At 54.5% G+C, this 266,609-nt stretch overlaps 89 protein-coding genes across 89 annotated transcripts in view; 38 read left to right on the top strand and 51 right to left on the bottom strand.

Moving 5' to 3' along the window:
• E0L32_006182 (uncharacterized protein) overlaps positions 1 to 1,025 on the bottom strand; it is a gene marked incomplete at both ends in the record, with an annotated part of 1,122 nt that extends 97 nt beyond the window's left edge. The window contains one exon of the mRNA XM_031140786.1: positions 1 to 1,025. This exon is cut by the window's left edge and continues 97 nt beyond it. Coding sequence (XP_030995163.1) covers positions 1 to 1,025 — 1,025 coding nt within the window.
• A 1,918-nt stretch (positions 1,026 to 2,943) lies between these two features.
• E0L32_006181 (uncharacterized protein) lies at positions 2,944 to 3,252 on the bottom strand (the record flags this gene model as incomplete). Its single annotated transcript, XM_031140785.1, has 1 exon — positions 2,944 to 3,252. One exon carries the CDS (start codon positions 3,250 to 3,252, stop codon positions 2,944 to 2,946), a length of 309 nt encoding a protein of 102 aa, XP_030995162.1.
• Positions 3,253 to 3,827: 575 nt separating this feature from the next.
• Positions 3,828 to 5,172, bottom strand: E0L32_006180 (uncharacterized protein; the record flags this gene model as incomplete). The annotated part of the gene is made up of 3 exons (XM_031140784.1): positions 3,828 to 3,889; positions 3,952 to 4,790; positions 4,901 to 5,172. 3 exons carry the CDS (start codon positions 5,170 to 5,172, stop codon positions 3,828 to 3,830), a joined length of 1,173 nt encoding a protein of 390 aa, XP_030995161.1.
• A 1,451-nt stretch (positions 5,173 to 6,623) lies between these two features.
• E0L32_006179 (uncharacterized protein) lies at positions 6,624 to 8,533 on the bottom strand (the record flags this gene model as incomplete). Its single annotated transcript, XM_031140783.1, has 3 exons — positions 6,624 to 8,169; positions 8,247 to 8,386; positions 8,441 to 8,533. 3 exons carry the CDS (start codon positions 8,531 to 8,533, stop codon positions 6,624 to 6,626), a joined length of 1,779 nt encoding a protein of 592 aa, XP_030995160.1.
• A 546-nt stretch (positions 8,534 to 9,079) lies between these two features.
• On the bottom strand, positions 9,080 to 10,573 carry E0L32_006178 (uncharacterized protein; the record flags this gene model as incomplete). The annotated part of the gene is made up of 5 exons (XM_031140782.1): positions 9,080 to 9,372; positions 9,453 to 9,750; positions 9,831 to 9,949; positions 10,013 to 10,328; positions 10,394 to 10,573. 5 exons carry the CDS (start codon positions 10,571 to 10,573, stop codon positions 9,080 to 9,082), a joined length of 1,206 nt encoding a protein of 401 aa, XP_030995159.1.
• Positions 10,574 to 11,383: 810 nt separating this feature from the next.
• E0L32_006177 (uncharacterized protein) lies at positions 11,384 to 13,292 on the top strand (the record flags this gene model as incomplete). Its single annotated transcript, XM_031140781.1, has 5 exons — positions 11,384 to 11,519; positions 11,589 to 11,704; positions 11,786 to 11,984; positions 12,079 to 12,853; positions 12,944 to 13,292. 5 exons carry the CDS (start codon positions 11,384 to 11,386, stop codon positions 13,290 to 13,292), a joined length of 1,575 nt encoding a protein of 524 aa, XP_030995158.1.
• Positions 13,293 to 14,225: 933 nt separating this feature from the next.
• E0L32_006176 (uncharacterized protein) lies at positions 14,226 to 15,282 on the top strand (the record flags this gene model as incomplete). The annotated part of the gene is made up of 2 exons (XM_031140780.1): positions 14,226 to 14,301; positions 14,567 to 15,282. The coding sequence occupies 2 exons, from the start codon at positions 14,226 to 14,228 to the stop codon at positions 15,280 to 15,282; spliced, it is 792 nt and encodes a 263-aa protein (XP_030995157.1).
• A 779-nt stretch (positions 15,283 to 16,061) lies between these two features.
• E0L32_006175 (uncharacterized protein) lies at positions 16,062 to 17,718 on the bottom strand (the record flags this gene model as incomplete). Its single annotated transcript, XM_031140778.1, has 4 exons — positions 16,062 to 16,390; positions 16,461 to 16,672; positions 16,730 to 17,470; positions 17,546 to 17,718. The coding sequence occupies 4 exons, from the start codon at positions 17,716 to 17,718 to the stop codon at positions 16,062 to 16,064; spliced, it is 1,455 nt and encodes a 484-aa protein (XP_030995156.1).
• A 1,011-nt stretch (positions 17,719 to 18,729) lies between these two features.
• E0L32_006174 (uncharacterized protein) lies at positions 18,730 to 19,794 on the bottom strand (the record flags this gene model as incomplete). The annotated part of the gene is made up of 1 exon (XM_031140777.1): positions 18,730 to 19,794. One exon carries the CDS (start codon positions 19,792 to 19,794, stop codon positions 18,730 to 18,732), a length of 1,065 nt encoding a protein of 354 aa, XP_030995155.1.
• Positions 19,795 to 20,876: 1,082 nt separating this feature from the next.
• On the top strand, positions 20,877 to 22,578 carry E0L32_006173 (uncharacterized protein; the record flags this gene model as incomplete). The annotated part of the gene is made up of 2 exons (XM_031140776.1): positions 20,877 to 21,161; positions 21,226 to 22,578. The coding sequence occupies 2 exons, from the start codon at positions 20,877 to 20,879 to the stop codon at positions 22,576 to 22,578; spliced, it is 1,638 nt and encodes a 545-aa protein (XP_030995154.1).
• A 394-nt stretch (positions 22,579 to 22,972) lies between these two features.
• Positions 22,973 to 23,641, bottom strand: E0L32_006172 (uncharacterized protein; the record flags this gene model as incomplete). The annotated part of the gene is made up of 1 exon (XM_031140775.1): positions 22,973 to 23,641. The coding sequence occupies one exon, from the start codon at positions 23,639 to 23,641 to the stop codon at positions 22,973 to 22,975; it is 669 nt and encodes a 222-aa protein (XP_030995153.1).
• Positions 23,642 to 24,894: 1,253 nt separating this feature from the next.
• E0L32_006171 (uncharacterized protein) lies at positions 24,895 to 26,066 on the top strand (the record flags this gene model as incomplete). Its single annotated transcript, XM_031140774.1, has 4 exons — positions 24,895 to 24,910; positions 24,998 to 25,231; positions 25,293 to 25,547; positions 25,618 to 26,066. The coding sequence occupies 4 exons, from the start codon at positions 24,895 to 24,897 to the stop codon at positions 26,064 to 26,066; spliced, it is 954 nt and encodes a 317-aa protein (XP_030995152.1).
• Positions 26,067 to 26,473: 407 nt separating this feature from the next.
• E0L32_006170 (uncharacterized protein) lies at positions 26,474 to 27,305 on the bottom strand (the record flags this gene model as incomplete). Its single annotated transcript, XM_031140773.1, has 3 exons — positions 26,474 to 26,604; positions 26,668 to 26,716; positions 26,775 to 27,305. 3 exons carry the CDS (start codon positions 27,303 to 27,305, stop codon positions 26,474 to 26,476), a joined length of 711 nt encoding a protein of 236 aa, XP_030995151.1.
• A 2,474-nt stretch (positions 27,306 to 29,779) lies between these two features.
• On the top strand, positions 29,780 to 31,200 carry E0L32_006169 (uncharacterized protein; the record flags this gene model as incomplete). Its single annotated transcript, XM_031140772.1, has 3 exons — positions 29,780 to 29,843; positions 29,900 to 31,097; positions 31,167 to 31,200. 3 exons carry the CDS (start codon positions 29,780 to 29,782, stop codon positions 31,198 to 31,200), a joined length of 1,296 nt encoding a protein of 431 aa, XP_030995150.1.
• Positions 31,201 to 32,312: 1,112 nt separating this feature from the next.
• E0L32_006168 (uncharacterized protein) lies at positions 32,313 to 33,625 on the top strand (the record flags this gene model as incomplete). Its single annotated transcript, XM_031140771.1, has 3 exons — positions 32,313 to 32,420; positions 32,480 to 32,653; positions 32,903 to 33,625. The coding sequence occupies 3 exons, from the start codon at positions 32,313 to 32,315 to the stop codon at positions 33,623 to 33,625; spliced, it is 1,005 nt and encodes a 334-aa protein (XP_030995149.1).
• A 1,380-nt stretch (positions 33,626 to 35,005) lies between these two features.
• Positions 35,006 to 36,397, top strand: E0L32_006167 (uncharacterized protein; the record flags this gene model as incomplete). The annotated part of the gene is made up of 4 exons (XM_031140770.1): positions 35,006 to 35,246; positions 35,454 to 35,961; positions 36,036 to 36,110; positions 36,190 to 36,397. The coding sequence occupies 4 exons, from the start codon at positions 35,006 to 35,008 to the stop codon at positions 36,395 to 36,397; spliced, it is 1,032 nt and encodes a 343-aa protein (XP_030995148.1).
• A 669-nt stretch (positions 36,398 to 37,066) lies between these two features.
• On the top strand, positions 37,067 to 39,504 carry E0L32_006166 (uncharacterized protein; the record flags this gene model as incomplete). The annotated part of the gene is made up of 5 exons (XM_031140769.1): positions 37,067 to 37,579; positions 37,647 to 38,630; positions 38,687 to 38,777; positions 38,837 to 39,000; positions 39,058 to 39,504. 5 exons carry the CDS (start codon positions 37,067 to 37,069, stop codon positions 39,502 to 39,504), a joined length of 2,199 nt encoding a protein of 732 aa, XP_030995147.1.
• Positions 39,505 to 41,170: 1,666 nt separating this feature from the next.
• Positions 41,171 to 42,872, top strand: E0L32_006165 (uncharacterized protein; the record flags this gene model as incomplete). The annotated part of the gene is made up of 2 exons (XM_031140767.1): positions 41,171 to 42,168; positions 42,227 to 42,872. 2 exons carry the CDS (start codon positions 41,171 to 41,173, stop codon positions 42,870 to 42,872), a joined length of 1,644 nt encoding a protein of 547 aa, XP_030995146.1.
• A 1,147-nt stretch (positions 42,873 to 44,019) lies between these two features.
• Positions 44,020 to 44,796, top strand: E0L32_006164 (uncharacterized protein; the record flags this gene model as incomplete). Its single annotated transcript, XM_031140766.1, has 2 exons — positions 44,020 to 44,097; positions 44,176 to 44,796. The coding sequence occupies 2 exons, from the start codon at positions 44,020 to 44,022 to the stop codon at positions 44,794 to 44,796; spliced, it is 699 nt and encodes a 232-aa protein (XP_030995145.1).
• Positions 44,797 to 44,964: 168 nt separating this feature from the next.
• Positions 44,965 to 46,230, bottom strand: E0L32_006163 (uncharacterized protein; the record flags this gene model as incomplete). Its single annotated transcript, XM_031140765.1, has 3 exons — positions 44,965 to 45,170; positions 45,234 to 45,323; positions 45,396 to 46,230. 3 exons carry the CDS (start codon positions 46,228 to 46,230, stop codon positions 44,965 to 44,967), a joined length of 1,131 nt encoding a protein of 376 aa, XP_030995144.1.
• An 896-nt stretch (positions 46,231 to 47,126) lies between these two features.
• E0L32_006162 (uncharacterized protein) lies at positions 47,127 to 49,428 on the top strand (the record flags this gene model as incomplete). Its single annotated transcript, XM_031140764.1, has 4 exons — positions 47,127 to 47,272; positions 47,348 to 47,482; positions 47,551 to 48,383; positions 48,440 to 49,428. The coding sequence occupies 4 exons, from the start codon at positions 47,127 to 47,129 to the stop codon at positions 49,426 to 49,428; spliced, it is 2,103 nt and encodes a 700-aa protein (XP_030995143.1).
• Positions 49,429 to 50,773: 1,345 nt separating this feature from the next.
• On the bottom strand, positions 50,774 to 54,534 carry E0L32_006161 (uncharacterized protein; the record flags this gene model as incomplete). The annotated part of the gene is made up of 10 exons (XM_031140763.1): positions 50,774 to 51,319; positions 51,377 to 51,528; positions 51,584 to 51,992; positions 52,061 to 52,475; positions 52,524 to 52,631; positions 52,686 to 52,738; positions 52,793 to 52,878; positions 52,937 to 53,014; positions 53,070 to 53,284; positions 53,348 to 54,534. The coding sequence occupies 10 exons, from the start codon at positions 54,532 to 54,534 to the stop codon at positions 50,774 to 50,776; spliced, it is 3,249 nt and encodes a 1,082-aa protein (XP_030995142.1).
• A 1,395-nt stretch (positions 54,535 to 55,929) lies between these two features.
• On the bottom strand, positions 55,930 to 56,577 carry E0L32_006160 (uncharacterized protein; the record flags this gene model as incomplete). Its single annotated transcript, XM_031140762.1, has 1 exon — positions 55,930 to 56,577. One exon carries the CDS (start codon positions 56,575 to 56,577, stop codon positions 55,930 to 55,932), a length of 648 nt encoding a protein of 215 aa, XP_030995141.1.
• A 1,490-nt stretch (positions 56,578 to 58,067) lies between these two features.
• Positions 58,068 to 61,430, bottom strand: E0L32_006159 (uncharacterized protein; the record flags this gene model as incomplete). The annotated part of the gene is made up of 7 exons (XM_031140761.1): positions 58,068 to 58,955; positions 59,288 to 59,440; positions 59,508 to 59,853; positions 59,918 to 60,611; positions 60,672 to 60,778; positions 60,842 to 60,915; positions 60,990 to 61,430. The coding sequence occupies 7 exons, from the start codon at positions 61,428 to 61,430 to the stop codon at positions 58,068 to 58,070; spliced, it is 2,703 nt and encodes a 900-aa protein (XP_030995140.1).
• A 436-nt stretch (positions 61,431 to 61,866) lies between these two features.
• On the top strand, positions 61,867 to 63,881 carry E0L32_006158 (uncharacterized protein; the record flags this gene model as incomplete). Its single annotated transcript, XM_031140760.1, has 3 exons — positions 61,867 to 62,245; positions 62,306 to 63,465; positions 63,531 to 63,881. The coding sequence occupies 3 exons, from the start codon at positions 61,867 to 61,869 to the stop codon at positions 63,879 to 63,881; spliced, it is 1,890 nt and encodes a 629-aa protein (XP_030995139.1).
• A 259-nt stretch (positions 63,882 to 64,140) lies between these two features.
• On the top strand, positions 64,141 to 65,114 carry E0L32_006157 (uncharacterized protein; the record flags this gene model as incomplete). The annotated part of the gene is made up of 2 exons (XM_031140759.1): positions 64,141 to 64,697; positions 64,769 to 65,114. The coding sequence occupies 2 exons, from the start codon at positions 64,141 to 64,143 to the stop codon at positions 65,112 to 65,114; spliced, it is 903 nt and encodes a 300-aa protein (XP_030995138.1).
• Positions 65,115 to 65,451: 337 nt separating this feature from the next.
• On the bottom strand, positions 65,452 to 67,332 carry E0L32_006156 (uncharacterized protein; the record flags this gene model as incomplete). Its single annotated transcript, XM_031140758.1, has 5 exons — positions 65,452 to 65,722; positions 66,025 to 66,859; positions 66,942 to 67,039; positions 67,105 to 67,242; positions 67,310 to 67,332. The coding sequence occupies 5 exons, from the start codon at positions 67,330 to 67,332 to the stop codon at positions 65,452 to 65,454; spliced, it is 1,365 nt and encodes a 454-aa protein (XP_030995137.1).
• A 934-nt stretch (positions 67,333 to 68,266) lies between these two features.
• E0L32_006155 (uncharacterized protein) lies at positions 68,267 to 69,544 on the top strand (the record flags this gene model as incomplete). The annotated part of the gene is made up of 3 exons (XM_031140756.1): positions 68,267 to 68,421; positions 68,577 to 69,198; positions 69,293 to 69,544. The coding sequence occupies 3 exons, from the start codon at positions 68,267 to 68,269 to the stop codon at positions 69,542 to 69,544; spliced, it is 1,029 nt and encodes a 342-aa protein (XP_030995136.1).
• Positions 69,545 to 69,828: 284 nt separating this feature from the next.
• Positions 69,829 to 71,325, bottom strand: E0L32_006154 (uncharacterized protein; the record flags this gene model as incomplete). The annotated part of the gene is made up of 4 exons (XM_031140755.1): positions 69,829 to 70,232; positions 70,324 to 70,774; positions 70,903 to 71,113; positions 71,297 to 71,325. 4 exons carry the CDS (start codon positions 71,323 to 71,325, stop codon positions 69,829 to 69,831), a joined length of 1,095 nt encoding a protein of 364 aa, XP_030995135.1.
• A 1,588-nt stretch (positions 71,326 to 72,913) lies between these two features.
• E0L32_006153 (uncharacterized protein) lies at positions 72,914 to 76,201 on the top strand (the record flags this gene model as incomplete). The annotated part of the gene is made up of 1 exon (XM_031140754.1): positions 72,914 to 76,201. The coding sequence occupies one exon, from the start codon at positions 72,914 to 72,916 to the stop codon at positions 76,199 to 76,201; it is 3,288 nt and encodes a 1,095-aa protein (XP_030995134.1).
• A 512-nt stretch (positions 76,202 to 76,713) lies between these two features.
• Positions 76,714 to 79,152, bottom strand: E0L32_006152 (uncharacterized protein; the record flags this gene model as incomplete). Its single annotated transcript, XM_031140753.1, has 1 exon — positions 76,714 to 79,152. One exon carries the CDS (start codon positions 79,150 to 79,152, stop codon positions 76,714 to 76,716), a length of 2,439 nt encoding a protein of 812 aa, XP_030995133.1.
• Positions 79,153 to 79,513: 361 nt separating this feature from the next.
• E0L32_006151 (uncharacterized protein) lies at positions 79,514 to 80,691 on the bottom strand (the record flags this gene model as incomplete). Its single annotated transcript, XM_031140752.1, has 2 exons — positions 79,514 to 80,030; positions 80,138 to 80,691. The coding sequence occupies 2 exons, from the start codon at positions 80,689 to 80,691 to the stop codon at positions 79,514 to 79,516; spliced, it is 1,071 nt and encodes a 356-aa protein (XP_030995132.1).
• Positions 80,692 to 81,772: 1,081 nt separating this feature from the next.
• On the bottom strand, positions 81,773 to 91,963 carry E0L32_006150 (uncharacterized protein; the record flags this gene model as incomplete). Its single annotated transcript, XM_031140751.1, has 10 exons — positions 81,773 to 81,875; positions 81,931 to 82,907; positions 82,946 to 86,774; positions 86,827 to 89,580; positions 89,635 to 90,476; positions 90,534 to 90,760; positions 90,844 to 90,856; positions 90,915 to 91,197; positions 91,253 to 91,380; positions 91,433 to 91,963. 10 exons carry the CDS (start codon positions 91,961 to 91,963, stop codon positions 81,773 to 81,775), a joined length of 9,687 nt encoding a protein of 3,228 aa, XP_030995131.1.
• A 761-nt stretch (positions 91,964 to 92,724) lies between these two features.
• E0L32_006149 (uncharacterized protein) lies at positions 92,725 to 94,024 on the top strand (the record flags this gene model as incomplete). The annotated part of the gene is made up of 4 exons (XM_031140750.1): positions 92,725 to 92,931; positions 92,981 to 93,097; positions 93,145 to 93,720; positions 93,782 to 94,024. The coding sequence occupies 4 exons, from the start codon at positions 92,725 to 92,727 to the stop codon at positions 94,022 to 94,024; spliced, it is 1,143 nt and encodes a 380-aa protein (XP_030995130.1).
• Positions 94,025 to 95,938: 1,914 nt separating this feature from the next.
• E0L32_006148 (uncharacterized protein) lies at positions 95,939 to 98,038 on the top strand (the record flags this gene model as incomplete). The annotated part of the gene is made up of 1 exon (XM_031140749.1): positions 95,939 to 98,038. The coding sequence occupies one exon, from the start codon at positions 95,939 to 95,941 to the stop codon at positions 98,036 to 98,038; it is 2,100 nt and encodes a 699-aa protein (XP_030995129.1).
• Positions 98,039 to 98,272: 234 nt separating this feature from the next.
• E0L32_006147 (uncharacterized protein) lies at positions 98,273 to 99,349 on the bottom strand (the record flags this gene model as incomplete). Its single annotated transcript, XM_031140748.1, has 1 exon — positions 98,273 to 99,349. The coding sequence occupies one exon, from the start codon at positions 99,347 to 99,349 to the stop codon at positions 98,273 to 98,275; it is 1,077 nt and encodes a 358-aa protein (XP_030995128.1).
• A 531-nt stretch (positions 99,350 to 99,880) lies between these two features.
• Positions 99,881 to 102,630, bottom strand: E0L32_006146 (uncharacterized protein; the record flags this gene model as incomplete). The annotated part of the gene is made up of 7 exons (XM_031140747.1): positions 99,881 to 100,970; positions 101,031 to 101,152; positions 101,209 to 101,261; positions 101,334 to 101,572; positions 102,037 to 102,077; positions 102,139 to 102,474; positions 102,538 to 102,630. The coding sequence occupies 7 exons, from the start codon at positions 102,628 to 102,630 to the stop codon at positions 99,881 to 99,883; spliced, it is 1,974 nt and encodes a 657-aa protein (XP_030995127.1).
• Positions 102,631 to 103,905: 1,275 nt separating this feature from the next.
• Positions 103,906 to 106,205, top strand: E0L32_006145 (uncharacterized protein; the record flags this gene model as incomplete). The annotated part of the gene is made up of 2 exons (XM_031140745.1): positions 103,906 to 104,416; positions 104,500 to 106,205. The coding sequence occupies 2 exons, from the start codon at positions 103,906 to 103,908 to the stop codon at positions 106,203 to 106,205; spliced, it is 2,217 nt and encodes a 738-aa protein (XP_030995126.1).
• Positions 106,206 to 106,442: 237 nt separating this feature from the next.
• On the top strand, positions 106,443 to 107,366 carry E0L32_006144 (uncharacterized protein; the record flags this gene model as incomplete). The annotated part of the gene is made up of 1 exon (XM_031140744.1): positions 106,443 to 107,366. One exon carries the CDS (start codon positions 106,443 to 106,445, stop codon positions 107,364 to 107,366), a length of 924 nt encoding a protein of 307 aa, XP_030995125.1.
• A 187-nt stretch (positions 107,367 to 107,553) lies between these two features.
• E0L32_006143 (uncharacterized protein) lies at positions 107,554 to 108,037 on the bottom strand (the record flags this gene model as incomplete). Its single annotated transcript, XM_031140743.1, has 2 exons — positions 107,554 to 107,631; positions 107,708 to 108,037. 2 exons carry the CDS (start codon positions 108,035 to 108,037, stop codon positions 107,554 to 107,556), a joined length of 408 nt encoding a protein of 135 aa, XP_030995124.1.
• Positions 108,038 to 110,011: 1,974 nt separating this feature from the next.
• On the bottom strand, positions 110,012 to 111,740 carry E0L32_006142 (uncharacterized protein; the record flags this gene model as incomplete). Its single annotated transcript, XM_031140742.1, has 2 exons — positions 110,012 to 111,407; positions 111,463 to 111,740. The coding sequence occupies 2 exons, from the start codon at positions 111,738 to 111,740 to the stop codon at positions 110,012 to 110,014; spliced, it is 1,674 nt and encodes a 557-aa protein (XP_030995123.1).
• A 1,046-nt stretch (positions 111,741 to 112,786) lies between these two features.
• On the bottom strand, positions 112,787 to 114,793 carry E0L32_006141 (uncharacterized protein; the record flags this gene model as incomplete). The annotated part of the gene is made up of 1 exon (XM_031140741.1): positions 112,787 to 114,793. The coding sequence occupies one exon, from the start codon at positions 114,791 to 114,793 to the stop codon at positions 112,787 to 112,789; it is 2,007 nt and encodes a 668-aa protein (XP_030995122.1).
• A 1,385-nt stretch (positions 114,794 to 116,178) lies between these two features.
• E0L32_006140 (uncharacterized protein) lies at positions 116,179 to 116,481 on the top strand (the record flags this gene model as incomplete). Its single annotated transcript, XM_031140740.1, has 1 exon — positions 116,179 to 116,481. One exon carries the CDS (start codon positions 116,179 to 116,181, stop codon positions 116,479 to 116,481), a length of 303 nt encoding a protein of 100 aa, XP_030995121.1.
• Positions 116,482 to 118,096: 1,615 nt separating this feature from the next.
• Positions 118,097 to 118,876, bottom strand: E0L32_006139 (uncharacterized protein; the record flags this gene model as incomplete). The annotated part of the gene is made up of 1 exon (XM_031140739.1): positions 118,097 to 118,876. One exon carries the CDS (start codon positions 118,874 to 118,876, stop codon positions 118,097 to 118,099), a length of 780 nt encoding a protein of 259 aa, XP_030995120.1.
• A 1,521-nt stretch (positions 118,877 to 120,397) lies between these two features.
• Positions 120,398 to 122,551, top strand: E0L32_006138 (uncharacterized protein; the record flags this gene model as incomplete). The annotated part of the gene is made up of 1 exon (XM_031140738.1): positions 120,398 to 122,551. One exon carries the CDS (start codon positions 120,398 to 120,400, stop codon positions 122,549 to 122,551), a length of 2,154 nt encoding a protein of 717 aa, XP_030995119.1.
• A 201-nt stretch (positions 122,552 to 122,752) lies between these two features.
• Positions 122,753 to 125,641, bottom strand: E0L32_006137 (uncharacterized protein; the record flags this gene model as incomplete). Its single annotated transcript, XM_031140737.1, has 1 exon — positions 122,753 to 125,641. The coding sequence occupies one exon, from the start codon at positions 125,639 to 125,641 to the stop codon at positions 122,753 to 122,755; it is 2,889 nt and encodes a 962-aa protein (XP_030995118.1).
• Positions 125,642 to 126,101: 460 nt separating this feature from the next.
• Positions 126,102 to 126,713, bottom strand: E0L32_006136 (uncharacterized protein; the record flags this gene model as incomplete). Its single annotated transcript, XM_031140736.1, has 1 exon — positions 126,102 to 126,713. The coding sequence occupies one exon, from the start codon at positions 126,711 to 126,713 to the stop codon at positions 126,102 to 126,104; it is 612 nt and encodes a 203-aa protein (XP_030995117.1).
• Positions 126,714 to 127,523: 810 nt separating this feature from the next.
• On the bottom strand, positions 127,524 to 129,623 carry E0L32_006135 (uncharacterized protein; the record flags this gene model as incomplete). The annotated part of the gene is made up of 1 exon (XM_031140734.1): positions 127,524 to 129,623. One exon carries the CDS (start codon positions 129,621 to 129,623, stop codon positions 127,524 to 127,526), a length of 2,100 nt encoding a protein of 699 aa, XP_030995116.1.
• Positions 129,624 to 131,114: 1,491 nt separating this feature from the next.
• E0L32_006134 (uncharacterized protein) lies at positions 131,115 to 131,948 on the bottom strand (the record flags this gene model as incomplete). The annotated part of the gene is made up of 1 exon (XM_031140733.1): positions 131,115 to 131,948. One exon carries the CDS (start codon positions 131,946 to 131,948, stop codon positions 131,115 to 131,117), a length of 834 nt encoding a protein of 277 aa, XP_030995115.1.
• Positions 131,949 to 132,753: 805 nt separating this feature from the next.
• On the top strand, positions 132,754 to 134,597 carry E0L32_006133 (uncharacterized protein; the record flags this gene model as incomplete). The annotated part of the gene is made up of 3 exons (XM_031140732.1): positions 132,754 to 132,820; positions 133,151 to 133,269; positions 133,344 to 134,597. 3 exons carry the CDS (start codon positions 132,754 to 132,756, stop codon positions 134,595 to 134,597), a joined length of 1,440 nt encoding a protein of 479 aa, XP_030995114.1.
• An 879-nt stretch (positions 134,598 to 135,476) lies between these two features.
• E0L32_006132 (uncharacterized protein) lies at positions 135,477 to 136,399 on the top strand (the record flags this gene model as incomplete). Its single annotated transcript, XM_031140731.1, has 2 exons — positions 135,477 to 135,645; positions 135,711 to 136,399. The coding sequence occupies 2 exons, from the start codon at positions 135,477 to 135,479 to the stop codon at positions 136,397 to 136,399; spliced, it is 858 nt and encodes a 285-aa protein (XP_030995113.1).
• Positions 136,400 to 137,754: 1,355 nt separating this feature from the next.
• Positions 137,755 to 139,991, bottom strand: E0L32_006131 (uncharacterized protein; the record flags this gene model as incomplete). Its single annotated transcript, XM_031140730.1, has 4 exons — positions 137,755 to 138,210; positions 138,273 to 138,722; positions 138,781 to 139,555; positions 139,612 to 139,991. The coding sequence occupies 4 exons, from the start codon at positions 139,989 to 139,991 to the stop codon at positions 137,755 to 137,757; spliced, it is 2,061 nt and encodes a 686-aa protein (XP_030995112.1).
• A 1,181-nt stretch (positions 139,992 to 141,172) lies between these two features.
• Positions 141,173 to 143,158, bottom strand: E0L32_006130 (uncharacterized protein; the record flags this gene model as incomplete). Its single annotated transcript, XM_031140729.1, has 3 exons — positions 141,173 to 142,037; positions 142,115 to 142,880; positions 142,945 to 143,158. 3 exons carry the CDS (start codon positions 143,156 to 143,158, stop codon positions 141,173 to 141,175), a joined length of 1,845 nt encoding a protein of 614 aa, XP_030995111.1.
• Positions 143,159 to 144,809: 1,651 nt separating this feature from the next.
• On the bottom strand, positions 144,810 to 147,007 carry E0L32_006129 (uncharacterized protein; the record flags this gene model as incomplete). Its single annotated transcript, XM_031140728.1, has 6 exons — positions 144,810 to 145,067; positions 145,129 to 145,684; positions 145,758 to 146,127; positions 146,209 to 146,461; positions 146,585 to 146,640; positions 146,749 to 147,007. 6 exons carry the CDS (start codon positions 147,005 to 147,007, stop codon positions 144,810 to 144,812), a joined length of 1,752 nt encoding a protein of 583 aa, XP_030995110.1.
• A 5,361-nt stretch (positions 147,008 to 152,368) lies between these two features.
• On the bottom strand, positions 152,369 to 153,630 carry E0L32_006128 (uncharacterized protein; the record flags this gene model as incomplete). Its single annotated transcript, XM_031140727.1, has 2 exons — positions 152,369 to 152,789; positions 152,852 to 153,630. 2 exons carry the CDS (start codon positions 153,628 to 153,630, stop codon positions 152,369 to 152,371), a joined length of 1,200 nt encoding a protein of 399 aa, XP_030995109.1.
• A 482-nt stretch (positions 153,631 to 154,112) lies between these two features.
• On the top strand, positions 154,113 to 158,501 carry E0L32_006127 (uncharacterized protein; the record flags this gene model as incomplete). The annotated part of the gene is made up of 7 exons (XM_031140726.1): positions 154,113 to 155,304; positions 155,361 to 156,094; positions 156,156 to 156,478; positions 156,540 to 156,700; positions 156,754 to 157,745; positions 157,805 to 158,307; positions 158,369 to 158,501. 7 exons carry the CDS (start codon positions 154,113 to 154,115, stop codon positions 158,499 to 158,501), a joined length of 4,038 nt encoding a protein of 1,345 aa, XP_030995108.1.
• A 227-nt stretch (positions 158,502 to 158,728) lies between these two features.
• E0L32_006126 (uncharacterized protein) lies at positions 158,729 to 160,699 on the bottom strand (the record flags this gene model as incomplete). The annotated part of the gene is made up of 2 exons (XM_031140725.1): positions 158,729 to 159,648; positions 159,844 to 160,699. 2 exons carry the CDS (start codon positions 160,697 to 160,699, stop codon positions 158,729 to 158,731), a joined length of 1,776 nt encoding a protein of 591 aa, XP_030995107.1.
• A 375-nt stretch (positions 160,700 to 161,074) lies between these two features.
• E0L32_006125 (uncharacterized protein) lies at positions 161,075 to 163,820 on the top strand (the record flags this gene model as incomplete). Its single annotated transcript, XM_031140723.1, has 2 exons — positions 161,075 to 161,337; positions 161,387 to 163,820. The coding sequence occupies 2 exons, from the start codon at positions 161,075 to 161,077 to the stop codon at positions 163,818 to 163,820; spliced, it is 2,697 nt and encodes an 898-aa protein (XP_030995106.1).
• Positions 163,821 to 166,073: 2,253 nt separating this feature from the next.
• E0L32_006124 (uncharacterized protein) lies at positions 166,074 to 168,944 on the bottom strand (the record flags this gene model as incomplete). Its single annotated transcript, XM_031140722.1, has 8 exons — positions 166,074 to 166,455; positions 166,783 to 166,972; positions 167,040 to 167,184; positions 167,241 to 167,415; positions 167,522 to 167,628; positions 167,726 to 167,828; positions 167,889 to 168,807; positions 168,887 to 168,944. The coding sequence occupies 8 exons, from the start codon at positions 168,942 to 168,944 to the stop codon at positions 166,074 to 166,076; spliced, it is 2,079 nt and encodes a 692-aa protein (XP_030995105.1).
• Positions 168,945 to 169,779: 835 nt separating this feature from the next.
• On the top strand, positions 169,780 to 171,100 carry E0L32_006123 (uncharacterized protein; the record flags this gene model as incomplete). The annotated part of the gene is made up of 2 exons (XM_031140721.1): positions 169,780 to 170,242; positions 170,316 to 171,100. The coding sequence occupies 2 exons, from the start codon at positions 169,780 to 169,782 to the stop codon at positions 171,098 to 171,100; spliced, it is 1,248 nt and encodes a 415-aa protein (XP_030995104.1).
• Positions 171,101 to 171,188: 88 nt separating this feature from the next.
• E0L32_006122 (uncharacterized protein) lies at positions 171,189 to 172,069 on the bottom strand (the record flags this gene model as incomplete). The annotated part of the gene is made up of 2 exons (XM_031140720.1): positions 171,189 to 171,304; positions 171,382 to 172,069. 2 exons carry the CDS (start codon positions 172,067 to 172,069, stop codon positions 171,189 to 171,191), a joined length of 804 nt encoding a protein of 267 aa, XP_030995103.1.
• Positions 172,070 to 175,051: 2,982 nt separating this feature from the next.
• On the bottom strand, positions 175,052 to 176,044 carry E0L32_006121 (uncharacterized protein; the record flags this gene model as incomplete). The annotated part of the gene is made up of 1 exon (XM_031140719.1): positions 175,052 to 176,044. The coding sequence occupies one exon, from the start codon at positions 176,042 to 176,044 to the stop codon at positions 175,052 to 175,054; it is 993 nt and encodes a 330-aa protein (XP_030995102.1).
• Positions 176,045 to 177,860: 1,816 nt separating this feature from the next.
• On the top strand, positions 177,861 to 179,507 carry E0L32_006120 (uncharacterized protein; the record flags this gene model as incomplete). Its single annotated transcript, XM_031140718.1, has 1 exon — positions 177,861 to 179,507. The coding sequence occupies one exon, from the start codon at positions 177,861 to 177,863 to the stop codon at positions 179,505 to 179,507; it is 1,647 nt and encodes a 548-aa protein (XP_030995101.1).
• Positions 179,508 to 179,705: 198 nt separating this feature from the next.
• Positions 179,706 to 181,474, bottom strand: E0L32_006119 (uncharacterized protein; the record flags this gene model as incomplete). Its single annotated transcript, XM_031140717.1, has 5 exons — positions 179,706 to 180,275; positions 180,329 to 180,536; positions 180,592 to 180,876; positions 180,936 to 181,217; positions 181,290 to 181,474. 5 exons carry the CDS (start codon positions 181,472 to 181,474, stop codon positions 179,706 to 179,708), a joined length of 1,530 nt encoding a protein of 509 aa, XP_030995100.1.
• Positions 181,475 to 181,962: 488 nt separating this feature from the next.
• On the top strand, positions 181,963 to 184,140 carry E0L32_006118 (uncharacterized protein; the record flags this gene model as incomplete). The annotated part of the gene is made up of 7 exons (XM_031140716.1): positions 181,963 to 182,225; positions 182,290 to 182,300; positions 182,361 to 182,516; positions 182,572 to 182,956; positions 183,022 to 183,106; positions 183,151 to 183,198; positions 183,268 to 184,140. The coding sequence occupies 7 exons, from the start codon at positions 181,963 to 181,965 to the stop codon at positions 184,138 to 184,140; spliced, it is 1,821 nt and encodes a 606-aa protein (XP_030995099.1).
• A 265-nt stretch (positions 184,141 to 184,405) lies between these two features.
• Positions 184,406 to 185,770, bottom strand: E0L32_006117 (uncharacterized protein; the record flags this gene model as incomplete). Its single annotated transcript, XM_031140715.1, has 1 exon — positions 184,406 to 185,770. The coding sequence occupies one exon, from the start codon at positions 185,768 to 185,770 to the stop codon at positions 184,406 to 184,408; it is 1,365 nt and encodes a 454-aa protein (XP_030995098.1).
• A 491-nt stretch (positions 185,771 to 186,261) lies between these two features.
• On the top strand, positions 186,262 to 188,043 carry E0L32_006116 (uncharacterized protein; the record flags this gene model as incomplete). The annotated part of the gene is made up of 1 exon (XM_031140714.1): positions 186,262 to 188,043. One exon carries the CDS (start codon positions 186,262 to 186,264, stop codon positions 188,041 to 188,043), a length of 1,782 nt encoding a protein of 593 aa, XP_030995097.1.
• A 127-nt stretch (positions 188,044 to 188,170) lies between these two features.
• On the bottom strand, positions 188,171 to 189,781 carry E0L32_006115 (uncharacterized protein; the record flags this gene model as incomplete). Its single annotated transcript, XM_031140712.1, has 1 exon — positions 188,171 to 189,781. The coding sequence occupies one exon, from the start codon at positions 189,779 to 189,781 to the stop codon at positions 188,171 to 188,173; it is 1,611 nt and encodes a 536-aa protein (XP_030995096.1).
• Positions 189,782 to 190,845: 1,064 nt separating this feature from the next.
• E0L32_006114 (uncharacterized protein) lies at positions 190,846 to 192,419 on the top strand (the record flags this gene model as incomplete). The annotated part of the gene is made up of 2 exons (XM_031140711.1): positions 190,846 to 191,350; positions 191,416 to 192,419. The coding sequence occupies 2 exons, from the start codon at positions 190,846 to 190,848 to the stop codon at positions 192,417 to 192,419; spliced, it is 1,509 nt and encodes a 502-aa protein (XP_030995095.1).
• Positions 192,420 to 192,918: 499 nt separating this feature from the next.
• E0L32_006113 (uncharacterized protein) lies at positions 192,919 to 195,525 on the bottom strand (the record flags this gene model as incomplete). The annotated part of the gene is made up of 1 exon (XM_031140710.1): positions 192,919 to 195,525. One exon carries the CDS (start codon positions 195,523 to 195,525, stop codon positions 192,919 to 192,921), a length of 2,607 nt encoding a protein of 868 aa, XP_030995094.1.
• Positions 195,526 to 197,406: 1,881 nt separating this feature from the next.
• Positions 197,407 to 198,644, bottom strand: E0L32_006112 (uncharacterized protein; the record flags this gene model as incomplete). The annotated part of the gene is made up of 4 exons (XM_031140709.1): positions 197,407 to 198,033; positions 198,101 to 198,182; positions 198,245 to 198,456; positions 198,540 to 198,644. 4 exons carry the CDS (start codon positions 198,642 to 198,644, stop codon positions 197,407 to 197,409), a joined length of 1,026 nt encoding a protein of 341 aa, XP_030995093.1.
• Positions 198,645 to 199,136: 492 nt separating this feature from the next.
• E0L32_006111 (uncharacterized protein) lies at positions 199,137 to 201,107 on the top strand (the record flags this gene model as incomplete). Its single annotated transcript, XM_031140708.1, has 1 exon — positions 199,137 to 201,107. The coding sequence occupies one exon, from the start codon at positions 199,137 to 199,139 to the stop codon at positions 201,105 to 201,107; it is 1,971 nt and encodes a 656-aa protein (XP_030995092.1).
• Positions 201,108 to 201,552: 445 nt separating this feature from the next.
• Positions 201,553 to 212,284, bottom strand: E0L32_006110 (uncharacterized protein; the record flags this gene model as incomplete). The annotated part of the gene is made up of 8 exons (XM_031140707.1): positions 201,553 to 202,376; positions 202,897 to 203,479; positions 203,552 to 206,732; positions 206,787 to 209,017; positions 209,081 to 209,449; positions 209,516 to 210,495; positions 210,796 to 211,045; positions 211,277 to 212,284. The coding sequence occupies 8 exons, from the start codon at positions 212,282 to 212,284 to the stop codon at positions 201,553 to 201,555; spliced, it is 9,426 nt and encodes a 3,141-aa protein (XP_030995091.1).
• A 5,364-nt stretch (positions 212,285 to 217,648) lies between these two features.
• E0L32_006109 (uncharacterized protein) lies at positions 217,649 to 219,040 on the top strand (the record flags this gene model as incomplete). Its single annotated transcript, XM_031140706.1, has 1 exon — positions 217,649 to 219,040. One exon carries the CDS (start codon positions 217,649 to 217,651, stop codon positions 219,038 to 219,040), a length of 1,392 nt encoding a protein of 463 aa, XP_030995090.1.
• Positions 219,041 to 219,953: 913 nt separating this feature from the next.
• Positions 219,954 to 223,428, bottom strand: E0L32_006108 (uncharacterized protein; the record flags this gene model as incomplete). Its single annotated transcript, XM_031140705.1, has 6 exons — positions 219,954 to 221,090; positions 221,162 to 221,364; positions 221,425 to 221,705; positions 221,774 to 222,159; positions 222,472 to 222,710; positions 223,317 to 223,428. The coding sequence occupies 6 exons, from the start codon at positions 223,426 to 223,428 to the stop codon at positions 219,954 to 219,956; spliced, it is 2,358 nt and encodes a 785-aa protein (XP_030995089.1).
• A 3,598-nt stretch (positions 223,429 to 227,026) lies between these two features.
• E0L32_006107 (uncharacterized protein) lies at positions 227,027 to 228,307 on the bottom strand (the record flags this gene model as incomplete). The annotated part of the gene is made up of 1 exon (XM_031140704.1): positions 227,027 to 228,307. One exon carries the CDS (start codon positions 228,305 to 228,307, stop codon positions 227,027 to 227,029), a length of 1,281 nt encoding a protein of 426 aa, XP_030995088.1.
• Positions 228,308 to 229,678: 1,371 nt separating this feature from the next.
• On the bottom strand, positions 229,679 to 230,581 carry E0L32_006106 (uncharacterized protein; the record flags this gene model as incomplete). The annotated part of the gene is made up of 3 exons (XM_031140703.1): positions 229,679 to 229,981; positions 230,075 to 230,340; positions 230,452 to 230,581. The coding sequence occupies 3 exons, from the start codon at positions 230,579 to 230,581 to the stop codon at positions 229,679 to 229,681; spliced, it is 699 nt and encodes a 232-aa protein (XP_030995087.1).
• A 716-nt stretch (positions 230,582 to 231,297) lies between these two features.
• Positions 231,298 to 231,964, top strand: E0L32_006105 (uncharacterized protein; the record flags this gene model as incomplete). The annotated part of the gene is made up of 2 exons (XM_031140701.1): positions 231,298 to 231,339; positions 231,413 to 231,964. 2 exons carry the CDS (start codon positions 231,298 to 231,300, stop codon positions 231,962 to 231,964), a joined length of 594 nt encoding a protein of 197 aa, XP_030995086.1.
• Positions 231,965 to 232,479: 515 nt separating this feature from the next.
• On the bottom strand, positions 232,480 to 235,433 carry E0L32_006104 (uncharacterized protein; the record flags this gene model as incomplete). The annotated part of the gene is made up of 5 exons (XM_031140700.1): positions 232,480 to 233,453; positions 233,527 to 234,390; positions 234,463 to 234,918; positions 234,978 to 235,059; positions 235,116 to 235,433. 5 exons carry the CDS (start codon positions 235,431 to 235,433, stop codon positions 232,480 to 232,482), a joined length of 2,694 nt encoding a protein of 897 aa, XP_030995085.1.
• Positions 235,434 to 236,004: 571 nt separating this feature from the next.
• E0L32_006103 (uncharacterized protein) lies at positions 236,005 to 237,298 on the bottom strand (the record flags this gene model as incomplete). The annotated part of the gene is made up of 4 exons (XM_031140699.1): positions 236,005 to 236,342; positions 236,402 to 236,466; positions 236,523 to 236,995; positions 237,119 to 237,298. The coding sequence occupies 4 exons, from the start codon at positions 237,296 to 237,298 to the stop codon at positions 236,005 to 236,007; spliced, it is 1,056 nt and encodes a 351-aa protein (XP_030995084.1).
• A 719-nt stretch (positions 237,299 to 238,017) lies between these two features.
• On the top strand, positions 238,018 to 238,860 carry E0L32_006102 (uncharacterized protein; the record flags this gene model as incomplete). Its single annotated transcript, XM_031140698.1, has 2 exons — positions 238,018 to 238,431; positions 238,519 to 238,860. The coding sequence occupies 2 exons, from the start codon at positions 238,018 to 238,020 to the stop codon at positions 238,858 to 238,860; spliced, it is 756 nt and encodes a 251-aa protein (XP_030995083.1).
• A 401-nt stretch (positions 238,861 to 239,261) lies between these two features.
• Positions 239,262 to 239,717, top strand: E0L32_006101 (uncharacterized protein; the record flags this gene model as incomplete). Its single annotated transcript, XM_031140697.1, has 1 exon — positions 239,262 to 239,717. The coding sequence occupies one exon, from the start codon at positions 239,262 to 239,264 to the stop codon at positions 239,715 to 239,717; it is 456 nt and encodes a 151-aa protein (XP_030995082.1).
• A 655-nt stretch (positions 239,718 to 240,372) lies between these two features.
• E0L32_006100 (uncharacterized protein) lies at positions 240,373 to 243,706 on the bottom strand (the record flags this gene model as incomplete). The annotated part of the gene is made up of 3 exons (XM_031140696.1): positions 240,373 to 240,493; positions 240,591 to 241,526; positions 242,019 to 243,706. 3 exons carry the CDS (start codon positions 243,704 to 243,706, stop codon positions 240,373 to 240,375), a joined length of 2,745 nt encoding a protein of 914 aa, XP_030995081.1.
• Positions 243,707 to 244,944: 1,238 nt separating this feature from the next.
• On the bottom strand, positions 244,945 to 246,669 carry E0L32_006099 (uncharacterized protein; the record flags this gene model as incomplete). Its single annotated transcript, XM_031140695.1, has 6 exons — positions 244,945 to 245,341; positions 245,409 to 246,199; positions 246,282 to 246,336; positions 246,395 to 246,436; positions 246,515 to 246,540; positions 246,598 to 246,669. The coding sequence occupies 6 exons, from the start codon at positions 246,667 to 246,669 to the stop codon at positions 244,945 to 244,947; spliced, it is 1,383 nt and encodes a 460-aa protein (XP_030995080.1).
• A 517-nt stretch (positions 246,670 to 247,186) lies between these two features.
• Positions 247,187 to 249,472, top strand: E0L32_006098 (uncharacterized protein; the record flags this gene model as incomplete). The annotated part of the gene is made up of 2 exons (XM_031140694.1): positions 247,187 to 247,588; positions 247,652 to 249,472. The coding sequence occupies 2 exons, from the start codon at positions 247,187 to 247,189 to the stop codon at positions 249,470 to 249,472; spliced, it is 2,223 nt and encodes a 740-aa protein (XP_030995079.1).
• A 1,070-nt stretch (positions 249,473 to 250,542) lies between these two features.
• E0L32_006097 (uncharacterized protein) lies at positions 250,543 to 251,388 on the bottom strand (the record flags this gene model as incomplete). Its single annotated transcript, XM_031140693.1, has 1 exon — positions 250,543 to 251,388. The coding sequence occupies one exon, from the start codon at positions 251,386 to 251,388 to the stop codon at positions 250,543 to 250,545; it is 846 nt and encodes a 281-aa protein (XP_030995078.1).
• A 1,443-nt stretch (positions 251,389 to 252,831) lies between these two features.
• On the top strand, positions 252,832 to 253,530 carry E0L32_006096 (uncharacterized protein; the record flags this gene model as incomplete). The annotated part of the gene is made up of 2 exons (XM_031140692.1): positions 252,832 to 252,867; positions 252,922 to 253,530. The coding sequence occupies 2 exons, from the start codon at positions 252,832 to 252,834 to the stop codon at positions 253,528 to 253,530; spliced, it is 645 nt and encodes a 214-aa protein (XP_030995077.1).
• Positions 253,531 to 254,910: 1,380 nt separating this feature from the next.
• On the top strand, positions 254,911 to 256,028 carry E0L32_006095 (uncharacterized protein; the record flags this gene model as incomplete). Its single annotated transcript, XM_031140690.1, has 3 exons — positions 254,911 to 255,056; positions 255,123 to 255,589; positions 255,694 to 256,028. The coding sequence occupies 3 exons, from the start codon at positions 254,911 to 254,913 to the stop codon at positions 256,026 to 256,028; spliced, it is 948 nt and encodes a 315-aa protein (XP_030995076.1).
• Positions 256,029 to 258,028: 2,000 nt separating this feature from the next.
• Positions 258,029 to 261,790, bottom strand: E0L32_006094 (uncharacterized protein; the record flags this gene model as incomplete). The annotated part of the gene is made up of 2 exons (XM_031140689.1): positions 258,029 to 261,184; positions 261,239 to 261,790. The coding sequence occupies 2 exons, from the start codon at positions 261,788 to 261,790 to the stop codon at positions 258,029 to 258,031; spliced, it is 3,708 nt and encodes a 1,235-aa protein (XP_030995075.1).
• Positions 261,791 to 266,609: the final 4,819 nt, after the last annotated feature.

Genomic DNA, 266,609 nt, shown 5'->3' with positions numbered 1-266,609 from the left:
AGCAGGTCGTCGAGGAAGGCGCTCGGGGCGCGCCCGCTAGGCGGCCGGTTGAGGTTGAGCGAGCTGGTGCTGACGTTGCGCGGCTGGGGGGTGGCGCGGCTGGGCCCAAAGTTGGGCGACTCGGGCGGGCTGGGACCGACGGCGCGGGCGTACCCCCGCGAGTCGGGCCGCAGGTTGGACAGGCTGATGGACGCCGTGTGCTGCTGGGGGCCCGGCGAGGCCGAGCCGGCGGCGTAGAAGCCCGAGGGCAGGAAGCGCGAGTCCCGGGTGCTGCCGCCCGCGCCGCCGCCGTTGCCGCCGCCCGCGGCGGCCGTGGGCGAGAAGAAGAGGTTGGTCTGCGAGGGCGTCGACGAGGGGATGGGACCCCGGGTCGTCCGCCGTGTGCCGCGGGCGGCGAGGTGCGGTGACGAGTCGCGGTCCGAGTACTTGTAGAAGGGCGCGGGCGGGGCGGGGAAGGCGGCCTTGTCGTTGGCGGCGTGCTGGACCATGGCGGCGCGCTCGACGGAGCGGTGCAGCAGGCAGGCGACGATGCCGCGCCAGGCGAGGATGGCGATGCCGAAGGCGCCGAGGATGGCGCCGACGGCGATGAAGACGGTGCCGTCGGGGGCGGTCGAGTGCTGCATGAAGGGGGCGTTCTTGGTGTCGGGGACGGCGGGAGGGGGGTAGGTCGGGATGGTCTGGTCGACGGTCCGGGACAGGGTGGGCATGGACCGGATGGGCCCTGACGAGGACGTGGCCGACGTCAAGGAGGGAGGCTTGGAAGTCGGTGTCGACTTGCTGTCTGTCGAGGACGAAGCGCTGGCGCTTCCCGAGCTGGCGGTGGCAGATGCCTTGGTGTCGGTGCTGGACTGCTTGTTGTCGCCCGACTTGGAAGCCGATTGTGAGGGCTGGTTGGCCGAGTTGGTGGCGCTCGCCGAGTTGGAGCTTTTGTCGTTCTGGGCCATGGCAGCGGCGGAGAAGAAGCCGAGGATGACGAGCGTGGTCAGGAGAAGCGTGTGCTTCAGAGACATGCGTGAGCGCGCCATGGCTCGGGCCTGTGTGCGATACGATTGGGATGACGATGTAATGATGGCTTCGTCGGTCGTCGAGATGGATGAAGGGAAAAAAAACGATTCGCTGTGCGTCGGCGTTCGCACGGGAGCAGACGCAGTGTTACGATGAGCTGAGGGCGGACAGCCCGGGGGTTGATGAGGGAGGGTTCGATCGGTCGGGCGAATCAAGATCAATCCCAGCTGATTGCCAACACCTCCAGATGGTTGCGGCTGTGGAACGAGATGGCGGGAAGCCGGTTGTATGGCGAGTAGCGAGTGACTGTGAACGAGAGACGTCGAAAGGAAGAGGAGCGCACCGGAAGTGTTGGGAAGCCGGTTGCGCGGTCGCTGGTGTGATGCAGAGAAGAGAGGAAAGAGGAAAAAAGCGGGCACTGGAGATGGCGAGTGGGAAAAAGGGAAACAAATGGGTGGGCAATAAAGGAGGGTAGGCAAGAAGTGTGCTGACAGGGACACGCACTACGCTGTAAGCATTGCACCCTTTCTTCTGGCTCCAAGAAGTATCCGAGCAGCAGTCTGGCTGATGGCGATGGCGATGGCGATGGCTTCAGGAGAGGACAGATCCGGATGGGTGGGTGGGTGGTTTGCGTGTGCGTGCCTGGACGAGGAGGGAGAAACAGGAAGCTTGGGAGGGCTTTCCAAGGATGTTTGCGTGCGGGTGGGTGGCTGAGCCTGGAGCCTGTGAGCGAGGAGGGCGCGAGAAAAGGGAGAGAGGATCGCAATTCATCCATTATTCCATGCATTCCTCCCTTACCTAGTCCGTAGTCCTCCCTCCACCAACCAACCCATCCTCCTTTTTAGTGGGGGCTCCCTCGCTCTTCTCTCTCTCGTACTGGCCATGGCACATCCATACAAAACACGAGCGGCGATCTCCATCCAGCGCTGGGCCACTCAGCCCCAAATCACTACCTGATTTAGCAGCCCGTGGCAAATATTTTCAGCGCCTGCAGGGCTTTCCCGCCTAGACCTGATTTAGCCGGGCTCGTGTGCATCAGATATGAAGTGCACGGCTGGGCGTCGAATTGATTGACTCTTTGCCGATACACAATGCTCAATGCTTCAGCTTTTGGCTCTGAGCCTCAAGATGCTGTCTAATCAGACGTCCCAGAAAGCCGTTGCGCCTCACATGCGACTCGACTGGTCCGTCATTGCGTGCCAAAGATTGGCGTCTTCGATTCGGCCCAAGAGGCAAACAAGTCTGGATCTTCAACGGCTTGCCACCGATCAGTGCTGCATTGGCGTCAGGTAGCTGCTGCGACGCTACTCTGTACCTACATTTCCTACATGTCCCTCTCTTCTCCCTCATGCTTGCATGGGCGCCCACACGTGCGCACGGAGACGGAGGTGCTGGAATTGGCCTACGTCACCCAACCGCGTGTTTGTGCTTGTACACATCAACCAAATGCCAATACGAGACGTCCAGTTTCGTATGGAAACGGATCCCCAACTCCGCCCCTCTTTGCCCGAACTGGTACAACCCCCACCAGCCTTTTCTACCAAGAACTCCACCGAAATAGCTTTTTCTGGAAGTACCCTGATGGGTCGGCACATGTTTGGCTGGAATAACCTCAAGCCTACGTACCCGTTTTGAAGAGTCAAAACATTTGCCTTGCGGAATAATTGCACTGTTCACGATATGGTCAACCAGAACTTTGATGCATCCAAGTCCTGACCGCACTTTATGGGCTCCTGGTGTAATCACTGACATCACCTCTTTGATACGCTCAACAAGCTCCCCGGTGACAACATGTATGGTATGCATAGATACACATTTTCTATCGATCTATCAGTATCCCAGTAGGAGGCTTGATAGTATGTAAGAGCCGGCAACTCGGCTCATTATACACGGCAATCAGTACCCGACATCAGCTTTCACCAGAGAGGTCTCATTGACCTATGCCTCGACTCCAGTCATGACCATCTTGGTGACCAGGAACTCGTCGATGCCATACTTGCTGCCTTCCCGCGACAAGAATTTGCAATTAAGGATGGTGGCTTCAACTGCGCACTCACCGACATTGACACCGACCATGCCCACCTCCAAAGCCTCGGCACCTCGCCAGCACCTGCTCGAGTCCCTGCTGTAAAAGTACCCAGCCAAGCCGAGCTCGGTGTCGTTCGCCAGCCGAACGGCCTCCTCCTCCGTCTCGGAGGGAAAGAAGACCGCCACGGGGCCAAACGTCTCTTCGCGGAAGATGTCCATGTCGGGGCGTCATGCCCGTCAGGAGCGTGATGCCAAAGTAGTTCGGCCCGAGATGCGGCAGCGGCTCGCCCCCCGTGCAGGACCCCTTGGAGCATCCATATTCGTGGATGAGATACCATGGAAGAATCATTGGTCCTTGTGCTACCCGAGGCTACGCCTTCGACAAGTGCTGATAACGAAACCCATTAACGAAAACCACAGTCATGTCATTGCGTTTCATATGCTACAACATTTACTTGGTTGAGTATTGCAACAGTAGCTTCTGTCATGACAACTTATAAGTCAGACAGCTTTTGATTTAATAACCTAGTTACTTATAAATGATTTCTTAGAAGCGATAGACATAGAATGTGCGCTTGTCTTACACCTAGACCCCCCTTTTCTCCGTCAAATGTTGAGAAGACGTATCAGGTGCTTACAGATATTTGATTTCAAACCGAGTACCGCCCCATAGAGTGAAACACGAGGAAGAAGGAGTGCAAGGAGAAAACTTCTGAGCCGAGAACATCAAGATGTATTGAGCGAGCAAGAATGGGCTCGTCAAAATCAAAGATAGGAGAGGAGGAACCGTCTTATCAAGGTTTCCCTTTAACACAATATGGGTAGCCCTTCCACAGGTTCTCACAGTTTCTTCCAACTGTTGAAGATGTCAGCATTCACATTGATCTGACAAAGAAGAGACAGAGAAGGGAGACCAACTTGAAGGATTCCAAGTGAGGAATTGGCTGAAGCTGATGGCGAACTTGAACTGGATCGAGGGACAGCTGTCACCTGGCTGCACCTTGTAGTACTTCAAACATTTCTCCGGACCACCAGCCTGGCCTTGATCCTTGCTAGGCTTCTGGTCTTTGCTGGGCTTCTTGTCCTTGTCAGGCTTTTTGCCCTTGTCCTTTTCGGGCTTCTTTTCTTTCGGAGGTTTCTTGCCCTTATCCTTGTCCTTGCCCTTATCCTTGCCCTTATCCTTGCCCTTATCCTTGCCCTTGTCCTTGTCCTTGCCTTTGTCCTTGTCCTTGTTTGGCTTCTTTTCCTTAGGCTTGGGCTTGGGCTTAGGCTTGGTGGGCGGCTTGGGCGGGAAGTCTCCCGTGGTCTTGCCAGGCCCGTAGGCCTTTGTCCCGGGACAGAGGGGCATCTTGGCCTCGTAGGCGATCTTGTTGCATTTCTCGTCGTTCTTCGGGCAGGCAATGAAGCACGACTCGAAGTTCTGCTCCGCCTGCTGGTCCTTGTTGGTGCCCTTGCTTTTGGAAATGAGAGGCGCGGTGACGGTGTAGTCAGCCTCCGGGTCCCGAGTTCCACAGTCCTTCCACACCTCCCGCGCGTGGAACGTGATCTTCACGACCTTGCTTTTGACCTGTATGCCGCAGGTCATGCCTCCCGCGGGGCAGTACACGGTCGAGCTCGACGACTTTGCGTCCGTCGTCGTCCACGAGTAGCTGAAGCCGAGCTCGCCGCCCAACTTCATGATATCCCCGAGCTCGATCTGGGGCGCCAGCTTGGTGCTGACGCTCTTGGTGACGCCCCTGGTTTTGCGACAACCCCCCCTTTTGGTTAGCTACTATATGGTTCGGGAAATACGTCCGCAGCAAAAAGGAAAAAAGAAAAGAAAACCCAGAAGCCGGAACGGAACTCTCAGAGAACAGGAGTTGCTTACACGGAGTGCGTGGCGCTGGTACCGACGGTACACTTTTCCTTCATGTTGGACGTGCACTCCCAGGCGTTGGGCCGCTCCGGGGGCAAGTAGTAAGGCTCGGAGAACTTGACTTTTGAGTACACGATGTCGATTTTGCGACACTTGGGTGCTGGTGGTTCGTTGAGCTGCTGCCGCTCTTCGAGTGCGAGAGAGGTGCCCAACGGTGCCGTTGGGGCAGCCAAGACGACCCTGGTCAAGAGGCCGAGGGCCATTAACTGGGTTGTCAAGAGCATGATGACGAATGTGAGAGGTGGAGATCCCAGTGCTTGAAAGAATCGTGGGCAAACAGCCTCACTGAAGCTATGCGACTCGACCAGAAGCCGAAAACTTGGATATTCAACCAACTATTTCTATGATAATTCGACGACTGAGTTGCTGGCCTTGATATGAATTGTTCTTTCAAACGCCGCCCTTCCGCCCATACTTATAGAGAAAACCTCTTCTCGTCACATTCCGTAGCTTGGTCCAGGCGTGAACTTGGCACCGTTGATTTCTTCCTGAAAATCTAAATATTGATATTCATCTTACAAAATAGTTATTGATCGTGAGCTCCATCGGTGTCTATGTATAGGTTCGGTCCTATGGAGTCCTCTCTCTTGGCCAAGGTAGAGTACTGAAACATACGAGGAAGAAGTCCAGCCCGCGATCTGTGTTTCCTCGTGCGTGTATATGCTATTTTGATTCGATGTTGGGCTTTCGACAGAGCCTCGACGTTGTTTCCACGGAGATATTTCGGATCAGGTGACTATAGCTGTAACAAGTCATTCGACGAGCTGATCTCCAGACCAGCACAATCAGGTCCTCGCCGTCGGGGTTGTAGCGGCGATGCCGTCCCACCAGTGCCTGTGCCAAGCGTACTGATCAACATGTTTTCAACAGGTCATGAAACCATCCAAGCTCAGAAAAGCTCACCGGGAATAGTCGCATGGGGCCTCACGTCCCTGTGTTGGCTGTAATTAAGTGCGGCGTTTTGCTGTGCCGCCACGAGACGCAGTCCCATCTTGTGTTGATCCACCAACTCCTTGTCAATCAGCTTCCTGCTGGAAGCTAGATGACTAACTATTTTTAGAGCTGGAAGAGTTCTTTACGGCAGGCGATGATGCCAATTTTCCAATTACTGCCAGAAAGTTTGTCTCTATCTTATTCTCCCTGACGGTCTCTAAGCTTGTCGGATAATGCACACCCTAAACATATAAATACTCCCAACCACCTTCTTTGGCCAACGCATGCTTTATCAGACCATCAGGTGAGTTTACAAACCACTCACCCTGTGTTTGAGTTGCCCTGCTATCCTCTGTTGTACATCCCCAAGGTTCCCTTCAAACCTTACGTCCCTATCGCTTGCTCGGTCTGTCACCACTAGCACTAGCTCCACCTCCTGGCGAGCTAAGTTCCCCAGACTCTTATACACTAGTACATACGGGGAATTACACCTTTTAAAGACATTTCCGTACTCCTCTGATGGAACCCCTGTGATCTAATCTTCTTCTCTTCCGGGAAAGCATATGGACAAATGCATGCCTCGAGTGAAGCCGAAGGACAGATCTATGTACATGACTAGCCATTAGGTGTATAGACTATAGTAATGTACTATTGGCTATTATTTCACGACGCAGAATCATGATCGCCTTTTCCCGTTACCATGTGAAGAGATTCGAGGGAGTGCCAGTGTGGCTGTCGGAGACTATTGTACCTCGGCCAGGACTCCCAGCCAGTCAAGCCCCACCAGCTCGAGGTCTCCCATGCCCTCCAAGCTTTGGAACAGGTTCTCGTCCCCCAGGGCTGCGCTCTCCGAGACGCCGGCCACCAGATGCCCCAAGCTGTAATCGTGAATGCCGGCATCCGATGTCGCAGGCTGGGGCGCGGGAAGGGCCAAGTGACCCGACAGCGCCACAGGCCCTTCTAGGCTGGGCATGGTCGGGATCGAGGGCGAGACCGCAGCCATCATGCCGATCAGTCTCGGAGCGTAGTGCTGCTCGTGGTCCTCCCTGAGCACCGCCCCGGCCAGGCCGCGCAGGATGTCTTGGCACCTCATGCCGCCGGTGAGGAAGCAGATGTTCAGGGCCAGCTCGGCGAGCTTGCCCAGGCCAACCACCCGCAGTTCACCTTCCCTGAGCAGACAGACCCATGACATGACCTGGACGCCGAGAGAGAAGATGATCGGCCTCTTGTTCGCGATGGAGACGTACTGGCGGTCCGTGACGAGCTTCGAGGACAGCTGCCATTGCTGAGTGACGATGACGTCGGCTTCTTGGATTCGCAGGTAGGAATGACGGCTGTGGTGCTCGAGGGTGAGGCTGTCCATTTCCGTCTCGGCCAGGACATCAGAGCCTTGGGCTAGGTATGTCCGGGTCAGCCGCGTCAAGAGGCGGGCTGCGATGGCCTCCGTCTCAGTGTCTTGTGCGAAGCCATCCAGACACGGTACATAGTCGTCGATGTTCATGCTCGGCCTCCTAGCCCGACGCGTTCTGGTCTTGGAAGCGTACAGCTGCGACGCCGCTTCTGTATTAAAAATAACCTTCTCGATGCGTAGCACTCTTGGGTTGTCTTCCTCATAAAGCAAGGCAGCCTCGTTGAATAACGAAATTGCCTCGTCCAGGTACAGAAATGCGCGGGTGTGCACGTTCAGCACATTGTACGCCGTAAATAGGAACAGTGAACATGCGACCTCATCCAGGGCGGCCGGGTCTGCATAGTCGTAGCCTAGGCGCGATGTCTCTACCTGGAGTATGAGATCTCGTAAGACGGTGCTGTCGCGAGAGTCCATTCGGTATCTTCCGGAGGCGAGCAGCAGTCGAAGGGACAAAACCAGGGTGCGAAGACTCGGCTGAGAGAGCCAATCCTGCTCGGTGACAAGTCGTGAAGCAAGCTCCGAGTACGGGACTATGGGAAACACCAGGTACCCGTCGTCATAATAGGCATTGATGGTGTCCCAGGCATCAGCGACGAGCTTGGACTGAAACTGGCGCCCATGCTCTGAGGTCAGGTTGTCGTCCCTGGGCGCGGCTGCCGGATCCACGATGGATGGAGATTCAAACTCGCCGTCATAAGACCCGGAGCCATGGCTCGCCAGCAACTCTGTGTCTTCTGACATATACCTCTGCCTGAATAGGGGCGAGTCCTCTTCACCCTCCCTTTCCAAGGTGTCGTCGGCAGTCAGAATGGAAAATGGAGTGGGAGCAAATTGCGCAACGGACTTGTCTCCTCCCTTTGACGTATCATGCGAATCTCTGCGGTCGAGGGATTAGTTGGAGGCTACCAAAGGGGATATTTCGGAGATGATGCGTGGAAGAAACCATGAACATACAGTTTACTTGGTCGGCCTCGTTTGGCCGCCTTGTCCCGGAATGTGCACTTCACGCGAGCCTGCTGGCACGAATTGCACGGGCCTGGACTAGCAACGCCCTGACGACCATCAACCCCGTTGGTTTGCCTAGGAATTCGGCACTGGGTCGAGGATCAGCATTTGGACGTGCATGTACGATAACTTTACTGTCTCACCTTGATCTTCATCCTGCGGCAGGCATCACAAGCCCGCCCACGGGGCGCACGGCCCGCCGGCTGAAAGTCGGTGACGGAGAAGGTGCTAAACATCCTGGCAGCTTCTTCGATGAGGTTGCTGATCGTTCTCGAACGCTGTACTTCGATATCAGAGGCGTGGCTTCGCAAGTAGCATTGAATCGGATTCTCTTTGCTCGTGCATCCTGCCAGAGCAAATGAGTGTGGATGGATGAAGGAGAAGTGCTCGGATACACGAACACTCCGGTGATGTGGTAGTAACACGCTACTTTAGATGGATTGTTCGTCGCGCGGAGAGGCTTCATAGGCGGGGAAAGCGAAGGGATAGACTTTCAGCTTGTCCACGCTAACCAAGCCCATTTGGCGCAACTTACTGACTAATGCGGCATCCCCCAGGCAAGCAGTGAGTAAGGACTTTGGAAAGACCTCGATGGCATCTTGATTCACTGCAGTCATCTCTCACGAAGGTCGACACAGAGCGGATAGAGAGGATCCAAGGAGGAATTTCAGGGGACGAGGATTCCGTCTTGATTCTGTCACAAAAGAGCGAAAGATGCAGGAGAGAAAAAGAGAACTTGTCTAGTATCCTGTACCGCGCCGTAATTATGTGCATAACTCAATCTACTCGTCCAGTGCAAACGCCTGGGCAAATCTGTCTCTTTCGTCTTCCACCCATCTCTCCACCAAGGGCGTGTTCATTGAGTATGTAAAGGCATGCGGCACGCCTGGGAGGACCTCATCGGTAGCCTGCACACCGCCTGACCGAAGAAATTGTCCGTAAGCCAAGCCTTGATCCCTCAAGATGTCGCAAGCAGCCACGGTAATGTGTGTACGCGGGTGAGCTGGAGTTGGATTTGCCAATATTGGTGAAATCAGAGGATCAAACGGGTCGCCGTGTTCGCCAATATACATTCCTATGAACGAATCGTTGTGTTAGATATATGAATTCATCATGGCAGTCGTGCGTACAATAATGGACTCCGAGGGACCATACCCAGTAATTTCTCCGCCCCGGCTATCACATGCTCTGAAGGAGGGCTTTCTTCCTCAAACAGGGCCTCGTTATCGCTCTTTGGAAACTTTCTGTTTTTAGAGAATCGGGAAAATGCCTTTGGGTGTCCAGCCACCGGCACGACGAGGCTGACAAGGCTGACCGACAGTCCTGCGAACTGAGTATCCTTTTCTTGTGAGTACTTGACGGCAAGGGCTGCGGCGAGATTCGCGCCAGCTGAAGCGCCCCAGAGCCCGATACGGCTCGTATCAATGTTGTGGGTGTCTGCATGTTGCAAGACCTGGCCACCATTACAGTCAGCTATCAAGCACTTGTTCGACGGCGAGATGCACTCAATAGCCGACCAGGGGGCCATCTTACCCATTTCAGAGCATCGACGCAGTCATTAAGCGGTGTCGGAAAGGGGTATTCTGGAGCAAGTCGATAATCTACTCCGACGGTCACGATGTCCAGCTCCGATGCCAATGTCTCGGCGAAGACTACAAGACTGTTTAGCAATTGCATCAAGAACGTCTTGAGGCCCTTTCTAGTTTTAAGCTTACCTTCATCGCACAAAGGCGTTCCATGAATCCAACCGCCACCGTGAAGCATCATCAAGGCGGGCTTGCCTCTGGCAGGGGGCTTGTCATCGGTCTGGTAGATCCATAGCTCGAAGGTCTCTCCACTGCCATCCGAAGACTTCACAGAGACGACAGTCTTGTTTACCTTCTGTTGAGGACGTCTGCGATTGAATTTGCATTTGTTGCGAGCCTCGATCAGGACGGGATCTAGATAGACCTCCTTGATCCAGCGTCGCATCCCTTGCACATCCGTCCCAGAGGGCACACTTGCAAAATCAATCGGCAGTTTTGCCACCTCCTAGTTATAGTCACACAAGTTTGATTAGTCTAGAGAGTTGAACAAGATCTTGCTGCGCGTCGTACCTGTACGAAGTCCATGTTTGGTCGTAGGAGAGGATGCTGACTGGAAAGGTTTAAGCCCAAGTCGGCGGCAATAGCGAGCAGCAACGGATCGGTCAACCCGAGCCCATTCCCGTGATGCAGATCTACAAAGCCATCGCTCTTATTGGTGATGCTCGCTGTAGCCTCTTCTGTCGAAAGCATATTGTCATCAATTGGGGGATAAAAACGAGACCAGCGAAATTGGTCAGGCAAGGTTGCAGGCGTGGTGAGGCTAGGCCAGGCTAGTGAACAACTCATAGACAGTAAAGGAGCCTCTGGACCTTCTCTTCTCGGCTTGTACTAAGAAATGGCCATCTTTATGTAAAATGGCAGCCTTGACTGATCAGTACGGGCCTTCCGGACATGATGCACTGGGATGCATTTGGGGGGAGTATCTGCCTTTGGATGAAATTCCCCAAACGGCTTAGATGTTTGTGAAGGTTGTGCAGGGAGCCTGGGGAATTCTACAATCGAGGTTATGGTGGAAGCGGAGCTGGTGCACCAGATCAATGAGCCTCTATTGAGAGTTGGGAGCTAACATCTTAGCACTTCATTAGCCCCAACTCCGGAAGTCCGAGGCTGGTGGTTCGGCGAAACGCTTCTTCAGACTAGCATCCCATCACACTGGAGGCCCATTCGCTGAGTCGTTACGCCTCAGCAGCCGAGCCGGGCGTTTCCTGATGCGGTATTATTCCCCAACGAGTTGGATGGACGCGGATCTCGAAGGTCAGCAGGCTATGTGGCTTTCAGACACTGTCATGCCTCATTCCTCGCCCCTGATCAACCCCATGGGGAATGAAGATTAGTCCGCAGAAAAAGAAAATGAGAAATGGGATGGACAGGTATTAAAAGGACGGGCCAGCTCGGTGATGTCGATCATTCAAGTCTGATTAAAGAGGTCGCTCCTTGACATACTCGACACTGCATCGTTCTATTGCAAACACTGGCAAATCCGATAACGAATATTTCAAAATGTCTACCTCCGAGCCTCCTTCGAAGTATGCCGCCGGGTCTGAACATGTGTCCGCCCCATTGCCGTCGCCAGACACCCTCGACCAAGAGCTCCATCACCCCAAAGGATGGCTCAATTTGAGGCTATTCTTTAGTCGTGAGTAACCTACTCTCTTCCATTTACACCTGTATGCTATGAACATGACGTTCTGACAAACAACTGCAGTCCTCATTGTTGGGTGCTCCATGTGCTTGTTTGGCTACGACAACAGCTTCGCGTCTCCCCTCATGCAGCTGCCTCTATTCATTGAGAAATACCAAGGCCCCGGCTTGACTTTCACTGTACGCCTCCCCATAGCATGTGCTCAAGCCTCGAACAGCAGACTGTTGGAGTCATGGCGTTAACCAGGTGTGATTGAGCAGGCCAAGAATCTAGACCTCCTCGTCCCGGTACCCCTCGTCGGAGCAGCCATGGGCACCTTCGCTGCTAGTTTCGCCATGAAGAAGTTCGGCAGAAAGAGGACTCTGATTGCGTCCTATGTTTTCCTCTGCATCCCCGGCTCGTTTCTTCAATTGTTTGCCCCAGACATGGCCGCAATGGTTGTAGGTCGATTCTGGAACTGTAAGATCATAATATCAGTCGCATCAAGATCGGCCGTCAGGCTGTCCGACGATGCTTCGCAGAGGAAAACTTGCTAACGTACCCGGATTGCCAGACATCGGCATCAGTATCATGACTACAGTGGCGCCATTGTATCTTACAGAGCTCGTGCCCGCTCATGTTCGCGGGCGAGCCGTCGGTTTCTGTGTCGCCGCCATCGCGGCCGTGGGCATCATCGCGACGACCATTGTATGGGCCACGGAAAAGATCAATGATCACAGACAGTACCAGATCCCTCTGGCGATCCAGGCCGCATTCCCTTGCGGACTCGCCGTGGCGTCGCTCTTCCTCCCCGAGTCTCCGGTGTGGTACATGATACACCACAGGCCCGATGACGCCCATCGCGTCTTGTCAAGCGTTCGCGGTGACAATCTCGACCTCGTCAACGCCGAGTTGCGGATCCTCCAGAGGGCCCTTGAGGAAGATGCCGCGAGAAGCGAGCAGGTGCACTTTTGGAGCATTCTCGACCAGCAGAACCTCAAGCGTACCGTGACTGCAGGTGCCCTCCTGAGCTCTGGTCAGGTCGGTGGCCAGATTCTGGTGGGAACCTACGCCACCGTCATGCTGGTGCAGAGCGGAGTCGGCAATCCGTTCCAGATCACTATCATCATCAGCTGCACGAATTTCTTGGGGACGCTCATCGGACCGTATCTCGTGGACAAGGTCGGCCGCAGGCCCGTGGCGCTCGTGGGTTTTGCCATTCTGTTGATTCTCAACCTTGCTGCCGGATCGCTGGCTGCCGCTGGTCTCACGACCGAGAGCCGACAGCTGGGCCTCGCCTCGGTCATGATCATTTTTGCATTCTTCAACTCGGCCTCGTTCCAATCTTTGTAAGTTCATGTTGCCATCTTGGGCCACTAAGGCGACCACCGTGGAGTGAAACCGGGACAAGTTATTAACATTTCGATTCTTTCGCGTAGGAGCTTTGTCTTGCCGACTGAAGTCGCGAGGCCTGCCCTCCGCGAGCCTACCATGGCCTGGGCAGCGTTCTGGTCCTACACCACGGCCGTGATCACCACCTTTGCCGTCCCGCAGATCATGAGCCCTGATGCCGCCAATCTCGGTGCCAAGACGGCCTACATCTTTGCTGGCTGCCTTGTCGTGACCATCATCTGGACGTACTTCTTCATCCCCGAGACGGCAAACCGTACGCTGGCCGAGATTGAGGAGATGTACAGCATCGGCTTGCCTATGTCTAAATGGAGAGGCTATAAATGCAGCGTTGTGGCCGACGTCAGTGCACAGTATGGGGAGAACAAAACTGTGTAAAACCTTTCCGACGTGTTGGTCAAGTCCTTGTGTGCTCTTAGGGTCCTCATCTCGCATACCATAGAACCTAGGATGCCTGAATGCGAGCCTTTGCTCACAGGTATCTCCGACTCCGTTTCAGTTGCGCGCCTTCGGTGCGTGTACTGAAGGATTAGGAACTGGCGTGATGTGGTTGATAGGAAGCCAACAACTGCTTAATCATATGAGCGAAGAAACACTGCGACACCTCTTGCAAACTAGCAGCATTGGTAGAATCCATGTCTATTGCCCTCCTAGCTAGTGGTATCTCTAAAAGGATGCTTGGTGTTGTAGTAGATCCATAGAACCATGTTACATGCTGTGAGCCTTGACGCCTTACTCAAATACTTGAGGCCTACTTTGAGTAGCCACCCAATACACTAACTAAACACCCAGTCTACTAGTCAAGGAAGACAGTGAATAGATGAAAGCTTGTGAGTATTTAGGGTAGCCATTAGCTACAGCAAATGTAAACGGCTGTTAGCTGCTCAACCCGCAGTGGATGGACTGGAACTAAGCCGACAGTGATCTCCGGTGTGCAGATTCTAGGGGTCTTCGATGCTAGAACCAACATCATATTGTTGCATAGGCTTTATCACATTTAGGATCGTGGCCCGAGCGAGGAATGAACACATGCCGAGTTGGGAAGAGAGGTTGCACTCAATAATTTACCAGATCTTGGCACTTCCCATTTCAACAGGATCGCGGTATCCTCAAGCGGTCCAGATTTGAAGTCTCTTTTTGACTTGGTCTTGAGATTAGGGGTTTGATACACCCGTGTACGGCGGAATTCAAAATTTCCTTGAGCTTGAGTCACCTCACGCACCTCTTAAACGAATTCTGAACCGCAGGACCCCGCTGCCTTATCCTGCCGGAGGTTTGTCATACAGCTCTCGTCAAGAAATACATCGCACAATGCAGACGGAGCAGCCCGTCGAGATGGGCGAGAACGACCTTGACAGCAGCAGTATCGCTAGCGACCCGACTGTTAGTAAACGAGCCTGTGAAGTGTGGGACACAGAGGCGATTGACCGTTGTCGGCAGGCTCTACAGGGAGAATCAGTCCCGGCCGACCTTCTGAACCGTAACATCGTCAGGTGCTGTGTCATATATGGATTGAGACACCATGACTCTTTTGTCACCGCTCCGAAAATGAATGAACTTTTGCTCGCGCCCGCAATGCTCGCCTCATCATGAGCAACGCCATCCCGGTCATGGATGATCCCAGGCTCGACCCTATTGCATCTGGCATCCAGATGTGGCCAAGCCAGACACCTACAAGGAGCTCGTGGAGAAATATCCAGACATGCGGTATCAAGTTGGACGTGCTTGTGCCGTTGCTGGATATACAGACTTGTACCGGTCGCTGGAGCTTCTCCCTGATGTCTCCATCGCTGAAGAGGCGCGAGACAATGCTCCCAGCGCGAAGGAAATATACTCTGAGATCGTGTCAAGCCACGTCAGGTATGCGGTGATGGACGACTATAATCGTTCCGTAAACCTCGATAAGCCGCGGCCCGGGGCACAGCTAAACGGCGACACTGTTGTGAGGTCATCGCTTGACGTGACTATGTCCATAGATGACTGGGTCATCGACAATGGCGATGAGTATTACAATCGTATATTCGACATTACTGAAGAGGGTGACATCGGCCCCGAGACGATGGGAGAGCTGGACCCAGCCCTGAAGCCTCACAAGGTCGAACTCCTCTACTCTCCGATCCCATACGACCTGCCGACAACAAACAAGGAGCTGCTGATTCGCGTAGCAGCCTACCACGGCAATATCGACCGCTACGCACGCCTGCGCCGGCCTGGCGTCCGCATGTCTGGCGGAGAGAATTATTACGTTCAGCGCGGCATCTACCACAACAGCTTCTTCGCCAAGTGGTGGATGCGAGAGGTCGCAAATATGACCAAGGGTGGCAACGAGACTGGCATCCGCATGGCATCAACGCGCGGTTCATCATGACCAACGACATCTCCCACGCCATCGATGCCTCCCCCTTCGACCTCCCCTACCTGATCTGGTACCCCCTGTGGCCAAGCGAGGTGACACTCGCAGAGCTCGCGAGGCGGCGGCCCGAGATGCGTCCACAGGTCGCCCACGCCTGTATTGTGATCGACTACCAGGATACATACGAGGAGGTAATTGGGCATGTCAAGCTCTACCGTGCGCTGTGGGTTGGGGCAAACAACAGCCACAACAAGTATTACGCCAAGGACCTTGAACGGAGAGCTGCCGAAGCTGGTCTTGACTTTGAGGAAGGGACCTGGCAGCGTCATGAAGGCGATCTCCTACAAAGCGGGACAAGAAACCAACAACGTTTTGGCTCGAACATGGAATTTGGACATGGAGTGGGATGGGATATACTTCAGAGGGTTCCAGGCCAACTCGAACAATGTCGACTTATTTGTAAGCTCGCCCGAGGATTATACAAACTCTTAAATGACCAACTGGAGAAAACATCGAGATCATTAGACCATTACCTGTATCGCAACAATCCTTGGTACTATATAACAAACAATTCTATAACACCTGGGGCATAATCATTTATCAATCCAAATGAATACTTCCTTGAGTGGACTGCTAGTGTGGACAGCATTCATGTATTCATATTGTTCTAAACTAGGTATTGCCGCAGTGAGGATTCACCTTCCATTCAGATGTGTCCAGTCTCCAACAACCCGCTTCTCTACCCATGCAGTCTACTCCTTGTCTAGCCTGCAGTGTGATTTGTTATAGCCAAACTACAGGATGTATTCAAAATCCAGGGACTTGTCGCCCACTTCACCATTGTCTTCAATGCCTTCAGCCCGTTGCTTCGCCTTGATGTTGTTCCGGCGCCGGAGCATGAGCCATATCACGACGATGCCACACGCAGCAGCGAACTCGGTCGAGAGACTTACAGCGTTGCCCATGATGAATCGCGGGGCGCTAGAGTCTGGGTACACCTGACTAGCAGCAATACCGGAGATGTTGGCGACGGAGATCATGAGTGGCAAGGCAGCGCTCCGCTTGTGGTCGGGTTTGATGTTGTTGGAAACCCAGGCGACTAGAAGGGTGTTGTAGGTGTAGACTATGAGGTAGCGAGATATGTGAGTCACTCTGCTGTGTCGCTCAAGAACAAAAGATAGATATCGACTTACCACCAGCGCATAGGAACATGGCGAAGAAGCCTGCTCCGTTCGATGGAGTACCAATGGCTATGGCATAACCGGTAATGACGATGATAGGAACGAGCAGTGCGACAATAGCGCGCTTCTTCAAGCGATCCGAGATGGTGCAAATGACACCTAAGAGAATGCAGGCTACAGTGTACACCGGAATGGTCAAGGCGTTTACTGCAGTGGATTGAAACCTAAGACCATAATGTTAGCAAAATAACAAAGTTCAGTACTCTGATGACACAACTTACCCGAGGCCACGGATGATCGTAGGCAAGAAAATGCCGTAGCCGAACAGAGGGATCCCGGCACAGAAGAGACTGATAGCTGCCACCCATACCATGGGGTCTGCGAACGCCATCCTCACATAGGCCCAGGAAAACTCATCGGATCCGGTGTAAGCAGCGTCTCTGATACGGCGGTCTCTCATCAGCTGTTTCTCATCCGGCTTCAGGAACCAGGCATTGTCGGCAGTCTTGGGTAGCGAGAACCAACAGAGCATGCCAAATGCAAGCGAGATGACCCCTTCTATGATGAAGAGCCATCTCCAAGCTTCCAGGCCGCGCTGGGCTCCCATCTTCTGGATGCCGTACGCGATGAGACCACCGAAGGCACCAGAGAGAGCCATGGCGCCATATAGAACGGCCACACGCAAGCCCTGACTCTCACGCGGGAAGATGGTAGAGATGAGGAACGTGAGGGCCGGCATGAGGCCAGCCTCGGCGAACCCCAAGCAAAGTCGCCCGGCAATGGCGTGGTGGTAGTTTTTTGCGAAGCCGGAACCTATGGTAACGGCACTCCAGAGGACGATGGCAAGCCCGATGACCAAGTTCGCGCCCCACCTCTTCAGGGCGAGGACCCAGGGGATCTCGAAGACAACATATGTAACATAGAAGAGCGAGGACAAGTTGGCAAACTCGTTGCCCTTGAGTCCGAGATCCTTTTCGAAACCAAAGATGCGGGCATTGCCAATGTTGCTACGGTCGAGGTAGCTGGTGACGGGCTTGTCTGTCAGTGAAAGCTGTACAGGGCTGACGTTTGACTCGAGATGACTGGGGGGTTCTCACGCGAGAAGCATCATGATAACAAACTGAGGCATCACCAGATAATCAAACTTGCGCACAATTCGTTTTTCCTTTTCGGGATCGATGTAAGGAGTGTTTGATCCGACCTCGGCCGCGTCGCTGCCCTGAGGTATCACGGCACCCGGCGTCTTCATATCGTCTTTCTCCGAGGCCATTATTGGTAGGCGATCAGTTACTTGAAAAGAATGGTCGGATGAGGTCTCAACGTTCCGCCAGATTAAGAAACATGTAGAGAAACATGTAAGATGATTTCTCTTTGTGATCAGAGGTTACCCAGGTTTATTTATCATGTTTCAGTGACGGCTAAGAAGCCAGTATCTCTTGTAATGGTAATTTCGAAGTTGGTCTGCTATCTGGTTAACCTCGGTGGATGCCATTTGTTATCGTCGTATCTAATGCCAATCTGGGGACCAGTCCGGGGTAAGCAGAACTCCGACATGTTCACGTCCCAAGGCTAGGCGTGGAGATCATCAAGAGAACCCACATAGCCTGCATAGGAAGGCCCCCTGCGTTATTACACTTTATTGGTTGTAAAGATAAGTTGTGGGGCTTATGAGAACGACCCCCGTTCCATTATGACAGGGTGTTGCGGCAAGAGGAGGGCCCGGAGCTCAAGGATTCAGTAATGGGCGAAGGGAAGACGTCTGGGAGTTCTCTCACTTTTCATAATTACCGGTGACTGTCTATTGAACAGGGAACACTGGCCAAATACGTGTGTTTTTGAATCACCACACAAACATTACTCTGCTCAGCGAGGGAGACTCGACAAGTTGAGCCTACTTCGAATCATTCCCACCGCCATCCACGCCCATGCGCTGTGCCTCTGCCAAGACGCCCAGCTTTCTGGTCCTGTATCCCAACACGCTCTTGACGCTGAACACGACGACCCATAGCCGACGTGATCCTCCAACACGTGGAACACGACTCATTCCTTGCCAGCGTCCTCGGCATAGTACGACATACCCTGGTCATTGCCATCGACTGATTCAATCCCCACTCCAGAGAATGGGAATAATGACCTTTCAGTTATGTCCAGGTTTGTCCGCCTACCCGACAACTTCTTGAAATCCCCTCACCAGATCCCCTCGCACGAGAGTCATGATCATGCATTATCTCCACACATCTCTTTATTTGACCTTGTGGCTGAATTGTTATCCGCGGCATAATTACGTTAGTACCAGTTCCTCGCCAGATGCATTCAGAATTTGGGCCCAGTCTGCCTCAATGCCAAGTATCCTTCGTCGATTCCAGAGACTTTCCAAGACCTTGAGAGCACGCGATATATTTTGAAAGTTTCGCTTGTTGGCCTTCTCTCGGAGTCGAGTTCGGATCAAATCGATCTGAGAGTCCTCCCTTGCTTCACCGCCCGCGATGAACAGTGGGAACAAGAGAGCTGCTTCCGGGCTGTGTCCCAGAGGGACATCCGAGATGTGTCGTAGCGCTTCGGTGACCTGCGACGAGATTTTCTCTTCGAGGTTCTCGATGGCTCCTGGGAGATCTCGCCGGACCAGCCGGTACAGCAGAATGAGCGCGGCGCTTCTATATGCAAAAGCCATGGAAGCAAGGCTTCCTTGAGTCTCAATCGGGCATCTCCAACTCTCGAGCTCATTCTCCAATCGAAGACACTTCTCGCGGAAGGAAACACTCCTGTCGATCTCAGAGACTAAGGAGTATTCTAGCAATGATGGCTCGCTCTCGAGAGAGCTAATCTCTCCAATGTGGATCAGAAGACCTGTCGCGACGCCAAGATAGGAGTCAATGACTTCACTGATATCGTGCAGATAACTAGGGTCCAGCAGTGGCTGCCTTCCAGTACTGATGCTACCAATGATGTCGTGATAGGCAAAGTTGCGCAGGACCCACCGGCCTTCAGGGGTCACCTTGAAGGCGTCGACCCCTTTGAGGGGTCCTCCAGGCCTGGAGTTCGCTGCAGCGGACGTGATGAAATGTTTGGCGCCTTGGAGATGAGCATGCCACCCTTGGCTATCACTCGTACTGATCAGAGAGGTCGCGAAAGCTAGGCAGGTTGCGGCGTTGCTTTCGTGCCATGTGATCTGGTCTGAAGGTGACTTGATCGAGAAAGTGAGATTTTTGATGGCGTTTGACTGCGCTTCTAACGCGACCACGGAATATGACTGGTCTACCAGAGATATGTGACTGGATGACAGTGCCAGCAGCGCGTCACAAAGTGCTGGAGATTCCAGTGCCATAGGTAGGAAGTCTGCGGCCATTGATGCCTTGGTTAGCAATTAGAGTCCCAAACTTGACTCTGCGGACCCTCGGAGATCTTCCGATCTCTCCTCACCGGATAAAAATGAGTTGAACTCTGTGCTAACTGTAAAGTGATTCGCCAACTCGGTAACATAGTACCTCATAGCATATCGGTGCTGTGGAGATTGGGTCTTGCCGAAACCTAGCCCCATGAGCGAGGGAGCAACGGGAGGGAGGTCACTGCTGCGGAGATGTGAGGAATTCGGAGTCGTCGAGGGGTCGATCGCAGACCTGTCATGTGAGACGATGTTGCGGGGAGGCTCGCGGACACACTGGAGGTTCAACCGCCTACAAGCTCCACAGGTAGGAAATGTGTTCTCGGTGCATTTCTTGTGTCTATATCAGGATGATTGAGGAGCCGTTAGCCTGCATTTCGACCGAAGGAGTAGAGAGACAACCCACCTGCGTCGGCAGGTCAAACAGCCCGTCTTCTCGTGACGTGAACTCTTTCTCCGCTTGATACTACGTGCCTGGTCCATGGGTTTCGTGATCTCGGGCGAGTTGGAGTTGGCTTGTGGGGAAGTGAGGAGGCAAAGGCAGATAAGCGTGTTGAGCGTGACCGACGCAGTCGAATGCAGGGGCGTGCTGGGCGTGTTCGGGACTCGGTGCATGGGGGAAACGGGTTTTAAGTACATGGGACTCTTCTACCCCGGATGCTATGCCTGGGACTCGTTATGAAGTTATCGAGTTAGCGGTATGGGTTAGGTAGGTAGACCTTGCACTTACACTAGCTCCTAGTCCCGCAACCTTGAAGCTCTTCCCACACTATGTGGGGGAGCCAAGGGTGTCCCTATCTCTATTAGGCAGCATCTTATAGGTTTTTGCGGTATCAGCACTGGGTTGTGAGGGGAATTATCGCTGGTTGGTCAATGGAGATCTGTGGTGGGAATAAGAGCTGACTTGGCCCGAAGTCTCCCGATGTCGGTGATAGTTGCTTATCGTTGATTAAGCATAAGTACACAAAGCCGCAGTTAATTAGAAATGATTTGCATTGTTGCTAAACTCTCATTTGAATACCAACGATATACACAACTCAACACCGATGGCTGATCCACAAACGTTGAAGACCTGGCAGGAAAAGGTCGCCTGGGCTCAGGACTACCGTGACAAATCCCTATCCAAAGTTGAGCCCAAGCTCGAAGGCCTCCCCGCCGAGTTACCGCTCAGCTCTCAGGATCTTCCCAGTCTCGTTCTCACTCCACGTGAAATTGAAATTACAGAGAACTACACTGCCAAAGAGCTCCTGGTTGTCTTGCGTGAGAGGAAAATCTCCGTTGAAGAAGTGACGCGCGCGTTCCTGAGAAGAGCTGCGCTCGCCCATGCGGCGGTAAGCCGATGTTAATGTTTTACCATACTGTGTAGAAGACTGGACTGACCATGTGGCCGCCTAGACCAACTGCTTGACTGAGCTCCGTTGGTACCAGGCCATAGCGCGCGCGAAATATCTGGACTCCCTACCTGAACCCAAAGGCGCACTCTTTGGACTGCCCATCTCGACAAAGGAGCACCATGGCCTCGTGGGCGACGACATAACCGCCCACGCCTGCTACGTGTCCTGGGTTGGCAAGAAGCACGGCTCCATCATGATCTACGACAACTTTTGGGAAGAGGGCTGCGTCTTCTACGCCAGGACGACACAGCCGCAGACCATTATGCACTTGGAGACCAACAGCAATATCTACGGCCGGACAGTCAACCCATACAATCGCAACCTGACGCCGGGCGGCAGTAGCGGAGGAGAATCTGCTATCCTCGGCATGCGTGGGAGCATATTCGGTGTCGGCGGAGACATTGGCGGCAGCATCCGCTGTCCCGCAGCTCACTGCGGCGTGTACGGCTTCAAGCCCACAACGAAGCGCTTGCCAGTCGGAGGGCAGTGCTCGCACATGCTGGGAAAGGAGGCCATCACCTCCACGCTGGGTCCCATGGCTGTCGACCGCGACTCGCTGGAACTGTTCATGCAGGTCGCGCTGGCCAAGAAGCCATGGCGCCTCGATCCCTCCCTGACGCCCAAGGTCTGGACACCATACAAGTTTGAGCGGCCCATGAAGATCGCCGTGCAGTGGTGGGACGGCGTCGTCAAGCCCCACCCGCCCATGATCCGAGCCCTGCGCGAAGTGGTCGAAGCGTGCCTCAAGGCCGGGATGGAGGTCGTTGACTGGGACTGCGAGGCCCTGGACCACCAGAAGGGATGGGAGATCCTCGCTTCGCTGTACTGGCCCGACGGCGGGAAGGAGGTCTTGGGCCGCCTGGAAGAAAGCGGGGAGCCAGTCCTGCCGCTGACCAAGTTCATCATCAACGAGCAGAAGAGCGTCAAGGATCTCACGCAGGCCGAGCTCTGGGCGCGGTGCCTCGAGCGCGACGCGTACCGCGAGGCCTACGCCCGTGCGTGGACCAAAACCGGTGAGAAGGATGGCCGCGAGATCGACGTGATCCTCTGCCCGCCATCGTTTGGGGCGGCCACGCCGCACGACCAGTCGAGATATTGGGGCTACACCGCCCACTGGAACCTGCTCGACTATCCGGGTGCCGTGTTCCCGGTCACGACGGTTGATCCGGTCAAGGATATCAAGGACAAGAACTATGTGCCGAAGAACGAGGAGGACAAGTTTGTGTATGATATGTACTCTCCAGAGAAGTATGCCAACGCACCAGTCAGCCTTCAGGTTATTGGGCGAAGAAACTACGACGAGAAAGTACTGGCAGCCTTGGCTGAGATTGAGCAAGCATTAGGACGGAAGTAGGCTATGGTATCATAAGGCAAAAAGTAGATGCACATGTCTAACATGATGGCACTTCTATACTCAACAGAAAGGGGTGATGAAGGCGAAGAATATGGTCCTAGATATGTGAGAATCGACCTGTCGCCAAGGCAAGACAACATCCCCACGCAAAAGTGTCACAATCCATCGAGGACTAAACGTCTCATATGAAATCTTTCCTTGTCTATAATTTACATACAGATGTCCCGGCCAGACGGTGTAAACCAAGAGTTGGGGGGGCATCATTTCGGAATCTGGAACTCGTGTAAATTCTGTCCCAATACTTCTTCACCCGTCCTAGAGAGCGAGGTTCTCGTGCTACCTTGACCTAGGGCCAAAGAAAAAAAAAGAGATCCCGCCACACATTATTCCCACTTCATTCAGATCGGAACTGCTCAGGGGTATCGGGTTGCCTCGAGTAGGTCGATCGTTGCACAGCATCCAGAACCTCCAGATTCCCTGCTACTCTGAGAATAGTCGGAAACTGGTCTATCGCCACCCCGAACCTCCGTGCATTCCACACGGCCGGAAGCAAACAGACATCAGCCAGAGTCACGCTGTTTCCATACGAGAACTGTCCGGCATGGAGCGCGGCCACGGCCTCGTACGCACCCAGCCCTTCAGCCATCAGCTCGCTGCTCCACTGCTGCTGGTCACCTCCCATCACGCCGACGCGCTTCAGGATGCGAACGTTGGTGACAGGTTGAATATCACAGGTGATAATGTTCGCCAGGGCTCTGACTATCGCCCGTCCGTGGACATCTGATGGCAGGGGCAGCAGGCTCGTTTGCGGATGTGCTTCCTCCAAGTATTCAATGGCAGCGAGAGACTGTCCTATCTTTATCGGAGCCTTTGCACCATCGCTACAGACAAGTAGTGGGACGGACGCGGAAGGGTTCAGACTCTTGTGTGCGGAGCACTTGTGCTCGTCGTTCAACAGGTTGACGGGGACAACGTCGAAAGGAATGCCTTTGAAGTTGAGTGCAATCCGAAGGCGCGCCGAGCATGACGAGCGCCAGAAGCTGTAGAGTGTGTATTGTATCATTGTGCAAAGGTTTCCTGCATGTGCGCGAGCCGAAAGTATGCACAGATGACCCAAGCGACTTGATATTGAATTTGTGAAAGGATTAATGCAAACCCAAAATATAGCTTTAGCAGGTGAACAGAATTATAATTAGTAGGAACAGTTTTATGTATAACGAAAGAGGTTTGAGGTACATGTTCTGTCAACAACCTCAGGAATTATTGGATGAGTGCTTATAAAGCATGCCATATCTACATGTCGCATGTGAAGACGCTGAACACGCCGAAGACGCCCTGATCCATTTTCTGACAGCCGCAGCTCTTAATCCCCAGAAGCACGGCTGCCCTTCGTCCGGAATGAGCTCGATGGCTTAAAATGGTCGATTTCAAACCTTTGAGGGACAATCTAACAAAATCGATTGCGCGCGCGACCTCTTTAAATTCGCTTGACGCTGATGGTGGTCAGGCGAAGGAGGCATCACATTCAGGGGCAGCTCTCTGCCAATCAGCTCCAGGCGCGTGTCGGTGGGACGAATTTGTAAGCCATTACCCTTGCAGGGAGGCGCACCGACGGTGCACACAGCCTGCACCATGATTCTGATCAGGCTGCGCCTGCTAGCATGCAGAAAGTGTCTTCAGTGATTCATGCTTGATTTCATTACACCTATGTGAGAGGAAGAACAAAGCTGAGGACAAGTCTAACATGTCAATTTGAGGCAGAGTTCTGTACCTAGTGGTGCCTTCTGGTGATACGCTGTGCTGAAATACAAGGTCTTTCTACTCCAGATCCAAGTACTAGTAAACTTTTACCAGGTTATGAGCCTACAAAAACACTCAGGATTCGCTGGGAAGCGCGCTAATCAGATCTTGTAACAGCACAGCGGGGCCACTACGTAAAGGTACTTTTCTAGCCAGCTGAAGAGCTATCAACCACGCTGTTGCCATGCTGACTGAGAACGCCCGCCGCCGTTGGCTGTATCATCGCGAAAAAGCTCTCTCCAACCTGAAGACGATGCAGTTCGCCATGTCGACGCAACTGCCGTGATTTTCATCCAGACGCCCTCTCTTCACGTACACGCGCTGTCGCAGAAGCTCTCATGTAGATCATTCGAACGCTCCTCGATCATGTTTGCTTCTTCAAGACCCTTCTCTACAGACACATCTTCCGCGGGGAGAAGCAGCACCACCAGCACAACCGCCGTGCCCCTACCGAACCCTCGCCTTCCACCAGCTTCCTGAGGCGCGCAGAGCCCAAGCGCCCTCTCTCATTAGACCATGCCTAGCCTACCCTGTATGTGAATCGCGCCCGCCCTGCAGAGGCGCTCCGAATGCGACGCGGTCATTGAATCTAACCGTTTTGCCGCCTCCGCTCTCACAGCTTCCGTCGACCTCGACGAATGTATATCACGTCTGTATAAAAAGGAACTTCTAGCAGAATCGGTTATCGAGGCTATATGCGCCAAAACGAAGGAGCTTTTGATGCGCGAAAGCAATGTGGTGCACGTAAAGGCACCTGTCACCGTGGTCGGCGACATCCACGGCCAGTTCTTCGACCTCATTGAGATCTTCAAGATTGGAGGATGGTGTCCAGATACCAACTATCTGTTCCTCGGTCAGCAGCTCACACCTACATACCTCTTCTTGCTCCGGGACTGACAGACTCGCAACTACAGGTGATTATGTCGACCGGGGCATGTTCAGCGTCGAAACCATTTCTCTCCTTGTCTGTTTAAAGCTTAGATACCCCAACCGAGTGCATTTGATACGCGGCAACCACGAGTCGCGAGGCGTGACGCAGTCCTACGGGTTTTATACCGAGTGCTCGAGAAAATACGGCAATGCCAACGTGTGGCATTATTTCACAGATATGTTCGACTTTCTGACGTTGAGCGTGGTCATCAACGACCAGATATTTTGTGTACATGGAGGTAAGTTGAATCCAGCAGGCCGCTTCGTGATATCTATCATACCTAATCACACATTCTTCTTTCATTCCAGGTTTATCACCGTCGATACATTCCATCGATCAAATCAAGATCATCGACCGGTTCCGCGAGATCCCCCACGAGGGGCCGATGGCCGACCTCGTCTGGTCCGACCCGGACCCGGAGCGCGACGAGTTCTCCCTCTCGCCGCGCGGGGCGGGCTACACGTTCGGCGCGCAGGTCGTCAAGAAGTTCCTGGCCGTCAACAGCATGTCCCACATCCTGCGGGCGCACCAGCTGTGCCAGGAGGGCTTCCAGGTGCTCTACGACGATCGCTTGAGCACCGTCTGGAGCGCGCCCAACTACTGCTACCGCTGCGGCAACATGGCCAGCGTGCTCGAGGTCAGCGACACGGGCGAGCGCTTCTTTAACGTATTCGCGGCGGCGCCCGAGAACGACCAGCACAAGGACATGCCCGAGAAGGCGGTCGACGGCAACTCGCTACCGGACTACTTTCTGTAGAGATTGGGCGAGGATATACAATGCCGATTGTATGCCTTTGGCAGCAGCTGTACCGCTGCTTAACTCGGGTAGTTCGCACCTGTACCACCACCATGGATGGCCGGACGGGCCGCAATGTTATGTATTCACGATTGAAACGGATCCCCCTTTTCCCATGGATTTGAGTCTTTGCAATACTGTGAATTTTGCTGCATGACGCATTCCTCATGTATAAGTCTTTATTTTGTGGTGTCGTAATCATTATCGCGCCCAGCATCCGCTCAGTAAAAGTAGGCCGTGCTCTTACAGCAAGGTAATCCAGCCAGTGCCCCCAAGATCCAGCACCTCCATACTAGTATCAAGGCGAGGTCTGCCAAGGTTGACATCGCGCCATGGACTCCCGTTCATTTTGCGGCGTTGACCAGCATCTACCAGTCCTTGGCGATATCGAAGCTCCACTCAAACTCAAGGTGCTTCTTCTTGTCATCGTCGACGAAGCTGGAGATGGCGTTGTAGTGGCCTCGAGCAAGCATGCCCGAGGGGGCCTCCTCCTCCTGGACTGAAATTCCCAAAGGGTCAGCTTTCGACAAAGAACGGCGCGGGAACGGCGTGCATCACTTACACTTCTTGGTGTAGATGGGCTGCTTGTCCGTGTTTGGCGCGTAGCTTCCCTGAAGCTTGTGTCAGCATATTAAGAATTGGCTCTATGGATCCGGAGAAACAACTTACAATCATCTCGCTGTCCTTGCTGACCTTGATGCCCTTGCGCTTGACGACCTGGACGTAGTGCAGGCCGCTCAGGATCTCGTGCTGGACCTTGAAGCTGGCGACCATGGTGAACTTGGCGCCCTCCTTGATCCTGAAGGGGTGGTCCTTGAGCGTCTTCTCGCTGCCGGGCGTCTTGAGGTCAATGGTGACGGGGTCGCGGCCGGGGGTCTCCATGGTGAGGCTCAGGATGATGCAGACGCGCGGGTCGTTGGGGTCGCTAATGTCCTTGCCGTTGCCGAGGCCGAGGCTCTCCTTGTAGCGCTGCAGGGACTCGTCGCCGGCATCTGGGGTGGTCAGCGGGTGCGCGTCCTCAAAGCCAAAGTCGAAGCCATCGTAGATGTGGCACTGGTCGTGGTAGAGTGAGAGGAGGAATGAGAGGTCGACCGGGGGGACGGTGCGGGACAGGTGGTCATCGCTGCGACTCAGGATGATGGGCGACGGGGGAGGTGGAGGGGGGAGCTGAGGAGGGTAGTTCTGCGAAGTGAGAGACATTTTCGAGAGAGAAGTTTGTCACAGAGCCTCTTGGCACTCGAGCTCGCAGACGTGTGATGATGGTTTTGGACGATGATGGGCGCCGCTGCTGTTGCTCCGAGCCTCACGGTCGGTCTGAGAGGTCGGTGTGTTTGTACCAAAAAGCAAGGGGCGGAGCAGCACAGCCGGTAAAGAGCAATGCCTGGCCTCGAACGAGAGAACCGAATCACAGGTGAAAGTGAGGTGAGTTGAAGGTGAAAGGCGACTCACCCATATTCTGGTACTCGGCCAAGCTCTGCTTTGGTTGCGACAGCTTATAGCCCTGAGTCTCCTCGGGCATCGTGTCGTCGTCATGGTGAGAAGCCATGGTGGGCCAATTGCTCCCTGCGGACGAGAAAAGCAATACTCAAAAAGGATACAAAGGGGACTTGGTAGTCGGCGATAATCACAAGATACAGTTTTCTGTCACGAGGAGGCTCTACACGAGTGCGGTGTCGGGTATGACGATATGGCGGTCGGCATTATTTATTTGGTCGACGTTGGAGGGGTTGTGCCGGTTGCTGGTGGGGTTCCTGCAGCGTTTCTGATCCATCCATGCAGGTCAGGTACGGCGGCAAGGCGGTCAGGTTCTGGCCGCGCTCCCAGCCTGGAACGCTTAAGAAACTCGACCCCGACTCGCAACGACAGGGGTTAAACAATGCAGATCGATCATGACTGGACGGGCACCCTTTTCGATGAGACTTCTGTTTCTCCAAGTCTCACAGTGCTGTATCTGTGCTGCCCACCTGCCTGAAGAGGTTCATTGGCTTTTGGTAGCCCCGACAATGCACTGCGTAACTACCGACCTTAGGTACCTAAGGTTGTCGAGACAAGAGACCTCAGCAAACAACCCCTTTAGTGACCACGTCCTTTACGAATCTTACAAAGAGTTGACATCTTTTCGAACTGAACACTCTCCGAGCATCAACCGAGTCTTTCGTGAAGGGAGTTGCCCCAGCTTGTTATGTCTCTGTTCTCGATCTCCACAAGAATCAAATGATTGATTCTCAACGTCGTGGTCTGCTTGCTTACTAGCTATCTCATAGCAAAACTCTGCAGACCGCAAGCATCGTCACCACTCGCACCGCCTGATCGATCACTGATCGAGGGGTGCCGCTGAAGAGAATCTACGGAAGCTGCCGCCGTTCCGTTGGCCGCCCCGACCGTTAGCGTCCGTTGGCCACTAGCTAGCCCTGAGCTGGTCTTGTGTGCTGACGGTAAAGACATCCAGAAGGGTGCCGCATGGATTGCAGGTACCTATACGTGTGAAGTCCATCCTGTAGCAGACGACAACGACAAAGATACTGCAATACACACCACCGACTTCTGCGAGAATAAGCCGTGCCATGGTGCTATGGTGCCATGCCCGAGCCCCTCACCTCACCACCAATGCGTCTCTGGGGACTCCATTGTGTGTGTTGGAAGCTTCTGAGAGGACCTTGGGCTCGCAGGCTCTGCAAGCCCGCCCTCTCTCCTGGCCCCTGACATCCAATTAAAGTAAGTGTGGAGCGGGTAGACTCCACAGTGCCCCAAAGGAGACAAGAACATTGAACTGGCAGCAAAGGGGACGGCGCTATTCCCCTCGCGGACTTCCTCCATTGTCTCCCCCAAAGAAGCGCCAGGAAGAAATGGAAGGGTACCACCCTCCCAGCCCTCGCTGGCACACCCGTGGATAAGACACCTCAGACACAGATCGCCCGCCCACCCAACTCACGGACGAACTGACCACGCCTGCCAACCCAGCCTCTCCTCTCTCCCCCCGAGTTGCTATCAGGGACCCCTTCCCAAGCACCAGTCTTTTCCCCGGCCTGCTTCTCACACTGCCAGACTGACAAGGGCGGGCACGGAGGACAGACGTTCCATCCAATCCACCACACCTGCCGTCCTGAGAATTTTTGTCCTCTTGATTACTCCAGATCTTTTCCCTTCTGCTCTCATTATTTAGGTAAAAGCATCATTGGGTTCCCTTCGTATCAACCCTCCTCCCTTAGTCTCTTCCATTGGCGGGATCGTGGCTTTTGGCGTTTCTACGGCTACCTTCCCACGCCTCCTCCCTCGTAGCTCGATCCGCCCGGACTCCACTCCGCCTGCGCGCGCGCGCGACAAAAGCCAGCAAGCAATCTCTCAGCTCCATCGGCAAGGGTTCAGACACCATCCTCAATTCCCCATCCTTTGGTTTCTTTTTCTTCCGACTTCGCGACAGTCAATCGCGCATAGAGAGGTATGCGATTATTTGGTGGAAGGACATGATCCTTGGTCGGGCTGGGGTCATAGGCGCTAACGTGATCTTCCAAGGTGCTCAGAACTCGACTATTCGGCCAGCTTGGGGAACGAGTCGCGCGATCCTTTCTTGTCGGAACCTGGAGCGTCTAAATTCGCTTCGTTCTTCATCCACTTCGCACTCCTAAATTCACCAGTATAGACCTTTAATCCCTTCGAATACATTCGAACTCGAGATGGCCTCATCAAGGACCCTCCCAGAGAAGCGGAACCCGCTGATGACCGAGGGTGTGCCCGAGTGTTCGTCCCCCTCGCTCCTCGTCGGCTGCCACTGTCAGCTAAACCAGACTTCACAGATGCCGAGCTTATCTCCCGCCGACGCCTCGGACAGACTCAGCTCACTCCGCGCATGGTTGCTACGATCCCGGGGACAGAGATTGACCCCTCCAGCCTGGGCGCCTTCGACTACGCGCACTTGCGCGCACCTCTCCCCAAGGGCATTGCTTCAGGCATCTTCAAGTCCAGCCCCAGCAGTTACTTCCTGATGCGCCGCAGCCACGACGGCTTCGTCTCCGCGACCGGCATGTTCAAGGCCACCTTCCCCTACGCCGAGGCGCATGAAGAGGAGGCCGAGCGCAAGTTCATCAAGGCGATCGAGACTACTAGTCCCGAGGAGACGGCTGGAAACATCTGGATCCCCCCAGAGCAGGCACTTGGCCTGGCTGAGGAATATGGTATTGTGCCCTGGATCCGGGCTTTGCTTGATCCATCCGACATCCAGGTCTCTGGTGGAAATGAAGGAGCGAGCCCGCCCAAGAAGATCTCGGCTCCGCCAAAGTTCTTCCACGGCCAGCCCAACCTTGCACCCCCGACGCCAACGTCGCTTCCGCGGAGCTCTCGCGCAAGGCGATCTGCTAGCCCGTCCAAGTCTACCGGCACCAAGAAGGCTGCAGCAAGCCCGCGCAAGCGCTCCTCAAAGGCCGCCGCGGCTGCTCAGCAGGCAGCCTCCGAGACTCCTGCTCCCAGCTCCAAGGCCTCAGCATCTCCGAGTCTCGTGAACGGAGAATCTGCTGCTCAGCCTGACACTCCAATGACCGAGGATTCCGAGAAGCCCGTAGCCGAGAACGCGGCCGTAGAACCTCCAGCACTGCTTGCGCCAGTCGAGGAAGATCCCAAAGTCAAGATCAACGTGGATCAGAACGTCAAGGTCGACACAGATGGCGTTGAGACCACGGTCACCAATGTCGAGGTTGAGGTCCCTATGGCGGGCGAGCCTCCCTCAGCTGAGGAGATGGCTCGCATGCTCGCCGAGGCGAGGGAAATGGTGCAGCCGGCCATAGAGGCAGCGAGCAGCAACACACCCACAGCCAAGAAGAGCAAGCGCAAGGCCGATGACATTACGGTCGGAGACAAGGACGAGGAGACCAAGGAGAATGCGGCAGAAAACGCCCCCGAGGAGCCGCGGGCGAAGAAGGTCAAGACGGAAGTTGAACTGAAAAAGGAGCGCGTCCGGAAGCGGGCGTTGCTGGGCATTAGTGCAACTCTGGCAGTGGGGTGAGTAGCGGATTGCCTCGGACCTCACTATCTAGACTTTTGGGACACCGTTTACTGACTTTTCATCAGGGCCTTGGTTCCCTATGTTATGGGCATGCTGTAAAGCGCTAGATGCTGTTGGATCACCGCTTTGTAGTGCAGAAAAATGGAAAATGCGTGGGCGGCATCGGTCATCAGGACGGGAGTTTTGCCGGAGATTGATTTCACAACACCCCTTCACGGTTGCTTTTATACAACATACCCCCTTCTTGTCTGGAGTAGATGCGAGTAGTTTGCCTTGGAGGGCCTTGTACTCGCCTTTGTTTGAGTGCGGTGGCTGGAGCTGATGCTGTTAAGGGAGGCCGTTTATGTTCCGTTTATGTTCCGGGATGCAAAGGGGCACTGTGGATTTATACTGATCTTTTAATTGATGAGTAAGAGTACCGAGTATGCCCATAACTTGTACTGCTTTGATCATATCGCCAACCGAAATGCCGTCTTAAGCCATGGGAGAAACGACTCCAGCCTTGGAGATCTCGTGTATTGGTTGTGGGCGCTTCATGATGTTTCTGTTCAATGCAGCTCCACCTTAGGATGCCTGCGAAATCGACGCCTTCGTTTCTGGACGAAGTTGAACCGTCTTCATCAATAATGTTTTATCTCTTACCAACGGTGCCTCCTGATATAGCTCCTTTATCAACCAGCTCAAGTGAGGCCAGTGCTCAGAACTGAGCACAGAGCAGATGCCATGTGCCGCGCCTCACCGCTTTCTCGTGTACTACCACCCACAAAATTTACCGAGCTTCAATTAAGAGGTCCAAAACCTTTCCAACACTTCTCACCCTCATGGAAAGTTGCTCTTTAGCCATGCCTAACCACTGGTTTGGGGTTCAAACAGATTGAACCATGTTCTCCGGGACTCCCTGGCTGTGTCATCATGCTGGGACAGCACATCATGGAGTAACTGCGGTCAAGCCAATGGGCAGGTAAGTCATCCGTGGAGTTTGAGCGGCAATGACCGGCATTCGGGTAACTGTACCCCTCGCGAGCCGTCGCTATGCACCCTCCTAAGCCGGAGCTTTCAATGCTGCTTTCTCTCCACGAAACGTCACTCCTCCAAACAACGCCAGCTCAAGAATCTCGAGAAGCCTCAATTGTGACATTCCTGGTGGTTCTCGAACCAATTTCATTTCTTTTGTGACCTGCACCCGCCATTAACCACACAGAGACACGAAGATGAGGGCCGGCGTCCGGGCGTGGAAGCAGGTTTCGCTGCAGCGGCGGGCGTTCTCGTCCTCGGCGCGGAGGCTCGACAACTACGGCTTCATTGGACTGGGCCAGATGGTATGCATTACTCCTGCTCTCTCCTACAACCAGGTCGCTAACGTTGACGAACCGCGCAGGGCTACCAAATGGCCAAGAACCTCCAGGCAAAGCTGCCGCCGAGTGATACGATTCGTATCTTTGATATCAACAAGGCCGCGGCGGAGAAGCTGGCGGGCGAGATGAAGTCGTCGCAGGCCGGTGGAGCTGTTGTCGAGGTTGCGCAAGATGTTTCCGAGGCTTCCAAGGATGCGGTAAGTCACAATTTTCATCTCTGTTCTGCATTCGTCTCTTGGGCGCATTCCTCCTTCACCTCCCCTAAATGATGAGTTTGTTCTATCTATGATCTAAGTTGGAACCGGCTTGCCGGTTCTCCCGTGATTATCCATTATACAATAAAGCCAATCCTCTGAAAACATCTTCCCTTGGCCTGGAAGGAATTGCGCCCTGATCACGATGACCACTCACCGTTGGTCCATGTTGCTGATGAGCTCGCTATCTAGGATACTGTCATCACTGTGCTCCCGGAGCCGTCGCACGTCAAGTCGGTCTACGCCTCGATCCTAGAGGGTGGTCTCTCGGCCCGTTCAAAGCCGCGCATCTTCATCGACTGCTCGACGATTGACCCGTCTTCGTCTCTAGAAGTTGCCGGCTCTGTTGCGAAGCACGACGCACAGTTCGTCGATGCGCCCATGTCCGGCGGTGTCGTTGGAGCCACTGCAGGTACCCTGACTTTCATGTTGGGCGCGCCCTCTTCCCTGGTCGAGCGAATCGAGCCCATTCTACTCCGTATGGGTAAGCGAGTGTTGCACTGCGGTAACCCTGGTGCTGGACTGGCGGCCAAGCTTGCCAACAACTACCTCCTCGCCATCAACAACATTGGTACGGCCGAGGCTATGAACCTTGGTATCAAGTGGGGTCTGGACCCCAAGGTCCTCGCCGGCGTGATCAACGTAAGCACGGGCAAGTGCTGGCCCAGCGAGGTGAACAACCCTGTGAAGGGTGTTGTAGAGACGGCGCCGGCCAACCGCGATTACAGCGGCGGGTTTGGCATCAGCCTGATGCGAAAGGATCTCAATCTCGCGATCGCTGCGGCCAAGGAGGCGAACGCAAAGCTGGAGCTCGCGGACGCTGCTAAAAACGTATACGAGACTGCCGAGAAAGTTGAGAACTGCAAGGGCAGAGACTTTAGTGTTGTGTACAGATATCTAGGCGGCAAGGAGTAGAAAGGAGTAGATCTCTTTAATATACAAAAGCGACTTTGGATTACCTCTTTTGTGTAGCTTGTTCAGTTCAGCTGCGGACCAATCTGTGTGCACCCGACGTGGGTAAATTATTATACGGCAGTGGGCCAATAAGGTTGATGTTTGATTTGCGATGCGAGTATCTCGCACTTTATCCCCGATATGGAATCGTGCCGACCGGGGTGACATCCGTGGATGTGCGCGATGGGGTTTCTTAGGCGTCTCGGCAGAGCTAAGACATGTCAAAGAACCTATCCATTGACCCCAGGCGACGAACCCGGTGCTTCTGGCCGTCATCAAGAGACGCTAAACCAAAGAGGAAAGTCCTTCGTAGTGTAGGGGTGGCTTCCGGACCACTGAATCCCTCCGATCTCCACATTGCCTTCGATCTTCCATCTCCAAGCCGTAGTACCTACTTCCTTCATGCCCTCTGCAGTATGATTGCCATGTGAAGATAGTCAGGGCGTTGTCTGCATTCGCGTGTTCTCGAAGAACTACTACCTTGATCCGGGCCTCAAGGGTCCAACTACGTGGTATTCTCAGCCTTGTGGTCTTGTCTCGGACGGTCAATGAGCTGCAGCATCAGCGTGTTCTCCCGTCCTAGTTTGATACAGGAGAACCAGAGAACCAACCAGTCTAGGTAGCATCTTTCTAGGCCCGCCGCGCCGGCGATGGATGGTAAAATCGGTGGTCCCTTGTCTCTTCCTGCTCCACCTTTCGCCGGTGGCATTGTTCTGGACGAGTCTCTACCTCCAATCTTCTTTCCAATCGGCAAGGAGGCCGCGCCGGATAGCTCTCTCTCCGACCAGGTGCAGCCCTTTTGGCACCTCGGCCAAGCGATGTTTCTCTTGGAGGGATTCTCTCTTGTGGTGGAGTCAAAGCCGAAGGGGACCCCATCTCACGTTATTTCGCCCGGACTTTAGTGTACTCCGTATTGAATCATGGAATCCTATTTTCCCACTTGTTTGCTTGGCTTTGACAACGGGGCATGTACGGGGTCCGCGTACTCGCATACCACTTGGGCGGGATTTTGCCTGGGTTCTTACTTATACAGACCTTCCCATGTTGTGCCTGACGCAGGTGCTCTCTGCATGTCCTTTCGTCTGCACACGTTTCAGCGGATAAGCTGACTGTTACATTGGTCGTCCCGAGGCTGAATGCTATCTCCTTTGTAACATATTCTCGACTTTCTTTTTTTTCTGTCTCTGGAATCCCAACCGATTGTAATATTTTATCTTAGACGGGGACCGACTGGACAGTTGTGTGAGACGGAGTTGCGCCTCTCGCCTGGCGATCTAAACGAACGCGACCGAAGCATAGGAGATATTGGGGGAAAGCGGCCGGACTCGACCTAGCAACACAATGTCTGGAACAAACACGACGGGTCCCCCGCAGGGGAGGCCGTGGGAGATATGTACGGAAGTTGGACCGTACTGCCCTGTCAAGGCATCGACTCAAGGTTATTACCCCAACCGGGGCATCAACATCTTCTTCACCATCGCCTTTGCGATCGCAATGATCGCGACTTTGGTGGTGGGCATTCGAAAGAAGACCTGGAGCTTCATGACATTCATTGTCGCTGGATTGATATTGGAGGTTGCCGGTATGCCTTCCCCCGTTCAAAGTTGTCTCCCCAGGGTCGAGTCTTGAATTACCCCGTCCCGCCGTACGCAAACCCGGGTTGCTGGGAAAAGGGAGGGGGGTTTCAATTTGGCCCTTGGGGAACTGGACAATCAATTAACACCCCGTCTCCTTGTGTGTGTGTGTGTGTGCCCCGTCCCGTTCGCTGACCCTTTTGTTGGGGAAACAGGCTACATCGGCCGCATCCTCATGGCCGACAACCCGTGGAACAAGGACGCCTTCCAGCTGCAGATCTGCGCCATCATCCTGGCGCCGACGCTCATCTGCATCTCCATCTACCTGACGCTCAAGCACGTCTCGCTGGCCTTCAGCCCGGCCCTGTCGCGCGTGCGGCCGAACCTGTACCCCTTCATCTTCGTCCCCGCCGACGTCACCTGCCTGCTCGTGCAGGCCATCGGCGGCGCGCTGGCCGCCTCGGGCGGCAACTCGGCGCACCCGAACCAGAAGCTCGTCAACGGCGGCAACAGCGCCATCATCGCCGGCGTCGCGCTGCAGGTCTTTGTGCTGCTCTTCTTCGGCGCCACGGGCGCCGACTACTGGGTCCGCCTGCGCCGGTGGGTGCGCTCCGGCGAGGCCGACGAGCACGCCGTCGCGCTGTGGTCGGACCGCAAGGTGCGGATGTTTGTGTACGCCATCACGGGGGCGTACAGCTGCTTGATGATCCGGTGTATCTACCGGTAAGTGGCTGGGAGCAAAGCTTCGCCTGACGCTGGGAAACTGGGAGGCTGACCGGGCATGTTATGTGTTACAGTATCATTGAGATGGCTGGTGGTTGGGGCAACCACATCATGCAGGATGAGCCGTCCTTCATCGTCCTCGACGGATTGTGAGTCCTTTTTTTTTTTCCAAACAGAAATGTCGGAACTCTGGTTCCAAAGATGAATGCTGACCACAGAGCCTTGCAGCATGGTCCTCATCGCCGTCGGGCTCCTCTCTGGCTTCCCGCCAGGCATTTTCTTCCCTCAGATGGCCGCCAAGATGGACCTGCACCGCAGCAAGAAGGGCAAGAAGGGCGACAAGAGCTCCACCGACGGCGCCGCGGCCACCGATGCCAGCCAGGACGTGGAGATGGCACAGCCTGCGGCTCGTGACGCCGAGAAGACGTCCGCATGAGCGTGACGACTGTGGGGAGGCGCAAAAGAAAAGTGCAAGTGGTGTAGAACGAACCTTGGAAGGACTCTGGTCTCTCATTGCCGGCGTTTTGTATTACATGGATTTCAGGCATGGCCTCTTGCTTCTCAGCTGCATGGAACAGGGTTCAGACATTCATTCTGCTTCTTTCATATCTAAATATTACCGATGTAGTCGATTCAGAAATACAGACTGACGGGCGGCAGAGCCCGTTGCCCTGATGCAAAGGGTCTAAAGTTGTTAAGCTTACTTTCAACATTTCAAGCACTAGGCTTAGTGACAAGATGGCGCCGCCCTCGGCGTGCTGTTTTAGGCAGGTCGCCACTAACACCACAGTCCGAGATGGTACGCGTGGCATCTCCCATGGTACGTAAGAACGGGCAAGGCTGCGCGGCCATGCCCATGAAAATATTCCAATCTTGTCTTGTCTCGTCGTAATCCGATTCCTCATCTGCTTACGCTCTTGATTGAAGTTGCCTTTCTTAAGTGCATAGATCAGCCGGCATTGTGTGGCGAGCCTCCCTGTCGTCGATCTACCCCGCCTCGTCTCACTCTCACCTGGCATTTCACCCCATCGCTGAGCGAGCACAGTCTCTTGAACTCTTGACTTCCAAGAATTTGAGGTTATTGCAACCCGGCTGCGTATATAGTATGGTCCTCAAATACAGCTTGACGCCCGAGGCCTTCCTCAGCGCGCCGCGGCGTGGCGCTGCTGTTCCGACTCTCGATGGCAAGCTCGGCTTCTTTACCACATCGACGCATACCTTTGGCGAGGGCACAAAGAAAGAAGTCAACATCATTGACCTCTCGAATGGCGATACCTGGACCATCTCTGACGGTGACAAGCTTCATGACATCAATTGGCTTCCTTTCAAGGACCAGCACGCCCTCCTCTGGCTGCGGTCTGCCGACAAGGGCGAGACGGAGATAGTTGTCACGCCTGATGTTGGTGCAAAGGCAAACACCTCTGCAGAATCACAGTCCTACGTTGCCGGAACGCTCCCTGGGCCTGTCGAGGCGTTGAAGCTTGTGAGCCTTAAAGATGGAACTCTCGCCTTTGCCTGTGTTGGGCTTGCAGGCGAGGACGGCGAGTTGTACAACGAAGAGGCTGTCGAAAAGAAGGCTAGCAGTGGCTTGATTTACGACACACTGCATGTTCGCGAGGTAGGTTGCTCTCCGTGTTTTCTGCTATGCATTTCATGTACCAGATCACAGCTGACGGGGTTGCAAGTGGGATTCATACGTCAAACCACAGAAGAATTCAATCTTCTTCTCGACGCTTGTAGTAAAGGACGACAAATGGGCTGTGGATGCCCCTTTGAAGAACGCGCTGGCGGGCACGGACATGGAAGCCCCTGATAATGTCTACGAGCCAGAAGATACCGAGGACTACTACGATATTGGCCCCAAGGGCATCACCTTCGCGGCCAAGGACCACACTCTCAGGTCAGCCGATGACTTTGGCAGCAACAATCTCTACTTTGTGCCTCTAGACTCTTTCTCCCAGGCGTCCATGAGCAAACCCACCAAGATTCTCTTGCGGCAGGAGCATACGCCCGGCATCTTTTCGAATCTTCGTTTCTCGCCCGATGGGGACATGCTGTGCTTCCTTCATGCGACGCTCGAGCGCCCTGCCGACGTCCGACTGCACATGACGTTTGTCGAGAACCCCGACGCGCAAGGCTCGACGGTGGGGACACTCGACGTCTTTGAGTTTATCATCCAGGAGAAATGGTCACTCGTGCCTTCGAGTTTCGCATTCGGCCTCTCTGGCCAGTCTCTCTTCATCGCGGCCGGCGATTGCGGAAGAGAGTCACTGTTCCACGTCGAGATGAAGAACAAGGCCAAGCCGCTCAAGCTCACTGACCACGGATCTGTGTCTGCCTACTACCCGGTCCTCAACCCACCCCGAGGCAAAGAGGGAGTCCTGGTGTCCGGATCCAGCTTGACGGAACCAAGCTGGTACGAGATGATTGGCATTGGTGGTCACGCCGAGGACAAGATGATCTTCTCCATCCCGACCAAGCGTCTGGACCCCAACTTCGGCCTCAGCCGGTCTCAGGTATCCGAGATCTACTTCGAGGGCGACGGCGACTATGTTGTGCAAGCCTGGGTGGTCAAGCCCAGCAAGTTCAACGACGATAAGCAATACCCCATGGTGCTCATGATCCACGGTGGACCTGCTTCCGCTTGGCTAGACTCGTGGCATGCAAGGGTGAGTTCAACAATCCTTGAAACATTCTTTGTAGAAGGTTTTTGACGTGAAAATAGTGGAATGCGATGGTCTGGGCAGAGCAAGGCTATGTTGTTGTGCTTCCTAATATTTCGGGAAGCACAACCTTTGGCATTGAGCATGCCGCAAGTGAGTCCAGCGAAATCCAATCAAGTTTGCATAAGTGTGCTAATCCAATATTTGCAAAGGAATTTACGGCAGCTGGGGCGGATATCCGTACGAGGATCTTGTCAGCTGCATGGAATATCTGAAGAATATCCCGTACATTGACACAGACAGAGCAATTGCCGCTGGCGGTAGTTATGGCGGATACATGATCAACTGGATCAACGGCCACGCGCTGGGCCGAAGGGTGAGTTGCGGACAACATGTGTGAGAGAGACTCGCCCAATCGCTGACCATTTGACAGTTCAGAGCAACAGTCTGCCACGACTCGGTCTTTACGACTCCCAACATAACCTTGTTCTCGGACGAGTCGAGCGGCCTGGCCGACTTCAAGGGCAACGGGTTCCCCTGGGCCAACTTCAAGGAGCTCAGCAAGTGGGATCCTTCTCGCCCGGAGCTGCTGAGGAACTGGAAGCACGCGTCGCCGACGCTGGTGATACACAGCGACAAGGACTACCGGTGCGCCATCACCGAGGGCCTGGCTACCTTCCGGACCCTGCAGCTGATGGGGGTGCCGAGCCGGTTCCTGACGTTCCCGGACGAGAATCACTTTGTGCAGAAGCCGGACAACTCGCTCCTGTGGCACAAGACCATCTTTGACTGGATCAACAAGTACTCGGGTGTCGCAGCGGAGAGGGAAAAGGGGACAGCCAGCCAGGTGACGGAACAGCTGGTCGACTTGAGTCTGTGATGCCCGCGCGTGTTATGCTGACATCTGGGAGGAGTTAGTGGTACGGTAATAAGCAACACATGTCCGGCCTCATTGTTTAAACATTCTCTAGCAAATTTATTTAGTTTTTGGTAGCTCTGTTCCGGCTCTCAAACACAAATCTAAAGCTGCAAGATCAATGTTGTGAGTTTGCACGAGCCACTGTCCGGAAAGCACCAAGACGTTACTCAGCAAAACACTTTCAGTCGATCAGCAACACTTGACTTGGGGAACGGTGCGAGACCTGGACGGCCTCCAGCACAGTGGCGATAACCTCAACGGCGTCACGGAACAGAGATAGCCGACAGCAGCAGGTTTCTGCGCCAAGAACCGGGCCATTGAATCACCAGAGTGACAATTGAGCATCGTTTTGACGTCGGCCGATGGTGGGCTGGACGGGTGATGGCAACATGGCGATGTCATGATTGACAGAAGTAGCCAATGGCGTCGCTGCACGAAATCGGGGTCCTGGGCTAAGATCTTCATCCAATACGTACAAGTAGTCACTGTGGCTGGTGTTCCTTGGAGGTCCCGACCTAAGGTTCTCTGCGCCCAACAACATCGCACTTCAGCCACACCGTTCTCGACTTGTGTTCTTCTAGGGGCAAAAGCGCCGTCGGAGAGGGCGTTGTTTGATCTTATGCTTTTTCAACAAGCTTTCTCCGGGTCTGACTAGAGCCGAAGATTACGAGATATCTGTGCGCGTGAAGCAGCAGCTCTCACACATTTGACTGCGTAAATGCTGGCTGCAGGCACAGCCACCGATCTGCATCCAGCCCCCTGTATCTCGGGCAGGGGCGCCGCGCATTCTCACTGGCTCGGACCGCTAGAGGAATATAAAAAAAGATGCTTACGGGGCTTCTAGGCTGAACTCTGCGTGTTGGCGCTGTAACAATTCTTGGGCAGCGGCTACCCGATATAGCCTAGGCTGTGGTGGCGAGGAATCCAAGCTTCTGTTTCTCAGCCACCCAGATTTATCGTCTCCCGCATTCCAACGACACACATCCAGGGCACTTTTGTCAGTCTTGATCGAATGCCAGTGCAGCAGGCCACCACGAGGCAAAGCGGAGGAGGCCGGCGGAGGGGTACGTTGCTTGCTGCATCAGATGCAAAATAGGTAGTGGCATCATCTTATTTCGTACTCTCATAATGCTACCGGGATTGTTCACAGGTCCCAGCATCCATTTTCGCCTCCCTTGCCGAGTTGCCCCTGCTTCTATTCAGTGCTAGGACCCTTGATCGTCGCTTCATTCCCCAGGGACGGACCATTGCCCTTGTCTTACTTGCTCATTATCAAGGATGCCCTTCCTCGACGGACTTGTCAAGTCTGTCGTGCCTGTCTCGCCCGTGTAACTGAACCAGCTTTCGTCAGCCCTGCCCATCACACACCATCACACCCACACCTCTCTCCCGGCCGGCACAAGGAACTGCGCTCGCATCCGGGCGCATTTGTGTTCTTCGAAACTTCCTGGTTCTGATCCCTCAACTTCGATCTTTACCTTTCTCTTTTCCAGCCTCCTCGGCAACCCCAAACCAACACTCGTTCGCTTGACACTCGCTACAACTTTCACAACCAGCCATCCATATACTCTTCAGCAGCTTTCAGCTCTACCCAGAGAACCCATATCCTCCTCATGCATCGATCATCATGACCAATTCGCATATCATACTCAGGCCGCCTTCTCTGGCGGCTCTCGTCTTCCTCGCACAACTCCTCGACACCTCCCAAGCACACCTGCTCCCACAAGCGACGACGACCCTCCCTCACCATGCCCTCAACGTGGTAGCCATACCGCCACCGCCAACGGCTGCTCCCTCTCCACGACAGATCCGATATCGAGCGTCGCGCAGGCGCCCACAGGCCGCCGCCGCCGCCGCCGAAGACATCTTCAACACGGTATGCGGGTACATTGGCGGCGACTCGGCCCTGCCGGCGACCTGCTCGGCGGGCAGCCACTGCGTGCTGGACTCGGAGCACGGCGCGATCGGCTGCTGCCCCAACGGCGCGGCCTCGTGCACGACGGGCATCTTCACGGGCTGCGTCGACTTCAACAGCGGCGCGCAGAGCGTCGTCGACCCGTACGTCTTCACCTGCGCCGGCAGCGACGTCTGCTACCGCAACGAGTTCGCGGGGGGGTTCTTCCAGTACGGGTGCGGCACGGCTAGCGACCTGGCTACCTCGGTGGTGGCGACCGCGTCCGGGATCACGTCGACGCTGCCTATTACCAGCGTTAGTGTGCAGTTGACGGAGAGCCCGACGAGCCTGGCGACGCCCACGAGCATTGACCCGAGCACGGGGACAAGGAGCTTCACGAGAAGTTCGGCAAGCAGCACCAGCAGTTCCTCCGTATCGAGCACCAGCGGTTCGAGTTCGACTTCGACTTCGAGCACGACATCTAGCTCGACAAAGCCCAGCTCAACGTCGCAGACAAGCAGTACCGCCACAAACGAAGCTACGAGCGCACCGGCAAGTGGTGCTACAGAAAGTAGTGGAAATGGCAAGAATACGGGTGCTATCGTGGGAGGAGTCATTGGTGGACTTGCAGGTCTCGTGCTTTTCTTCGTACTGGGCCTCTACCTCTGGCGGCGCCGCAAGGGTAATGTCCGAAACGGTCCCGGCCCGGGAAGCGACACACAGTACATTAGGTATGTGGTGGACTCTTCTAATCTGCTATGGAGCAACACAGCTAACATAAAGCTTCAGTCCGATGTCTGGCAACCAAGGCTTCCAGGCGCTCCACTCAAACCAAGACACCTACGAAACGGGCATGTACCCCCACGGCACGACGACTGAAATCAGGGGTGGGGACGGTGTTCAAGTGCCCCCTCATATACCGCCTGCAATGCAGGAGTATCACCAGATGTCGCCGTACACAACCGCGGCTGCCGGTGCTGCAACGGGCGCCGCGGCTGCCGGCGCATACGGTGCCTACTCGCACGATGGCTCTCACAGCCAGCCGCTTGGGTACGAAGGGGATCAAGTACCCCTCACCCGGGAAATCGACGACTTCTCAGCGGGCTTCAATCACGCCCTCGAGCGCATCGACGAGCACGTCCCCGAGAGTGGCGACCTGGGAGAGTATTCGAGCAGTAGCGGCGAGCATGTTAATGGCACTATGAGCGCCAACAACGGCGGAGGTCCCGCCGGCGGTGGGATCGGGGTGGCGCATACACACTACAGCGGCCAGGGCTACGGAAGCATAGGTAGCCCGGGTCTTGACGCCGCCGATGCGCCTCACGAGCCCTACCACGATACGCAAGCGGAGCAGCCGACGAGCCCCTTTGGATCACCGGGCCGGCCGCTCTGGCAGCAGAACAGAAGGTACAGCCGCAGTCCGATGTGGATGTAATAGAGCATGATTGGGAACGAATTCGACGCGGCGGTCCTTTTCGATACGAGTTCTGGCAATGACTTGTGTTTTTTTTTTCTAATTCTCAAGACACACGATGGCGTTCTTTGGGGAGCATAGGTGGCATGATACCTTCCTTTGAGTATCTTGGGGAAAGCATACACATGGATCATAGATCCCCGGCGTTTGAGATATTTCAGACCGCGAGGTTGATAGATTTCTTGGGTACGAGGACTGGGTTTGATGGGAGCGGATGGGCCTACTTATCGAAGAAGAAAGGGCCGCCGCAAGCACCATGGTAGCAGTTAATCAGAAGAAGGGAGATACCGGAGGTAGATGATTATCAAACATGTGTCCAAACAAACCTTTGATCTAAACTGATGTCCGATGTGATCTAAGCTTATGTCCGATGTCTCAATTTGGCCTACACAGCACGGCGAACCTTCAGATCCTCTGCTTGACCGAAACGGATGTCCTGACGGGCATCACCGGGCTCCACAGAAGCTTCTCGCCGGGAGCGCTAGCAAAGATTTGCGCCGTAACTGCCGCTCAAGTGCCGTGCCCGGACAACGTTTTCTTGCGTTCTGTGGAGCAGGAAGATGTCTGGCATTTGTTCATCATAAGCAAGGCCTCCACGGACGTCCACGGAGAGAGAACCCCCGGGGAGTGCCATGGGTGGGCAATGTTGCAAAGTTTCCCACATGTACTTTTGCTCTCGGTTGATCACACAAAGTACATGTGGGTGCCCACGGTGCTGTTACCTGGATAGGGCCTAGTCCGCCGCTGACGTCAGTGGATAGCTGTCTCGACTCGAGGGTCGTTTACCGCATTGTCTCTGGAGCCCACCGAAAAAAGACAGTCAAACTTTGTTTTGCCCAGCAGCTGCAACATGTGCGGTTTCACATAGGATTAGTCAACGGGGTCTCCGTGGAGAGAGGTGAGTTGGAGGGGCAATCTTAAGCTTTCTGGATCTGTATAAATGAGCTGTCGAGGACGTTTCTCGCAATACACAGATACACAGAGACACAGAGACACACCATTATTTCGAGCTGCATTCCTACCAGAACAGACTTGCTTTCTTCAATTGATCATATCACTTTCTCCCAGACGACCGAGTCCAACTGAACAGTACAAAACAAAAGCTACAATGGCGCCCAAGGTTCTCATCATCCTCACCTCCCACGATAAGCTGGGCGAGTCCGGCAAGCCCACCGGCTGGTTCCTGGTAAGAAAATAGCCCAGTCGCAAACCGCGTCAATAACAGCGAGTTGGTCCATTAACACAAAATCTGCCCTGAAAACAGCCCGAGCTCTCCCACCCGTACGACGTCCTCAAGGAGGCCGGCTGCGAGATCACCATCGCCTCGCCCAACGGCGGCAAGGCGCCCCTGGACCCGGCGTCGGTCGAGATGTTCAAGCAGGACCCCTCGGCCAGCGCCTTCTTCGCCGACCAGAAGCCCCTCTGGGAGTCGACGACCAAGCTGTCGACCATCGCCGCCACGGCCGCCGACGACTACGACGCCCTCTTCTACCCGGGCGGCCACGGCCCCATGTTCGACCTCGCCGGCGACGTCACCTCGCAGCGCGTGTGCTCCGAGTTCGCCGCCAAGGGCAAGCCCGTCGCCGCCGTGTGCCACGGCCCCGCGGCGCTGGTCAACGTCAAGGTGCCGCTGGACGGGCACTCGCTGCTCAAGGGCCGGGAGGTCACGGGCTTCAGCAACGTCGAGGAGGACCAGATGGACTACAGCAAGTGGATGCCCTTCATGCTCGAGGACAAGATGAACGAGGCCAGCGGGGGCAAGTACGTCAAGGCCGCCGAGCCGTGGGGCGAGAAGGTCGTCGTCGACGGCAACCTGATCACGGGGCAGAACCCGGCCAGCGCGAAGGCCGTCGGCGAGGCCATCTTGGCGGCGCTGAAGAAATAAAGGGAAGGGAAGGGAAGATTTATGGGATATATGAATGGCAATAACAAGGATAACTAGCAACAATCATGAATAGCATTTGACTTTTTTTTCTTAGAACACACTGCCTCTCTGCCGACTATTAATCGGGTACCCATCCCTGACTACTTGTGAGAGATACATGAGTTTGCATCAAGAGTTGATAGCCTTCACATGGTCCGTGACGAGGCACTTCGCGTCTGCGGAGCCGTAGTAGATGGTGTTGCCGTCGTTGTGGGTTTGTCCCGTGCTCAAGATGTCACCCCATTGCCAGAACAGATCTCCGGCGACGCCCTCGGTGGTTAGGGATGCCTGCTGCCAGGGCTTCTCTACGTTGCAGTGATCGCTTTCGGTGCCATCTATCAAAAGTCAGCCTCTGTCTTCCTGCATATGTTTGTTTGTATGTATGCTGCTTCACTTACATTCTTCAAACAGGCACGGCTTCCCTGCCTTCTTGCAGGCAGCGCCGTGGTCCCTGACCCACCCGGGACCGAAGCTGTTAGAGACACCCCCTGATTTCGGTAGTCAGTATCGTGTTTGAACCCCCCTCATCACGGGAAGGGGCCTAAGAGGGCAAAACTTACAGCTCTTGGGATACATGTGGAAAACACCAAAGTCAAGAGTCTTAATACCGAGATTCTTGACAAAGTCGACACCCTCAGACGTCCCGTACGGGTAGCTCGTCGAGCCGTCTCCGCCGGGGAGGCCGAACCCTTCGTCTCCGAGCGTCACCATGTGGTTCGGGTCGAGCGACTTGATGTGCTTGGAGACGTCCGACGCCCACTTGTAGATGACGTCGCTGCTGCACCCCTTGCACCGCGGCTCGTTGGCCAGCTCCCACGCGAACACGGCGGACGAGTTGCGGTACCGGCCGACCACGGCGGCGACGTACTTGCGGTACTGGTCCTGGGCCCGGGCGTTGGTGTACCAGCCTTCCTTGGAGCCGCCAAAGGCCGCCACGTAGGCCGGCATGCCGCCGTAGTCGCCCCAGTTGTTGACAAAGTTGACGATGAGCTTGACGCCGCGCCTCTCGGCCGCCGCGACGACGTAGTCGAGCCGCTGCAGGCCGTTGGCGCCCGTGTTGATCTGCGAGCCCGAGGCCGAGAGGTACTGGTACCACACCGTGCTGCCGGCGGGCCGCTGGGTGACGTCGTTGAAGCCCCAGACGCGCAGGATCTTGAGCCCGGACTGGGCCAGGTGGTCCATGACGAGGTCGACGTCGGCGTTGTTGGTCAGGAAGCTGATCCAGTACGAGTTGGTGCCGGCGGCATACTTGGTCTGCCCGTCGATCTTGAACCGGAGGCCGTCGACCGAGGGGAAGCTGCTGGGGTCGGCGGCCGCGGCGGCCTGGAGCGGCGCGGAGAGGGCTGCCCCCGTCAGGGACAGGGCGCCTAGCAGGAAGCAAGCAAGCGACTTCATGATGGAATGTCAATCCAAAGGGATATCTACTGGCCTAGCGAGCATGGCAGCGAGGAAAGGGGAAAGGGAGCCTCGTGTTATATACATCACCCGGACCTTGCTGGCGGCCAGTCCTGGAAAGACAACATGCTTGCCAAGTTAACTCGACTGCGGTGGAACTTTCCAACATAGGAACTTGATGTTACTCGAGCTCAGTGTCTAAGTGATGGTCATCTCAGTGCAGTAATCACATCCATCCGTCCATCACATGGAGAGGTTGAAGGCTAATATCAGAATCCACCCAGGACGGCGGGATGGGCAGAGCCGCGCGGAGGGGGGCGCTCCGCGACTCTTTTGTGCCTTTGCCCCGGCTTACTGAACTCTTCGCAACAACGTTCTTTTTCCTACCTGCCTTGTTTCCTTAACCTCCTTCTCTTTCGTCCACTCTTCAGTCTTCTATGCACAGCCGTAGAGATACGAGATGAGTGACTGACTCGAACTGTGTTTGTAGCCTCTATGGAAAGATTTCTTCTCAGACACCCAAGTGCCCAACACACAATGAAGGGGAATGGCATTGATCCACCCGTCGAGATCAAGGATCAAGGATAACCTGGGGAAGCAAGCTTGATTTCGGTACTTTACTTGTGAACTCACATGCACGTGCTGAACCGAGCTCTGAAACAGGCGGTGGATCGGCAAGATTTAGCGCCAACAGTGGGTTCCTTCGTCCCCGTGCGGGTGCTACCGCGTAGCACTGGAGAGCCCTGACCCGAATCTTGGAATTCCCCGCTTCAGAGCCAAGCACCGAGCTGACAACCACCACCCCCCGCCATCCCAGCCTGGACTCGACCTCTTGGAAGACAGTCAGCCCGGCTATCTCATTCTCAGCATTGCCGCAAGGTGAGACTGGAGCAGCCATGGCTCCCATGCGCGTGAAATCTTTCGCGCAGAGACACGCCGAGGAGCCCAGAACGCCGTCTCCCTTCACAGGGGGTGCTGAGGGGCATCTCCCTGAAATCAACGAGGATGACGTCTTCCGTGACGTGGTTAAGAAGCTGTCTGAGTATGTTACGATCAATGCTTTCCTTTTTTTTCAAAGGCGATGCACGGAATCGTACGCTGACTATCCGCATAAAAGATTCATCACCGAAGTTGTGACTTTGCCAAGCACTTTTGAGCAGCTGAGAACGACCATTGCTGGAGACTCTCTCAGAGACCTGGTAGAGCACCTGAGTCTCGAGTGTACCAACCCAGCGATTGTCAACGCTCTATTGTATGTTTGATCTCAATCGAGATGATAGATAACCACAAAGTGCTCACTTGATGCTAACGCCTACGCAGGGCTCTCAAATGGCACTACAATGCGTCGAGCGAGGATAAGGGACTTGGAGAAGCGCGTGCTAGCGCTTGTGAGATTGTTGCATGGCGTCTGCTGACGCGCCTCTCGGAACGCGAGGCTGTGGATTACTGCCTCTATGAGATCCCGGCAGTCACAGATGACTCGACCAGCGAAGACGACACCAACCAGCAGGATGAAGAGCGTGCCACTGAGACGACCGCGCTCTTGTCTCAGGCCTGGACCAACACTGCCGAGAATGCTCGAAAGGTCTTGGAGCAGACGGGCACCAGCAGGCGGTCTCGTCTCTTCCAGTCCATCTCCAGGCTCACCATGAGCATGACGTTCGATGGCGGCAGCGACGACGAGGAGGATGACCCGACTTCATCTTTCATCGGCCTGAATGCTCTCGAGATCGCCGCTATCGCTGATGCAAAGCGCTTCCTCAGCCAGAACGTCGTGCAAAAGATCATTACTGGTATCTGGAACGGCGATATTGTCTTTTGGGACAGCCTGTCTGTGCATGCAGAGAAGAAGCCAAGATTCTACAACGCCCACACAGCCGACCCGTTCTCGCGGCTGCGTGTTCCCAAGTACCTCAAATCTTTCGAGGTTCTCTTCTTTGCCAGCTTCCTGGCGTTGTACTACTCTGTCCTCGTTGAGAGGAACCCCACCCGGATCACGCCGATTGAGGTTCTGCTGTACATCTGGTTTGGGGCTTTCATCTACGATGAGCTGAGCGAATGGATCGACGCAGGGTCCATCTTCTATGCGGCAGATGTCTGGAACCTGTTCGATGTGATAATGATGTCCATCGGAATCATGTTTGCGATCATGAGTAAGTTAATTCCCTGGCCCTCTTTGCAGTGTCCGATCTAATTCAATCAACCAAAGGGATCATCGGGTTGTCGAGGAACGATCGTATGATTGTCGATCTTGCCTTTGACATCCTCTCTCTGGAAGCCCTCTTCATGGTGCCACGGATCTGTTCCATCCTCAGTCTCAGCCCATACTGGGGTACCCTGATCCCGTGTCTTAAGGAGATGGGAAAGGACTTCATCAAATTCATGGTCCTTGTTGTTATTATCTATCTCGGGTTCCTCACCACCTTCTCCCTTGTCGGCCGCGATCGCTTCAGTCTCCCCGACATGACCATGATCTTGACCAAGATCTTCTTCGGGTCGAGCTACGTCGGTTTTGACCACATGAAGCAGATCGACCCCATCTTTGGCCCTCCTCTCATGCTCATCTTCATTACGCTGAGCTCAATCCTCCTCATGGGCTCCCTTACCGGTATGCTCTCCAACAGTTTCTCGCGTGTTATCAGCCACGCTCGGGAAGAGTATCTCTACGTCTACAGCGTCTACGTCCTAGAGGCATCGACCAGCAACCGACTCACGCACTTTTATCCACCCTTCAATCTGCTCGCTCTCGTCATATTCCGGCCCTTGCGCATCTTCCTCCCTTCGGACAACAAGTTCCGAGCTGCGCGCATTCTGCTTCTCAAGGCAACACATCTTCCCATCGTCGGGGCCATCATGTTCTACGAGCTGGTACGCGGCAAATTGAAGGATCCGGACGAATTTGCTGGCTTCTTCAAGGGGCCTAGACAAGAGACTACCACCCTGGGAACCCCCGTCCGCCCGTCTCTCAAATCTCAGCAACCAAAGCGGAACTCGGATACCTCGTATCGCCGGTCGCGCTTCACGAGCGTGTCTGACTTTTCGCCAAGGTTTGTGCGGCCTGGACGCACCGGCAATGTCGACGAGGACACGGGTGAAGCCCCCACGGATGTCGAGGTCCGCATCGCGGAGCTGTCGTCCAAGATTGACAAGCTGACAGACTTGGTGGTCCGGCTTCAAGCCGCCAATGACACCAAGTGAGATCCTTTTCCTTCCATTCGAGGCCATAGCTCCTTGTAGGACCCAGTGGTCCAGCATGGATTATGGGTACACAATCTCGGCCTGGACGTACAAGGCTAATCAAGCATGTTAGCGGCCAAATTACACTGACCTAGGAGGCTGCATCTTTGTCTGTATCGACTACAACGTGGCCTCGCCACACACTATACATTTTGGTCATCGCCTTAGCTGATTTTAACCAACGTCAAGGTTCTGTGTCCTCGTCTCAGATTGTGGAATTGTACTTGTTGATTTGTGCATTGCGCAGGCCAGAGTGTTCTCATTGGCAGGTTCTTGATCTTTTGCACTTAACTGTTCGCAGTAGACCCGGCATATGTAGTGAAATACAAATGAATACTCAATCTTATGACTCAATTATCGTGCTTCCGAGGTGACCCCTTGCGACCGGGAACAGTGGAGATCCGGAGGTCTCTCCAAGGCGGTAAATGCCGGGCCAGATTCATCCGGGATCACGGAGCTAGGGCGTCCGCCCAATGTCGTTGCCCGCTCTTTGTTCAAAGACCACAGTATCTCTCGGAACTTCTGACCATGGGCTCGTTATTTCGTGGGGAAGAAAAAAGCATCGGTCCAGGGTATGGTACTGTGGAGGTTCCTGCTTGAGTGATATGTATGGCCGCCCCCTTTTCTCGAAGAATCATATCAGTCTGCTCATTAGCCACTCTGACAGACTGAAGCATCGGTCTGCTATCTCCAACTAAACCAGGGCTACTGTGTCTCACGGCACGATGCCCCGTGGCTAACACAACGGCCCAAGCTACATCAATCTTAACAACCAACACCCTTGTCATATCCTTGCCCTGGAACTCGGAAGGGCTATTCCGCTACCTGAAACCGATGGGTTTGATGGATAGACAAGTACTTCTGTTAGCAGTCCGTCGACTAATCTGTCCATCACTTGCCAAGTATAAGCATCACAGAAGAGCATCATGGCGAGAGCGGGATGTATTAAAATCTATCGAGTAAAGGCAATCGATGTTGTTAGCTAATGAATACTCCTGCGACGAGACACCTTCGCCAAGGTACCAGTGTCCCCCTCCGCCCTTCCTTGTTGTAAATCTCACGCGTAAGCTAAGAAAGGATCAGAGTTTGTGGATATGAAATGCGACCCCTCGTGTCTGGAATCTCTGTCGCTTCTCCCCGATGCTGTCGAATGTGGCTGAAGGAGTTGGGAAAGCCCATCAGAGGAAGAGGCACCGCCAGTGAAAATCTTGGAAACGAATGAAGAAAAGAGGAGAACTGGTACTGAGTGTGTGGTTCAAAGACTCGCTCGCGCCAGCATTGTCGCGCGTGGAGGCATCCTTGCCGTTTATTCATCGTTGGTGTCCTCCTCATAGCTGCTGTCATCGTCACCGGAGGCATTCTCGCTCGAGTCGTGCTCTTCCTCAATGTCAGAACCGCCGCCCTCGTTCGACTCCTCGCTGGCGTTGATGTCGCCGTGTTTCCGCTTCTGCGTACTCTTCTTGTGCTCTCCAGATGCGGTGTTGTCAACAGACGGGGTCAGTACCAGCTTGCTGAAATCCATGTCCTCGGCCGTCTGCGCTTGTGTCCAGTCGACCTCGAGCTTCTCAAGCATGCCGTCGAGCACTTTTGAGATGAGCTTAAGGCTCAAGGTGCTTCCCTCCGTAACGCCTTCGACGACAGCATCTTTCTCATGGTGCATTCGATGGATGCCCTCGTCGATAGAATCCCTCATCATCAGGCGGACAAAGTGGCAAGTCTTCTTCTGCCCCAGACGATGAACACGACCAAATGCTTGGCGCTCGATCGAGGCGTTCCACCAGGGGTCAACAAGGATGACTCGGTTCGCACATGTCATATTGTAGGCCTGTCCACCCGACATCAGGCCGGCGATCTGGGTCCTTCAATCAGACGTCGTGCCTTGAGTCTATCTGATCCTTGAAAGACTTACCAAGACCTTGCACTTTGGGTTAGTGCGGAACTCCTCCAAAGCCATCCCTTTCTGCTCGGGATTCATCCCGCCCTCGAAGTAGAGGAAACCGAGTTTCTTTGCCGACAGACTGCGAGCCAAGATGCCCATGACGTATCTGGACTGGGTAAAGACTATGATGAATGTCAGCAATGAGAAGTAAGAGTGGCAGTCCTTTTGCTGCCCTACCAATGATTTTGTCCTCCGGTGCTTCAGATTGCCATTTCTCGATGATGTACATAGTGGCCGCCGTCTTGGCACTATGCTTGATCGGCTCCTTGGTTGGCTCCAGTGAACGGTCGTCTGAGAGCTTGAGGAACAGAGCTTTTCCTTGTGGCTTGGCAACCACGCCGTTGAGATCAACACCAGGCCGGAGTTCACGCTGCGCTGCCCTTCTCTGCTTCTTGCCTCTGCGGGCGCTGCCCTTGGGAGTAAACGGCACTGCGGTGAATCCGGCCTCGCCCGTCATCGTGGGCTTGTTGAGTTCTTCGGGAGCTGTCCACCTTCCGGGACGGTTGCAACTTGGACACGGGTATCTATCGTCGACGATTTCCTTTGTGAAGTCCTCGAAGCAATGCCGACAGAGCGCGTGTTTGCACTATAGATTGAAGAGTGAGTAGAGAGAGTTCCACAAAGTGTATGAGGTCGGACATATCAGCGACTCACCTGACCGATATGGAGCTGAAGCCCTGGCGTGTTGCAGTGCGCATTCAGGCATCGTAATAGACTGACATCTTCCTTGAGAATGGCAGCCGCTCGTTCGACTTGCTTCTGAGCGTTGTCAGCCTGGGATATATTCGAGGCCTCGGTATCCTGAGGCAAGGGCCGGTTCAGAACAACGCGGTGTATCAAATCCAGGAGTCGCGTTGAGCACTGGTGTTCCCGAAGATCGTCTGCGAGCAAACAAAGGCCGGGTTCGTCGAACCATCTGAGGTAGAAGCCCTCAGCGGCGAATGCATGAGATATCATTTGACAGGCACGCCGAAAGACCACGAGTGCATTCTCCTTCTTCTCTTTGCCCTCGGCCTCTTCACTGCATTTTTCTCTCTGGAGGCATTCGGAGAGAGCGCGCATGATCGTCCTAAGAGGAATGAGTGTCCATTCACAACCTTGATTTCGCTATACTCACTTGTAAATGATTTGCTCGTCGACAGGCATATCAAGCCACCATGTCTGTATCGGGTATGGAGTCGGGATGTCCAGAAGAGGCCGGCCCAGAAACATGTCGTCACATTCCCTGCTCGTTTGTTAGCTCTGGCTGGTACCATATTCTTGCATTTTAATATTTTACCGTTTCAAGAAGAAATAGGAGATGTATTCGTGGACAAGTCTGGTCTTCTCCATCTGGTTTGTATCAGTACACTGGAGTCTTTCAATAGCATTTTTTTTTTCACCCACCTCTGCTCGACGCTGGAGTGCTTTCGTGAAGTCTTCTCTGTTCTTTGGCCATTCGGTTCCGAGGAAATGAAGGTATGGATAGATCTCTAGTGTTTATCAATCAGTTCTGTTTGTCGGGGCTCAGGGACGATGAGGGAAACATACCCTTGCAATAGTTCTGGATAGGAGTGCCTGTCAATGCCCACCGATACTTGGACTTGAGAGCTCGGCAGGCAATGGATGCTGGAAGTGTGAGATATTAGCCATCTGTCATTGACAGACCAAAGACGAGACTTACTCCTTGTGTTGGCATTCTTGATCTTGTGAGCTTCGTCCAGAACCACCCTGTGCCAATCCATCAGGAAGATCGTCCCGCTCTTTCTCAGTTCCTTCTTGTACTTCTCAATCCATTCGGCACGCTTCATCTTCTCAAAGTCATCCATTGCCTCTTGACCTGAATCGTTCTTTGTACCCCGTGGGAAACTACGCATCACCTCCTCGTAGCTTGTGACCCTGCGTGAAGAGATCAGCAAATGGCAATATGGGGGCGAGGAGGTTAGCGGGCATATTTCTTACACAATCTCACTCGGTCTGACGTTCTGCAATGGGAGCCCGCGTTTCTCGTTGCCTCGGATACGCAACGGTTCGTCAACCTCGGTGTGTTGCTTGATCTCACTGATCCATTGATCCACAGCCGTAGTCACGATCAATGTTGATCCCATCTTCCTCTTGTCGCGCTTGCTTGGCGGATTGCTGGCCATACAGGCGAGCATCTGTATAGTCTTTCCCAGCCCCATCTGGTCGGCCAGGATGCCGCCGAGCGGTTTCTCTCCCATAAGCTCTCGGGCGAGCATCCAGCAAACTCCGATGACTTGGTGTGGGCGAAGGTGGCACTTCATGCCTGGGACTTGCCACTCTTGGCTGACATTGTTGAGTGTGCATTTATTATGTCCGAAACCTCTACTGGCCATGATCAGGAGTTCTGTACCAGGCACGTCCGCCTGCATCAGGTCCGTCTTTGTGGTTGCGGCGATAGGGTCTAGAAAAGACATGCCCGCCATCGATGCTCGTGCGGTAATCTGGTCGCGGCTCTGAAGGATGATGCCGGCTTTGGACGTGGAGACGGGAGTGGCAACACCGTTCTCTCCCTTCCGACGTTTTGAATCACTCACTTGAGAGTCGTTCTGGGAGTCATCGGGCTTCTTTATTGCCCTGGCGCATAGATTCAGGAGTTTTTGAGTAAACTCCTTATCCTCGCGTTGCCAGTACTCTTGGGCAGTTTTTCTTGCCACTCCCCTATCTTTCTTCTTGGGCGTTGTCTGCTGGGCCTTCTTGCTCTGTGGTGCTTGGTCCACGTTCGAAATGGGTGTCTCCTGGGGCTCCTCTACCTTAATCTTCGCCGAATCAGTGGGCGACGATCGCTTCTGGAGCTCGGCGCTGCCGCTGTAAGCTGGGATGTCGTTCATCTTGACGGGTTTCTCCAATCCCGGGTCTTGTTTCTGCTTCGTTGGGGGACACGGAGAGCCCTTCTGTGCCTTCGTTGCAGCATGTAAAGGCTGCTGACTCTCGGCCGCCGGCGCCGTGACATCAGACGCCATGTCAGCGCGCTGCTGAGAGTGCTGAACACTGCCTGCTGTGTCGGCGTGATCATCTTCGGCCTCATCATCTGAGATGATGATGATGGGTGCCGTGGCAGAATTATTGGGTTGTTCTGGCCCATCTCCAGGTCCCACTCGAGACTCGACTTCCTTTTCGGAAGCCATGTCTAGACTGATGTCAGATCAGAGTGAAGCTCTGGTGGGTGTTGCATCACGTTCTGGTGATCCGTCGTCTGAATCAAACCTGCGATGAGGAAATGATAGGGTAAGAGGCCAGTGTTGAAACAAAATGCAATGAGTGAAGGACTTTCACCCGTGTATCATATGCAGGACTGATGGTGTGGCATGATTTCTAGGGAAATGACGAGTCTAGAGAAAGATGATGATAGGTGAAGGAGAATAAGCAATCTGATGGTAGCTGTGCTCCAAGGGGCAGAGGAAGATCTACTAATCGTTGACCTCTATATGAATGCTCAGATGCACGTTTGTAGAAGACAGCAGACGCCTGATGACGAGAAGAAAGACTAAGCTAGGAAGAAGAGGAAAGCCAAGGGAAGAGGATCAGAATTCAAACTTCTCAAAGCAGGTTTGATGGAGGGGTTCTGAAGGAGTATTCCCCAAAATAAACGAGGAAATCGTTCACACTCTTGAGCGAGCTGTGATCACGATCTATGGTGGTGATACTAGGAAGATGTAGTAGGAAAGGAAGAATCCTGGAAGTGGGAAAGAAATAGCGATGAGAGAATCATCTATGTAGCTGAAGAGAATGAGGCTGGGAGGGCTGGAGAAGTCAAAAGGATATGCTACATGAGATGATGGAGAGAAGTGATCAGATATTGAGTATCAGGGCAAAAAGGTGACCTTTGATGATTGCGGAACAGAAGGAGGCAGGTGCGATTGGGCATCCCAGGTCCTTGACCAACCCCAAGACCTTTTTGCGATGCTGGTTTGACACTGCAAGGGCAATTGGTAGACGCGACTAATCCGAGACGTCCAGTCGTGATCCTGGTTTGATAACCAGATGCTGGTTTCCGAATAAGTCCTTCCCTACAGGGACCTGCACTACAAGGGCCTCACCTTTCGCTCAATAGGAGTATCGAGGCAAATCCACGAGTAAAAAGTCTATAGGGATTACTCTAGACACTCTACATGGTTCTAATAAGAGCAAGCAAACCAGCCATTTATCTAGTCATGATGGGTGAGAAATGTCACAACTTCAAGGAACCGATGAGCGGATGGATTTCAAATGGCACGGATTGATTTAGCATCATCAAGTACCACTACATTTCAAAAGTATGGCTAGAAGAATCCAACAGTAGTATGTAACGACAGGACTCGGGCGTGGACCGCCTATTCCTCCAACATTCAGAATTTTCTTTTTCATACATCTTCCTTCACTCCTTCATCTTAGTCGTAGCAAGGGGCAGAGCAACAGAGGGAGCGCGAGAGGCCGGGATGGGCACCGAACGGTGAGTTCAGGCTGGAAGACCGCTTCCGCCGGGGAGTAACGGAGTGGGCCGAGTAGGGTGACCCATGCCGGCCAGGCCGGGAGGAGCAGACCTAGTTGGGCTTAGCCGGCGTCTTGGGAGCGGGCTTAGCAGGAGTCTCGGGAGCGGGCTTAGCAGGAGTCTCGGGAGCGGGTTTGGCGGGGCTCTCGGGAGCAGGCTTAGCAGGAGACTCCGGAGCAGGCTTGGCGGGAGACTCGGGGGCAGGCTTAGCGGGAGACTCCGGAGCAGGCTTCGCTGGGCTCTCAGGTGCGGGCTTGGCCGGAGACTCGGGAGCCGGTTTGGCGGGGCTCTCCGGGGCAGGCTTAGCGGGAGACTCAGGGGCAGGCTTAGCCGGAGACTCTGGAGCGGGTTTGGCAGGAGACTCGGGTGCGGGCTTCGCCGGAGACTCGGGAGCCGGTTTGGCGGGGCTCTCCGGAGCGGGCTTAGCAGGGCTCTCCGGAGCGGGCTTGGCAGGAGACTCCGGAGCTGGCTTGGCAGGGCTCTCGGGAGCTGGCTTAGCGGGAGCCTTGGGGGCGGGCTTAGCGGGACCCTTAGGATCCGGCTTAGGAGCCTTAGGAGCCGCCTGAGAGGGTTGAGGGGGCATGGCAGCCGGGGCCGTGGGCTTGGGAGGGGGAGGCGCGAGCGCCGTGGTGGTGACCGGGGCAGCTGCGGCCTGCTGCACGGCGACGGCGGCGAGGAGAACGAGGAGGAAGCGAGTCATCTTGGCGAGACTAGGAATTCGTTGGCGGGTTTAGGAGTCGGAAGATTTCGTCTGCTCTTGTTGCTCTGATGGCTGATGCTGCCTGGCTACTGAGACCTGAGTTTTGAGACTCGAGCAGGGGAGGAACGGCTTCCTTTATACTGCTCGAATGATGCAATTCAAGTGTTGAACGCAAGGCCTGTTGGCGTTAATTCCCGGAGCCATGATTCCACCATCGGACCTCCATGTCCCGCTCAATAGCAGATCTGCAGTGATTCAAGGCGTTCTCTCTCACGATAAGCAAGGTAGCATCAGCCTCATCCAGGGTAGTCCTTGCTCTGCAACGTGACGTCTCATTTCCTTTGATTCCGTTGACTTTATGAATGAATGCTAATGCTATAGGCGAGCCTTTAAACGCCGCCGCCAAGAGCACGGCAGTTTGATCGGGAACTACCTCTTTTTTCCCGGCATAAATGACCACCGCACAGTGCCCGGGTAAGTCCGTCATTTGGTGACGCCCAGCAGGGTGTTCCCCGGTTTGTGTCATTATATCGACCCCGTTAACTATCTAATCCGCACCGGTATTTGATTAGATGATAAGTGCCAGACCCGTCCCAATAATTAACGGGGTAATGAGTATGATAGCCAGGCCGTGTTTGTGTATTATTTCCTTTCCTGGATCTGCATTGAACGGAAGTAGTCTGTTTGCATTGAATCTCCAGTGTTCATCGTCTTGGATACCGCAGCATGTTTGACCGAGTTCAGATCTGTTGTTGATTAGGAATGTTCTTCGATAAGGCTATGGTGATACTCAAGTCAACAAAGGCAGATGCTCATATTCAGGGAACCGCAAAAGGCTTGGCGCTTGGACCTGCCTGATAAAGCCATCAGAGCTCCCGCAAATAAGGATTCATTATGTGTCCGTTCCTGGGACATACATAGATGAAACGTCAACGGCTATACTGCTTGACGAATCATGACCATGCAATCATGCAGGGCAGCTAGCAGTCGATGAGCAGTTCTCCTGCATGGCCCGACGATCGATCTCCATTGACAGGGATCCCGGTATTTGCCTTACCCAGGCGATCAGACCAGTTTTCTCACGTGGAAGTCTTGAGCCGTCTCCAGAGGTATTATCTCACTTCCGACCCCGCACGTTCATGGAACAACAGGAATATGTTGCAAAATATGAAGACTGCTACCTCCTTTTACACCTGATCAAGCGTCATGATGTCCCCCTCGGAGACATAGGTGATTAACCGGTGGTGCTCGAGCCATATTATGGCCCTGGCGGGCGGCAAGTTATATCCGGATCCCGATGATGCAATAGGCGGGCCGATGATGTGTATTTTGTTTGAAGCTATGAAATATCGACACATGGTGGCAAGAAGCTTTCATCGCCGCTTTCGGAAACAGGCTATAAACGTCGTGGGGGGATTGGCGTTGGCTATAGGATCATGGCATCGACTAGACTTGTCGCTCCTCGAGTTATTACATCAAACGGAGGTGTTTTATTTCTCGGTCTTCATCGACTCCGGGTGATCGGCCAGCCATTCCTCTACTTGCTCACAGGGTGCACACCAGATCCCCTTTTGCTTGGACAGATATCCCAGGACCTCCTCAAGAACTGCAAACTTTTCCTCAGATGTTTGCAAGAAAGGGTGAAAGAGAATGGACATGTATCCGCCAGCTTCGACCAATGACTTCATCTCAGCTAGTAGATGATCCCGGAAGGCCCTCGGAGACAATGGAGCCTCCGACTCCCCATAATTCTTTCTGATAGATGCAAACTTCTCCATGTAGTAGAATGCATCAACCTCCCTCCAGTCAAATGGCAAGACCGTGACCCCGCGCACCTTGCTTGCTCCTTTGTCGAGAGGAGACACGTACTTGATGCCGTACTGCTGGAACAGGCCATATGTCCTATCGTTGATCGAGCCTCCGGGCGGCCTGAAGCCCTTGTACTGGATGCCGGCTTCCGACGCTTTAGCCCAGCTCTTCTTGAAGTTGAGCTCCTCGTCGGCTTGCGAGAGACTGCTCCACACCTCGTGCTGGAAGCCGTGCCAGGCCACTTCGTGTCCCCGGGTCTGGAGTTCTTTGATAACCTGCGGGTAGACATCGAGGCTCCAGGACTCGGCAAAATAGGTCGCCTTGATGCCGTGCTTGTCCAGCATATCCAGCATGCGGGGCAGATTTTCCCGGACCGAGAAGTGGTTTCCGACTGGCTGGTCCGCCGGCCACACTCCCTTGTTGACGTCTTGCGCCTCGCCTAGATTGTCCATGGTGAAGCTGATGGCCGCTCTGGCCCCGTTAGGCCAGCGAGGATCCATTCTCCTACCCTCGCCTGCCATGTCTGTGAAGTGTTGATGAATTGTTGTGGCGATGATGCAAATGCCGGGCTGTGGAAAGATGTGGGGGTTCGGGGCTATTTATATTCGGCTCCACATCGACGTTCTGCTGCTGGCACGCCGCGCAGTCCACTCCTTACTCAACATCGGGGTATCGGAGCTACATGAACAGTATGAAAATATTGGATTTACTAGCCTGGCTCAACTTAATCTGAATATTCTATACCAAAATTCAAGCCCGCATTTACTGCACCCGCTACCCTTGATGCTAAGTCAAATGTGATAGCTTGAAAGTCGTATTACCAACCTTAGCTGAGGAATCTCTATCGATAACCCTCGAACATGTATGTTTCTATCGTTTCTTAAATTCGCCGCTCTCTTACAACAAAAGAAGCCAACAGGGCGAACACAGAGAGACCCAAAGAGAGAGCATGGCCATACGACAAGCCTTTGACGTAAGCGGCGACGATCTCTTTGGAGATCGTAGGGTCTGTGTGCCGGATGTAGTCCACTGTTGACGCTGCTTTTCGGACAATCTTGGGAGGAAATGTTAGCGCTCTCCGGAAACAAGGGACTTGTTCGTGGAATGAGTGACAAACTCACCTCCTGTCTCGTATTCTCGTCGAGGCCCATCTCAGCAAGCCGTGATGCCAGAGAAGTTGTCATGACTTCGGTCACTACGGCTCCAACTCCCGCAAGGCCGATGATCATGCCGATGGACATCATAAGGTACATGCCCGATGTGGCGGCAGCCTTGGTGGAGCGGCTCACGGCGGCCTGGACGCTGATAAATGTGGCAGATGCTACCATACCAAGTCCAAAACCGCCAGGCAAGATAAAGAGCGCCTCCCAGGCATTGGTGTGGCCATGCCATCGGACCAGAAGTACAAGATACGCAATAGATGAGGCGAGAGCCCCCAAGATCATAGTCGTCTTGTATTGACCCGTTCTGCATTGAGAGTTTGTTAATCCTTGTTCGCGCATCCGGTTCCAAATTGACAAATGATACTCACTTTTTGATGATGATCCCCGACAGAATACCGCCGATTGCATTGCCAGCAACGCCAGGAAACAAGTACGCTCCAGCTGCAGTATTCGAGACTCCTTGTGTGATCTGAAAATAGAGTGGGACGGAATACATCAGGCCAAGTTGCGCAGCAGTCTGTGACCCTGCAATGAGGTATGACAGGACAACGGTTTGATCTGTGAGAAGAGAAATGGGGAAAACGGGATGCCTGGCCCAACGACTCTCGTTGATCGAGAATAGTCCGGCAAGTAGAACGCTTGAGCCGAGGAGGATGAACATCAACGGGTGAGTCCAGGGGATCTTGGTGCCGCCAACTTCAATTGGAAGAAGCAGAGTCAGGATAACCAGCGATAGCAAGACTGAGCCGGTCCAGTCGACTCTTGCTAGTAAAGAGAGCTTGCTTTGTTGCTGACTCGTACCGCTCTGTTCAGGTAACGAATCCGCGGCCAACGTAGGTGGCACTTCAACAGTGCGGTTGCGTCGGCCTATGTGAGATGGTATGAGAATGACACTCAAAACCAAAGTCAGTAAGAATATTGGGGCTTGGCCGAGAAATGACCACCGCCAACCGATAGTATCTGCAAGCCACCCTCCGACGGGGCCACCAAGGCTTCGGCCGAGGGTTGCCAAAAGATTCATGCCGGCTTGCCACGCCGCGATATCTCGCAGAGGCACAAGATCTGGACGAAAAGTAAGCAACCGTAACCTGGAAAGGGAAGCAAACGGCAAGACGAGCTTACCCGTGACAAGCAGCATTGAGAGCACGCCCATACCAGCACCTCCACTTCCTGATACAACTCTCCCTAGAATGACTTGCCCCATCGAAGATCCAATTCCCACAACAAAGCTGAGGGTTGAGAGCGTCTCGTAAGTATCCGCTTTGGAAACACCACGAAAGATAGTTTCTTACCATCCGAGAGCCAAGGTGAAATACGCCACTACTAGCAACGCTTGCCTTCCATATATGTCACTTAGTTCCGCAAACTAATCAATCATTGTCGAGTCAGCACCAATGTCTTTGGACGATTATGGTCATCGCCGTCCAAGCAGCGACTTACGATGCTTTGCGTGGCACAGCCCGCCAGCGTAAAGGCAGTGAACAGCCATGCCGAATCTTCCAAGTCGTTGAACTCTGACGCGATAGTAGGATGCGTTGCAAGAACAAGGGATGCATCCGCATTGGCGATCAGGTTCCCAATGATCAAGACTGTCACAACCCTGAGAACGAAAGCCTTTGAGAATTTTGATGGTGCATCGGGCTGCGGTTGCTGTTCCTCATCCGTACCCGTTTTGTGGGACGACCGCAAAGAGAAACGAGGGATGAGGATCCTGAACCACGGTACGGGTGCTTGTGAGGCATCCTGAGAGATGGCTTCTGCGGAGAGAAGAGATTGGGATTCCGAGGTCGACGATGCAGTGCTGCTCGTCCTGCTCCGCCCAGCCACCAGTGGTGTCCGCTCGTCAGGCTGGCTAGATGTTGATTTCGCTTTTAAAGCCATGATTGGTGGCTAGAGTCCAATCTTGGGAAGAACGCGCAAGGTCTTGAGAAGGAAACCAAGATGCAATGGAGACGTGCACCCCACGTCTTGCTACCACTGCACAGGAGAGGAGAACCGCAGGGCCCAAGGTCTTCTTGAGATTCTTGGTGATAAAAGAATTACCGAATGCCAATGCAAGCTACCAGTGGCTAGTAGAGGGACCAACTTTGGGGCAAAGAAGCTAATCTGGAGGTGGTCGGCTCTCGGTGCTGTGACCGATGTCCGATTCACTCCGACCTCCGTTCATCATCAAGCCCCACGATGGCGAATTCGCACGCCAGTCGACGACGGATGAGCTCATGCAGCTAATTCACGGAAAGTTGCACCAGAATATATCTCGATGTGTCTATCTTCTCTTCAGTGGATGCAGGAGTGAGATAGACAAAGATTTGAGATCATGGTCCGCCTATCTGGAGCTGTACCTCGGGCCTTTGTGCTCCTCTCTGGGCTAGCAGCTGCTTCTTCACTGGATAACTTTCTTCAGAAACCCCTGCAACATCTAGGAGATTTGATTCGATCCGGTAAAGATGACGGTATTGCTGGCGGGAAGTCCGGACAGAGAAGACCCAACGTGGTCTTCATCTTGACTGACGATCAGGACCTCCACATGGGCTCACTCGACTATATGCCGCTCACCAAGAAGCATATCACCGAACAGGGGACATTCTTCAAGCGCCATTTCTGCACCACAGCTGTCTGCTGTCCTTCACGGGTATCTCTGCTCACTGGGAAATTGGCACATAACACAAATGTGACCGATGTCACCCCTCCGTACGGTGAGTCAATCCGTCGATCCATGTTGAATGAAAGGGCGTGAGCTTACATCATTGAATCAGGTGGCTTTCCCAAGTTCGTCTCAGAGGGCCATAACGACGCATACCTTCCCGTCTTCCTCCAGGAGGCCGGTTACAATACGTATTACACCGGGAAGCTCTTCAATGCTCACACGGTGGACAACTATGCGGATCCCTACCCCAGGGGCTGGACGTCCTCTGACTTTCTCCTGGATCCTTATACCTACCAGTACTTGAACGCCACTTTCCAGCGCAACCGGGACCCTCCAATCAACCACGAGGGCGAGTATACCACCGACGTTCTCGCCGGCAAGGCCCTTGGGCTCTTGGACGAGGCGCTTGGCAGCGACAAGCCGTTCTTCCTTGGTGTGGGCGTGACGGCACCGCACGCCCATGTGGACCCTTTCCCTATCGACTTGGGTCCCGGAGAGTTAAAAGCACGAGGCGAAGCTGCTACTTTCATGATCGGTGGTGCCGATGGCAAGTCTGTTATGAAGCCGCCCATCGCAGCTGAGCGGCATAAGCATCTGTTCCAGGATGTTGTTGTGCCTCGCACCGAGAATTTCAACCCGGACAAGGAGTCGGGGGCAAGCTGGATCCGGCAACAGCCCAAGCAGCCCGAGGCCAACGTTGCGTTCAATGACCACTTCTACCGTCAGCGTCTGCGGGCGCTACAGGCCGTGGATGAGCTCGTCGACAGCGTCTTCGAGAAGCTGGAGGCTGCTGGCATCCTGGACAACACCTACGTCTTTTATTCCGCAGACAACGGTTACCACATTGGTCAGCACCGGCTGCAGCCCGGAAAGGAGTGTGGGTACGAAGAAGACGTGAACATTCCGCTCATCGTGCGTGGCCCTGGTGTGCCGGCTGGCCAAGTCTCTGAGATTGTCACGACGCACACAGACTTGCTTCCGACCTTTCTCAATCTGGCCCAAGCAGATCATCCCTCTTCTGAATTCGATGGAGTCTTCGTCCCGCTCACGGAGCAAGGTCTGGAGGACGCGAAAGAGACGAGACACGAGCACGTCACTGTAGAATACTGGGGCATTTCTCTCTCTGAAGGCGCGTGGGGTCAGTTTGGCTCAAACGAAACATTCTGGATCACCAACAACACCTACAAATCGCTCCGAGTGATATCCAAAGAGTACAACCTCTACTACTCTGTATGGTGCAGCAATGAGCACGAGCTGTACGATCTGAATGTGGGTAGCCATCCTGGTCAGCCTTTACAATATAAGGCAAAAAGCTAACCGAGACGACTATACAGACCGACCCAGGGCAACTGAACAACCTGCTCCACCCAGATACCAAGAGCCCTTCTACGCTCTTGGGTCATTCTGTCGACACCATTGTCTCGAGGCTAGATGCGTTGTTGTTTGTGACCAAGTCTTGCAAGGGCAGCACCTGTACTCGACCCTGGCAAGCCCTCCATCCCCAGGGGAATGTTGGTTCGCTCAGAGATGCGCTGTCGCCCAGATTCGATGCTTTTTACAAACAGCAACCCTCGATCAAATACTCTCGATGTGAACCAGGTTACATCGTCGAAGCTGAAGGCCCGCAGTTTGAGAAACACGGTTATGCCTACTGGAAGGGCACACGATGGAGCGATTGGACCTAGCGAGGCTCAAACATGGAATACAAACTTGCTCTTACTCCCGTAATATTTGGCAGTCCTTGGTTTGCACAAAGCCCGAACCAATTTTCCTTAAAGCCACTGCATCCTCTTGAAAATATTGATTAATATATCAACCTGGCTGGCTTGCTTGCCATCTCTTCAACGTTCTTGTTCGTGCATCCACAATCTTATCCTGATACTCACATTAAACTATCTATTCACATACTCTATCTCGAGACCTCTCACCATAACGATACACAAAATGTTCGACAGTCAGCCACCCGAGAATTATTTCCGGGATATCAACAACGAGGACGACAACAAGGCCATTGCGAAACGATACAAGCGTCATCAGGCCAAAAACAGGAACCAGTTTTCGCCCACGAAAGTCGCCGAGGATCGAGAGCTTTCTACAAGCCTGTTGCCTTCACCTATCCCCAAACCCAGGTCATTCAAATGGGTTACCGAGACTCACCACGTCCCCGCCGAGTTCCAGACCAAGAAACTGCGTGGAAAGGCACCCTGGTATCTTCACCTGCGGTTCCTGATGACCAACCTGCCTGAGCAACTGAGCGAAGACAGTAGCGGGGTGAAGAGCTGGAGGGACCGCGCTGTCAAAGGGGGCAAGGTGTTCAGACGATATTCCCTTGGCTCTAATCTGATCTGGGGCAGACGGTGTGTCTTCTCGGAGCGGGAGATCGGATATCCTTACTGGCTCACTGGCAACTGGCTAGTAGTCGCGTACCTCTGGGGTACAAGCAAGGCGTGGGTGCAGCAAGCCGACATCAGGGATCTTGTGTCGTTTGACAGCACTTATCGGTAAGCTGTATCCCTATCCAAGGTAGCAATCCTACCTCCTCGCAGAATAATCGTGCTAACGCAACCGTAAGGATCCGCGTTTATGAGCATCAGTACTACCCATTTGATAATGCGGCAGGCTGGGCCCGCCACTACGAGATCGAACGCAAAGCAGAGGGCATCTACCACAGGCTATTCCACTACCAACCGCGCCCCGGTGTGGTGCCACCTCCGGTTCTTCCTGGAACGACTACCCCGTACGGACACTCGATACTCGGCGACCTCCTGAACCGCAAGGTAAAAGGCTTGGTACTAGCAAGTGGTGAGAAAGACAAGGGGCGTGAACCATCGCCCGCGACGAACGTGGTCATATACGCTCCGGGAGAAACACCGACAGCCCCTAAGCACGGATGGCGCGAGATGCCTTGCATGTTCTAAAGAGGAGAATTATCTCGACCAGTATTAATGGTATGGTATAGGCTGCTGAAAATGGACTTACGGATCTGGAAAGAGTCACAAGGATATGCTTGAATCCCTCATTTCACATCACTAGATAGTTTCAATGCTACACATCTCGTCAGATCGCCCAAAGTACCGTAGGTAGCTTCACACCCCCCCCCCCCCCCCCCCCCCCCCCCCCCCCCCTTTTTTTTTTTTTCAACGTTCTGATGTGACTAATATGATCCGTGACAGTATCGTGCTGTGCTTCATCTACTACGCATTGTGGATGTGGATTCTCCCGCGATGGCGGGGCTACAGAATACGCACCGAGATACTAGATATCTCGGATGACGGCGCCAACACACACCGCCTGGTCCAGGTAGCCTTGGAAGATGTGCCGCAGTGGGATTCGGAGCACGATGAGGCCGGTCACCTGCGTCGGCGGCGCCAAGGCGAGAGTGATCACATCGCGCTGAAAGCCTAGGATCGAGCCGTAGGGGTTCAAGGCCCTGGGAAGAGGGACTCGGAACCTCTGACGGTGGGGTTGATGAGTGTGGGAAGGTATGGGCTGGTGCACAGCCGGGAACTTGCTGTTGTCGAGATGACTGTTTGAGAGGTCTAGATGTTCCATAGTGCCCAGAGGATGCCCAGAGTGGATGTCGTTGTTTTGCAGAATCCACAAGGTAGAGAGTTAGGACTGTTCATGTGTGACTCGTGGTTCCCGGGGTGTTTTGCCGTGATGATTAATCGGCGGTGGTGTTTGGCATGGCCTCGCTGTAAGCATCCACAGGTCCCCTCACATTGGCACATTGGCGTCGCCTTGACAATCACGTCCAGGCTGCCTCTGTCGAGTAAACGTTATTGGATGAGATAGCTGCCCAGGTCCATTGTCTAGCTTTCACCTCACAGCTTAGACGACACCCTTGACAGCTCGTTAACAAGAATGTCATCCACAATCTCGACCGCCCCCTCGGCGCAGCCATACGACCCCTGGTATCCCCAGCCCGCATGCCCATAGTTGTGCACCACCCACGTCCCGTCAATCTTCTCCCTCTCCAGCCGCAGCCCGCCCTCGCGGTACGGCCGCAGGCCCACGCCGTGGCGGACGACGTCGAGGTCCTTGACCGTCTTGCCCTTGAGCGCCGGGTGGATCTTGAGCGCCCTCTCGAGGATGCGGTTCGCGATGTTGGGGTCCGGGTTGGGGTCCCAGTTGCCCACGGCGTAGGTGCCGCCGATGATGGTGCCGCCGCCCGAGGCCCGCTGCATCAGGTAGAAGAGCTCGTCCTCGGCGTCGTCGGTGCCCGAGATGGTCATCATGGGCGCGATCTCGTTGCGCACGAGCACGATCTGGCCCCGCGCCGGCTGCACCTTGGCGTCCATCACGCCGCCCAGCCGGCAGGCCAGCAGGCCCGAGGCGTTGACCACGACGTCGGCCCGCGGCGCGCCCGTGTGGCTCATCCCGCGCGCCTCGCTGACGTGCTTGAGGCTGGCGCGGCGGAAGACGACGCCGGCCTTGCGGCACTGGCCGACCAGGTAGGGCAGGTAGAGCGCCGTGTTGATGCACACGCAGGTCCAGGCGGAGCCCGAGTCGGCGGCCTCGGGCAGCTCGTCCGGGCGCAGCTCGCGGTAGTCGTCGAACATGTCGGCGTACCAAGGCTTGGCGGCGAAGAGGGGGTCGGGCAGCCGCCGGCCGGCCGTGCCGTGGAGTGCGAGGTCCTTGTTGCGCCGGAGGACGACGGACCCTATGGTTTCAACTCGTGTTAGACTAGACTTCTCATGCGCTTGTCCGCCTCGCGGCAGGTAACAGGGTAGGGTCTTTCTCACTCTGGATGTGAATGCCCGATTCGGGGACCTCCTCGGCCAGGCGCTTCAGCTCGGGCCATGAGCGGCGCTCCCACCTGTCGTTGCTGGCTTCGGCCATCCTGCTCGCGCTTCGTTAGATGCCTCCATGTGTGTCACACCCCGGCACGCCGCTCTAGCAACTCACGGTAGCACATTTGCGCCGGCCCACGGCGAGGTGTACTCTATGTCATAGTCGCCGGGCATGTGCTTGGCCACCACGGTGACATTGTGGCCGTCTCGCCTCGCCAGCAGCAGTGCTGTCGTGAGACCCGTGACGCCGGCGCTGAGTGATATGCGGTCAGCAAGTTAAGCTCGTCCGGGAGATCGTCCGGAAGCGAGGCTTGTCTCACCCGATTACGACAATGTTGGGCATGGTTGCGGTCTCCCTTGCTCTGTAAGCTGCTTATCAATATTTGAAACCCCCCTTCGAATACATGGAGTTGATGGATGTGAGAAGACAATCCCGGAGCGGCGAACCCGTATTTTAAGTTGCAGGTACAATTATGCGGGTCCGGCGCCGGCTCTTCGTTCTCGGTACTGTCTCGTACGATAACTGAAGCCAATTACTTCAACAGACCAGCGCGCTAGAAAGTAATTTGACACCGAGGAAGACAGCTACTTGTTGAATGCAAGCCACCTTCTGCAACTGTCCTGGTATGTGATGCATGTCGACGCTGTCGTCCCTCCCGATATCTTGTCGGAAAAGCCGACCAGGCGGGCGGAATCAGTTCGTGGCGGTTGACATCGGCTCTCGTCGCTGTTGTGGTGGGGTGGACAACAGCGGTCGCGCCGAGTTCGCAGTCCTTTCATAGCTCGGAGTGTTACTGAAGCTTAAGCAATGCTTGGTCACTGCTTGGTCAAGGTAGAGTAACTGAGCTTATGGGCAGCTTGGGCGATCATTGACCCAGGCTGTTCTCAAGAGTAGTGTTATACACGGAGATGGATTAGAAATGACTAGGCTCCAGACTTTGGAAATCTAACGAATTACCACTCAGACGACTGCCGAAGCTTGAGCATGATGAGGGGAATCGCTTTGATTGCTTGATTACATCACGTTGACCATGAATGCCGCCGTACGACTACACATCTTTCGAAGAGCTTTTAGTACCAGCTCTCCGCGCCACCCTACTTCCCCGAGCATCATCATATCAGGAAGCTTGTATATCACCCCACGACTCCGTCGACCGGAGCACTGGAACCCAATTCGAATTAAACCCCGTCTTCTCCAAAGAAGCTACTCGGAGGCTCACCACTCTCACAAGCAAGCTACCCCGCATTCGCACCCCACAAGCACAGCAAACGACATCATGGCCGACGTCCCCAAGACCATGCCCGGCGTCCTCATCGAGGAGAACGGCGGCGTCGAGGTCCTGAAGTGGAAGACGGACCTGCCCGTCCCTGAGCTCAAGGAGGGCGAGGTCCTCGTCAAGAACGAGCTCATCGGCGTCAACTACATCGATACGTGAGTGACCGCCTCTCATGCATCCATCATGCTTCTCACCCAAACGCGAAGGCGACTACACCAAGTCTCGCCCACGCTCTCTCCCTCTGTCTCGTACAATCGTATTGGCACCAATGCACACTTGACACTAACAATTCAATCTTCGGCATAAAAAGCTACTTCCGCACAGGCCTCTACAAAGCGCCCCTCCCGCTCGTCACCGGCAAGGAAGCAGCCGGCACCGTCGCGGCCCTGGGTCCGGCCCTCTCGGGCTCGGACCTCAAAGTCGGCGACCGCGTAGGCTACCTCCACGACCACGCCTACGCGGCCTACACCGCCGTCCCGGCCGCCAAGGTCCTCCGCCTGCCCGAGGGCATCACGACCGCCCAGGCCGCCGCCTCCCTGCTGCAGGGCCTCACGGCCCTGACCTTTGTCCGCGAGGCCGCGGGCCTCCACGCCGGCGGCGGCGCGGGGGCCACGCTCGGCGTCGGCCAGGGCCCCTGGACGCTCGTGCACGCGGCCGCCGGCGGCGTCGGCCTGCAGCTCGTGCAGATGCTCGCGGCCAGCGGGGCGCGCGTCATCGGCACGGCGGGCAGCGCCGACAAGTGCGAGCTCGCGCGCCGGCACGGCGCGCAGTGGGTCGTCAACAGCCGCGAGGACGGGCTCGCGGCCAAGGTGCTCGAGATCACGGGCGGGCACGGCGCCGACGTCGTCTTTGACGGCGTCGGCAAGGCGACGTTCGAGGCGGACCTGCAGATGATTGCGCGCAAGGGGACGCTGATCAGCTTTGGCAACGCGGTGAGTCTTTTATTCAGAGGCTGAAATGGGAGGGGGAGAAGTAGGAGGAGTGACAATTTGCTAATGTTGATGTGTGTCTCCCCCCCTTCCTTAGTCCGGCCCCGTGCCGCCCGTCGACATCCTGCGCCTCGGGCCCAAGAACATCAAGCTCATGCGGCCCGTCCTGTTCAACTACCTCGTCACGCGCGACGAGATCGAAAAGTACAGCAAGGAGCTGTTCGACCTCATCATGACGGGCAAGGTCGAGGTCAGGGTCCACGACACGTACCCGCTCAAGGAGGTGGCGCGCGCCCACTCGGACCTCGAGGGCAGGAAGACGACGGGTAAGCTCCTGCTCAAGCTGTAGTAGGGAAAGCATAAAAGCATGATGGAGCGGTCATATGATATGTCTATTCATTAAAGTTATGCGTGTTTGTTATCGGCTATGATATGGGCGCGATGCTTGCTTTTCCGGATGTATGTGAGAGAGACAAAAATGATAATAATCTACGACCCATTACTGTGACCCATAAGGTTTCCTTTTCTCTCCATTGTAACGCTGGCAACAACACAACGACCCTACGAATCGTCCAGACTCTTCCCATTGTTTACTATCTTCTTCAAATGCCCCGACTTCTCAACCAAGCTCGCTCAGGCCTTGCTCTTCTTGAGGGCCTCGAGCAGCTCGGCAGGCGGGTCCTGCCGGTAGCCCTTGGGGTTGTTGCTGACCCACTTCCACAGGTCGGCGCAGGCGTCCTCCATGGCGAGCTCCGTCTTCCAGTGGAGCAGCTCGTTGGCCATGCTCGGGTTGGCCGTCAGGTCGAGCACGTCGCCCTGGCGCCGGGGCACGACGTCGTAGGGCAGGTCGCGGCCGACGACCTTGCTGAAGGCCTTGATCATCTCGAAGACGGTGCTGCCGCGGCCGGAGCCGAGGTTGCAGGCCAGCAGGCCGGGCTTCTTCTCGCGCAGGTACTTGAGCGCCGACAGGTGGCCCTTGGCCAGGTCGACGACGTGGATGTAGTCGCGGATGGCGGTGCCGTCCCTGGAGGGGTAGTCTGGGTAGAGTCGCGGCATGTGTTAGACTGATTGTGTCCTATGCGCGGCGTGCAGCTGACCCGGAGGTTCAGTGAGTGTCTCTTTGCTTACCGTCACCAAAGACGAGGAGCTTGGGGCGGTCACCCGTAGCGACCCTGCCGAGCAGGGGCAGCAGGTTGTAGGGGACGCCCTGGGGATCCTCGCCCATGAGGCCGGAGGGGTGGGCGCCGCAGGGGTTGAAGTAGCGCAGCAGGGCGCCGTTCCACTGCTCAAAGGCCTTGCCGGCCTTCTGGAGGTTGTTGCGCTGGGCGTTGACGTGGTCGGTGATGACGGTCTCGATCATGGACTTTGTGCGGCCGTAGGTGTTGGTCGGGCCGATGGGGCAGTGCTCGGGGATGGGAATCATGTTAGGGTAGCGGGTGGCGTCGCCGTAGACGGTGGCCGAGGAGGAGAAGACGACGTTGGTGACGTTGTGGCGCTCCATGGAGCGGAGGAGGCTGATGCTGCCGCCGACATTGACGCGGTAGTACTCGAGGGGGATCTCGCCAGACTCGCCGACGGCCTATGCGTTTGATTGGGGCCCTGTGTTAGTCGAGCTGATTCAAAGGGGGCTTGATGCGTCGCCAGGAGAGAGAGAGACAACAGGGGCGCGGGAAAGAAGCTTGCCTTGAGCGCAGCAAAGTGGATGACGCTGTCAATCTCCGGGTGAGCCTCGAAGACCTTGTCGAGAGCGGCCTCATCGGTGATGTCGACCTTGTGGAAGATGGGCCGCTTGCCGCAGATGAGCTCGATGCGGTCGAGGGCGACCTCGGACGAGTTGTAGAGGTTGTCGACAATGACGACTTGGTAATCGTTCTCGAGCAGGGTCAGCGAGGTGAAGGAGCCGATGTAGCCCGTGCCACTACGCGTGCGCGGTCAGTGTTGTGCGATGTGATTTTCCGTGGCATGGCATGGCGTCTTTGTGATCGCGAGACCCTATTGTTTTGCTGTAGATACCTACCTACCTTGCGGTGGTGGGGTTGAATTGACGTGATGTGGAGGGGTTCCAAGCAATTGCGACTGGGGATTGATTGATGTGGCTTACCCGGTGACGAGAACAGTTCCGACAACCATCTTGACCGTAGAATATGCTGTAGTTGCTGCTGGGCACAGGAGGAGATATCAAGTCGAGTCCTTCAGGAGCAGAACCTGTGAAAAGGACAGACTGCGGCTTAATGATGGCAGGCAGAAACTTGCCCTCACCGCATCCATTCCATTTAGAGGTCGCCGGCGCGACAGAAGTGGGATGGATGAGCGCACATCGAATCTCGCTAGGGCCACGGATCCACCGAAGCTCGCAACGTGGGGCAATGAAGCGGAAGGGTTTTGGCATCCAGAGTGCGAGTGTGTGCTTGTGATTCCCGTCCGCTGTCTCGGGCACAGGCTTAGGTAGGCTCCATCACGCTATCTGGAGATGGAGGGTCCGATGACGCTACGTTTCATGGTCAACCTTGGAAGTTGATAGAGTAAGCGAATCGCAATTAATGACTTGAACTGCGAATGTCATTGGCCTGCTTGAAGTGCGTTGAGATCTGCAATCAGGAATCAGGGTGTCGATGGACTCGAGCAGAGGGACAAGTCTGAAGGGCCGGAAGCGGAGATTGTATTGAATGCTCGCCTGTTCTATGAGAGCCTTCGCGATAAGACCTAGGATCTCTTCCTTTCCAGACATGAATGTCCTTGCACTTCAATGTTGAGCAGCGCGTTCGGCTTGTTGTTCCTCGAGATTGATTGTCAAGATACTTTCGAAATTCAAAAAGGAGCAGTTCTGATCACGTGGAGCCACGGAACCTAACAGCGAGGCCGTTATTTTGGCGGGGAGCCACAGGCCTGGAGGCTGGACGTCTGGGCGCGGCGGCCATAGCTCCAACACGCTCTTAGGCTGGGCTCCACCAAAAACCACAGCGCTGCACCTGAAAGACGCGTTCGATCCATCAAAGGCGAAGCTTGGGACCCAGCCATCGATCACCGGCTTCAACACACCCGCATTCGGAAAACGACTGATGATTACGATGACGACGGGTAGAGGGATGGAAGCACGATGGGCACCCGATAATTAAATTGTTTGAGCGCACTTCTCCGTTTGCGACCGGGCCACGAGAACAAAGAGCTTTCTTTGTTCACCCCCCCATGCAGCCCATTCAACCGCCAGCGCGACTGACCAGCCACCGCCGCGGCGCCCAAACCCATCAGAATCGAGCACAAGCATCACCACGCTCAGCAGCATCTACGGACCGGACAAGCCCAAATTTTATCACCTCGGCCCAGTGAGGGCAGTGAAGCTCGACGAAGCTCTTTGTTCTCGTCAATCCACTTCGGACAGGAGCCGTGGACATTTCACCACTGGACTTCCTGCTCACCACCATCCTGTCACCTTACTCTCACGAACGTCGCCAGAGCTTCACTTGGTGATATTGCTGGCATGCAAATCGCAAACTTGCTTTTTTGCACGATCACCGCTTAGTCCTGCCACTGTCCCACCATAACCAAGTCGCCGTCGCGAAGATTTACTTTCCTCTCATTGTGACCTAAGCCCTCACCTTCATCTCATCTCTGCCTGGCAAGTCATCACCGCTCTCACACCCCATTCACTCTCTGTTCAAGGGACTTCACCTACACCACAAGACTCGAGACCTTCCTTGGGCAGCGTACATTCCCCATCATGCCGCCCAAGCGTAGCACCCGGGCCTCCACCCGCGGCCCCGACCCGGTCGTCGCCGACCAGCGCAGTCGCGCATCGGTACCTCGCACCTCGTCCACGGCGCGGCTCCGCAACGCAGCTGTGACGGCGGCCATGGAGGCAAGCCCCGCGAAATACAGCACGTCGTACGGCTCGCCGCCGACTGCCGCTCCCGAGAGGCAGGTCGTCGGCGCCCACGGCACCGATCTCGCCGGCGCGTTCGGATCCGTGCTCAGCGCGGTCCAGGAGGACAACCGGAGGGACGCTAGACAGCGCGCCGAACGGGAGGCCCAGGAGGCCAGCAGGAAGAACGAGGCCGACAGGCTGCGGCGGATTGCCGAGGAGCGCGAGTCCCAGGAGGACGACGATGACGACATTGTCGAGCTAATAGAGACCGTCGAAGAGCGGGAACAAATCACACCCCGCCCCCAGAGGACAAACCTCCCCAGATCATCATCAGTACAGCCGCCTTCGTCGGCTATACAACCCCGGAGTACGGCCCTTCACCTGTCGAGTAGTGTTCGCAGGTTGTTCTCGGAGCCGCCCTCTCACCACAAATTCACACCAAATCCACCCATGTCAACGCGGAGCTTTATAGAAGAGAGCAACGTGTTTGGAAATGCCAAGGTTTTTACGCCAGGCCCGTCACCGAATGTCGAAGCTCTGTCACGGCGCGCCGACCTAGTGGCAGGTAGAAATCAGCTTCGGCCGACGAACCTGAGCAAGGACAGCGGGTCGTCGCTGCCAAACCAGGCAGGATCATCCCGCCAAACGATAGACCGGTCAGAGAAGAGCAGGCAATCGCAACCCGTTGAACAGCTACAGCCAACACCAAATCGGAACAGGGAGGAACAAGAAGAAGCTTCCTCTCCGCAAGAATCCATATCCAGCAGGTTACGCAACAGCGCGCGCAAAGCAAGCCGGCGGTTGTTCGCAAACGCAAATCTGAGCGACGAGGACGAGCTCCAGTCGTCGCCGCCACAATTTCGAAACCCAGGGCCTAGCAAACGTAGCAATCCACGAGATTTATCGCCAGTGGGAGAGTCGGACTTGAGTGAGGGAGAAGACGCCATGCCTCCCATTTCCAGGAATCAGCGCGGCGGTGGCAAGGAGAGAGGCGGCGTCCGGCTTAAGCGACCGGCGCGCAAGATTGTGGGGGCAGAGGCAGCGTCAGGCAGCTTCAGCAAGCGGTCGGCTAGGAGCAAGCCCGCTCGGGCTGTGGAGGATGACGACCAGAACCAGGCGACTCCTAAGAGGAGGGACGGTCGCAGGAAACCCAGCACGCAAATTATCGAAAGAGAGGAGGAGGAAGATCCTCTCCAACGACAATCACAACTTAGATCCCGTGTCAATGAGGCTCATCAACACCAGGCAGCAAATTCTAGGATACCTGACGACCCAACCTTTATCCAGGGAGCAGGCAAGAGCATGAGGAAGCTGGGGGATATGTGGAACAAGATGGCCACAGCGATTACATTCCTAGTCCTCAGCTGGATAGCAATACGCGTCATTGTTATCAGCACGATGACTCCCGAGCAATACGGGAGTTACCGTCTTGACAACCGCCTACACTGGTACGGGAGCGACTGGCGGAAGAACATACAGCAATTCGTCCCATACAGCCTACTACACCCACTAGGCGCCATTAGCGACGAGGAGTTTAATAATTTGCAAAGCGCTTTTGGCAGCCACGATAACCAGATCGCCAAGCTGAAGGATAGAGCGAGTGGGCACGACACTGCTGTGGAAAATTTGAGGAAAATCATCCCCTCCGTCGTGCGCCTGGAGAAGGACAGCAAAGGCAACAAGATCATCCCGCAGGACTTCTGGTATGCCTTGCGAGACCTCATCAGCGCAGACAAGGAGTTCTTCACGCTGAAAAGGGCAAAGGATGGCAAATACGACATTTCAGATCTGCAATGGGCGACCTTGAAGGGGCGGCTGGAGAGGAGCGGGTTTCGTACGCAGGATAACGACGCACTGTCCGCAGGCGAGGTGGGAAAGATTGCCCAGGACGCGATGGCCAAATCGTGGGAGTCCTACATTCGGAGCAACAGCAACAGGGTAAAGGAAATCCTGGGAGTCGACGCCATTAAGCCTGGCGACACTGACCAGGAGGCCGCCGACAAGCTGATGCGCTTCCTCAAGTCCAAAAGCGGGTCGCAGGAGCTCTCGGACGTGCTCGTCACAAAGGACGAGTTCCTCCGACAACTACGGGAGGAGATGATCCCTCACCGGCATGAGATCAAGGCCGAGCTTGCCGAACTAAACGAGAAGCTGCAGGAGGTTGTCCGCAACGCGACCAAGGCCCACACAGACACGACTACCCCCTCACCCTCGGGCTTCTCAGAAAAGGAAATCGTCGCGCTCGTCGAAAGGACGGTCCGCAAAGTCCTCGGCGACACGCACCTTGAGGCCGTAGCGCAGGGCAAGATCCGGGCCAACTACGCCGAGGAGCTCAGCCACCAGGTCAACTTCTTCTCCTTCGCCTCGGGCGCCGTCGTCAACGAGCGCTACTCGAGCCCGACGTTCGTGACCAAGCAGCCGCGCATGGGCACGGACGAGTACAGGGAGCGCCGCCCCGGGCCGGGTCTGCCGTACAAGCGCGCGGCGCTCGAGGGCTGGCAGGAGGACGGCGACTGCTGGTGCGCGGGCATCCGCGAGGGGCCCGAGCGCACGGGCCCCGCCGACCTCGTCGTCGACCTCGGCGTGCCCGTCGTGCCGACGCACTTTGTCGTCGAGCACATCGACCCGGCCGCCACGCTCGACCCCGGGTCGGCGCCGCGCGACGTGGAGGTCTGGGCCGAGGTCCAGGAGGTGCGCCTGCGGCGGGTCCTCGAGGACTGGTCCCTGGCGCAGTTTGGCGCCGAGGGCCTCGCGTCGCGCGGCTACCACGAGGGCGGCAGCAGTGGCAGTAGCAGTGGCGGTAGCGGCGGCGGCGCGTCGCGGCTGAACCGCCTCGCCGCCCGGGGCTACGTCAAGATTGGCGAGTTCGCGTACGAGAACGTCGTGTCGCGCGGCGGGCTGCAGGTCTACCGCTTCTCGCAGGAGCTGGCGAGCCTGGGCGCGTCGACCGAGAGCGTGCTCGTGCGGGCCGTGACGAATGCCGGGTCCGACGACCATACCTGCTTCTACAGGCTGAGGCTGTACGGGGAGCGGAGGGACGAGGATGTGGTCCCGCATGGTGGCGAGACTGTTGTCGGTGGTGGTGGTGGTGGTGGCAGTAGAGCGGAGAAGGAGAAAGGGTCTTCATGGTTCGGGTGGAGTTGAAAACAGGGGCAAACAAAGCATTTGCATGGGGTTTTGAAAGCAGGCGTTTTTTTTTCTTGAGTTTTGTGGTTGTGTTGTTCTCACGGTCAAGGAGTAGGCAGGGCAGGGCAGGGCAGGGGCGTTTCTGCGATCTTCTCTTTTTTTTCATCGCCTGGAAGAATACCCCCTTCTCAATGGAGTTGCAGATTACTTAGATGCTGCTTTGATGACTTTAATTCGTATGGTGTTACGAGCACCCGTCTGTTCCTTGATTGTCATCGTGATCAGAGATATTACCTACTTGGCACGCAGGCGAATCCTTGGTGTGGAGATAGGTAGAGTCTAGATCGGCTGTTCCGACTCCTGCCCTTAGCTACGGTACCGCCGGCCAGCATGCAATCACGATGATGCGAGAAACTGGCACGGGCTCCAGTCATGCTGACAGCAGAAGAAGTACTTTTCTTTCCGTTGGGTATAACTAAAAAAGTCGCTACATGCAATAATGCCACTCCCCATCACCAAAGTTCCCACCTTTACCCATCCAGCAGCCCCGTGGCCAGCGCCTCGAGGTCCTCCAACGTCTCGGGCTCCTCCGCCATCTCGATGACCTTGCCGCCCTTCTTGGCCTTCTTCCGCGCCGGCGCCCCGTCCGTGTCCTCGACGTCCGAGTCATTCTGGAACCACTTCTTGACCTTCTTCTTGGGCGGGCCGCTGTCGCCCTCGTCCTCGCCGCCGCTCTCCTCGCCGGGGAGGGGCAGCGACCGCAGCAGCGCCAGCCCTTCCTCGGGATCGTAGTCGTCCGCCCCGCCGAGCTGCACGTCCGCGGCAGCACCGCCACTGGTGGGAGCGAGGCCGAGCTCCTCGCGCTCGCGCGCCTTGCGCTTGGCCCGCTTCTCCTTGCGCTTCTCGCGCGCCAGCGCCTTGTCCTCGACGTCGGCGTCGCGCACGCGCCCGGCCTCGGCGTCGACGAACTGCTGCCGCAGGGCCTCGGCGGGGCCTTCGTCGCGGAACTCCTCCTCGTCCTTGAGCTCGTAGATGGGGCGCGCGTTGCCGTCGTCGTCAAAGACGAGCTTCTGGCCGCGGTCCTTGAAGCGCAGCAGCTGCTTCTTGGACTTGAGCAGCTTCTCGCGGCGCTTCGAGTCGATGACCAGCTCCTGGCCCGAGGAGCCGAGGCTGACCGTCTTGGGCTGCGCTTTGGGCCCGTCGCCGGCGGCCTCGTCAAAGTCGTCGTCGCGTAGGACGCGCTTGGCGTTGAAGAAGTCTTGGTCCTCGCCGTCATCGGCGCCGTCGTCGACGAGGTTGCGGTAGTGTTTGGACAGGACGTCCTGGTTCGTCCGCTCCAGCATCTTCTGAGCCTTTGTGCGTACTTCATCCTTGCTCTTCTTCTTTGTAGCTTTAGTGCCTTCCTCGTCCTCCGAGTCGGAGCCGCTTGAGATGGCCGCTGCGGCACGCGAGGCATTCTTGATCCTCTTGACATCCTCGCCCTTGTGAAACTTGATCTGCGGCGCGCCGGCAAGACCAAGACTCTTGGCAAAGCCCTCAAGATCCAGCTTGTTGAACTTGAAGACCTCCTTGTCCTTCTGGAGATGGATTGATCGCGTGTAGCTGATGAAAGCCTTTTGGGCCAGGTACTTGACGTCGTGCTGCTTCCAACACATGTTCTGCAGCTGGTCCTTTATGCTCTTCTTCTTCTGCTCGCGGACGTTGAGCTTTTGTATAGGGACCTTCTTCTGCTCCAGCCTCTTGATCATGCCCTCCTCCTCGCTCGGGTCGAGGAATAGAACCGCGCGACCGTTGCGCTCGTATCGGGCCGTTCTGCCGACACGGTGAATGTAGGTGTCTGCATCTTCGGGACAGTCGAGCTGGACAACCCAGTCGACAGCAGGGAAATCAACTCCGCGGGCGACGACGTCGGTCGCGAACAGGCAGGCATGCTTCGAGGAAGAGAACCTGGACGTAATCTCCAGTCGGGCTAGTTGCTTCTGCCTTCCGTGAAGGTGCAGAAGTGAGATACCAGGTTGTAAATGTCGGAAACTTTCGTAGGCGAATCGGACCTGCTTTCCCGACGAAAAGAAGACGATCATCTTGCTCTTGAGGTTTGCGCGGAGGAAACTGTAAAGTGTGTCGAGCTTTTCGGGGAGTGGGGTGACGATGTAGTGCTGTTGTAGATTGCTGGGTGTTGCCGAAGTCGCGGCCTCATGGACGGAGACGTACTCGGGCTCTTTCAAGCTCAATCGGGCGAGGTCTGATACTCGTTTGCTCTGCGTAGCACTGAAGAGAAGGGTCTGTCGACTCGTAGGCAGGTGCTCGACCAGCGCGTCGACAGCAGCCTGGAAGCCCATGTCCATGATGCGGTCCGCCTCGTCGAGGACCAGGATCTGCAGATTGTCGCCATTGAAGCCGGCCGTCTGGTCGAGATGCTGCAGCATTCTACCGGGTGTGCACACGAGAATGTTCATCCTGATCAACCTTTCAGCCTCCTCTTTCAGGCTCTTCCCACCAATGACCAAGCCGGCAGAGAATGTGTGGTGTCGACCAATCTTGCGCAGCACTTCGAAGATCTGCACGGCAAGCTCACGAGTCGGCGAGATGATGAGAGCTCCGAGGCCGTCGAGCTCCGTCCATTGTGCACGGAACAACTTCTCGAGGACGGGGACTAGGAAGGCCAAGGTCTTGCCGCTGCCCGTCTTTGCAGCGCCGAGAATGTCGGAGCCTTTGAGGGCGAGTGGAATAGCACGGGCTTGAACATCGGTGAGGGTTTCGAAATGCGAGTCGCGCAGGCCGTCCGAGGTAGCCTGAGAGAGGGGAAGATCCGCGAAGTTCTTGGACGAGAAGGCCTTGGGGTCGAGTTCGTCGACGGAGGCATTCAGCTTGGAGAGGTCTTCCTGGTTTCTCTTCCGCTTCAACGTCCTTGCCTCAGTCTTCGAGTGGTGTTGCCTCGGAGGCGCCGCCTTTTTCGTCCGGGCCGGCATCTTTGGTAGCTTATGTGTGCTTCGCTGAGGTCGGCGACCGGATGTGAATGTAGCCTTGAGTCGATCACAGAGATTTCTGGCGATGGTCCTGGTCGACGCTGGGGCAGTGGGGGGGCGGGAGCATGCAAAAATTGCCGGGCGGTGTGCCAACTTTTTTTCCTAGCGCCGATTTCATCCAGATAAGATAAACAACATCAAGGTGCAATAATCACGCTAATCCAAGCCTGGATTTGCCAGTGAGTTTAAAGCATCACTCAACCAGAACGATTGAAGATGATACAAATGTGACGACAACCATAGAGTCTTTTGCTATCCTTTGCTATCTTGGACCTATACCTGTAGCTATCAAAATCCTGGTACATCATGCAGCCACAATCTCGGCCTTCATGCACGTCACTCCCTCCTTCTCCACCACGATATCCCATGTTTGCTCGTCGTCAAAGTCCCTCGAGTAGTCGGTACGGATGAGATACTCGTCCCCGGCATACAGCGGCGACATGGCTCGGTAGCTGATCTCTCTCAGCTGTTTCTCGCCGCTATACATGTCCCGCCAGTAGTCCAGGATGTTGATCAGGTTTAGCGGTCCATGGACGACCACGTTTGGGTGTCCCTCAGTCTCTCTGGTGGCAGTCTCATTGTAGTGAATGAGATGCGCATTGAACGTCAGAGCCGAGAACCGGAAGAGCGCTACTGGCGACCAACTCAGTTTCCTCTCTGGATATTCTGCAGGTTTATCGTTTCTCCTTAGCTTCAATTCGAGGTATATCTGCGTAGTCTCAAGTGGATAAACAAACCTGCGTCTTTTGGGAGCACATCGCTTATGGAGGAAGGTGTAAAAGGAGCCGTCAATGGCTCCCTCCTGGCTGCTTGACCCTTCCCTATTACAGGTGGTGGTCGGAAGATCCATGATCTTGAGGAGACCTATCAGCATGGTGATGGAGCGGTGGCACGGTCAGGGTATGTTGCGTGTGCGAGATCTACTTACCTCTGATCGACCAAGGCCAGCCCATTATCGACCCAGAATTCCTTCTCTACATCCACAAGCACCATCTCAGACCCGTCTCGAGCCTTCTTGGGCGTCGCACCCACCAGCCGCGTCCGCTCCTCGACCTCGTCCCCGACCTTCAGCTTGCACAGCCTCGGCTTGGGCCAGTACATGCGCCCGCCCGCCCACATGCGCCGCGAGAAGGGCGCCGGCGCATTGAACGTCCTGTCCGTGCCATCGGTGCCGAGCTCAGACTCGACGGACGCGGGCGAGAAGTACACCAGATGGTACCCGGGCGGCAACGGCGTCCCGGCGGGTGGGGCCTGGGAGGAGACGTCCAGGCTGCGGTGCAGCTGGGGCCGGTTCAGCGTCAGGCTCAGCTTCTGTAGCTGCGGCCCGTCCAGGACCTGGGTCTTGGTGATGCCTTTGCCCTCAAAGGCATCCAGCATCTGTTTGGTTGCATCGGCGGCGCTGGTGCTGGCGGGCCTCCGGCTGGAGACGCGCCACCTCACAAGGGTGGGCCGTAAGGATCGCAGCGGGAGCGATGATGCCATGGCTACAACAATTGGTCGTCTCAAGACGCGGGGTAGGGATGGCTTCGAAGTACTGCCGTCCGGATCGGGAAGCAACTGGAAAGCTCGGGGCGCGAATGATGGATGCCGGAAAGCAAAATGTGATGGGTTTTCGACGTTCTCGCTTCACGAAATTCACCCCTTTGAATTTTGGCCGAGGCTCCGTAAAGTGGGGCCGCTCCGCGACCTGGTTCCCCGCGATCCGACTGAGCTCCCGGTATGGGCAGGATCTTGTGGACCAGGATCGTGGGACTCGTCATGCGTCATTGGTGTCGAGGTGTATGGTTTATTTCTTACATTGAACAAGTCGCTCTGGCTGAACATGATACAAATTGCGCATCCAAGTGAGGGTCAGATTAGTTGACGGACTGCTAACAGAAGTACTTGTCTACCCATCAAGCCCATCGGATTTAGGTGGTGGGATAGCCCTTCCGAGTTCCAAGGCAAGGATGTGACAAGGATATTGATTGTTAAAATCGAGGTAGCTTCTGATGAACTTCCGTCAACTATTCAGACGCCCACTTGGCATCCCGAGCTAGCACACCATAGCTTCGCCGGCTCTCTGGATCATCGGGATGGTTTCGCTCTTTCGTCAGAAAACTTCTTCATCACCTCCAGTTTTGAACAAGCGGCCTGAAGTATTTGGTTGTCCTCTTCTGTGTCAAACCATAACCTTGTTGCCAAAGGTACGCGGCGAGAAAAACTGAATTGAACAACTTGCTGGACCCTGAAGATGTAGCACTCCAATGTATGCAGCAGAGGCTAGCTCCCCCTCGGGTTCTTCATCCGTTTGGAGTGGGGGCTCAATTGCGGTAGTTTTGCCAACAAGATGCTTTAAGATATGATTGGTCTGTAACTCTTCTTTCGGACTTGAATCTATTCTACTCATTTCACCTAGTGTTACTCAAATGCACAGTCTGTCATGCGGCTGCAACTGAGGAATAATTGCAAGTATAACGTACAGAACAGAAGGTAATTTAAGACACTTCCATCGGTTGTGCTTCTCAAGCTACTCTCTAGTTCAAGTTCACACATTATGCCCCTCCCCATACCCACCGTATCCTCATCCGGATAGAATGAGGGTTTTAATGATTGTAGCGGCAGTATCAAAACACCTGCTCCACTCGCGAACTTTGCCCTTCGGTCCAAGAACTCCAAAGGTAATGCTGGTCTTGATTAGCATTCAAGATATCCTACAGCCACGGTGGGTAATATACTTACTCGTCGTCGCCAACGGCGTACCTGATTCTCATCGACCCAGGATTCGCGGGCATAGCGGCTGCTCCAGGAGCCACAGCGTCCAACATGGTAACGACAAGAGTAAAAGACTCGATACGGCGGCTGACCGGATGGTTGAAATAATCTGGCCGCGGCTCGTCCTTGGGCCATATTGCGTTGATGATGTTGAAAAGTCGGAAGTATCCCTTGCCCTCCATTGCCTTCTTTACACCTGCGCTCATGTCGTTCGCGGCACTGAGCATGAGCGCTTTGCGCTGCGAGGCTGGGACGGAATCATCTGTAGCAACTGAGCAGAAGTCGTCGACCACTTTGGACACGGTCTGGATCATGTCATGACGGCCCTTGTGATAGTGGGCAAGGGACACGCCCTCCCAGCTCTCCGGGTTCCAACCACCGTGGTAAAGACGGCTCGCTAGCTGGATTGTTGCCTCTACCACACCCTTGATAGGGATGCTATGACTGACGAGGAAGGTCTTACCAAACTCGCTCGTGGTGTGGGTTATGAATTCACGCTGCGACAGCATGTTTGTGTATCGGCTGCGGAGGTTGCTGATATGCGACTCAACATCCTCGTTCGTGAAAAGCTGCAATTCTTCCACCATGCTCACTCCGCTCTCTGAGCTTTCCACGCCATTGGTAGTTGAGGGCCTGTGAGAACTGATCGCATCGCGGAGATGGTATAACAAGCCAAGTGGCGTGACGCCATCAATACGAGAATGTTCGAAGATGGCAGCAGACTTGCCATTCTCCGTGACCACAAATTGCATCGCCTTATCCCACCAGCGATTGAACCCGGCATGGAGCATGGATTGTGTGAGATGCTCAGTGAGATTTGTAGGTGTGCCGTTGTCTAAATTGAGGACCAGGGTGGCTTCCTCAATCGCTTTGAAGAATGCAACGTTCCGGACGTCGAATGCTAACAGTTCCTGCCGTCTCTGCGCCATAATAACCTGGTTAGCCTAATTTTCTCAGATCAGTATAATGGAAAATACCCTACCTTAGCCCAAGAGTCCCTGTTGTCAACGGTAAGTATGCCTGCCCAGGACTTCTCGCCTGCCGTTTGTAGGATGTGTTCTAGGGCGTTCTTGAGTCGACTGTATGATACCCGGACGCCATTCTCAACAAAAGGAATGCGAAAGACATGGCCGTTCCGCAACACAGCAAGATGATTGCTTGAATACTTCCGGCTGATGTCGCAACCCATAGCAGGCTCCCGAACAGCGTCGAACATCCATTCCTGCTGGTGGTTGCACTGGGGCGTTCCAAACATCCACTTTCCAGGAACCTGGCCTGTTGTCTCCAGAGCCTCCTTACAGTCATATGCTGCTGTAGCTAGCAGGGCCGCCCGCTCAGCCTGAGAGTGCGGAAACTTTCCGTCGGGCTGGAGAAGCAGAAAGCTTGAATAAGGGAGTCCGTGGCGAAAGTTAACATGAATGGAGTTGAGGACGTAGTCGGCTGACCAATTTTCTATAGACGGATCCTGAGCCTCCCTGACAAGCTGCTCGTAGACACGACGGCCAACACTCCCGTGGGTAGTGAACTCGTTCAGGATCTGGCGGAATGACTCGAGCTCTTCTGAGTCAGCAGCAAAGTGTCCTGCATTTTCGAGATGGTCTTGCATAGCTTCGTCGAAGTCGGGAATAGGCTGCTTGGGAAGCTGTTCGAATTGACGACAACAGTCATACCCGTGACCTTGATCCTGCTTTATCGGCTCTTCAACTGGGGCAGAGTTTTGCTCTTCCGCTCGCTCGTCGGGAGTTGACTTGTTTCGGACAGCAGGATTGAGAAGTGTGGACCTAGTGGCGAGAGTTCGAGAAAGAGCCAAGATGCTGGCTGGCCCATTGAGCTCCGAGGCTTGAAGGGCCACGCTGAAGGTGCGCATCACTTTGAAGTACGATACGTTAGCGCTAATACTGAGAGAATAACCGTATTCAGTCTGACAACGTTTTACAAAAGAGAACTTACTCCAATTTTTCAGTTCAATAGAGACCAAAGAATCCATGCCAAAAGACGACAGAGGCATATCGAAACTGATGTCTTCAAGGTCTCTGTTGATAAAAGCGACGAACTTCTCGCCGATAGCTTGCGAAATCACCTCGACGGCCTCATCCATCGAGGAAGCATTCCGTAGGGCGCTGCCGATGTCACGCGTAGGGTTCGACTCCTGAGACTTACTCAAGCTTGCGTCTTCCGTGTATGGTAACATGCCGAAGAAGGGGTTCGCGGCTGCGAAGTGGTCCTGTGACAGCAGCGATAGTCGATCAAAGCCCATGGCTGACTGAGCGCAGCCATCGAAGGCAGTGCTAGGGTCCATGGCGTACTGTAGAACTTGGAAGAGCTCCGTAAAGGTCATGCTTGCCGATTGCATCAGCTCTTGCTGTGCTGCGCTTGCCGTCATGGAGGCGATAGACTTTGAACCTGTCACCGCGCCAATGTTGATGGTGAAGTATCGCGTGCGCGTTCTGCCGTTTTGTGCATGCACGAAGGCGTCTTGGAAACAGTTTCCGGCAGAGTAGTTGGCTTGGGCAAGCCTGCCTGCTATGCCGCTGACTGAAGACAGAGTAATGAAGAAGTCCAGCTCTGGAGACTGGAACGTGTCGTTCAGGTTGATCGTACCTGTAACCTTTGGTCCGAGAGCTGCAGCCCAGTCCTCAAGCCTCATACTAGCGAACGGCCGATCTTTCAAGACCATTCCGCCGTGTATGATGCCCCGGACTGGAGGTAATGAAGACATCCGACAATATTCCTGTACCCGAGAGATGCTGTCTTTGTCGGTAATATCACATTGAACTACGTACAACTTGCCACCTAGCCTGCTGACTTGATCCTCCAGATCGTGGAGAGAAGTCTTGTCAAGTGACCTACGTGACAGTGTCACGATGTGTCCCGCCCCGAAGCTAGCGAGCAGCTTGCAGATCCTCTGGCCAAGGTCACCAAGACCTCCAGCAACGAGGTAGGTTCCGCTTGCCGATAGTTGGGAAATAGGCGGAGGTTGGAGGACGACGTTTACCAGTGATTCTTGATTCTGCGGTACCTCGAGGATCACTTTGCCCATGTGCTTCCTCTCCGCAATGAGTCTGAAAGCCGACTCAATTCGGTTGATCGGAAGGACGTTCAATGGCCGTACAGGCGTCAGCTTTTGTTGGTCAAATAACTGCAGTATCCTCCCAAGGAGCGTAAACATCTTCATCGGGATCGTCGCAAGGAGCACCGTGAGATCGACTGCGGCAAAAGTCAGGTTTCTGTCGAATGGGGCCATGCTCAAACTGCTCTTCCTGTAGATATCTGTCTTCCCGAGCTCAATATGGACACCGAGGGGAGCTAGGCAGTCCCAGCTTTCAGCCAGCACCTCTCCAGCCAATGAATTGAGCACCACATTGACTCCCTTGTTCTCAGTCAACTGCATGATCTTGCGCCTCATGGTGTTAGGAGACCAGCGGGACGACAAAATATGACTTTTCGGAATGCCGTATTCCTTTGTGATGAAGTTGCGCTTCTCGACGCTGCCCACAGTGGCGATCACCTCGGCGCCTATGAGCTGTGCAATTTGTATCGCAGCCTGGCCAACACCTCCAGACGCTGAGTGGATAAGAACAATCTGTCCCATCTCCAGCCTTGCAACCTCCACTAAGCTGTAGAAGGTCGTCAAATAGACTGTGTATATGGAAGCACCGTCTGTAAGGCTGATTGAGTCTGGCAGTAGCTGACAGTGAACTCCTTTGACCCTTGTTTGGCTCGAATATGGCACTCCAAGGAGGCCGATGACTCGATCGCCCACTTTGTACGTCCTTTGGACGAAATATCCTGACCCGACGGCGGTGACGACTCCAGCAACCTCGCCTGCCATAGGTGTTCCCGGCGGCATCTGGCCGAGCGCTATGAAGACATCCCGGAAATTGACACCAAACGCCCTTGTGTCCAGCTGAATCTCGTCATCAGCCAGAGCTAGCGTCGGAGCGTGGTCATGTGTGAAGCAAAGGCTGCTGAGTAGGCCCGGAACCTGCACCTCCAGTTTGAGCGGACCACTGCCCTGGAATGATCCAGGCTCGACTCTTCCGTGGCAATTCACACGATTAGCCCAAGTATTGAACTCCACATCTGCGTGCAGTCTCGGGATCATCAAGCGACCTTGGCGAAGTGCGAACTCAGAGTCGTCCACTATGCCAGTCTTGGGGTCAGGGTTGAGACAGATGCTCACAACCTTTGCGACAGAGCCCGACGGACCAGACAGGGTGCCTTCCGCTACGGCGTCTTCGATGTTGAGCGTTATAAGCCGCATCTGTTCATTCTCGCGCCGTATGGACCGTGCCATGCCGACAGCCAGGCCGCCCATGGCGGAGATGTTCGCGTCGGTCGATTCGTGATATGTAACCCAGCAGACTCTTTGACTGGTCATGAGAAGCCTCCTGATCTTTTCAAACACAGCATCATTTGGACTAGCCAGTAGGGGATTTTCGAGGTGGTCCAAGATGATGACGATCTTGCTGTCTGCGTTGGATACCGGCACCTCCAGCCGGTCCCATCTCTCAATCGAGCAGTGAAGCCCGTGCTGTTTTAGCTTGGAGATAACAGCGGTGGTGAAGGGAGCTGACTGTGTGCTTGAAGGACCTTCTATCACGATAGCCTCCGAGAGTTCAGCATCTGGCTCGCCCCTGAGTTCAATATCCACCGCCTTTGAAATGATGACTGATGTTCTTGGGTACGGGCCATCGTGATCGTAGGAAGCGAACTCGATACCATCAAAAGAGGCCTTCTGGAGCGCATCATGCCAGCCCTCTCGAGCCAGTAAGGGAGAGCCTGTGCGCCCATCTTCAGACGCCCACCACCTGTAATACGACTTAGTAATAATAAGACACCAACGTAGATATCCCAACTTACCCGGAGAGTGTTCCAAAGATCATCCCCTCTGCAACAGTAGGTCTTGTCATCTCCACTAATACAAAACGTCCCCCAGTTCTTAGTAGCGATCTGACATGTGCCAGTGTTGCAGAAATACGCGGAGTCGCGTGGATGACATTGGAAGCCACAATAAGGTCGTATGTGTTAGGTTCAAACCCTTGGTCAAGCGGATTTCTTGAGATGTCAAGAGTTCTCAAGTCGAGAAACCGCCTCCATTTGGCAAACTTCTTCTCCGCATGCTCGAAGAACCCGGCAGAGATATCGGTGTAGCAGTACTTCTCGAGAAGGGACTCGCCGTAAGCGTCCAGGCTTCGAAGTATTGAGGCAGTGGTACCGCCAGTACCCGCTCCAATTTCAAGCACAGCCATATGCGGCTTGTTATGGGCAAGCAGTCGCACAAATTCGGCTGCCTGCACGTTGGAAGCTTCCAAAGGCCCGTCCATGTAGAACTTGTTCAACAAGTCGTCTTCGATCATTACATTGAGAGAGTGTAGTTCGCCGCGAAGGATAGCTGGGAGATGCTTGCCTACCCGGGCCAGCATTTGGCCTTCGATACCCGACGCGACAGACCTCTGGAGCAGCTCGTCTTTGTCGATCTCAGTCTCTATACCTGCTAGCAAGGTTTTCTGACGAGACGAGCCCAAGTAGTCTGTAATCCAATCATGAAAGATGTCAAGATGCGGGGCTGCCGATTTGGGTCTAGAGATTGGCTCGGTCAGAGCTCTTTCGAGGTAGATCGATGCAGCCTGATCGTTGAGCTTAAGCTGGTCGCCAATGCTGAGCCGACCCTCTGGATTGACATATGCTGAGGTCACTAATCCGTGATATGCTGACTCTGTGAGACAATCGATATGATCGCCCCAGGCCACGCGATAATTCTTTTTTCGGCTGAAAGGCTTGTCGGACTCGTTGTTGGCCTCTTCGCCGACAGCACGCAACCGTATCGAGTCGGTAGCACAGATAAGGCCAATCCTTTGGCCGTTGTCAAGTTCCTTGAAAAGCCATGTTTTGCCTTGAGCAGACCTTTTGCCCTCAGGCATGATCTCACAAGCGATGAGCAATTCATCGCTGGGGTTGATGGTAACTTCGGTTGAGATACTGAACTCTGATGTAGTGGTAGGCATGACCGCTGCCTTGCAGCACTCTTCGTAGAATAACAGACCCATGACGTGATTTGGAACATCGAGGACGGCTGGGTGAATGGTATGTGGTTGGTACACAGACCGGGGCATGTAGAGACCGATGTCTGGCACAATCATCTTTGCAAAGCCGACTCGCTTACCAATGCTGACTTCCTTCAGTGACATGAAGCTCGGGCCAAATTCATTGCCCGCTGCTGCCATGGCTGAATACAGAGTGTTTGGATCGACCTGGGTGGTGGCCTGTGAACGGATCCTCTTGAGGTCCTCGAGAGACTGTGCTAAGTGAGTGATGCTGTCGTCTGCAGCCCATTCAGTCTCTCCTAGGTTGCCAATAGACGATAAATCGGCGCGGATCATCCCCGAGAAGTTTTGCGCCCATGAGCCGTCGGGCAGTGCGGACATGATTCGGAGAGATTCCCAGCCACTGTCTTCACTGGCATTCTCGGCAGATGACAGGATGAGCTGGACCTCGACCTCAGAGCTGTGCCCGTCAAATTGCTCGCTGGGGACGATGACTGCTTTCGCAACCTCAAAGTCCTTCATAGTAAGGTTTACAACCGTGCTTTCCGGGCTGCGCAGTCGCACAAGCTGCTTCATGGCCTCAATGGCCATACACATATATCCAGTCCCAGGCCAAATGACCTGTCGCTCGACCACATGGTGGTTCAGCCATGGGAGGCGCGCCACACCAATGTGGTACCTCCAGCGTGGTTCCTTGAGTGGACTCATGACATCTAGAAGCCCGAGGAGATCGTGATAAGGGAATTGGCGCAATCGGTGATCTCGGCTCAACCTCGACTCCCGCCAATACTGTCGAGAATGATCCCAGGGATACGGTGGTAGATCGCTGAGGCAGCGCCTGGGAGTATCATCATCCTGTAGACTAACAAGACGCTCCAGTCTGACCGGAAGCCCGAGTTCAAATAGCCGAGCAGCAGTTGACAGAACAGTCCTATCTGCCTCCTTCTTCCTGACGAGCGACGGGCAGTAAGTGTACGTAAGACCAGGAAACTGGGATAAGGTCTGTCGGATCGGTCCTTGGAGCGCTGAATGTGGACCGATCTCAATCAACACATTGGCCTGATCTTTCGTTGTCGGTCCATGCTTGATGAGGTCAGAAGCCATAGTTTCGAGTGCTTGGCTGAACCGAACTTGAGACACCAAATTCTCAGTCCAATACTCCGCACCAAAGTTAGAATTCTTGATGCCTCCCGTGACGGCCGAGTAGAAAGTGACTTCCGATGCAGGCTTCTCGATCCACTTCACCCCTTGAAGGGAGGAAAGATAGGCGGAGGCGACCTTTTCCATATGATAGGAGTGGTAGGCAGTGTCAACCTTGAGAGCTCGAGTCTGCAAGCGAACTTCAACCTCCATCATTCTCTCTAGCTCTCGGATTGCAGTGGCATCTCCTGAAACAGTCACACTGTCTGGACTGTTGACGCAAGCGACTGAGAGCCGCCCCTTGCCACTCGCGGACACTATGTCGAGTAATGGGGCAACAGTCTTCTCCCCACCTGCAACGGCAAGCATGGCCCCAGGCACTTCATTGGCAGTCCTCGCTTGGGCTGAGTACTGTCCCCGGAAAAAAGCACTATAGGATCAGGTCAATCAATGAAAGATGAAGCCCACTTTTAGGAAGACTTACACTTGAATGGCAGCGCACCGATCTAACCGTCCGGCGGCGTAGGCGGCAGCAATCTCGCCAGAGCTATGACCAACGACCTTATCCGGGATAATATCAGCAATGGCGAACAGGTCCACCAAGGCGATCTGAATAGCTGTTGTTATCGGCTGTGCAAGCTCCCCTGTTCCAACACGAGACTTTTGCTCGTCCCTTTGAAGTTCAGCCAAGAGGTCCCAAGAGCAGCCATGCTCCTTCAAAATGGTATTGGAATCCTCCAATGAGGTTCGGAATATGGATGACGTTGAGATAAGCTCTCTGCCCATAGCATGCCACTGAGCCCCTTGCCCCGTGAAGACAAAACTTAGCGTAGTCGAGGTAGCCGCTCGTGACTTCTGCAGTGGTGCAGCCAGTGTGTCTTGTAACTCCTGGACTGTTGAGGCAACAATGGCACTTCTCCATCGAAACAAAGATCGTCGACAACACAGGGTGTATGAAAGACTCCCAAGGTCCTCTTGAGTCCTTTTACCGGTTGCCATCCATTGCATCATATTGGAGGGAAGGGCCTTTAGCGCCGCTTCGGCGTGGGCTGTTAGAGGGAAAAGGAACGCCCTCTGGCTTTTGTTGACGAGGGAAATACTGTCGTTAGTAACGCCATTTGTGTGACGCTCTGTGTATCCATTTGCTACGCCATTATGTAAGGGTTCAACGAGAGAACGGCGAACGGACATTTCCCGATCCAGCATCGTGTGAATGGACTCCAGCACGACGTGCGCATTGGTTCCACCATAGCCATACGAGGAGACAGACACTCGTTGGGGGCCGGCATAGCCCCTTGGTAACAAGGGCGTAAGCTCAGTGGGTATCTGTGTATCATCCACGATTAATGAAAAGCCTGCACATGGATCAAAAAACGTGCTTACCTTGATTCCTCTCGCTTTCAAATTCAGGCCTGGCTTCTCATTTTCGAAGTTTGGCTGAGGTGGGATCTGGCCCTTCTTCAGCACCATAACAGCCTTGATAAAGCCCGCAATACCACTAGACGCCTCCAGATGTCCGATATTTGCTTTCACAGAGCCAACATAGAGATCCTGGCTTGGTCTTTCCTTCGAGATGGCCTCCGCTATTGAGTGGATCTCCGCCTTATCGCCTGTGGTTTGGGTAAGCAACATCAGTGTCCGTAATTGGTAGAACCGATTTACTGTGTAGACAGGTTGTCATCGACTAACTCACCCGCTTGTGTGCCCTGGGGACTGATTAGCATGTATGGCTCATGCTGCTTTAGATTTGTGGGGGTTACTTACTGTCCCGTGAGCCTCAACATACAGAGTATTCGCTGGATCAAGCCCTGCGGACTGGTAGACATGCTTTACCAATGCAGACTGAGCCTCGGCATTGGGGAGAAGAATTCCAGCAGTCTTCCCGTCTTGATTTATGCCCGAGTTTAGGATTACCGAATGGATTGGGTCTCCGTCCTGGATAGCGTCACTTAGACGCTTGAGGATAACAGTGCCCACACCCTCGCCGCGCCCATACCCAGCACCTCGGCTATCAAAGGCAAAGCATTGTCCTTCCGGATTCGCCATCCTAGTAGGATTGTTAGGTTGTCCAACTCATCCTCAGAACGGCTACTTGCACTTACCCGTTATAACTCCAGGGAACAAACTGATCGGGGTGGAGTAACAACTCGGTCCCTCCAGCAATAGCCATGCGTGACTCTCCGCTTCTCAAGGAAAGACACGCTTGGTGCACTGCTACCAAGCTCCCGGACTGAATGGGATGTCAGTGCTGATCATCGAAAGAGTGCCCGAAAATAACTTACGCAACCGGTGTCGATAGTCATCGCGCCTCCCCTTAGATCAAAAACATAAGAAATCCTAGCGGCTAGGATCGCCTCGCCATTGCCGGTGATAGCGTGTTTCTGAACGTTAGGCAGGTCTTTCCACGTCATACGGTCGTAGTCTCGAGCAAATACTGAAATGAAAACAGAAGTGTCTGAGCCTTTGAGGGTCTCCAACGGGATTCCGGCATTCTCGAGCGCTTCATATGTAGTCTCAAGCACAAGGCGCTGTTGCGGATCAGTTTGCTCGGCTTCCGCCGTAGAGAAGCCAAAGAATCTGGCGTCGAATTCTGCAACATTCTGTTTCAGGAAATATCCTTTCCTAGTGTTGAGGGCTTCCCTTGCCTCTGGATCGGGGTGATAGAAGGCGTCGACGTTCCAACGGTCAGCGGGGATCTCCGAAAGACCTGTCCGGCCTTCGCTGAGGAGATCCCAGAGATCTTCCGGGCTTCCGACACCTCCTGGAAGTCTGCATCCGATGCCGATAACGGCAATAGGGGTTATGGAAGCCATTCTTAGAGGTAAAGCTAGATGTGGAACACTTGATGAGAGGAAACTGGAGGTGAAACGATGTTGAAGTTGTCAGACTTCCCATGGCCAATGATATACTTTGTCATATCATCATATTACCCGCTGCATTTGGAATTTCTGTAGTTGCATGCATGCCTTCCTTCCGACGCATCATGTCAGCCCTTGCCCACGTCTGACAGCGCCCAACCATCGATGTCACGAGTAGAGTGTTTGAAAGCTGCCAAGACTCTTTGAACCTGGTTTGAACTGCTTATATGCGGGGGATAAGCGGGGCCTCGTCACTCTCAAAATGACGGTTTTGGTTTCCGCCGAGATATCACGTAGATAATTCACGGATATTCAGATCCAATGCTTGAGCGACTCTAAGGATAGCTCCAACAATTTTCATAGAAACGGGTTGCGGGTGGGTTAGCTGTCGGTCCAGACTTCCGAAGTGCCGTTGGGTCAGCACTTCGGTGTTGTTGTATTGGCTAGTTCCCGCATGGCTATTTACCCGGACACAACTGTACTTGCATTGCAGGATTCATCCTGAGCGCGTAGGCGGCTCAGTCAAATTGATCGGCAATCCTCTCACGCAGATAACACCTCATGTTCGGCTGGACATTTAACTCATGGGGCAAAGAGCGTGAGAAAGGCCCGATAGCGACTCTTGTTGTGAGTTTATTTTATCGCCTCTTCGTCGACTCCAAGTTGTCTGGATAACCGTTTTTTCACTTGCAAAACTCGGACCACTAAAATTGGCAATGACTTCGCCTCAATACCTTTCTGCACCTGTTTTGGCATTTCTGGGGGCCGCTGCAGTGGTAATTGCAGCAGCATACCAAGTTTTTAGTAATTCTCGTAGGGAGCAACCATGGCCCGGATTCAAGCTCATCACAGTGAGGGACAACAGTCCGAAGGCGAGTTATGCTCTGCATGGACGGGAAGCACTCGCTAAAGGTCTACAAGAGGTGGGTAGGAGATCTCGGACCGGCCTTGACCAAGCTAATTATTGTGAAGTGTTCCGGTCCATTCCAAGTGATGAGCGGGTCAGGTCCCATCATCGTTTTGCCAAACCGCTTTGCTGACGAGATCCGAAACGAGCCATGGCTCGAGTTCAGCAAGGGCATCAAGCAGGTAAGTCTTTCATCTCGTGACAATTATGCACAGTACTGATAAAATAGGACTTCTTCCCGAACTATCCTGGCTTTGAGCCCTTCAAAGAGGGCCTAGAGCCAGACAGCGTATCCATGGAAGCTATCCGGACAAAGTTGACTTCTCATCTCGGTCTTGTAACGGACGACCTCGTTGATGAGACGATTCATGACCTGCACAAGATTTATGGCGATAACGATGAGTGGCGGACAATTTCCATCAAGGATAGCACTCTGGACCTCGTCGCGCGCACGTCATCAAGGGTCTTCCTTGGCAAAGACCTGTGCCGGAACGAGAGATGGGTTACCATCGCCAACAGTTACACTGTCAACTCCTTCACTGGGGCATTTGCTCTCCGGAAATGCCCCACCCTCCTACGACCGATCGCATACTGGTTCATTCCGGAGCTCACAAGATTGCGCAAAACAGTGAATGAAGCCCGTACACTCATTGACACAGAAGTTGCAAAGCAAGCCAGACAAGTGGATGAAGCCCTGCAAGAAGGCAAGAAACCACCGAAATTTGTGAACACACTTCGTTGGATGTATGAAATTGCGAAAGGCCGTAAAGTGGACTACACGGCAGCGCAGCTCGCTTTCACACTCGTACGCGCTTCTACTCCACGCCCTCTTCACATAACTTTCGATCAATAGTTGACTCTTCCAGGTTGCTATGGGAGCTCAGAGCGCGCTTCACGCGCAGGCAATTGTGAACGTCTGCGCCCGTCCAAAGCTATTAGAGCAATTGCGAAAAGAAATCATCGATGTGATTGGGGAGTATGGCTTCCAGAATGCAGGCTTACACAAGCTCGAGTTGATGGACAGTTACATCAAGGAGATCCAGAGACTGTATCCAGCGAATGCCGGCATGTCTCACCCAGATCAATTGGTCGTCTTATTTGCCCTCTAGCTGACGACGAAATAGTTTCTATGAGCCGATATGCCAACAAGAACATCCATCTCTCCGATGGCTCGGTTCTGCCAAAAGGCAGCCGCATCGTTGTGTGCGCGGACTCCTTAAACCCAGATAGTATGCAGCTCCATTTTGAGTTCCCGTGGCTTCTGAACATCGCAGTACTGATCCTTGGTTTTGCAAAGTCTACCCAGAACCTGAAAAGTTCGATGCAGCCCGATACCGAAAACTGCGACAGGAACCTGGAAGCTCGACGAGGTGGCAGCTTGCCACGGTCCAGGCTAGCAATATGGGGTTTGGTCTTGGCCGACATGCATGCCCTGGGAGGTTCTTTGCTGTGCACCATATCAAGATATCTCTCTGCCATATGCTTTTGAAGTATGACTGGAGATTCGTACCTGGCGCGGATCCCGCAGAGTATACCTTCGACGAGACCGTGAGGCGCATCAAACCGTCTTTTCAAGTACAGTACCGCAGGAGAGCAGAGGAGATCAACCTAGATGTTTTCTAGCATCTAAGCTGTTGGATGAAAGGTCAAACGTACAATGGAAAGTTGATATATGGCGCTGGTAGAATAGAGGAGTACGAGACAAGAAGCTTTCAAAATGTAGTGAGCGTCAGGTAGCTAGAGCTTTAAAAAGAAACCAGATCATTAAACTATATGGAGATCCAGATAGAAGACTTGTGATTTGTTTATGCATTGACCAAGGCGGATGTATACTCTCGCAGCATAACCGCGATATTATGCGTCATTTCATTGGTCATTGGGACTCGAGGTACATCTAGACTTGGCTCCCTGACTCTCTTCCTTCCAATCACACAAAGAAAGGAAGGACAACACTGAGTGGTCCAGCGTGGTCAGATATGCCATGCCTTTGCCTCCAACTTTCAACCAAGAGCATCTTGTTCTCTTGCGGCGGTAGAAAGTGGCATGCTAATGCTCAAGGGAACACGATGTCCTGATCAATCTGCGCCGTCCACTAGGCTTGCAACCCTTTTGCTTAGATAGGTGAAAGGCTTGTCGGATATGCGCCGTGACATTCGAGCAACGGAAAAGGATCCACTGCCGAGGTTTGACCAGAGCGCATGAGGCAAGTGACAAGTATTAACCCATGAACCGTCGGCCCGTCAACCCAAACCAGACAGATACCGGTCCATCAGATGACTAGGACCGCATAACTTGGGACACGGTACGTTGTTTTGAGAGGTTTATGTGTTTTTTTCTCCGGCGGCGGTGGTCGGAGGCCCTGGAGGAGCCTTTTGAGAACATGGAAACCAGAGTTGTGAAATTCAGTCCGAAGCCAAAGTCCGCAAATCAAGTATGCACCCGTGGTTGTGGCGACGAGCAAGCGTGACATGGATATCGAGGTACCGGAATATTTTGCTCGCGTTCCATATCAAAAGACTTATCAGTCAGGAAGACCTCATACTTAATCCCTGGTTCCGGGAACCCAGTGACGAGCTAGTCCGTCTGGTCTTTCAAATATAGCCAGTCCTCTGGAAGTCTCGCACTTAAACTCATCTGTCCTCTGAGCACATGGAAAATGTCGCCCAGCATCGCTCCTTGTATCTCTATCCTGCGCGAGCAAGTTATCTTGGGCCAAGCTCCCACGGTGAGTGCATTTGCGAGCCCCTAAGCAATGGACGACACTAAAAAACGACCTCAACCATGGCACGAGGGGCGGTTCCATGGTACGTATCAAACTCCCTAGTGCATGCTGTGATTCACGTAGATACACATCTTGTCGTGGCCCTCGAACCTATAAATACCTGCCCCAAGACCTGGCTTGCAGGCCTCTTTGGAAGGCTCCTATCTCACCATACACGATCTCCGTCAAACATCGAATCGAGCGTCATCTATTCTGTCCAATATCAATCATCCGGGTTCCTTCCATCGACGAGAATACCATCATGATCATGGCCGGACCAAGTGGTTCCACCGAGGAACGTCATCACCTGCCCACAACCCTCGCGCAATCAATGGCCAGACTTGATCAACTACCTAACGAACTCCTATACCTGATTGCAGAGTATCTGGACTTGGGCTCGCTGGACCGGCTGGCCCAGAGCAAGCGAGCATTCTACGGGGGCTTTATGCCCCTAGTCTACAACAAAAGCGCGATCGAACACAAGAACATCTTATTGTTCTGGGCAGCGGAAATCGGCAACCTAGATCTGTTGGAGGAGGCATTGGCAGCGCAAGGACACGCTCGCGACGTCAACATCTATGGCACGAGCGTACGACCGTGGAAGGAGTTTGCGACCAAGACTGTGCCAAAATGGGATCCGTCTTCCACACATGCAGGAGACTGGCCTAGCTCGTCGGTGTTCCAGACTCCGCTGCACTTGGCTGTCGTGTCCGGCCACCCTGAGGTGGTCGACAAACTGCTCGACTACGGTGCCGATATCAACGCTCCGTCTCAAATGACGTGTACTTGCCTGGCTCGACGGGAACAATACATCACCGGCGCTCAATACGGCAGATTGTACGCGGGTAATTTGCCTTTGATCGACGATCATTCACCGATGCCGGTCTGGGCTCCTTTACACCTTGCAATCTGTCACAATCAACTGTCAGTCGCTCGACTGTTGCTGCAAAGGGGTGCCAGCCTGCTGGCCTCACCCGAGCAGGGAGTTTCGGCTGTGCAGTCTGCTGCAGGGCATGGGAATGCCGACATGATCACGTTGATCGCACAGTACGGCGGACTGGAATACGTCAACGACCGGTGCCAGAGCTTATCGCCACCTATACTCTGGGCGCTAGAAGCTCTCGAGCTCAAGGAGGAGCCTACCCATCTGGTCATTGAAGCTCTATTGAAGTTGGGTGCCAACATCAACCACCGCGGAGGCCGATGGTACACCACCCCTCTCGCCGTCGCATGCATGACGGGGCAGTTCAAAGTTGCGGCGTATCTGATGGATATGGGCGCAAGTCTCAGTTCATGCACTCTTACGCTCCTTCCGGGCGCCACCCTCCTTCACATGTGCCTCGACCGCGACCGCAATATAGAGAAGCTGGCCGGGCGCGAGTACAATCCTTTGAACATGCTATCCAAGCTGGTGAAAGCGGGCCTGGACCTCGAAGCGCGGGTTGAGATAACAGGCCACCAGTCTGCTACACAGCATACACATACCTGCTGTTCGTGGCATGGATGGACACCACTGTGGGGAGCTTGCCAGTCGGGCGATCTCAGGGTTGTTGAGCTGATGCTGCAGCTTGGAGCTAAAGCAGACATTCAGCGGTCGAATGGAGGGCAGGCAACACTCCTAGATTGTCAATTCTACTGCCACTTCCATCCACGACTTGATATCGTCAATGCCTTGCTTGGAGCTGGAGCGCGGCTAGGCAATACTACGATATCTCATACCAGCATTCTGAAGAATCCACCGCTGCTGAAAGTGCTAGTCAAGAGCGGCATAAGCGTTAATACCGTCACTCGAAACGGGATGACACCGCTGCAGATTGCCATCTCTAGGTCCCTCGACGGAAGGCCGGAGAGAATCTCAGAAGGCATCCCTTCTGAGTCGGTAGCCTTACTACTTGACGGCGGAGCGGCTGTTGACGTACGGACCGGCGAAGGCTTAGGCGTGATGGGGAACCTTCTCCAAAGGGGGATCGTAAGAAACGAGAAAATGTATAGCTTGGCGGGAATGTTGGTCTCGCGAGGGGCGCCGCTATACGATCCGAAGCCCGTGTACTTAAACGACAAGCTCTGTCTTGATTCCCTGACGAGAATTGTCATGGACTCGATCAACCGGAGATACAGGTGGGCCCGTCACTCGAAATCATACAGGCAAAATAAGGAGTACACCGACCCTCTGCTCGAGAAAATCCTGCAGTTGAGTGTCAAGGAATGCTTCACGAAGGAATGTCTTGAAAAGAACATCAAGCTCTGTTGTCATGCCGAGGCGGATGACATTGCTGAGTGGCTGGGTAAGACGATGACAAGGCATGGTCTTGGGAGGCCAGGACTACGACCGCGTACCAAGCGCGTCAAATACACAAACTGAAAAATCAATCGAAGCTGGTAACGGGATAGATCTGGAGGGGCGGTGTCGGAGCAGTGATGATTGCTTCACGGCCATTCACACTCTTTTGAGCTCTCTAACATATTTTATTACTTCCACAATGTCACACTCAAGTTTCACAGTAGATTATCCATTATTAATCAAGTGTTGGCGAAAGCGTGATGCATCTTCCCATTGTAGTTGGCAATGCCCTCTGTGAGTTAATACCACTCCGCCTCAGGGACGTGCGTTGGCCAACATCTGCGCCTTGATGCAAAGCTCCGCGGCCTTGAATGCGTGCGCCTGGGACATCGCGTTCTCCGTGCGGTTGACGCAGTCCAGAACCAGCTCGCCAAAGAAGGGGAAGCCCACTTTGCCGGCCACTGGGTGACGGACCTCGCCGTCCTTGTTGACCAGGTAGACGACGTCCTGCTCGCCGCGCGTGATGTCGACATACTTGCGGACCTCGATGTAGCCCTCGGTGCCCAGGATCGTCAGGCGCCCGTCGCCCCAGCTGCTCAGCCCGTCGGGCGTGAACCAGTCGCATCGGAAGTAGCCCGTCGCGCCGTTCTCGCCCGCCAGCACCGCGTCGCCAAAGTCCTCGAACCGCGGGTGCTGCGGGTGCGCAAAGTTGCGCGTCTGGCTCGCCACCACCTGCGCGTCGGCGTTGCCGGTGAAGTACAGGAACTGCTCGACCTGGTGGCTGCCAATGTCGCAGAGGATGCCGCCAAAGAGCTCCTTCTCGTAGAACCAGCCGGGACGGCCCTGCGCGCCTTCGCGATGCGGGCCTGTACCGAGCGTTTGTATCACGCGGCCGATAGCCCCTTGCTCGACGAGCTGCCCGGCAAAGACCGCGCTCTCGTTGTGAAGTCGCTCGCTGTAGTAGACGGCATACTTCCGGCCGGTCTCCGCCGCTTTCCGCTTCGCCGCCTCCAGTTGCGCCAGTGTGGTCAGCGGGGCTTTGTCGGTGAAGTAGTCCTTTCCGGCGTCCATCACCTTCAGGCCAAGTGCACAGCGCTCCGAGGGGACGGCCGCGCTTGCCACGAGCTTCACCGTGCTGTCGTTGAGAATTGTGTCCAGCGAGTCGGCGATTTGAACCTTGTGCTCTGGGTATTGACGAACGAATGCTTCGGCCTTGGCCGGATCAGAGTCCCACACCCACTTCAGGGTCGCGCCCGCCTCAACGAGCCCGTTGCACATGCCGTAGACATGTGAATGGTCTAGTGCTGCTGCCGCGATGACGAACGTGCCCGCTTCGACCACTGGCTGGGGTTTGCCCTTCGGGGCGTAGTTCATGCCATCTTTGTTACTCATCTTGTGCCGTGATGTCAGTACTCCTGCACCTCTGCTCGCTGTCTGAAGCAAAGGATGCCAACCAGAGGAGTTTACTGCTCGTCATGCTGACACAAAAGGTTAGTGGCTATGTGCTGTGCTTATTTGGGAAACGTCCCTCCCGTCCGGAGTGAAGTCGGAGAATCATGTCCACTCGGAGCTAGCTTTCGCGAGCAGGCGGGGTCAGGTGGGTCAAGGTTCCGACCCAAATGGCCCTCCCCGGCAAGCCTAGAGCCCGTGGAGCGTTGCTGTCTAGCTGTTTCCGGGGCGGCACAGTCCAAGCTAAGACAGCGAAAGTTCTGTACTCTGATCTGGTTGTACTTCAATCAAAGGTATGCGTACCTGTGTCCACACCTCCTTAGAAATCTGAGCTCTAACCTGGACAATGAAGCAGATCTTGCATGGTTGACAGAGGTGAAGTGTGTCTATTTCAATTCAGGCTATCCGATGTCGGTGCGTGGGAGTTGGACCGTCGGATCTATTCGACGTGATCGAACATTAGAGGTGAAATTCCTACCAGCCAAAAGCCTCCTCGAAATATTGTACAGCGCCACCGTGCTCCCTCATACAGCGATAGGAGATCTCTCTAGTCTCGTCGACCATCTTCGCTGGACCGCAAGCCATTATGGCAAGCCTGATGCCACCATCATGAGCTCTAGCAGCAGCCTGATTCATAATGAAGTGAAGATCCGGCCGTCCGGGCTTCATAGTGATCTCCGGGTCGTTAATGTGCTGATTGTTGGGCACTGTCTGTTTTTCGGTGTCTCCCTCCAATCCCTTCCTCTCTCTAGGATCGTCTTCCTTCTCAGTCTCATCTGTAGCCTTGGGGGGGTTGTCACACCCGATGGGGGAATCTGATCCAGAGTCCGAAACGGTGGTGTAGTGAAATTGGACATTGACATCCTCCCGTGCAAGGACTTCAGTGAGCTCGTTCGCGGCAACTTGCTGCATGTAGTTTGCGCTCCTGTTGGCCCACACTAGAGTAATGCGGCGCGTTCGTAACCTTTCTTGTGCCCTGCCGCCAGCATCCTCTGTCATAGCGGTGGCTCGTCTGGCATGATCGAGGAGGTAGGAGACAATGGCTGAGATGCCGGATCCACCCGCGATCAAGAGGACTTCATCGTACACCCACAGCGGCTCTTGCTTGCCATACGGCCCCTCAAGGAGTATCGTGGTAGAAATACTGGGCTCGCCGGAACGCAGACATCGCTTCTTGAGTGAGCGAGTCCATCCATCACGAGGCCTGATCCAGAAGCAGAGCGAGATGTCGTCGTGGACTGACGCGGAAGATTTCTCCCAATACGCCAGAGTAAAAGGGTGGCTTTCCCATCCCTTCAGTCTGAACGGCTGATACAGAAAGTAGTGCTGACCTGGCGCCGGCTTGATTAGAGTCGTTGCGGGCAGCACCTTCACGCTGATGATGTCTGCCTCCTCGTTGTATGCGACTGTCGCGCGAGTTCGCTGCAGTGATCCTCCCTTGCCGAAGCGCACATGCAGATTGCAGTAGACGATGCGAACGAGCCTCACACCGCGCTCAAAAGACCAGAGAGCAACTATGGGCCAAAGATAAGGGTCAAACCTCCCCATGTAGATAGAAGTGTGACTGATCCTTTGGTCAGCCATGTCCATGCCATTCAACACAACCAAACCAGGTTGAACATACTAAAAGATGCCAACAATTGCCACGATCGCAAGGCTGATGTGGATGAGAAGAAAAGAGTCGTAGAACCTGTGTCGGAACCAGTGATTGGAAAACAGCATCATTAGTCCCAAGGCAACTACGGCCTGTTTTTCATGTTAGTGGTTCTCACTAAGGGACGAGGGAGCCTGCGACCACGTACAACAACACCGTAACGGAACCACAACTCTTTCCATCTCAGCTTGTAGAAAAGCTCTGTGACAGGGCCCGTTAGCAGCATTCCGATCAAGGCTGCGTGTTGAGATTATAACCCTGGCGGGCACTTACTGGTACCAGTCTTGAAAATGAAGACCGTATTGCTGATTCCATGGATAGCTGCCTGCAGCATCGACACCCTCGCGATATGCCTGTGGAACAAGTTGAACGTCGAAAAGTGCCAGCCCGTTGCCCAAATGAAGATATTGTTCCGGCCGCTGAATAGCCACAGGATTGGGAGGTTGGACAAGCACATCGTGGCCATCCTGTCGGCAATGTACCGCCAAAGTTGGATGGAGACCTTTGGCCAGCTATAGTCTAGATCAGTACCTATAGAGTCAAGAAGTCAATATGGGTTATTCATGGAGGTCCAAACCTTAGGATACCCTCGAAGGCTCTGTAATTTACACTGCAAAGAATGATGCTGATGGCCCAATAGGCAAAAACCACAAAAGCCTTGCTGCGAGTAGGTATGGTGCACCATAATAGTGCACGTCTGTGGTATGGCGGAACCAAGCTTCTCACTAGAAAGTGTTTGCGGAGCCACAAGTAAGCGGTTGAAACAGGATCCGAGGCAGAACGCTCCGAAGCCGAAGACGAGCATCTATGCACCCAAAAGTGTAGGAACAAGCGATGTACGATGCCAATGACGATAACGCCACCCCAAAACCCGTACATAGCAAAGCTAATGTCCATTACTGTCAGCTCCTTGTCCAAATTTGATGCCACGATCCTCGATCATCGTGCCCGGCGGCATTTGGAGAGGGACTGTTACCCATATATTGGTCTGATTCGCTTCTCGAATTGAAATGCATCCTAACGGTATTGAGGGTCAGAAAACAAGTCCCTTGGCTGGCTTTGACGTTATGAGACTTACAATGGTCTTGAAAGCTACGTCGAACCACGACCTCGATACCAGCACCGGGGCGGATAGCTTGGAGTATGAAGGAACCTCTCCTTTGCTAACAACACGCATGCTCTGGAGTGCAGCCGCCGTGAGGTTGTCAGCAACCTCGGACTCCGGGATCATCGTGACACCGCCAAACCCCGCGCACTTCCCAGCGTAGTATTGTACAGAGGCATCGAAGTCTTGCGGTTTGCAGTACGTCCTAGTGGCAGCATAGATGGAGGCAACCTTGAGAGGGTTACGGCATGCAGAGATGGCAGGAGCTGCCGAGACATTGCCCACGAAGGAAAGGTCGCTGTAGACTTTCTAGATGGCAGTAGCACATATCTCATTCTGAGGGATAGTCAGCTGCGACGACTGTGACAGTACCCCCGAGATTGTGGCCGTCAGAAAGGCGAGGCGTAGTACGAAGGCCATGTTGCGATGTGCGACCTCAGCTTCGGGTTGGGGATCGAGCGGCATGTCATGATGGAAAGCAGTGTAGATGGGAAGGCATCACTACTTGTGGGAGAGACCCAGCCAGCGCGTCTCGGAGCACCAGTTTGCCAAGATCATCGTCAAAGACGATGTCTGCCAAGATGGCTCTTGATGGCTGGGAAGAGCCGCTTAATAAGCTTGTTGGCACCAAGACTATGCCTTTTCTACGACTCACGGCCAAGAGTATCTAGCCTAGGTAACCGTGCCCGTGCTGAGAACGAAAGAGGCGAAAAAAATGGCTCAGATCTTGCCTCCACTGTAGCTGCAACTCCACGTACCAGGGATCAGATGTGGGAGATTCAATCCAGTTAATCTGATTGATCAGATTAGATTAGATGACCACATCAACCCCCTAGTGAGGGCGGACGACTTGGCATCCACGCTCGTAATGTCAGTGGCTGCAGGGTAAAATATTGAGCCAAGCCTCGGCTCGCCGGTAGTCTGATTGATGGCGTCGTGAGTTTTTCGCGAGATGTCAAGTCCGTGCCTGCAAGCCCCTAATCGGCTTGAGGGCACAAGAAGCTGTAATCATATGCAACTATGTTCACAAGAACAAGAAACGAAGCGTTGGATGGGAGCATGCAGGGAAGAACCCCGGCAGGATCCGAACAGAGAGTGAAACAGTGCTATGTCCAGATGTGAGGATTTCATATTGTGCAAGCGCAAGATTAGGCTTGTGCAACTCATGTGCAGCACTAACTAACTAGTCTTGGACAAGTTATGAATTCTGCACGGACATCCGGCTTGTCAACATTCATGCCTCGAAGTTGTCCGTGGCGGACTCGGGGTTCCGCTGAGTCAGCTACGTTTCTTGCCCTCAGTCTGAATCTTACCGACTAAGCCAAAAAAGGTACTCGGCTGATCCGGACAACGCACAAGTTGGAACAAGTTATGCACTCACACAAACCAAAAAGATTTCGACCCACTCCCTAAGATTCATGGAAACGGTGGATTCCTTGGCCCCGGAAAATGGCAAAAAAGAATAATTCTGGGGATGGCGAGAGTCGAACTCGCGATCTTGAGATGTCTTGTGAATACTTATGAGACTCACGCCTTAACCAACTGGGCCACACCCCCTTGTTCGCATCGGCTGCATAAGTGGCCTTATGCATGCAGAACCCCCCACACAGACACAAGGACCAAGATGCATGGATTCCCCAGCGAAATAAAATAATCATCCCTGAAACATCTCAATGCCAAACTCTGTCGAATCCATGAAGTCGCATTTGGGTGCCTTGCAAATTAATTACTCGAATTACTATGGGATTCAGCGACAGCATCAGCACCACCATAAGTGATGAGGATCAGAAGAGACGCCGAAACGATCGAGCGGCATTGAAGACCAGTCTGAACCAGATGTACGCCGAGTTGGGCATCAAACCACAAACCAACGCCGGAAGCAAGCTTTGCGGGAAATGCATCAACGTCATGGCAACTTTCAGGGAGAGTCAGCGAGACGGACCAGACGCAGGGTGGAGAAGTTTCAACGCAAAGCACTTTCTGACGTTCGGCGAGGTGCAACGGGCAGCGCAGCATGGATGTGCGCTTTGTGCTGCCTTTACCTGTGCCGACCTAGACCCTTGCTATAATATAGGCCCGCCTGGGGTCGTCTGCATTGACGACGACAGTAGCGATCTAAGGTACAAGTACGAAAATCCTGAAGGCGACGCCGATGAAGAACCTACGTTCTTCGAAACACTTGAGACAGAGCTACCAGAGCCTGACCTCTCAACCGAAGAACAGTTTGGTGTTCCCTGCTCACATGAAAAGCGTGTGTAATTGTCCAAGACGTCATTTCGAAGCATGTCTACCTACCGCCAACGAGAAGGAGAAGGGCCTAACCATATCTCTTAGGGTTGAACAACCACATATATCGCAGCACAAGGGATGGTCTCCCCTTTTGCAAGACCTGGCTAGAACATTGTCTACAGCACCATGAGCATTGCCGTAAGAGGTCGGCAGGCCTTCCTACCCGCCTTGTGGATGTGCGAGGCTCGACTGTCAAGTTATGCCTAGGGGTCGAACTCAAAGATCAAAGCACGAGTTATGCAACACTGAGTCATTGCTGGGGAGGCCACAATTTCATGACCCTCACCAAGCAAAACCTGTCTCTCTTTCTCCGGGGTATCCCAATGCAAGACCTCACAAAGACATTCCAGGAAGCCATCGAGACAACTCGGTATTTGGGTCTTGATTACATTTGGATCGACTCCCTCTGCATCGTGCAGGACAGCCATCAAGACTGGCAAGAGGAGTCCGCGCTGATGGCAGGCGTCTATGGTAATGCCACTGTCAACATCGCCGCTACGGCGGCAGTTGACGGGAGGGACGGGTTGTTCTTCAACCGTCCCTCGAACTGGCGCTGGCAGATCCAACTGAGGAACGATTACGGAGACGACATCGAGGTTTATTATTGTTTTCCAACTGGCTGGGATGTAGCCACATCGCTGCCCCTAACTAAACGGGCTTGGGTTGTTCAAGAGCGTTGCCTCTCTCACCGAACGATTCATTTTACCAAGCGGCAGGTGTTTTGGGAATGCAACGGCGGCCACTACTGCGAATCAAACCCCACGGGGTATGGGAGCTCTGTTATGGCTGGCGAGTGGCACGCAAAATACAGCATCGAGACCTTCAGGATGGAGAGACGGTTTTTGAACATGCACACCTGGTGCAACGTCGTGCAGACTTATACTGAATGTCAGATGACTAAACAGACCGACAAGCTTGCAGCCATCGCCGGCTTCGCCAGGGCCGTGCAGCAGTCGTTGAAACGATCAAAGAGATACATTGCTGGTATGTGGGAGGAAGGCTTATTGGGCCAGCTCTCCTGGACGGCTCAGAACCCAGGGGAACGAAATACGGCCATCAGCGCGCCGTCATGGTCCTGGGCTTCAGTTGATGCTATCATCAAGGCTTATTTTCATGGAGACGGCGACCACCTCTATCTGGAATTTCCACAAAGGAGGAGCAGATATCGCGCGGTTACAGTGGAAAGTATTGAGGTCCAGTATACGTCGCCCAGTGACGAATTTGCATCAGTTACTTCCGCAGTTCTTCGCCTGCGATGCGAGTACTTGTACCACGGTATCCTCCAGCCTTTCACGTCAAAGTACAATTGGGATTATCTATACAACTTTCAGGGTGCTAGGGATAAAGGGCACACACCGCGGACTCTTGATGTTACATGGGACCTCGCCGACTTCTCCCCAGAAAGCAACTCGGGCGGCGTGGAAGTATATCTCTTCCCTCTCATGTCGCGTAACGTACGGGGTTGCGATGAATCGTCATCCAAGGGTTTGGTGCTTCGGCCGCGCTCGGAGAATGGTCAGTATGAACGTGTCGGATACTACGAGGTCGATGATCGTCACATGGACTTCCATGTCTACCCGCCCGAGGAGGAGGATGGGATGCCCCCGTCCTGGATTGAGGGCTTTGATTACAGGGGCTCAAAAGAACTTTTCCAGCCTACGGACTGCATCGCGAACAGAGAAGATGCGAGATTTTCCTGTATCCGTGACAAGGGCGATGAATCCACTGATTTCTTTATTGATATACTGTAGGAAGCAGCCACTATTCAGAAGAGCATTTCTGGAGCATAAAGACTATTTGCTCGGTGATTGTGTCGAAGTGCCCACCAACGTCAGAGTCACATTTTAGGCTGCCATCTGCATCCTGGCACGTAGGGAAGATCTACCGCAGCTTTTTCCCAGTGAACCCACAGCGTAACACTGGACTCATTTCCTGCATCGAGGTATACAGATTTAATTAATACTGTCGCCATACTGTGCCCGATCAGCATGGGCGACAAGGATACCTACAGTGTCCCACCGCTCCAACAGCCCCATCGGCACACCTTCATTCTCCTCCACGGCCGCGGCTCCAACGGCCAGAGCTTTGGAAGCGGCCTAGTCAACTCGCCCCTCGCACCGCCGACGAAGGCAAGCGCAAAGAGCGAGCCGCACGCCACGGCTGCTGCTGCGGCCGAGACGCTCCGCACCGCCTTCCCCCACGCGCGCTTCGTCTTCCCCACCGCTCCAAGGACCAGCGTCGCGCTCTACCGCGGCCGCGCGACGCACCAGTGGTTCGACAGCTGGAAGCTCGACCCGCCTGCCACCGAGAGGGAGTACCTGCAGGCGCCGGGGTTGGGGGACACGACGCGCCGCCTCCACGCCCTGCTCGAGTCCGAGATCGCTAGCGTGCCCGGCGGCGCGGCCAGCGTGGTCCTCGGCGGCCTGAGCCAGGGGTGCGCGGCGGCGCTGGTCGCGACGCTGCTGTGGGAGGGCGGCAGGCTGGGCGCCGTGGTGGGCATGTGCGGATGGCTGCCCTATGCGGCGCGTATGAGCGAGGAGGTTAAGGACGCCTTGGCTTCTAATGGTGAGGGCGAGGATGACATCTTTGAGAGGGGCGAGGACGACCGCCCGAGGCATCGGAGCAAGGACCCTATGACTGTGGCGATTACGTGGCTCAGGGAAGAGCTTCAGCTGGGTACAACGTCCGGGCCGAAATCCGCCCTGACCAAGAGCATCCCTGTCTTCCTCGGGCATGGCGTGCAAGACGCGAGGGTCAATATCATCTTGGGTCGCACGGCGGGCCAATGCTTGTCTGACCTTGGGGCAGACGTCACTTGTGTCGAGTACGAAGCTCTTGGTCACTGGTACTCACCCAACATGCTACGAGACATGGCAGACTTTATATGGAAAGAGACCGGCTGGACTCCGTAGATTCAACAGTTGTGACAAAGCAATCTTAATGTATTACATACCCAAGAAGCAGAGAACGACCCGATCTAAGTGTTTAAAGGAATGAATGCTCCATAGCGCGAAACCCGATCCTACTCCGACCCAATGCAGGCTGACAAGACGGAGGGTAATACCTCTAAAAGTCAAGAACCCCAGATGAAAACCAAATTTAGACCGAGGAGTCGAGGCAGTAAGGCTGGCCGTTGAGGTAGCCGCAGTGGGAGCCATCCAGGCAAGGGCCGTTGAACTAGGTGATCTCACTGTTAGTATCATTGTGGTGTAGGGAAACGGAATCTCCCGAGCTGAGAATGAAGATAGCTTACCTGGATCTGGTTCTGGCTGTCGCAGACGTCGATGCCCTGGCCATCAGAGCTGCAGGAGTAGGTGCCTGGGTTGGCGCAGTAGCCCGAGTCCTGGCGCTTGGCAACCTTCTTGGTGCAGTAGGGGATGCCCTGGATGGGGTGGCAGGAGCTGCCGTTGGGGCAGTCGCCGATGGTGACCCAGTGGCCCTGGACGTCGCACTGCACGATGGCCTTGCCGTCGGCGCTGCACCGGTACTGGCCAAACTTGCAGGCGGCCGTGTCGCGGGCCTCGACGCTCGGGGCGGCGAGGGCGGTGGCGGCGAGGGCAACGGCGGCGACGATGAACTTCATTTTGAATAGTTTGAGGTTTCCTTAAGGAACAGAAAGAAGGATGTGTGTATGGGTGAAAGTTGATTGGGCTGCTTGAGATGCTTTGAGGATGTTGAGTATGATGTTATCGATGAGGGAAATGATAGCATCTGAGGAGGAGATGCGAGGCCGTTTTATACTTGAGAGGAAGCCCGTTCTCCATCGCCAGCATCTCCAACATCTTCATAGTCGTATGCACATCGGGAGGTTAGAGTTCATTGGACCATGCCCGGATTCGGCCTTTCTTCGTAGTCACTGGGCTCCATAGAGAAACCTGGAAGTTGTACGAAGCTCTGCCATTACGGCCAAGTCGAATGAGGTAAAATGATGTTGTTCACATCCTTGGGCTGAGGCTGGGGCTGACTCGTGCTGGCTCTCTTCCCCACGCGGCAGGACGGTATGGAAGTACCCAGTCTAAAGGTCGACTCTGGGATTCTGGTTGGCGGCAAACGCCATGCTGTAACGTAATAAATGGTTCCTGGAGGACCGGGCGTCATCCATGCTGTTAGCCTTCTCAACCCGAGGGTGCAGTGCCACGGGATATCCCATGTCTCTACCAATGGCCATGCCATGACCTCGTGCGTTGTCTATCCCCTGTCGTCTTCCCCGGTGGCCCATCGCCTAAGAGGCCCTGGTGGAGACAACACGACGTGATCGGCGCTCTGATGCTCAGCCCTACTGACGCCCAGCAACCAATAGCCATGCTCCCTGGTACGAGTAGGAAGCAACGGCGGGCGCCACTCTGTTGCTAAAAATACTAGAGCCATTGCTAGCGGCCTATGTGCCGTCCGTGTCTCTGTCTCTGGTGCGTGCGGTCTAGTGCAAACACGGGCAATCCGAGAATCCGGGGCCATGTCACGTATCACGAAGCTTATTTTGGTGAGCCCGTATCCTTCAAGACCCTGATGACCTGCTCCCCGCATTTCTTTCTACCAGATTCTCCACGGCATATGCCGCTGTCAGGCCCTTTTCGTACCACGCCGTGTTCCCTACGTACGCTAAGCATACCGAACGAGAAATATATCGACGTATTCACTGACCGACGAGCAAGCAGTGATGAGAACGTGATCTTCTTGCCGCCTCTGCCGTGCGAATGATTCAGGGATGATAACATCATATCGTCAAAGGGAATGATGGGTCCCGGGGCAACAGGAGATAGACGGGATTGGGTGGGGAGATGTCATCCCACTCCTCGTGCCATACGCATTGATCAACAGTGTCAATAATGTCCAGTCGGTCTTTGTGGCTCTGGGCAATTGTATGAAAGCCCGACGGCTGTGTAGCCCGAAGGCTGAGCGCTGAATTGCTTTGGCCACGCAAGCTGGCGGCCGCTGTTCGTGAGTGGAGTGCCGTCAGCTGCACTGCTTACTTGGCCTCCAGCTGGTGCGAGAAATAGGCGATGACCCGATACTGATGGGGTATGCGGTATAGGTGAAAAGGCCATAGCTCTTATATGACCCTCTAGTCATTGGAATAATCAAGATGAGCGCCAGACGTTGGGTCCACATTACGCATAGTTCGGCATTTCTAGCAACACCTAAGATCCTTTGCTATTTCTATCTGACCAAGAACAGTTCCTCCAGAGTTAGGCGGTCTGGACTGCAAGCTGCTGCGTACCAAACCAGTGACCAAACCCCAAGCTTGCACTCTGATGGGCGGTCATCAGTGCGGAACAGGATGGAGCAGATCCTGCTGACCTTCCAGGCTTCCCATGAACAGAAAAGGCTCGGTCACGCCTTACAAGGTATGGGAGCACGACAGCAGTTGAGCGGTTTTCTGCTTCAGGTGAGAAAAGAAGATGAGATATTGTCACTACCTTCCTATATCGGCAAAGAGTCTCTGGAGAGAGGATGATCTCCTACCCTCCGCAGAATCTACATGAAAATCAAAAGAGTCCGAGGTCTGGATGATGCCATCTCTCCATGGCAATGCCCAAATAATTTCCCGCAGCCGATTCTAAACCCGAGGCCGGGATTCAACTGATTGCTCAGCCTCGGTAACAGCAGCCCTTTCGCCCTCGCCTTGTACCTTCTCGTCGTAGGCTGCATCCCGGCGTTCCGCATCCTCATTGCCATGCAGACCAATCTTGTACCAGGGCAGAGCGAAAAGACGATCGATGCTCTCCAACGATCGGCCCGCGGTCTCGGGAACACTGAAGTACACCCAAATGCCGCCTAGTATCGTGACGGCTGCAAAGCACCAGAAAGTCCCCTTGGGAGTGATACCACCGTGCTGGGTCTCTAGAAGCATATTAGGGACCGCCCTGGCATTGCCATATTGGTTGACAAAGTGCAACATCATAGCGAACGATGTGCTTGTGGCTCGGATTCGGAGTGGGAACAGTTCGGCAGTCAATAAGTACTGCATACTGTTCCAACCGAGAGCCCAACCGAAGCCAGATACGTAGATCATGAAGATGGCACCCTTGGATGGCCCTGTCAGATGTGGTTCGAGTGTGTAGCCGGCTATGCCCAGATGAGGAACCGCTGTGAGAAATCCAGCCACATAGATCATAGAGATACTCTGGAGCGTAATTCCGATGAGAAGAGATCGCTTTCTCCCGATTACATCGACCAGGAATAGAGAGCAAATGATTGCTGCACAGAGCTTGACGATCCCGAAAACTCCACTGATAAGCAAGGACTCGTTTGTGCCCTTGACACCCAGCAAGCTGAAAAGATCAGGGGCATATAGGGTGATAGATCCTGCTCCCGACCACTGGCTGAGGAATTGCACCATCGAGGTAAGGTAAAAGCGGTAGAGGTTGCTGGGTATGAGGAAAGTCTCTTTGAGAATGCCCATAAACCCAATGCCTCTAGTGCTCTCGAGCTCTTCCTCATGCTGCATCCGAACCGCAGCAATCTCTCGCACCACATACTCATGATCCTCGGGAAGCTGGCGCAAACGAGCCATGGTCGTAAGAGCCTGCTCGTTCTTGCCCATCTTGATCAGATAGCGCGGCGACTCATATTGGAAGAACATCAAGATAAAGATGAGGCCGGAGAAGATGATATGAAGACTCGTCGGCACCTGCCATCGGGCATGTGTAGTATCTCCAATATTGACTTGACACCCATAATTGGTAAAGTAGGCCAGGACAATACCGAGATAGACGAAGCCCGTAAAGATGCAGGTGCAGAGGCCGCGAACGGATGCTGGGGCGATCTCTGCGATATACACAGGGCCCACAACAGGTGTTTGACCAACACCCAGGCCAGCGATGAACCGGCCGGCATAGACGGCACCCAGATTGCCATTCGCACCCATGAAGATGGAAATGCCCACGATCCAAACAAGGCAGAGCTGTCGAGTGGCCCAGATACGACCAATACGGTCGCAGATGAGGAAGGCACTAGAGGATGAGTTAATAAATAATTTGTTGGACAGGGGGGATGGTCAGCACATACAACAAAGCACCTCCAACAGAGCCGATCTGAACCATTGCACTGACGTTGGCCTTGATGTTGGCTCGATCCACGGTGTTGTACGAATCAAAGTTGATTGTCTTCTGGAAGTCTTTGCTGTTGAAAGCACCGGAGATCAATCCTTCGTCGACACCACGCGCTGCTCCTAGCAGGCCAAACGAGAAGACGGCGAACCATAGTCTCCAGTTGAAGACCTCCTTGGGTTCTCCCAAATTCTTCAGCCTGAAGATATTGACGGGTTTCTTCACCCCGCCAGCCATGATTGCGCTTGAGTGTAGCCCGGGGAGGTATATCAAGTACAAGGTTTGCAGCAGAGAAATGAACTGAGATGGGAACAACGAGATGAGTTGGAGAAAGGGCTGTGATGGCGGACGACGTGTGACGTTCCACTGCAGGCCCTTCACCCATCCCCATCACCGTCTTATATATGGCCAATCCTTCTACAGGTGGATCCAGAACCCATCTCCGCAAACTACGCACTTCGTTTCTCCACACAACATGCCTGTACGGCGCTCGAGACCGGGGATAGTGCCACGGCTGCTCCACGAGAGTTCAACGTTCGTGCGACAATTACTTAGGTAATATCTCCGTCGAAGCATCGGGATAAAGCGGATCGGGTAATGGTCAAGGTAGTATGTCGTTGTCGATGGTCGGCGTGCCCGGTGTGTCTTGTAGACCAGACGAACAACTCCAACCTAGCTTGCTGTACTCTACAGCGCCCAGTTCGCATCAACACAGGAGAAACCGCACTGCAACGCCAAGATATGACAGCAGAATTCAACGGTACCTTTGCGACTTTTCTGGCGTGAGGAACTTGCGTCTAGGGTGATGATTCTGTCAAGAAAGAATCTCGACGTTGGGAGGGTTTCATGATCTTCAGTCTTACCCCAGCAAGAAGGGCATGAATCGTATGGGTTGAATATCAGACCTTGATATGGCAAAGTCCACATTGACCCCCTCAACGGACGTAGTATCGGCACTAGTTCTGTTACTCAATTAAAATGAAGATCAATAGGAAGGATCGTGCTCAACTCTCATCTTGGCAGGACTACTTCGCTTGGCAGGCTGGGCAATACCACCACACTTTGTGGGAATAGGTTAGAACAGCCGGAGTTTGCCCGCCTCTCTTGCCAGTATCGGGTTTGTAAATTTGCTTACTCGATCTTGACTTGGAGCTAGCGGAGGCGTCTAGACCCGTTCCTCAGATACACCCAGACATTTCTCAAGAGACTAGTCCTCATGTCATGTATCACGTAACTATCATCATGTCTATATACAAGTTGCACCCGTATAGCTCAACTCTCATCTAGTGCAGTGTTATGGCCCTCCACTTGAAATCAGGCCGCTCCAGCGCGGCGCCGTACATGAACCCGTGCACGTAGCACCCGGCCACCATCTCGTACATGCCCGGCCGTGTCCGGCTCGGCCGCAGCACGACGGGAATCCGCAGGCCCTTGAGCACCCACACCTCGTCGCCGACCTCGGACGCCGTCTCGACGACGCCAAAGTAACCCCGTGCCGTCACCGCGTACGCCATGCCCCACGTCCGCATGAGCAGGCCGCCCAGCTCGGAGAAGAGCGCCAGCGGCTCGCCGTCCCCCTCGAGCCCGCGCTGCCTGGCAAAGGCGTCCAGCACCGCCTGGAGCCCGCGGCCCATCTCGGTGCCGAGGACGAACAGCTGCGCGACGTCGTACCCGTCGCTCGCGCGCTTCATCAGGGCGTCGTCCCAGTCCCTCGCCGAGGCCGACGTGACTGTCTGCCACAGTGCGTCGACCAGCGTCTCGCCCGTGGCCGGGTACCGGCCGTCGGTCTCGGCATGGTGGAAGGTGCGGGTGTGATGGCCCGCTAGGAAGAACTGCAGCTGGTTCCGAAGATGCGGGATCATGTCGTCGGAGGAGAGGGCCTTGTTCCGCCTTGTGCTCTCCTCTCGTCGCGTGATCGTGTCGAGCTTGTAGCCAATGATGTATAGCAGGTTCGGGTCCTTGTCGTCCAACTTCTGCCACCACTGCGTCTTGCCTGCTGCGCAATAGCTTATAGTTGACAGGGGGCCGATCAACCAGAGAGAATCCCAGAGGTTGCCCGTTGTGAAGTCGCGGATCCACGATGGATGTTTCCTGATCCGCCCGGGCAAGCCTGTGCACAGGAGCATCTCTTCTCGCATGGTGGACTTCTCCATGAGGTATCTGCCATATCGCAAAATGATCTCCTCGATGGGTGATTGGTAGTCTGGGAAGAGACAGGGCTCCTTGGCGGAGTCGGTCATGGACAGCACGGCAAAATACCGGTCGCGCTCGACCGCCGTCTCGGATGACGTGAAGCTGAGAAGCGCAAACGAGAGAGAGCTCCAGTTCGAGATTTGGCCGTTGGAGAAATGGTGGATGTAATGGTCGAGGCGCCTGCGGCCCGGGGTTCCGCTAGGTAGCGTGCGGTCGAGGCGCATGAGCCCCATGAGGATGAACTTCAAGAAACCTGTGAGAATGTCCTCGAGTGATTTTGAAGGGTCCGAGAAGGGGAATCCCCGGCCTTGGTACGGCAGAAAGGCTGCCAGTACCTGTTGCCAGGGGATCTCGCGCTTGCCGCACATCATGACGACGCTGCGCGCAAGGATAAACTCCTGCACAACCCAGAGGCGGCCAAACCAGGGCCGCTTGTGGAAGCTGCGGACGGCGATCAGCCCTGGACTTTCGGGGTCGGGGACATCTTGGATCGCGGCGGCTTCCTCCGCGGTCAAGAGAGGTAGGCCCAACATGTCTGCTGAGTCCTCGCCCTTGAATACGCTGTACTCTGATGTGGCGATGCCTGTGCGCAGGTACTTTCTCCAGTAGCGGTCCATGATGTCAAGGGCCAAGTCGCTGTCGTCGGTGGCGTCACCCAGGTCGCAGACAACGCGGGTCGCGGTGCCGTATATCTCGCCCATCAGGGCGACCTGGCAGGACTTCTCCTTCAAGTTGGCCTGGTGGATGCAGATGGCATCGGCCCATAGCACTCGGGGTGAGTCTGGCAGGCGGAGTCGGCGAAGACTGGAAGAGAGAGATGTGGTAATGGGCAGGCTGCCATGGGACGTGGTGAGGATGGCGGCCGCCTGACTCGACTGCCAGACATAGGAGAGGGCCTCAAACGTTCTAGGTTTGCCATCCTCAAGGCGAAGAATGGATGTGTCGCCAGCTGCTACAGCATCTGCGCCGGCTCGTAGCTCACTCAGCCCAACGGGAATGAGATTCCCCGCCAGAGGCGCATCCTCGCTGCCAGGTTCGAGTACCAGGACGCGGATCTGACCTTCTTTGAGACTCGAATAGCTGTATGTTTGCTCCATATCCAGTCGGCGAGGGACTGTTACATGTACACCATCACCTCACGGTCTTTTTTTCAACATTGCTGTCGAGTCTGAGACGTCCTTTGTACGTATTCATGAAGTCGGAACACAGCGCCTTCATGGAGGCACGCTAGTTACGCCTGCCAAGCCACAGCTGAAGAGCCCCCACAACTTGACATCCTCACCGCCACGATCCAGCCACTGATCTGCCATTGCAATCTTGTTCGCTGGCCGTTCTGATAGAGGAGATGTCTCCCAACCAGTTAAGAGGAGTACAGGTGTATGCAGCTCTCTCAAAGGGAAAATAAAAATGCAGAAAGGAGAAGACGAGAACATGTAAGAAATGCCGGAAGGCTTCAATTCAAACCAGGCCGTCACTTTGAAATGAAGAGGGGAAATAGATGCAAAATTGTCACTTAAAGATTCTGTCATCGTTTTAACTGGTCTTAATGATCTCATTGATTCACGAGGTCGAATCCGAATATACAATTAGAGATCTTTTTTTCGTCCCCTCACCATGCCTTAGTTCATAGAGTTCTCAAATGCCAGTGTTTTCTTCTTGCTTTCACAGTACTGACGGACTTGCGAAATCTTTGAGTGTCAGAGCTGCCAACCCTCCTGAAAGCCCCCATGAGATATACACCCCTGCGTACTCCTGCATTTAGGAATCAACGCTGCTTGATCAATCTTGGCCACTCTTCATTTCGTTGAGTCTAACCGTCAACATTGGAATGAGGCATACGCAGTCCAGACCTGAACTTCACTGAGCAGAAGGTAATTCAGGACATACTGAACGGGTGCAACTCAAATATGTGAAGACTACCTAGACAGCTAATGGAAGAAATTTGCTACTCCAGCCCAGCATGTATATAGCACCTGCCAACACAGCGGATTTTACTACAGCAACACTTTCCTCGCAGGTGTTCCTGAGGTCGACAACGCCTACCTGCGCAATGGCTTACAATGGAGAAGGAAGAGACTGTGTGCGGTTCGATCATGCAAAATGCTTAGACGTGATTTCCAGGGCTTTGAAAGTCGAGGAACTAAGCACCTACTGTGTGCAGACACAAAGAAGCAGCCACATCAAAGTTGTTCTTCCCAACTCGAATCTCCTCGAAGAGATGGTAGAAATACTGGTGAGTCGTCCAGTTCTCTGATTTCCCTCCTCCTCTCCTCGGCATCATACATTGGAGCATCGGTATGTATTGTTCACTTTCTCCCCTGGCTTGGCCTTTTGTCTCCTTTAATCTCAAACTATCACCAGTGGATGATTCGCTACCAGTCTCATCCATACCCCCAAGACCTCCCCCTATCATTGTGGCTCTTGATGGAGCAAAATGCTTTTGGAACAGCCTGCTAACCTGCGGTAGAATTCAATAGTAATAATGTTTAAAAAAATTCGAAAATCCTTCCGCCGTGTCCGGGCCCGGCTGCGTGCCCTCCTCCACCGCCAACCACCTCCCGCCACCACCACCCCTCCTCCGGTCGAGCCGCCACCCCTCGGCCATCACACTCCGCCTCCGGCCGAGCCGCCACCCCTCGGCCCTCCCCCCCCTCCTCCGGCGGAGCCTTCTCCCGACGCCTTCGCCGACATGACTCCGCCGCCCGGGACCCCACTTCCTCCTTACGTTTCCGAGGCCGACTCGTCGGACGGTCTCCCCATCTACCTTACCGATGACTCTGAGTAGGGCCGCCACCCCCAACTCCCCTCACAGAGGCCGCCCCATCCTCTAGCGTTGTATATAAGCGATCTGGTTGCGTTTTCTTTTTGGTTTTTGTCAGCGTTGTTTTTGTGTAAGCGTTGCCTTTTGTTGAGCGTTGCTTTCGTTTTGAGCGTTGGTGTTTGAGCGCTGTTGTTTGAGCGTTGCTTTCGTTTTGAGCGTTGTGGTTTGAGCGCCGTCTTTTTGAAGAGGTGTCTCATGGAAGCGGTGTCTCTTGGAAGCGGTGTCTCTTGGAAGCTTTGTCTCCGGAACTTGGTGTCTCGTGGAGGTGGTGGCTCGTGGACGAGATGTCTCGTGGAAAACCTGTCACTGTAAGTGGTCAAACTTCAGCTCCTCAGTTCTCATGCTAACTGGTTGACCCAGATCAGACCTTAGGGCGGTTCGGAGCTATGGGAGGAGGTTTCGGAAGAATTTGGCTGCCAATGATTCCGCTCGGCACAAATTTCCGATGCGTCTCGACATGCGGTTCTTCCATTGGTTGTCAGCAAAATGAAGCCCGGACTCATCAAAGTTGGCATTTCCCATTTTACGGTGCTCGCCAAGCATGGAGGTACTCCTCACGCAAACGTCAACAATCCGGGGCGGAATCGGCTCAAGAGTAGCCATGAAGCAATGCCTTGCGTAAGCAATGGCTTGTGGAAGCAATTGTATCATATACGTGGTCCAGTTCCGAACCTCCGGTTTGCTGGCAGCGCTTTCGCCACTGCAAGCTCATCGGCTGTGCACTCCTCTCACTCCCTGGACACGCAAGGTTTTACCTACCGGTATGTCACTCTCACCCTCTGACACTTGGAGAAAAAGACTAACGCCGTTTCTATTCAGTACTCAACATTCATCCTCCGAAATTTGGCGTACTTGCTTCATATATCTCGTCGGAAAACGACTCTGTCTTACTGGCTTCGCCTGTTTCGACTTCAAAGACGCATACAAACAGAATTGTCATGTTTCTCGCCTGCTCAACTTTCTTCATATTCCTCGAAAGGCATCATAGCACTTGGCAATCAGGCTCAGCATGGACAGACTTCGATAACGACTATCATAGCCATCTTACCAAGTCGATTTACAAAACGATCTTTTAAAGAGAGCACGATATATCTCACCGAGGATCTCATCTGCGCCTTAAACCTTATCTCGGCATACACAATTAAAGGTCGGATTCACTGTCGATCCGCTCAAGTATCTCAAATCCGACTTCACACAGCCATCTGACTTGAAGTCGGGGAAGCACGACTTGAGAGTGGTAGTGGCTAGCATTATTTCCGCGCAATGAGGTGCCTCTTATCGAGAATGCCTTTCGCAAAATCAAATATTCGTCTCCAGTTGACACACCTTTGTACGCAAAGCTATCAGAGATCGTGGCTAGCATTGGTTCAGAGTTATGTACGATAATTTGGACGTTGAATCGACTGTCCTCTGACTGTCAGGGTCGTTTGTATTGAATCACATTCAGTCAGTGGCCAAAGTCTTTTTCTTTTTATTGCGATGGTCTGTCTGTATCTCAATGTACCCTGAGGACTCTTCCAACATGGCCCACTGCTCTTGATCAGGTCCGGACAGGCTGGATACCAGAGCATTCCTAGCTTCAACAGTCCCTCGCCCGTGAAGGCCTCCGTAGCATTTCCAGAAGTTCGTCCGATCCTGTCTCATAAGGCACCGCAAAGGGCCAATGGGGTTGAGGTTGCCGCTTCCCTTGTGGTGTTAAGCCCTGTTGCCAGTCTATTGACCACATGTCTTTAGCCTCCAACACCCATGTACCACGCCAATCGGGGTTCTGTTGCACCACACGCTCGATGCTCCATGGATACTCTTTGCCATGACGATAGTTCCAACACCCTTTGGGGTATGATGTTCTGACCTTTGGTTGTTGCTTGGGACGCGGGCACTCTTCGGTGGTATTCGAGCTCTTGTTTGGTATCGGGACCTGTGAAGGAGGAGTAGTCGCTTTATCCTGTGAAGGGGGAGCAGTCGCTTTGTCCTGGGGAGGGGTAGTAGATGTTTTGTTCGTGGAAGGGGGAGTAGTCGCTTTGTCCTGTGAAGTGGGAATGGTCGCCTTATCCCCTTCCAGACTCTGTGGACGACTCTCTTGAGCTTCCTTCGCTCTGGATTGTTGTGCTTTGCGAGATGAGCGCCCATGGTCATAATCCCTGCGTGCTTGGCGGATGACGTGGTATGGGAAAAGGATGATTTTGACAAAGTTGATCTTGATCATCTTGTGAATATGAGCATTCGTGCGAGCTTGAAGTGCCGGCTCTTCGAGGGCCAAGACCTGGTTTTCTTTTCCCATGGTCGTAGGTGCTCCGAAAATTTGGCCGCCTGTTTCCTGATTCATGCGCTTGTTGAGACGGAATAAGCCGCTATCCATCTCTATGGTCTTGGCCGTATGTACTCGGAGAGCATGGCGTGGATGTGATCAAATTAGAACTGGATATGATGAAGAAAGATGGCGTGGCCGACCAATGGCCGATGACTTTGTAGGTTGGGTTTGATTCGATGATGAGGATTCAAGATAGAAGATTACAGGGAAGAGGGCAGACCTGCGTTTGTATGGAAAACGGAATGGAGCCGTCGGTACCAGCATCTCGGCATGGAAAAGAGAATTACCCATCGCCAGGAACCTTTTAGCGCGACGATTAGGTTTTGTCCGAAACCTTCGCATAATTACCTCGCACATTTCCCTTCGCTAGCTCACATATGTCAACGTCCGGACTCGCAGGGTTTGCATGGGAGCGGCCCGTTCATAGTGGTGCAGGACAGCGAGCGAGGGGTTAGAACCGTCTGTCAGGCCATTGAAGATACCAATACAAGCACATACGACTCAGGTCGCAGTCCGCGGTGTCTTGAACACAGATCAATATTGAAGGCGGGAGAAGCCAAGGACGAGCCATCGCCGCCATGTCTGGACGGCCAAGCAGCATCAGGGTGCTAGGATCGACGGTATCTGCTACGGGCCCGACGGCCATAGATGGGCGTTCCAACTAACACATCTTAGACCTGTCCGTCCGCGGCGGCATCTTGAAAATCTCCGTGATGCGTCCACACCCGATCTGGAGTGAAAATCCAAACTCCAGGCAGCAACTGCCAACACAGTCCAAGACCTGGATGCATGCAGGGGTGTTCCGGGAGGGGCCCCGAGCAGTGCAGCCAATCAAGTAACACGGGTCGCAGGAAGGGTGATGCAATAGACTCCCCAATCAGATGTGTTGTGCCGGTACTTTTGCCTTCCCATTACCAAGGCATAAGGGATAATTGATGGATGGAGTCGGTGCGCGGCACGGCGAGCCCACCGGAAAAGGGGTGGGGCCGACTCTCACTCCAGTCCTTTCAATATCCTCCGCTTTGGTCAGTGATATGCTATGTCTACAGGCACCAGCCAGTTTCAGAACGAAGCGGAATCCGGCTCGGCTCAGGCCTATGACTCACACGCGGAAATGATTGCACAAACGAACGGCTTCTCGCTTTCCGGGGTGATGCTTGCCTCGGATCCCTGGCCGGGCCTTCTCTGTACAAACACCGGAAAAGTGGGCCAGGTCGGCTGCCTGGCAGGCGCCTCCTTTTGTGCTACTCTTTTTCTCATGCACCACTGCCTCATTGATGACAGGGGGGAGCAAACAATGAGGCTCAGGGATATATAAAGGTGAGCTTCTGACCTCCATTCCATCAGACATCTCTCTTCTTGATTCTTCACTCCATCAGGATGAGACTAGGTAGGAGAATCAAAACAAGGCTGCACTCTTCCTTGCTTCTCTCGTCTCACTCGACCACTACCCAGTCACAGGTATGCAGCCTTGTCGTCCGTACAAGGCATCCAGGCAACCAGGCATCTAGTAGCCTGAGGCTGACATATCTTCCCCTCCTCATCAAAGATACACACATACACAACATCATGGCCCGCACCGTGCAGCAGTGTGCTCCGCAGCAGGCCCCGCGGCAGGTCCCCGGCCAACCGCGGAAGGCACCCCGTCCGGCACCCCGCGACGAGGACGAGGATGAGTACAGCTGCAAAGACTACGACTCCAACGAGGAGGGAAGCGACGTCGAGATGGGGCCGCCCGACGAGGACGAGCACAACGAGATCAACGGCGGCCTGACCGACGAGGAGCGCCGCCTGCGCGAGGAGCTCGAGAACAGCCCCATGCGCGCCGAGCTCAAGCACCTCGAGAAGCGCTGGACCAAGAAGGGCCGCGGCTACATCTGCGAGCCCAAGGAGGACGAGGAGATCCCCGAGCAGAGGTTCAACTGGTACGAGAAGTTCGCCCTGTGCGTCACCCGCCAGTACGACGACGACAACAAGTACGTCGTCCGCACCGCCCTGCAGGTCAACTCGCCGGCCCTCAAGGAGGTCCTGCGCGACGTCATCGGCAGCTTCCCCGGCGACTCGTTCTACACCAACGACGTCTCCGTCACCTTCCCCGCCCGCTGCCTCTACCACTACCGCGCCGAGCTCGCCGGCCTGCTCGCCAGGCTGCAGAAGGAGGAGCCCGGCTCGGACAAGGCGGCCCACCTGCCCATCCTGCTCGACTTCATCAGCGAGCACTTCGCCGACACCATCAAGGAGGGCGACAACCTCCGCGAGAAGGGGCTCGTCACCTACGAGCACCTCTGGACCCTCTTCCGCCCGGGCTCCCTCGTCTACGCCCACCGCCTCAGCCAGGCCCGCGTCTTCAAGCTCGAGTCGTACGACTACGTCTGCGGCGACCATCCGGGCCTGCGGCTCTCCGTCTCCTTCGTCGACTTCGACGGCGCCAGCTTCGGCACGCGCACCACGTGCGTCACCATCCCGCAGTTCGGCGGCGTCGCCCCGATCGCCGAGCTCAGCGCCCTGCCACTCGACATGCACCCGGACAAGGGCGACCTAGAGCGCCTGCTCACCGCCCGCGGCCGCCGGTGGGAGGCCCACGCGGGCCAGAACTTCCGCGAGTACAAGGGCGTGGCGCTCGACGGCCTCGGCCTGCGGTACAACATCGACGGGCGCGTCATGGTCGACACGGCGACGCACCACCGCCTCGAGGCCAACACGGCCTTCCGCGTGAACCCGTTCCCGCGCCGTGCGGGCGACAACAATAGTCGCGGCGGCAAGAAGGCCCTGCGCGCCGACGACAAGGACCTCCTGCCGCAGGACTACGGCGTCGGCGCCTGGGAGCCGCTGACGGACGAGCAGTGCCTGCTCGCGAGCCCGACCGTGCGCGGCTTCTCCTTCACCGAGAAGCGCTTCCTCGAGTTCTTCATCGACCGCCTGTCCGACATCGAGTGGAACACGGCCTGCTTCGAGCAGCTCGTCCTGCCCGACAGCCAGAAGGAGCTCGTCCAGGCCCTCGTCGCCGAGCACACGCAGCGCACGACCGACCCCAACAGCAAGGGGTTCGACGACATCGTCAAGGGCAAGGGGCGGGGCCTCATACTGGTACTGCACGGCCCGCCCGGCGTGGGCAAGACGCTGACGGCCGAGTGCGTCGCCGAGTTCTCCCGGCGGCCGCTGTACATCGTCTCGTCGGGCGACCTGGGCACGACGAGCGGCGAGCTCGACCACAAGCTCGGCCGCGCGCTCGACCTGGCCAGCACGTGGAAGGCCGTGCTGCTCATCGACGAGGCCGACGTCTTCCTCGAGCGCCGCTCCCTGCACGACATGGCCCGCAACGGCCTCGTGTCCATCTTCCTGCGCACCCTCGAGTACTACTCGGGCATCCTCTTCATGACCACCAACCGCGTACGCACCTTTGACGACGCCTTCAAGTCGCGCATCCACGTGCCCCTCAAGTACGAGGAGCTGCCCGCCCCGAGCCGCAAGCGCATCTGGCGCAACTTCCTCGGCGGCGTCGAGGGCGGCGTCGACATCGACGACGACGGCTACGACCGCCTGGCCGAGGGCAGGCTCAACGGCCGCCAGATCAAGAACGTCGTGCGCACCGCCAAGAGCCTGGCCGCGCACAAGAAGCGGCGGCTCGACCACGCTCAACTTCAACAGGTCATGGACATCCAGATGGCCTTTGAGCAGGAGCTGGACGCGGTCGGTGACGAGATCGACCAGGTCGAGCGCTGAGAATCGTCCTGCGATTGTCAGCCTGGACGTTTCTTTTTGTAAATGTGTGCTCAGTGTTTGGGTCTTGGGAGGGAAGAGATTCAGGTCAGGACTAGATACACGAGTAAATTAATTGTATGATCTCATGACTGTCTGATTAGCCAAAGTCTACTGCTTGTGGGATATCATTATTTTGAAAGGGCTGGTCGCGTGGCTCTTTGCTCACTGCGCCAACTCCAACAGCCGCATCCAATCCTCCTCCCTGTCCACCCTTATCTCTAGGGGGCCCTTCTTCGTCTCAGCGTAGAGCCGGATGCCCTTGAAATACGTAAGCACGCCTCCCCTGCCGTCGCCGCGCGACGTGATCCTGTACAGCGGGCCCTGCTCGTGCACCTTTTTGCGCTCGGGGATGAACTGCAGGTCGTTGTTCTCGCACCACTCCTCCACAAAGTGCCGGATCGACATCTCCTCCGGCTCGTCCTTGGAATGCGTAGCTGTCTTGGCCGCTGGCTGCTGCTCGTGGTGGTGATGCCGGCGGTGCTGGCCGTGGGAGGAAGAAGAGTGGCCCTTGCTGCGGCTCTCGCGCTCGGTTTTCGTGCCCAGCGCAGGTCCTTTCTGCGGGTGCTCGAGCTCGGATCGGGCGCGGGAACCGAGGTCCAGAGCTTCGTTGATGAGGACAGTACCCTTTTCGAACTCGGCGGAAATGGAGGGGAGAGATCGCAGCTCCTCGGGGAAGACCTCTTCGACCCACCACGAGTACCACTGGATAATCTCGTCGTAGTTGGGATTTTCGGCAGTGAGCATGCGGTACAGGGCCTCATGCCACATGGGAAACATCTCCGCCACCATGACCTCCCCGATCATGCTGGGACTCATGAGCTCGAGCCACTGCCACTCCCCGGTCAGCACCTCCAGAAACGGCTCTTGGTCACGAGCATCGACCTGAAACTGCGCCTTGACGTAACGGGCCATGCTAGGTAAAATGTTGTTCATGACCAGTGGGCGCCATTGGTCATTATCTCTGCTCGGTCGCAGGACTTCCTTCCACTGCTTCAGGCCGGGGATGACGCCACGGTAGAACTCCCAGACATCGATCAGCTGCCTGAACTTCCTCTTTACCTCGGCCACGAGACCGGTGGAGCTCTTGGGGTCCAGGTGATATGTAGGTAGATACTGAAGCCAGGGGAAGAGCCACAGATGGGGTAGATTGTGATGCTTCTTCCGCTTCGGCTCCCATTTCGCAAGAGCGTCATCAAGCTTGCGCAGAATGTCCTGCTCCAGGAGTTGTCCTCGAACGAACTCAGGGAGCAAGCCCTGCCAGGCCTCGAACAGAACAAGAAGCTGATCCACCTCACGAACATTCCACTCTCTGACCGCTCGTGCAACATGTGGTAGCCAGATTTTGTACATCATCGTCTCGTACGGCGTTGCGATTGACTTGCGGTGAGATTTGACACCATCTTGCAATCCCAGGAACTGCTTGATAGAGACCAGGTCTTCCACCAAGCGAGGTTTAGGGTCCTCCAGAGGCTCCCATGTCTGCATAGCTTCCTTGAAGAGCGGATGAAGCGCTGCGACTGTGATGATGGGGAGTTCGTCCCTCATGGCGTGGATCGAGTCCTCTGGCACCGAGTCCAGCACCGTCCGGAGCTGCGATAGAGCCTTGTTCCAGCGCTCTTCCCAGCCTTGTTCCCCGTCTTGTATGGTCAACTCTTTGAAGGCGTTGACGGTAGATTGGTGCCCGTTAAGAGCAAGCTCCAGCTCTTCGAGCTCCTGCTTCTCTTGCTGCATCTGGAGGTCGGCATACGCTTTGCGGTTCTGCAAGCTTTGCCACTCCTCCAGGATGGCCAAGAAATCGTTTTGTGCACGCCTCGCTAGCTTGCGCGACTCGGCCTGTTCCGTCGACTCTGAAGTAGGGGTGCCGCTTGTCGGTGTCATCAGGCCCGAGGAGGAGGTCAGCATCTTCTTGCCGGGGCCAGTGAGATCCAGGATGGGCGTGAAAGCGTCGGGAATGTTGAGTCCCGGGGCCGCCTTCTTTACTTCGTCCATCGTCATGTACTTGGCCTTCTGTCGCTTCGGGGTACTCGTGCCGCTGCTGACCCCGCCGCTGCCGACGCCACCAGCCAGAGCCTTCTTCCACCGCGCTGCTTTCCGCTTCTTCTCCTCCTCGTCCGAGTCGATGACGACCTCTCCTCGCAAGCGCGCTTGTCGCTTCTCTTCCTGCTTCTCCTGTTCGCTCTTCTCTTTGACCGCGCCGAGACCGGCGCCCTGTGGTCGAAGATTCGCCTCGATAACGATGTTGCGACCCTGCCCTTCCTTACCAAGACCTTCTCCCGCGACGTATCCCATCTTGGCCATCATCCGGGCGCCGAAGGAGTTCGGGTTGACCTTGGTCTTGCCCTTCTTCGCGGCCGAAGACGAAAACGCGGAGGGACGGGCGACCTTGGGCGCATCGTCTTGGTCCTCGGTGACTTTGAGAACGGGCTCGTTGGCTGACGAAGGCATGAACCCCCGTCCGAGGGGATTGTTTGCGTCATACTTTGGCTTTTTCGACTTGCTGAAAGCAGGTTTACTACTATTCGGACGGGTAAAGTTCGCGAAGAGCTGCCGTTGCGCGGACGGCGCAGCACCCAAGCCCTGGGCTGCCGAGCTGCTAAAGCCCAAGCCGACGCCACGAGTGCTTTCCTCTTCGTCCTCATCGTCTAGTTCATCTTTGTCTTGTGGATAGGCTCCGAGGCCCGGCGCGTAAAACTTGCCATCCTCTTCGCTCTCCTCATCGTCTTCGTTTTCTTGGTCTGAGCCGGTGGCTGCCTGTTGCCCGCCCGAAACAAAGCTCACGCCCTTGTTGCGCAGGGTCTTCTTCTTCCAGCGACGGGGACCGCGGTCGTCTTCGCTTTCCGATCCGAAAATTCCCAGAGCAGCGCTCTCTTTGGCGTCGCGGCCGGTCCTGCGCCTTTTGCGCGGGTTGTAATCGGCGAATTCGTCAGCGTTGGGATCGGTCGAGGGGAGCTGGAACTCGTCCGAGTCGTTGTCCGAGTCGGATGAGGACATGTCTTCAGCCTCTGCCTTGGACAGCTTGAAGCTCCCGGAGAAGCCCTGGAACGAAGCCATGGCCGGGAGCGGACAGGAATTGTGTCGCGTGTTGTGGCGATCTGCGAAGAAGCAGCCGTTGTTGACTTGCAGGCGAACTTTCTTAGCGGTTTTGGCGATTGCACAGCTGCCTTCTTATCGCCACGTGATCTGTCAGGGGCACAACATGTCATAAAGTTATGCAGGACAATTCCCCAGAATTTATGCCGATGAATGATACAAGACGATGTCATTCAAAATGACACTGCTCCTCCAGGCTGCGAACTTCTTTTGATCTCAAGAATGTCATGAAACGTGTGTGAATTGAAAGGAATAATTATATGGGTATCTCTTCGTGCCGCTGCGCCTCTCGCAATTCTCCTCCCAAAAGCGCGTAAAACACATAAAGCATCAGTGGTCTGGTGGCCACCGTACATTTAATCATGATCTCGTCGCCATTTCCACCACCACCACCACCGCCTTCGTCGTGTACACTGGCAATTCACCTGCGAGAATTGCATCGGTTGTTCTTCGCAAGTCGCCTTTCCCACTCTCGGTCGGCCTCCGCATCGCCCGTCTTGTTGCAACAGCACGCCCCATTGTCGGAGAAACAGCACCCCTCGCTCGAAGAGAAGCAGCATCCCTTGGTGGTGGAGAAGCAGCACGCCTCCTGCGAGGAGAAGCAGCATCCGCCAGTCGAGGAGAAGCAACAACCGCCCGTGTCTGAGAAGCAGCACCCCGGTTCTCCGCTGTAGTCCTTGGTGGGCTGTCCCCTCGCCTTCATCATCATGGGGTCCTGGGCTGTGTAGCCCGATGATGTACTCGAGCTCATCGTTCGTCTGGCAGGCTCTGCAGACATTCTGTCCTGGAGCTCGATGGGCGTCCAGTCGGGATGACTGCTTCGGGGAGCATTTGCCCTGCTCCCTCCCGCGCTCGGGGATGCAGCTAGGGCCCTTGCGGCCTGTGCCGAGCGGCCATCCTCGTGCCGGCTCTCGACATACGGAGGCGGAGGCGCTGTGGTGTCATCTTCGATTGGGACTGTCTGCTGCTGGCTGCTGGTGGAGCGCGCGGAGTAGGAGGACGCTTGTAGCGTCTGCAAAGGGTCCGGCTTCATGGTTTCTGACTGTGTGCGGCCTCAAATGTGTCGATGTCGATAGTGAGATTCGCTTTGCGACCTGTGACTCGAGGCGACCGAGTCTCTTCTAATAAGCTAATAAGGCGATAAGTATTGGATTGCAAGCACCATCGTGGTGTGGTGTGATGAGAGGCCTGACCCAGATATAACTACTTATGCATCAGGACATCCATGCCATGAAATGGGCTGGTTCAGCCCGTTGCTAGTGCGCTTTCAGCCCCCCAAAACCTCTGGACTCCGTAAGGTTGGACGCGCGGCCAATTGCGCGTGGCGTGGCAGCTAGCGAACAGCTTGGAGGTCAACTAACTCGGACTCGGAAAACGGGCTGGTTAGGATTGGCTGGATTGGCTGCGAAATGCGGAGAGGCCGCCATTGGGCATTAAGCTCTGGTGGTTCAATTGGTTTGGTGTATTACATGTATCGTCATCAGAAAACGGACCAAGATTGCGCCGCCCGCTTACGACTGTGCCTAAGTACTGGGAGCAATGCTCAAGACACTCACCGTGAGTGCGATTCGAGGTCACGAATTAGGCCAGTCACTTGAGACTTATTGATGAAGCCTTCACCTTAGGAATTCAATCCATCCAGATTTTCAACTCAACTGCCCATATATATACCTAGGTCCTTTTAGGAGCTTGAATCTAGAAGAGCACCGCCATTGTAGTTCAGGAGAAAACATCCAGGAGAGAACACACGTTTCCAACCCGACCAACTCCAGTCAATAACAAGCGCGAAACAGAGTTGGCCTTCAGGCAAAGGGATAGACTACATACCTCCCCGGATTCGACATCAGATCAGGGTTACCGTCTCCCAAGCCTCCTTGTCCTCTAGAATCTTCTTCGCCTCTTTCCCCTCCAGAAACAGCCAACCGATCCGTTTCCAACAGGTGCTTTCGCCCTCACCCACCGTCCCCGGCACGACGACCAGGCCGTAGCACAGCGTAATGTCTCCTTCCTGCGGGGGCTCCTCGGCGTCGCCCTCGTCGTCGGGCACGCCCCATCTGGAGCTCAGCTCCGCAGAGTACTTTTTCCCCGCCAGCAGGATGACCTTCAGGTGCCACTGCCGCCACTCCTCCGACCGCCTGAGGCTGTCGTGGTCGATCGACACGTGGTCTCCCTTGTCCGTCTCGGACCATTTGGTGCACACCCGCGCGTCCGGAGGGAGGCCCGCGCGTTCGCGCTTCCCGCCGTCGGTCTCATCGGTCCAGTTACTGGGCGTCAGCCTGGCCGTGGGCCCGTGCAGCCGCAGCCAGGCGCTCGTCACGCATCCGTAGGGGTTCTCCTGGTTCTGGAGCTCGACATGCCAGTCTTCTACCCGGGAAACGTCGCTCCAGAGTTCGCCATCGAGACCGAACGCCGTCGTCGCCGCGACCCCGGCGTAGCTTGCCCAGCTCCAGCTCGGCCCGGTGTATTCACTCAGCGACATCGGGGCTGCGTCTCCGATGCTCTGCCAGCACAGGCACTCGATGAGTGCGTCGCTCCACAGTCCGGCGACGTACTGCGCGCCAAAGCGTCGGGCGAAGAGGCTGGCCAGGCCGCTCAAGGCGGGCAGTTTGTCGGTGGCATGCGACAGCTTTCTCTGGCCATAGTTCCACAGCAGGCGACCCCACAGGGCTCGGTCTTCTTCCACCTTCACTTCAGTAGAAAGATCTCGTCCTCTCACGTTCCGCAGGCGAGTATCGGCGATTTCCGGGCGGGATCCATCCTCGCCAACCCGTCCCCGGCAGCACTGAAAGTGCATCTGCGTAGAGGCGTAGTGCAGGATCCGCGGAGCCAGCTCGCACTCCTGGAGGGTCCAGCCTCGGGTGGTGAGCGGCTCGCCTTCGAAATCGTGGGACCAGGGGAACTCGGACTCGTTATAGACGAGCTGTGAGTACACCTCGCCGACACCTGGAATGGTGAACTTGGATGTAGGACGAGGCACTCGGCTGTGGAAGCAGCCTTTGCTGCTGTCTGCCGCATGAGTTGCCGCAATGACCAGGTGAGCACCAGAATAGACCGCAGTCATCCTTGCCGACTCGCGCGCCCAGTCCGCTCGATCGTCTTGGCAGATGCACAGGCTATCAATCCATAGATAGCGAATGCTCAAACGCCTTGCGATTGCGACAGCGTCGCGAAAGGTCTTGGGGAGCGCCGGTACTGAGATCCCAGCCATCCGGGCCTCGCGTGTCTCTCGGGTGGTCGTGAGGAATTTTGCGGATCCCCAGCAATGAGATAGGGATGCATATCTGCCAACCGTTCCAGGTTTTGGCTCTATCAACCTGATGATATCGCCACTCTCAGGCACCTCCAGGACGCGTGACGGCAACAAGGTCTCGACGAGTGCACAATCCTCGTGTGTTTGGTGGCATTGCTCCTGCCACCCAGCCGCGACGTCGAGGCTCTCTTTCGACCCGGAGTCTTGCTCGATGGGCCTGAGCTTGAACCTATGCGAGAGAGGGTGATCTTCCGGGACGCTGATGCTGATCGAGGTGATCACGACAAACGATTGTTTACTGTCCGCGTTCCGCACAGTCACGGACAGACCATCGCCTCCCCCGTAACGCTTCGAGACCCAAAGGACCTGGTCATGAGGTATTGGCTGCCTGTCTAGGCCGTACTCGATGAAGAAATCGTCGTTCTCCTCGGCGTCTTTGTAGTGTCTCATCCACCTCTCAGCGCCGGCCTGCACCAGGGTGCAGAGGGGGCAACCCGCCTTGGCCGACTGCTCGACAGCAGCTAGGCTCTCTTGCCACGAGAACCCAAGGGCATGCTCAGGCTCGCCTTTGCCATCATCCTGACCGAATTTCGCAAGGGCAGTTTTATCCGCGATTCGATACCTTGAGTCATGTCGAGGGAACTGGGGAAGGTCATCAAAGGGGATCCGCGCGCAAAACTCGCAGAGAGCCATTGCGCAATTGAACGGAGGGGTCTGAGGTTTAGACTCGAGTTGCAGTCGAGTCGCTCGACGACAGGGCTGGATGAGATCGAAGAATTATTGTGCGACACCCGGAAACGGATGAGGAAAGAAACAGGATGTCAGTAAGATGGCTGCCTGGATATCACACGCGCCCTGCCTCGAACATGAGGCGGGGTATTATTATTATTCGAGGTAAAATCTGACCAGGAGCGGCACAGCGGGCTTACACCCCACAGAGTGACAACGCACTAATTATTGTGTTTTCAGTTGGTCCCCAAAGCGCATCCCTACTATGGAGTGATGATGATGTGTAGCCGAAGGACAGACATCCGGGTGTTCGAGGTGATGTCTAAGACGCGCCGGCGGGTAGAAGTACAGATAAATGTCGCATCTAAAAGATCCGCTCAGCAACTTCCTTCTGTTAGACCGAATTGATAATGTATTCAAGAAGTTGGGCGCGACCATGGAAAGGTTGCCGAAAACCATCCATCTCAACGATTTCAACAAGATCCCCTCAGAAAAGTCCACCCACTTGGTACGGTTGTCCTTGGAAATTGATGGAGGGAAGTTTCCCCGACAGAATTCTTGGGACAGTTTGATATCACATTCCAGTATCGCCCATGACAAGAGAATGTGGTAGCAGACGCCCTGTCCATAAAGACAGTGGACCCCCCTACAGTCAAAGCAAGGGAACAAGCGGACCGAACCTTCCCCTTGATTCCCCCAGAGACAATCCAACCGTTCTTGGCGCTTCTGTCTCTCGAGCAGCAGGCTCCAGATACTCCTCATGGTGCCGACCTGGTAGACCTCCTCACGCTGGAAAACAAAGAACAGAACTTGGGACAAGACAACGGTCGACTGGTGGTGCCTGAGGTTACTACTGACGGAACCATCTACCTGAGAACAGCTTTGATTCGAGAAGCTCATGAACCGCCAATCTTCGCTCACCCAGGACAGAGCAAGACCATTGAGTTCCTGAAAAGAGACTACTGATGGGATACTCTCAGACAAGACACCAAAAGGTATATCAAGAACTGTCGAAGCTGCCAGAGAAACAAGACCCGCCACGACAAGACTCCGGGTTTACTCCATCCTCTGCCGGTCCCAAATGAAGTGTGGAACCAAGTGGTGGTCGACGGCAATGACAGTCGGGGGAAAGGGGGAAAACAACCAAGAAGGCACAAGTAGGCCGACCATCAAAAAGCCACAGCCATCGTTTCACGATGGCTGAGGCTTGGAGGGGGTAGTGTGAGAATCTGGCTGTCCGGGCTGAGGCAAGGGCGTGTGTCCCCACGGACAGATCCTACATGACCCATGAAACGTGCCCTGTCAGGTGGCCAGGCCATTCATGCGCTGCAGCGTACTTCTCTCACGCCTAAGATTAGTCTCAAAGCACTTAGTGGTGAGATGTGCAGCCAAGTTGAGATGTACAGCAGGTTGAGATACCTAGCCAGCTTAAGATTATCACGCTACCTAGTTCTGTCATTCATAAGCGGGTTCCACCCCACCCCGGAAACTCGTGTCTTCAAGGCTGCTCTTGAGGGTGCTCATCTCGTCCTCGAGTTCTAGAGGCGAACAGTCTCGCTTCGCCGTCTCAAAGTCTACCAGAACCACGTCATGCCCATCCCGCACAAGAAAGTTATGTTTGTTGATATCGCCAAGCTTGATACCGAGCTCATGCAACCGGCCCAAAGCCTTCTTGCAGTCGTCGATGTCCGCTGGCCCGGCGGCTCTCGCGCCTTCCACCCACTCAGCGACGAAGCCAACCACGCGCCCATCTTTGCCCTCGGTGAGATGTCCCAGAAAACTAGGGCCGACTCCGCTGTCACTAATCCATTGATAGGCGGCCGTCTCAACCTCCATGGAGGGGATTTCCCAGGGCCAGACCGCGAGTTTGATGAGCACGGGTTTGCCACCTTGAACTTCGGGATGTGTTGAGACGTGGACTCGTTGCCTCACTCGCTCTTGTCGCGTGAATTCCAGCTCGTTGAGCTTTACAGGATGCCAACAGTTCTTCACCCCGGCAAGTTGTACTGTCTCGGTCCTGACGAAGGTAGCCTTCCCCGTCTCGGGGTCCCTAGCTACGTAGCCGCGGTTCCAATCTCCAGTTGGAAACGGTGGGAGGAGCTCGCCAAGCAGGATGGGCTCGAAAGTACGGTCGTCCTCGGCCCCGCGAAACGTGCCTGGCGCAGTGGATATGTACTTCACATGTTGCTCGTCGACGAGGAAGCGGTAATCGCTATCGTCCGTGTCGTCGTCGTCGACGAGACATGCGAGAAGCCGGACGTTGGTGTTCCTTTCTTGAGGGGCAATCATTGCAGAGAAGCGGCGTTGAGGCGATAGGAGATGGCCGCGGATCGGTAAGGAGGTTGCTCTGGATGCAAATGGCGGCTGTGCAGCATGACTACTTGAGAAGGCGTGATCGGACAGGAGCTGTTGAGAACTGGATGGTGCGCCGAGCTGGAATATCAGAGCCTGGGAGGGCCTGGAGCGCGAGACAATAAAATTGCCCAAGGGGCTCAGCGATACCGTGCTGCGGCTGGCAGAATAGACTTTGGGACGGAGAAGTGTGAGTGTACGCGCTGTGGAAGTTGGTCTCTGATGGCGGGCCTGCATCTCCCCAGGAGTTGTACCCAATCAACTTGCCCAAGGTGAGGTGCGTGCGTGGGCCGCTGTCAGAACTATGCAGGTCTCCCTTCCCAAGGACCCAGAGCAGTGTTTCTACAGAACGAACCTCATTCCTGAGATATGAGGTTCAAAGAGACACAAGGCCTGATTTAAAGTAGACTAGATCCCCCTAGATATCCTGCAAAACTGGCCCCCTTAGAAAACAGAAGAGGGACACAGAACAATACACAATTAAGTCGGTCCAATATGAGGAGACTGAGCAAGCGATAGGGGTGTGTAAGGGAACTTTGCAAGTAGGGACATGGAACACTAAGAGCACCACCAGACGGATAGTTCCGTTGCTTTGATCATGAGAGCATGGATGGGGTCGAGACTGGGCTCCATCGGTCTATTCTTGGAATATGGAAGAATTAATTGATACGTGTAACTGCAGCCCTACCGGACCGATCTCTTAGACAGGCTCGCGATCCGACTCGCATCGTATACTGTCAAAATGCTTCTACAGATAGAGCTCTTCAGGGGGAGGCGCCTAGAGCTAGCGAGCGTGCGTGCGGAGCCGAGTTAGTGGATCGCCCCGCTAGCTTAGCACTGAGACCGCCGTAACTGAGCCTCTCCACATACCTCTCCCCCTTATTACGCAACCTCGATTGGAACCTTCTTGGAAGCTTAATTCGCGTCGGGGAGCGAGTCGAGACCACCGTCATTGGCCCTAGGGCTTAGTTACCGACTCCTCCACGATCGTACGCTCGCTCGTTCGTACGCGATCCTCCCTCGTACTTTAAAAATTGGCGGCGCCTCGTTCGCTCACGCACACTTACGCCGGCACCCTCTGTCGTCGAACCCCCTAACTGGAAACGAGACGCCACCCCAGGCTGACGTATTTACGCCAGACGGCCCTGTCTGTCTCATGCCCGAGCAATCAGCTGCAGTACCCTACGAGCCCAGGGTCCGGAAAGGGCACCGCAAGGTGCGGACGGGCTGCATCACTTGCAAGCGCCGCAAAGTCAAGGTGAGTGATACTACTGCAAACTTTCTTCCATGCTAGGTAGCTTTACAATATGTTGATTACTACGATGCAACCAGTGTGACGAGGGGAAGCCGGTCTGCGCCAATTGCCTCAAGTATGGCGTCCAGTGCGGCTATGGCGAGCACCGGCTGACACACCGGGATCGTGGCACCGCACCCTCCACCCCTACCGCCTTGGCGGTCCCGGCGCCGGTGTCGGTACTCGACTCCATCTCGGAGCCGACCCCCGGCGCCTCCTCGGAATACGGGAACCCGTCCTTCCAGCCGTCCGACGGCTCGGCAGGCGACTTGCCGCCGGCCCTCAACTCGACCCACCTCGAGCTCCTGCACAACTTCACCACGCTCACCTGCCACACGCTCTCGGGCGACCCCATGATGCGCAACGTCTGGCGCCTCAACGTGCCCCAGGTCGGCTTCCGCCACGACTACGTCATGCGCAGCGTGCTCGCCCTCTCGGCCCTGCACATGTCCTTCTTCTCGGCCGACCGCCGCCGCGACTCGTACCTGCGCGTCGCCCGGTCCGAGCACGGCGCCGCCCTGCCCCAGATCGCCCGCGCCCTCGGCCGCGCCACCGCCGACAACTGCTCCGCCCTGTACATCTCGGCCAGCCTGACCTTCATCTACGCCTGGGCCACGCCGCGCCAGCCCGGCGACCTCTTCCTCGTCGGCAGCCTCGGCACCGGCGACTGGGTTTCCCTGCTCCGCGGCGTCCGCAGCATCATCGAGACCTGGCGCGCCGAGCTGCTGCGCGGGCCCTTCAGCACCATGTTCCAGTCCGGGGTCCGCTACCTCGCCGGCGCCGCCGAGCTGCGGTCCACGCCCGACTGGCTGGCCACCGCCGAGCACGCGCAGCTGGTGCACCTCGCCGCCCTCGTGGCGCAGGCCGCCGCAACGAGGGAAGACGCCGAGGCCCTGCGCAGGAGCATCGACGACCTGGAGGACTCCTTCTGCGCCCTGGCCGCGGGCGGCCGCGGCGCCGGCGCGTCTCCGGGCACGGGCGGCGCCGGCGGCGGCAGCCCGGGCGGTGGCGCGCTGCGGAACCCCGGCGCGCCGTGGGCGCTGACGTCCAACGTCTACTCGTGGCTGCTCAAGATGGGCGAGCCCTTCATCGAGATGCTCAAGCGGCGGGACCCGCTGGCCCTCGTCATCTTTGCCCACTTTTGCGTCGTGCTCAACTCCCTCGAGAACTGGTGGTGGATGCAGGGCTGGTCGACGCACCTCCTGCAGGAGATCTGGGACCTGCTGGACGAGGAGCACCGGGTGTGGATACGTTGGCCTATCGAGGAGATTGGGTGGAGGCCCAAGCGGTGAGGCTGGGGCGAGCGATGGGGCTCATTGGGCTACTTTGTCACTACTTGTGCTGTTGCCATTGTGATTCTGATTTGGACGACGCGTATATGAATCAGGAATGAAAGCGTTGCATTTTACGTTTTGTTACCTAGGGCTTTGGACTTATGAAGTTATCTGCGTATCTAGCTTGTGATTCTTGGTTGGTTGCTATGTATTGCGGAGGTCTGGGATGAGTCTTTGGTCCGAGACGAGAAGTTGTCCCTGACACAGATGGAAACATGGTGCATATCATACGCCGTCATACGAGCTCATGTCTCTCCCTATCCAGGCGTAGTGAGGTCTCATGATGCTATAACACAGCCTCCGCAGTCTGGTGCTCCGTCAATATCGACTGCATTGAAGTTGACAGTATTCCCACAGCCCAATGCAGTCAATGCAGAAATGATGACGGATGCCGCATACAAATGTCCATAAAGAGAGGGCTTCAATCATACCCCGACGCGCGTATACTTCGTAGACATTCCGTCGTGTGGGGCCAGGACTCGGTCTCGGATAACTCAGGTACGAGAGTACGAGCGTACGAGGCTCAACTCGGACCGGTCCCGATGAATGCCTCCGCTCCTCTTCAGCTTCGGTAGAACCCCCTGGATCATTCTTGAGAATCCAGGTAGGGGTTTTCCAATAAAGTCTGCTGAGAAACCTGTGTCTCAATAATGCCAGATTTTCTCTTGTCTGTATTCTCTTCAAGTCTTTGATCTTGGTCTACTCCTCCTTGGCTTCGCCCGTAACGACACACCTCACTCAACACTTTCAACCACGAATATCACGAAACAACCTCCTAGACCACATAAACTATCACCAGTGTCGAAATTCGGCCGTTAATTCCCTCTGTTTATCAAAATGCCCACTCTCGAGACCCATAATGGTTATCCCCTCTGGCTGTACATCCCGAACCGCCCAGCAGCCGTGATATTCACCATCATTTTCGTTATCATCACCGGGTATCATACCTATCTGCTGTTCCGTAGACGCCTTTGGTTTGTCATTCCATTTGTTGTTGGTGGATATTGTAGGTTGCCCCTCCATGGAGACTGCAAAACGCGAGCTTTGGAGCTAACTCTCTTCTTTTCCCAGTCGAGGTCATCGGATATCTAGGGCGCATCCTGGCGTACGACAAAACCGGAGAGCTGATCCCCTACCTCCTGCAATCCATCTTCCTCCTTCTCGCTCCCGTTCTCTTCGCCGCCACGCTATACATGACACTCAGTCGCGTCATCCTCGCCGTCGACGGCGCCAGCTGCTCCATTATCCGGCCCAGATGGCTGACAGCCATCTTCGTGACCGGCGATGTAGTCAGCTTCTTTATCCAGGGCGGTGGTGCCGGCTTGCTCACCCAGGCCAAAAGCCAGGACGACTCCAAGCGTGGCGAGTACATCATTGTCGGCGGTCTCATCTTCCAGATCCTCATCTTCGGCGTGTTCTGTGCCACAGCCCTGGTCTTCAACATGCGCTTCCGTCGCCACCACCACTCCGAGACGTACCGGCACAAGCCCTGGCAGTCTGTGCTGGTCATGCTCTATGTCACCTCCCTGCTGATCATGGCCCGCAACGTCTTCCGTGTAGTCGAGTACGCCATGGGTCACCAGGGCTACCTGCTGTCGAATGAGTGGCCAGTATACGTCTTCGACGGCACTCTCATGTTCTTCACCATGGCTTTCTTCGCGCTCAGGTACCCGAGCCAGCTGTACGGTGGGAAAAGGGTCGAGGCCAACATCGAGCTGGCCAGCGGGAGCAGCGCCAGCACGCAGAGACACATTGTATGATTCATATTTGCTGTACACCAACGAGCCCGGCGCGATTTGACGCAGGGCCCCGATTTAAGACTGCATGTAGGATGGTTCCATCAGTTTCATTTGTGTGCCATAGACCGATTAAATTTACTTAATGTGACTGTGATTAGATTCATTCGAGTTTCTACTACTCTACCCCATTAGCTGAAGCAGAAACGCATATATAACAGATAAATGTTACACCTGAAGATTCCCCTTGGCAATTTCCTTCCTCGTGCATAAGTCAGTCGATACGGTCTTAGCCTAACCCTACCCACGTCAAAAGTTACAACTTGTTCGGGAAAATACGTACAGAGTTTCGAACATTCTCAAGACCTGGATTTCCGTCTTCAGCAACTTTGACTCCCTCAGCATGGGCCTTCATATGAGTAGAAAAGGCGTTCGGGTGGCCGAACTCAAGTTTCTAGTCGCGCAAGTCCGGATGCGCCATCAGAACGTGCAGACACTGCTTGCGCAATCCGAAGGGACCTTTCGGCTGGTAGATTGATTACGACTCTCCCGTTATTTGTCATGGCACTAACCATAGATGGTCAGATCTGGCAGATACTCGAGTTCCGCAGCAATGAACAGTCATCGCTTTATAACAGACGGATCGAGAACAATCTCAGTTTGTCGAATTCAATCTCTACACAAAGTCGGGGCATACACGAGGGCTTGACCAATTCGTTCAAAGACGGTCGTCAGGACTCAAGGACCATTACTATTTTGACGATTATTGCTACGATCTACATGCCTGCATCACTTGTAGCGGTAAGTCCCATGAAAGCTATCCAAGTCTATATTCCGTTGCATCTGACAAGAACAAGACTATCTTCAGCTCAAACTTGATACAGGTCAATGATAAGAACGATTTTGTAGTAGCTCGACAATTTTGGATATATCGCCTGGTAGCTGCACTGTTGACGGGCGTTACTTGGGTTTTGAAGAGAACTTTGGCCAAATCCTCGCCCCGAACACACCAAACAGCCTAAGATTTCATGAACTACTTTGGAACAATACGCAGTATGATGCAGTAATAATATCATCTGCATACTGGATCGTCCATTTCCTCGCATTTGACTACAGTCCCCTGATCTCACAAAGTGCGTGTGCTTCAAGATATGCCACACAATGATTGAATCCGAGACAGGTACACTGACTTGCTTTCAGATTGGCCTCTTGTTTCCCAACCCTCTACGGCTTGGGGCACAGAACGGGCGACTAGCCGCCACAGAGCTCATGTTTCAGCAGCTCAGGGTCTGCCAGGATTTTGGGATGTGTGAGGGGAACTTCGAGGACATAGAGCATTGGTTGCCTGTCGGTATTGCTGATGGTTGACCTCAACTACCCTAGAACCCTCCAAACTCGGACTGCACCAGTGATCCACAGAATGCAAGAAATGCGATGAGAAATCCGGCAATCGCAAAGCCTCCTTGTACGTCATCTCGAATCGACGCCCAGATGACAGCCATGACCAACGCAATAGCGAATCCCACACAACCATAGATGTACATGGTCAGCCGATCAAGCCCCTCCACATAATGTATGCCCCATCCCGCTGAGCTACCTTGGATAGGGCAGGCCTCCAGCTTGGCCCGAAGTTTCCGAGGAATTCTTTTGTACAGTACGGGGGTCACTTCAGCGTGGTCTGGGTGCTCGAACAAGTGCATCAGGAGGTTCGGACCAACAGGTGGGTTGGTTGCCGGTGGCATTGGCTCGTACATATAGTCAGTGCCGGGTTGGTCATTCGGCGGCAGTGATGGAGTGGACAGGATGTCGACTAGCTTGCTTCTGTAGACCTCAAACTGGAGAGGGTGTTAGTTCACGTTGTGTACTGAAGCCTTCAAGTCAGGTAAGAGAAACGTACATGTACAAAGTTGAGTGCCTGGACCCTTTTCGGAATCGAGAACCGTTTTCGAGGACAGTGCTGGGTGTAGTAATAGCGCAACATTCTGAAGAACTCTCTGTCCGAGTTGATCTTGCAGACTTCGGCATTGTGGAGCTTAAGTGCCTTCTTCATGAAAGGAACACATAATAGTACATAATTGTGAGTATTGCGCTGTATCTGGCTCGTCTTGTGACACGACCCGATGGCGGATTCGGCCACACTGGACTTTTGAGAGAAGGGCAGTTGCGCCGAGCTGGATGCGGATGATTTGCCTATCCAGCGCCTCCATCCTGGTGAGGATCGCATCTCTTGCTTACACCCCTCCGACAGATGGTCTTCGTTCGCGTAAGTGCGGAAGGTTTCTGTGAGATCGTTCACGCCTCCACTCTCGAGTTGCTTGAAGTCGTCGTAAGACCTCTTTCCACAACGCTGGATAGACGAAGCGGTCAGTGAACTATTCATAGAGAACCAAAGCACAGACCCTTACACATTTCCAAAAGATACGATAGTTACCCGACTCGGGAGGTGCAACTTGATGAAACACATTCTCCACTCGAATCGTCAGAAACTCGGTGACTGCAGAGAGAATGGATGTCTCATGGCGCTCTGAAACGAATCTCTTGACGCGGGACTGAAGAGCAATAATTGGCAGAGTCTCGAAAAGGAAGTCTTTCGCTTCAGAGAACGCGAACGGTATATAGTCATCGACGCTGTCGTCGGGCTTTTCAACGAAGTCGCCTTCCTCCGACGCCCACACTCCCGCCACGCCAGTAGCTACCGGCTTGTGGACTGCCCAGACTCTCTGTGCGATGGCTAGCCTCGACTTCCTGACGAAACGTGCAGCAGTGATCTCCTGGAGTCCTTTCGTTATATATCTCGGGTCGTCTCCGGATTCCCGTCCAATTGCGAGGTTCTCCAGGTCGTCGGCATAGAGCTCTATGAACCGCGCAATCAGGATATGGAAGTCCTTGCGGGACTTGAAGCTCGCTACTAGCTGAGGCCACAGGTACCAGAGATCCTGAAAGGCTAGAAGTTCGCTGAGTAAGAGTTCCAGGACATCAGAACCCAATTGGGAATATGACGACGCCGAAGAGACCGGCTCGGGTGGTGTGCCAAGGTCAAAAGACGAATCGTCAGATGATGTGTCCTCTTCCAGATTGATTGTAGGTTCAGCATTTGCAAAATCGCTGTCAGTGCTAGAGCGACCATCATTTTGGGCTATCGATCTTGGATTCTGGTCCTTGGCGAGGCCTGTGTCTAGTCTAGCTCCGGTCTGATGGGGTTTACTAAGTTGATCCTTGGTTATTGGGGCTCTTACGGCCGTTTGAGCTGATTCTCTCTGGCTTCCGAGGAATTTGACCGAGCTTTGAGTCGTCGTGTGCTTCGATGCGGTTGACGGTCCTGTGTCTTCATGGAACACTTTAAATCTATTTGGTCCGGCACGTGAATGAATGGTACAAGCATATCCCACATAGATTGTTCTCTGTTGAATACGATGTCCCGGGCGCCCGAACGAGGCACATCTATCCACGGCTTGCTGGTAATACAAGCATTTGCAGGCACTGTAGAGTTCGACGACCTGGTAACACATCGTACTGTTGAGAGAAGGGTTGTGCGCTGAAGTTGTTGAGGTTGGAAAGCCTGAGCAGGATTTGAATAAGATCCGTGAACTGCGAAGTGGTGGAAGGGCAGTTCCATTGTCGTGCAGGTTTTAGGCAGAATTGATGTCATGCAAGTCAGTGTCCCTGTCCAATGAGAGTGGTCTGCCTATGGAAGGCAGAATGGGGTTGCACTGCTCAGCCTCAATTCAGGTGAGCGCACGGCAAGGCACAATTGGAGAACTTACCACGAACAAGATAAATTGAGAGGAGCGCACAAGGAGGGTATTGGACAATCATCAAGCGCTGGAGTTCAGAACAGCCTTGTTCCTATCCATGGTCATGATATACATCAGTGGTCAGAGAACTGAAGATATGCAGAGAACTCTCGGAGGACATTTTGAAGAGGCCAGGTATTCATTGACACTTACCAGCCTATCTCCAGTCGGGAGGAGCCCACCGATCAGTTTACAGTGTCTCTATTTCATCTCTGTAGTGCTTGCGGTGTCTGAAGCTAGCGTTGAACCTTGGGATGGCCCGTCCGGGAGTTCGCCTTTCCTAAAGTTTTCACTAATCAATACTTATCATGGACTCTTCTCACATGGAAAGGTTCATTGCAGCCATGAGATAAGATAGGAGACGGAATCTTGTTTTCCGCGCTGGAAGGGCGGTGGTCATTACAGGAGCATGGATCTATGCCTCCAGTCGACGGTGCAACCCCGCTTTGAGATTCGCTGGTCTATACAAATCTACCTTGCCTCGCAAGTCCTCAGGCATCCTTACAGGATAGCTACACTTTCGACTACATCCAATGAACCATATTTTGACGAGCTATGTCTTTGAATGTCATAGTAAGATAAGGGTCTACCCTAAAAAGGAGGCTTCCTACAAGGAAGCCCCTAATGCTATCCTTCTTCCTTAATTGAACCTTCTTTAGTATTACTAGCTGACAAGAGGTGAGGGCTAAATCCTTACCAAAGGCAAAGAGAAAGTGACAAAGAAATCTAGTGCTAGCAAGAGCTAGGAACAGGGAACAGCTCTTTTATACTTGAATGTAGGTATTATGCCGTCTTTCAAGCTAACAAAAATCTAGAATTGTTGTACATAGTGGATAATGCGGGATACCTTGCCTAGAGCTCAGGGAGGCTCAGGGAGGTGGTGTGGAAGGCAGACCCTAGTACCGGTATCCCGTTTCAGAGTGTTCCAATGCTGAATCCGGCGTATTGAGACATTTATTCTTTTTTTTAGCATTAACACAGAATCGTTCTACAGCGCGTCATTCTACTCCTTGAACCCCAAAACACCCCTGATGACCCCCTTCAGCCTCGCGGCGCACGCGTCCGCGTCGCCGACGACCTCCTGGCACCGCCACGCCACGAACCGGTCGGGCCGCACCAGCACGGCGCCCGACTCCTCCACGCCGCGCAGCCTCTCCCAGTCAAAGTAAAAGTCCTCCCAGTCCTGCCGGAAGCCGATGGAGTGCGCGTCGACGGGCACGCCGAGCTCCGCCGCCACCGTCGCGGCGGCGGCCTTCCACGCGCCGCCGCCGATGCCCGTGAAGAGCACGAACTTGCCGTGGCCCGCGAGGTCGATGGTCGACTTCGGCGTGCTGGGCACGGCCGTGTTGAGCCAGACGTGCGGCAGGCGGCAGCCCGGGTAGGTGTTGCGGTGGAGGTGCAGCACGGGATCCTCGGCGACCCGGGCGGGCACGGCGTAGGGCGCCGGCTCGTCGGCCTGCGCGACGGCGGCGCTCTCGTAGTGCTGGCCCATCTCGATGCCCAGGGCGTGGAACTCGTGGCGCGTGCTGTGGATGGCCTCGCGGAAGGCCTTGCGGCCGGCGCGGCCCTCGGGGCCCTCGGCCTCGAGCCGGGACAGGATCTGCGTGCGCTCCGCGAGGTCCTTGGGCGTGGCGCCGAGGGCCTCCCAGACGTGGAAGTGCTCGCGGAAGGAGTCGTTGGCCTGCGTGATGATGGCCTTGCCGACGGGCTGGCGCTCGGCGCTGTAGGTCTTGAGCAGGGAGGGGTCGGCCAGGCCGCGGTGCACGTAGGCGACCTTCCAGGCCAGGTTGAAGGCGTCCTGGATGCAGGTGTTGGAGCCCAGGCCGTTGAAGGGCGGGTGCCGGTGCACGGCGTCGCCGAGGCAGAAACTAGGGGACCAGATCTCGTCAGTAACCAGTTTCGCGCCACCCACAACAAGAAAAGAGTGTCACGCCAAGAGACTTACATGTTCCCCTCGTCGTCGTCGTACCGCTCCGCCACAATCTCGTTGATGAACCACTTGGACACGCCGAGGATCTCGGCGGGGGTGTCGTCGCCAATCATCTCCTTGACCCGCTTCAGGTACTCGTCGCGCGGGGCGTTCATGTCGGGCGCGCTGCCCTGCTCGGGGAACAGGATGAACATCCACTCGTGCCAGGGCTTGACCATGCGCACGAGCGCCATCCAGCCAAAGGCCGGGTGCTCGCGGTCGGGCTGCATGACCCAGTGCAGGTTGCCGCGGCGCGAGTCGACGAGGTGCGACAGGTCGGCGCGCACGAGGACGTTGATGGCGAGCCCGCCGCCGGGCTTGCGGACGAGCGGGATGCCGAGCTGCTTCACGACCTGGCTCTGCGCGCCGTCGGCGCCGAACAGGTAGCGCGTGCGGATGGCGTACTCGGCGCCCGACAGGTTGTCCCGGACCTGCGCCGTGATGGCGCCGGACGCGGCGTCGCGCGAGAAGGACGTCAGGCTCGTGTCGAAGCGCGTCTTGAAGCCGCTGTGGGTGGCGTGGCGGACGAGGATGGGCTCGAGGAGCGTCTGCGGCAGGTCGACCGGCGAGCAGGGGCTGGCCTCCTCGTAGTCGCCCTTGCGCTGCGGGTCGTTGCCCCACGAGAAGAGGCGCGCGTACTCGACGCCGGCCATGCTGTGGCACCACCGCGTGTGCACCATGCAGTGGCCCTGGGACGAGACCTGCTCGACTTCTTGGTCGAGGCCGATGTCGCGGAGGCATTCTGTAGCAAGGAGTCAGCACGTAACGGAGCGGGTCAAACTGCATCAAGCGCGAGAGAGACGCACCTTGCGCCGCCATGTTCGTGATGTGAGCCCTCGGCGTATCAGCCGTGCCGGGCGCCGCGCTGATCATGATGCCCTTCAGGCCGTAGGACGCCAGGAAGCACGCCAGCGAGGCTCCCGCCGGTCCGGCGCCGACGACGAGGAACTCCGTCTCCAGGGGCCCCGAGGCCGTCTTGCCGTCTCCGGCCGGGGCCCGGAGGTCGCCGTGTGATGCCATACTATACTCTTCGATATCGCGGGGATCTGACGTGAGGCAAAGATGTGTCGGTCGCTGATCCGGCCCCAAAGACGCAGACAGAGTGTTTGGATTCGTGCTCAAAACGCGTCAAGCCAGTCCCAAGAGTCGCGATTGAGAAGATACAGATTTCCCAATTCGTGGCGGTCCCTCGCGAAATGCCCTCTTATCCACTGCTACCGCAGCCATTACCCAACTATTTGCAAGCTCTTTGTCAGCCGCCACGGAGGCGCGCCAGGTCCAGGTCTGGTTCGATGTTTTGGCGGGGGGGAGGAGGGAAATTTCCCCACCGGCTCCTGCCGAGAACCACGATCGCCCGGTAGTGAAGCCCGGGACTCGGTCGGAGAATGCCACCCAATTCATTGTGGTGTCACTGGTGTGGCGCATTCCAAACGGGCAATTGAACCCATCCCTCCCCAGAGGCAGAGCCCCGCGGTTTGATCACAAGAGGTAAATCCGACGTCATCGTTACCGCGACTTTCACTGTGGGCGCTTTCACTATCAGATCTCGGCCGGTACACACCTGCATGGCCAGATCCATCCTAGTCCTCAGCAACTACGAAAGATTTGACCTTGATTACGACCATTGCAGACCCTTCCATGTCCTCGACTTTCACAATTGTTACGGAGTAGGTCTGTGGTAGGCAGTCAGCCGTCGGGGAATTCCCACAGTGGCCCTCGCGGAGATCGGGGAGATGCTGCCGAGCTCCAGACCATTTGATTCAACTAACTAGCGGGCCCCGCCTCACTGGGCGGCCCCGACTCCCGGCCGGCCAGCAATGGAGGTCAATATTGATGATGAGGATGACCAGACTAGTTATGCCTATGATGCCTGATCATGGTGCGAGTATGAGCTTCCAGAACCCCTAGAACACTTGAGAATGCAACACTGCACCTAAAGTAGCGTCGGTAGCCAACCAGACTGCCGTGAGGATGCACGGCACCTCCCCGTGTGGAAGCCTCTGTCGCAACTTGCAGCGTGCAGCATGAATCTGCACAAGTTCTGTGATGGCTTCAAAACGCCACCGGTGATACTGCATGGCATGTGTGACTCGCATCCGGCGACTGGATCGAGGAGCTTTAAACTTGCATACATGAGACAAGAGTGCTATCCGCATCCACAACGGCAAACGAGGCTCTGCTTCAGACTCCCAGACTTGTACACCATTCGACCCCATTCAAGTAAAGCGAGCACATATCACAAGAGATCGAAGATGGGAGACATCGTCCTCTCAAACTGACACATCACAATGCTGAAAAGAGTTGGGTATAGGTAGGTGCTGCGAAAACTACTTTCATCTGCAACGAAAATGTATCTTCGCGCCCTCTCAGAATTCCGCATGCACACATGCAACAGACCACATCATCAAAACATCCACAATAGTTCCATCGCATCATCTACCCCTGATACATCACTCGCTCTCCTTACATCGACACATCCCCCAAATCAAGACCTCGAGACAATGCAGCGAAACATAGAAACCCGTCTAGTGACGACAAAAAACAAGCAAGTCTCACAAACGCAAGGCCTGTCGCACGCACAACGTCAGAGGCGGCGCGAAAAAAACACCGATCTCTGCACGCAAGTGCAAACACCACAACGCTGCAGTATTGCTCGAGAAGATCGCCTTCTTTAGACAAAGACGTGGTGGAACCACCTCTTCAAGGGAGGCATGGCAGCCTGCTCCGCGCGGTAGGCGTTGATCTCGTCCCACGGCAGCTCGCGGCGGCCCGTGTCGACGTCGATGTCGGCAATCTTGACCCAGCCCTGGCGCTTCCAGATGTAGCCGCAGATGTAGAAGAAGATGACGACGGGCAGCGCCAGGTACTGCTTGAAGAAGCCCTTGGCGTCGTTGACGCCGCCGGCAGCCGGGGCGATGGCGGTGAAGAGCTAGAGAGATCAATCGTCAGCATCTAATGAGACGCAAAGTAGAGCAGGAGGGGCAACATACACTGGCGAGGAGCACCAGAACACACAGAATCAGTCCAACCCAAGAGCCCCAAACACCAAAGATGGCGCGGAAGGGGAGCTCATCGAGGGTGTGGCCGTGGTACTTCCAGGCAGAGCGGAAGCGGATATGGGCCAGGCAGATGGAGCCCCAGGTGAAGAGAGCGGCCAGACCAGACAGAGCCTGGAGCCAGTCGAACACCTCGGGACCGTTGTTGTTGACGTTGACATAGCCGAGGCATCCAAACAGCAGCAGGATGATCACGGAAAACAGCGGGCGACCCGAGCGATCGACATAGGTGAAGATCTTGGGAGCGTAACCCTGCTGGGCGAGGGCAGTGAGGGTACGGGAACCACCGTACACGGCGGACACACCGATCGACAGGACAGAGATGAGAATGATGACGTTCATGAACGAGTCGAAACCCTTCAGGCCGGCGTATTTACCAACCAAGACGAAGGGAGAGGCGTGAACATCGGCATACGGGTTGGCACCGAGGAGAGCATCATCGTTGGAGTTGATAAGCAGACCGACGAAGAAGAGACCCAGAATGTAGAAGCTAGACAGTTGCGCGTCAGTACGTCTACCCGAATGCGGGAGCAAACCACGATTTGACAAGTAACGCGACTTACAGGGTGATACGCCAGAACACCTGCTTGATGGCACCGGGGAGCGATTTGACGGGGTTGCGCGCCTCGGCAGCCGCGAGACCGACAAGCTCAGTACCGCTGAAGGAGAAGGCAGCCGTCACGAAGATGGCGCAGAATCCACGGAACCCGTTCTTGAAAGCACCGGGCTCGTACCAGAGGCGAGCGCCCCAGTAGTGGTTGTACTGGCCGTTGCTGGGGCCACCACCGAGGACAAGAACGAAGGCAATAATCATGAAGACGACAATGGCAATCAGCTTGATCACAGACGCCCAGAACTCCTCTTCTGCGTATCCGAGCGTGCCAAAGATGTTGACGATGACAATGGTGACCAAGAATACAGTGATCCATACGGCTAGACGAAAGAGAAGAGGTCGGATCAGTACGAGCCTCACGAAGCAAATCTGGGGTACATTGGAGGTACAACGCGACTTACCGACTGATATATCAGGATTCCAATACCCGACAGTGAGACCACAGACCGTAAGTTCAAGCGGAAGGACGACAGCCCATTGCATAACGTAGTTCCAGCCCATGGCGAAGCCCCAGGTGGGGTCAATGAAGCGGACCGAGTACGTGTAGAAGCCACCAGAGACAGGGAACATGCAAGCCAGCTCACCAAGAGCGTAGACGACGTTGAACATCATGATGCCGATGATCATGAAGTCGATCAAGACAGAACCAGGGCCCTAGCGTCCGCATCCCGGTCAGCATAAAGTCAAACGAATGGATCGCAAAAGGTGTGCCGCGTCACAGGATCGTCGCCAAGCGACGACCGCATGTGCGCATGAGGAGGGTGCACCAAGACTTACGCCCTTGTAGAAAGCGCTGCCAGAGCCGACGAAGAAACCAGCACCAATGGAACCACCTGTACAGACGCGACCATCAGTATGCAGACCGCAAACGTGTCAAAAGAGGGAGGCAGGGCACGTCGTGCAACGTCAGCCTCCCGCCCGAGTCAACAACAAAGACATACCGATAGCAATCATCTGCAGGTGGCGACCGCGCATGCTGCGGTCGAGCTCGACGATGCCCTTGCCATACTCGCGCTTCTGGAACGACTTGAGGTTCAGGCCGTTGCGCGTCATGAAGTCCTCCTGGCGGACCGAGTCGGCAATGTTGCGCGTCTCATGCTGGCCGAGGCCATTATCGTCGTAGCCTGGGAGCTCAGACTTGACGCCTGCGCCGGTCGGCTCTGTGCCCTTGGGCGCAGTCTCAACGTCCTTTTCAGACATTGTTGTTGTGGTTGTGCGACACGCTTATTTCCCAATCCGGGCTTTGTCAGGGCAGGTGTCGATGATTGTCGCAAAGAGGGGGACGGAACAGAAAGAGGACCAAGCTCAGGCAAGAAGAGGACGGGAAACCTGGGTATTTAAAAAGGATGCTCGCCTTGGGAGCTCTGGGGTGTATGGCGGGAGTGAGGTACCAGAAGAGGGGGGAGTGAGAGCAGTAACCCTGAGGAGAGCAGAGCGCTGAGGGTAAAGTGAGTGGATAGAGGAGGGTCAAAGCTCTCCTCGAGTCCATGGGTAGGGTACAAGTACAAAGGGGTTGTCCTCGGTCGAATGTTATGGTTTGAGTTCGACGGGAGCGAGATCGACGGCACCACTGGGGTTGTCTGAGAGAAGGGGGGTACAGTCGCGGTACCCCATGAGGTGTGCGGTGCGGCGGGTACATAGCTGTGTCTATTCCGGACATGGATGTACCAAGACTGTGCAGATGACGCTGTCACGGTAGGAGCGGGTCTAGGTAATCTACTCATGCATGGAAGGAGGCCAGCTGGTGCGGTAGAAGCAATGGAAGGCTTGTAGAACACACGAGGATGGCAACGATGTGCGTGATGGACGCTTTCCGCGGTCCAATAACGGTGGCCAGGAGACTCAAGCGATACCCTAGCGCCATTCGGCCAACGTCTATCAAGGAGAGCGGAGACGATGGAGACAATGCAAAGGAATGGAGACTGCGAGTTATTGATAGGAGCAGTTGGGTGTCAATGGGTGTGATGCAGTGAGGAGGCAAAAAAACGAGGTCTCGGACTAGGCCAGGCAGGTAGCAGCTTGTGTGGCTCGGTGGGCAGGTCGCCAAGACAGCTTGGACCGGTACTTACGGTCTACATGGACAGGTAGGTAGGATAATTATGCGTCGCTGATATTACAAGTAGACGCAGAACAGTCTGTGATTTCTCGTTTTGGGGGCTGTCCTGTCGGCGGGCACGCGGCGCAAATGGGCGGTTGAGGGCAATCTCGAGATGACCGCCAAGGCAATCACCCTCCAATTGCGGCACAGTGCTGATCTTGGCCCGACCGGGGGGCTCTCCCCAATGGAGGTGTCGCCGACCGAGTGGAGGGCCTGGGGATGGTTTGGAGAGGGTGTGGAGGAAGCGCCGTTGACACCATTTCTATGTGTCATGAAATGAGCCTGTCGGCTTCAGCTATTTCCACATTACCCCAGGTTTGCCAGATGGGTGAGCAAATCAGAAGCCTTCCGTTTCAGTTCCGCAGGTCTGGCCGTCGCAAACCGAGAGGCAAACAGAGGGCAATGCGCAGAGGAATGTGTGCCACTGACGGTGCGATGTGTTTACAAGCCTTTGCCGTGGCGGCAGAGGAAGCTTGACTTTTCTCGGCGACTGTCACCATGCACCGCCAAGTGAGTCCAGGCGGGGGCCCAAGGGCTTGCGTAGGAGCCTGTGGCCCCATCGCTCGGAAACAGGGCTGGGACATACAAGTAATGAGCTGACCGAGCTGATAAGGAAGCAACAGGCGATATTCCGGGATAGGCTGACCAGGGGCCCTCGATTTCTTCCCAAGACACACGAGGAGTCCATGTGTGTGCTGGGAAATAACATGCCACTGGCCACTGAATGGCCCGGGGGTCTGAAGCCAGCCGTGGCGTTTGGGCGCGCTTGCGATTAGCCTCCTGGTCCTGGTCCGTACTGACTCCGTACATACAAGTATGTGCGTATCAAGCCTGTCAAGTCTGTGTACGTTAATTATCCAAGACAGGTGGAGAAAAGCTGTCGATCCTGGTTCAGTTCAATGGCGGCGGCCGGTGGGCATGCGCCCACCTGAAAGATAGCATTGATAACTGGTATGACAAGTCAGTCAGGTCAGTCCATCGCACGAGCGCCACCACGAATGTCGAGACTGGCGGGTGCCTCGATACCGAGCAAAACAGAGCGAGAGAAAGAAGAAAGCGCCTTGGCAAACCGTCATACACAGAAACCTGAGGATGGCAAGGATGGTTGCTAGTCCCAAGGGGGGATACGACGCGTGCGGGCTGGCCGTCGTCAAAAGGACGCGCCCCCAGGCAGTCCAACAGTCCGAGGAGGCTAACGAAGACGCCAACCCAAGTAAGCATAATGTACTTTAGGGTACCTAGCCCGTCCTTGAATCAACGACACTGCAGACGGAAGGCCACCAAGCAGAAAGAATCTTCGTGTGGACGGGTGAGTGAACCTCGGCTGTCCGACCGAGGCCGGATGGATGGCGTGTTGCCTTGGACGGCGAGGTAGAGCGAGGATGTGGTCGAGGTTCATTCGGTTGTTGGTCATCAATGAATGTCTCGCTTCAAAACGCCTCTTCCGGGCGCATACCTTCCTTCCCTCGTAAGCTCTGCCTCTGTGGCGGCTTCCCAAGGTTTCAATGTTTCAATGGGCGGGTGCGCATGTGCGGGGTTCCTGCCACGAGACGCCTCGCGGCTCGCCAGTGGCGCTGGGCGCCGCCCAACCTCGCTCCTTCAATTCATCCACCGTCTGATGTCCAATCCCCCCATCGTACTTACCAGTAGGCCTACATGGTCCGTGTTTGGAAGTAAAGTACCTACCTAGGTACTTTACGGAGAGTCGATATTTTTAGAGAACAGAAGCGGTCGATCTCTTGTCACATCGATCTTCCCTCCGCGATGCACGATCTGTCCTGAGCTCATTGATCTACGGTCCTTGGAGGAAGCATGTCAGTGGTTTAGCTATTTGTTCTTGCTCCGTACCTGCCTCCTGCGCAATCACACTCACTCCCTGCAAACGGAGTGTTTTCCAGTGGAGCCGCTTGCAAAACCCCCTAGAGTGGCGTGTGGGGTATGCTAAGCAGGGGAGCTAAATCGGCTAGTGACCCCCTAAGGGCAGTGGCGCCGGGACTTCGACGCCCAAGGATGGCAATTCAGGCCGCCAATCACAGCCAATGAAGTCATTTAGCTCGCGCGACAGTGGTGCCAGCGGGCTCCCGTCTCCCATGACCAGTTTCAGTGCATTCTTGCTCGCTAAAATATGCCGCTATTGCCGGATAAGCACTGGTTGCCCTCGCCTTTAAAACTGCTAATGCTCCTTTACGGCGATGGATTGACGTCAGAGGCGCCATCTGCGTGATGCTCAAAATCGACGACAAAGCAAAGCAATTGGGCAAACGGTTTGAACAAAGCGAAGGCGAGATAGTAGCTGTCTTGGCAGAGTCATCGAAGAGATATCTGCCTTCTTGCAAGGTGGTGACAGGAAAGGGACATTCCTGCACTCTCTCCACTGTGGTTGGGAACCCTGTCCAGAGCGGGCGGCTGGTCGGGCGCACGCGCGCTGGGTCTGCCTTCCAAATCCTGGAGTGCGACACTGAGTGCTGATGCGAGATTTTAGAGCAAGATCTGGGCATGTACTTGTACGTGCGTACAGACCTGACTTGCCCGAGTACGGACCCTTGGAATCGAAAGGCCAGCCACCTGTAGGGCACAGCAGCAGGCTGGTTCTGTTGCATCCCCAAAAGCGATGCTACCGGGGAGCCTGCGGCTACCCACTGTGACGGGATCTAATTTTGCATCTCGTTGGAAGGGCACAAATGCATACACCTTCCCAGCTCGGCCTGTCTTCGTTCTTGGGACTGCCCTTGTATTGTTGGTGCCCGTCCCAAGGCATTTTCAAGAGGTAACCAGGCTCCAGGCTATGTGCTTGTTCAACTCGAGCAGGGTAAATATTCGCATGGCTGATCTCCCACTTCGTAGCGACTATTTCCACTCCAGCACCTCCAATATCGTAGTGACTGCAATATACGAGCGTGCCAGTAACACAGCGACCTTCCCCGACTCTGACAAGGAGGAGAGCGCGGGTATGAGCCTGTGAAGCCCGCATTACCGAACCGGCCCCACCACACTCAACCACCTGCTCCATCAGTCCATAGTGCCGAAGTGAACCCTATCGGGATCTGGTCTAGGCCGCTACAAGTCCTCACATAGCGGACTTGGCAGAGCCCCAACTTACCACTGACTGCAATCGACGCTTATCGAGAGCCCTCACTCAGTTGAGAGTGGTGCCTACCCCGTACACTTTTCCCCAAAGGAGACACCGAGCCTCCAAAACATGGTGCAACAAGGTCTGGCATGGCCTGGTGTTGTGAGTTGGAGACAGACCCACCACCACCAACCTTGGAAGTCTCTGCACTTTCAATCTCCGGATATGTACACATTTTGAGACTGCAACACGAGCCCACGCAAAAATCCGATCGCGCTCACACACCCTGTTCCTAGCACTGGATGCCTCCAGCTTACTTGTACTCCCGTAATTCTCTGATCCCTGGGTTCTGAGAAGCACAGGGTTCCTAGGGGTCCTCCTTCCTATGTGTGTCCCTGTTGTCGCATTGGGGGCTGGCCTCGGCCGCCCAGTCGGGTATCTACCACGCCTCCAAGGACGTTTTCTGCCTTCCCGATCGAGTCCGGCGCGTCGCAGTATTTCCATGTGATAAGGCGAAATTAGTACACCAGGTGTACACGTGAGAGTGCGGCATGTGCGCGCTTTATGGACTCGAGACGATTGGGCGTAGATAAAAATGCCCAGCCTGCCAAGCACTTCCAGGCCATGGTTTCTGCTTCCACACATTGCCTCCGAATCATGCCATGCCATGTGCCAGTGCAATGTCGTCCTTCCAGTCGCCTCTCCAAACCCTCCACCACCTGGGCCACTGCGGAGGTGGAGGCTGCATAGCGCTTCCTCGACTCCAGACCTTCCCCAGAGCATTTACGTAAAAAAACACATCCAGTACCCAGCAACACATGGATGCTGTGATGGATAGTACGGGGTTGTTCCACATGGATGACCGCAAGGCTGGGCCCCAGATTGTGGCCCATTTGATACGACAGACGATCATAGGTGCATCGGCAGAAACATGGTTGAGACCGCAATATCGAGTCCCGTAGGTCCGAATCGGAGTTCTCTATTACATCGACCCCAATACGACGAGAAGAGCTTATCTACCGATATGGAGACTTATGCCGACTTGGCGGTTGACACCTTTGTGCCAATATCTGCCCACTGAACCCAACTACCACTTCACCAACATCCCACACAACAGATTCGCGGACTAGCAGCAGAGTCTACCTTCATTACAAAAGGTCCGCGGGAATGACCACGATTCGTGTGTCCTTTACCCCGGACTGCTCTGGTCTGACAAGATGGAAACTATTACGCGATAACATCCCCGGACTCGGCCTCGAGACGCGTGCTGCGGGTCTTTCCGTCATTGGCTTCTGTGGAAAACGGACGAGTATGCAAATGACGACTCCGAATTAGTTGCGTAGCTAGGGAGAAGATATCGCTCACGAGAAGCGTCCTCGGTGAGCTGATCTGTCTATGTAGCGTTCGGCACAGGGTGCTTCCACGCCTCATACGCGACCCAAGCCTGGAATATGCCGACTGCAAGCCCGAAGATACCGAGAATAACGGCAATAACGACTCCACCGAGCGTCGCCATCATCACGTACCTCGCTCCGCTCTTTCGCTCGATCCAGTCAAACAATGCGCCGCGCGGTGTCGGGTTCAACAGCTCTTCGTGCAGGTCCATGAGCCGCGACGCCATGTGTTCGTACGCGATGCTGGACTCATCGGCCCGGCGGTACGAACTGCTGTGAAAGTCCAGGCAGTCCTCGTCAAAGGATGACTTTGTCACAAGAGTCTCCAGGTGCAGCGCATCTTTCTCGGACTCAAACGGGAAGAGAACTTTCTGGACACTATCAAGGATCTCGAGAGCTAGTTGGCGTGGCAAGTTGCCCCTTATGAGTCAGTTGGCTGTCAGCAAAGTCGTTCTCACTTGGATTCTTCGAGGCATCCCTACCGCTCGATTGCCTCACCGTCAGTTCTAGGGTTTGGCTCCGCCAGCGTGGCAATGAGATGCTCCTTAAGCGCCCTTGTATGGTGGAATATGCCGACCCAGCCGGTCTTGGGATCCAGTCTGAGATGGTGTCGCAAGTCATCCGTGGGTCTGAACCTCAGCCCAGCTATCTTTTTCAACTCTGTGACTTTCAGAGCGTCTCTGACATTCATCGTCCTTGCTGAAGATGGGGCCTGGTTGAGGCTGGGACAGTTCGTTTTCGGAAACGCGGACGACAGGAACTGGGCCAGCGAAGTATCGTCTCGCCAGATAATGGGCTGAACCCCCTTCTCCAAGTTTCCGAGGCTCTGGTTCTCAGATGAGCACTCGACCATGGTCATGACCTTGACTGCCATATCGAAAGAACGCTTCTGGTCTGCCACTGCAGGGAAATGTTGAGGATCACCGTATCTCTTGACGAAGTACTCCTTCGTCACGCTTTCCCGAGGCCTATCGGCATTCTTCTTGATGATCGAGATGATATCGAAGAGATCGCCATGGCTTCGGAGAGCGATGCTGCCGGATGTGGAAAACTCCGGAACATACAAAGTAGTGACATGTTGATAAAACCTGAAGTACGACTCCAGTCGCTTAGATCTCTGCCATGGGCAATCATTTGTTGGGCATTCTGTTGAAGTCGCGCATTCGGCACAGTATTGCCAGTTCCAGAGCACCTTGCAAAGTGTCTTGAGTTCCAGTCTATCGAGCTTCCGTAGCGGATATGGGGATGCGTAAAGATCCATCGTGATTCAATTGGTGCTGATTCCTTCTGTACCTGAGAGCAAACTTGGACAAGCATGCATATAATCACCGCCCTCGGACGACTCGATAGATTTCGGTGGACTGTCAGTAGCACAAAGGTGGAACTTGGGGCAGTGCCGCGTCCTGCTGCAGGTGGTGGCGGCGGCAGTGCTACGCCCGGCCACAGTGACAGCGCAGCGACTGCCTTATTCAGGCTGCCTCCTCATGCATGGCTGCGTCCGACATCTGGCATTGGCTGAGTTCCCTGAGCTGACAGAGGTCAGGTGATAGGCACACTCTCGCAGGGTAATTGGGCGGAAGAAATGATCGCATTCGGACATCTGAACCCCCCCTTTTGATTGCATATGTAGCCAGCGCCGTTGCGTGGAAGGGATATTCGCGAAGAATCGCGAAATCGGATCACATCTGCCTATGATTTAAGCTTAGACTCGAGGCCATCCAGGCTTCAACCATTACAGCCTCCATGATGTCCCTAGTGGAGCCCCCCGCGCCTAGACCTCGCACGCCAATAAAGACACCCGATAGCTCGGACTCTGGCTACGAGAGCTTGCTATCTCAGGCAGCCAGCATTCAGCTGCGAGATTCCCGTACATCTCGCGCAGCGCCGGGTCATGCTCCTCCGGCTTCGAGCCATGTCGCTAGGGGCGCGCCGGCCGAGGCGGGCTTGGCGGGCCGCCGAGCCACTGGCTTCAACGGCCTCTACTCCTTCGACAAGCCAGGCGTGTGCATCAAGGACTACGTCGAGGTTCAAAACCGTATCGATGAAGGGCTCATGTCGAGCCTCAAGCGTTCCGAGGGGCCGCCGGTGTCACTGCGTCTCGGCATCCTTGGCAAGTCTCTGCAGGACGCCAGACCTCACTTGATCATCTTCTGTAGCAAGAAGCAAGCCAAGAGGGCCGAAGCCTTCCTCAAGAAGACGCGAATCAAGAAGTTGCTCGAGTCGGAGGATCTGACGGCTGGTCCACTGCGGGTCATCGTCTGTGATCAAGCACCAACTCTCACTGTATTCGCCGAATACAGAAAAATTCACATCGCAACGTCTGGAGACTGGGTATCATCTGGATCTAGCTCCTGTGGACTTCCGATTCGGATTTATTCATCGGGAACTGGGCAGTTCCGAAAGTCGACTCTCGGAGGAATCATCCGCGTCATAATGAGCGATGGTAGTTCTGACATCTTCGGAATCACAGCCGGTCACCCTTTCGAACAGTACCGAGACAGTGGAGTAGAGCCTGGCAGCGGCAGTGACTCCGACGACTCAGACAGTTCAAGCATTTCTGGAAGCAACGGGAGCGTCCAGTCAATAACGCATGAGACCTCGAATGCCTGGGAGTTCCAGGGATTCCACGAATGCCAGGCGATATTGTCCCCTGTAAGCACTCAATGCAGGGATGTCCAAGACCATTATTGGGATTGGACTCTCATCAAGCTTCGAGAGTGGCAACCCAACAGAGTCCGACATGGAAACGGCTGGCAGACGTTGACAGAACCTGCAAAAGATTTTCGTCAAAGAGCCTTGTATCGAAAAGTTGAAATGTTGAGTGCCTCCAGCGGCCCCGTCCCAGGAAGTCTCCACTTCGCAGGATCAAAGCTATGTATTAGCCCCGGGAAGATGTCCATCGAAACTTTCATCTTCGAACCAGAAGAACTAGGTGGTGCGTATTTCACTCGCCCATGCATTGGATAGCTGAGCCGCTAAACGAATATATAGCTATCGAGAATGGGGACTCAGGCTCGTGGGTTGTCGATCTCCAGACAAGAGAAGTTTACGGGCATATTGTCGCAGCAGACTGTTTTGGAGGGGCTTATGTCGTGCCCATTGACGCACTCTTCCGCGACATCAAGCAACGTCTCGAGGCTGCGTCAGTGGAATTGCCGTCTTATTACAATTCTCTCCCTTGCGCGTTCGAGGATTTCAGGACCTTCGTTCAGGATAGCCAGCAACAGGGCGAATACGGCGATGGCACGCCTGCAACGTACGTGTCCCCACAGAACTTGGCTGAATATTGGACAACGGACATGATCGAACGTTCCCTGGAACTGGACAGCCAACGACGAGAGGGTAAGGGCGCCATTGATCCCTTGAAGGGTTCGTACATGGTAGTCTTTTCTATTCTCGCATACATCTCCAAAGTCGGTCACCCAGCAACAAGCTACATCATCCGATTCATTGCAATGGGCGAAGATGATAGCGCACTTCCCTTCCAGTCAATGCCTAGCGCTCTTGTAGGCTTGCCCTATTGCTCACAGATCTACGCCGACTTTTCAGCCGTCCAGTGGATGTTTCATCCTCTCATTATACAACAGAGAGATGCTCCGAGGGGTTATCTCGATCTTCGAACAGGTCGCATTCTTGCTGCTAAGAGTCTTGGAAAACCGCCCGAGTCGGTCTCGATCACTGATGAGGAAGTGGTAATATCTAAAACTCGAAGTGAAAGTGGAAAGGTACATACTATACAGTCGAGGGGAATGGTCAGAGCGCTAATTGCTTGCTTCCAAATTGCAGATCACCGTCATCTTGAAGAGCTATTCCAAAGACATCCGTGCTTTCCGCCATGATCTCGACACCTGGTCTTTGATACAAAAGCTGAAGCAACCAGACCAACATATTTTATCTATCATTGATGCTTTCAATATCGAGACTCCCTCGGGGGAGACGAAGATACTGGTGACTGAACGCCCTGAGCTAGGTACCCTCTTGGACCTGTTCCGTCAGAATAGTCCCCCATACACGCAGGAGGATGTGCGAATATTCTGGAACTCTATCCTCTCACTGCTAAGCACTGTCAATGGCGTGCATCGCCAAATGCAATCAAATCTACATTTGAGGTAGGTGCATCCTTGGTATCAGCGAACTGCCCTTACAACTGTCGCTCACACAAGACTACAGATTCTGTGATCTTCTGAGCCCTTCAGACATCTTTGTATTTACAGAGAGCAACAGTTCTAGTGGGTCTGGATACCGACTGAAGCTGAACATGCTGGCTGGAAATAGATTCCGGACCGGCAAAGCGGCCGTGTCAGCTCCATACCACGAACGAGGACCATACTGTGTGTATTCCTGACCGCATTGTTTGATGAGTCATCACTAACCGGGTTCACAGATGCCCCGGAGTTTACATACGATGGACCCTCTCAGGATGATTCTCCGGCGGATATCTGGTCCCTTGGCTGCCTTGCAGTCGAGACAGCGAGCTGGCTCATTGGTGGTGAGCGCGGGCGCATCGACTTTCAGAACGCCCGAAAACATGAGATCGATGGATTTCCCAAGAGCCTAGGGGAACAACTAGGCAACTGCTTCCACGACGGAGAAAACACGCTCAACTCTGTCCGGGATGTCTACAAGCTGGCCACGAAGTATTCCAGAAGATCAGACGACATCACCTCGAAAATCGTTGGAGTGTTCTTGCGCGGCGCCTTGGCTGGCAGTCCGGCCCGGCGATTTCCAGCCCGCCAGTTGCAAATGTCTGTTCAAATGATTCTGGACGATGAGATAGAGGGTATTGCAAGCTCTCGTCGATCATCAACTTGCAGAGAGGACACCCTCGATATGAAACATCGCGTGAGTACGAGTTACTTTAGTGGACCAAGGTCCCACGCCTCGTCAAGGACTTCCATCGTGTCTGCGCAGTACGTTGCCAACTCTCACTCTGTTGCCGTGAGGCCCCAGAGTCCTCCTTCTTCTATCGCCCAGAAGGGCGTGCGGGAAACATCTATCTATAGTGTAGGATCACAGGAGAAAGGGATCCCGCCGAGCCGTCAATTGCTGTTCAACAGACACGAGAAGGAGGGAGCAACCTTCAGCCAAGCAAGGTTTCCATTCCTTGCTCCTCAGGGAGTTGAACGGAATGCACCCCTGTCATCATTGAGTATCAGTTCGAACTCAGAGCCGATCGACTCTGGTATTGCACTGTCTGCTGGTAGAGCTGGGACGCCAGGATATCAACTCTATCCGCATATCACTCTAACACAAGTGATGATGTGGATTGATGAGAAGAAGAAGGCCAGTCGAGGGTCCGTCAGAGGCTTTCGGCAGGGTCAGATATCGCTACCGGGCCAGGACTTGGCTCTGAAGGCTCTCTCAAACAGAGATATTGTAAGTTCAGCTGCCGAACTTCCTCTCAGAGAAGCGATGACAGTGCTAACCAATCACAGATCTTTCTGGTGGACAATTCCACGACGATGCAGGCATACAAAGGGGAAGTTATCGATACCTTTCACGCTCTGGCCTATCTCGCGAAACAAGTTGACTCCGACGGTATCGAAGTTTTCCTAAGCAGCAGACCTGATTCACGACTACAGGCAAGGAACACAAGTTCTCTCGTGAAATACGTCCAATCGCATTTCAGCCCTGGCCGACTGGAGTTTGGATTGGGTCCCTGTTTACAGAAAGTGGCTGGAGACGTTTTGAGTACAAGCAACCAAGGCCGAAAGAGCTCCAAAGCCAAAGGCAAGAGCTTGTACATCCTGACGGATGGAGTTTGGGATCACTCTGATACCGGCGTCATCCGCAATTCTATCCACCTGCTTGGAGCTGAGATCAAACGGAGGAAACTTAACCGGACAGATATCATGATACAGTTCATTCGGTTTGGAGACAGTACTGCAGCAGCACAGCGCCTGCAGCTTCTGGATGACGATTTGTCGATCGCTGACTAGTAAGTTCCTCATTTCCCTTTTGAAGCTCAGGACAACATTGCTAAGCCAAACCACTTACAGCGATATCGTGGATACAAAATCGTGCAAGGACAATGTATGGTCAATGCTCGTCGGCTCGATTGCCGAGAGCATGGACGTGACCAAGAACGAGAGCGATGACGAGAGAATCGGAGACATCGGGATAGATAGTTGATCAAAACGGCGTCATATTGAGATAAATACCGGAGATCGAGTGTCTTTATATCTCCTATCGGCTTGTACTTGCTCGGTGAATGGGATCTATGACTTCCTGCTTTGCAGTACTTTCCCTCCCATCTACTTCGGAATGCCACGTGTGTGACCCTTTCGGCCCCCGCCGTGATACAGACATACTGCAACTCCAGCGAGAAATGAAGTATAGAAACGATTGAAACTAAATCCTCAGTGTACTTGAAATCTTTCCAGAGATCCAGCCATACTTCTCAAGGCATTCTCTGAAGCGTTTGCAGAAGCCCAATACACGTATGCCTCGCCGATATTAACCCAGTGATCGTCAGTTTTCCTCAGAATAACCGGTGGTAGATCGCCACGGTACACACAAATTCGATCTCCTGACCGTGTTCCAGGCGGACCGCGGCCAAACAGACCTTCTTTAGTGCAAAAGAAGCGATTATACCGACAAGAGCCCAATGCCCGACTAGTCACAGCAGAGACCGCATGAGCATCTGTCGTCTGCCTCTCCGCCCATTGACCTTTCTCCTCGGGGGACATTCCGCAATAGAAAGTACATAAAAGCTCGCTTTGAAGACATTGGGTAGTTGCCATCTCCGAGTTCTCCGATGCCGCAACCAGGGCAGTGTCTTGAGCCACGGAAATATCCTCCAACATGGTATGAAAACCACGCGCTTGAGGTGTCGACGGGTGAAGAGTGATAGCCTCCTCGCCATCCCGAGGCGGAAATTGAGTCTTGAACAGTACATGGAAGAGTTGATGCAGAGTGTTTCCTTGTGAGAATAGCTGCCTCCGCCTTGCAATAGCGAGAAATTCTACTGCAAGAGCTTCCACATTCTCTAGATTGAATGAGTCAGTGTCGGCTTCAAGCAGATCCTGGACCTCGTCCATTACAAGCCCCGAGAACCATAAGACTCCGGAAAGTACTACCTCTACTTGCGAGTGGTCAGTCATATCAAGATCTCTATACCAATGATAGGGGGAGAATGGCTCATGGCGGAAGAAGTAGTAATATTGTGAGAGACCTCCGAGGTCAGGCATCCACGTAGGAAGTTCACAACCTTCTCGCATAGGAACATCTCCCGAATGAGCTAGAGCCTTGTGCAGGCTACTGATGATAGGGATCGTGTCTATGGCATGTTGAGCCTGCTCGGCTTACAAGACATGAAGGTCGACTACACCCTATCAGTACATGAGGTGTACGTGCGGTGGTTTCAGGCTGCCCTTGACTCGACACCTCCACTGCGTCAAAACCTCTTGCATGTAATTCTTTGATAGCGTGAATAAGGTGCTATCACGCAGGTAGTACCGGCTACGTAGAGAACTGATCACGAAAGCTGTGCGGAAAGGCGGCGTGTTTCGGGTGAGTTGATTGGCAAATGAGACAGGCAGGTTTCTGTAAAGCTCGGTTGGACCGTAGACGAGAGCTCTTAGGAGAGAGTCTACAACGAGTATGTCTTCGAAGCGAGCCGTTACGGATCCACAAGCGAAAGTGCTAGATCTCGCTTTGACGACTTCTTGCACGATCCATACCCTTGTCCAGTACTTGTCCTTGCTGAAAGAGGATATGGCCTCCCACAAGTTGTCGACTTCGGGATTCTGGCTGTGGCCATATTGTTGTTTCAGGAACGCGAGGCCCTTCCCAAGGACTTCATTCTCCTGCGAATCTGCCAAGGCCTTCGCAACTTGGCAAACCCCTCCAAGTGCAACATGAAGCTGGCGGGAGTCTGGCTTGCCCAACCAGGATATAACGCCACTGGCTCTGGCATATATGTCGCCTATCTTGTGCACTTCGGCGCTTCGCTCCTCCAAGTCGGACTGATTGATGCATATTGCATCGACCCACAAGGCAAGGCCGTCGCCGTGGCCGGGGGCGTAACGACTCATGCCTATGGCGCGGAACTGATGTAATGCATCTGCTAGGTTGTCTGTCACATGGAGAGGGTGTCCATTGGCTAGGATTCGAGTCGTCTGGGTGGGATCTCCCCAGACATATGATAATGCGGCGTATTGAAGATCATCGTGTAAAGGAACTGTCGTAAGCTGCAATGAGATAGGTTCTCTATCATCAGCTGTAGGATCAATAGTGATAAAGCGGAGGAAGGAGGTGGCGTTGGACAGAGGGACTGGAGAGAGAGGTAAAGGCCCATAGATCGCCTGACTTGGATCTGCATCTGTCATTTTGCTGATGTCCTACAGCGTAGGTGATGAAGAGATAGAGCGCTTCGCTAGCTGCTCGAGTAGATAATCTGGAGCCGTATGTGCTTTTGGTCTGTTGTCCAAAATATTTTCGTCAAGCGTCAGGGTTTCTTCTGACAAATTGGATTCCATGAGCATCTGCGCGGTCTTGGCAAGCATGGTGCTTGTGATGCTTGCATTGCCACCACCTTGACCCCACTTCAGTTGCATAAGCTGCATAAGCTGCATAAGCTGCATGAGCAGCTGAACTTTTCTTGCAGCCGGCCATCACCGAGCAGGACGCACATTTGCCCACCTTGCCTGAAACCGTCATCCGCTGGGCTCGATTCTCAGGGCAGCTCTTCTCGAGATCATAGTATGAGTGACGAAGACTTCCTCGAGCGACTTCACTCGCTTCGAGCGGACGCTCCTGACTATGGCGAGACGTCGCGCGCTGAAAATACTCATGGTGAGTTTCTAAGGCGTCTCAAGGATTGGGAAGCTCTATCAAAATTGGACGAAGGCACTGTCCTACATATCTGGCGCCGATCTGAGCGATGTGAGGACTGCGAGCTCTGTTCCTTCTTGGAGAGCGAGGTTGACAGGGTCGGTTTGTTCGGCGCTCAAGTCTGGCAAATATGGTATGTCTGACAGGTCCTGCCAACGAGACTCTGTACTGAACTATGGTAGGCGATTTGCCCTGGCATATAGAGCTCTCAAGAACTGGATCAATCAGACAATCTTTGAGCAAAATTTGGCGAAAGAGCATCACCACGACGAGGATGACAGGGATGCAGGAGAGCACAAGGACGAAGAAAGTAAGGAGAATTGTCTCGTGTGCTCATCCAACAGGACGACTTCGCTGAGCGAGAGACCCGAGGATGTGGAGCCCGCGACAGCGTATGAGTTTGCCATGGATGTGGTCTTTGATATGGAGATCACACGGCGCTACCATGCCTTCTCAGAGATCAAGAAAATCACGGATCCCATCTTGCTAAAAAGCGGAAAGGTACTGCAAGTCATGGGGGGTTTCCTTGGCACCCATACGAACTCCGAGTCGTGCTTGGCCTGTCAGATTGTCGCCGGACATGGACAGGATCCAGAAGAACTCACAGCTCTCGGATCGCCTTGCGACGACCTGAGCTTGCCCAGACGCAGAGAGCTGCTCCGAAATCACAAATTGCCGTTCGCGCCTCGGAGACTCTCCCAGCGCGATGCTATTCGAGAAGTGAGAATTGGAATGATCCATAAAGGATCGTGGCATGGCCTTAGCCTTGAAGAATACAGGCGAAGTGCGAAGCATGGACTGATTCCACGGCGACGAAGACCTTCAAACTCCTTGGATCCAGTTTCGACGGCTCCAGATATTTCAGAGAGCTTGGCTGTCGCATCAGGGTCCAGTCGACGCATACCCTCACCAAGATTGCCATCAACTATTCAGGCCCCAGAACAGCTCGAGAAGGCTTACAGGCAACACGCAAAAGACATGGACGCGTTCATTCCGCAGTACGGGGAGCATACCGGCTCAGCTCGCCCTGTCAAAGCGAAGTTTGACGTAGATCTGCTCAACTACTGGTTGACTAGCTGTCAGGCGAGGCATGGCGATGTGTGCAGACGCAACGCTAAACAGATCGCGCCGCAGGGTATGATTCTTTTGGACACCGAGGACATGTGCCTGCGTCATGTGGGAGATGGAGTGCTCCCGAGCTACTTTGCCCTGAGCTACGTGTGGGGAGCCATTCACCAACCAGTGCTTACGACGCACAACCTCGAGAGGTGGAAACAGCCTGGTTCCTTGAAGCGCAGAGATATACCAACGACAATTCGTGACGCTATCGCAATTACCCAAGAGTCTGGCCTACGATACCTGTGGGTGGATGCGATGTGTATCGTGCAGAACGATCCGGAGCTTCGCAGCATCCAGATCCAGCAGATGTACCTCATCTACAACCAGGCTGAGCTCACTATTATTGATGGAAGTGGGAATGACTGTATGAACGGACTCTCTGGTGTCAGCCACCTAGAAGACAGATGGGACAAGGAGTCAACATACACCATCGGCGACGTTACTCTGTCTCGCGTGCTTCAAGAGCCAAGATACGGCCTAGAGGCGTCGCCGTGGAGAACTCGAGGCTGGACTTTTCAAGAAGAGCTATGCTCGAGGCGAGCTGTGGTTTTCTTACCCAATGTTGTTCTCTTCTCGTGTATGAAGTCCTTGTGGAGGGAAGACATCCGCCTTGAGGGTGAAATTGGACCCAAACCATCGGGTTACCTCAACTCACTTCCAGCCCCCACAGGCCAACTACTGTCACTCAGCGAGCGAATCTCGGTATTCAGGGACTTGGTCAAGCAATTCATCAAACGTGTGCTTACACGTATTGATGACATTGAGAATGCCTTCGCTGGCATCGCCGGCATGTTGGAGTATGCAACTGGGCCTCTTTACCACGGCATCCCGGAGAAGGACTTTGTCTATGTCATCGACGGCTGCTGGTTCTGGAACATGGGTGTCCGACCACGCCTAGGTTTCTCGTCGTGGTCGTGGACTGGCTGGATTTATGCTGCGGAGCAGGCCGACACTGGAATTGCGCCGCTGCCCAATCTTGGCACCACGGTTGGTCTAATTCAATTTTACGTCCTCGAACATGAAGCAGTGCGGTCCCTATGGTCGGAAGGTTCACCTAATCTACCTACCACAGAAGACCTCAGGGATCATTTCGAGCCTAACGAGGCTCAGGTGCAGCATTGGTGGAGCGAACATGGTGTCCAGGAAGTTCCTTCAAGAGGCCTGATCGGCTTCTTCACCAGCCTACTGCACCTCCGTGTTCGCGCGCCGCGTGGCTTGGGCGCGGGCCAATACCGAGAGTTCAGCGTGTGCAGTCCCATCACTGGAGCTGTTCTCACCAGCTTGACTCTACCAGAGGACTTTCTTCGAGACAGAGACGCATTGCAACCGTTTATCGCCATCGCTTATTCAGCCGTGGATCGGTCGTTCAGGATCATGCTAGTGGAATTCAATGATGGAATCTGCACCAAAGTAAACGTTACGGCTCCAAGGCGGAGAATTCATGAGGAAATTTGGTGGAGTCTCGGACCCGAGAGAAGATTGATCATTATGAACTAGCTATCCGAACATCTCAACGGCTTTATCAACACCACCTTCCACAAGAGGCAGAAAAGACCCTCCCTCATAAAACCCTGTCTTGGTGACTGCGATTGTCATATCCAGTCACTCACATTATATCGTTGCGGTATTGAAGGGATCAGCGTCTGTATTGCTTTAAAAACAATATATTAAACATTAACATTGAAGTTCGTCGTGTCTATCTTCATCATCCCGCTTTTATTAGCCTCTTTGCCCGTCGAGCTTCTGATGCCACGTCGCCGTCTCTCTGTATAGTTGAGCTCGGCTCTGCTATCGACCGGTGCGTGGCGAACAAGCACAGGCACCGACAGCGGATCGTCCCGTGGCCAAATCTTGACTGCTTCACCAGCGATCAGGTAGTTGGCTGCTTCGTCGTGGAGGGTGCTGCAATGCTGCCGAGTTCATGCAGCTGCGCGTCTCGCGGCCCTTATTCTTAGGGAAAGCTACGGAATGAGGAATAGGGGCGTCGGCCCCTTAAGGTCGATCTAAATAGCGGACTAGTCTAGCAATAGCTGGCCTACCCTAATTTCGCCCTGGGGATGCTTTATGTAAATCTCGAGGTCTTACACCCCTTACTACCGCTACCGCCGACCAATCTCAAGAAACGTATGCCACAGTCCAGTCTAAGCGGCTAAGACGCAAAGAAGTCGAGGTATACATAAGAATGTCCAGTGTCCCAGGACGGTGTTGCCCCAGGACAGGCCAGTGTCCTAGGACGGCGCCATTCGTTGGTCCTGGGACGCTGCTGCTGTCCGGTGCTTGTCCTAGGACGGGACTGGTGTCCTAGGACGGCGTTATTCCGGGACGAAGTTGACGGTGTTGTCCTAGGACGGTACTACCGTTGTTGCCCCAGGACGGGACAACTGTCTCAGGATGGCTGTAATAAAATAGGGCTAGACTTGTTGCTCTAGAACTTGTTTGTGTTAAGTTGGTCCTACTCTATCTAGGTACATAGCGCTATACAATAATCATTATTAAGTGGACATCGATATAGGCTATCTTCGGACTCCTATGTCGGGCAAGAACAATCTATCCACTTGACAGCGTAGTAGATATTGCTATTTTCACCTTCGTGGTGCCGAAAAACCTCCTCTATGTCAACTTCCACATCTGGATCTAGAATAATTGGCCGCTGACGACATTTTTGGCAGAGCTTCAGGCATTGACCATCTTCAACCACCCAGTAAAGTTCATGAGGTTTTGTGAGGTCAGTCTTCTTCTGATCTAGCGTCTCGATTTTCACACCATGAAAATTGACACTCGGTTTAGACAACCTGACACTGTAAAGAACTTGGTGTGATGGGATGAACCCACCAGCGAGTAGCTGGGCTGACCCATCACTCTTTGCTTTGAGACTTAAAAATCTCCTCGGGGCTTCTTTTCTTGCCCATGATAGTTGAAGGTAGGAAATTCAAGATGAAGGTATAAGGAATTAGAATACAAGGAATTTAGGTGAAGAGAAGAGGGTGAAAAGTCTGATTGTGGCAGAAGTCAGATACGGCTCTTTTATAGTTGAGCATAGGTGGTAGTTTCTTACAAACCAAGGAAAGCCTGTAATGGATGCATAAGCTGTTCTGCGAGACCGGAGAGTCAGGAAGGCTCAGGAAGGCTCAGGAGAGAGTAGGTGACTCAGGCCGTGGATCAGGAGAGGACAACCTGAGCATCTCAAAGTGGCCTACTAGCCTGATCAGGAATTGTGAGAGGTTCGTTTCTGACGGAGACTTCCAAGAAAGTCGACAAACCCTTCCAAATTCCATTTTGGTCTTCAGACCTGAGCAACTTCCAGTTCTGGATGAGCCTCACCTGAGCCTGTCTCGTGGAATTCTTTTGCGCCGGGACCGGACATAATCCAGATATCACTCTCTCGTAACAAGCTTTTGATTCTAATATTTACAGTTATGAACACAAGTATCTTCCTCTTTAATGATATTCATATATTTTACTTGCGAGCCTACATAGTATAAAATGGTCCTAATCAAAACTGTATACACTTAGAAGCTGTATTAGGCTACCTTACATATATATATATATATATTACTAAATCCATCTCCGGGGGCAGCTTCTTTAACGGGGACAGCTTCTAGGTATTTCTCGTCTTCTCTACAAGGATCAAGCCATGTGAAGGTTTCGTTCATGTAGATGTGGCATGTTGCTCGACATGGTGGGCAGCAGTAGTCGATCTTTGGTGCACGTCGACACGGATGAGTGTTGAAGTACATTCTGGATTGCATCCTACTGCAGGGTCAGGTGGCACACATTCAATGAATTGATGTGGCAGGTGTCAAGGACCAGCCCTGAAACCATGCAGTTTTGAATCTTCTGAGGGAACCCGGCAGGAAACACCCTACACATGAGCTCCACAGAGTGCCGGATATGGATCTTGGGCGTCACACCCCAGAGCACGCCCCAGTGGTATGATGGGTAGCATGCACGTCCAACGAAAGAATCGATTTGAATTGCTGCCAGGGATTGGCCTCCAGCGCTTCTTGCAGCCGAGTCCCGCCGAGGAGAGGGGAACCGAGTTGGCACCTTGGGGATCTGCGAGCTGATGCCCAGTGTCTGAGCCATGTCGTCGTGCAGAAGTGCCTTGTAGGACTCGGCATGCCCGACTTTCCTAGGAGTAGAACCAAATCTCCCTTCTCACTCAATCTCGGTCGTCGAGTTCCCCCCCTCACAGTCAAATAGATGTCCATCGTCGCTGATACGCCAAAGATCTTTGGAAAATACAGTTGTGATGGGTAGAGAAACTCCCATGTCTCTCTCGTGTTAGTTACACTCGGAAAATTGCTCATACAACCGATAACCGCACGAACGCCTATACTTGATGGCGATTGAAACCGACCTAATATCAAAGCTCTTACACATACCAGACTCTCAATTCGAGGCAGACCTCAACCCTTGGTCCTCCCACTCCACCTTAAACGAGTTCTTCCCTGCATACTCGCGGTTCCCAATCCACAACTCGAAGCGGGCATCGATTGCTCCGACGACGAATCTTACTTCGTACTCGATCTCCCAAAACCCTCCAGCTGCCTTGAACAGATTGCGAAACCCAGACTTCTTGACGTGTCTCCAGCGGGCGTGCTTCTTGTCTAGAACTGACTCTACAACGCACAAGGGTATGACATCCACTGTGAGAACCGAATTAGTGTCAGTTTTGGAGGACAAAAGTCGAATGTGGCAACTTGGAGATCATACCGTCGTCGGCATCATGCGGAAGCTCATCTTTACTCTTGTGACATATCACCAGAGTGCGTTTCGATACTATGGGGCCGTCGAGTGTGTTTGTGACTTTACTAAAGCCCTTCTTTTTGTCGTTTGCGTCCGTATCTATATCGTCGCCCTGTCTCCGGCCTTTAGCATCAATTCAAGATGCAAGGCGGTTGTGTATCTGCTTACCTTTTTAATAACCCACACGACCCGATTCTCGACCATTTCGCAGCCGTCGATTTTCGATATCACTGGATGCTTGCCTGCGTGAGCTTCAAGACGCTTGTCATAGCGCTCTTCCGTGATGACGCCGTATGAAGCACGAGCTTTCCTGAACCTCAAGGCCGACTTGCCGCTCTTGGCCCTGTGCTTACGATCAAGCACCAAGCCTTTTACAACCGCCAGTTGACTATGTGGACAAACGGATCAGTCTTCGTAACATCTCTGTACATCTGACAGCGGAGGCTTACGGTTCATCTTCATCGGCAATGACAACTCGTGGGCTCGGGAAAGCCGCTCTGACCCGCTGCTTAACATAGGCAGAGCTTCCAAGACCGCCTGATAATACCAGCCAATTCTGCCGAGCCTTGTCAGCTTCTTCAAGGTTGCATATATATAGCTTTGTGCTTCCGTCTTGAGATCAGATGCCCGAGGCCCACCATATTACTACTTACCGGTTCCTTACTCGGATCATTCTTGGTTACGACGTCAATCATATGGCGGATGGAGCTGATCATACCGTCGACTTCGGGATCGAACAACGATCGAAGGTCATTACTAACATGACAATATCAGCAATGGCGTTTCTTGTGGAGAGCATTACTAAGAAGCACTCACTGGGAAATGTTCATCTTTCCGTCACTTATACCTGCGTTTGTGCTCGCGTTGCCTCCAGAGGCAATAGGTACCGTCACCCTGGCCGTTCCAAATTGCGACTCTTCAATGCTGCCAAACTCGTGTTTCCACGTCTGAAACTCGTCGCTATGCATCATCGTAGCGGCCGCATTCTTCTTGAAATTTAGCCTAGTCGACTTGGCAAGACGTCCCTCTACCAACTTCTTGAAAGCCAGGTCGATATTCGTAGACCCGATGTTGTTACCCTGGATGATGGCGAGCTCCCTGAGATCTATCAGTCCGTCTTCGCGGTTCTGTTGAAGAAGGGCCAGATCGGTCGTTCCTCCACCAGCGTCGCACACGAGGATGATATCGTCCTTTCTGAAAGTCACATTGGCTTCCAAAGCTGTATAGACAGCAGACGCCTGGGGTTCCGTCAGGCCCCAGGATACGTGGTGTCTCTTGCCGCCACTCCCAAAGCCGGCCTTTTTTATTTGTTCCATGAGCGCATTGCTCACCTCCAAGGACCGGAATGTAGCCGGAAGACTAAAGATGAACTCGACGGATTTGTCCTTCCACGGATCGTTCTTCTGGAAGTATTTGCTGATATGCTGATACAAGCACTTCATATAGTCTCCATAGATTTTGCGAACATCCTTGAGGGACTTGAAGGGCGGTTCGACACCTCGCTTCTTGCAGGCATCGTGCAGGTTGTTGAGAGACTTCTCCTCCAGATAGCGCTTGAACCACTCGATCGTGCCATCGTGGTTTTGGCAGGTGAAGCCCCATTCCTTGACCGCATGGTGTTCGCCGTACAACAAGGTGGACGGGACCTTGTTGTGCGTGCCGCGTTTCCGCTGTGGGAGAGGCCACTCCTGAACCATGCGCGGGCTGTCCAGTCCACGCTTGGCAAATGCCACACCTGCGATGGGCCCCATGTCAGTATGTCAATATTGACTGCATGAAGCTACAAGAATGAGCTTGAGAGGAAGAAGACTTACCAGTGCACGTCATGCCAAAGTCAATCCCCACAGTGAGGTCCGGCTCTGTGGAAGCCATGCTTGCGTCCGATTATCAAATGCTCGCACTGATCTTGCTGCCAGTAACTTTGGTTGATGTCTGGCCCAGACACTTGAGAGTTCTGTTGGCTGAGATGTGCCGAGCCCTTGGAGTACTAAGTGGCCCGACTGAGCACAATCACAAAAGGACGAGAGAGGGAGAGCGGCAGATCTCGGGATTGAGGGCTGGCGAGCTGCCGCAGTGTGTGATACGAGGAGACTACAAGGCAAGGCACCAGGCGAGCAAGGTTCAGATGTCGGTCTGCATGACATATTCGCGCCAGGGGCCAGGCAGACTTTCTATTGGCATGATCAACATGAACTGGTAGTATCCTGATTCCGTCGGTGACATTGGCGCAGACGACGTCGGAAAACAGTCATCCCGCTTGCCTGCTCAGCTGGCCGCCATGGCCAGCCATGTATGCAGGCCGGGACCAATGGCAATGCCGGGTGATACTCCTCGACTCGGTGACGGCATTTGGGAGGTCAGCATCATGTTGGGGCTGTGCAACATTTATGCAGTCGGTCGTTCCGGCCCCTCCCTTTCCCCCAACTCGCCCAGCCCACCACAACCGTGCCGAATCAGCCTGCTCGGAGGACTCGGTCTGCCCAAATGGTGGGTGCACAGCGAGGGCTTGGGTGATTAGGCATCGCGCGCGTCGTGCAGCATCAGATGACGTTTCATTGTGCCTTGCCTTCTCGAGGCCCGACATGGCCAGGATACTCTACCTGTGTTTGTCCTGTCGACCATTTCTAAACATCTCGCAAATTTTGCCCTTCCGGCTGACATCAGAAGCCTCTTTCTTGGTCTCTGCCATATTTCGGCTACCTGTAGTATGGGCAAATATCAATCCAAGTCCGAACTACCAGGGGAATCTGGCACGAGATCAGTCCAGTCCCCGGGCAATCTCGCCGTGTCTATACCCAAGCTCGACACCGACTGTCTCCTTCAAGCCCCCGACGAGAGCTCCATCAAGCGCTCATGGATGCAGTTGAGCAATCTGATCGACTCGCACGTCCAGACCTTCTACGATGCGGGCGTCAGTTTGCAAAACGACCGCGAGTCGATACGAAAGGACTTGAGACGATACCGTATCGTTGAAGAGGCTCGGGAGCTTGATGAGCTTGCCGAGCTGCTGTACGCGCCCGTGTACAGAAAATTGGGCCTGCGGGTATGCATCACGAGAGTGATGCTCTCGAGCATCGATTTCTTCGGCCATCCCCGCGGGACTTCTCTAGACCGGGACGTTGTCATACTCCTCAACCGGTTCCGACAGCTGAGGCCCAATCCAAGCCCAGGTGCATAATCTCCATCTTGTCGATATTTCCCATATCAGCCGATCTTCTCACTAACCAATTACGGTATCGTCAGAGCATGAGGCCGCCCTTGCACATTGGAGGATGATCACAGCGTTCTTCCTAGCACCATCCTCGAAGGATCTCCGAGACGACGAATACCCTTGCGTGAACCTCCTGGTGCAATTTCTGTCGTTGTTCAGGCTGATTCCAGATGACGACGAGAGGGCTGCTTGGACCGCAAGTCTCGTCACCATTGCACACAAGTCGATAGACGTTGGTGAAAAGATCTTTGCTCACCCGTCCACGTGGAAGTTTGAGTGGCACCCAGAAGCCAGCGCACTTCCTCCGCTGGAAATATTCATGGAGGAAACCAGCAAAAGTAGGAAAGACACGGGTGTCCCGCATTATGATGCGGGTCCGCCGCCCATCGTTTTGTTTCCCGCACTTATAGAGTTGCCCATCGGGGTCGGCGATACAGAGACTCCGCTCAACGTGGTACAAATCGCAGACCTTGGCCCGGGCATGGCCCTTTTCGAGTCTCGAGTCCGGAGCTTGTCCTCGCTTCTGGCACTTGAGAACTCGGAATCCTGCACGCAAGCAAGAGCTGCGAGTGTCGGCGCAACTAGTGACCTGCGATACGAGGGAGGTGGTGCGTATGCGTATCCCTTGCGCAACGACAGGCCGACGATTCGCAACGCGTCCCCTGGTCTCAGAGAGCCAGAGGACTTTATCAAACCTATCAGGAGGACTTCCACCATGGACAGTGTATCGAAGCATAGATCCTCCTCGAGCCGATCATTCGGCAGTCACTACACATCATCACGTAAAAAGCGAGATTCGAGGCACACAGCACCCTGAATATATTCACTTCATGTGGTTCATTTCCGTGGCAATCTTGGGGCATATAGCGTATATATATAGCATAAGAAAGTCTGATCTCGATGTTCTAGACTTGACCTTTGAGCTTATCCAAAAAGGTGTTGTCGACCTCTGAACCATCTGTCGCGTTAATGACCAAGACACTGATATCCTGGTGTCCAGTTCCTCCAAAGTTCTGAGAGCCTAGAACATCGTGAAAAAACAAGATGTTAGCGCAATGTACCTCGATTGTGTGACTATCACATCGTCTGAAGACGAACCTTGGTCTCTATGATGAACCTTCACCGACTTTACACTATCTGAACTGCTGGCAACACTCTGATCATCTTCTTCCGCGGCCAGCAACTCGCCGCTCCTCCTGGGACCGACCCAGTAGGCAATGTCGTCCCTGCTCGGGAGCCCAAGCCGGCTGTTCCTGACCTCCTCGAAATCGCCAAACGGCAGGGCAAACGGCGGCGGATTCTGGCCCATCTCCTTCAGCCTCTCCTCGAGCGCCGCCGTCGCGTGCACCAGGCTGTGGTGGTGGATCTGCAGGCTCTGCATGTTGGCGTCGTACGTGCTCTTGCCGCCAAAGACCCAGGTGAGGCGGACTCGGGTCGTCGAGTGCTTCTTCTTCTTCTTGCGGTCTGTCATCGTCGTCGTCGGGACCTTGTCCTCAAAGGACTCGGTGTTGAGCGTCTTGACACAGACTTTTACGGTCTGCTGCGCGTTGCGCAGCGCCTTCTGCACCATGACAAAGGTGTCGCTCTCGCCGGCGTCGGCGCTGGTGACGTCAAAGGCTCGGTCACGCAGGTCGGTGGCGCGCTGGATCTCGGCCTGCACTGTGGCGAGGGTGTTGACGGCGACCTTGACCTCATCTGGGGCGCTGGCGAGGGCCGAGATGGACTGGGCGAAGGTGACGCTGCCGTTGACGAGCGACAGGATGGTCGTGACGGGCTCGGGGATCATGGGCACGGTTAACGGTGCGGGATCTTGTCCGTGATAGTTTGGATCGGCCAGACCGTCGGAAAGATATGGGTTACACGATGGAGGTATGAGTGACTATACACGTCCGACTGGATGTTTACGGGTGGTGTTTAACTCGTTTTCACGTTGACGGGCTGGGAGAGTGTCGCGATCAATGACGCATCTCGGTCTGGTCGCGATGCCACATGATGGTGGCTTTATTACCTACCTGCCGCGGGAGAGAAGGCTGTGCCAATCTTACGGCGGTTGCCTAAGCCCGAGAGAGGGAGTGGCTTGCATCATTTCGGTGCCACCATCCAACTGTACATGGATAGTAGGGTTTCATACAAGGCTGACAGCGCCGAGGGAGATGCGCGTTGCCAAGCGATACTAAAATCGACTTTCAATCTAGGGACCACCAGGTGCGTGCCCAGGCTTGGCTCGCAAGAAAGGCGTGCCGGCGTCGACATTATTTCAGGAACTCGAAGAGGGCGGAGGCAGTGCAGGTGCTCATGTGGTGGTCAGCCTGCAGACGTGATGGCCGGATTATGCGGACTGGAGACATCTCTTTGGCCGTCGTACCGCCCTGATCCCTAGCGTTCCACAAACGATGGCCCATCCTGGTCTGGGGCCGGCGGGGTTGGGCTCGGTCCAATACTAGATTCGTTCAGCCGCCACTGGAATTGCAATCCAATGGCGTTATCACGAGATTGGTGTGGGCTTAAGATATAGTTATGAGCCTAAGTTTCTTCATGTGTTTTAAACATCATTCTATCTTTACCTAGACTTCACGCAGTGCTAGTGGATAAGTCTTCAGACACCGTATGCCTAGCTTTTAGGATATGAAGACATTCCGGATTACCATCATTGGAGCTAAGCAGTCGCTAGCCTTCGACTACTTAAGGATTGTAAATAAGTTATGAGTTCAAAACTACCTCGGGAAAGTGTTCCAGAATTGGAAGGGTCTAAGCAAGATCCATTCCCAATTGCCAGTTCATATGTCAAGTCGAAGCACCTTCTGACTGGCCATCTACTAATCAAGTTGTCCAGGCAAGTTCGTCACAGTTGGGGTATCACTAATGCCAACTAATACAAATCGGGGTCAATTTCGAAGGGTAGGCCTTTTTTTCACGACGAGTCAAGATAGGGCGACAAGTATTCATTGCTTATCGGACGATATTGAACCTGCCTATTACGAAGCCAAGGAAAGAGACAAGTATTATACGGTATCGGTTATATAGTAGTATATAATACAGACACTCATCAAATACTGTATCAATTTTCATAATATATTAATTCTGGACCCTTTAAATTTGCCCACCTTCCATGAGTTTCAAGATTCAATTCATGTGAGCTAGACGGCAACACCGCAACACTGGCATTGTGTCTTGTGATGATGGGGCGTAACAATCCGAAATTGAGAGGCTAGAGCGGAAACAGGCATCAATGTCCACATAGACGTCCGGGGATCGATCGATTGGGGGTGGTGCTTGTATCTTGGCCCATCCGATAAAGTAACAATCGCATAAACGCACTCTATCCTTGTGGGCCGGTCCCCTTTGTGCTCCATCTTTTCTTGAAGGTACTAGATATTACCTTTGAAAGTCAGCACTCTTGGCTACTGCTAACAATTTGCTGGCCTGAAATTTGGGTACAAAGTTCCTAAAAGTATCCATAAGTTCCGATCAAGAGGTAAAAGAGACGAGCTTTTTTTATTAAAAGGAAGAAACTTATATTCACAACTGTATTGCGGCTAATTTCTTTGTCAGGACAGCATACATAGAGTACTTGGGAGTACCAGTACACTCTAACTGACAATCAATTGCTAGCTGTTTAGACCGGTGTTACACTCTCAGACGCCAATCCGTATCGACGGTGGCCGGTCCATTTATCACAGCCCGACTCGTCGATAAATAACCAACTAATACGACTTAAACTCAGATACTCTATGCATATAGAGTCTCGAAGGTCTGGATCTCGTTGTTGGCCTACGCGGCCATTGACCCTTCTCAACCATCCCATTGACTTCGGGGTTCTAGACATCGTAGTTGGAGAAACTTCGACTCCAAACTTCTCGTGGATAAAATACATCTCATCTCGGTACACAGAGAGATTCTTGAACAGCTCCTCACGGAGCATTGCTCGCATGAAGGGGTCGATCTTGCCATAGCGACCAACGCGGGTGGGAGGGGACGTTGTGGTTCCAAATCGTCGAAGCCTCGCCTCTATTCTACGCACGGCGCGCTCGCTGCAGCCAAAATGATTAGCTATCACGGAATGTGTCGTCCAGAAACGCAGTAAGTACTATATACATGACTGGCGTTGCTTGTAAACTAATAACTGATGGTGGCTGACAACTTCTCCTCGAAGCAACTATGTGAATTGCTCTATTCTCGCTATGAAGCGATTCTCCAGTAAATTGAACAGGATGAGTGCAAGGGAGAAGTTATTATATTATATTAAAGTTATATAACACAATGAAATATATAGATCCAACCTTTTAGGATATAGCCAGTAGTCTCCCAGCCAATGATCCTAATAGAGCTGTTTATACTACATGTAGGATTGCCGATGTTTCTTGGATCCAAATCACAATGGTAGAACATCGAAGAAGAGCAATCTTTGAATATATATGGAACGGAATGCGTTTTCGCTAGTCTCTGTATAACAGCAGCGAATGACTGTATAGTTGAGCTATTGAATAAGTGCGTATCTGTTCCCAAGTACGTCCGATTTCGGCGCAGAGGACCCCAGCACGAGGCGGGCTCGAGTGAGGCTCAGGTGCGGCTTAGGTGTGGCTCGGGCAGGACAGGAAGTTACTCAGGTCTGAAGACCAAAAGGAAATTTGGAAGAATTCATATCTGACGTCGACTTTCATGGAAATTTGGTGGAGTCTCGGGCCTGAGAGAAGATTGATCATTATGAACTAGCTAGAAAAGCCACTTGCGCTCAAACACAGCCGTATATGAGGACATGGAACTCTTCTCAGACACTTTTCAGCGCAGCGACCCTCCTTGCAAGTGCAGTCCGCGTTACCGTGGGAGTGGGATCGACTAAATCCCAGCCGTGCGCGACCCCAGGCCACACGTGCAGCTCAACCTGAACTTTGGCCTCCCTCAGCAGCCTTGTGGCATAGTCAACATCCTCCGGTAAGAGAATGTCTAGGCTCCCGACCTCAACATAGGCATCTGGGACGCCTTCGACACTCTTGGCCCGCGAAGCCGATATGTACTGTAAGCCGTCGATGTCGTCCACAGGACCATTCGGGTCGCGCCCCAGGACGTGGGTCCAGGCCTCGAGGCTCTCCTCCGGGTGCCACCCGAGCATTGGCTTCATCTCTGGGTCGCATTTGGGCGTCCGGTGATCCAGTGAGGGATAGATCAGAATCTGCTTCTTGATCGGGGGCTTGAGCCCCTGGTCGCGAGCGTAGAGGCACAGGCCCGCAGAGATGCCGCCGCCAGCGCTCTCGCCGAGCACCGCGATGCGTGCGGGGTCGATGTTCAAATCGGCCGACTTCGATTGCAGCCATGTCAGGGCAGAGTAGGCATCCTTGATAATGCTGACCCCCGGGATCTCGGGCGCGAGGCGGTACTCGACGCTGAACATTGGGATGCCGCTCTCCTTGGCCAGCCAGGCGACGTACCTGCTCTGGTGCTCTACGGCACAGGTGACCAGGGCGCCCGCGTGAAAATGCAAACCTGCTGCAGTGGGCTGGGCCGCAGGTGTGCTTCCTGCCGGCGGGCTGAACTGGTACACCGAGATGGTCGTCCCATCCCAGGCAGTGATGTCGTGCTTGATTTCCTTGACACCTTCAGGGGCAGGCCAGTTCTCATTGAAGAGGTTAAACATGAGAGGGAAGTCGTGACGAAGCGCTTCCAACTTGTAGTCAGGGTTCCCTCTCTTCATCCTGTCTACTGGCAGCCGAGACAGGTGAGGCAGAACCTCTGCGAACCATTGTTGATCAAGTGTATAGGGCATCGCGGATGGTGTAACTCAGTAGTTTATGATGTGATATTTGGGCTCTAGGCATGTAGTACTCTTTATTATGTATTTACCTATTGTCGACATGAACTTTAGCAGCGACTTTCTGCCATATATAAACACATCTACGGAATACATTTTCCGCCGGTGAAGCAGTCTAAATGGATGATTGCCAAGCAGTCCCATTACAATCCTTCATGGTGATGCTCCGTGCAGCCGTCAGAATTTAGCGTTGCCGCGCGGCCAATGACACCTGTGTTCCCTCTTCCGGCAGGGTCGAAGATGGCTTTGATCTCCGGTTTTGAGCAAAGAACGACATCAGAACGGGTACCTAAGACGGTCTAGTCTAGTAATGGAATGACCAGGATTCTAAACCCCAAATGGCCTTGTGAACTACAAATTGTCAGAGCAAGGAGACTAAAAAGCGCATGGATTCTGTCAAGACGCGAATAAAAGCCGAAAAAAAAGCGAGCACATTTGCAAGCTGGAAAGCAATCCCGGCGTACTATGTGCTGAAATATCACGTCTCTCTTCTCTAGAGCCAGTACTAGTACGCTTCTTTTCTTTACTATCATAAGTCCATAGCTTATACGGATTCGTTTCTCGGTTGTCAGGCCAAGAAGAATGCAACAATCATTACCAGCTCGGTTCTGCCTCATATCTACTTACCGGTATGTAGAAAAGCCAGCTCGGGCACTCCAGGAATGGTCTGTTGGGAGTGCGTCCTTGGTAGGGAGCGTCACCATCTCGACATTACCGGTTACGTAACGGGCTGTGGCGAGGCAGCCATCTCTGCGATATCTCTCCGGGCGCTACCATCTTCGGACTCCTCAATGGTCACATCCTTCCTGTAAACTTGCTGCGCCTTGCAGCAACGCACTTGTTATTATTGCTTCGGGGGGAGTCCCAGGGCCACGAGCTCAAGCCATCTTCCTGTGTGCTGAGCTCACGAGTCTAGGCTTTCACGACGATCGACCTTCTGGGCGGACATGGATCAGTAGGTAGTTGGTCTGAACTTCATGGTTGGACTCCGTTCAAGGCACATGGGCAGTGCTGAACATCAGTACCGCAGTAAGACGGTCCAATCAGAGTACCCATTGCTATTGCAGGCAAGGGCCAAATAGCTGCCAAGGCCCGTCATTGAGAATGTGATTCGCTTTCCAGTCGTTTGCGACATATCACAGATGACAGCCCAGTGCCTGAACAGACTATCGCCTCTAGATCACGCCCTTGAGGTGCTCGGCGCTCCTTTCAGCGTATTCAAGACCATTTCAGGATATATTTGACGAGGAATGATTGCGTGGCTTGCAGAGATCAACAGAATATCTTTCGGAGTTGTGAGGCTGAGAAAGCGTCGTGATGAGGTTTGGACAAATGCAGTCCTGCTGACACTATCAGCCGCCACAGCGTGCAAAGAGGGAGCTGAGATTGGGCACTAAGGCACGGGGTGGCATGGGGTGGTTGTCACTCAATTGCTCCTCTTGGCATTTTGGCTTCCTGGGTTGCTTAAGCGGCCAGTGGAAAGCGAGGAGCCCGCTTGCGCCAAGAACCGTGGCGGCTGCTTCAAGTTCTAGATCAAGCCATATTTTAGTCAGTATGGTTGTCTTTTGAGAAGCAGCTGCCTGCGAAGTGTTGATCACAGCAAGGGCCTTGAGGATGAAAGAGGTAGATAAATAGCCATGCAGACGCCCATGGAGGAGCATCGCTTGTGATAGATCCTCATGCCGCGTCCCTGAACACGGCTGTACGTACTTTGTTCTTGCTAGTACACATCTCCAAACAACTCTGATATTCCCTCTTATAAATCTACAGCATGGATTCCCTTACCGACGTCCCGCACTACTGTGCGCAGATGTTCTTGCCTGCGGAACTCGCCGAGGAGGCCATCCAGAAAGCCCTCCATGAGAACCCAGAGAACATCATCTACTCTCCCGACATGGCCGTCGCCCCTGCCGGCGGCGTCGTCCCAGAGAGTGGCATGGGCATGCCAGGGCTTACCCAAGCCCGTCTCGGCTTGTTCGTCCGCAAGATGTGGGCCAACGGCAAGACCCTGCGCGTGCGTTTCCTGGCTGGCGGAAGCGCCTTCGTCCGCCAGAAGGTCAAGCAGTACGCCAACGTCTGGTCGCAATACGCCCATATCTACTTCCAGTTTGTCGAGTCCGGACCTGCCGATATCCGCATCAGCTTCGTCGCCGACGGATCCTGGTCCTACATCGGCACTGACTCCACCCTCGTGTCGGCAAACAGCGCGACCATGAACTACGGCTGGTTCAATGACAACACTACCGACGAGGAGTTCTCGCGCACCGTCACGCACGAGTTCGGACACGCCATCGGATGCATCCACGAGCAGTCCCAGCCCAATGCCACTATCCAGTGGAACAAGCCTGTTGTGTATGAGGCCTACCGCAAGCAAGGCTGGTCCAAGGAGCAGGTTGATTCCAACGTCTTCTTTCGGTATAACAGGGCCGATGTGACCTCGACTGCATTCGACCCAACCTCCATCATGGAGTATCCCATCCCCAAGGAGTTCACTACCAATGGTTTCTCCGTGGGCTGGAACACCCGTCTGGACTCGACCGACATCGCCTTCATCGGCAGGATGTATCCCAAGAGGCCTAGGCAAGCTGGCGATCCAGCCAGCGATTTGGAGATCGGCGTTTTCAACACCATGTCCGACCTCTCCCCAGGAGCGACTGCAATGGACCATCGCACCACTGTCAGCTTTGCTAAGTCACGCACCTCGGCTCCCGAGTTTGTCGTTGGCCTTAACTTTCTCGACTTTGACAACTCTCACAACCTTCGCATCAGGTCCCTTGTCGAGGAGGTTCATCCAAGCCAGGCGGTGCTCAACCTCCAGTCCTGGGATGACACTATTCAGTACGCTTCTGGCGTCTCCTGGTTCGCTTTCCCAGCCGACGACAAGGACTTCCAGCATGGCTCTGTCGCCACCAAAGACGCTCACACACAGAAGACCATCACATTTGAGCAGGAGTATTCTTCTGTTCCCAAGGTGCTCGTCTTCTTCACGGCTCTAGACATTGACAAGTCCGCCAACTGCCGCGTCAAGACATACGCCTCCGAGGTGACCAACCAGAGCTTCCAGCTCAACATTGAGACTTGGTCCAACACCAAATTGTCTGAGGCCGGAGTCTCTTGGATCGCCCTTCCCGCCGACAAGAAGGGTGTCATCACAGGAACGTTCAGCACTGAAGATGTCAGGCCTCCCACTGAACCACAGCCCAACAATCAAAGCATGGTGGCTTTTAGCCCTGGATTTGATAAGCCGCCGAAGCTGTTCATGGCTCTGAGCATGCTGGACATTGACAGGGGCACTCAGACCCGTGTCCGTCTGTCAGGCAGTAGCATCTCCGGCGAGCAGATGGAGTGGCACATCGACAGCTGGGGCGACACCACTTTGTATGCTGCTGGAGCTACATACATCGCCATTGAGACTTGAGCTCCCAGTCTAACCTTTTCTCTTCGGGAAGGCGCCACAGCTCCTTTCGGATTCACGGTCTGTTATTGTTTGTGATGGATAGTTTTATGGTTATTCCCACGTTGGATTGGACTTTACTACTCTACAACAGGTTTACCATTGATCTAATAATAAGTACTACTTGGCTCGAGTACCGGTGTTTCATCATGTGACAGGTTCCTAAGGACCAAAGTAGAAACCCATCATGACGCCGGAGAGCTTCTCATATCCAACCTTGTCGGCAATCTCCAGTATTTTCTCCTTTCGTGCGTCGCCAGAACGCAAAGATCCAAATGCTAGATCCTCACGTCCCTCGGGGTTCTCCGTCCAAGGCTTACAGGGAGGAACATCGTACATGAATCCAATTATGGACTCCGCTAGCTTCTCTGCGATCTGGCGGTTCTCCTCACTCAACACATGATTGTAATTCTGGAACAAGAAGGCAACCTCCAAGATGTGAGTCGCGAACCCCTTCAGCGGGCCGTCCCATGGGTTTGGCACGGCGAAGCGGTAGAAATAGCGCTTTTCGTTTGGCCAGCCGATCAAATATTTCTGAGTAGCCACGGCGAATACATCGGTGGCCAAGGAAGTAATGGCCTCTAACGCCTCCGCTTGTGACATGTCCTCGGAGACTTTGTAGGTATTTATGATGTCGTCTGCAAACTCGGGCAAAGCCTGCTTGAGGTAGCCTGGGAGCTGCTTGCTGACTTTGTCGAGTTTACCTAGTAGTCCCATGATCATAATCGAGGCCTGGTCATGTGTTAGCAACACTAGCCTCCCAAGGCTGAGAATCAATCACTCACATCGTGCTCATTGTTTCCGATGAAGATCTCCTCACACCAGGACTCCTTTTTCTGTGCAACAAGGGTTGATGTCTGGGCTTCCTTAAAGAGATCACCGTCTACACCAAGTCCGAGATACATCATCGGGGTTTTCTGGGTGAGATCTTCGACAGAAACTTTCTCGAAAGCTTTGCGGGTCGCGTCGATGCCAAGCATGCCAGCAAGAGCACTGGAAACAAGTTAGGGGGCTGTTCAACATGTAAAGACTACGAGACATAACTTACTTGAACTTTTCTTCTTGCGTCTTGGCGTCTGCGAAAGGACCCAGAAGAGCCGTACCACCAGCGGGAATGATCTTTTTGAAGAGTGGTTTATCCTGATACAGGAGCGCAGTGACGATCGACGACCCGGCGCTGTTGCCAAGCGCGGTGATGTTGTTGGGATCGCCTCCAAACCCAGAGATGTGCTTATGTATCCATTCAAAGGCCGTGATCACGTCATTGGCGCCAAAGTTGCCCTTGAGCCCTTCCTTGGGACTGGCAAGCCATCCCACGGCACCAAGTCGATAGCTATTGCACATGTCAGCACTACCGCGGATCTGTTCGGGCATCTCTCGTGGGGGCCATACTTGAGGTTGACGGCAACGATGGGACGCCCCCGAGAAGCTGCCAATGCGACGAGTTTGGCCTGGTCATAGTGTGGCCAGCTATCTGCACCAACAAACAGGCCTCCTCCGTGAACAAATACCAGTACTGGCAGTGGGTTCGCGGATCCCGCTGCGCCTTTAGGCGTCGTGATGTTCAAATTCAAGCAATTGAGTTCGTCATCAGGGACTGAGTCTGCTGGCAAACCCTGCTGAATAAACATCTGCTCATTCGGGAATCCATCTGCGGGCTGTGGACAAGACGGTCTGGTTGTAACAAGTCAGCTTATGCGCAACCTATGCAAATACCTTGCTTCTACTACAGTATTGCGAACTTACCCCCAATTTGTAGCATCGATGTCCTTCTGTTCGTGAATGACGCACTCAGCAAATCGCTCGTTCACGGTGGCATACTTGATGCCGCGGAATTGCGTTACTGTCGGCTCGACCTGGAGACCGGTGACCTTGCCCAAAGTTGGGTGGTCGACGGAGACATGTTGCCGTTCCGACGCTGCTTGGCTCATCGTGCCCGTTCTTCCGAAAGTGGGGGTTAACTAGTTGGACTTGTCTTTGCGTTCCGAGAGATAGAGAAAGTGCAAGCTGTCAGGAAAAGGGCGTCTAGGAAGTTTAAAACGAAGTTTCAAGATGTCTACCTGCATGCCTCTTTTAGGCTTCTTTATGCAGGGGATGATGGGACGATGTCCGTGGAACCGGGAGGAATGTCAAGGCGGCGTAGGCTATTGATGCGGGGTCGGAAGCTAAATCTGTACAAAGAACTGAGTAAGCGGACCGGAGCCATCGGCCGCTCGGCATTTCTTTAACACACCCAATCGCAGACACCGATCCGGCAGATGGTCAACTTGAGCGTCACATCGCGGGGTAAATCCACCAGCATGGTCGACTAATAAGAGGTAAATTACTCTGGACCTCGCTTGATGCTGTTCGTTCAAGCCACAGGTTAGTTGTCACGATAGCAGACTTGCCCAGTCGACGAAGGGCTTAAGCAACCATCATGGCACACGAAGAAGCCAAAGCTAGGATCCCTGTCCTTCCCGAGACCCATTCAGGGATTCCAACCTATCTACTGGCCAAGGCCGAGCGCGCCAAAGAAGCCATATTTCAGACCAGGACGAAACCCACCAACGATAGACAGAGGCTGCCCGTGATTCCGCAAGGAATTGAACGAGACAAATTCTTTGAAGCACTAGATGACCTGCGAAAACGACTTGGAGCAGAATACGTCGAGGTTAACGACAAGCCTCTTCGAGATGGGTGGTAAGCCTGACACAATGCTAGTCTCTCTTTTTTTCATCCCCCAGTTATTGACAACGTCTCGTAGGTACATGGAACGTAAGCAAGCGAGTCCCGTTGTATCCCAGGATTCTGGACCGTTCTAATGCACCTCGTAAGATCCAAACACCCATGATTGCATGGCGGTGCTGGACGAAGAGGAGCTAGTTGCATCAGCGGTTGTCTATCCAGGAAGCCCGGCCGAAGTGCAGGATATTGTCGAATGGGCTAATAAGCACCTCATTCCCATATTCCCAATATCGATGGGCCGAAATTGTGAGTGGCCAGTTTAAGATCAAATCCTGGAGCTGCGCTGACCAGCCAATACCAGTGGGTTACGGCGGTGCTGCTCCCAGGGTACGTGGCTCCGTCGTCTTGGATCTTGGCCGGCGCATGAACAAGATTCTAGACATCAATCCGGATGATTTTACCTGCCTAGTAGAGCCAGGGGTCAGTTTTTACGCTCTCTACGAGGAGATCAAGCGGAGGGGCTACGACCACCTCTGGGTCGACACCCCGGATCTCGGCGGTGGATCTGTCATCGGCAACACTCTCGACAGAGGTGTCGGGTACACGCCCTACGGGGACCACTGGGCTTGCCATTCGGGACTTGAAGTCGTCCTCCCCACAGGCGAGCTATTGCGGACCGGTATGGGTGCGATGCCTGGCAACAATACTTGGCAGACATTTCCCTATGGTTTTGGCCCTTACTCCGAGTAAGTGTGAAAGTGCCTTGCGGCTTGGACTAGTGCAAGTTGTCTTTGTCTGACATTGGCCCCAGTGGCATCTTCTCGCAATCAAACTACGGAATTGTTACGAAGATGGGCATGACGCTGATGCCCAATCCGGGTGGATACGAGAGCTTTGTGCGTGAAACTTCCCGCTCCATCGGACTGGACTCAGCTTATAGGTTCACAAGATGTACACCTTCCCCAACGAGGAGGACTTAGAGGCTTTGGTAAGTAACCCTTCAGATTTAGTCAGGAACAGGACGTGTACATGGGCTCATACATCCATTCATCTGCAGATTGAAATCATCCGGCCTCTACGCATCAGCAACATCCTGGAGAACGTCGCTCAGCTCCGCCACGTCACCCAGACCGTGGCCGTCAGCGGCCGGCCCCGCACAGACTTTTACACGGGCGACGGCCCCATCCCGCAGGATGTCATCCGGCGCGAGGCCGCCAAGACGCCCACGGGCGACTGCGCCTGGGTCTACTACGGCATGTCCTACGGCCCGCCCAACATCAGGCAGCACAAGCTCGCGCTCGTCGACGCCGAGTTCCGCCGCATCCCGGGCTGCAGGCGCGTCGACCCGGCCGTCCTGCCCGAGGACGAGTACTTTTGGTCGCGCGACAGGGTCGCGGCGGGCGTGCCGGACCTGCACGAGCTGCGGTGGTGCAACTGGATGCCCAACGGGTCGCACATCGCCTTCTCACCCGTGAGTCCGATCCGCGGCGCCGACGCAATGCGCCTGTGGGAGCTGGCCAAGCGGCGGCACGACGAGTTCGGCATCGACCTGTTCCCCGCGTTCTGCGTGGGACTGCGGGAGATGCACCTGATCATCGAGATCATCTTTGACCGGGACGACCCTAAGCGGCGCAAGGCGGCGATGGACTGCATGCGGGCCATGGTGGACGACGCTGCGGCATTAGGCTATGGCGAATACAGGACGCATCTCGTGCTGATGGATCAGGTTGCTAGCACGTACAACTGGAACGATGGCGCGCTGATGAAGTTTAACGAGAAGCTCAAGGACGCACTTGATCCGAACGGGATCCTGGCGCCGGGGAGGTGCGGGATCTGGCCTAAGAGCTATAGGAATCGCGGGTGGGAGATGTTGAAGGAGAGCGGAGAAAGATCGGAGGGAACAGGGATAGGTGATGTGCGCGTCGAGTGATGCTCTGCCTAGGTTTTGTTTTATAACTTCCTATCTATGGCAGGACTAGATGATACACGACCTGACGAACATTCATGTTTCTCTGTTACAATAATTCAACTGAGAGGGGTGTCAATGTCTGACAATTATTCCTCAAGCCCATCCTGTACGATGTATCTAAAGAGTCAGTCGAAGTAGTAGCAACAGGATCTATCACAGTGTGCCAAGATGATAAGAGCACCACTGGGAGGTCTGCAACGATAGCTTAGAACTGTCGACAACCCCATCACTCAACAGACGCGAGATATCGCTTCCGGATATCCTTGGCAATTTCGACATTGTTGCGAGCCCTCTCTCGAGATGCTTTGGCCCGACGCTCGAGCCAGCTGTTCCGGTCGTTCACAAAAACCTTGAACCTTTCCTCCCGTTGGGAGATATTCTTCTTTTGCAAGTCCGTCAAGGGCCTTGCCGCGGCTGGCTCAGGTAGGGCATTGATTGTCGGTCGATTCGGCAGCCGCTCCTCGACGGGCTGGATCTCTAGTTGTGGCCCCGGCAGCGTCTGGTACCAGTAGGCTGTGGTGGACCAGTCGTCGCGGAGATGATTGGCGTGCCCATGCTCGAGCTTGACCTTGATCTTCTTGTCGAAGCGCACGGGGTCCGCCAGATGCCACCGATACGACACCTGATGCCCGGGCACGTCCTCCTCATGAATAATTGTGCCGCAGAATGGGTATGCATTCTTCTGCATGCCCCATCCCTGGCTGAAGTAGTCTTCGCCGCCAGTGCCGTGCATGCTCGGCGGCCAGGTGTCGTCATCAATGAAGATCATATCATCGCCCTCTCCCCACCACGTGCCCTGGTGATGCAGCACCGAATGGTTGCATCCGATGTAGGTACCGGCGCCGGTAGTCTCGAGAATGGTGTAACCGTCACCTGCGAGGTTAGGGACTTGGGTCTCGAGACTGTTGGTCTGCATAGCGTTGGGGGCCCAGCCGTTGGTAGGGTTCTCCCGGCGCCAGTGGGCGTGGAAATAGAGGATCTCTTTCGGGTCAAATGGTCTCGGACAGAGCTCGTAGTCGATGTAGAAATACTGGAAGTAGGCGTCTTCACCTTGGTTCTCGATCTCGATGCGAGCTCGCTTGTTGAAAGGCATCGTGAGGTAGCAGTTGAATGCTGCCGACCCTCCGTACTTCTTCTCCTCCGACGGCTTCACGGACACGGTGAAGGGCAGAGACTGGAAGTTGGCTGCCATGGAATGGCCCAAGCAGAAAAAGTCCCCGATAGGCGCGATGACGTTGGGTGTCTCGGAGTCATCCCAGTACATCTTGATCAGAACCTTTCGATAATAGTCCGGGTCGCTGTCCTCGTAGCTTAGGCCCAGTGCGTTATGAACTTCGAGCATCGCAACGCCAGATTTGGAGTATGGAATAAGACCTGGCCCTAAGATGCGACGGCAGGTCTGAACGAACCACAGGTGAGTGATCTTGCCTGGGCCCTCAATATCTGCCAGAGTCGCAGTCTCGCCTGGCAAAACGACAAACGCATCCTCGTTGAGGCCAGACTGGTCAAAGCTCGAAATTCGAGCAGAGCGACCCTGTTTCCGTTGCGCAACAGACGACAACAGGTCTCCTCCAAATACCGAGGTTGTCATGATGATTCGATAGAGTTGGGTACTCTGCTGGATTCGTCAAGATCTGGTTGTTACGTTGTAGGCTCTCAGGAACGACAGCAAGAACAGAATGCCGTGCTTTATAAGTTGAAAAGCCAAGCAAGAGAAGTATTCATCAAACATTGCGCTCCAAGAAGATTGAGGGGAACTCAACTCAGTAGTCCGTCCCATGAACACAATAAAATCAGTTACATGCACGCTGACCATCACCCAGAGCTAACAGCCACTAATGCTAAGTGATTGCGGGGAATGGCTCGCGGAGTTAGAGTTTGCACCGCGAGACTTGGGAAGTTTGACCACTCCGCCCTAGACTGATGGTGATGGCCGCGGAATTAGCGTCACAGTCGCGAGCCCCCCAAGGTGATGAATCTCAGTCGCGGACCTGGCTTTATCTTCGCGGCATCTTTTTCCTTACATTCATTCCAACCTTCCAGTAAGTTGTTTGAAATCAAAACCATCATCCACTGTTCGGCATGCAGCCCTATGTCTCCGATGTGACTCCTGCCGGGGTCGATGCTCAGTCTCCGCATCCGGAGCCCACACGGAGCAAGAAATCGCGTAGTCGAAGGACGACCGCCTGTGACGCCTGCCGTGCCAGGCGAACAAGATGCGACAATCGCAAGCCCGCCTGCGGCTACTGTCGCGCTCGCGGAATAGACTGCCACTATGAGCAAAGCCTTCAGGGTCATGCACCGCGGGTCGAAGCGGAGCTGGCTGCCATCAACCAACGTCTTGATCAGATTACCAACCTTGTCCAGGCCAGACCCTCAACAAGCCCTGAACAGGGACCACTCGCCAAGCAGATACGAGCGGGCGATATGTTCACCGGAGAAGAGAAGTCCCCCTTTCAGTTGCTTGGGAGCGACTGCATCATGGATATTCTGGGGCTTGGGCCAGGCTTTGCCCACAACCTGCTCAAGCTTGAACGAGCTACTCCGCTCTCAGGCTCGAACCATGCCCCTCGCATGCGGATAATGCAACAGGAACATGCCATAATGGCATTAGCATCTTTCTCCACCTACGTGCATTGTTGGTACCCCATACTGCGCCCTGGCTTCTCGGAACGATACTTTGGTATCATCTCAGGCGTGCTGGCACCGAGTCCAGAGTCATGTCTGGTCTTGCTCGTGGCCGCCATCGGTACGTTGGCGCAACAGGACCCTATCCTGGGCGTGTCTCCCAGCGACGGGAGTAGCGAGCAATATTTCGATCTAGCCATGGCGTCGCTACCCACTGTCCTTGTGGATGGAGGCATCGAAAGCGTTCAGTCCCTTATCCTCTTAGCGGTTTACTACTGCTCCCTCGAAAGGCCTTGTCAAGCGTACGACTACGTCATGATAGCGTCTTTCAAGGTGCAGAATCTTCTTCGATGCACAAAGGAAAGAGACAATGAGCTTTTTGAACATATAAAGCGAGCATATTGGGCAGTGCTCCTTCTGGAGAGCGAGCTCCGCGTGCAGTTTGATGTGGTCGAGAGTGGTATCTGGAATCATGATGACGACATCCCTCTGCCCGACAGTCGTCGTACGTGGCAGTTTGACGTTGCCACGGGGTCACCGGCAACTACAATCACAACTCCAGGGAGTGACTTCTCTGCGATGAATCGACATGCAGATACAACCCAAGCCTACTTCCTCGCAGAGATCTCCATGAGGCGGATGCTGCACCGATGCAATACTGCGATCCGTAGAGCCATCGACGGTGAAATAGTGTACGCTCCCAATATCGCAAAGGAGCTCGAATTGCAGCTCGAGGAATGGTATGGATACCTTCCGCCTTCTGTTCAGTTCAAGAGTCAAGACTTGGAGAGTGCCATCTCATCTCACGATGATATCACAAGTATCGAACCGCTGAGCACTTTTCTCCGGGTACAATACTTCTGCTGCAAGATATCGATATATTGGCCGGCGGTTTACCAGAGCATTCAAGACGGCGCTGCCAGTCCAGAGTTGTTGAGACATTGTGAGAGATTCTTTCACGCATACATTCAAGTCATGCCTACTATGCTACAGTCCATGCGAAATTGCATCGTCAACCGATGGACACTGTATTCCACCGTGTTCATGACATCCATGGCAGTAATGTTAGCAATGGAGACTCCTTGCATACGGGAGGGCTGCACAATCGATTGGCCAAACCTATGGGTGTGCCTCAGGTCGGCAGAGGCTGTTGATGACTGTATTGTACGATCTAGTCCATCACTGCTATTACTGCACGAAGTTCTTGTCAACCGGTTGAGGAAGTTGCAGCACTAATGTTGATACATTGATCTAAGTATCGCAGCACAAATCATCCGTTTTAGATCTGCGATTGAGGTGAAGTGCAACCAGGATGTGAGAATAATCTAGTTATGAGAGCTGCCCTTCAGCAACTGAATGCGTGTCAACCCTGCACATGCTTATCCCATCCCAGGCCATCCCAGAGTCTTGCCGACTCTAAAGTCGCACCGTATTCGCCCCGTCCAGTTGCAAATGCGCAGATCGTCCCAGCTGTCGAATCTTGGTGTTCCGCGTACACCATTGTCGTAAGTGCAAAGCGATCGTTTGCAAAGACCTCTAGAATATCCCCGTCTGAGAAGATGCGCAGTCTCAAAGCCTCCAGAACCAAAGCATCTCGAGTATCACTCTGCTTCATCCAGAGTAGCGTGAAGGGTCCTGCATCGGGACATTTGTTGATGGTGATATCTCCATTTGATTCATGACGGTCAACAATGAGCATCTCTTCCACAACGGAGAAAGTGACTGTCGTCCGACAGGACCGATTCTCGCCAAGGTAAATGTGGAAGCCCAACGTCTCACAGCTTTCGTGCAATGACACAACCATCTCCAACTCCCAGGACGTAGACCGTAGATCGAAAAGATTCTTGTCTTTTCGATTCATATTGAGAGGGCTGCCGAGAGTGCAAGTCCAACCGCATGATCCTCGAAGCTCTGCCATCTCGGCAATTGGTTTGACTCCGAGTGTGAGTACCGAACACGAACCATCGAGCTCTTCGTAGATTTCAAAGGATGTAATGTCTCCTAATTTAGTGCGCAGTGCCCCTACAACCATAGGTATATAGAGCAGGAAGATCTCTCGGGGTAGAGCCATTGAGCCGTTCCATCCTTTTCTCTTCGCATGATTCAAAGTTATATCTTCCTCAGGAATCCAACCGTGCACAATATGCCTTTCATTTGTGAGATCAAGCAGCGAATTTGCTGCATAGAAAGGCCCATGGTCAAGATAACCTCCATGCTTGTATTGGAGCCTTGGGCCATTTTTGGTTGCACTCAAAGGTCCTGACATCCACAACTGTGCTCTCACAGTGCGCGATGGAGATTCTGGGCTCCCGATGAAGTGTTTGACATGTGCCTTCTCAACGTCTCCTTCAGCGCCGAGAATGAGGAATTGTCGCGTGATCTTGCCGAAGGATAGAGAAAGCAGATTCGTACACTCCCAATTCACGCCGTAATTACCACCCCACGGCTCGAATGGCTGATGTCTCGCTAGAATATCAACCAGAGGGCAGACATAGGCCCAGCTCTCAAGGTCGTCGGGTGATATAGTGTATAACCATGTGGTTGGACCAGAGCCTTCGACGCCTCCGGAAACGAGTCCATACAATCCTTTCGTATCTGCGCCAAGAATTCTGTCGAGCTCTGAGGACTGCATCACGTACGGGTCGCGGAAGCCGGTCACTTGTACGCCAGCTGGCTCGCCAAGCAAGATCGGGTTCCGAGGCGACTTCTTCCAAGTCACACCACCGTCGCTGGACGACGCAACCGAGATACCGGCCGCATTGCGTGGGTAAGGGGGCGTACTCCAATGGAAAGGCAGCTGCTTTACCGAAGAGTAAGCAATTCGTATGGTCTCGTCGCTCTCGTTGACATTCGGAATCCAGCAGCCTGTGAAGACACCCTCCTGGTCATAAGGCTCGTCTGGGAGGAGTGCTGGCGAAATCTCTGCTGGCTTCCACACTACCAAATCATCAGATTCAATGTGTCCCCAAGACATGTTCCCCCACTCGCAGCTTGAGGGGTTGCCTGTTCAATATCAGCGTCGCGGATCGAGAGTTTGATAAGAGCTTCGAGTTTGGGCTATACATTGGTAAAAGAGATGGTACTTCCTCGTCGAGTGGTTGTAGAAAGGTGCACAAGGGTCATTGATCCAGCAATCAGCAGTGAAATGAAATCTAGGCTTTCTGACCATCTTCTTCCTTCGTTCCTGTCTGACTCAACAATCTTCGTGTCCGCGTAAACGCACATCCTATAAACAGAGCACCAGGATAGAGCATTTAGATCAACATATATTAATCACCGCCTTTTTTGTGACATATTCTCAACTAACAGCATGGCTGCAGGAATGAGTGACTTTACGGACTCGGCGAAAATACCGAGGCCGCGAGCGTGCGGAGCTAAGACGAACTCCGCGACGTGTGGATATGGGCTTAGTTAGAGAGTCGATGCACTTGGAAACGTACGTGGCGCGAGGCTAAAATTCTTGCCCCATCACGCCCACTTTGGAACATTTACTATCTTCACATTCTGGGGGTTTCGTCCATGCGTCCAGAAGTTGAACTCTCATTCTGAGGCTTCTCGTGGGCTCTCATGTGCTCCAGACCCCAGGCCACGCACCCCATGCATCACCCCATGATTCCTCCGCCTTGATTAGCGCCAATCAGCAATCCGCCGGGGATGACTGACTGAAATTGGCGTATAAATATCTCTCTCGTCTTCGGAGAAACAGACCTGCAACTTGGGATCATATCCCAGCCATTTCTTTGACTTCAAAGCAACTCATCAGTAGCCGTCTCGGACTTATTGCTAGCCTTCAACATGACTTTGATACACGGGTAGGGCTATCTCCAAGAGCATTTTCCTCGTCACACTGTTGACTCACAGGTTGCATTCAGCGTGGATTATAGTGTCGTCGATCCGGCAAACAAATGGAAGATTCTCAAGTCTCAAGCCCGGTTTGCGTTTTGGGGTGAGCAAAAACAAGATCTCCGGTAATCTCTGCGGTTGAAATACTAATGGTTGTTTGGGAGTTCAGCTCTGTTGATATCTTCGGGCGTGGTGATGCAAGGCTTTGACATCGTCGCTGGCGGCCAACTCGCCGCTCTCCCTGCTTTTAGAGAGAAGTTCGGCGTGCTGCAGCCCGACGGCACCTACCTAATTCCTGCCCGATACCTATCTGCGTGGAACTCTATCGCCCCAGCCACCGAGATCGTCGCCACATTCATCTTTGTCCCGCTCCTCGAAAGATTCGGCCGCAAATGGGGCATCCTCGCAGCCTCGCTCATCTCCGTTGCTGGAGTTCTACTGCAGCAGCTGGCGCCTGACTGGCGTATGCACCTGGCTGGCCGCGGAGTCAACGGCTTTGCGATTGGGATGATGTTTACAATCTCTCCATTATGGATCGGCGAAACCTGTCGACCAGAACTGCGCGGGTTCTTCCTCTGCTTCTTCAACACAAGTATCGTCTTTGGTCAGTTCGCCATAGTTGTGGTGTCTCAGGGCAGCAGTCACATAACCGGAGTGTGGCAATGGTGGTTGCCCGTTGTAGCCATGTACTTCTTTCCCCGTATGTTCATTACATTTCTGTTATGACACCAATAATTACAAAGCTGATCAAATTGCTGGTGGCAGTGCTCTTGACGTTGATCTGGCCCATCTTCCCAGAGTCGCCATATTGGCTCGTCCGCCACAACCGTCCTACAGATGCAAAGAAGGCACTACGCAGAATCTACGGGTTCAAAGAGACCGAGTTCTACGACATTGAGGTGACACGCATGGAAGAAGAGATCCGCATTACCAGTGACTTGCACGGACACATCGAGCAGAGACCGCCGAGGCGGTTCCTCGGCATGGATGTCGAGCTGGAGCTCGAGTGCTTCGGAGCGACCAATCGCAAGCGCACATTTACAGCCATTTTTGCCGCTTCGGCGCAGCAGATGATTGGCGCGACGTTTGTCATCGGCTACGCTACCTACTTTTTCGAGCTCATCGGCATCCAAAACTACTTTGCCGCCTCCGTAGCGCTCTACGTCGTCATGCTCTGCGCCAGCACCGCCGCCTTCCCCCTGACCGAGATGTTCGGCCGGCGGTTCCTGATTGTCGGCCCGCAGTTCATGCTGTGTCTGATGCTTCTCATCATCGGCATCCTCGGCTGCGTGCCCGACAAAGCCCGCGCAAGCTGGGGCATTGTGGCCATCTTGTACGTTTGGGCGGTAATTTACCAGCTCTCCATCGGCGCGACAGGCTTCGTGCTAGCCTCGGAGATCGCCACGATGCGCCTGCGCGCCGCGACCCAGGGCCTAATCACGATAACGAATTCCGCCTGGGGACTGATCATGCAGTTCACGGTCCCGTACATGATCAATCCCGATGCCGGCGACTTGGGCGGCAAAGTCGGATTCATCTTCCTGGGTACTGGCTTGATTGCTAGTGTTGGCGGCTGGTACCTCTTTCCCGAGACGAAGGGCTTGTCGTTCGAGAAGATGGACGAACTGTATGCGCTGAAGGTCCCCCCGAGACAGTTTGGGAAAGTCGCTGCGGAAGCTGGTACGGGACATATCGTGCCAGAGTTAAAGGTGGCGACGGCCCATCACTCGGAGCAGGCCGAGGCTGACACTCAGCCGGAAAGGGTGTGAGTGAGCCCGCCTTCTCAGGACCTTAACACATAGATGGGTTGGTCAACGACCTAAATCCGATGGGAAGCAGTCGGTCAATACTCTAGCAAAAGAGTTTCTTCTACAAGTGTTTTCACAGGGGAAATATGTATAAAATGCAACGCTTTTGATGATTGTCCTACAGGTTACAACATCGTTGTTTACAGGCCCAAGTTTCCTAGCCATAGTCCTGTTCCATATGTGCCATCCGAATTTTACCCCCAACCATGAAGAATATAGAAAATGAACCCGCATGCGTATGCTGCCCTTCTAGTGCTAGAGTACAACAACAGTCTAATCCGAGTCCGACATGCGTCTGATGCGAGTAAGGTAGGAATGTGTAAAGGATGGAAAGTCTGAAGGGAAAAGAAAAACAAAAACCAACTCCATCATAACATATCGTGCCACCCATATCTCGTTACGTTAACCAACTCATTAAACTCACGGTATTCGTTCGCCGTTGCCGGTCAGGTCGGGATCTCTACTCGCTTCCAGCCTCGGTCGGCGGCCGGACCCGGGACGGGCTGCGGGAGGCGCGGTATTCAGCCTTGGGCATGACTTGCCTGCGAACGGTTAGCCCCTTGTCATCATCGTCGCTATCCTCATCCCAGTCGACCCAGGGGAAAATAGGAATGGGTACTGACATAGAGCCACGGTCCTTGCTGCTGCGCACAAAGACAAATTCCTCCCCTCGGCCCTTGGACCCGGCTTTCTTCCGGATACCGCCATCATGCTTCTTGGAGTCGTTCGCCTGCAGGCGCGCCTTAAGCTGCGCTACGCGCATCTGCAGTGCTTGCAACTCGTTGGAAGAGGCCTGGAATCCGGCGTTGGCGTCGGCAAGTTGCGCGTTGACGGCCTTGAGCTGCTCGCCGAGGCTGCCGTTCTGGTCGCGCAGCACACCAACCTCACTCGTCTCCTTCTCCAGCTCAGCGACTTTGGCTTCCAGGGCCGACTTGCCCTCCTCGAGCGCCGACTTGTCTGTTTCGAGGGTCGCCTTTTCACCTTCAAGGGCTGTCTTGGCCGCTTCTAGCTCTCCCTTCTCGCCCTCGAGTGCGGCAGCCTTGTCGACTTGCTCTTGAAGCTCATTCTGCTTGGCCTCGAGCTCCTCGGCGTGCTTCTTTCGAAGCTCCTCCAGTGCGGCGGCCTCGGCAGCGGCCGGGTCTATTCCCGCTTTGAGGGACTCGTTGTCGGCCTCGAGCTTCTTGATCTTCTCCTCGAGGCCGTTGGCTTCGGCATCGGATTCCTCCTCAATCTTTTTGATCTCGGCCTCTTTATCGGCGATCTGCGTCTTGAGCGTCGCGGTCTCTTCCTGGAGGCCGTCTCGTGCAGCGGTCAGATCGGTGATCTGAGTCTCCTGCTCTGTCTTGGCAGCCTCAAGCTCCTCGATCTGCTTCTTCAGGCCTTCTTTGTCACCCTCGGCCGCATCGAGCTTGGTTTGGACTTCGGCCTTTTCAGTTGTAAGACCTTCCACCTTAGTGGTTAATTCGGTCTTTTCGGCCTCAACCTCCTCGACGCGCTTCTGTGCGCTGTTTTTCTCTTCCTCGAGGGCAGTCTTTTCGTCGGTTAGGGTCTTCATGTCGGTCTGTGCCTTCTCGGAGTCAGCCTGAAGAGCGTCGTACTTGGACTTCATGTCATCAAGCTTCATCTGCAAGGTGGATCGCTCCGTGTCGAGGCCGTCAACACGAATGGTGAGGGCCTCCTTGGCCAGCTCGAGGGCAGCGATTTGAGCAATCATGAGCTTTTCGCTATCGCCCCTGTCGTCTTTCAACTGGTCGATGGTCTTCTCCAGAGCTGCGACCTTGATCTCGAGCTCGGTCTTGTTGTCGGTAAGGATATCGCGCTCCTTCTCCGCGAGCTCTAGCTTCTTGCCCTGGTCCTCGATCGTCTTGCGCAGCTCGTCGATGATCTCGCGCTGCTCGCCGAGCATGCGCACGTGGTCGGAGACCTCCTTGGTGAGCGCCTCGCGCAGCTCCCGCTCCTGGTTGCGCTCGCGCTCGACGTCCTCGCGGCCCATGGACAGCACCGACATCTTCTCGAGCGCCTCGTCCATGGCCTTGGTGGACGTCGTCTGCTCCTCGTGCAGGCTCTGCGTCTCCTTCTCGAGCTCCTGGATGCGGTCGACGAGCACCTTTTCAATCTTTTGCCGCTGCCGGATGTCTTCGAGCGTGGCCTGGTTAGCGAGGACCTCGATCTGCAGCGTGCGGCCGCCGCCCCTGCTCTTGCCGCCGTTGGACGACGACTTGTGCAGGGACGGAGCCGCCGAGATGGTGGAGCCGGTGGCGACGCCGACGAGGGAGCGCGTCTTGGGCCGCGAGCGGAGCCCGACGCGCCGGCCGGAGAGGGCGACGTGCTTACCGGTCGTGGTCCTGCTGGACTCGCCCGCCTGAGGTCCTGACGAGGGCTTGGTGCCGGCCTTGTAGGTGGCGTCGGAGACGACGCTCGTAGCGTCTGTGTTGTCCGAGAGGTTCAGCGAGCTGGTGTCGGATTGGTACTCGTGGTCTCTGAAGAAGTCTGGCTCCCTAGGCTCCGGGAAGGCTCTGGGCGGCGGGGCCGGGACGTCGTAGTACCGCGGCTGGGCCTGGTAGACGGGCGCCGGCTCTACTGGCCGACTGGGCTTGAGGACCGTCCTGGGTGGCGGCGGTGGTAGTTGCTGAGGCGGTGGCGGAGGAGGAGGAGCTTGGTACTGCGGCACTGGCGGGTACTGCTGCTGCCGAGGAGGCTCCTGATACTGCTGCTGCCGCGGCGGCGGCTCCTGATACTGTTGCCGCGGTGGTGGCTCTTGATACTGCGGCTGCCGTAGCGGCGGCTCTTGGTATTGTTGTTGCCGCGGACGCTGCTCCTGCTCTTGGTACTGCTGGCGATGAGGAGGTGCTGGCGGCGAGTGGGAAGGTGGAGAAAAGGTCGGCCGCGCATTTCCACCGACGTTCGGCTCCATCGATGAGGTCGAGACCTCCGAGATGTCTGACAAGCTGTTCCGTCGAGTGGAGGGACGGGAGAATCTGCTCCTCAGGCTCGGGGCCCGTGAAGGGCCTGTGCTCTGCCTGGACATTGTTCCAGTGATTTGGCTGGTGCCGTGGATGGAGTCCATCCTTATAGTATTGATATCTGTCGTCGTTGGGTTTTGGTGTCTTTTAATGCCGTTCGTTTTCGTGTGCTTCATTCAGCGATGTGGATGTTGTGCGTGTGGCGTTGGGTTGCTTGCGGTGTAAGGCCGTCGTGTAGAGTCACTCATGATATCGTTATAAGTCGTGAAAGGGTTCGAGGTGTGTGAGTTCCTGGGTGCTGGAGTATTTGAATGATTCGAGATGAGAAGACTGACTGGAGTGATCAGACAGCAAGAGGGCGTATGAGGGCTTAAAAGAGACCACCCGACAGGCCCAGGGAAACCTGTTTCGGAGCCGTGAGATCTATGTGAGGCTCACTGCCGGGATGGTGTCGACTGTTCGGGCAACAACAGGGCGCCTAACCCTGACTGCGGATACCCAATTGTATGGTTCGGATCCACCATGAAGGGGCTGGAGGCCAGGGTGACAACAGGTTACGAGGTGGATAAGGCCTCAACGGAGGTATTAGGCATGCATCCGAGACAGGCATTCCTGGAGTCGAGAATGTCTGCTTTGAGCCAACTAGATGCTCCAGACGACACCTCACAATTTTATTCGACAATATTATCGTCATCTACTGCAGCTCCCGCTTCCTTTCCTGCATCCTGCATCCAAGCGGAATCACAGCGGAGCCAACACGGTGGCTCTCTACCACTAGCCCTCAATGTGCTGGGGATAGAACCACGAAGGACGAAGACGCGGATGAGTAGAACTCTGCCGTACATACACCTACGGTGGCCGGCAGACTTTCCATCTACTTCCTACCCAACTTGCAAGCTTCCCACGTTTGGCAGTTTGGTGACGCGGGCAGGCTGACAAGGGTTTACGGAGAGAAATGCTGGGCATTTGTCGTTCGGCACGGACCGATTGATCCACAACATCCTCCAGAGAAAATCTGACAGCAAATATTTGGTGTCACTCACTGCCCTGCCGACGAAAGCAGAGCAAGACCGGCTGGTCTTACATAACAGTAGCCCATGACTCACAGAGAAGGCAGACTCGCAGAGTGAATCCCGCTCCCGTGTTTATTTCAGTACGCGGTCTGCTGTGCCTGGGTCATCTCTGTTGCTGATGTGTCATGTCTCGTGTCCAATCGCCTGCTGTGAGGTGCTGCATCCGGGCTCAGCACTATGTCTTGTTTTGCAGTCGGCCCACGCCGGGGATTTGAGCCAGCCACCACCATCTGGCACTTTGAGTGCTGCTCCAGTCTTTGAATCCAAGGCGGCCAGTGACGTCGGCGAGTCATATTTCTCCCTACGTGACCCTTGCTTAGTCTCCTGACCCCCTGTCTGGTCGGGCATCGTTGGGCATGTGTCGTGGGGCATCGCCATTCGTCCACGCCAGGAACAGTCCAAGCCTACGACGCACATACTTCCTTCTAAGCCGCAAATGACGGGTGCCAAACTGGACTGCTGCTGCACTAGAAGCATCGCTGAAATTGCGGATGCTGCATGATCCCGCCGCTGTCTCCTGTCGCTACCGGCCGTCCTGCACATGCAGCACGCACTTGCGCGGCCAGACCTGCAAAGCTGAGGGGGTTTCTTTTATTACCAATGCATCGCGACCACTGGCAGGGGGTTTCGCATGCGCCCCAGATCAAACTACGTCATAAGTGCAGGCATGGCAGGTAATGCTTGTAGTTAGCATCGAGACGTAAGCAACGTACGAAGTGGTCTTATTGAGAAGTGGTGTTGCATGAGTGCATTGTAGAGTCGTAATTCCAGCTACAGGACAGGAGCATACTAAGCACAACAGAGGTCTGAGGTGTTCGTTGTTTGGGTTGCCTGAGATTATCCCGCGGTCTGTTTCGAACTCCCCGCTGCGATGAAACCCATGGGCCAGGGAAATGCACAAGAGTCAGCATGCTAGGACTTGTGCTTGAACACACCGTTCATCAATTCCTCGATTGTCGTAAACCTGTAGTCTGGGAGCAAACGGTTCCACTCGTCCGATACCTGGAATGCACCCGCTCCCGTGGCAAGCAAGACGGCAGAGTTCACCGCCTTAGCCATGACTTCAAGCTGCTCTGGAGGGATGGAAGGATGATCAATCCTGGGAGACCATCCTTTGGCGTTGAACTCTCCTGCCTTGAGCTCGGCGGCTGAGAGCCTCTCGACAGCAAATTCACGCCCTGTTAAGGTTGATCGGCCATTAGCATGTGCCACCGTGATGTATATAATGCTGGTACCGACAGACGCACCTCGGATCTTCTTTCCCAGTGCCAAAACGTCGGCAATGGAGATCTCTTGGCCCTGAATGCCCCCGGTAACAGGCCACTCACCTATGTAGTCCACAGCCAGCACCACGACGTTGACAATATCTTTCACGGAAGTAAATACCACGCGAGCGTTGTCGTCGCCATCTACCAAAAGGGCCTGGCACCTCTCAAAGTTGACGTAGGTCTCCTGCTGATGGATGTGCTTCGTGATCTGGTGTGGAGCGGCGAGATAATCCATAAAATACCCTGGCTGGAAAAGGCAATACTCAATAGCCTTGCCAGATGTCAGCACTTTTAAAATGGAGTGAAAGACCGCAGATACATTACATCGTATAACTGACCTTCTTGTCTTTGTTAATCTCCTCCAGGTATTCGCGAAGCTCCGCTTTGTTGGCATACCAGGACATGTGGTCAAGCTTGGACCTGTGAAAAGCACGTATCCGTGAGGACCAGTTACAAATATGAGACGTGCTTCGGTTACTCACGTCATCCATTCGCTGGGCGCGAAACGCTTCACGCCAGCCTTGATTGAAGCCGTGATGAGATTCTTCTGAGACGCGTTGCCGGGATCTAAGTGCGCCACGATGAAGCTCAACACAGTGTTGACCCCTTGCAGTGCTTCGGTGAGTTGATCAAGGTTCTCATAGTCGACCTTACGCCACTCGAGACTAGAAGGAAGGCCCTCAGTCGAGGTGTCCTATGGTCAATGTGCATGATTAGTAGAATTGTCAAAGTACGATGTATCTGAGTGACGAGTCGCATCTCCTGAGTAAGCCGTACCTGCCTCGAAAAGAGGATGATCTCATGTCTGCCAGTAGCAGCCAGGCCATCGATGACTTCCGAGGCTAGACTGCTTGTACCACCGGCGATTACAATACGGACCATCGTGATTCAATGTCTGTAGGTGATCGAGACTCGAGATGGAGAGATGAATATCACAAGTGGACAACTGTGCACGTCCATTCCCAGGAGAGCCAAAGGCTTTATTTATATGTGAGGAAGCAAACTGTCTCCCCGTAACATCTTGGTCAAAAATACCTCTGACAAATCCGCTACCGGCGTCTTCGATGACCCATGAAGAGGCGAAACATACACCTTTACGTGTTCCTCCGCCGCAACTTAGACAGCGGAAATGACTGGCGGCGAATCATGTGAAGTCCCGGTGCTGGTGGGTCCCGCTCAAATCCCGTCTTTTCCGCCGTGTTTTTTTTTACGCGGCGGAGATCTGGTGTCGTCTTACTTTCCAGCTTTAAATCACAAAGTGAGCCGCCTACCGACAAAAGTCACCGTGAAACGTCCCTCCCTTACCATTTCTATGGAATGTATGTTGCAGTTGAGCTCTAGTATTCGCCCTCTGTCAGTCCCTGTCTCGGATCCATGCCTCCTGCTGAGCCGCATTCCTCCCGGCGCAAACTTCGCAAAGGGACGCAGAGCTGCTGGGAGTGCAAACGCCGCAAGATGCGATGCTCGTTCGCTACACCTGAGGACCTCAGCTGCATCAGCTGCAGGCGACGTGGAACCTCGTGTGTCAGCCAGGAGTGGCCTGAGGAGTACCACACCGCAGCCCTTGGCCGGGGCAAGGCGCGAACAGAGAAGGGTGGGAAGAGCATCGGAGACCGGATGGCGCGGGTAGAGGTACTCATGGAGAAGCTGATCCGGAAAATCGACCCCGAGGCAGAGAGCAGCATGGGTCAGGAAGAGAGGCCTCTGTTCGTCTCTGACTTGCAATCTCCGCCGGTGAGAGATGAGCGGCGGGTCTCCACGAAACCGAAGGCCTCCGTTCCCTCGCCGCAGTGTCCCCGAAGCTTACTACCAGTGCCTTCCAACTCGGCCCACCGTCCATTCAACCACAGTGACACTACATCTAAGTACGACAACCTAGGTCGCGGCCTTTATGCTGCGTGGCCAAGCTCCCGAGACCTCGACCTCTTGCTGAACCTGCCCACGACGTTTTCGGGCCTGTCGCACCGGATTGTCCTGGCACCTTATTCTAGTGACCTCCCGCCCGAGACGCCATCTGCTAGAGACATTCTGCAGCTTCCCCAGCCAGGCTCGCACCCGATTCTCTTGGCACGCAAGCTTTTGACTCTCGGCCTTTTCCTCCAAGTCATACCGCCTTCTGCTGCGGAAGTGATCCGTGCCCAGAACCCCGGCTTTAGCTGCCGCGAAATCGAAAACCGCGCAGTGCAAGCGGCGAATCGCCTAGTGACAAGCAATGACGAGCTTATAGGCTCCTGTGTGGAAGGGATCGAATGTCTCCTGATCGAAAGCACATACCAGGCTTATGCCGGAAACCTGCGCCGCGCGTGGTTGATCAACCGCCGGGCCATCTCGGTGGCCCAGATGATGCGCCTCAACCACGGCTCCAGCATCGCATCTCCCTGGGTCCGAATTCTTACGGATCAAACACGCGAACGGTGTGACCCGACGTACATGTGGTTCCTCATGTGTCACAGTGAGCTCCATCTGTCGCTCTTGCTCGGCCTCACACCCATGTTCTTCGATGACAACTTTGCCTCGCAGGGCATGCTGCAATCTTGCTCAAGCATAGATGCCATGGAAAGGATACACTGTGTCGTCGCCGGGAAGCTTCTGAGGCGCGACCGCAGTAGCCCTACGCTGGACCCGAAGTCAACCCGCGAGATCGACGCGCTGCTTCAAAAGGCGGCCTCCTCTATGCCCCCGAGTTGGTGGCAGGCAACGGATGCCATCTCTAAAACAGATGAGATCACGGCTATGGACCATTTCCATCGATTCATTCAGTATGCAGACCAGCTCACCCACTTTTACCTCTTGGTCCAGCTTCATCTGCCGTCCCTTCTCCGCCCCTCGGTCAGTCAAGCGGATCAGTACAGCCGAGTTGCCGCCATGAACGCTAGTCGAGGGCTCCTCACAAGCATACAGGCATACAGGCGATGCTATTCCATCATTCCGCCCTGCAGGGGCACGCACTTCTTCTCCTTATTCGGGAGCGCCGTCATGTGCATCGCACACATGGCCGAACGCCACCAGCAGCATCAGGCCGTGGCCGGCGACGATAATGCCTTTGACATCTTTGCCCATCAGACGCCTGGCGACAGGGCTTTGATGGAGAGTATTGTCGAATCGCTGGAGATGCATAGGGACCATCCCAACAACGATGTGATCTCTTGCAAGGTGGTTGGCGTTCTCCGCGACTTGCTCGAGGCAGAAGACCGAGCTGCCACCGGGGCGATCTATCATATCAGTACTTCAGCCGAAGCAGCCGAAGGAGATGAGACTGTCTGCGGTGGGAAATTAAGTGAAGACGGCAGGTTTCTTTGGCTTCGGCTCCCTTGTTTTGAAACCATTGTCTTGGAACAGATTTGAACGCAAGTGTTCTGCCGGGACACGTCACATCTCGGTCTTGACCTTCCCACCCCTGGCACTCCAAGATAAAGTTCAAGTCGAAGAGTGACAATAGGGAGCTGGACTTTTCATGGAATGTCGACTCATTTTGAAGTCGACATGTGGTCATCCATTCATAGATGTGCACCTACATCCAAGGTATCGACGCCCGGACTGTTTTGTTAGCGCAGCTTTCAGGGACCAACTCCACTGGAGCTGGCCCTCTTCAGCGCCCACTTTTAGTGAACAAGATCGCCATGCCGCCTGAAGTGGATATTGGAGCACTTCCAGGGCTGCAATGATAAGACGAACCGACATCAAGCCACTCTTTCAACTTTCAACACCAGGCAGAAGCACTTAAGAAAGCATGATTAATAAACTAGACTTTATTGTTATGTAGGTACTTCCGGAAGTACAGAAGAACCTACTAGACCTCTCGACAGTCTGCAGAATACGCCAGGAATGCAGGGTGCTGGTGCTCCGGGTCCTCCTCAAGCTCATCCCACCACTCCAGCTCCTTGAATCTCCCGAGCCATCTCTTCAAGGGCGCAAGTGACTCGTCCTCAAAGATGTCCCAAGCGTACGATATCCACATGTAGCGCGCGGTGGCCATCAGCGACACGTCGACCATCCCGGGCCGTGACAGGCCCGGCGTCAACCAGCCGGTCTTGCTCAGTGTTGGGCCGGCCCATTCCAACAGAGCTCGCAGGTCGTTCATCATCAGCGACTTGCAATACCGAGCAATGTCCAGACTCCGGTGCTCCCCGGGTAGGCCAGACCACGAGCCTGTCACGGCAGCTGCGTTCTTGAGGTAGAAACCTCCGTTGGCCGTCGCGCTGTCCACCTTGAGGAACAGGTCCATCGTTTGCGCTTTCTGAAGAATGGTTGCAGGGGTTAACCGGGTCGAGTCGGGGAAGAGATCTTCGAGATACTGAAGGATTGCACCGCTTTCGTGAATCCACTCAACCGTGTTGTCTTCTTCGTTTTCCACTTTGAGGCACGGCAGAGACTTGCCATCGGGCTTGCCTCCAACGAACCCCTTTTCCGTGATCGTAATGGGTGCGACGCGAAAAAAGGAGTGGTTCGTCTCCCCGCGACGAAGTTGCGTCGCGGAACTGACAATGCCCTTTAGAAATAAGCTATAGACAATTCGACGAGGGAACATGCCCTCGATCCAGAGGTACAATGTGTGCTGGGGCTGCATCGACATGGCAGGCAATCGGAAACTTTTTGCGGGCGAGATATCTTTGGCTCGGAGACTTATGTTCACTTCCCATCGATCTCAAACACCTCGAATGAACTGGCATTTACTTGTTTTAAATACCCCAAAACACATAGTCAGAGACGGAAACATTTCAATTACTACTTCGGAGACTTTTTGACCAAGTTCGTTAGAGCGAGATAAACCGGTAAGAAACCTGTTGAGAAATCTCAAGGAGACCAGTCCCTCCATCTACCAGATATAACGACTCGATCCTTGAACTTTGATAATCCTCTTAAGAGCTGGTAAATTCATCGCAAACCATGAGAGAAACGAGGGACTATTCCTATCAGAATGACTCGCACTAAGGCAGGGGAAAAGGATGGACAAAACAGTGTATCTCTTGTCCGTCCGGGTCCCTCGTGCCCTCTAAGACGCCATGTTGACATCTCCGTCCTTGTCGGTAGATGTCATTAATTGATCAGCAAGATCGGAACAGACTGGTTTCCAAAATCCATTAGCACATCACCATGGGTAGATGGCATCATTCCCGGAGTAGGCAGGACTTACGTGACAGAATGCTCGGGGCACTCAGGATCTTCATCACTGGCATGTCCTTGCCGAGTGTCTTCCAGATCCACGAGCGGATCTCCACCGCCACCAGCGAGTCGATGCCGATCTCGGCGAAGCTGCTCTCCATGACCGTTGTGGTTGACAGACGCAGTAAGGTCTCCAGTCGTTGCGACAGAGCCGCGACGACCACATCCAAGATATCCTGCTTGCCCCTCGCACCCTTGATCCGATCGGCTACGCTCTTCACGTCCTGCCCTCCGACTTGTCCCGCTGAGCTGGTGTCGTCTCCCTCGACCGTAAAGTGCGAGAAGCGCGGGTCTCGGTGCCAGTGCAGCGGGTTCGGGTCGTCGACCCGAAAGCGCCGCAGGCCGGTGGTCAGGTCTAGGCCACTGACGATGGCTTCCAGAAACATGTGATGTAGGTCGCGCTCGGAAATCGGCGGGTAGCCCTCGCGCTCCAGTCCGTCGTAGAGGTTGTCCTTCTCACGGTGAAGGAAGCCCAGGCCGTAGATGACGCCGATGTTGAGGACCGAGGCGCGCAGGCCGCGTCGGCGCCGCTCGGCGGCGAGGCCATTCATGTACTGTAACATTATCACCAGTAATTAGTTTCCGCAACTGAACTGGAGAGATTTCGCTGTGGGGGATCAACTTACCATGTTGGCCGCAGCGTAGTTGGACTGTCCGGCGTGACCACCAATCGCCGCAAACGAAGATGTCATGACGAAGAAGCTCATGCTGGGATGGTCAAACACCTTGCTCAGGTTCTTGGACCCCACCGTCTTGGGCCGCATCACGCGGTGCCAGGTCTCGAGCGTCATCTGCGAGAACACCCGGTCGTCCAGGATCATTGCACCATTGACCACCCCGTCGACGGGGGGCATGGTCTCCTTAAGATGATCTCTGAACTTCTCAACGGCATAGAGGTCCGTGACATCCAGCGCCTCGATCTCGACCCTCACTCCCTGCAGCTTCAGCTCGCGTGCCCACCGCGGGTTCTTGTTCGGATTGCGGCTCGCCAGAACGATGTTGCGAGCGCCCTGCTGGACCAGGAGAGTGCACAAGCTCTGGCCGAGGTCCTTGGTGATGCCGACGAGCACATAGGTGCAATTTCCCTCGAGGAGATTGTGTCCAATGGAGTAGTTGATACGGGTCCCGACCATCCGCTCATCCTTCCAGTTGATGAGGGTGTACTGGCTCACCGGCTGCGTGGCGTCAAGCAGATGTGGGACTGAGACTAGTGAAGTAGAGGCAGTCTTGCACGCGTTGTTGACCTCCTGTAGCGCAAGATCAACGATGTTTTCGAACAGCCCTTGTTCAAATATGGAAATATCGAGCTGTTCTTGCGCAGTGGGCGCTTGCAGATCAAAAGGCCGTCGGAGCTCGGAGAGCTTACAGTGGGCCACGGCATCGGCCAGATTCTTCACCCGCTTCTGCTCACAAAAGTCGTACACGCGGGTGTTGGGCTGGGAGATAAACGACCGTAGCTCGCGAGCCGAGGCGTTGGGGTGGACGTAACCCTGGTGGAGAGCGTGAGGGTGTTCAGAGGAAACAAACAGCATCGGCAGGGTCATACCCATCGACTGCGCCAACTCTGGAATAGTCCTTGCGAGCATCTCATCATCCAGCACAATAATGACGTGTTTCGTATTGCGGCTGCCGGCGACCACCGCGGCCTGGAGCGCTCGCAGCACGAGGTTCATAAACTTGAAGCAATCGAAGCGGCCTTTGGACAGATCCGCCTTCACAGAGACTGCCAGAGAAGCGGGGACCTCAATGTAAGAGGCGTTCCTGGTCGACATTGCGATGTAAAGGCCAACATCGTTGGGCTTGTTTGCGTCTGTTCCCAGGCAGATGAAGAACGAGTTGTCGGTACTAACAACGAATTGGTGCGCAGTGCTGTACATAACACGCAGCTGCAGAACGCCAACACCAGAGGCATGGCCTTGAAGAGGCTCAATAATGGCACTGGTATAGCACTTAAAGACGCCAGCATTCTTCTGGGCCTTGATGGCAAAAACATTAGCCAGAGTGTTCACCTCAGCCTCAACAACTCGCCTCACGGCGTTGACTCTCATGTTGGCCAGATCGTAAGGCATCACGCGAGCGACGAATCGCTTCTCACGGCAGATATAGACCTCAGGCTCGAACGTCCATAGAGTGCTTTGCTGGTTTTGTTCCGAGAGCCTCATGAGACGAGCAAAGCTCTCGGCGATGATATCGCGGGAATAAACTGTCAGCTCGTCAAAGTCGAGCATCTGCAAAACCAGTCCTGGTGTCTCTGCCAGCACAGTCCTGGCAAAACCAAACGAAGCAGCCGATTCCGGGTTTCTGCTGGTGGCTCCGTCGGTCACCCAGAGGATGACCATGTCGGGCTTCAATATGGACTTGAGCGCCTCGAGGTGATGTTCGTCCATGGACGACAACAACGGGCCATCGAGATCACCAAGAATGATGACAGCCGTGCATGCACTCAGCGTCTCAGCAGCTGCGAGTGATGGAAGAGATTGGAGTTTTCCGCAGGACGGCCGCAGCACTTTCTCCAAATGCCGAATCAGGTTCCTTGTCTGCGTAGTGCCACCACCGATGATGATGACATCCTTGGACTGTGGTGTCGGTTGCAGACCGTCGAGTGGCTCACGCATGGCTGCTTTGAATGGACAAGGTGTCTGGACAATGGTGAGAGAGAAGCCCATATTGGCTAGGCCGGTCACGTCGAAATAGCCTTTCTCCGGCTCGTCAACAAACCCAACTTGGCGAAAGCGGTCTGGCCACTCTGGAGGGGTCAAGATTCCATCCATAAGAGGCGGATCCTCCTCACATATCTCCAGCCGCTCCTTAAGCGGCAGACCCCCAACGTGCGAAACGAAGAAGAAGCCTCCAGGAGCCATTGCATCTTTGACCTCGTAGAGGAATTCAGACATGTCGCGACCCTCGATGACCGTGCCCGACAAGATGACAAGATCAAACTTGAAGCCGGGATCCAGTTGGTCCGCCAACTTCTTGTCCAGGTCCAACTCGGTGAACTTGAGCTTTCGCTCAAGTACTTCTGTCTTCTCCACACGGTGCCAGAGGTTCTTCTCCAGGCGAGAGCCTATGGTGCAAGACTTGAAGGAAGTCCCCAGGGACTTGAGAATCCACTCGGTCAGGCCCATGTTCGGGTCCGTGAAGCTCAACACATTCATCTGAGGATACTTGTGCGCGACCTGGGAGATTTTGTCCATGACGCGCTGCTGATAGAGGTGGTGGCTCAGGGCTGGAGCGTACATGAGGGATATCTTACGGCCCAGCACGTATGGAGCATTCAGTGCCAACTTCCGGGACGACTCCAAGACAGGAAAGAACGGCGATTCCAGCATGATGCGCTGGACTGTAGCCTCATCGTCTAGCGGCAGCGTGTCCGTGACTGGGTCCATCCCCAAGGAATCGACGACGGAGGCTGGGTGATTCTGGTGCAAGTAGAAGCGACAGACTCGTTGAAAGGTCTCCACGAACTGTTGACGAACGTGTTCTTCGAACAGAGTCAAGATGGAGGACATTCCATCTTCCGGGTCCATTTGCATCACCGTGTGCAGATACAACTCGTAGTCATCCCGTGGCTTCGTGGAGACAAAGGAGCTCACCGTGAGATCCTCCACCAAGATCTCCAGCGTGCCACGCTTGCCATAGATATGGACATCACCGGTGATGCTTGTTGATGCGGCCGGGGAGATCGGAGTAAGCTTTGTCTGAACTGCCTCAACGACAAGTTGCTTGGAAACAGGGAAGACTTTGGTAGCTGCCACATTGAAGTGAAGTCTCCGGATGGACTTTGGGAGGAATGAGGTCCATAAAGCACTGGGCTTGGATTAGTGTATTTCAATACAGACAAGGAAATGGCAGATGACTTACTTGTCTCCCGGAGAGGAGAAGGTTGCGAAGCATGCCTGCAGACAGCTGTCCAATGTGGCAGGGCTAGTGGACAGGGTTGTGGTGTCCTCCTTGTGGAACCTCTGCAGCTCACACTTTGCATAGCCAAGCCGTCGCTCCAAAGAAGTCATAGACTTGAAGGGGCCTGAGTAGTCTAGACCAATACGAGCCATTGTCTGGTAGAAGGCCTCGGTGCTGACTGCCAGTGTCTCGGGCTGGACCATCTTTCTCGCGGGAAGAGCATCCTCTGAGCCGAGGTAGACAGTGCACTTTCCCGTGAAACTCAGCTTCATCGGGGACGTGCCTCCCACTGGGGCATGGGATAGTGTAAACGACGCCTTGATCTCTCCTTGGTCCTTAGCCAAGTTCGTCTGTGGCTGCAGTGTAAACAATATCTCCACACCCTCGGATTCCGGCTCGATGGTGATACCGCTCAAGAACTCTAGGTCCTCCAGGTCGATCAGAGAGGCCTTCCGATCTTTGAGAAGGACCTTGGCAGCGTCGATCGCAAGGACACAGTACGCCGAGGCCGGCAAGAGAACCTGGCCCTGAAACTTGTGGCCTTCGAGCCACGGCAGCTTGTCGATCTTCAAGACATTGCGCCACCGCAGTTCTTGGTCTGTGTCATCTCTGGTCCGAACTCCGAGCAGCTCGTGGGGCGGATCCTGTCTTGCTTGGTATTGTTGAGAGACCCTGGATTCGCGATGGTGGACCTGTGAATGGTCCCACAGGTACGTCGGGAGGTCCGGCAAGGGTGGTAGGGCAAGCAGACCGGGATGACCCGATGTCTCAAGAAGTCGAGGCACATCAATTGAATCCGGGCCGAAGTGAGTCCAAAGAAAACCTATAAAGTCTGCGAGCGCAGTGTGATCATCATGCTTGCGATCTAGCATTCCACTGTATGGCAGAAAAGTGCCTTGGTGGGCTTCGATGATCTGCCGAGTTGGGCCTTTGAGAGCCGGATGGGGTCCAATCTCCAAGACACAATCGAAAGGATCAAGATCTCTCAAGGCTTGGCTCACCGCCTCATTGAAGAGAACGGGCTTCAACATGTTGTCCGCCCAGTACTGGCCTTGCAAAGTTGTGAGGTCGTTCGTGGCCGACTCGGGATCCAGGCTTGACACCCAGATGGTCTTGTTGCCTGGCTGTGGGGAGATCATGCATGCCTCAAGAGACTTAATGTACTCTTCGGCAGGGACTTGCATGTGGTGCGAGTGGTAAGCATTCTGAACCTGGAGCTGACGGACAAACCACTTTCCCCTAAGTTCTTCTTCCATGTCCCGCAGCACGTCAGCATCTCCTGAGATGGTAACGTTGGATGGCGAGTTGCTGGCGGCAACACACAGCCTACCGCTGTATTCCGGTTGCGCACAAAGCTCTTCGGCCTCGGCCTTGGACATGCCGACGGCACACATACCTCCCTTCTCGCCTTGAGAGCCAGCACCCAAGTGAGCACAAGCTCCACGGTAGTAGGCGATGAGGATGGCTTCCTTGGCGGTGAGCCGGCCTGCAGCGTAAGCTGCCGCAATCTCACCCGAGGAGTGACCGACGACACAGGCGAACTCTACACCGAGACTCCGTGCAATCTCGACCAAGCCAATCTGCAAGGCTGTGCACAACGGCTGAGATATGGCTGCCACACCAACTTGAGAAAACTCTGCACCGGCCATGATTTCGCCTTCGAGGGACCATATAGGTGGATCTGGGCACTCTTCCAGGATGGAATCGAGACTCTGGATCGCGTTCCTATAAATCTGGTTGGTCTGAAAGAGGTCCTTGGACATCATAGCATACTGAGCTCCCTGGCCGGTGAAGATTCCAAGGATGCGGGGCTTTCCTATGATCTGACGGGCACGGTGGCCGATCCTTGCCCTGGTCTGCTGAGTGTCGTTGCACAAAGACCTCAACGACATGATGGTGTGGTATTTTGAGCCGCCCGAGACAGCAACCCGGTAAGGATGGGCAGTCCTTCGGGTAAGCATGTTCAGTGCGAGCTGTCCAAGGTTGACATCCATGTGAGCTTCGATGTATTTCAGGTACTTTCCGGCAATGCCTCGCAGCGAGGCTGGTGAGTTGGCGGAAAGGAAGATCGGGACTTGAAGTTGCTTCTCATAAGATGCAGTGGAAGTCACTAGCTGGACCGGCAAGACAAGTTCTGTTGCAAAGAGCTTGGCGACCTCATCATGAATCTCAGGAACATAATACTCCACAATCTGGCACAAAAAAAGAGAATGTTAGTGGTCAAGCTTTGGGGCATGAGGCTGTTGTGTACGTACGGCATGCGAGTTGGTGCCTCCGAAGCCGAACGAGTTGACGCTCGCTCGTCGTGGCTGGCCACTTGGGGCCGAAGGCCACGGGACAAGGGTCGTGGGCACTTTCAGCTTTGCGCAGAACGGTTGCACACTCGGGTTGAGCTTCTCAAGGTGCAGGTTGGGAGGAACATGTCCCTTTTGCATGGACTGCACTACTTTCAACAAGCCCGCTAGTCCAGCAGCGCCTTCAACGTGACCAATGATCGTCTTTACTGAGCCAACAAGGAGCTTCTCATGTTCTTTGTCGTTGTTGGAAGCTCCCTCAGTCTTGCTTAGTTGTGCCACCTCACCGAAAAATGCGTCTTCAATGGCCGCCGCCTCCCTGGGATCCCCCTGACCTCTGAGTTAGTGACAAGCCATCTCCAAAGTTAACAAGATGGAGATAAGAGTGTAACTTACGGCCTGTGTTCCAGTACCATGTGCTTCAAAGTACTGGCACCTATCCTCGGGGTCTCGAGAGTCAAGACCCGTGCGCCGGTAAGTCTCCCGAATCAGAGCTGTCTGGGCCTCAGGGTTCGGCATCGTGATGCCCTGAGTACGGCCGTCTGAGTTGACGCCTGTCTCTCGGATCACTGCCTGTATGACGTCGCCATCCTTCAGCGCCTGCGACAGGGGCTTGATGAAAATGGCCGCAATACCCTCGCCACGGGCGTAGCCGTCGGCGTCGGCATCCCACATTCGAGAGTGGCCGGTGGGACTCAGCATGTGCAGATTGGACTCGACAATGAATTGCTCAGGGGTGAGCATCAGGTTAGCGCCAGCCACACACGCCATTGTGCTCTCGCCGGCGCGCAGACTGAGGACTGCCTGGTGCAACGCGACAAGACTCGACGAGCATGCAGTGTCGAGGGTCATCGAGGGGCCGCGCCAGTTGAAGAAGTAGCTGATGCGGTTGGATAGGATGGACCGGGCATTTCCTGTGGCATAGTATTGAGACGCAGTGAGCTCGTCTCTCTGGGACATGCTGTCGTAGTCAGAGGTCATGAGACCGGCAAAGACGGCCACTTTCTGTCCAGACAGCTGGTTGAGAGTGTATCCAGCCGACTCTAGGGCCTCATACACAACTTCAAGTATCATTCTCTGCTGTGGGTCCATTGCCTCTGCTTCCTTGGGGGTGATTTTGAAGAAAGCGGCGTCAAAGACTCGAAAGTCTTGCTCCAGCCAGTACGCTTTGATGGAGTTGGTGGTGCCATGATACTCTCCATCAGGATGGTAGAATCCCTTGGCGCTGAAGCGGTCTTCAGGAACCTCCTTTGCCAAGTCATCCGGTTCAGAGAGTAGTGCCCAGAGCTGTGAAGGGCTGTTCACACCACCTGCAAACCTGCAGCCCGTTCCCACAATGGCAATGGGCTCCAGAGGAGGCTTTTTGTACGACATGGCTTGAGCACATCAATGCAAGATCTGTGAATAAACAGGCGTAAGCGGCTGTCTCAAGTGAGGACTCAGGGAGGGTTTATAGTGCTTACCGGAGGGTGGGAGGACAAAACTAGAGGTGAAGTACAACAGGAGTGAGAGTTGCTTGAGATTGGCGGTTTTGAGTGATGTTTGGGAGGGTCGGAACCTAGGTTTGATAAGAGGTCGATATGTGCAACCAACCAAAGACTGATTTCAAGGTGAGAAATCTGTAACGAGCGAATTAGAATGTGAACTCGAGATTGTGAAATAAAATTGACCCTCACCTGTCTTAAGTTTTGAGCGCAAAGTGAGAGTGACCTCAGTCCCTCTTCGAGCTGGACCCAGGGGAGTGGTTCGGAAATCCGTTTGTGCAGGAAGAAAAGCAGTGGTGCTCACCCCCTTCATGCTGCCACACTTTGAATGGCCAAAAGCAACCTGGGTCTGAGACCTCCTTCTCTCACCTGGGGTTGGTAGAATGGATGACAGCAAAGCTGTCTGGTAGGGATCAGTGGTCACAGTATCGTCCCTTCCAAGCTGATACATCAGTGACAATGTGTAAAATTACTCTTTGTGCCTTCTCCTGCATGATCTGGTGAAAAGTGCAAGACCTCTTTACCCCTTTCTTCGCATTGTGCCTACCATGACCACCATCCAGCCAGCCCCTTCCAACACTATTCACAGTAAGTCTACCCTAGATCAAATGTAACTATGAGGCTCCCCAATGTGGAATAGCCTTCAGTCACTGTGATACATTTCTGTAGCTACTTCTTTTATCAAGCTGTCTGTTGTGTCCTTGATTTCCTTTGAGGTTTCCATCATCATTGCCAGGGAGTGTGTCAGAATAGCACCAATAGCACCTGGCAATCCTTGGGGAGGGTGCCTTTGAAGAAAGACAATTGTACTTATGAGACTCGAGCAGAAGTCTTTGACAAGGCGAAGCGTAACGATCAATTCTATTGAATTGTCTGCGGCCAGCTGGAAACTTCCCAGTGAGACAGGAGGTAGTGACCATAATCGCAAGTTCCCATGCGAATGGTCCTGTGTCGTCTCGATATGTACCACATCTCGGTAAACCTCCACAAGACGAGTGCAACACGACAGGATCAAAAGGATGGTAGCCGCATCGAGGCAAGGATTTACGGAATCCTGGTCACTGCAATATGGACCAGGGTACTGTGATGGTGGGTCGATCCAGCATAAGCCTTGTAGTACCTGAACCAGATGCTTGGACAGCTGGAACATGCTGTCCATCGAGAAGCGAGTGTCCGCATTTGTACACCCGCTTAATTGGGGATGAGCACCAGCGCACATAGCCCCCTCTCTTTCTCTGCCAGAAAGAGTAGGGCTAGATACGTGTAGCTCACATAACTGGTTGTGAATGGTGGAAAGTTCCAAGAGTAGGTGACCTTGGGGGAAAGGCCTGTTCTCTGGAGGTAACTGCAGTGATATCGGCAGGGTGGTCGTAGCTTCGGACCCTCTAGCTGATGGCTCTGGCTGGCTCATTGGTGCTCGTCCCGTGATTGTTGACACCGGGGCGGGGATGTGTGGTGGTGTAGTCGCGAGAACATTGCTGTCTGAGACGGGAGAGAGCAAGAATCGCGGGGTGCTTCCTGCATCTGGAAGCTCTTTTGATGCTTGTTGCATGAAGTTCGACTGCGTCTGGGCCTCTCCCATCCGCACTGCAGGCGAATACCCAGTGCTAACCTCCGGGCTGAATCCGGAGAAGATGTCACATGACGGAGCTTGCTGCATCAAGAGTCGGATTGCTGCCATGTTGAAATGAGAGTCCAAGACTGGATCGCACCAATACTCGGAGTTCAAACCGTTTTCCGGGAACGCCAAGTCCCAGGCAGCAGATCTCGTTCCTAGGCCATGCATGGAGCCTGGTTCATTCCAACCTGGCCAGGGTGCTGCATCCTCGGTATCGGCATTGTCTCGTCGTGATATTGACCAGCAAGTATTGTTTGTCTTAATATGATTCATCCTATGCTTCCGGAAGCGCAGTGATGGGCTGGACTTGCAGTCGACTCTGAGCCTAATGCAACGCTCGCATGGCTCGCAGCCCATGCGCCTGCAGCTGAGCTTTTGTGCACGGCATCGATCACACGCTCTCCGGAAAGACGCATCTGCCATTTCTTTCCAGCATCATCTGGCAGAACTCTTCGGATGTGGTCGTCAAGCCCGTCTTGATGATGAGATGGGAGAGAAACGACCCTGCCAGAGGTGTGTGTGGACAGCGGAGGATGCCTGATGTCTCCCACTCCTAACGTCACAAGGACTTACAGTGATTATCTCAGCATTTCAAAGATTTCATGTCACCCCTTGTGGCATGCACCATAGGTTCCAGACCCTCCAATTACCATGGCCATGGTCCCTGAGAATGGGCTTGAGAGATGTCCCTGATCCCATCCATTCCTTAAGCAGTTGGTCCTTTCGGGGCCCGCTTCGCAGAACAACAGATCCTGGCGGCCGCTTCCCACAGTCATATCATGCCCTAACCGCCTTGGCCTGCTTACATTCCCGTTTCAGGATCGAGGCTGGATTTTGAACATGTCGGCTGCCTTGAAGGATGACCAAGCTAACACATGTGGTATCCATCAAACCAATATCTTAATAGATTGTTGGTGCTCGTCTCTTGAGCTTGGTTCTCTCACTGATGAGGAGTGAGCGCCACAAGTAAGCAATATTATCGCATTGCAGGAGCTTGCAGGAGTGACACTGATTCTCGGGAAGGGTGTGGGTGGACCAGAAGGTGCAGGGTTTCTAGATCATGTACAACAAGTATGTCTCGCCTCAATTCTGTAATGAGAGTCAAATCTGTACGTCCCAGTCCGCAGTACGAGAAAGCCCGCTCGCCACATGGTCGGGTTACGTCGTTTGGGGTGGGTCCGGCGGAACGGGGCGGCTGAAATTGCGACCATGCAATGGACAGCAGCTTAACTCGAGGACGACGAAGTAATCGGGTGTCATAACTACTGGGATCTTGGTTGGCTTGCATATGCACATCTGCTCGGCGGGGCCACTCAACTAATCTTCATACATGAAGCTAGCAACTGTGAGGGTCTCACCTAGATCGTACCTTTGTGAAGATTGGTCGAGGCAGATCGTTACAGATTAATATCACTTGAGCTTGCAGAGTTGTGCGGGTTCTGAGCTAGCTGCCTTCTATTGGCTGAGCCGGCGCATATGAAAGCTGAGAGCCCATGGCGACCAGGCAATTGTCGCGATGCCGAACACCTGCGTTGATATGATGACTGATTTGCAAAGGCCGCCCCCAACGCTGCCACGACTGAGTTGCAGGCTGTGGATGGATTCCCGTGTGCAGCTTTGCCTCTTCAGTCTACCTCTACTTGATAATGAATGTCGCCCTCAGCAACTCTCAGCTGAAGTGACGTACTCGTCTGCAAGTGAAGTGGGGAGTACAACTAACTTGGTCGACGCCTTACCCAGTACGGGCCCGATTCCGAGAATCCAGAATATTGTACAAGTATGTCTTGGTCACATTGAAAATGGAGTTTGTTCTGTGTTCCGAACTACTCATGTCCCGCAAATCGTGTCTCTCCACCACAAGCCGGCCTCGAGACAACACCACGCAGACGGGCCGTCGCTTCGACAAGCTGGAAAACGTCTAGCTCATCTGGCCCAGCCCATGGGAAGCAAGCCGGGGTCAGCCAGGTGCCGCTGGTAGTGAGCCAATACTAGATGACGCGAGCCGACAGCCTTGGGGTTTCTCATCCTAATGGTCGGCGGTACTCTTGACAGGGCAGCCGATTCGACTTGGCGTCAGTGACCGTCACTCGAATCCTCCCTTGCCCACCGGACAGTTCCGTCCAGGCAGCGAACTAAGGCACGGTCGGACATCTGCATGTTATGTGAGACGACCTGGAACCGAATCGCGATTAGGTGGGCACGAAATCGATAAATCATAACAAAGATTCCTGAGATGTTTCGGCTGGGAGCATTCATGACTCAAAGGGGAGCAAAAATACCAAGAGTGGTACTGGCGGCTGGCATCCGCATATTAAGCTTATCTATGCTTTTTCCTCCTTTGTTTCAGAGAACATAGTTCACAGCGTAGGCACAACTGCCGGCATTCTCGTGATGATGCAGCGAGCGAGACACAATCACGATAGTACGACATCAAACTTGCCTCACGATTCCAACACGAAGTACCGAGGAATGCCCCATGGCCCCGGTATCTGGGGTGATGACTGCTGAATCATGCTGTGAATGCTGCTTTCCGAGACTGTCTAGCTCCATTGCGCATGCACTGACCGAGCTGATTGGCGCAACACAGCATACTGCTGTATTGCCTCGTTAAAACTGCATATTCTGAGGCTTGGTTCCCCAGTCAGGTTGCGAGGGGTGAGAGGGGAATACGGAGCACACATGGTTTTCTTTGGCACGGAGGCGTTGCGGCATTTGATGGACTGGGACATGCATCAAACCTTGGTGCTGTGCGGGCATACAGAAGTAGTGAAACCAGCCAACTCATAAGACATAGAACGTTGGAACCAAAAAAAATTGCAATATAGAGGTTGTTAATTAAGCAGCACGTCATACTAGAAGAAGAATTCACAGGTACGTGATGAGTTGAGCCAGACTTCAGTAAAATAATCGATCGCCGACATGATATGGCACTATTTACACGTATCGATTATCTACGCATTATACTAGACATTTAAAGGTTCATCTGAAACCTGTCTATTCTCCCCTCTTTTTGATACTTGAAGCCAGTTTCTTGGGAGCGTCGGTCATGAAATCATGAAGGAGTCGGACTTCCCCAGGTTGAGACCAGTAGCGATGACCGTATAGTTTCCCAGTGCCAGGTAGTCATTGAACTCGCCAGGGCCGGAGCTACATTTGCTCCGGAGATGCGAGCGGCTTTAGACATGATTGGAATCGAGGTTAATGTCCAATCATTCTTCATATATATTTTCACACCCCTTTCGAATAGTGACGAGACAATCATATTATTTACACTCGAGTTGATAGGGTACGTTTAAACCGAGAGATCGAATAAACATCATGAGCCTGAAGCAACGAGACCGCCAGAAGAATACAAGGAATGTCCAGCACCGCTCAAGCCGGCCCTGCCATGCGACCACGGCCCGGGCAAGGACCCACTAAAACCCGGAAGCGCCGGTCGACACGGGCTAGGCCCGAAATGGAATATTCGGAAAGCCGAGCAAGGTCTGCCATGCTGGATGGATTCAATTAATCGAGATTGATTCGTCTTTGCAACTCGGAGCTAGCGGGCCTGCCAGTCAGGATTCAGGTATTCTTCAAAAAAAAAAAAAAAAAAAAAAAAAAAACGTGGCAGTGATGAAGGCAAAGTCATGGCAAACGTCATTTGTTTGCCATGATATGATCTGATTCCTGACTCTCTGGCTAGCGGGAGATCCACCTAGCCGAGAAGCGCTGGCATTTCACTAGCAGTTGGGTGAACTGCAACTGTCAATCAACTGCCAGAGTCAAAAGGCCATGCTTCAAAGAGTACTGTTCACTCACTATGCACACAAGCGTCTGGTACGTATTTTCACACCATGATCGATGCATCTCCGGATCCTTAACAAAATTCCACCAAACCGCGGTGAGAATCAGTTAGCGCGCGTGCAGAAGGGTATTCACCTGGATGTGGGCGGTGAAACCACTGAAGCTAGTGACTAATATTTTCTGGATAGTGGGCTGTTCAGGGGCGGAATTAAGCGAGCTGGCGGTCCAGCCAGAGGCCTGGAATTTGCAATGCCACTGGACATCACACGTTTTTGACGGCCAGTCAGTCCACCCGCATCGCTCTCGTTTTCCCTTTCAGCTAGTGAACGAGCATTTCGACCGCGGATCATCCCCATGATCTCGGTCTGCCCAGGGAAATATATGGCCCCCCCCGGAGTCCGTATTGGGGAAGGTACTCGATTTGACAGGCCCAGGTCCGCGGTTGGACGGGCGAAACGGGGAACAGCAGCTTGGCGTTTGTGTGCTGCGGTATTTCTCGTCCTGTTTGGATCAAATGTTTTGTGTAAAAGACCTGTGCCGAGGAGTAGGCCCGTTTCAGGCTCCTGCGTTCCCCGAAGCCATGGAGGTTTGCCATGTCTGTTGCCTCTCCTCTCAGACGCAGCCTCCTGTATGGAGGCCTTCGTGATGATGATGGGCGGCATGCCTTGACAGAGACTTGTGAGACCCGTCATCTCGGATGGATGGACGGGATGGCACGGCTTGCCGGCGCGGCATTCGTTCGTTCGCATGCGGCCTGTAAAGTGTCGCGCAATTAAGGTTACAGGCTGAGGCTGCCGGGCTAGGTCTCTGGGAGGGATGGATCGCGTTCCAGTATGTGGAGGGCCAGGGTCCAGATCGCCGGCAGGCTTCAAAGCCACATCAGGTACCATCATGGATTCCCACATGGCGGGCGACACATGCTCCTTACGGCGGGAGTGGTTCCTGCGGTAGGCCCTCCTCCGCCCGTGGGAACTACTAGGTCACTTCGGCCGCAAACACCTGCCGGGATCTGCGGAGACAACCGCCGCGGAGATGCAAGATTCGCGAGAACCGTTCCTGCGGACCCGCGAGATGGACTGATGTTCATCGAAATTCTTCGCCCGATGTTCCTGGCTTTTCGATGCCACACTTGAGCCGGGCCCTAGGCAGCAAATCATGACTAAAGCATTTCCAAATTGACCAGGCCAAACAAAAAACTGATGATTTTCTGCCCTCTTGGAGGTTCGAGGCTAGTTGCTGCTCAGGTACCCGCGAAAAAATATGCCTACCCCAATGACACCGCTGCCCGTCGGCCCACTCTCGACAACTCGGGATGGCATATGGCATGATGAAGACGGCGGAGATGAGGAGAAACAACTTTCAAGATGGACCTCCTTGGCTCCTCGACACTTGCAAGATGGATAAATACCCACGAGCCCGCTCTCAACCCCGATGTTCTCGGAAATGCATCATCAGCATCCAGCATCCTCATCCACATCACGGCCCACCAGACCACAAAGGGACCAACAAGCCATCAGTAATCAACAGTATCACGTTTCCCGAGTTCACAAAGGTTTCACCCCGTCTTCCCTGAACAGATCTATATATATACCCGGAGAGATCCCCGACCTCACCGCCAGACCTCGTAAAACCACAGAGGACATGCTCTCGCGCATCGCCAAGTCCATCGTCCCGCGCTACCCCGTCGCCCCATCCTCCATCTTCACCCGCACAATGGCCTCCGTAGCCCAGCAACAACCGCACGCCAACGGCTCCGCCGAGAAGAAGGCCGCCGCGCCCGCGCCCTCGGTCACGCCGGAGCAGATCGCCATCGTCAAGGCCACGGCGCCCGTGCTCAAGGAGCACGGCGTCACCATCACGAGCCTGTTCTACAAGAACATGCTCGACGCGCACCCGGAGCTGCGCAACATCTTCTCCATGTCGTCGCAGGCGACGGGCCGGCAGCCGCGCGCGCTGGCGGCCTCGGTCCTCGCCTACGCCACCTACATCGACGACCTGCCCAAGCTGCAGCACGCCGTCGAGCGCATCGCCCACAAGCACGTCTCGCTGACCGTCCAGCCCGAGCACTACCCCATCGTCGGCAAGTACCTCATGGAGGCCATCGGCGCCGTCCTCGGCGACGCCGCCACGCCCGAGATCGTCGACGCCTGGACCAACGCCTACGGCGTCCTGGCCAACGTCTTCATCGGCCTCGAGGGCTCCATGTACAAGGCCCACGAGAAGTGGACGGGCTGGCGCAAGTTCAAGATCGCCAAGCGCGTCAAGGAGGCCGACAACATCGAGTCCTTCTACCTCGCGCCCGTCGACGGCGTGCCCCTGCCCACCTACCTCCCCGGCCAGTACATCTCCCTGCAGGTCAAGGTCCCCGAGCTCGGCCACTTCCAGTCGCGCCAGTACTCGCTCTCGCAGGCGCCGCGCAAGGAGGGCGACTACTACCGCATCAGCGTGAAGCGCGAGGAGGGCGCGACGGCGTCCGACGTCCCCGGCCTCATCTCCAACATGCTGCACCGCGACCTCAAGGAGGGCGACGTCGTCGAGCTCACGCACCCCCAGGGCGAGTTCTTCGTCGACCCGGCCGACGCCGCCAAGGCCGGCGCGCCCCTCGTCCTCATCTCGGGCGGCGTCGGCGCCACGCCCATCATGTCCATCCTCGACACCATGACGCAGCCCGGCGTCGCCAGCCAGCGGCCCATCAGCTGGCTGCACGCCTCGCGCTCCAAGCAGCTGCAGCCCTTCGCCGCCGCCGTGCGCTCCATCCGCGACGCCAACTCGAGCCGCGTCTCGTCGCGCGTCTTCCTCAACTCGGTCGCCGAGGGCGACGTCGCCGGCACCGACTACGACTTTGGCGGCCTGGGCATGGACCTGAGCAAGGTCGACAAGGCCAAGGACCTGTTTGTTGACAACACCAAGGCAGAGTACTACCTGTGCGGCCCGGAGCAGTTCATGATCGACATCCGGCAGGAGCTCGAGAACATGGGCGTCGAGAAGGAGAGGACCCACCTCGAGCTGTTTGCTACCGGCGATATTCAGTAAGAGAAATGACCGCATAGAGACTGGGAGGAGAAGAAAAGAGAAGAGCTAGATTAGAGGAAACACAAAAGACTTCCTGCGGTGTGTTTTAACAGAGATGGACGGAAGAATGGAGGAGAGGACGGGGAAGAACTGTACAACAAGACCACCGCATTCCACGGGCATTCATGATAGGCGTTTCTACATTGTCGATACACTGATAGATTACTGATCAGACTTGAATTCAAGAAAAAGTGCAAAGTATCTCCCTCATTCATTGTAAACAGTGAGCGAAAGGCACAGATGCCGCGCTTTCAAGATTGGCCGTCGCTGTAGTGCCACACACCTCACTCGACTTACCAGGCTTTGCATTGCGGAGAGAAGCAGGCAAGTTTGGCTCACCGCAAGACGATATATGAACATCACATGCGACATGTTTGGAGAACGAAAAGGTGCCAAAAAGTCGGGTCTTGAATTGTTTTGTGCTATCTGAAAGCTACGCCCATTTTGTCTTGTTTTTCAGAGACCAAATACCTTCGCGATGCCAGCTTCATCAGTCCTTGCCCACGTCTATATAACCGATCCCTGGAGGGATGTGGATTCTAGACTAAGAGAAGAAGAATGAAATTAGGAAGCAGATTGACAGCAACAAGAAATAGAACGAAATATCATCGATGAGTCTTCGCGCAAATTTGGTTGATGGTTGGTGTGGAACCAAACCGCCCCGAGCCAGCTGGAGAGTAAAAATGAAAAGCAACGAGCCGCAGACCAAAGAGCAATGTTTGAAAACCTTTGAACGCCAAGATGTTCCAGCGCCGAGACTAGGAGTGCACAGTGTAGGGAGGATGCCATGTGCTCGCGTTGCGGCACAGGGGGCCAAGTTACATATTCCGGGTGCTTCAGAAAACCGGACGCTGAGGTGTGCAGTTGAGGCACTCTAGGCGTTCTCGGGAATCTGAGGAGGAGGGACGATGGGAAGTTCCTTCTTCTGGGTGAAGTGGCGCGGAAGGCGGTTCTCGCCCTCCTTGTAGGGAAAGCCGGCCTCCTCGCGGGCCATGTCGTTGACCCACTGCTCATTGCCGTCGAGGCCACCCTTACCGTTCTTCTTGACACCGACCTCATGCCATTTGGCAGCCAGGTAGTACCAGCCGAGGGCGTTGCCGACTGTACCAACCTCGTCCGAGACGCCGGTGGCGGCAGCATGGCTCATCTTGGCATGGAGCTCATCGTCAGTGAAGAGGTCCAAAAGGTGCTTGGCAACTTGCTGCCAGTCACCAGGCTTGACAAGGTAGCCATTGACCTTGTCCTTGACCTGAAGGGGAATGCCACCAGCCAGGGTGGCAATGACAGGGCGGCCGGCGTGGAGTGCCTCCGAGACCTTGACCTCGAAACCCTCACGGGTCGAGAGTTGGAGGACGACATGAGCGTTGGCAATCATGGTGTTGAGGAGCTGGTCATTGGGCTCAAGGCGCATGACACTAATGTCTTGCATCAGGTGAGCGTAGTGAGTCTCGAGCTGGTGCATGGTCTGATCGAAGATCATCGAGGCATCAGGATCGTCAACGGAGCCGTTGCCACAGACGACGAGCTGGGGAACATCGGAGATGCCCTGGCGGTCGCAAAGACGGCGGAACTCAGCATACGAGTCGATGACCGTGGGGATACCCTTGGCCGGGTCAAAGCGTGCGACCTGGACGATGTACTTGCGCGCAGGGTAGTGCAGCTCAGTCATGCGCTGAGAGTGGCAAGCAGTATTGTAGAGATGGCCGTAGTAGCCGCTGTCCCACTGGTTGAGGTGCTTGTTGAGGCCGTCGAGCCAGTCAGTGGTCGCAGGGAAGTAGCAGACCTTCTCACGAGGAACAGTGTGAGGGACAAAGATGGGAATGGGGTGGCTGATAAACATGTCGGCCTGCTGGATGTTGCTCCAGAGGAAGTTCCAGATATCCTCCTGGGGGGAGCCCGGAACGGCAACGAGGTCGCTGCGGATCTGGATGTGGGAGCGGTAGAGAATAGGGCGATCAGGGGTGATCTTCTTGATGAGCGGGATGAGACCCGGCATCTGCGGATCGTCGATCTGAGAACATCCTGTCAGCTCAGGTCGACATGGTACAACGGTAGACAAGAATAAGGTAGAGAACGACTTACCACAATGACATCCGCACCACCCTCAGAGGCAGGTCGCAGGGGACCACCCTCGGACAGCCAGTAACGCTGGGCATTCTCGGTGATCCAGTCGATGATGGACTCCTTCTCCTCGGCGGAGATGCGCTGGTCAGGGTGGCTGACACCCTGCAAGATGTTGTGGATGTTCTTGGTGACGCGGAAGACTCCTGGGCGAGGCTTGGGGACTGTTTTGGTGTGATGAGCAGGTGTTGGCTGCAACGAGGATAGAGAAGTCATGTACTTACCATACCAAGTCAGGTCAACACCCATGAGCCGCGAGAAGCGGACGAGGGCGTGTCGCATCAGAGCGACACCACCGCCCTGAGGGGTGCTGCTGAAGAAGGCAATCTTGGTCTTGTTCTCGCGCAGAGTCTGCGTGAACTTCAGAGTGGCATCCCAGGTGCTCTGGCCGCAGGTATCGCGGTGGTTCTGGACCGTGTTGAGGTGGGCGCGGAAGCCGGCATCGGTCTGGACGATACCACGCCATCCAACCTGCAGGAGAGGAACGAGAGAGGGGCCAAAGTTCCTGCGGAGAAAGAGGGCAAACGGGTCAGACAATTGTCGAGAGCTAACAAAGGGAGAAGAAGCACTTACATGATGCACTTGCGCGCCATCGAGTCGGCCTGCTCATCAACGTTCTTAGCGTCCCAGAAGTTCCTATCCTTGTGCTCATCGTCCGGGCGCATGACAATGGGAACAATGTCAAGCTCGAGCCAAAGGCGAGAGCAGAGCTTGGGACTCATGTACTTGAGAGTCGTGGGGAGGCCAGCTCCAATGAACTTGGAGAAGTTCTCATGCTCATATCGCTCGACCTCGGCAATGACATAGTCGGCAATGAGGTCAGTGTCCATCCTCATGGCATCGTCGAGGACAATGCTTCGGACAGAGAAGTCGGTGAGGTACACTGTGTCATGGATGGCAATGGCGACAACCGCAGTGTGGTCATCAGAGAAGACAGCAGATATACCAAGGAAAAGAGTCTGGTGGACGTGTTAGTCACATTGCCTGACCGGATTGGAGGGGTGTTGCGGTGAAGCGACAGTGAGCGAAGATCAATGGGTCGGTGCCTTGCACCCCTGAGCCCGGTGCAGTCAATGGACAATTCAACTAGTTGACTGAACCACATAACATAGCATGATTGACGGACAAAAATTCTCACAAGGATACAAAAAGATGAACCCAGTTCAGAGAGAGAATGGGCATTCATGAAAGAACAGAGCAGTAATTCACAATTGCGACCCAGCTGAGAAACGTCTGGGGGTGAAGGTGAGAGGATTTCAAGGACAACTCACAGTAAGAGCTGGACCGAAGTGGCCCTCCTTCTCGATGAGAGTACTCATCTGACGCTTGCGGTGCACCGAAGTGCCCGTTGAGAACTTGCGGCCATTCTGGAACGCCATGACTGCGCGGATGAATGGTCGAAGCCGGTGATGGTGGTGGTCTCCGTCACTTGGTGTTGAAGTGCCACTGGCTGATGGTGAAAATTGATGGTGGTGTTTGCTGAGGAAGGCTGCAAATGGACTTTTGACTTCTGGTGTTGATGTGTGAGATGTATGAACAGACAAGACGATGCTTGGGGCTCAAAGTGGGACAAAGAAGACTGCAATGTGCAGTGTTGAAGGGTAGAATGGTGATTGGTGATGACAAGGATGGAGGAGAGAAAAGAGAAGAGGAAGAGAGGAGGATATGTTAGAGGGAAGATGAGATGGGAGAGATTGAAGAAATGTTTTGTGGGAAAAGGAAGAGTTTGTGGGATAAGGGCAAGGTATGGTTGTTGTTCTTGGTCGATGTCAATAAGGAAGGAGAGGTCTGGATGGGAGGGAAAAGATGCGATGGCAGGAGCTTTGACAGGTACGGAGCTCCTGAGCTGGGAAAGGCAGTCATAAGGTACAACCACAGAGCTCCCCCAATCCTAGGCTCCCACCCCTTCGCAGGCTGGCCTCGCCTCTCCCTTTGTACCTTCAAGGTTGGTCAAGGCGAGGCGGTGACGCAGGGCCCCAAGCCTGGTGACACTGCAGGGAGAGAAGTCGAAGGGGGGGGAAGAGAGAGACTTGTGATGTCTGGTACGAACGCAAAGTACTTTACATGGGGGCAGAGCAAGAGTGAGGAAGGAAGGCCTCTGCGATGTTCTGCTTACCAGGATTTGCTTCTGCAGGCTCTGCATGAGCAGACTGCATCTCGTGCCGGGGAGGCTGGCCAGGACTGCCGTTGCCCTCCCGTTTTCGTGCGTCTGGACCTTGCTCGGACATGGTATCAGGGGGGTCCACGCGGGCAGCAGCCTAGGTGTGTAGAGTATTCTGGACGGAAGGCGGTGGGCAACAGTCGGATGGGACCCGGTGAGGTAACTCGACCCAGAGTTCTTCTCTTGCTTCTCGTCTGATCTACAGGGATCTACGGATGGCGGCGTGCGGTGGCGGTGACTGCTATCTTGTGGTGTGTCAGTGTCGAGCTTGGTCTGCCAGTGCCTCCCTTGTCCGGTCAGAACTAGGTGGTGATAAATTCTGCTGCCAGGAACTCAGAGATAGGGAAAGGGTAGATTTTGATGACGACAATGTAGATCCGGAACATCTTGCTTCTCCAATTCCTACAAGAGCTGGCCCCCTCGTTTTGGAGGGGAAGGTCCCCACCCCCCAACGGCGCGACGGCGACAGCCAGGCTAGTCTGACTAGCAGACTGATCACGGGTGTGGGATGGGATTGGGGGCTTGCCATGGGTCGAAGCTTGAGGAGCTCCTAGCTAATGAGACGCCAATTCTCATCGGCGTGCTGTGTGACAAGCCACCGGGAAGAAGGACCCTTGCCGACTTGTGTAGACGACGAGATCCGCTATCGGCAGGGACTGGTGTCTCAATCTCGCCAGCTCCTTGAGTCGGCGTTGGGGAGGAAAAGGAACGAGCAGCTGCCTTGCGATGCGATGCCCATGAGATAGATGTCTACCTACTCCCACCCTCTGTCCCAATGGAGCAAAGTGAAGATGGGGGCGCCCCCGGCAAGAAGTCACCAAGATACAGGCCCACCTTTCTCCTTCGTCCATCTGCGAGTCAGGGACGGAGGAGCTCTGAGACATTGAGAGCTTCTGGAAACAGAGAGTAGCATCGTGGGCATGGATGGGGAAGAGGGAACAGGACGCGTGGGATTTGCTTTTTGGAATGGCAAGCTGAGCAGCTGCTACCCCGCGAAGCACGTACACACGCACGCCCGGACAGCAAGCAGCCTTTGCTCGTGTCACAGACCATTGGATTGGCCTGACGGAAGAGTCGGTGAAGGCTGGATGAAACCTAGCGGTGAACGCGACTTGGCTCATCAAGCAGTGCAAACAGTGCAGTAGCTACCTCTCCGGTGCATGTCAAGTTCGTCCGGTGTACAGGGTACTAGGCGTGGTGATGCAGGAAGCCAGGGAGGTGGAAGGGGGCCCGGTCCAGAGATAGGTAACTGCGATGAGAATTTGGGACGCTGACTTACAAGGTAGTGTGGAGACGGCTCTGACGGTTGTATCGCCTCCAGAATGTAAATGTCGTGTTCCCGTACTGGATCTTTGCTCAGCTCGAAGAGATATGGAGTTCTGCCTTTGTCATACCCTTCGGAGGGACGAGAAATCGGACACACTACACCTATTATTAAGGAAAGAGTGTCAGGGCTTCGAATGTCTACTGTCAGCAGATTCCAATTTCTATGACGTGAGAAAACGAGGCTGACGCCCGAAGTGTCCGGCCACCATCAGAGCCATGGAGGGGACTGTTCAGGCCTCACCCCCCACTGATCGCTCCTCAGCTTCCCACCCAAGTGGCCAATGCATGCAAGTGATGGTCAGATTAGTTGACGGACTGCCAACAGAAGTACTTGGCTATCCATCAAGCCCGGATTTAGGTAGTGGGATAGCCCTTCCGAGTTCCAGGGCAAGGATGTGACAAGGATATTGATTGTTAAGATTGAGGTAGCTCCTGACGAACTTCCGTCAGCTATCCAGACGCCCACTTTGCATGCTACCAGCTGCACGTTTGGGTAGTGGAGGGTATCCAGGGATCCATCTTGACTTGCCAGGCCTTCCAAGGGCGAGCTACGAGAGGGACTGTGTGTGAACCGCGGCCGTCCCATCGAGAGCTACCTGCCTATCTCCATCGGCAATTTTTGGCCTCTGCCAGCTCATAAATGCACCGATTGGACTCGTGCAGTTTCCCAGATATGGAGTGGACAGATCACCTGTCCTCATCCAAAAACAATATGCATCGTGTCACTCGTTCTATTTGTAACTCTCTCGGCTCTGTGGCCTGAGATGGGCCAGCTGCAGGCACTCCGACCGACACGGGAACCCCGCGTCAAAACGGTCTGGGTTTCGACAGGCCTCCCTTGTGAGCTGTTGGACACCACCCCAGCCCGTTACCAGGGCTCGAGATGATATCCCTGCGGTCTGCTCGTTAGCTTCCGCAGCAGCCATGCAGGTGACCCCACCGCAAACATGCAGAAGAGGGTCGCTAGTGTTGGAGCACGGGCACACCCCTTGGAATCTCTTGGTGGTTGTTGGCATTACAGTGGGTGTGGGAAGAAAGAAGGGTTCTTTGAGGCGGCCGGACAGAGAAGGGGGGGGACATGGCCATCGGGTATGGGCCCATTGCATCAAAAAGATCGTGCTAGACTACAATCTTCACGAGCTTTTAATTTTATTCTTTGTGAGGAGCTTCAGCTTCGCTGGCAGAATGCACGCCCTGGTCAAAGCATTCGATGACGCTGTGCTGTCCCACTTGGGCACTTGGGGGTACTTGGCTCTCTTGCAAAAATCATATGATTTTGAAGCGATGACGAGCAACGTTTTACCCTGTTTCCGGCGCCAAAAGGACCCAAGAACCAGGGCCGGATATTGGGCACTCAGCAAAAGTCGGTCGGTCCTCTTGCGGACTTTGCGACAAAACGTGGTCTCCTCCATTCCGTGGCGAACAGGCCTGCATCCCGACGCCTCGGACACCATCCGCGGAGGAGAAACATTGGTGGGATCGTAATGGAACACAGGCGGCAGTTGGGGCGAGCTGGTGGTGTGAAGGCCACGCCGCGAGGGTGTCATGTGTCGTATCGAAATTTTCCATCCGATATGCAGACCGCCAATGCGATATCCTACTGGCCATGGGGGCGCTGCCGCGGGAGAGGCATCCCGCGAGGGCATTACGAAGTTGCGTTGACTGACCGCGAGTTGTGGGAGAGTCTCTCGGGGGAGGGAGTTCCCCCACGCCACAGCACGGCCTCCGAGGTGGTGCCAGGAACACGCGCTACTGGGCGAGAATCTATGACAATATTCCCGAGATCATATCCAGCATCTTCTATCTTTGCCTCTGGAAGAAAGCCAGATAGACTTCGTCCGTCGATCCGCAAAGGAGAGATCCGCGATGAGCTCTGAAGCTGTACCCATTCGGCTGGAGATGATCTGACACCCCTGGCTAGCGCAGGACCTGAGCCCACTGTTTGAAGGCTGAGAGATCCGCTAAAGATCCACAGGAGCTTCCTTTCAGCGTCAAGCCATGGCGCAAGCTAGACGCGACAGCGGAACCTTTCAGTTCACAACAGAGCTCGCCTGCCAGGCCTCTGAAGAATGTGTGTCTATTGTCATGGCTCTAGGCTCATCATGAATCATATCTATCTAGGCAAGAAGGTATGTGCTATCCACAGGTGCCTGGCTGCACAGGATTGGTCGCCACGGCGAGAGAAGTTGCTCGCGGCAAGGTTCACAGCTGACCAGGCTCTAGAGTTCAGCAGGTCCCGAATAACGCGAACCAAACTCCAACAACCCGAGGATAACAAGTCTGCTCGATCATAACAATGCCTCCCCTTCAAGCTCAATTTGACCAGATCAGCTGCCTCCCTACATCCCCTTCGTCGCCGACCCGACCCTGTCAAACACGCCCGCAAGCCAGTCCAGCGCCTGAAGCGCCAGCTGCCCCTCAGCGCCGAGCTGGCAGTGCTCGCCGGCGCCCAGCTCCGTCTTGAACAGCACGTACGCATCGCCCTTCTCCGGCTTCAGGTGTTTGGCCACGATCTCCGCCTGGCCCGGCGCCATGGTGTCGTGCTGCCCGGAGGCCACGAACAGCGGCGCCTCGACCGCGTCCAGCACGCCGCCCTCGAGGTTGTACATGCCCAGCTGGCGCAGCCAGTCGTACGGGCTGTCGGTCTTGAAGGCCCACAGGCCCTGGTCCATGGCCCAGCGGAACAAGCTCGGCGCCTCGGGGGACCTGTACACGGCCCACGCGACGGCGTCGAAGGCGGTGCCGTTGCCGGACTCGAAGGCGGCGCGCATGAACCCCGGCATGCCCGGCAGCTGCGCGTCGAGCAGGTCCCAGAGCCCGTCGACTGCCAGCACGGCCGCGAGGCGGCGCTCCCTGCTCGCGGCGAGGGGCGCCAGCGTGCCGCCGAACGACCAGCCGCCGAGGGCCACGCGGCGCGTGTCGACGTCGGGCCGCGTGTGCAGGTAGTCGACGACGGGGGTCACGACGGACCACCAGTCCGGCCGGAAGCCGAGCCCCTGCTGCCGGCGCACGGTGGGCTGGCCGGGCCCCTCGTAGGTGGCGCAGTTCCAGCCGCGGGCGAGTACGGCGTAGCAGATGCTGTGGTACAGGGCCTCCTGGGCGCCGTCGTAGCCGCTGCCGACGAGGAGGGTCGGGATGCGGCGCTCGGGCGAGCAACTCTTCTTGCTACCGCTCCTCCGCCGCGTGTGTGGATGGGCCGGGTAGAAGATGACCGGGATAGTAAAGTTGGACGCCTGGACGGTAACGCGCTCGGCGGGGGCGGGCAGCTGGGCGGTGGCCTTGTCAAAGTCGGCCATCTGCTTATCCCACAGCGTGTAGAGCCTCGGGTCGCTGACGTTGCCGTGGATGAAGAAGTCGGCGGCGCGGTAATAGGACGCCGAGCGGAAGTAGGCCGAGCTGGCCGAGATGTTATACCCCTTGGCCTCGGCCTGGACTCCCTGCTCGTGGATGGCGTCGGCGAGGAACTTGAACTCGGAGTAGAAGGACTCGAAGTCGCCGGGGACAATCTGCGAGGCGGCTCGGAGGACCTCGCCCGTGTTGGAGCCGGCGGCGCCATTAGCGAGGGCCAGCAGTTCCTGGAAGTAGAAGGCGAACTGGGGGTCAGAGGACTGGGCGAACATGGGCGCCGTGCTGTTGGAGGTACTGTTGGTCGCCGCGAGCTGGACGCCAGAGACAATGTTGTTAGTAGAAAGGTAAGTCAAGGAGGGTAAGGCAAAGTGGAACTAACCGAGCTGGCCAGGAGGCAGCTCGCTGGGAGCAGTGCTTGCTTGAGATGCATCTTGGGCGTCTGAAGAGGCAAGTGCCAAGCTTTGGGAGTCGGACAGAGAGTGAGATGTCAATCTCCAGGATCTTTTGAATGACAGGCGCCAAGAATGCAGCTTTATATCCCCCCGAGGTCGGTCCACCTCAACCAACAACGATCCTCCACGCAGAATGACCGCCACCATCTCGCTTGCCCGACCGTTGCCACGAGGCTAGTTATTGACTAGGAACCAGCTTGAATCGTTCATGGATCAAATTAATACAGGTACAAGTAGTCCCCGTCTGCGGAAACCCCCCTGGTTCGGTAAGGTGGGTTGAGTCTTCGCTTTCGTTATCGTTTAGCGTTGAGACGGCGAGTTACGAGGAGGCGGACAGACGGGCCACTCTCCCCGCTTACCACTTCCTCAGCCTCTATGCAAACGCGGAAACAATGGACTGGTGCTACGGGCTGTTATAGAGGCCGTTTGATATTGATATCTCGGTGGGACTTGAGTTGAACATCAGTGACTCGAGACCGCTGATTCCTGACCCAGGTCCGTAGCCTGTGCTTCATCACAAGTCTTCTAATACAAGAATGGTGAGCAATGAGATCCAAGACCTTCTCCCGCCCAAGTTGAACTCGGACTCTTGAATTGGGTCTGGTCCTGACTACATGTATGTCGTGCCCGTAGGATTCCAATGGCCACATCTTTGAGCTAAATCAGGTAGCTCACTCGGACACCGACCCGCTCGAGGCTTTTCTTAAGGGACCTCCACCGATGAGCTTGCACAAAGGCTGCGGAAGTCCAGTCTGGCATGCCAAAAGAAATAAAAACGGCAGCGTGGAAAGGTTACTGGATTTCAACGAGGCGGAGTGAGAGTTCGGAGCCGTTCGGGAAGGTCGGCGGGGCGTTTGTGGGATTAAGTCCTTGGTTGCCCTCCGCGTGGGCTGGGGACCAGACTGTTGGCCGTATTAGGTGCGGAACCCGATATTCCTGATGCCAGCGAGTGTTGCCAGACAAGCTCACTTTAAGCCATCGGACCCGGGGCGCGCCCCGGGCCAGCCAATAAACACGAGAGGGAGTCCAATACAGTATTTGCACACTTCAGTGACTTTGTATTGCCAAACTACTTGCTATACATGAAGTCTATCGCACGCCATTCGGCCCTTGCGGTAGACTCTTGATTCAGGAGGAAGAACCTCTCCCGACACACCAGATTCGCTTACACGCTCCGAGCCATGGGTCGGCTTAAGCCTTGCCGAAGCGCTCGGCGACGGTCTTCCAGTTGACGACGTTCCAGATGGCGTCAAAGTACTCGGCCTTGCGGTTCTGGTACTGCAGGTAGTAGGCGTGCTCCCAGGCGTCGATGCCGAGCAGGGGGACGAGATTGCCGGTGACGGGGTCCTGGTTGGCGCGGGTGACGAGCTGCAGGTTGCCGGCCGACTTGTCCTTGGCGAGCCAGGCCCAGCCGCTGCCCTGGATGCCGGCGAGGGCGGTGTTCATCTGCTTGCGGAAGGTGTCGAAGCTGCCAAAGTCGGCGTCGATCGCTTTCTACAGCAAGGCAAGTTATTGGTTAGCAGAGCTCGCGAGAAATATCGTAGAAGGTGGCTGGGAAAAGATGGAAAACTAAAGAAGGACACGTACCTTGAGAGCACCGTCGGGCTCGCCGCCACCGTCACGGCTGGCGGGGGCCAGGTTCTCCCAGAAGAGGGAGTGGTTCAGGTGACCACCGCCGTGGAAGTTGAGGAGAGGAGCCAGGGAGGCGGCCTTGGTGTAGTCGCCCTTGCCCTCGGCCTCGGCGATCGAGTCGAGGGCGCTGTTCAGGCCATTGACGTAGGTCTGGTGGTGCTTGCTGTGGTGCAGCTCCATGATCTGGCCGGAGATGTGAGGCTCGAGCGCGCCATAGTCGTCTGCAGAAAGGGCATTGTGGTTAGCTCCGCGGCGATAACTTCGGGGACGTGAATCTCGGGCGCTGTCCAGTGCGGCGACACTTGGTCAATGGACGAGTTCTGCACACGTACAGGGCATGTCGGGCAGGGTGGCCTTGCCACGGACAAAGGTGGTGCTGGCCATGGCAGCAGCGGGCTTCATGGCGCGGGATCGAAGGGCTCCCCGCAGGGCCGGAGTGGTTCGCATGAGGGTCGAGGCCATTGTGGTTGATCTGTTGCGTTCAAAAGAGCTGTGAAGCTGTGGCTGGTCAATTCAAGTCGCGGAAGCGAAGGCGCGGTTTATGATAGAATTGGAAGACGATGCAGTGTTTGCTGATGATGTAGACTTTGACTTACTCTTCTAACCGGAGGAACGGACGACTCTTTGGAAGGAATTGGGCCGGGGGATCGAGAGAGCGGCAGTGGAGCTTTGAAGGTTCTTGGAGGTTCTTGAGTCGCAGCGATGACTGATGGAAGCTCGGCTAATGATGTCAAACCAGGCCGAATCACGACTGGCAGGCCTCGAAAATCCGAGGGCGGTTGGCCCGAGCTCCAAATGCTCCAATGCTCCCTCAGTCACAGTGTCGTCATTCTGAGGACCCCCCTGGACAGACTCCAGTTTTGTAGTTTTGCTCACTAAGCAGACACTCTGTGCCGCTGTGGCTCCCACTATCTCCGCCTGCATGATGCTGCTGCAAAGTGCTGGTTGGCTTGTCTAGGCGATAACGATAGCGAGTGGAGAGAGCCACAGTCGCGCCTTTGGGCGATTCACTCCACCAAAAACAAGTCCACGTCGCGTTGCATTTGGAGGACTGCACAGGTGGTGATAGCTTGTGGAGGTGTACTTGCCATTGTCTTTCTGTGAAGGCGGTGCCAACTTGGATTGAAAGAGGCCTGTGTGTGTGTTTGTCCTGTCGTTTCAAGGAACCGCCCTCCAAGATGTCCTATTACGACATAGATGCCATTCTCACTGATGCTGAGGTACAGACATGACCTTTGGTTCTCAGTCCAACCCAGACAACACCATGCTGACACTCACTTCTCCCCTCGATAGAAAGTCCCCTGCGAGTTCAACCTTGATGTGCCAGAGCTAGGATACCTCGACAACAACCCCGCTCATGCTCTCAAGGCCGGCACCAAGATCGGCCTCCCCCTCTGGCTCGCCGAGATGCTTGCCCTCGCCAACACCTCTAGGGCAGACGACCCAGACGAGGGCCGCTCCTTTGTCTCCCTGAACCTCCCTCCGGCTCTGTCCAACGATGTCGTCCAGGCTCTCAAGGCCGATCCCCGCGCCGTCACTCTCCGCGATCAAAGCCCGCACTTCTACGGCCTCGCGACGCGTATGCTGGACCTGTTCGAGGAGCCCGAGCTGGGCGCCGTGGTACGCAAGACCTTTGTCGTACGCGCGAACGATGTTGGGCTACACGCTCGCAAGGCTGGTGGTGGAGTTGGCCGGGGGAAAGAGGAGGGCAGCAACCTCGGCGTTGGTGGTGCTGGAGAGGAGTTCCTACGAGGGCTGGACGAGTGGGAAAGACAGCTCTTCCGCAAGGCGCACGATGGTACAAAGGCCGGCAAGGAGTACCTAGATAATGTTAAGAAGGGCTGAAGGAGGCGTGTTGCCATCACCAAGGTCGCACTTGTCCAGGACCGCATGATTCGACTCGAGGCTGGGGTGACTGCTGCCGGGAGAACTCGCCCTTTTCAGGCAAGATGACCACCGGCAGATCGTCCATGCATGGCCCAGGAGAGATCTCGTCCATCGAACAGAGTCTTGACTCCATAGGGAAGCTCTCAGCCAATGGGTCTCGGAGTCACAGGGCGCCGCTGATGAGCACCTCGCTCAAGCCTTCGAGCTTGCGATCAAGTATGGAAGAGGGAAATGAAGGTACCGGTGCAGGGTCGTCCATTCTAAGATTGTGGGAACGAGAAAGTCTCAATGGCACGAGATGGCCTGGGCGACACTACAAAGCAGGCGATTCGGAGTTGGTTAGGGCTGAGCTGTAATGCAAAGAGATGAATAACGAAAGATACCAAAATAGACGATACTAGGACCAATACCTTCCCTCCCTCCTCCAGCAATCATCGCACACCTCGTGCCGATACCCAATCCCGTCCATCAACTCAATGAAACTCCCCCGGTCCAGGACCGAAATGAGTGCCGTTTGCCAGAGGATACAAGACGCAAGCCTCTCCCTCGCAGCCCTGATTGACCACGTTGTTCCCCCACCAATCCAAGGTGATCTGCTTCCACTGCAGCGTGAAGAACAGAACGATGGCCGCAATAGCGATCCCCGACGACAGGCTCGCCGACAGGACAAAGTTGTACTTGGCCCAGAGCCCCAAGAACCGGGTCTTCATGTAGATCCACGACAGCCACGCGATCGGCACAGCCGGCCAGGTGTAGCTCATGTTGTAGGGCGCCCACACGATCCCGCCGTACAGCATGGCGATCGGGTGGATCTGCCGCATCCACCGCTGCTTGAACCGGCGCTGCACGAGCCAGAAGACCAGGGGCAACGCGAGCCCCAGGGGGAACCCGATCAGCGTCGCCGTGTACTGGCCCCCCGCGCCAAAGACCTTCTTCGGGCCGATGGTGCCCCACAGCACCGACGCCGTGAAGAAGGTGTTGATGCCCGGGCAGACGTACCGGTTCGGCGCGTTGGGCGTGCACACCCCGGGGATCTGGTTCATCTGGAAGTTGAGCACGCCCGTGCAGACAAAGGTCGAGACGACGGTGGCGGCGACCTGGGCCCAGAAGGTGTGCCGCGGCGGGATCTTGAGGTAGTGCGCGAGCTTGAGGTCGTTGGCGAACCAGACGGCGTGGGCGCAGGTCACGTAGCCGAACGACTTGAAGTAGTTCATGGCCAGCGCGTTGCCCTCGACCCACGACCCGCCGATGAACTCGGCCAGCACGTTGAGCGTGACCTCGATGCCCGTCATCGACTTGATGATGCCGACCGGGATCACGAAGAGGAGGCACAGCGCGATGCCGTAGAAGACGACGCCCGGCGTCGTGTAGGTCTGCCAGCCGGCTATGCCGCCGATGCTGAAGCCGATGGCGGCGAGGAGGACGATGGCGTACCACCATTCCGGGACTGCGTCGTAAGCATGCATGTTAGCACTGGAAGACTCTGCGAGGACTAGCCCTCGGAGAGCGCAAGCACCAACCTTCCGGGTATTTGGCCATCAGGCGATTGTGGACGTCTTGATACTGCCCGGCCTCCGCCTTCTTCTTCCTGCGAAAGCTGTTGACGAGGCTGTTCCATCCCATGCGTATCTCGTAACGGTGAAACAGGAGGATGGTCATGAGCGTTGCAGGATAGATCGCGAAGAAGCACGCGTATGTGGTGACGCTACCAGCAGTCAGGTAGGCCGGCGAGTAAGCCTCGTACTTGGTCTTGTCAAAGATGGCTCGGTCATCGATGGCCCGCGAGACATTGTAGGGCTTGGCCGTGTTGTCATAGATCCGGTTGCTGATCATGGGCAGGTGTCCCGTTCCGTACGCGTTGGAGTACCACAGGCCGAGCACCAGGAACCCGGCAATGAACATGCCCAGGGTCTTGTTGGCCGTGGCGAAGAATGGTACCATGAGCGGATCCGTACCGTCAAAGAGGAGAATGTTCCAGTCAAATGTCGGCCACGGGTTGAGGCCCAAGCCGTTCTGAAATCCGACGATGGAGTTCAGCTTAACATTGTCCGGGGCGATCCATGACATCCAGCTGAATATCGAAAGCGCCTGGAAGATGTAATTGGGGAACCAAAAGTACACAAACATTGCGGCGAAGGCAACAAGGAAGAACTTGAGACGGGAGGCTCTCCAGACTATGTTCCATGGTCCCCGTATCGGCAAGTTCCTGTCTGTGTGGAAGGCAGCGTTCAGTGCGATGGTGACGAGTGACGCTGGCCATACACAGTATGCTGGGTAGACTAAGAAGCGACGCGTCAGACCAGCCAGGCCATATCCGATGAGGCTTGTGCCGAGAGCGATGAGTATTTGGTAACTAAACTGTCCAGCGTAGGACTGGTTGAAGTCTACATGATGTCTAATGGTCAGCGTGTATCTCTGAAAGAGTCTTTTTCTCGGTTAGAAGGGATGATGCTCACACTGAGGTAAATACTGTGTCCAAATGATAGAACTTGTGTAAGGCGTCTGATATGCAACATTCGCCATGATGGTGATAAGCATATGCTCCTTACGGCTGAACGGTCCTGGGTTCAGACTGATGCGGCTGCCGAACATGGTGACACCCCAATCGGGCAGCATCCACTCCATGGCCTTACCGAGAGGATATGATAGAAGCTGTGCCACGTTGGCAGTCACAGAGATGGCAGGTAGTCGAATCGAGAACAGCTGGTTGATGAAACCGAGTATGACCGAGAAGACGAGTCCGATGATCCACGCACGGATGGTGGAGCAGGGCGTAGACGGGTCGTCGTGATTATCGACGACGGAACGCACCTCGGAGTAAGGGCTGTTATTGGTAATCAGGGCTGCTTCGAGCTTCATCTCATAGATCAAGTCCTCATGCTTCTCCGGCTCTGCAAAGACGTTGTCGTTTCCTATGGTCCCGCCATCAGCTTTTATGCTGCCCAATGGCCATTGCCAGATACAGACCTACCCAGGAAACCCTTGATCTTTTCCAAAACTGGATACGGGAAGTTGGGGTCGTTGTTGTGCATTTTCAGCACATTCGTCATCAGCTGTAAGATGAAGCTTTAGCACTGAGGTAAGCAAGAAAAGGGGGATGCTGACATACTGCCTTCACCTCTTCGAGTGACATTGCATTCGCCGTAGCCTTGGCCTCATTGAGGTCTCCCTCAGTGACATTAAGAGCGCTGTTGACCCACATCAGTATCTTGCTAGACATAATAGGCTTGATTGACCGTTCGTACTTTTCCACCCTCTCGTCCGTGGGTCGATCAGCTAAGCTGTGACTTGTCTCCTGGGTCAAAATGTCAGACCTCCTCATAGTATTGGGCAATCGAGACAGGGCCTGTACCTTTTTGGCCACATGTCCTTGATCCGGTTCCCCAGAGAGACTTGACTCCTGTAAAGCAGCAACTGCTGTGGACATTGTTACGGATAGTTAGAGACAAACTTGCACACAACGGGATCGCTGTAAGGCCGTATTATCAAAAGGATGAAGAGGAAGAGGCGATTCCATAGGTCTTTGATTCCTATCACGCCATAACGCAACAGTAAAAATCGACTTGGAGTCTGTGGTATCGTGAAGACGAAGGAACTGTAGCTATTTAGTCCATTATCAACTGTTGTGTTTACTTCCGGGGCGTGCATATGCCGGCCTTGGCCGGGCAGTTCCGCGAACCAGGGTTCTGAATTGTCTGGCAGAGCTTATTGAGCGACATTTCCTAGCATAGTCGCGCTTTGATATTGCCTCAATTCTTCTCCCGAGCGAGTTTAAGTCTTGGCTGTCTTGATAAGCCGGTCGATGGTGTATATCAGTCTGAGAACAGATCCCGACGCCCTTGAATGCTAAGCGTTCCATCCAAGTTCTTACAGCCCTCTAGCGACAGGAGCATCTACAGCAATTCTAGAAGCTTGTAAATGGACCAGAGGTAGACATCTGTCACAAGCCCTCTTAGCTTGCGCATAAGCACATTGAAAGCTACTGGACCTCGCGAAACTCAGGTATTTCTTGTGCCGTTCAGTGGAAGCTCGTCTCCCGATCCCGAGTCACTATTGCCGTGATGCTTTTCCACACGTTGTGTGTCGGTATCGAACCTGTAGTCATTCTCGAGTCGTTGAAAATGTTTCGGTCCCGACTTTGGGCCTCCTGCTCCACCAATGGTAACAAGCTCCGTGGCCCCGGCGGATCTGCCACTCTTTGCCGCCTTGCTGGTAGATCGGCTTTCGAACTGGCTGGAGATTTTAAGCATGAGGGGCCGGAGGGTCGGTAAGCAGACGGCAATGGTGCCGCAAGCCACCTCAACCACGCACCAGGTACAAGCTGTGGCAAGAGTACCTGCTTGAGATGTGAGTAACCAAATCCTTGGCCTCGAAGCTGGATCCTGGATGACTAACCTGTCGTATCGATGGGATCAAACTGCATAATGGTCGTGAATCGATATATGCTGGCAAACATGACGCTGGTGTCTTGTCAGTGCCAGGGACGAGGGAGACTGGGGTTAGCCCCATAGCTTACAAGCTACCAGTCAAGAACATGAGGCACAGAGACACTCGCTGGGTCAGGTTGGCGTTCAACTTCCAGACCTGTCTTATCGGCAGACACAAGATAGCCACATCCGACAGGATATTGGGAATGGCATTGCCGATGAAAGATGCCTTTAGGTTGATGCATGACCCTTCCTGCAACCAGGGCATCCATGCTCTCTTGATAGGGTTGCACTGGAAGATGCAAACAGCGTTGATGGAGATCCACCAAGCGACCACGGTTGCGCCGATGATCCAGGCCGCGATCTTGAAGCCGCGCGACGGGAAGATCCGTATGTACATCTGCAGCAGAGCCAGCTTGACCAACAGCACCGCGGTAACGTATATGCATTCGAAGGCGAGGAGAAGCTTGAAGAAGATGATGAGGTCGTCTTGCGGCACAGTCGCGGCGGGAGCTCCGAGTCCGTGAGCAATCACTGCGTCACGAAGGTCAGGACGACGGCGCTTAAGTGAGTATCAGGAAAGGAATAGACTCACTGGCATAATTTATCGCACCCGTTATGTAAACAACCACCTACAGACCGTCAGGAGCTGTCTGGCCTTCCTCGCTTCGTTATTGCTACTTACCAAGGCGGCCACCGTCATCCAGTCATCGGGACCAATGCCGAGTCGCATATGCCTAGCCCAGAAACGCAAGCCGACGAAAACAGTCGCAAGCACGAGGAGTGCCGTGGTGGTGCCGTTGAGCTCTCTGGCCCGATCATTGACGAGCGGGCCAACACGCGGATAGATCGTCGCCGTATCCATTGAACTGTCGCGCTGGTCGAGAGAATGGAGTCACTCACAACAGGGAGGCATTCGATGAGGCGATGCCGCCCTTAAGCAACTTCTCGAGCTATTTCTTGTGCGTCGTGCAGCTGAATATCTGGAGAGCCCAGAGGGCGGAACGTTTCTTCTCTTGGTCATTCGTGAGGAGAGATTTGTAACTCTCCGTTGTCAACCCGGAAGAGGAGTTCTCTCCGTACAAGGTCAGGACATATCTGTGCCCCTATTCATGGCATATTTATCTGTCTATTCCTTTTTTCCGGTCTTCCTGACTCGCACCCCTGCTGACAGGGCTGATGTATGCCGAAAAATCTCACGAGACACATGTTGGTCCAGGCCCCTGGCAAGTCCATCAAACCTTGACGCAATGCGTACGTATCAGAATTCCCACTTTTATGGAAAAAATTAAAAGTTACTTGGAACGGTCCGTGATGGACTAACGCACCTAATGGAGAATCTAGAAAGAAGCTGGTTAGTACTGTCTGCAAGGCACTAGGGTAAGGAATCCCACAAGCGCGAGGGTCACAAGGCGTTGTGGCCGCGACTCGTGGCAGCCATATATCACTGTAGGTCGAACACATAATAACAACGCCGAGTACCGCTTTGGATATGGACTTCGTAACCTCGATCGTTCTCAACTTATACCCTGATACTCGACCTTTCACAGCATTTTCATAGAAAAGCTATCACACCATAGCACCATGTCCTCCGTCAAACCCACCATTGTATTTGCCCCTGGCGCATGGCACACTGCAAACTGCTTTGATCCTGCCCGGGATGCACTTACAGCACGCGGCTGGACGGTCGAAGTTGTCGAATATCCCTCTGTCGGTGCCGAACCGCCCACCAAGGGGCTCTCGGACGATGCGGCAGCTGTTCGCGAGACTCTTCAACGGCTCGCCGATGAGGGCAAGCCCATTGTGCTTGTCGTACACTCGTACGGTGGCCTAGTTGGTGCCAATGCCGTCGAGGGCCTGGGTTACAAGCAACGCGCCAAGCAGGGGAAGACCGGAGGTGTGATCATGTTTGTGTATCTGGCGGCATTCGTTACGCCACTGGGCAAGAGCATTATCGAGATGCTGGGTGGTCAGCCTTTGCCCTGGATGAACTTCCAAGTAAGTACTTGTTCAACTTCTGCATTTCACGGCGGACATCCTGGGCTTCAAAACAAGATGACACTCCTGACACACGGATGCTTTTAGGGCAATCATGTCTATGCGGAAACGCCCGAGGTCGTTTTCTACCACGACGTTGACGAAGACGGTCAAAAGAAGGCAATTGCGGCGCTGAAACATCAATCAGCTCCTGTCTTCTCTGACGGTGTCAAATACGAGCCCTGGCACGACATCGAGTGCATGTACTTCTTCTGTGATGACGACAAGGCGCTGCCTCTTCAGGTACAGGAGGGCATGGCCGGACTACTGGGACCAAACGCTGCCAGCTTCCATGTCAAGGCCTCCCATTCGCCCTTCCTCTCGAAACCTGCCGAGGTCGCCGATGGAGTAGAGCATGCGGCCAAGGTCGGACAGGAGCGGATGCAATAGCAAAGTTGCGGTCCAACCGAGATGTGTTGTTGGCGAGATACCATCCCCTTGTTCTAGCACCAGAATCCCAAAGAAATCGCAAAATTACCTGCCTCTCCGAAAGGATTGAACGCTTTTCGTGCTTCAATGACTGCTCTCGACCAGCGAGCCAACCCAGACCCCAGAACGATCAAGATACGTCGTAATCCGGGGGAGGACGGTTCATGCCCCCATGCCAGCTTGACGGGAGCTAGTGGTGCTGCATCCGCACGCCAGTGTACCTTATCCGTCTACAACCCCGTTTCGAGGCATGCAACCCCGGACGCTGGTGGAGCTAGTTTCTACAAGGTAAATGCTGGTGGGGGTTCGCAACACGAGTCAGTTACGGGCTATCTCCCCGACGTGGAACATCGTCTAACAAGATGGCAGCCCCATGTGTCATACGAAAGGCGGAGCCCAGAGATATTGATTCCATTCAGCAGATCTACGCCTGGTACGTGCAACACAGCATCGCAACCTTTGAAGAGGCGGCGCCAGACGGCCCCGAGATGCTGGCGCGCTTCCAGGCTATCACCACGGCCGGGTACCCGTACATCGTTGCCGAGCGCCATGACGGCGACGGCGGCGGCGGCGGCGGCGGAGAGATCATCGGCTACGCCTACGTCTCAACCTACCGACCGCGCAGCGCATACCTCTTCACGGTCGAGGACGCCATTTACCTGCGCCAGGGGATGGCAAGCCAGGGGGTGGGCTCGCGGCTACTCGGGGAGTTGGTCAGGCAGTGCGAGGCGGCAGGGACTTGGCGTCAGATGCTGGCGGTGGTTGGCAACAGCAGCAACACGGCCTCCATCGCGGTGCATCGCAAGGCTGGGTTCTAGGTGGTGGGAACACTCAGCGCGGTGGGCTTCAAGCATGGGCAATGGGTTGATACGGTCCTTTTGCAGCGGGCCCTGAATGGGGCTCCCGAACGGCTGACGACGCCATGATTCGGCCGCTCCCGTGTACGGGGGAGGGAAAGACTTGGCATTAGTTGCATATTGTCGATGCAGCGGTTATTGCTTTCTGTATTACACATTGATTTCGAACATGAGGTTTGGCACTACTGTGTCATCGTTGTGGAGATGTTGGACCTTCAAGAACCTCCGACCACAAGCAATCTGCTTTTCCAACGAGTACAAGTAGACTCGGTGAATTCTACAAGATATACGAAGTATATATCCACTTCTTGTTGGCCCTTAATATGAGCTTGTTCGAAATAAGCCGAGATTTGTGCGATTCAACCACTTCCTACCTACCCTGGACCCTGCATGCTGCACTAGGGGAAGGACTTCCCCGTTACGCCATTCCCTATTCGCTCGCATAGAGCAGGGACTTGATTTGAAGTCGCCCTTGTCCTCGACTCGAGGAAGTTTTCTTGATAAATGACATGAAACGTTGAAAAGACCATGTATCTCCTCATTTGGACAGGATATTCCATCTCCAAAATGAAAACGACGCTGGTGGGGTCAATTTGGAAACAAGCTGGTGCCGCACTTAATCTCTGAGCGAAGCTAGGATGCCCTGTGGGTTGATGAAATCAAGCTCAGTCAGCGTTTCGTCCCACAGCACGTCTGTGAGCTCCTTGCCCTCGAGGGAGTAGACAATGGCCGCAAATCTGCGAATCGCACGTTAGTCATCAAGTCTCTTCGAAACATGCTCAAATATTACAATACAGAGGACTCCACGGACAAAAGTCAGGCACATGTACTTACGGACTGATCTTCCAGTCCATGACATAGCAGCCATGCGACTCCTTGCCCTTCACCACCGCAGCGTCCACGAGTGTCGACGCGCCGCTTTCGAGTGTCCTCCCGGCCAGAGACTTGACCCAGGCGAACCCGGCTCCTAAGGCTCCGGAGAAGCCGCGGTGCAGGCTTGTGCCCCTGACGAGTGCGGGATCTACGATGTTGACAACGACATCGTCGGCCGATATGCAGTCTTTGAGCTTTACAAGGCCCAGGTGGCCCAGAAGCTTCGTTTTTGGGTAGTGCTCGTCGGGCCTCCACCTCTGGCCTTCTTCCGGAGCGTCCATGGCTTTGAGGAACGGCCTCTTATTCCGTTCTTCGAGTTTCGCATAGAGGGCGACGCTGGAGCCAACCATCGTCAGCCTTCCGGGCTTTCCAGGGGGTGACTTGGCCTTCAGGAGAGGCAAGAACATGATGGCCAGCATGAATGTTGATAGGTAGTTGACCTGAACCGACTCTTCGTGACCGGTGGACGGCACAATACTGTGGTCAGCCTTGAACACGCCGGCGTTGAGGATAACGATGTCGAGACGCGGAAGTTCCGCCTCCGCCTTGGCAGCAAAGGACTGGCATGATCCGTAAGAAGTCATGTCGAGAGCCCAGGCATCTATCGTGGCATCCGGAAACTCCCTCACCAGCTCAGCTGCGGCCGCCTGGCCCTTGTCCACCGAGCGGACTGCGATGATCAACCGTGACAGCTTTAAGTTGAGGAGTTGGTGCGCGCAGTGAAATCCGATCCCTCCATACGATCCCGTTACGATTGCTACCTGGCCAGACAGGTCGAGGTCGTTTGGGAACTTGGGCTGCTTTGCGCGAATCTGGGACTTGAAGAAGATGTTGCCGCTACCGCCGTAGTTTGGCGTCATATCAATGGAAGCGGTCATCATGGGGAATTCGACCTTGCTGATAAAAGAAATTGGCTTTGGAACAATCCGCGACGTCCGTGCCGAGGTGAGGATATCACCTTTATGTACTAAAGCAAAACCCTTCGCGACTTCTCGACAGTCAACATCTTCAACCCGACGGTTGAGTTAAGTTCCTCCGAGTGTCCTATCACAAGCAGGCTTTAAGGCTTGCCACTACTGTAAGAGATTACTTTCCTAAATAGTCAAAACGTGGGTCTCATGACACCGATTTTAGGAGTGCTTGGCACGTCCGGCGCCTTCAATCCTATCAATACCTCACGGCCAAGAAGAAACAGGTTTTGCCGCCTTGTATACACAGAAGTATTGGGTTCGTTTGCTCATGAATTGTCCACATAACTCCGGCTGAAGTAGATACATCTCCCAGTTGCAGATTTTGTGCCTCGTGTTATGCTAAGCACTCGAAAACCAAGCTGCCGTAAAAGAGATGTGTCCTCATGTTTTCCTGCTACCAGCCATGTATCTAACTCACTGAGATCTGTTGCTGGTGTCTCTTTCGGCATCATCTTCGGTATGCACAAGTGTTGTGTTTGCATCTGAATCCTGAACATCTCGAGGAGAGTTCACTCCGGCGTCCGCGTTCCCAATCCGTTGTCTTTGTACCCACTCCTCTACACTAGAAACAGCGCCCATCGGATCGTTTTGATGAGTGAGGAGAAATCCTTGAATTGCTGCAGGGCTGAACTCGAGTTCTGGAACTTTGCTCACGAACTCTTCCGCCAGTGCGTCCAGAGTGGTGCTCCCAACCTCGAGTTCTTCAACGGCATTCTGCTGCTGGCTCAACAGCTCTAGTTTCTCACTGCTTACATGCTGGTCCGAGTCCGCCGAGATATTCTTGCGAATTGAACACGGTTCGGAAATAATGTCTAAAGCATCAAACATTTGTTTGAAAATCTTGTGGACGGTGCCAGACGTTGCTAGGCCAAATCTGATAGAGAAGTCTACTCTCCCGGGCCGCAGCAGGGCAGGGTCGATCTTGTCTGTGTGATTTGAAGTCATTACGAGTACTCGGCCCTCCTGGGCAGCCACACCGTCAATGACATTGAGGAGCGCCGAGAGCGAGATGCGTTCGCGGCGCTGCTGGCCTTGGCTCGGCTCTGCATCGCCGCCGTCCTCGGGCTCTTGAGCGCGTTTGTGCGTTATGCCCGCCGCGTCTACGTCCTCGAGCAAGACGACGCAGGTGCGCGGTAGGCTCTGAAACAAGTTGGAAAGGCTGTCCTCTGTGAGACTTGGAGAGTTGAGGTTGATCATGTAGATATCGAGACCCATCAACCCCGCTGCTGCCAATGTCAAGCTAGTCTTGCCTGTGCCTGGCGGACCGGAGAAGAGATAGCCGCGCCGGTACGGGATGCCCCTGGTGGCATACCAAGTCTTGGTCTTGGGGTTGAGATAGCGCTGCAGGTCTTGCACGAAGTGCTCCTTGATCGACTCATCGAGGGCAATGGTTGACATGGGCCGGGCTGCCCTAGACATGGCTTTGGTCCAAGTCATGTCAAAATTGCTGATTTTGGTGCCGCGGTAAATGCTAATCTTGCCCCTCTCGCTCTCCAAGTACTCCAGGCGAGCGATGTTCACGATTCGCTTGAGGATTCCGGCGTCGGTGCCCAGGCAAGAAATAAAGAGCCTCTCGGCACGTCGCGCATATGGAAGGGTCTCCCTGTCCTCAAATGCCCTCGTGAAAGCGACGATGCGGTTTTCAAAACGGAAGAAATGGAGCCCCATGGCCGGGGTCCAGCGTAGGGGTCGAGCATTATACAAGGATATCTTGGAGCGCAGACCCGCGATGTCGCCTGCCTGGATGTCTTCCTCACCGGCAGCGCTCTCGAACTCTCGGTCGTCGTTGTTGGTAGTCCCGTCGTTCCATGCAAACTCTTCGTTGGTGATGGTCGAAGATGCGAGGAGGCGATGATTCTCCCTCGAGAGACTGTTTTTGGCAACCCAGGTCATGAGATAATTATACGTGTCATCGTGAGCCCGGATCTCGACCGTAGACAGCAGCCGAGTGCTCAGCACATGGCCCCAGGACTCAGCGATGTATTTCACGAACATGAGAGCTATGGCAGCATGCGGTAGATAGGACAGTCCCGGGAAAATAATATCGATGAGCCCTGCGAACAGGCCTTGATTTTTCAAGTTGCCTTCTGGGCAGGAGGAATCCATAATGTGAAGAGGTGGTTCCGCTTGGAAGGGCCAGTTGGAAGAGCTTGTATGGGTGATGTAGGCAAGAGGAGTGGCGAAGGGCTATGGGAAAGAGAGAAGAGCAGTGCAAAACCAAGACGAGAGCTTTGAGCTTTTTAATCCCTCTTGCTGACCGTCATCGCCGCATGAACTGAAGCCATTCGCAAGGCCCAAATAGGCAACGGATGCCGCATGGACCAACCAAGAACAGCGGACAGGGGCCAGCAGTGGAGACGGCTAAGCCTCTCAGGTGCCGCCCACGCCGCCTCAGGGAGAGACGAGATAATCCTGGGTGGGTGGGCTACGATCGACGGGGCATTTAGATGCCTGCAGGCCTGCCTAATGCTTTACGTGCATGTGCTGCCTCTGGTCAGCACTTCAGCTGATCATTCCGTGGACACGCTAATCATCTGGGCGGTCTGACAGCATGTGTGATGCACTGTGATTGGACGGGCTTCCCACCCCCAAGCAGTCGACACCGCTGTTGGCCCGTCCAAGATAACAATGCGGTACAGCAGCCGTGGGGTATGACACAGTCAATGCTGGTTCCGATGCTGCAGCCGATGGTATGACGTGACTTGATTGAATACTCAAAATAGTGCTATCAATGCAAGAAGATTCATGCACAGAATACCAATATGAAGACAGTCTTTGATCAATACCGATCCAGAGAAGTGCCTTTGATTCTTTAAATGACACCAACAGATGCAAGTCTTTGCCATTGGGTGATGATTAATATGTTGGAAGGTACAGTCGTGACAAATGTAGATGAAGGCAGCTGAGACGGATATGCCACTCTTGAAACTACTATCAACAAATGAATGGGTAGAGAATATGGTTATGTGTCCCTTTCAGACAGTCTCTCAACTCTACATGCATCTATCGTGAGGACTGGTACGTGGCGGCTCGTTAGTTTTTCCTGTCACTGGAGAGCACAAGTAACTACCTTTGATATTGGTTTTTTTACTCCCTCCGGAGACCAAAGGAAACACACCATCGGTCTTGGCGACTATGACGTGCAATTCAGGTAGCGACTTAGATCATTCTTAACATAGGCACGGAGCATCGCCAAGCCAATGTTCTTTCTACGGTCCAGGTAGGTAAGTGCGGATCCTTGAGGTTGTGAGTGCATCACCTTCAAGCGTCGATGCTGATTAGAGGGAGTTAGGTCTATCTAGAAGATGAATCTGATATGAGGTCTGGATTTCGTCCTCCACTGCTTACTCGTCTGCCTCCTCCTCCACCCCCTCTTCCTGATATTCCTCGTCTTCATCATCAGCCCGAGCCTCTTGATACTGCTGGTATTCAGAGATAAGATCATTCATGTTGGACTCGGCTTCCGTAAACTCCATCTCGTCCATGCCTTCCCCAGTGTACCAGTGCAGGAAGGCCTTGCGTCGGAACATCACAGAGAATTGCTCGCCAATGCGTCGGAATAGCTCTTGCACGGCAGTGGTATTGCCAACAAAAGTTGACGACATGCGAAGCTTCCGAGGCGGGATAGAACACACGGCTGTTTGCACGTTATTCGGGATCCAGTCGACAAAGTACGAGGAATTCCTGCTTTGTAGGTTGCGAATTTGATCCTCAACTTCCTGCATGGACAACTTGCCACGGCTGGACATAAGTTCAGTAAGTGGAACAACACTAATATGGATGGATCCCTTGGATATGGTGGACTTACAAGATTGTTGCACAGGTCAGGAACCGTCCATTTCTAAAGTCTGAAGCGGCCATCATGTTTCTTGGGTCAAAGAGCTGCTGGGTAAGTTCCGGTACGCTGATAGCCCTAAATGCCGAAGCGTCGCGGCTTGTGAGAGGTGCAAAGCCTATGGTAAAGAAATGCAGCCGCGGGAAGGGGACTAAATTGACTGCCATTTTCCTGAGGTCGGAATTGAGCTGGCCCGGGAACCGAAGACATGTTGTCACACCAGACATGACTGCCGACACGAGATGGTTGAGCTCGCCGTAGGTCGGATTCGGGATCTTGAGAGTCCTCATGCAGATATCATACAAGGCCTCATTGTCGATACAGAAGGTCTCGTCCGAGTTCTCGACCAGCTGCTGCAGCGACAAGGTGGCGTTGTACGGCTCGACCACCACCTCGGAGACTTTGGGCGACGGCAGCACGGAGAACGTTGCCATCATCCGGTCCGGGAACTCTTCTCGGATCTTGGAGATGAGAAGCGTCCCCATACCCGCTCCCGTGCCACCGCCAATCGAGTGTGTAATCTGGAAACCCTGCAGGCACTCGCACGATTCGGCCTCGCGGCGCACGACTTCGAGCACTTGGTCGATCAACTCTGCCCCTTCAGTATAGTGGCCCTTCGCCCAATTGTTCCCGGCGCCCGATTGACCGAATACGAAGTTGTCTGGACGGAAGAAATCCCCGAGCGGGCCGGAACGCACTGCATCCATCGTTCCGGGTTCGAGGTCGACAAGGACTGCGCGTGGGACATGCTTGTGTCCGGAAGCCTAGAAGTGTCAAAGTAGTTAGCAGTATGCCATGCGTCAGAAGCAACAGCCATTACAGCAGCAGCAGCTAAGGGCCTCGAACCTCGCTGAAGTACACGCCAAGACGGGCTGACTGCAAGTCAGATGTTCCTTGGAATCTGTAGGGAAATGGAAGTGAGTAACGGTCTAGCATCGTCGGGTCCGAGAGCATCTTACACTCCATTGCCGTCGAGGCCATGCTCCCTGGAGATATCATTCCTAGTTATATATTTAGTAAAGTTCAATGCAGCATGGCCAGAGACACGAGCGTCTACAGTGCGCCTCATCAAGACATACCAGAAAGCCGATCCGATTTGATTGCCCTAGCATCATCATTAGTTTGAATACGTGCAAACAGCCCAGCCCGATAGACCTCGTACACATTGGCCAGTCTGCAAGTGAATCTTTGATTTGTTAGCATATGGTGCATTGGATACAGTGTTTGTGGCCATGTTAGCTTACGATCTCACGCATCGTCACAGATCAAACTAGCGATAGTGTCTTGCGGAGTGTCTTGCGGAAGTTTGAGGTGAGCTCGGCATAGTAGTCCATAGCTTTTTACCATGTTCCCCGGACAGAAAACAGGCAGGTCCTGCTTTTATTATTTCAGACATTTTCCTCGCCCGGGTTATGATTCCAGTCCAATGCCGTTTGTCACAGCAACACAATATGGCTGCCTAGCCTACCCGCCAAGTGTCTTGGGATGGTCCATAAGTCGTAAGATGACAAACTTGGCCGAGTCTCGGCCATGCACGGGCCACTTGGAGATTTCGTCCGACCGAAAGGGCTCCAATTTCGGACGAACCTTCTCCTGAGAGCAGATCAGTACCGCAGGCACCGGATTGCTTGTCCTTTCGGTATTCACCGAAACCCGAGTCACGGATTCATTCGACTGAGGGGGAAGAAGTAGGAAGGTTTGAGGTTGAGAATCAACCGAGCAGCGCCACCACCTACAGCATCTTGATAACCATGTCTTCCGTGTCAGCCAGGAGGGTCCGAAAGGGCACGCGAAGCTGTTGGCAGTGTCGACACCGCAAGGTCCGATGCGTGTATCGAGACCCGGCCGACGCGGTCTGCGCGGGATGCAAGCTTCGCGGCACAGCATGCATCAGCCAAGACCTCCCCGAAGAAGCATCACCACCGGTCGTCAAGCGCCGTGGCCGTGCAAGCCAACGCATCGGTCGAGTGGAAGCTCTTGTTGAGCAGCTGATCGAAAAGATTGACGCCTCCAAGACCCCAGACGTTGCAGACCTGTGCGCCATTGGCCATCCGGAAGGACAAGTCGGCAAGTCTGCAACACCGACGGTCACACCTACTAGTATTGCGACTCCCGCAAAGTTTGAGGGGGGAGGGTTGTCTTCACGGGTTATTGTATGTCGACCTTGTGGATTATTTCAAGGTGCTAGACAAAATGCTGATTCCGCTGCTCGTTAGCCCTCGGCTCCGGCTTCTACAAACGGCAGCGCTCTCGCAGTCGGTGAGAAGCACATTGCTCTATCCAAGAAACTCCATTCCCTACTTCCTACGCCAGCTGATGCACGTCTTATCTATCATAGAAGCAACAGAATCACCGCATACTTCAACCGCATGATGGTCATGCCTTGTAAGCTTCTGGAAGACGAAGAGTTGCCAACCCTTGAAGAGTTCAACCAAAGCCCTGAGCCCTCGGCTCACCCTGTGCTGATTGCCACGAGAATGTTGACGTTAGCAATGCATCTCCAAACATATCGGGAAGATGATAGGGAAGGGGCCGAGAAATTATCCATGGATCCTGCCAAGATGATGGAACAGATGGTTGAAGCCGTGGGCATTTCGGTCTGTGGAGACGACGAGCTCGTGGGGACCCTCGAAGGCCTACAGTGTCTCATCCACAAAGCCGTCTTCTTGTCCAACAATGGCAGCTTGCGGCGGGCCTGGCTTGATCTTCGTCGCTGCATTGCCGTTGCACAGTTACTTAACCTGCACGTTCCCAATCGTTGCGCTGCAAAGGCCCTTGATCCAAACAACAAGGCAGTCCCTCAGATCATGTGGTTCCGGATAATCTACATACACCACTTCATTAGCTTGCTGCTTGGACTCCCGCAAGGCGCCTGGGAAGGAGGTGGCTCTATCACGGAGGCGAAGTGGGCGACAGAGCACCACCCCATCGAACACTACGGTTATCTGCACTCCTGCATCACCTTACGGATACTCAATCGCAATACTGCCGATCCCTTTTTCCAAAACCTGGCCATGACGCAGGAGATCGATATCGATATTCAAAAGGCCGCTTCAATAATGCCGCCTCGTTGGTGGCAGATCCCTAACATCTCCGACACCATGTCGGACAAGGAGCTATTCTGGACAGTGCTCCGTATGACGACGCAGTTCTTTCACTTCCACCTCCTGAACCAGCTTCACCTCCCTTATATTCTCCGTTCTGTCCCGACAGACGCATACCAGTGCCGCCGCGTCATCTGCGTGACTGCAAGCCGTGAGCTGCTCACACGTTTCATCCGGTTCCGCAGGGTTTCCCGCATCGGTTTCTGCTGCCGCACCGCCGACTTCTTCGCCCTACTAGCGGCCATCACCCTGCTCATCGCTCACATCGACAGCCGCCGTCTGGATCCGAGCGTCAACTTCCTCGCGCACCAGAGGCTCTCTGACAGAGGTCTTGTGGAAGAAGCCCTCGACTGCATGGCCGAGCTCAGCCAGCGGTCCAAGGACATGCTGTCCAGGTGCAGTGCAGACGTACTTCGCAGGCTGCTCTACATCGAAGCGGATGGGCCGAGCTGGCGAGCCGAGAGCATACCCAGCTCGCCTGCGCCGCCGGCGGACGGGGACGGTGCTGGAGATGACGATACGCTACACATACACGTTCCGTATTTTGGCACTGTGCGCATCTCACGAGAGGGCACAATATGCATGGCTACAGAAGGGCCTGCAAATGAGACAGCAGGACATCACAGCGGCGGCGTTGAGACCACTGGTACGACATTGGCGGAGTCTCTAGCTGTGGGCTCAGCGCCTGGCGGCCGGCATGAGCCAGGCGACACCTGGGTTGCACCAGTCCACGCTCAAGGGCTAGCACCAAGCTTACCATCACTTCATCAGCCTGGACAACAGCTGAGCTATCAGAATGCCTCTGACCCTTACCTCATTGCTGATGCGGAGGAATGGGCGTTTCAGGGGGTTGATGCCGCATTCTTTGACAATTTACGGAGAGGCGCTGACCTGTCGAACTATGACCTTACTGGTTTTGAAAATATTGGATAAGATTGTAGCTTATTCAGAAAGCGGATTATCAGTGTTTTCTAGACTGGAGGTATGTCTTCACAAGGCGAGGCGTCTTTCAAGTGCCATGTACCGCGCATCGTGCCCCTTTTCAGCCCAGTGTGAAGTCTTGAACCATTTCCCTGAAGGAAAACACTGTCTGGACGGCGCCAAGCAAGCCTAAAAGACCCGGGACATCCAGTCGCTTGCTTCAGAATTTATTCTGCTGCCTGGTTGAGGCGCAGGCCTATCATCGCCACCACCTGTCCAGGTCTCCCCACAAATGATCTTCACCTCGCATCACCAAATGCATTTATAAGACTGTTGACCTGATGCCTTGGGCTACACTCCGTATCGTCTTTTCATGCTATTCTACAATACAAACAATCCATCCTAATCAGTGCTAGGTACGTACGCGCGTGTTACACCACCAGTTGAGCATCGAAGAGGCTAACATAACATCGCCAGACCTTTCCATATCCCACACATTCACGAACCGAAGCAGCGACACTAATTCACACGCCAAAATAATCATGGACATCATGGACAGCCCATATCGTGGCCCCATCTGGATGGCTGCCATCGCCGCCCTCATCATCCTCCCGGAAGTGCTCCCGCCCATGCCGCAGCAGGCCACCATGTTCCTCAGGGCGCACGACTACGTCAAGGTCTTTGTCTCATACTGCTGGCGATATCTTCGGATGATGGTCGTTTGCAGAATGTACACCACCGCCGCCACCTCAGGGTCGTGCTCGCACATAAGCGCGAGCGCAGCAATGATCTCTACGTCTCAAGACATTTACAGGCTGGCGTATGGCCAGTGATTGCTTAGCCCTCAGACACAGCGTGTACTTGCATGTACAGGCAGCGCACCACGAAGCCGTGTGGCCTGGGACTAGCACTGTCTACATGTAAATAGAAATACATCCAAACATCTTGCACGGAAGCTTCAGAAGAGTTGGAAGTCTTGATACCAACTTATTAGCATAGATATAGTACGAGACCAGAAAAGATTATTATTCTATCTAAAAGTTCTCTTTAACACCCGGCCCCCCTAGTTGAATATTCAAGGACTAGGCAAAAGTTGTCTCCTGGAAGCTGGCAATAAGCCACTTCTCCCCTTCCAATCTGAACGCGCAGATCGTGACTCCCTGCGCCGTCTCCTTGCGCTCAACTATGAGCCTGAACGGCGCCCATACAAAAGCCAGATTCCCACACCGCCGCGCCCCACAATCGAAGAGCTTCTTCTCGGCCACAGGGCCAGTCTCGGCTTCGGCTTGCAGCCGCTTGATAAACTCCGGCCACATGAGCGTGACTGGGTCCTGAGAGCCCTCCGCTATCATGGCCCCAGCGTTAGGTAGCAGCAGTGGTGTAATCGCGTCCCACTCCTGCGCTCTGATATGTTTGAGTAGGGCATCGAATGGAGCCATGATCTCCGACACGGAGCCGGCCTCCACCGGCGGCAACGGCATATCGGGCAGCGTGTGCTGCGAGTCGACAATTCCCGAGATGCGCCATGGGTTTCCAGATTCGCCCGCCCTCCGGTGGAGCAAGCAGAGGCTGACCGCGTGCAGAATATCATGATCATCAACCTTGCCGCAGAATCCGGTGAGTACAGCGGCAGTGTTGCCGGATACCCGGACTTCTGGTCCAGGTTTCACGAGCCGGTGCGCGAAGAGTTTCACACCGGAGGCGTATTGAGCGCGGAGGATCCCGGTGACGCGTTCGTACATGTGATTGAAGGTCTCAATTGTGAGACCGCCTAGCTCCTCCGGAAGGGGAACTATCATCAGGCCATGCGGAATGACGAAGCGTGGCCCCTCTGTGAAAGGGAGTGGGCTGCTGAAGTAGTCATGAAAGTCCTTAATGATAGCGACTGCTTGCGCTTTGTCCTGGTCTGCCTGCGTTGCTCCGGGCATCTTGTGTTGAATAGAATGACTGTGTTCGAGCGATGAATCGCCTCTCAAACTCAAAGAAACAAGTATGGCTCAACGGAAAGACAGTGGAATGTTTGAAGTGTCTGGAAAATAGGTGAGATAGTCGCGGGATTTGGTCACCATCACCCAACCCTTTTTACCGCTAGCTTTGCAAACCAACCAATCGCTTCGAGCTGTACAAATAGAAGAAGGATGATGAACCTTGAAAACATTTAAGAGGTGTTTGGTAATCCAAGTGGGTGTCTGAATGGTTGACAGAAGTTCATCAGGAGCTACCTCAATCTTAACAATCAATATCCCTGTCACATCCTTGCCCTAAGAACTCGGAAGGGCTATCCCACTACCTAAATCCGATGGGCTTGATAGGTAGTCAAGTACTTCTGTTAGCAGTCCGTCAACTAATCTGACCATCACTTGGTAATCCATCCTGCTCGGCTTACTGGGCCCACCTAGTTGGGTGCGGTGAAGATTCGGACTGAGCTTCGGTGATCCTCGGACTTGGGTTTCCCACAATCACAAGTCCCGATCCTGACAGTCTCGCCTTCCAAGGATCATGAGCTGGACAATCAATAGACGATGAGATGTATTAGCCATTGACATTCTCTTTATCTAAGTGAGAGTGTATAGCCGCTCTTTAGTTTTGAATGGTCTTTCAAGTGTACATGCGGGATGGGTCCTTCTTTCACTGTCCTAGAATCTAACAGGCCGGCGGCCGCTATTGACTTTGGTTTCCCGCAGTGACATTAGATACCAACGCTGTCTGTTAGCGGCTCGTAGGCAGGCACCACGGCCGTACTTAAGTTTTTTTGTTTTCTTTTGTCAGAGAGGCTATGCCCAAACTTAAACATGCTGTGGTTGAGAAAGCTCACCTGAAGCGATGACCTCCAGTACATACAGTCTTGCCAATGGGACTGGCTCACCAATACCATTGTTTGTGATCGTCAGATGTGGCGAGGCAGATGTCAGCTGTCTCTCAATATTTGGAGTACCGTTTCCAAATATTGCCTTTCCTTCTCAGTCTCATAGTCTCGATCTCTGAGATATTGTATGAGCAGCCTGTCTGCCGGACTCATCCCTGCCCCATTAGTGATGTTGATATTGGCTCCAGCTGATATCAACAGCTTCACTGAACTGATGATAGCATTTCGAGATTGTAGAGCTAGAATCTCAAGTCCGCTGATGCATAGGTTGCAATGATCGTGCAGAGGAGCATTACCTTCGTGGTCCTGGGCATTAACATCTGCTCCCTTCTCGATTAGAATCCACATCATGTCTGCTCCGAAAGTACCGACAAATCCTTCAAAGCTCTCTATACGACAGATGTAGTGCAACGCCGTTCTCCCTTCTTTAGACTTCGAATTCGGGTCTAAACCGGCTTCGAGCAGGCAAGCAAGTTTGTCCATATTCGCCCCTGCGGCTGCAAGCATGAGTGGTGTCTCACTTGTCACACATTTATGGATAGTGAGTAGACCATGAATCACAGAGTGCTGAAGATGGCCTAATGTAAATTCTCAGGCTGGCACTCCAATTGAAACCCACGTTTCTCCGTTACATCATCAGACTATCAGAGGACGCAAGTTTCAGATCACGGAGGAACCTGGCCTGCATCTGATATCTTACTACGACAGGATATTCATCAAGCCAATACCCCCTTATCTATTCTGTCGCGAATTCTGGGACTTCATCAGAGAAGAGGATTCCCAGGTTTACCAAGCTGCGGCTGGTTTTATGAGGACTTATTGCTACCTGATACGTTATGAGGTCGACTTCAGCAAAGCCACCAGCCCAGAGATGGCTCTGATACCATTCGTTGACGGACAGGCCCTTTCATTCGATTCTTTTGTCCATTTCATATCTCAGTTCAATTCTCTGAACAACTATCAGGTGTCTCCAAGGTTTTCATACGGCACGCTACGCTTGACAAGACTCAATTACATGGCGCCATTTCTGATGAACAAGTTGGCATATCTCCATGTCCAGTCGCAGTGGACCGACTACATCTCATCGTTCATCACGCCTATGATAACGGTGTTCGGAGTGACCTCTCTCGTTCTAAACTTAATCCAGGTGGGACTGGCTGCCGAAAGCCTCGAACCATCCTGGCCAGACGCTGGATTTCTCTAGTGGTCATGATAATGGTGGCGTTATTCATATCATTCATTGTATCATTTGTAATCTTCATAGCCTTGAAAGACTGGTGCTTCTCGATGTCTTTCATACGTGCAAAGAAGAGGTCGGAGGTCAAGGAACTTCAGGCTGTTATTGCGAGCTGAGAGAATCACCAATTCACTTGAAGGCTTCTATACAGTATTAACTGTGCTCTTATTTGCATTATTTGCAGCGCAACTAGCTAGCTCTCTCAATTGATATTGTATGTAAATTGTTGATGGCTGTATTTCCACTGATCACTACAACCTCTAGAAACTGCCTTCCTGCCTGCGTGAGAGACTGTAGAGATCACTTTCTCAAGAACCTAAGCGAGATGGAATTAAGCATGAAGAGTTACTTCTCATTCTTTATAATGAGGCCTAAAAAGTGTTGAGCTTAAAGTCTAATCTATTGAACAAGTTGTAGAGGGTCCCTGCACCCAGGAGGGACGCCCGGACCCCCCCTTCCAAAGCCCTTATAGGCGAGGTTAACGCAGTCAGTCGTCGGGGAGGAAAAGACCGATATGGTCAAGCAGGAAGAACGCGAGTTTGTTCCGAGGTGGTTCGGGTTTCAATTCCCTGACGAAGTAATACCTTCTGATAAAAAGGTTTGGATCCCCTGACGAAGTAATACCTTCCGATAAAAAGGTTTGGATCCCCTGACGAAGTAATACCTTCCGATAAAAAAAACCACACGACAACACACCACCACCTCGATGAACCTCGACGACCACGGCAGTAAAATCTCTATTTAGCGATTTTCGCAGCAGGCTCCCCTCCGGGCGAGTCTGTGAGCTTTTTGCTCCTTTATTTATTTATTTTTTTTTGGTACGACTTTCTGCACGCTGGTGAATCGAGTCACACCTTTTAGTACATTGCAATGAGACGTATTCATTTTGGTTCACTCTACTCCACAAGCCCTAACACTTTGTCATGTCCTTACCCCTGTCGATGCCGATACGGTTAATATCAACCAAGCTGCACTGCCCTCGATATCCATCCCGCCCTTCGCTAAACCCCAATTGGCTTCCCATCCTCTTCCTCCGTGCCTTTTGGCAAAAGTCTCCACCGGGGGCCGCACCGCCGCCGCGAGATGCTTGGACAGAGTGAAATCCCGCCAATAGTGGGCTGCAGGCGACCCCAAGAGTTTACTGCGGGTGACCATGCCCCGGAGGCGATCTGACCCGGTCCTGCGGAAGTGCCTCCACACGGATGGAAGCTTGGTGAGGTTTTGTTGTAGATGCGAGTTATCATGGTACTTATGGGTCTGGTTTTGCACATCACGAGCTTGCTTTCCAAAGTTGTGGTACGGGATGAGCTCTACAAACAGCGGGCACTCGCTTCACGATCTGTCAAGATGAAGACCTCAAGAGCAATCGTCGGCGCCGCACTGCTTGGCCTCGCCAGCGCAAGTTGCTCGACAGGTCAATCGGCGACCCTCGGCACGTCCACTACTTCGGCACCGACCACGGCTCCAACAGGGACCAAGTACCTGATCACATTGTACGTACCACCACCTGTTCAACCCCCCCCAACGCGTTGGTACTGACCCTTTCCAACTCCAAATAGCGGCGATTCCTACTCCCAGACAGGCTTCAACATCAACTCGACCAAGCCCTCCGCCGCCAACCCCATCGGCAACCCCCCGCTGCCGGGCTGGACCGCCAGCGGCGGCCTGAACTGGGTCGGCTTCCTGGCCTCGAGGCTCAACACGAGCCTGCTCCTGGCCTACAACTTTGCCTACGGCGGCGCCACCACATCGGCCGACCTCGTGAAGCCCTACGAGCCGACGGTCCTGAGCTTCGTGGACCAGGTCAGGGAGTTCAGCGCCAGCGTCGCCGCGAAGCCCGACTACGCCCCCTGGACGGCCGACGACGCGCTCTTCGGCGTGTGGATCGGCGTCAACGACGTCGGCAACACCTTTTGGCTCGGCAACGTCAGCGAGACCAACCTCAAGATCATGGACGTCTACTTTGCGCAGCTGCAGACCCTGTACGACGCCGGGGCGAGGCGGTTCGCCATCCTCAGTGTCCCACGTAAGTCCTGTGTTTCCTTCATCCGGATATGTTATGTTCGCTTCTTTCCACTTTATTTATCCAAACCCTTTTTTCTAACACCCGAATGTCTTGGACTCTCAAAGCCATCGAAAAGACCCCCGCCCAGCTCGCCCAGGGCTCCGACTGGAGCACCGAGACCGAAGCGCGCGTCATCGGCGAGTACAACGCCCTGCTCGCGGCGCGTCTCGCCAGCTTCACGCAGGCCAACGCGGGGATCATCGACGCCAAGATCGTCGACACGCAGGCGCCGTTCAACGCGGCGCTGGCCGACCCGGCAAAGTACGGTGCGCCCAACGCCACGTGCTACAACGCCGACGGCGTGTCGTGTCTGTGGTTCAACGACTATCACCCGGGCGTGAGGATCAACGAGCTCGTTGCCGAGGCGGTGTTTGAGGAGTTTAAGGGGTCTTTCTTCTAGGGCAATAGCTACCTTGTAAACAAGATGTACATGCAGTCTTGTTGGTACAAAGGAGTTGTGCGACAGGTGCATCGAGTTGAAATGATCGTATATTACATTTAGAAGTCGGTTTCCAGGTAACGACAGCAGTTTCAAATATTCAAAGTTGTTCATCTTCCATGACAAGTCCGAGGCTCTTTGCTTCAACTCTATATCATTCTCAATAACATCATCAACACACTGCTCAACCATCACAGCCATGGTTTCCCTTCCGCTTCACAAGGCAACCCCAGTTGATACCCACCACGACTACAACAACACTCCACTGCATAACAAACACAAAACACACGATGTCCAAACAAACAAAGAACCGACCGCCGGACACCAAAATAGAAACAATCCCCACCCAAACATTCCAACACACACAAACAAGAGCTCGCACACATGCGCCCCTCCCTCCCTTCCGTCCCTCCTCGCGACGCCCCGCCCCGCTCCGCCAGCCTGGCCAGAAACTCAGCTTTCAGCCCGAAAGCTACCTAGATTCCCACTCTGCTTCCGAGTGCAACCGCGTTGGAATGCACGCCACAAGTGTTCCCCACAGCACATACGCACAGAAGGAAAAGTCCAGTCCATCAAGACGAAAATATCAACTAGCGTTTACTAAACTCGATCGAGATCGATGATGACAGGATGCCCCACAAAACAAGCCAACGACAACAACGCCAAATCGTCGCGCTAGAGATCTCTCTCAGCATTCCGATCGATCGAGGATCGTACCGATACCCACAACATCGTAGGCCCCCTAACTGCCTCCTCTCAACTCGACCGAGCCATCTCTGAGCTCAAACAAGCACAGGGCAGGCTGGGATACAAGTCATAGTAGTAGAGCAAAGTCACACATCGATACCAGAAAGAAACATTGCTTTCACTAGTTTGAATTCATCAAAGTGTCGAGAACTTCTCGGCGAGGGGGCGAGATTGCACCCTCTCCGTCAGAATCTCGCAACTCTAGGCCCAGTCATGCATCCCTGAGAAAGGAGGGAGTTCTCCTGCATGGCCCAAGTCTGCATTATACAATGTATATACAATTGTGTGCCCTCCCCTTCCTGCCCGAGCCCCGTGTGGAAATCACGGGGCGATTGTGTGTTGGCTTAGCGAGTGACTGCAATGTGAGAATGCCTCCCGTAGGAATATCAAAAAAGTAGTCCGTCCATTGCGCAAACTCCAAGTCTGTGTGTGCGCTCCCTGATTCGAAATGTGCCCCAGGCTGCTCACTTCCCCAGGATATAAAAGGAACACAGTCCCCAAGCGCCCGCTCATAATGTCTGATGATCAAAGACTTCCTGGTCATGGAGCCTGTCCCTGTAGAAAATGTGCCCTAGTTCCCGCAAGGTATCGATGTCTCCAAGAACTGCAATGAAGACACCAATCATTCAAAAAACGACATCAAGTGAAGAAAGAAACGAAGTTCCAGCCTCTGAAGGCGATGCGAGTCTGTGTATTTTTGTCCCAAGCGATCCGAATGAGGATGTAACCGGATGATGGCGTCGGAACTGGTGTGAATTCTGCACCCAGTGACCCTGCCTTCTTCTGCACACTGTCTTGAGGGGTATCTGGTGGCGTCGTGTATTGAGAGCAAACTCGTCTGATCTCTGCGAAACGCCGGGACACCTAGGTGGAAAGATGTAGACAATATCCCTGTAATCGCGTCTAGTAGATGTGCAAGGAGGGAGAAGCGGCCGTGATGTATAAGATTCGTGAGATACGTGGACGGCATGAGGAAGCAGTCCAGTCTCTGCAATTCGAGAAAAAATGGCCGCGTGCGATATCTTCGTGAAAGAAAAACCAAAGCTTAAATAGAAAATTGGGGGTATCATAAGAACGGAGCAACCGAGAGTAGTGTAGATGCGCTATTTTGGATAACGGGTCGTTGTATAAGTCGATAACCCACAGAACAGGTAGGTAGGTGATATCTGTGGTTGATAGAGATGAAGGGTGATGATGGTAGTATGGTAATAAGTTTAGACAACATTTGCCGTGGTGGTGTTGTTGCCATTGCTCCGCATCCAGCCAAACAGATCGGTCTTGGATGACGACGTGTCCTTGGCAGATGAAGCAGCCGGCCCTTCGATGGGCGTCTTGAGCATCTGAGTCTCGCGAGGCTCCAGGAGCAAGCTCTTGCGGTAGTAGTTGACCTGAACGTTGTCCCCGGGCTTCTCGAGCTCGCGGACCCGTTCAACCTGCTTCTGGATCCACTCCTGCATGTCAGGGATCTCGTTCAGTCGGTACGGGATCTGGAACCGCTGCAGCTCGCCAATGATCTTCGCAGTCCTCGTGTGCTTGTCATAGTTGATGACCGTCATGCCGCTCTGCTCCGTCCCGTCAGAGCCGGGAAGCTGCTTCGTGGCCGGGTTGCCCATGTCGACAAAAGTCAGATCGGTCAGAAACATGCCGAGGAAGGGTAGGCAAGGCGGGACATGGTCGTGCAGACGGCCACGGAGAACCTTGTTGTTCTGGGAAGGCTCGACGATGGCCTGAAGCGTCTTCAGCATCTCGCGACGCTTGACGGACACGAACTCCCAGGTGCGACGCAGACGAGTGATGGTGGAGCTGTTGAGACTGCAGATGATAGCCATGAGAGCGTCGTAGTTGTGGAGCTCGAGGCACTGGTGGGCAATCTTGATCCACTGCTTCATGCAGGCAGCACGTTTCTTGACGTCCTGGTAGTAGAGAATGGTGTCGGCGACAAAGTTGGACAGGTCAGTCGACAGCGAAGACATGGCCTTGACATTGGGGGCGCCGAGGCCACCCTTCTTCATCCACTGCGAACCGAGAAGCTCCTCGGGCATGATCGAGCAGAAGATGTTCATCTGCTTAATGGTGAGCTGGCGGGCGACCTCGAGAGGGTCAAATTCCATGATGGTTGGGCAGCTGCCGCCGTTCTTCCAGTTGGACAATGCGTGCATCTGACTCTTGGTGATGATCGATGGCGGGATGGGCGTGTCTGCAGGGATGTATTGGGAGATCGATGTGTTGGTCTTGCCCATGGAAGAGACGAGACGAGGGACAACAGCACCGTCGATTGATGACACCCTCTCGGCGAGTTCGAGAAGACGGCGAGCTGCAGAGGGGAGGATGGAGCCAAGCTTGTAGTCGGCAAACTGTTGGATGGTAGGGATGGCCTCGCGGTCGGTCTCATCACGCCAGTGTGACTCCAGCCAGCCCTTGAAGACGTTGTAGACCCGGAGGCGGACAGGGCTGGCCATGTGCGGAGCGTCGCCGACGTAGTCGAAGCGGTCGATAAGGGCGTCGGCCAGCTCGAGGGGCGTGGAGAACAAGCGGAATGTCAGATAGAAAGTGGACACAAACATGGCGTCAGGAGTTGACTCGTGCGTAGTGAGGCGCTCGACCAGGGCCGAGAGCGAACCACCAGTCACCTGCCCCTCCTTATTGAACATCAGCTCATGGGCGTAAGTCTTCTCCAGAAGCTTGGACTCGACGTCTTCGACACCCTCCTGAGACTCGCCACCAGCAGAGCTGAGCTCAGAAAACGAAGTCTGGTATTTCGGCACTAGCGTGTGGTCAGGAGTGGTGGCCCGGGTGGAGGTCTGAGACACAAGGCTAGACTCTGAGATCCGGCTGTTGTAGGAGTTGTCTGTGCCCGAGCTCGTGGCAGTCGAGCTCTCAGAACGGAAAGAGCTGTGGAATTCGCTATCGTGGCCGGCAGACTGCTCCGAGGGGCTGTACTCATCCTGGATTGCCAGGCTAGTCGCCAGTTTGGGTAGGGGGGGCAGGGAAGGACGAAGCGAGGATACCGATGAGGCCATGCTGTCGGCATTATCATCCACAACCTGTGACGGGGGTCGGGAGGCAGGAAGAGAGTGTTGCGAAGCACGCTTGTCCTCCAAAAGTGACTGGACCTGGGGGACATCGGGAAGAGGCTTGTCGATCGCCAGAACCGGAGGACGAACTGGGATGATGGTGGGCGCGATCGGCGCAGCCATTGTTTGTGCCGCTGCAGACACAGATACTTGGAGAGGGACCTCCGAGACGGCCGATGATACGACCGAGTCCGAGATGCTGGAAGCCTCGCAGACGCTGTTGGATCGTTCCTTCTCCGGCACAACATCCAGGGCCTCGAGACCGAGATCGACATCGAGATCCTGATCGCTAAACTCGTACTCGAAGTCGCCTATCCTTTCGATCACCCACTTTGTCTTGGCAACACACTCGCCGGTGGCCTTGACGCAGCCAGTCGCAGCATATAATAAGCGGCTGGTCTCCTCGGCCATGATCACGTCGGCAACCTCGGGCCCAACATTCGTCAGGATGTCTCGTGCAGCGTGCACGAGGTCGACGATGCGGTCGTACATTGCGGCACGGGACCGGCCAAGCATCTCTCTGCTCAGGTCGTTGTGCGCGCACACAACGTCCACAACCACCAGCAGGCGACCGCCCGATGTTGCAGACTGTTTAATGGCCAGCGCCAGGTGAGGCCGAGATTGGGATTGGAGGTGGAGGCGCCCGATGAACGAACCAAGGTAAGACAGGAAGGTGTCATGGCTGTCGTTCAATCGTTGTGAGACAAGATTCTGCGGTCGAGAGAGGGGCGATGGACCAGCTAGGGAGACCCGGTGCGAGATGCTGGCCGAGAGGCGGTTGACCAGAAGTGGGCTGTTTTGAGACAGCCGGTTGGAGTTGGTCGCCGCGGGCGAGTAGACAGCTGACAAATGTTTGTTCACGGGAGCCTCCGTCTGTGTCGCATCGCTTGCTTCTGACACAGCGACCACAGTGCTGGGTTGGGAGCGGGCAGCTGCATCCTCGCCCTGGTCCCGGTTGTCCTCGAAGGTGGTGGCATCGGCGGGTGGGGTCGGCGGGATCGCCTCCTCGAGCACAGTCGCCATCACCGTCACCGCAGGTGCCCTCGATCTCCTGTCATCGTCCAGCACGTCTAGAAATCTCACGCCCTTGGTGACGATCTTGAAAGCCTTGAGAATCATCTCGTCCACAATGTCATTGACATCTTCGCTGGGCAGCAGGGTCTTCTGGTGCTCCTGTAGACGCTTAGCAGACTTGACCAGGGATGATAGCTCTGACAGGAGGGATTTCCTGCCCCGCCGGAGACCATCGTGCCTCTGGATAAGGGCCGACTCCCTCGTCAAGCAATTTGTGCGCTCCTGTATCCATAGTTAGCAAGCCATCGCAGCGCGACTTGAGGCGAGGCGGCCTACCAAGAGATAGCGGACGCCAGCAATAATGCCTTTCATAAACTCCTGATTGCCGAAAATCTCATTGTCGTTGACTGCAGTGCTCCGCAGCAAGTCCCAAAAGTTCAAGAGGGCCTTGAGCAGATTCCTCATCTCGTCCGGCTCGTACGGCTCGCAGTAGTTAGTGGGGAGCCAGCCTCGTGCGCCAGAGATGAGCAGGGTACCGTCGGCCCAGCCATTGGTGTGGATCGAATGAACCATGATGACGTCTCCTTCGTTCAGCGGTACGGTCACGGTCGAGTCGCTCATGGCATAGCTCGGGTGGAACGGGTAGAAGGCTCGCAGGAAGTTGTGGAATACAGGCGGCGCATTGGCCTGCTGCTGTATGTTGAGGTCTTCCCGCGAGCCGTTGGGGGTGGCCGGCGGAGTCATTTCTGATTGCGAGGTGGAATTGGTGTGGTTGTGGTCTGTAGAGGAGCCATAGCTCGAGGACTCAGCCGGGCGTACGGCCTTTTGGATGGTGAGAGGAGCCACTTGGAGGCTCGATCGCATTTGTTGGTCTTTCAGCATGCCCATCGCTGTTGGCAACTGCGCTGGCAGACCATGGAAGGCGGATCACGCCGCTGGGAGGGTGATCCGGTTCGACTCGCGATGCGCTGGTGTCCGATCAGGTCTCCTTCGTCCCAGGTGGATATCTCTCTCTTTTTTTCCTACTCCCAAGGCTGTTCAATGACCCAATGGCACATGGGAATGCCTCCTCCCGTCCCGGCAGCAGAAGATACGAAAGCTGTGTTGTTTTGGCGGGATCGTCAGGTCAGTTTGCGTGCGCAGGGTGGTTCTGGTGGCCGGATGGTGTTGTCAGATAGCGGGCCCAAGTTGCTTCAAGTACGCAATTGGAGCTGTCGTCGGTGCTTTTGGGGCGATTTCCCTCGGATTGCTCCGTTTGCGTGCAAGTAGTTTAATGCGTTTGTGAAAATCGTCGTCAGGATTTGGATGTTGTAGGTGGTGGTCATGTCCAAGCTCGGATCTCTGCCTGGTTTCGACGGTTAGCAGGATGCCGAAACAGACTCGACACTCGAACCCGGAGCTCGAGGCTTGTTTTGGTGAGCAGAGGGAGTGACACGGTCGGGACCGTCGAGGAATGTACGGAGTAGGTAGAGAGAATGACGGGGAGGGGCGAGGCAGGAATGCCATGGATTAACTAGTGCGTCTGTGGTGGTAGGAGAATCCTGACCCTGGCTTGGATGGCTGCATACCAGGGAGGGCCCCTTGATCGTGTGGGTTTCGGAGCCACCACGCACGACCCTCACGACCCTCCAGAGACCCTCACCCCCCATAACAAGACAATGGATGACCCTGGCTTGGTGCTTGCTTGACTGCTACCTGCTCCGTAGATAGGCAGGGGGGGAGGTAGGTACCAGAAAAGCCACTTGCACACACGCCCCATCCATTGTCCATCACACACACACACACGCGCGCACACGCACACAGACACAGACTCCCTTGCTCAAGCATCATCCCTCGAGGGCACACACCACGCACACGCACACACTGCTTGCGCAGCACACGGTTGGGCTGGGAGAGTGGAGAGGGGAGAGGGGGTGTGCGGGAAGTGGGAAAGAGAGGCTGTTCGTCATCTGGGGAAGCGGGATCGAGTGGGAAGACAGCGAGCAGGGAGCAGAACGAACAGCCAACCTGTCCGTTTGGAGTAGACTCTTTTCTTCTTTTCTTTTTTCTCTCGCGTAACTTACCTTGTGCGTAAAGCTAAGGCCAGGTACGGTGCGGCATCGATGGTACCTCTTTTTTTTTTTTCTCCTCGAACGATTGAAGAGGGGTTATCCGATCGGATCAGTTAGACTGCCACAAGCTCGGGTTCGAGTACGAAAGTCGCGGAGACGGCTTGCGGCCACTAGTCGCTAGCTGCCAGAAGCTTGGATGCGCACGCGTGTTGTACCTTGGGAATTGGGCTCTTATCGTCCGTCGGAATGGTGCCAGGGCGGAGGGAGGATAGACAGCAAGCTGGCTTGCGAGTTTGGAGCAGGTTGGTCGAGCAAATTACCTACCTAGGTACCTAGGTAGGTTTCGCCGTGAGGAGCCAAAGTCGCAAGCGTCAAGTTCTTGTTGTCAAAATATTGAAAAAGCAATGCAACTGTGGAGTAGAAGGCACGAACGCCAGTCGAAAGTGCCAGCAACGGGCAGGCACGGATCGATGGGTCGTCAAATCACCACTGCAGAGGCCCAAGGGAGTCACTGGATGGAGCCAAGGGGTGTGAGGGAGAACAAGAACAGTCGACATTCCCAGCTGCTTTGGACACGCAGGGCTGAAGATACTCGGCGCTTTTCTTGCCAGAGGGATCAATTGATCGTCAGTGCAGGAGAGGATGCGCGCGCAAAAGAGGCCAGCATGTCAATTGATGGCAATTCACGACAATCAATGGCAACAGAGGGCAAATCGGGTCATTGCCTACTCCCAAAGTGCAAAAAGTGGTGATGATGAGGACGTGCCACGGCTCGTCTCGCCGTTGAACCAGGGTTTGCATTGCATCGGTACACGCTGGCCAGCAGCACCAATATGATGTTGTTGATGATGATGATGAGGATGGGTGTTTACCTATGCCGATGATCATCCTCTTTTCCCGGGTCAAGTCGCGGCACAACCAGGCTTTACGTCGTCTCTACTACCACAAATACTTTTGTGGCTATTTTTGACAATCTCTTCCTGGTCAAGCTGTTTCAATCCGGACCCAACGGTCCAGCGTAGCACCCAACCTTGGACTGCATTGAAACGGGCGATCTTGCACGCAGTGAAGCTCCGAGCCATGGGACATCAAGTCCAAGCAATATGAAGAGGCAGATAATGCGTGCGTGGAAGTCAGCACGGCATTTCTATTGTGCACCCGCGCCACCGCCAATTGAGTGCGTCGTTATCGTCCTCGCCTTCAGAGAGACGAACATCGGCCATTGCAGCTGCAGGGCCACATCAGTGCTGGGCTGGGTGCAATTGGTGCCTGTGTCCATCCATGCGTTCACATGCTTCCGTTCGTCTCCTGCCCTCTCCTGCCCTGGTGCTTTGCGCGAACCGGGGTTCGATCTGCAAGGGGAAGGAGAGAGAGCCAAAAGAGACTTAGCAGCAAGTCTACTCTCGCCCAATAAAGAAGTGGGTGGGCGGGGTCTCCCCCAAACCGTCTTGTCAGTGCGTACCCGTCCCGAGGGCAGCACGGGCAGTTGAGGTACCTCCTACAAGTCATTCGCTTCACTGTTCATCGTCCTCGGGCATCCATGAATGCTTGACCACAGAGTGAGCGCGGGTCGGTCGTCGCTCGAGCTGCAGGTAAAGGAATAGTTCGTCGCAAAGCGCACTTTTGGCCATGATCCGATTCCACTCCGAGCCCATCTTTTTCTTCTTCTCCCAGGACCAGTGTTGCACGAGTTCCCATCCGGCCTGGGAGTACGAGAACTTTCGACTTGCTGATACTCGACCTGCACAGCTTTCCCGAGAAACGAGCTTGGGCGTTGGACAAAGCTTTGCATTTTAGCCGCACTCCCCGTTCTCTCGAAAACGAAAAAGAAAAGTGTCGCTTTGGTGACGAAATGAACAACAACAGGCAAGCCGTTGAACAGTGGTTCGTTTGCGTTTGCCAATTTATCCCCATCTGAGTATCCCGGAGTGCGATTGTCGAATAGGATACAGCCCTTTTGTCCCGCCCCTGGTATGGTAGGGTTGCATAGATGGTACTTGGTGGAGGGGTGAAGAACAGTGGCTTTTTACAAGTAAAAGTACACTTCCTCTCCCAACCAGGTCCAGCTTAGGGCAAGCTCCGGACGAGACGCGAAAGCACGGGAATTAGACGAGGAGGGAACAAAAAGCAAGCACAAGGAGCTCCTCTCGCCATGCCGTCCTCAATTACAGGCAAGTCTAGACGGACGGCCGCTGCTCGCAAAACGCCGGCGATTTGTGTCGCCTTTCTCTTGACATTGCTTTTGCCGGGCAACATTGGCAAATGGGCGTTCATGTTGCTTGATCAGGATGGTGTCCCTGGTACGGGGATTGGTTACGGAGTAAAAGGCCAACCAGGCCCTGGCAAATTGCGCAGACGATGGGGACCGTTGTGGAGGCAGCGGTGGCGACTGGGGTATGTAGACCACTGAGAGGCAACATTTCACTTCACAGAGGCCAGAGGCAGGCATCCATGCCTACGAAGTAAAGTTTGAACCCTTGCAGAGATCCTTTTCCCAGCCATCCGGCGCTGATGGCATGGCATGGCTGCACCAGCACCATCTTGGCCTTCTGCAGCCAGACGATTGCCAATCTGGCAGAAAGAGCATGTCGCGGTCAAGTCGCATCTCGGCAGCTGGGTCTGGCCGCCACACACTCGACCTTCCCCAGAGTGCCCAGAATGGAAGAAAATAACAATCCTGGATGAACAGAAGAGACGGCAAGAGACCTACCTTGCTGCAGACAGGAGTCCTGAGCTTGACCTGCCGATGGGGGGCCTTGCCGCAATCACCCTGGCCCCTGGGAGAGGGAGCAATAACCTTTATCGACCCTCTAAATCCTTCCGGCCTTTCCAAGCAGTCGATGCTTCTTATTGGACACGGCCCAGAGGGAAATACGCACAAGAAGAAGAATAAAAAGCAAGCATTCAGGGAACACGATGGCTTGACATGTTGTCCTCCCAACGAATGCTGACGGGTGAGTTCGGGGAACACAGGCTGCTGTTATCTTCACGCCTGTTGACAGTGTACTGCATGGTCCTTCTTGAAGAATTACCCGGTGCTCGCTGAAGCGTGGAACGGGGAGAGGCATCGATCCGTGAGGTCGACTCGACCGGAGCACGTCGATGCCAGCTATTGACCAAGCTCAACGCTGCTGCAGATGCACATGCCGCGAACGGTCCAGCCAGTGGCTCTTTGCCCGTTGGTCGGAGGTGGTGGGGAAACGTTGATGAGCCTTTGCCCCCCCTGCTGGTCTGGGCAATCCATCTTGAATTGTTTCCCTGATTGAGAGCCACTGAGGCTGATCATCGACTGTTTGCGGGGCGCGAAGGACCATGCCCGGGATTGTTCGTGATTGCGAATGCAATCCCTGGCGAGATGGAGAGAGATCTACAAGATTTTGGGCATCAATCTTGAAGAGCATGCGGAGTACCTTGTCCAAATCGCTGCAAGCTTGCTTGCGCACCACACGCACCCTGCCAACCTGCCCAGATGCACACATGCAATGCGCTGGCACTGGAACGGCAGTCAGTCGAGCAGTTTGCCATCGGTTCAGTCTGGTCTGGTCTGGTCTGGCCTGGTCTGGTGTTGCTGCAACCTCAGGATGGATCAAGATGCAGTTACTACCGGAGAGTACCCGTGGTGGAGGTTTGGGGGGGGGGGGGGGGGGGGGGTGGGG

The sequence above is a fragment of the Thyridium curvatum genome, assembly GCF_004353045.1.
Source record: "Thyridium curvatum strain D216 chromosome Unknown NODE_34_length_383523_cov_77.689754, whole genome shotgun sequence".
In the NCBI taxonomy this organism is placed as follows: domain Eukaryota; kingdom Fungi; phylum Ascomycota; class Sordariomycetes; order Thyridiales; family Thyridiaceae; genus Thyridium; species Thyridium curvatum.
Note: the sequence above shows the minus strand (reverse complement) of the source record. Positions and strands in the feature narration are given on the sequence as shown.